General features: G+C 45.1%; 14 protein-coding genes, 1 long non-coding RNA gene and 4 pseudogenes across 16 annotated transcripts; 14 read left to right on the top strand and 5 right to left on the bottom strand.

The window, feature by feature from the left end:
* Window positions 1-15,700: 15,700 nt before the first annotated feature.
* On the bottom strand, window positions 15,701-19,301 carry LOC125527841 (protein NRT1/ PTR FAMILY 5.10). Its single transcript, XM_087545510.1, has 3 exons — window positions 18,993-19,301; window positions 18,700-18,917; window positions 15,701-17,110 (listed from the first exon to the last, which is right to left on the bottom strand). The coding sequence occupies exons 1-3, from the start codon at window positions 19,123-19,125 to the stop codon at window positions 15,830-15,832; spliced, it is 1,632 nt and encodes a 543-aa protein (XP_087401636.1). The 5' UTR covers window positions 19,126-19,301; the 3' UTR covers window positions 15,701-15,829.
* Window positions 19,302-65,470: 46,169 nt separating this feature from the next.
* Window positions 65,471-80,049, top strand: LOC125527843 (protein NRT1/ PTR FAMILY 5.10-like). Its single transcript, XM_087545509.1, has 3 exons — window positions 65,471-65,689; window positions 65,783-66,000; window positions 78,511-80,049. The coding sequence occupies exons 1-3, from the start codon at window positions 65,557-65,559 to the stop codon at window positions 79,780-79,782; spliced, it is 1,623 nt and encodes a 540-aa protein (XP_087401635.1). The 5' UTR covers window positions 65,471-65,556; the 3' UTR covers window positions 79,783-80,049.
* A 6,680-nt stretch (window positions 80,050-86,729) lies between these two features.
* LOC125527844 (protein NRT1/ PTR FAMILY 5.10) lies at window positions 86,730-92,023 on the top strand. The gene is made up of 3 exons (XM_087545508.1): window positions 86,730-86,999; window positions 88,343-88,560; window positions 90,544-92,023. The coding sequence occupies exons 1-3, from the start codon at window positions 86,867-86,869 to the stop codon at window positions 91,819-91,821; spliced, it is 1,629 nt and encodes a 542-aa protein (XP_087401634.1). The 5' UTR covers window positions 86,730-86,866; the 3' UTR covers window positions 91,822-92,023.
* An 818-nt stretch (window positions 92,024-92,841) lies between these two features.
* Window positions 92,842-97,307, top strand: LOC125527845 (protein NRT1/ PTR FAMILY 5.10-like; annotated as a pseudogene).
* Window positions 97,308-104,027: 6,720 nt separating this feature from the next.
* LOC125527846 (protein NRT1/ PTR FAMILY 5.10) lies at window positions 104,028-109,342 on the top strand. Its single transcript, XM_048692356.2, has 3 exons — window positions 104,028-104,180; window positions 104,285-104,502; window positions 107,956-109,342. The coding sequence occupies exons 1-3, from the start codon at window positions 104,036-104,038 to the stop codon at window positions 109,234-109,236; spliced, it is 1,644 nt and encodes a 547-aa protein (XP_048548313.2). The 5' UTR covers window positions 104,028-104,035; the 3' UTR covers window positions 109,237-109,342.
* A 12,049-nt stretch (window positions 109,343-121,391) lies between these two features.
* Window positions 121,392-140,783, top strand: LOC147987923 (protein NRT1/ PTR FAMILY 5.10-like; annotated as a pseudogene). The gene is made up of 3 exons (XR_015617742.1): window positions 121,392-121,605; window positions 121,710-121,927; window positions 139,368-140,783. The product of XR_015617742.1 is annotated as a protein NRT1/ PTR FAMILY 5.10-like (transcript).
* Window positions 132,968-134,107, bottom strand: LOC147987924 (uncharacterized). Its single transcript, XR_015617743.1, has 3 exons — window positions 133,496-134,107; window positions 133,329-133,386; window positions 132,968-133,243 (listed from the first exon to the last, which is right to left on the bottom strand). It is a non-coding gene; the product is annotated as an uncharacterized LOC147987924 (long non-coding RNA).
* Window positions 140,784-143,665: 2,882 nt separating the features above from the next.
* LOC147987922 (cationic peroxidase SPC4-like) lies at window positions 143,666-145,429 on the top strand. The gene is made up of 2 exons (XM_087545507.1): window positions 143,666-143,987; window positions 144,325-145,429. Exons 1-2 carry the CDS (start codon window positions 143,733-143,735, stop codon window positions 145,105-145,107), a joined length of 1,038 nt encoding a protein of 345 aa, XP_087401633.1. The 5' UTR covers window positions 143,666-143,732; the 3' UTR covers window positions 145,108-145,429.
* A 2,514-nt stretch (window positions 145,430-147,943) lies between these two features.
* LOC147987921 (uncharacterized) lies at window positions 147,944-149,486 on the bottom strand (annotated as a pseudogene).
* A 775-nt stretch (window positions 149,487-150,261) lies between these two features.
* On the top strand, window positions 150,262-151,152 carry LOC147987920 (uncharacterized). Its single transcript, XM_087542549.1, has one exon. It carries the CDS (start codon window positions 150,262-150,264, stop codon window positions 151,150-151,152), a length of 891 nt encoding a protein of 296 aa, XP_087398675.1.
* Window positions 151,153-160,354: 9,202 nt separating this feature from the next.
* LOC125529561 (peroxidase 22.3) lies at window positions 160,355-161,718 on the top strand. Its single transcript, XM_048693967.2, has 2 exons — window positions 160,355-160,673; window positions 160,771-161,718. Exons 1-2 carry the CDS (start codon window positions 160,419-160,421, stop codon window positions 161,533-161,535), a joined length of 1,020 nt encoding a protein of 339 aa, XP_048549924.1. The 5' UTR covers window positions 160,355-160,418; the 3' UTR covers window positions 161,536-161,718.
* A 4,574-nt stretch (window positions 161,719-166,292) lies between these two features.
* On the top strand, window positions 166,293-168,031 carry LOC125529562 (peroxidase P7). The gene is made up of 2 exons (XM_048693968.2): window positions 166,293-166,680; window positions 167,110-168,031. Exons 1-2 carry the CDS (start codon window positions 166,426-166,428, stop codon window positions 167,878-167,880), a joined length of 1,026 nt encoding a protein of 341 aa, XP_048549925.2. The 5' UTR covers window positions 166,293-166,425; the 3' UTR covers window positions 167,881-168,031.
* Window positions 168,032-179,430: 11,399 nt separating this feature from the next.
* LOC147987919 (cationic peroxidase SPC4-like) lies at window positions 179,431-181,288 on the top strand. The gene is made up of 3 exons (XM_087545506.1): window positions 179,431-179,794; window positions 180,263-180,457; window positions 180,591-181,288. Exons 1-3 carry the CDS (start codon window positions 179,498-179,500, stop codon window positions 181,119-181,121), a joined length of 1,023 nt encoding a protein of 340 aa, XP_087401632.1. The 5' UTR covers window positions 179,431-179,497; the 3' UTR covers window positions 181,122-181,288.
* Window positions 181,289-191,090: 9,802 nt separating this feature from the next.
* Window positions 191,091-191,825, bottom strand: LOC147987918 (uncharacterized). The gene has a single exon (XM_087542548.1). It carries the CDS (start codon window positions 191,823-191,825, stop codon window positions 191,091-191,093), a length of 735 nt encoding a protein of 244 aa, XP_087398674.1.
* Window positions 191,826-194,029: 2,204 nt separating this feature from the next.
* On the top strand, window positions 194,030-195,511 carry LOC147987917 (uncharacterized). The gene has a single exon (XM_087540475.1). The coding sequence runs from the start codon at window positions 194,095-194,097 to the stop codon at window positions 195,304-195,306; it is 1,212 nt and encodes a 403-aa protein (XP_087396601.1). The 5' UTR covers window positions 194,030-194,094; the 3' UTR covers window positions 195,307-195,511.
* Window positions 195,512-219,231: 23,720 nt separating this feature from the next.
* On the top strand, window positions 219,232-220,072 carry LOC147987916 (peroxidase 12-like; annotated as a pseudogene).
* A 2,455-nt stretch (window positions 220,073-222,527) lies between these two features.
* On the top strand, window positions 222,528-223,854 carry LOC147987915 (uncharacterized). The gene has a single exon (XM_087542546.1). The coding sequence runs from the start codon at window positions 222,528-222,530 to the stop codon at window positions 223,851-223,853; it is 1,326 nt and encodes a 441-aa protein (XP_087398672.1). The 3' UTR covers window position 223,854.
* Window positions 223,855-227,028: 3,174 nt separating this feature from the next.
* LOC147987914 (succinate dehydrogenase subunit 3-2, mitochondrial-like) lies at window positions 227,029-229,091 on the top strand. The gene is made up of 3 exons (XM_087545505.1): window positions 227,029-227,182; window positions 227,502-227,567; window positions 228,439-229,091. Exons 2-3 carry the CDS (start codon window positions 227,504-227,506, stop codon window positions 228,753-228,755), a joined length of 381 nt encoding a protein of 126 aa, XP_087401631.1. The 5' UTR covers window positions 227,029-227,182; window positions 227,502-227,503; the 3' UTR covers window positions 228,756-229,091.
* Window positions 229,092-229,813: 722 nt separating this feature from the next.
* LOC147987913 (disease resistance protein Pik-2-like) lies at window positions 229,814-234,082 on the bottom strand. The gene is made up of 3 exons (XM_087545504.1): window positions 232,759-234,082; window positions 232,058-232,332; window positions 229,814-231,971 (listed from the first exon to the last, which is right to left on the bottom strand). Exons 1-3 carry the CDS (start codon window positions 233,658-233,660, stop codon window positions 230,038-230,040), a joined length of 3,111 nt encoding a protein of 1,036 aa, XP_087401630.1. The 5' UTR covers window positions 233,661-234,082; the 3' UTR covers window positions 229,814-230,037.
* Window positions 234,083-288,358: the final 54,276 nt, after the last annotated feature.

Below are 288,358 nucleotides of genomic sequence, written 5' to 3'. Positions count from 1 at the left end.
CGAACTTTTTTTTCATGAAAAAACCAGACGAAAAAACCCGGGCGAAAAAACCGAACCGGGAGCACGGTTTTTTTCCCTTTCCGCAAGAGGCACGCCCGTGCCTCTCGCAAAATCACAACCGTGCCTCTCGTGGAAGCAAAACCATGACTCTCGTGTAAGGAAAAAAAACATAAAACGCGTTTTGTTTTTTCCGTTTTTGAGAGGCACGGCCGTGACTCTCGCGAAAACAAAACCGTGACTCTCGCGAAAGAAAAAATAGAAAACGCGTATTTTTTCCCTTACCGAGAGGCACGGCCGTGACTTTCGCGTAAGCACAACCGTGCCTCTCGCGGAAGCAAAACCGTGACTCTCACGAACGAAAAAAACAAACAGAAAACGTGTTTTGTTTTTCCCTTTCCGAGAGGCACGGCCGTGACTCTCGCGAAAGCAAAACTGTGACTCCCGCGTAAGAAAAAAAAGAAAACGCATTTTTTTTTCGTTTCCGAGAGGCACGACCGTGACTCTCGCTAAAGCACAACCGTGCCTCTCGCGAAAGAAAAACCGTGACTTTCACAAAAAAAAAGAAAAAAAGAAAACACGTTTTTTCGCGGAAAAAAAATCAAAATTTCTTTTGATCGAAAAGCTAAGAATGACCGAGGGAAAACCAAAACGTCGAACAAACCTGAAAAAAAACCGTTTAAAAAGCCGAAAATGCGTGCGGAAAAATAAAAAAATAAAATCCAAAAGGAGCATCCAAAACGCGACATGTGACGAATGGCTGAGAGCGCGCCAAATAGCGCTGATTGTTGTGAGGCTCCCGTAGGAGCGCTCATTGACTAGTTGCGTAGCCAGTTTTGATGGGTCCAGTAAGTAGAAACATCAGCTTCGAGCGACAGCTGGCCTGGCCTAGGTTCGGTCTTGTTGCACGTGTCGCGCACCAACTGATCAGTCGACGTGGACACCAAGCGATCTTTCGTGTTCACCACACATGTGAGTTACGTAAGTAGTACCTTCGTCCTTTTTATTGGTCTTTTTTATAATTTGTGTTAATTTTTTGACCAAAAAATTAACTAACAAAATGTTTAATGCATATCAACAAAAATTATATCGTTTGGATTCGTATTTAAACATAGTTTTCAATGATATAATTTTTGTGACATGCATGACCATTTTGTTAGTAAAATTTATGGTTAAAATTTGATACAAAATACAATGGGAACCAATGAACCAAGACGGAGGTCGTAGTGTTATATGATGGCTGGACACGTACCATGATGGCTGGACACGTACCACGTGCAATTAACAGCTCCAGTGTTACAACAAAAAACAACCATGCCAAACAAGGAGCACGAGTCGTGGCTCGGTGGTTGGGTTTGGCAGTGGCCACCCAGCACGTCCAAGGTCATGGGTGTCTTATCTGCGGTATTTTCTCTATGCAAGTATCTCACACATCTAGAGGCCACAAGGATGATGACGTGTCCATCGTTTACAAAGTCGGATGGCCTCGGAAGTTTCTTAAGACATCTCACGTGTATATAGGCTCTAGATCTTGATATGCGCATGGTAGGTGTGTGTAGTGGTGTGTGTAGTGGTGTGCGTGTGTGTACATATGTCTAGGTCCAGAGTGCCTTCACCATGATGGTCCATGAGCGCCGATAAAGATGAAGGAGACGGCGAGGCTATCGACACCGGGGAAGAAGCAACCCCGCAATCTATCTTAGGGTGGAGGGTGCTGGTTTGTCGGAGAAGCAACCCCACTATCTATCCTAGGGTGGAGGGTGCAGGTTCACTAGAGAATTTGGGGTAGTCGCCGACCTTAGAGGGATGGTTGGGCATGGAAGCACGGCAGTGGCTGGCAGTTGGGGGAGGTTAAGGCGGAGCGGCGAGGCTGGCATGGGAGCGCCGCCGACCGTGAATCATGACAACACGTGGTTAGGCCAGCGGTGGCTCAGCGGTTCAAAGGAAGAAAATGAACAGGAGGTCCAGCACAAGGTGGAAGAAAGAGATTTGACCCTTCATTTCGCATTCAACTGACCCAATTTTTTTGAGGCGAATGTCATATAGCCAATCCACCGTCCTAAATGATTCCTAGGTTGCGGCAACGAGGACCTCTACCGCGTTAGCCATGAGCTTGGCCTTGGCACAGTCACCAGACTGCACCTGCGCATGGTCCTGCATAGGGACATGCCACCACCAGGACGAGAGATGGCCACTCTCCCTAATGTCTTGTGGCAAGCAGCAAGGCGCCTTGGGGCGATACCAACAATGGGAGAAGAGCCTGCTGGCGCATCTCGAACAGTGGCTCCAGAATAGTAGCCTGGCGGCTAGCATCAAGCATGCGAGCTGGGGTCCAGAGGCTAACAAATGCGGCGTGGTGACCACTCAAACCCGGGGGCCTGGCCAGGAGACCAGGGACATTTGTTGTGTAGGAGGCGAGCATAGCTTTAGCAGAGGCTAGCTTGGCACGACACGGGAGGCTGGTGAGATCCTCAGCGTGGCATCCCTACTGGAGCGCGGCGTGGCTGGAGGGACGAATGTGGGGGACAGAGGAGTTGATGTCAGGGGAGTCAGGCTTTCTCGTCATAGCACAAATCCATGTTTATGGTGGTAGGACAAAAGTTTCCCTTTTTTGGAAAGCACAGTTGTGCTTCGCAAAACAAAAATCTCTAGAACTTCGGGAAAACCAAGCAAAACCAAAAAGGCAAAAAAATGTATATCCAAAAAAACATTAAAAAAACAAAACCCAGAGGAGTGCCCAACACGCAACATGTGATACGTTACGATGACCAAACGCACCACTTGACGTGCTCCCATGCCATTAAAGTGTCCCTTGTAGGAGCCTCACAAGGGGTAGCTCATAGTTAGTTGCTATCCACTTTCGTTTTTTAGGATAGAGGGAGCCTTTGCATTTCATTTATCCAAGAATACAGTCATGACATGATTACATGTTCCATGCTATGTGGCACATCTGCTAAGGAAAGGAAATCTCCATGAATTCTAGCGTACGTAGCTACATCGTGTGCTGTCACATTGCACTCCCTATAAGTTTTGGTCACATTACAAGATTCAAAACCTCTCTTTAATCTTTTTTGACTCCTTGTAGCATGCCAACCACCTGGTTCTCCTAATGTTGCAATCGGATACTGTAGACACCAAGGCAGCGCAGTTAGATTCCACAAGAATATAGTTCATGACAGATTGCTATCCACTTTCCAGCTCTCAAAAAACATAGCCCAATAGCTAGCTTCTTTTTCCTTTTACGGGATAAACTTCCAATCTATTCATCGTCTTTCAAAGCAATACAAAGAATACTAGAAGTAAAAATTATGTCAGGTTCTTAGACCACCTAGCGATGATTACAAGCATTTGGAAGCGTAGCCCACATCTTCCGTGTGCGTATGGCAAAGAAGCCCATGAAGATTAACTGCCCATCTCTCCAATTTTAATCCCAAATGATAACCCTCGAATGCATGGCCTCAACCATCGTGGCCCAAATGCCTCGCCTACCGTCCGATGGTCTACACCAATCTTATCGCAGTTTTTCTCGCCACGTCATCAGATGAGTGCCGTTTGCGTAGACGGTGTGGAGGCGCGAACAATTTTCTTGCACTGACAAACAGAAAGTGACATCCCAATCTCCTTCATCATCCATTTCTCCTACATAACTCCGACTCTTCCCCACTCATGGCCAACCTCGAGTGGATCCATCCCGTGCATATCCCTCGCCAGATCCCCGACGAGGGTGCGGCGGCGGCTGCTCATGGTTTGAGGGAGAGGTCTGATGCTCTCCCCACAGTACCCACCGGCCTCCCAGTGCCCTGATGTTGAGCCTTGAGTCGGGGCTTCACAGCATCGACACCCGATGGTGGAGATCGAGGTGGTTTGCGCAGCCGCCCAACCTTTTGGATCAATCCTGGCCAAAAAATTTCTTTCTTTACAGTCATTCCTGTGATGTAATTTCAAATTCTATGCTTTCTTGCCATGTACGCAATACCTTCTCCCCCCTCATTTGCCATGATCTATACAACTTTTTTGTTAAAAAGTTGCCATGTCGATTTGTAATTTGTTCTTTTTTTTAAGATTTACTGATTTTTACTGATTTTATTTTTTTTATTTTTAAGGTGTAATTCGTGTTCTCTAGAATCATCATATGGCAACTTTGCCATTGTTTTTTAGGGAATAAAAAATCATTAATTTTTGTTACTGGTTTACCGTTTTCTGAATAATTGCCATGTCTCCACATTTTTTTCCATGGAAAATCTTCTCTTTTATGGTTATGCAACTCATTTTTTTCATTTCTAATGAGAAATCAAACTTTTTTAAACCATGGCGAATATGTTGCCATGGCAACTTTCTTCCATTATGGATACAAATTCATTTCTATACACACATGGTAAATGGAACATGGCAATTTTCCACCTTTTTGTGGACCATGGTAAATCTACATTTTTTAAAAATTGTCATGTTTTCAAGAGAACAAAGTTACAAAAATTTGACAAGTTTTAAGAACATTTTTTCTACCTCTTGGTAATTTTGCCATATCAATTAACATGTTGTACAGTATTGCCATGGCAATTTTTACATCATGGAAAATTTGCATTCTCTTCCATTCATTAACATGGCAAGTTTTGAAACAATTTGGGTCTTGAAAGCCATGATAACTTTTAGATAACTCTTTTGTAATGGTAATATTAGTGATGTGGACAAATTTACTTCATGCACCATGGCAAACTCATATTTATTATCATGGCAAATTTAAATTCATGGGCCATGGCAAAAAATTATCCTTATCATGGCAATTTTTTTTCATGGCCCTTGTCAATATTATTTCTCAAACATGGCAAACTTAATTTATGAACCATGGCAAGTTTAATTCAAGTACCATGGAAAATTTCTATTTGTGCTCTACTTTAGTTTCTTTCACCCATGGCAATATTTTACCCATGATTTGTATATGATTTCATAAAGGTTTGCCATGTTAATGGTAAATTATTCTTCCAGTGTCTTTGTAGCAAGAAATTCATTTTTGTTCATACGGCAAATTACATTATTGTCACATGGCAAATTCTTAACATTTTCTTATTTTTCCTATAGGCCTTTTGCCCATAACTTGAAATGGTCACATGGTAAAACAACTACAAAAGTATTTTCACATGCAAGGCAAATTTCATTTATAAAGCATGCAAATTTTGATAAAAATACCATGGAAAATTTGAATATGGATTTTCCATGGCAAATTTTTTATCATTTCATTGTGTTATTTCACATACACGATAGTTTTATTACGCAGAATATGGCAATTTTGGTAAACATACCTTGGCAAAATTGATCATGCATTTGCCATGGCTATTTTGATCAGTTTGCTGTATTATTTCGCATTCATGGCAAATTTCTTTATTAAAGCTTGGCAAATTAGATAAAAATACCAAAGCATATTTTAATATGCATTTTCCATGACAATTTTGATCATTTTTTGTGTTATTTCACATACACGGCAATTTATTACGCAAAAGAAGGGAATTTTGTCAAAATTACCATGGCAAATTGAACATGCATTTGCCATGGCATTTTTTGATCATTTTTCCATAGCCTCCACATTCTTGGCAATTTTTGTTAAACACAACATGGCAAATTTGGTAAAATATGTCACAGCAATTTAGAATATGCGTTTTGCCATAGCATTTTATTTTTATTTTTTTTGTGTGAGTTATTTCGCATACACTTCAATTTTATGACGCAAAAGATGGCTACTTTGGTAAAAAAAATACCATGCCAAATTAATCATGCATTAGGCAAAATTGAATATGCATTTTCCATTGCAATTTTTGGATAATTTTTTGTGTTATTTTCATATACACGGGGAATTTTATTACACAAAAGATGGCAATTTTGGTAAAAAAAAATACTATGGCAAATGCATTTTCCATTGCAATTTTTTGATCAATTTTCCATAGTACTTCACTTTCTTGGCAATTTTATTTAACACAACATGGCAAATTTGATAAAAAAATATACCACGACAATTTTAAATAGGCATTTGGCCATGGCAATTTTTGATCATTATGTATGTGTTATTTAGCATACACTTCAATTTATCACACAAAAGATGGCAACTTTGGTAAAAAAAATACCATAACAAAATTGAACATGCATTTTCTATGGCAATTTCTAATTAATTTTTTGTAGTACTTCATATTCATAGCAATTTTATTTTCATAAAGCATGGAAAATTTTATATAATTGAAGATTTTTCTATTGGCAAACTTATTATATCAATGCTTTTAGCACTTGATATATTGTGGTGGTTTAGGGTGTGCTTGATATTTTTGTCTTTTTGGCCCCCCCTCCCCTATTGCCTAGATCCTTGCCCCGCCCCTAGCCGTATGAGTGTTTAAGTAAGCATTTTTTTTGCTGCACGATCTAATGGCGGCAGGGGCATAAGAGGAAAATGTGCCTGGATCACGGTGATGTCCCAAAGAAACCTCTTCCCTCCATCCATATGTACAGGGCCTAATATGATTTTCGAGGTTACCTTTGACCACATGTTGGAGTAATAATCTATAACATGTATGTTACACACTTATTATATGAATTCTTTTAGCACTTGATATATTGTGGTGGTTTAGGGTGTGCTTGGTCTTTTTGCCCCCCATTACCTAGATCCTTGCCCCGCCCCTAGACGTATGAGTGTTTAAGTCAGCGTTTTTTGCTGCACGATCTGATGGCCACTACAAGAAATATGTCAACTAGTGACCTGTCAGTGACCCTGGAAGAATTGGTCATAGATCTACGACCATTTGAGATCAATTGGTCAAAAGTTGTTCGGGGGGCTCCAAACCCTCAACTATATCGACCATTTTGGTCAGAAAGGTCGTAATTTCCTTACACGAAATGGTCATAAAGCAAACATCACTGGTCTGCTGCCTTATTTCTAGCTGATCACGACCAATATAGATGGTCATAACCTTGTAAATTTTGGTGGATTGCTATGACTAGGCGCCACCTCATCAGTTTTGCCTATGTGTCATGTCCATGTGTCGATTTTTGCCGTAGGTTGTGAAGCAACCTATATTTCTGTCATTCCCAAAATTCCCAAAAAAAAATCTCATAAATTCTTTGGGTCATATCTTCGTCAAATATGTAAAAATCCTTCCTTGCCTAGTTCAAAAATAATTCAACAATATTCATTTTCCTATTCTGTTCAGAACAACACTTTGTGAAGGAAGTCCTGTTTATATATTCTTGATTTCCCTCAAAATGTTTGGGCACTCTTTCCTATCCAAATAATTGCCTCATGACAAAATTCAACTACATTTGCCCAGTAAATCTTCCTTGGCAAATTTCCAAAGTTTTTGTCCACCTAGAAGCATTGTGAAGGGAGTACCATTTTTATGTATCCAAATGACATGAAATTTTTAAAGTTCCTTCATATGCCCAAATTATCACCCTCCTCCAAATTGCAGCTCAGTCAAATCATCTATGTGAGCCCAGGTTCAATTTATATTTTATGGCCAGATTGGCACGTTGCAAAGCAAGTGTTATCTAGACCCCTCCTAATACCCTCAAACTTTTTGGGCACTCTTCCATACCAAAATCATTGCCACATGATAATATTCAGCTCCATTTTCCTGGTAAATCTTTCTCAGGAAATTTCCAAAGTTTATATTTTGAGAGAAACTTTGTGAAGTATGTACTAGCTAGGCTTACCCAAATGATCTGAAAATTAACCAGGGCATGACCATGCCTATGTAACTTACCTACACCAAATTTCAGATCATTTCATTTATCCAATTTCTCTTGCTAATTTTCCCAAGTTACTATCCAGAGAAGAGCATTGTGAAGGAAGTACCACTTTCGCATGTCCAAATAGTATCGATTTTCTACAGTGCTTTCCTATGTCCAAATAACCATCCTCCACCAAATTTCAGCTCAATCCATTCATTATTTTGAGCCCAGCTTCAACATTCATATTTTTGTCCAGTGTGGTACTTTGCAAAGCAAGTACCACCTAGGATCCTCCTTTTGATCTGAAAATTTGTGAAGACAGTCTTCTTAGTAGGTGATCATCCTCAGCCAAACACACGCCAATTGGCCATGTGCATTTCTCGTACCGCTAATCAAACAGTTGGCTGCTAATTCATATTTGAGCATAGTTCGGTCTCCTCGTAAGAAACTTCTGATGTAATTTTATTCCTAGCACCTACCCGGGGAGTGCCCAACCCACTAGACATGCCTAGGCCACCCAGAACGCACGTTAACGCCACAGTCACGCGGTGACCACGTGGCAGGCATGCGACTTTACGCGTTTTGGAGTTGGGGCCCTCGGCTACCGTCCAAACCTCGATGTATCACCACCAAACCATGCATTTCTGATTAAATAGATATTTATGTAACTATAAATGATTTTTGGAAAAAAATAAAGAGCAAACTATAAGGCAGCTGTAGTTCAAATTTGACCCGCTTCCTGCTAAATCGGCAGAAATTTGTCTTTTTCACCAGAGGTGGATCAAGGCTTTTGACACCCAACATTTGGTCAATTGTGCATTAAACATGGCATAGTATTTTATAAAATTTATTTGGTCCATTTTTTACAACAAATATATGGTAGGTCCTTCACACAAAAAACTCAATTCACGCACTCGGAAAATGGAAAATGAATTTTCCGTGCAAAGAAAATGGAAACTCCCTTAGGCAACATTGTTTGTAATTCCAAGATGCACCCTTGTGCACAATATGAGATCATTTGAACAAACTATGCCGTGAATGTGGCCATAAGATTGATCATTTGACTTGAAAGCCATGAATCTTCACAAATGATAGCTCATTTCTGAGAAATCTGCTCTGTTGAAACCATTGCCGGGTGCATTGCCTCTAACATCACCAAGGTGAACTTCTTGTATCCCAATAAGTGCTCCTCTGCACTAGCAGTTCTATAGAGATATATGGTGGGCAATCATCTCTCTTTCAGTTCAGGCATCTATGGGCATGTTCAGAAACCATCTCGTGTTCATTACTTTACCAGCAGTGCATGGATTTGGGTCCCTTGTATGTATTTTGTCTAGTCCAAAAGGAACAGAAGTAGAAATTATTTCTCTTATTAATACCATTCATCTTTCCCTTGCTGTATTTGCAATATTACCATACATGTTGCTACAACCTGTTACCAATAGTGTATTCTGGTAGTGTTGTTACAACTTATTGCGTTGATCCTATGATTGTAGCATACTACTAGTTTTAGTCATTTAATATCTTAATTTACCTAGAATGATGAAGTAGTTGCACTTGGTAGATGGGCTGAGAAAATGATGATTCATATGATTATTCTGATACATTTGATGTTTGAAAATCGAGCTTTTGAACTATGCATAGATTTGTAACAATGAGCATAGGTGGTTATAGGTTGATACTGGTTAGTGTTAGTCAAACTATTTATGTACATGGCATTTGCTGTCAATTCTTGATTATAAGTTATTGGATCCCTCATTGGTTACTGTTTGATGTTATGTACCTATTCTTATTCTTATATGTTCATTCTTATTTTTTGCACAGGTGAAGTGTGAATCCATGTCCGAAGTTGTGAAGCATATCAGCAAAGAGTAGCATATTATGTGTTGTAATTGTATAGGCAATAGTAGGCATATCTTGGTTGTAATATACTGTAACGATTGTAATAGATTAATGGTGTGTTCGAAACAATGATTGTGTATGTGATTTGAATACCCGTGAAATGGAAACCTGACAAGTGGGTCCAAGTTATAATGGTTGTTTGACAAATTTCAAAATTTGTAATGTGTCGGACCAATTTTGAGCTAAGCATGACAAGTGGGACTCGCTGCAAAATAAAATGGCTGAAAATAGAAAATCAGTAGATTATAAAAGGCTGCATTCTAGGATATAAAAGGCCAAATTGTTGGGCTAGGCCCATGTAGCTAGCGAAAATTGACAAGAAAAAAATATATAAATGGGTTGAATTAATGGGCTCGGCCCATATAGACACCTAATCAGACCGGGCTGATTCTTATCCACGTCAGCTTGCCACGCTGGATCCTACGTGGCTTGGGGAGGCTGCTAGTGACCAAAATTTTGGTCTAAGAACCAACGACCTTTTACATATCACAGAGAAGGTCGTTAATTTCAGTTTACGACCGCCAGCTTTTGACCTTCTATTTTTGGTCACAAAAAGGTCGCAAATGAAAACCAGTGACCTTTCAGTGACCAATTGTGATGGTCGCAAGTTGACATATTTCTTGTAGTGGGCGGCATGGGCACAAGAGGAAAATGTGCTTGGATCACGATGATGCCCTGAAGAAACCTCTTCCCTCCATCCATATATACAGGGCCTAATATGATTTCCGAGGTTACCTTTGACCACATGTTGGAGTAATAATGCATAACATGTATGTTACACACTTATTATATGAATGCTTTTAGCACTTAATATATTGTGGTGGTTGAGGGCGTGCTTGATCAAATTTTCTTTTCACCCCCCCCCCTATGCTCAAATCCTTGCTCCGCCCTAGCCGTATGAATGTTTAAGTAAGCAAATGAGTTTTTTTGCTGCACGATCTGACGGCAGCAGGGGCACAGGAGGAAAATGTGCCCGGATCATGGTGATGTCCCGAACAAACCTACTCCCTCCATCCATATATACAAGGCCTAATACGATTTTTCAGGTTACCTTTGACCACATCTTGGAGTAATAATGTATAACATGTATGAGAGAAGGGAGTTTCTAATGATATAATTTCTATATCATACATGTTACTGTGGCATCAAGGGGTACCGACGAAACACCTATAACAAAGCTTTAGAGCTGAGGCTATGAGATGGCGACTGGAGTCACATTGTTTTGCCGAATAAAACATTTTTCGGGCGACCTCGGGTGTTCTTAATCGATTAAGTATTGTACAATTAAGGAGCATTTGTTGTTTGTTGTATTAGTTTGTGATGTTATGCACAATAGTGTTTCCAGACATGTGAGATTTGGACTTTTGAGTGTGATTGATTCAACATTGAAATTTATCACGAACTTTTGTTAGTTGTGAATGAACTAAATTTTTGAAAACTTCCAATTCCTGAATAACATTATTTGGTGTATCTTGAAGAGTTTAATGTGTTCTGCATTGATAACTGCCCTATGGACATGCATTGCAATACCCACGGATGGGGAATGTAGGTACAATTCTCCATGGAGACGGCTCATATCGTCATAGCACATCCGAGCTGGCCGCAACAGTTTGGACGACATCGCATTTATTAGGTGGTAGACGTGGGCTATGGAGACAGAAAACTGATGGAATATGAAAACATACTTCATCCTATACATCCCAGTTTTGGAATCTTCCAGTGAATTGGTGATGGGGATAGCGATAGTAAGCTCAGAACTTTCGGAATATTTGGAAGTATAAACAAAAGAAACAAAAACACAAAATAAGCTAACAAAAAACTGAAAATAAAATGAGGTTGTTGCCTCCCGCGAGCTAGGCCGGCCCAGATGGCGCCCGCCTTCACACGAGGTTTCCTACATACGGAGACATTTCCCTCAAAAAAATCGAGACATAGGGCACCCTCCGTGAGTGCTATTTCTTGCTCAGCGCGAGTCAATAGCTTCTCACGTCTAGATGATTTTTTTATTTCACGTAGCAAATGGGACGCTTGTTTCTCAGTTTTTGTTTGCTTGCTGGCTTGTGACGCTCGCTAGCTCGCTATCCCTCCCTTTTATTAGTTTCTTTTCTTTCTTTGTTTTTTTCTGCTAGTTTATTTTTATTTCTTCATGGTTTTATTCAATATTTTTTCGTTACACTGTGATTTTTTTGTTTTTACACTGGTTTTCTTTCATTTTCTTATTTTCTTCACAGTACTTCATTTCTTTGTTTCTCTCTCATTCTTAGTTGTTTCTTTTTTGGTTTTGGCTGTTTTCATTCTTTTGCATTAGTTTTCATCTTTTTATTTTTATTTTTTGGTTTAATTTGTTTATTTTTTGGCTTTTTTTGGTTTATTTGTCGGTTTTGATTGGTTACTTCTTTTGTCAACAATTGTCTACTCTTGTCAGTAGATAATGTACTCTACATTATACTGTACATGCGAATCATTTTTGTTAACATATTTCAAATAAATTTCAAATATACGATATACATTATTTGTTAAACACAAATTTTGAACACTATTTGAATATGTGGTTAATCTTTTTCAAATACATGATGAACATTTTTTTAATGGCAATAAACATTTTTTATGGAGAATGTACATTATTTGTATACACCAAGAATATTTTAATATACATATGAAACAATTTTTAGTTTCATAATTAAAAAATTCAATATATGTTTTCATGTATACTTTTATTTGACATACGTTGTGCATTTCCTTGTATACATTAGGAACATTTTATGTACATTTTAAATAAATAAATTCATGATCAAGATTTTTCATACATACTTTATATTTTTTTATTCTTTTTCATATACATGATATCATTTTTTGTATACACATTTAACAGTTTTCAAATGCTCGACTAACATGTAACAAATAGTTTATTAATATTTTTAGAATGCTTTATTAATATTTTTAGAATGCTTCATTAATATTTTTCAAATTCATGATCAGCTTTTTTCAAACATTCTATATTTTTTATATACATGAGATACATATTTTCTGTATACATTTTCTAGTTTTTAAATGCTTGTTTTACATTTTTCAAATGTTTTAGAAAATTTGGAAGTTAAGAAAACAAAAAAACAGAAAACAGAAAACAAGAAACGTGAAAAGGAACAGAAAAAAAATGAGGTTGTGGCATGTGTCGTGGTTACCCACGCATGGCTGCCCTACGTCCCTAGACCTCTGTCCTTCACCTTTTTTTTTTTGAGAAACCTGTACTTTACCTTTTATTGCGAGAAATAGGGGACACCCCCCAAAAAAAGTATGACCTGGCCAACTAATTTGCACGTTAGACAAACTTTCATGAGCAGCTGGTCGGTAGAATGCTTGCACGTACTAGTCATGAGGGTACTAGAATACAGAACTCAAAAATTTATGATCCTAAAATCAAATTAGAAAAACCACGGTCTGTTTTATATAATTGCTCATCTAACAATTTTCTTGCCTAATATTAAAAACTGTATACATGAAAAAATATTCAGGCGATTTTAAAAAGTGTTCTGCATATAAGATAATGTTCCTACAATTTTACAAAATTGTTCCAGATTTCCCAAAAATGATCATATAATCGAAAAAGCTTTCTCATATTTCAAACTTTTCATGAAGTTCTAAAATATAAATATGTAGTTGTAAAGTGTCATACATTTTGGAGAACGTACATGTAACTGAAAAAGTGTTCACTTGTTTTACAGAAGTCATCATGCAGTTAAAAAAAATGTTCATACAGTTTAAAAGGTGTTCACACGTTCTAAAAAGTTTTCACATATTTTGAGAGAAAATTATGACAAAACTAAAAATGTGTTCATGCATTTACAAAAAAAATTCAGGTTTTTACAAGAATGTTCACGTATTTTGAATAAATGTTTGTGACATTTAATAAGTGTTGACAATTTTTAAATGCCACTGCATGTATCAGAAAAACATATATATTATATCTAATAAAGGTAGATGCGTTTCTCCAATTTTTTCATCCGTATGCCGCCGATTTTTTTCTATTCCGCCAACGTTGTGGCCCAGCGAAGCCAGGCCACTTATCTGCCTACCCAGGTAGCGGTAAAAAATCCTATTTCTCGAGCTGTGTGCTAGATAGTCAGAGCTCAGATAGGGCGCCCAAGACTAGGCCGGTCTTTTTTTTCGTCCAAATTTATTTTTATTTTTACCTTATTTGAGTTGTTAAAATATTTATGCACACCTTTTTTTTCGTCCAATTTTTACTTTTTTTTGTGAAAATATTTCAAAAAAAGTTCAGAATTTGAATTGTTGTCAAATTTTCGAAGAATGTTCGAATTACAATATTGTGTTCCCTCTTTCCCCTTTTCAAAAATGTTTGGAACATTAATTTATTTTCGCTTTACGATTTATTTTCAAATTCAAAAATATTCAAAAATTGTTTGTGATTAAAAAACATGTATTTTAAAAAATATTACAAATTTTAAATATATTATTGTTTTAGTAAGATGTTCACAAATTCAAAATAATGTTTATGTTTAAAAACACATTTTATAAAATTGTTCTGAATGTTCAAAACATGTTCTGTTTTCAAAAGTTGGTAACAAATTAAAAAATGTTTGGGTTTTGATAAATGGTTCATGACTTCAAAAAATGTTGTTATTTCAAATTTTGTTCATGTTTTTTCCAAAATAGACGAAATATTAAAAACATTGTTCATAATTGAGGTCATGTTTTCGTTCGTTCAACACCTTGTTTTTTTTGGATTATTACCTGTGCCTTGGAAACACGGGTTATTTCGGTGCCTGTCAGTGGGTTGGCCCAGACACGAACTATTGTGCGTCCCACGCGTTATTCGACGCATCTAGCGGCATATAGTAGCTCCCATAGAGCTGCACTAAGAAAAGAAAAAAAAATATACATATAGATTTTGTTCCCTCTATTTCACATATAGCTGCCCAATTTTTTTGGTTATCCCTCGAGTGGGCCAAACTGGACCTATCACGTATTTCTTTTTCTATCGGACGGACAAGCAACAAAAAATGAACGACGCGAGGGGAATGAAGTATGGACCTTCCCTATTGTGCTGATGGATAAAACCAACTCAGCTAGCTTGCAATTATGATAGGAAAAATCCCGTCTTGAAATTTTATACAAAATCACACCAGTTGTATATGTCCTTAAGTTGTTTGGAAATAAGAAGGTTGTGTGAGAATAAGAAAGTTGTCTCAAGAATTATGAGCAGAACGAGGGACTCCACAAATTATTGCCGGAGGTAACTTGCACGTGCCAATAGACAATATGTTGGTTAACTATAATGGAAATAAATTATGTGCACATGCTAATAAAAGAGAATATGCTGGTTTTGCTCTAATTAATAAAAGTTATGGGCATGTGAGTGCAAAAATAGTTGAAGAGAATAAACCCTGATAATGAAGGATCATTCATGCCTGGTTATGCACTGATGGTACTAACGAGACATAATTTATGCACTGTAATTAGTAATCCATCCGGTTACGTCGACATAGGAGAAATTAGTCGAAGTAATCATGCCTTGAAGGTCGCCGCGCAGCAACCAAATGAGGACACAACCACAACTCCCAGACGGAGGTGGACCCAGAGGAAAAAAAAGGTGTCAGTTGGGTGGTCGCCGCTACGCCGACCAAACTCACCACTATCAAGATCTCGCGGGTCATACATGACCCGTGAGAATACCGCAGCTCCTCGCTCTGTCGCCCACTGCCATGGAGACCTTTTTTATGAACACATCAATTATCTTTTTCGCTGCTTGTTGCAAAAAATATCTTCCCATTGCAATGCACGGGCATATGTGCTAGTAAAACCTCAACAAAATATCAACTGCGAAATGAGTTGCTGAAAAACAAAGAAACCAACCCAGATTTTTTTAAAAGCATAGCTCAATTGGGCATAAAAAATTTCACATAAAAATGATAGCCATAGTTACACATATGGCTTTAATCAGCTTATAGTACATCTTATGTCACAGTGTTTCTTAGTATAGTAGAGGAAAAAATGGTAGGTTTCTGCCGTATGCCATCAAGGTTATTATAAAGTCAAGTGCCACTCAACACAAAAAATTAAAATAAATATAAAATTGGTTTCATAAACTAATCAAAGATATATATTCTTCAAGTATCACATAAGTGACCATAGTCCAATGGAGTGAAAATTTATTTGCGGATGATACAACATATCATATGATCGATGCGTACAAGTGGTAGTGCTAGGTTGTCACTCTCAGCTGACTCTTTTCCTTGTAGACATAGTTTCTGGTGATGTAGATATAGAGCGCAAGCTCGGCGGCACTTAGGCCAGCGAGCAACCAGTAGAAGTAGTCAAGGTGGGCGCGATTGAGGTTGTTAGAGAACCAGCTTTCACCCCCACCGCTGCGGGTGATGTGGTCAATGAGTGATATGAGAGCGCCGCTGATGAAGCCGCCGATTCCCATCACGCTATAGAAGAGCGCTATGCCAAGGCTGCGAAGCTCACTGGGCATTTGGTCATAGAAGAACTCCTGCATCCCGACTAACACAAACACGTCGGACACCCCAATCATCACATACTGCGGAACCAACCATGCCCAGCTCATCGGTATCGTCGCCATGGCGTTGTCAACTAGGTTGTTCTTCCGTGCCATCTCCAACCTTTGGGTCTCCACCAATGCCGCAACACACATGGCGACCATTGAGACAACCATGCCCGTACCTACTCGCTGCAACAGCGTCAACCCCGATGGGGTGCCCGTCGTGTAACGTAGTGCCGGAACTAGAACACGGTCATAGATGGGCACAAACAGTAAGCCGGCTGCCGGCCAGAACACTTGCAATGTGGCCGGAGGTAGCTCTAGGCCACCAATATGACGATTTAGGGTGCGTCCCTGCTTGTTAAAAAGTGTCATGATCTGCGCAATCACCACACCATAAGCTAGGCATGCTGCCCAGATCGGCAGTAGTTGTAGCACGCAACGCGCCTCCTCCATGCTGGTTGCGACATCTTCATCTTCATGATGATGTCTTTTAGTGCAGACACGGAAGCTTGAGTTCCTAGCAAGCGCAAAGACACTACGACCAAGACGAGCAAAAGGGTTATCAGAGCCAGTGACAGGCACATGGAGGCGGTAGGTGGGAATGCCAAGGAGGAAGACAACAAAAGCGCAAATCATGACGGTGAAGAGCGTGCCAAAGCCAATTCCCCAACCAACATTCTCCTGGATGTAGCTGACAACGATGACAGCGAAACTGATCCCAATGGCTATGAAGAAGTGCCACCAGTTGAAGAGGGAGCTCCGGGCGGTGAACTCCCTGGCGTGGTTGGGATCGAATTGATCTGCGGCGAAGGCAAGGCCACAAGGTTTGCCGACACCCTGCGCGAGCGCGATGAGATAGAGGGAGACATAGAAGAAGGACACCTCCAGCGAAAAAGGGGAAGACGAGGAGTCTTTGCCAAGGGATGCAGACGGTCGCTGAGACAGGAGTGTTGATGCTAGAGTGATCATGCCATAGCCCTGCATGTAGAGGAGTAGTTTAGACTTGGGAGTATTTGTGGAATAAATGGTCGAGAAGCACTTCAAGCTAAGGCGTACTTAAAGCTATCACTAATAATCTCAAACTATGTTGATTATGGTACAGCTACATTCAAATTTAAAAAAATATATTGCTATACAGTTTGGAGCAAAATGCCCAATTACAAACATGGGGAAATAATTCGTACAAACTTGGGAGGGATGAGGTCTGATAGCGACATTGATGACCTCGCCCAATTGATATAAATTTTCTTAAAGTTAATTGGGGCCGACTAGCTAGCATAGTGTGTACTGACAACGAAGAAGGCAGAGAACACCATGAATTGGCATGTGCTGGGGCGGCAGAGGAAATCGGAGGCCCTGGTGTGCTAATGTACGTCCAGGGCTTAATTTTATTTTTACGGGAGACTTCTAGTACTTGTATAGTTGTCTAAGACATATTTTTCGTGTGTTTGTATTCGTCTTCTGTCTCTTTGTATTTATCCAATTTAATATAGTATATGAGCGGAATACATCATCTTCTGTCTCTTCTAGTACTTTCTTTTTTGTGCGAGAAACTTCCAACCTATTCATGTTCAATGCCGACAGTACAAAGTAGAGGTAATAAATACAACTAGGTCCGTAGACCACCTAGTGACCACTACGAGCACCGGAGCCAGCTGAAGGCGCACCGCCAACAGCACCCCTCCCTGACCAGAGCTGGGCAGACCTCACTATAGTAGACAGTCGGGAAATCGTTGTGCTAAGCCCTCATAGGACTAGTGCACAAGAGGAGCAACCATCGCCTATGAAGAAATCCATGGTTGGGAAGGATCAAACTTGTAACACCAAAACAAAGACGAACGAAGACCTAGTACAAACTGATCTACCGAAGACCGGTACCGATCGAATCTTGCGAGATCCGACAAGATACACCTTCACATGCCCTCCGACGACGCTAGATGCATCATGGGAACTGAGATAGAATGTGGGAGAAATTATTTCAACTGAGGGACATCACCACCGCCAGACAGACCCAACCAAGGCAATGAACCTAACAAGAACAAGAATGTGTTCCCTCCCGCCCACGAGGCACAAGGTCCTCCGCACCTCCATGGTCCAAAGGCCATCGAAGATGGGGCGGACCGGCGACGCGGACGGGAGGAAGAGAAAAGATTGGGATCTTTTCTTGGGAAGGAGTAAAGAGGGTTGAGCATGATTAATTAGGTCGACTGGGTTTTTTAAATAGACGAGTTTGACATGTCAAGTAGTGGCCTACTCAACTGTACGGTGCTGGTGCATTAATTTCAAATTAAGACAAGCCTAACTAACCAAACAGCTGGATGAACAGGTAATTCTAGGTTTGACGTTTTGTTTATTCTATCAAGGTGGATTATCTTATTTTTAACTAGAGTCATCGTTTTCATTGAACTAAGACGAGTGTAGTGACTGTTAATCTTAAAATTTCGTACCACCGGTTTTGGTCATGTGCCTGAATATGTGTATATTGTACGTCCATGCGTCGTTTCCCAAGCAGCCATTAAGTAAGACAAGCTAACCCAAATTTGTAGCAAGGTAATTTCCTTCATTACCAGGACATAGAGGGTGCAGGCGAGGATGATGGAGCGGTAGCGGCCCAACCAGGAGTCGGCGACGAAGGCACCCAGCAGCGGCATGAGCCTGGCCGTCCCCGTCCAGACGTTCACTGCCGTGGCCGCCGCCGCGTTGGATTGGCCGAGCGGCCCTGTCAGGTACGTGATCAGGTTCGCCGACACGCCGTAGTAGACGATGATGACGGCGACCTCCACCACTGCATGTATCGCTGGCAAGTTAGTTAACTAGGTCTAGTGAACAGATAGCTAGCTCTAGGACATGCAGTGCATACCGACGAGGAAGAAGGCGGATCGCCACCCGCCGGAGGTGGTGCGGTAGACGGCGCGGCCGCGGAAGTCGCAGACGCCGGCGAGCGGCTCTTCCGTATCCTCAAGAAAGGGAGCATCGACGTCCATCATTGCCATCTCCTAACTTGCTTTTGCTTGCTCGTAGCTCGTTTGCTGTATACAGTATATATTATCACGGGGTGGCTGGTTCTTGTCTCGGAACAGTTCATCGCCGGTTGGACCAGTTCGCTCTGACTGTGATGCTGCACTCTACTAGCTAGCTATTGCTTTTTTGGGGGCTGAGCTTACAACACTGTAGCTGGTAGGAGGCGCCTTAAAAGACCCTAAAATAGGCCTTGAAACAGGCAAGTACGTACTACGGCGTTTCAGCAAAACGTTGTACATATAAGAATGAAAGAAATAGTACGCTATAGCGTTCCCTTCAGAACAACGTCTCACTAAATGAAATCAGTGTACAATCGTTCGTTATAGCGTGATAGTGTCGCTATAGCGCGGTTTAGCTTCACTATAGAGGATTTTAAGCGTTGCACTATTTTGTCATGACATGTTTTTTTCCTTGGTGCATAATGGTGAAGGCTAATGCGCAATATAGGTATGTACTAATGGATTCGAAAACATAAGCAGACACTGGGCCTGTGTACTATGTGCACCAATACATGAAAAGACATAAATCAAATACTTCAGCTATTCAGCGTGAGGGTGAAAAATCTTCTTTGTGCCGTTATTTTACATGATGTAAACTATTCAACATAAGCATGAGCAAATGTATACCAGGCATAATTTTTTGTTTACACGATGTAAAATTGCAAACGTACAAATACAACATAAAATATACATATCGATGCAATTTTTGTGGTAACTTTCTTATTTGTGCTTCTTATGATTATTTTTGTGTTGTATGAACGTATTGACTACTTGTATACCAAGAATAAAGTCTGAATGTGATGGCGTAGAAGAGAGAGAGAGAGAGAGAGAGAGAGAGAGAGAGGGTCATATCGCATATCCAACTATCCTCCCAACTATCGATCCACCTATCGTCTTCCACCTCCTATCCCCATCCACCTATCCTCCCAACCGCTGATCCTATCACTCATGGCCGGCATCTCTCCGCCGTCCAGTCCTGCCCCGCCTAAATCTTCCACTAGTCCTTTGTCGCCCTAACAATCCCTCTAAGCCTCCTCCCCTTTCCCGACACCAGCCACCTCCCCCCCCCCTCCCCGCCCAGCACCCGTTAGTTCTCTACCTAGACTCCATCGGTGACGTCGTGCTCAGCTATGTTGTCCCAGTCTTTCGCTCGACCCTCGCACGATCTCTCTGAAGATGACGTGGCCAGCCATGGTTTCCCTGTCTCTGATTTGCTGCAACTGTGTTGCTTGAAGAACGACAAACACGTAATTGTTACTTTTAATTATAGCTGCAAATGTGTGACACATTCAAATTTACCGCAAACAATACATCACCATGTACTTACGTGGGGTTGACAGTAATCAACTTGTTGTAGGCCATTTTTCTTGCATTCCTGTGGCAAGCAGTTGGTGTACACGATACATTGTATTACCTCCGTCCCAAATTACTTGTTTTAGATTTGTCTATATACAAATGTATGACATACATTTGTATATAGACAATGTCATACATTCGTATATAGACAAATCTAAGACAAATAATTTGGGGTGGAGGGAGTAGTATTTAACAATGGTCGGATAAATGCTTATTACTATCAGTTCAAAGAAAAACCATACTACTAGCTAACGTGTCACAGTCAGAGTTATACACCATGGATGGCGTTATTAGTTACAATCCATCCTGACCTTGTGGTCAAGCTTAACTATAGCATGGTGGTGACTGTTTATCCAGAAATTTTACCTATTTTATATTTCAAAATTATTGCGCGCTAGAATTCATACTCCCTAAGACCGTGGCACGTTTATCCATTAAAGACTTGATGTGTATGTGCACAAATAAGGGGGATGCACAAGTGTGTTATCGCGGCAACTCGGAAGTGTGTGCTATCCTCAGGCTGGTGTAATGGTAGTATCATAGCTAGTATCATGCATGCCAACTAGACAATTTTGATGAGATGTCATAGCATTAAATGAAGAAAGAGAGGATGAAGTATCATATCATGATACCGTATCATAATAAATGTTATGCTACTTTGTGCCATGCATGGCAATAAATAAAGTACTACATGATACTAATATATGATACTATGCATTAGGAAGGTAATATCATACGCTAATATCATATGCATAATACTAGCATATGATACTCACATTACAACCAGCCTCATAGAGAAAGCTGGTGCAGCTAGATAACTGCTCCAAGCCTCCAACTCAGTGTAACAGTCCGTAATTAAGGAAAACAGGCCAATGGTCCTTACCGATCACTTATGCCCATCATATATACTATAAATAATTGTCCCACCTCCCTTTCTCCTCTCTTTATGTCTCTTTGGGGCCACACCAAATTTCAAGCAGGTGCAAACACGGTGGTTGGAATCAGGCCGGGCACCCGGTAATGATGATGAGCAGGACTATGACATTGAGTAGGGGAAGTTGTAGATCCGGTGGGAAAGGGCACGGGTCATGTTTGTTGTGGTGGCGGTGGTGAGTTCATCGTGGATAGCCTGAACTCCGCGGAGGCTCGGAAGGATGTCTAGCTGACTAAGAAAGTGGCGACGTGGCACGCCCTTGCAGGAAGGCGACATGGAATCAGCATTATTGGGTCGTTGTTGTGGTGTGCATCATACTCCATCCTTTCCGGTTTATTAGGACTGCGTGTATCCTTAAATTAGAAACTTGATCAATATCGTACGACTTATATATATCTTATGCTTTTATGCCACTAAAACTCTGTATTATTTGAAGTTTCTAACGATATGCTTTTTCTCTATTTTTAATGGAGCAGTTGGTAGCCTCATACGGTTTATTTTCGTCCCACTTTTCATGGTTTTTTGGTACTTCTCCCATCTTTGCTGGTTTTTTTCGTAGAATTTTTTACGTCCCCTCCCCCACTTCATCGGTTTATTTTCGCGTCACCCTCTCACACAACGAAAGAAATCTGAACATATCAGAACTTTCCACACTGACGCAAGTTATTTAATAATGTAGAATCAATCACGAACAATCTCTAAAGATCAAATTTAAATTAATTAACCTTACCTTAAATCATTCAATCACATTAATCAGAAAAATCGATCAATCACATTAACCTTACCTTAACTCACGGATGGTAATCAATCTCCAAACAAAGGAAACAATACATCGAGGGAGCAATAAATAAACTCCCTTTCTTATTACATGTATATGATCTTTCCCTTCCCTCTCCGTTGTCGAGCGTTCTTGATTCTCGAGGCCGATGCTTGGGCTGCGTCACTGGGTCGCGACGGTGCCGGAGGATGAGGACGTCGAGGCCGGGTGCCGCGGCACCGCGCTGGCCGTGGCCGGTGAAGGGGGAGTAGAAGGGCGGCTTCCCTAGCCCTGGGAGTTGGTACGGTGGAAGCGGCACTTGAAGGACCCGGCGTGGGTGGCCGGCGCGCAGACACACTTGGATGCGGGCCTGTGGCCCGCGCCGGACGGCACCGACGCCGACCCGGGTCACCTCCTCCGCGTATTCTTGAAGCTATGGCTGGCCGATTTACATGAAATTAATTCCCTCAGTTGTGGTGGCAAATATAATACACATAATCCATATTGTTATGCACTAGTGTGTGTGTGTGTGTGTGTGTGTGTGTGTGCGTGTGTGTGTGTGTGTGAAATAGATGGATGATAGCCCCGTACCCAATAAGATGGATGTGTGTGTGTGTTAGAGAGAGAGGGAGAGAGAGTGAGGAAGAGGGAGGGAGAGTGTGTGTGTGCGTCACTTGATATGTATGAGAATATTAATATTGAACTCTTAAAGTTAATGTGGCTCCGTTACAACGCACGGGCATTCTTCTAGTATGATATACAATTTGTATTGCATTGATGATTTTTTTTAAAAGGACGTTGATGAAATTATCATTCTAGGGATATGCACATGTCAAATAAGCTAGAAAGGAGGTAGTATGGCCAAAGCAAGGTAGCCTGGCGTCAACAATTATCTCGTTAATGGATTTGATGTGTTCTCAGCGAACTCAGAGCGTTTGGAAACTGGGAGGGGAGAAATGAATGGTGGTGTGCTTATTCTCCACTAGTCAATGTCTACGTGCAATGCATGTTAATTTGGAAGTATCGGATATTAAGTATGATATTATTTGCGTGTTATTATGTAATTAGTAATATATTTGGCAATGCATGTTAATTTGGAAGTATCGGATATTAAGTATGATATTATTTGCGTGTTATTATGTAATTAGTAATATATTTGGCATGAAATTAACTGCATGCTTCCCCGCAAAAAAATTAACTGCACGCTAAACGTGTTGAGTGCTCGACATTGAAGCAGTCTAGATCGTTGGATTGACATAATTTGATGACCAAGATTAATTAAATCTGCATCTTTGGTCTTTTTATATTGGTATACACACACGAATGCATAAGGTGTTCTAAGCCATGGGTCGTGTCATGGGTTAGGCCAGATAAAAAAAAGACTTCTTGGGCATTTAACCACAAAATCATTAGTCATGTTCCCTTTTGACACATAGAGGAAACCATATTTGTCGCCCTGTGCGACATTTTGACACGCAAATGCACAAGGTGAGCGCACTTCTGTTTTGTCGTTATGTTTCTCGTATACTTCATTTTCTCCATGGCTTGTTCAGTTTCTTTCTTCCTTTTGGTTTCCCCGTTTCTCTATTTTTTTCCTGTTTCTTTTCCAATTTCCATTTTTACCATTTTATAATTCATAATTTTATTTTTCTAAAAATCATGATTTTTTAAAAAAACATTATTTATTTATTTATTGAATATTTCGAATTTTTAAGAGAATTTTGAAATGTGCACATTCATAAAAATTCGCATTTTCTTTGAAATTAGTGAAGAACATTACAAATATATATTTTTATATCTGTCAAAAAACTCCATCAACAAGTTTTGTTTTTTGGGAAAACCGCAAGAACAAAAAAACACAGGGAAGAAAATCAGGAGAACTCAGTGGTCCAGGGAGCCTCAAAGTGAGCTTGCCCAAGCACTATGCGAGTGCCGGCTATCTTTCACGATAAGTGAGTGATAGCAGGATGCGGCACATAGTACTAGCCTTGTTCAGTGCATGAATATACATGGGTCCGGCCATTTGATCTCCTCTTTCTCTTCCTTGTTTTCGTTTTTGAATTGTGAGAAGTTTACGAAATGTAATGCTAAGAAGAGGATACCTTCCCAATTAATCCCTCTCTCTACATGACAATGGCACATCAACCTGCTTGTTGTGTGCACACCAAAAAAAGGTCGGCGTCGAGGTTATGGGTGGAGTGCACAATTGGATGCCTCCTCAATCTTCCGATCTCACTTAAGTGAACAGATCTAAATCAAATGCTTGATTTTTATAAAATAAAATCTATGTATCCAAGTTTTTCGATATGCCTAAATAGCATGTTTATCCTTTGCCTGAGGCAGTGGAAAAATGTTTCTAGCGTTGGCAACGTTAAATAAAATGCAGGAAACTATTTTATTCAACATTTTTTGTACATGCACAACGAATCCCATCAAATAAACATTTTATAAAAGGTGATTGCATCATGTGCAACACCAAATAATAATTTCTAGCTCCGTGCGGTGGGTGGGGGGGGGGGGGGGGGGGCATAGAAGATAACCTTATAAAACAATACCAAAATATTATTTCCAGCATCAACCAAAAACATTATGTGTTCAACACATATGGACGTCGTGCAAATGTAGGTCGGAAGAGCAATCACTACACCATCCTTTTCATTTTATATACATCACAACCAATGAATGTATGCGACATGGAAAATCAAAGACAACATGTAATTTTCCAAATTACTAGTTATTGCGCCTGGCCTCGCAACGTGTTGGCCGGGCTTGAGGTCGATGAATCCAACTAGGAGACTTATGTCCTCGCAAGGTCGAAAGTGTACCAAGCTCGCCCTTGTTCCATCACTGGGGTTGCTTCTAGTGGTGCAACAAATGGTCTATTTCAAGCTGTGCCGGTGATGTGCAAATGGTAATGAGGAGAATGAATAAACCATATCCATTGAAATAGACCATATCCTGTGGCATAACAAATTGTCAATGCACCAGGTACGTCATCGACATATGCCAACCTGATAGGCTCACTGATGCTTGACGAGTAACACACATGTGCCTCCTGGAGTAGTGGGATGTCTAGCACCAAAGTGTCAGAGACAGAGTTTAGACGATGATGGATAATAAAGAGAGCAGTTGGTGGTTAGAAGAAAATAGCCAACACATCCTGGTGGCGCTATTGGACAAGGGCTAACCCCAATCCCGGTCCTTCATTTCGTAAACAAGATTTTAAATGCTGAAACCCAAAACACCAAAAATATTTAGGTATGTTTGGTTAATTTGCAAGAATTTTCACTGATGTGACAAATCAAAAAATTGTGTTGACAACTCCGGTCATCTATATTGTGGGAGTGTTTGCCAAAACTATTAAAGAGCCATTCTAAACACGTGACAAAATAGTTAGAGATGTGCCACACTTATGAAAAACAATTGCAGCATGTGACTATGGTCAAGAGTAGCCTCATATTGAGGATCAGCAACAGGAAAAACCCACTAATGATAGATGGTAGAAGGATACACACATGACGACAGCTAGCGAGCAAACTGAGTAAAATTGCTTTATTAGTCCATCAAATGCAGTTGGTGGTCCAGCGGCTGGGATATACATTTCCTAGCGACTAACCAACGGAGTGACCAATTCTTAGTAGATCATGCATGAAAAATCACCTTGAATGATAAGCACGCTTCATGTCGCACAAAACGAACACACTGCAAAGCACTAAAGAGGGCCTTGAGTCATTTAACCTGGATATTGTTGGGCCATGTTCTCTTTTAAGGCCAGAAAAGACCCGAAATTCTTAAGCAAGATGAAATAAAATAATACTTTATTATTATTTCTTTTAGGGCATATTTCCACCAATATAGTCTTTGTCCTTTTATTTATAACAAAGAACCATATTTCCGAGAGTGAATTCCATTTTTTACCCCTCATTTTAACATTTTGACACTAATTACCCCATTTAACAAATTTTCATCCAGATTACCCCATTTAGCAAAGGTCTTGCCAGTTTTTACCCCAGTAGTTTTTTTGAGAGCGATCTGCCAATTAACTCCGTGCCATCAGATTCCTCTTGGCATTTTTTTCAATGACCAAACCGGCCACTTGGTTGAGCAGCACCCGTTTTCTTTTTCTCCTAGCTGTCAGGTGTACGTGTGCACCACATCGCCGGAAAGGGGAACACTTATCTTGAGCGGTCAAGCATGTTCAATTTTTTTAAGTTCCAGCAATCACTGGCCATTTGTATTAGACGGTAGAGATATTTACAAGCACCAACAGGTGGCAAGAGAACTGAAGAGAAATGAAAGGAAAGAGAGAGACTCCAGAAAGGGGATGATAAGCCGGGATCCCCAAATGGGTGTTTTAAGCACTTCACACCAGCAATTCTCCATTGCCCCAAGGTTGCCCTAATGATTTGGATCAAGCTGTTAACCGGAGCAATTTTCCTGTTGAAAACTCTCCTGTTTCTCTCCAGCCACACCTCCTAGACCACAATCATCATCACCGCTTTCATGCCCTTACAGTATCTATCATCCGCTCTCTTCATGTACTGCGCCGACCGCCGAGACCAGGCGGCCAGGTTGTAGGATCAAGAGTGCTGCAGCCCGTCCATGTACTGATACGTTTTCATTTTGCAGTGACACCGGGCATTCCCAAAAAAGATGGACAGACGTCTCGAGGTTCCGACATCACAGCTGGCAAAAATATTCATTTGGACAGTATGTTCAATTTTGCATTGTGAGTTGTGTTTCGTAAGTTTAATGTGATGATATTTTAGTTTTCTTCCTTGATGCAAAACATCAGAGGACACATTTATTTTACGCTTTGGGAGATCATCAAACTAAAACATCACATTCTATTTTACAGGTCTGCTGTGCTATTGTCGAACATGTGTTTTTTAGTTGGGCTCCAATGATGTGTGTCCATTGAAAATTAGTACTACCAGTTATTAACATAATAGTATGGGATTTTTTTGTTATAACAGAAATGTATGTTCGGGCACTGAGTCTCTCTTGAGTAAAACACGATCTAGAAGGCTCTTAAAAATTAAAAGGGGTAAAACAGACAATATTGTCACTAAATGGGGTAATCTGGATGAAAATTTGTTAAATGGGGTAACTAATGTCAAAAATGCTAAATTAGGGGGTAAAAACTGGAATTCACTCTATTTCCGACAATATAGTCTTTGTCCTCTAAATACACATTCCTCCTCATCATCACCAACATGCTCCTTCTCAGGTATTGGGTTGTGAATGTAAGTATCCTCCTCCTATTATGTGTTGTTGTTAGGTGGGCCATGCACATCACTATGACACTCGGTGATATGCTCATATGGTTAGGAGGTGTCAGAATATGAAATTAACATATGCACAACACCTTTGTCTCAGAATGTTTCTCAAACATAAGCACCAATTCCTGGTCAGATTTTACTTTGGGGTAGGCTCGGCCTTGAGGGAAGGGGTGGGGGTGGGCAGGAGGGGCGACCCCCCGGGCCCCTGAAACCAAGGTCCCCCCTCAGTATGTGTATGTATGTATTGTCAGCCTGTCCTATAGCAAACCCGTAGTGAACAATGCGGCCTGATTGAGCCCGCCGCCATGCCACGCTGATGCACGTGTGTGCACTCGATCTGCAGATTCTCTCAAAAGAACGACTAAAACAGTACCACCATTGAACACATTCTATTCCTTAATTATATTCCATGATTCATGTAGGTCTCGCTCATCCACCCATCGAGCTGCCACCATCCTCCAGAGATTTGATCGATTGGCGTGCTGGCCGGGTTTGCCTTGCCAAGACTAGATCAAACTTCATATCCTTATTCTCTTTCCTCGGTCCTGCCGATGAGTTTCCATCAGAGGTACACCCAGCCCATCCCGAAAGAAACCACTACTTAAATTGGGGGCTGGACATTTATTTCTAAATTCCTAGCTAGCTAGAAAATTTGTTTGTTAGAAATTTAGGGTTAGACATTTATTTATGATTTGTCATGTGTGAACTCAGAGTTATCGTGGGTAAGATTTTATTGGGTTGATCTGCTTTTGTGACTTTGTCGCTTTGCAGGGTGATACATCTTCAATGTATCTATATTTTATTGTTTCATGCTATTATATTATCAATCTTGGATGCTTTATATGCTTTTATATCATTTTTAGGACATAACATATCAACTCAGTGCCCAGTGCCAGTTCCTATTTTCTGCATGTTTTTTGTTTTTTTGGAAATCAATACCAAACGAAGTCCAAAGACGATAAAACTTTATGGTGATTTTTTTGGACCATAAGAACCCTAGAACCTTCAGGAGGAGACCGGGGGAGATAGAGAGATCCGCAAGCTCACTCGGGGCGCCCCCAGGGGGCTCCACTTGCGCTTGTAGGCCCCACATAGCTCCGTTTGACCCAATTCCATGCCTGCAAATTCCCATAAATCTTGAAATCAATAGAGAGCCACCCGAAACAATTTTTCCACCGCTGCAAACTTCTTTTCTTCTGCGGTCCCATCTGGAGGCCTTTTTCGGTACTCTACCGGAGGGGAAATCGATCATGGAGGATTTCTATATCAACTTTGTTGCTTGTCTGATAATGTCTTAGTAGTCCACCACAGACTTACGGGTCCATAGTGATTAGCTAAATGGCTTCTTCTCTCTATTTGATCTTCAATACAATCTTCTCCTTGATCTCCAAGGAGTTCTATCCGATGTAATCTTCCTTTGCGATGTGTTTGTTAGGATGCGATGAATTGTGGGTTTATGATTGGAATATTATTCAAAGTAATTGAGTCTTTTCTAAAATTTATTATGCATGATTATTATAGTTTTGTATTTCTCTCCCATCTATCCGTTTGGTTTGGCCAACTAGACTGATTTATCTTCAGTGGGAGAGGTGCTTTGTAATGGGTTCAATCTTGTGGTGTCCTCGCCCAATGACAATAGGGGTAGCTAGGCATGTATTTGTACTGTTGCCATTATGGGTAAAACGATGGGGTTTAATCATATTGCTTGAGTTTATTTCGTCTACCTTATGTCATCTTGCTTAAAGCGTTACTCTATTTGTCATGAACATAATACCATAGATGCATGCTGGATAGCGGTCGATTGGTGGAGTAATAGTAGTAAATGCAGAATCGTTTCGGTATACTTGTCATGGACGTAATGCCTATATACATGATCATTACCATGAATATCATCATAACTATGCATTTTTCTATCAATTGCCCAACAGTAATGTGTCTACCCACCGTATGCTATGTTTCGAGAGAGAAGCCTCTAGTGAAAACTATGGGCCCCAGGTCTACTTTTATCTTATTACTAAAATCAAAAGTACCTTGCTGCAATTTATTTACTTTTCAATTTATATATCTATCACTACCAGATTTAATCCTTGCAAGTAACGAGTTCAAGGAGATTGAAAACCCTCTTGCCCGTGTTGGGTGCAAGTATTTGCTCTTGTGTGTGCGGGTGCTGCTTACCAGAATTTGCTTGGTTCTCCTATTGGTTCGATAACCTTGGTTCTCACAAAGGGAAGTACTTATCCGCTACTATATTGCTTCACCCTTCCTCTCAGGGAAAATCCCAACGACGCAGCTCACAAGTAGCACATGGTAACTTGCTAACTATTCATGCTATATATGAAGTATGCATCAAGTTGTGAGAATGGAAAATGAGAAAATGAGTAGATTAGTTGACAAAATCACAAGGGTGACGCATGGATAATCATTCACATCTACAAGGAGGATAACAATGTGAGTGATCATGAGCACATATTTAATTCATTACAGGATGTGTTGTTCCTAATGTGGTACCAATTTTTAGGGTATAATATGTGGTATATTGGTATGAATATTTTTGTTGGATGCACTCTACATGTTAATTGGTAAAAATTAATACATGCATATATTGGTTAATATTTGATGTTTATAAGCATGGGCCTCAGATTCTAGTTTCGTCCGGGCCCCGGAAACCTCGGGACCAACCCTGCTTTGGGGCAGGTTTTTAGAGCATCATCATAGTATTACACATGTGCAACTTCCAAATAACCCATCGGGTACTGCTCAATGACTGATACAACCAAATCTTTATAATTTGTCAAGTCACAATCAATGACCTTCTCAAAACAAAAACATTTGATATCCTTTCTAGCTTTTCTCGATTGGCAAAAAGTATTACTTTTGAGGAAATAACTTCAATTTGCACCCATCCTATGAATTAAAGAAAAAACTTTACCTCAAACCTATGTGTGAGTATTGCTAGAAAGTTGTGGTCATCAACTAAATTAAGGTATGAAGAAGTAATCTTGTAAACAACTAGTTCCTCCAATGCACAACCACACAAACTAGTACACACCTATGCATGATCGTTGCTACTACATGTACGGTGCTGCTACTAACATTGCATTGAAACCTCACCAGGAATGGCACTTGCTGTATAAACACACCCATGTACCCGAGGTCGAATGAGTTGTGCCCTTGCCTGACCCTGCAGCTGCTGCCGAGGCCGACCCAGTCGTACCCTAGCCTGAGCATCCATTCATGCAGGTGATTGAGCAACCAACAGCCACTGCAACGCCTTGGGCCGAGCCTGCTATTGTGGATCCAACGCCAATCGTAGCTACACTAGATACCACCATAGCCGTAGTAGTGCCATCGCCAGCTACAATTGTGCCCTGGCCCCGCTCCTCCATAGTCGCGCTGTTGCCATCACTCGCCAATGCCAAATCCTCAGTCACACCTTGGCCAAACCCCACCGCAATCATGTCCTAGCCATCCTCTGTAGTGCCTTCACCATATGCAATGATACGTCTCCAACGTATCTATAGTTTTTTATTGTTCCATGCTATTATATTATCTATTTTGAATGTTTTATATGCATTAATATGCTATTTTATATTATTTTTTGGACTAACTTATTAACCTAGTGCCCAGTGTCAGTTGCTATTTTCTTCCTTGTTTTTGGCTTTTACAGAAAAACAATATCAAATGGAGTCCAAACATAATGAAACTTTACGATGATTTTTCTTGGACCAAAAGAAACCCACGAGACTTGGGGAGGAGACCCGAAGACCCACGAGGGGGCCACAAGACCTGGGGGGCGCCACAGGGGGGCGCCGCCAGGGGGCTTTTGGGCCCCCCGTGGCTCCTCTAACCCCAATCCCATCACTATAAATCCGCAAATATCCCCCCTATACCAGAGGGCACACCAAAAATACTTTTTCGCCGCCTCAAGCTTCTGTTCTCGTGAAATCCCATCTTGGGGCCTATTCCAGCACTCTGCAGGAGGGGGATTCGATCACGGAGGGCCTCTACACCAACCTTGCAGCCCTTTCGATGATGCGTGAGTAGTTTACCATGGACCTAAGGGTCCATAGCTAGTAGCTAGATGGCTTCTTCTCTCTCTTTGATCTTCAATACAATGGTCTCCTCGATGTTCTTGGAGATCTATTCGATGTAATCTTCTTTTGCAGTGGGTTTGTTGAGATCCGATGAATTGTGGATTTATGATCAGGTTATCAATGAATATTATTTGAGTCTTTTCTGAAATCTTTTATGCATGATTGAGATAGCTTAGTATTTCTCTCTGATCTATCGATTTTGTCTGGCCTACTAGATTGATTTTCTTGCAATGGGAGAGGTGCTTTGTGATGGGTTCAATCTTGCGGTGTCCTCACTCAGTGACAGAAGGGGTAGCGAGGCACGTATTGTATTGTTGCCACTAAGGATAAAAAGATGAGGTTTATATCATATTGTTTGAGTTTATCCCTGTACATCATGTCATCTTGCTTAAGGCATTACTTTGTTCTTATGAACTTAATACTCTAGATGCAGGTAGGAGTCGGCCGATATGTAGAGTAATAGTAGTAGATGCAGGCAGGAGTTGGTCTACTTGTCACGGACGTGATGCCTATATTCATGATCATTGCCTTAAAAATTGTAACATCTACCTTTTAATGGGGGGCATCAAGGACCTCGAGCCGCTCGTGATTGGAGGCAGTAGAGAGGCTCGACGCGACATCTACCCCATAGAGCATGCGGACGCCGCCAGCCCATTCAAACCACACAGCCCAACGCCACCTACTTTCACTTTGTGCCTGGACCGCGTACACCACGCCTAGGACACCGTCAAATCTGGATGGCGAGCTAATGAGTGAGGCCTCGGTGGTTACTTTGTTGCTGCTACCGATAGGTGTCTTCCTTTGGGAAAGGTTGGGGGAGACGAAGTCGTGGTATTGCGTCGCCGCCGCCCTTGCTAGCCGCCGCTATCGAGACTGCCTTCTTATTTTCGTAGCTGCACTATTCCTCCTACCTTCTGTAATGGGATCATTGCTTCTGTGTAGCTGGATCTTCTAGTGGTTGTGCGTGTGGCCAATCTAGGTCGCGAACATTGGGTGCGAGGCGGAGGTAGCTGGATTGATGGCGGCCATGTACCTTTATCTTAATCCCTCTCTGGTTGCTTCTCTGGAAAGAATGAATAATTGTATAGAAGAGAGATTGGCGGTGGAGAGTGGGCCCATGTGAAGATATTTCGGTCACCTCTATCAATATCGATACGAAGTTAGTGTTGGAAATATGCCCTAGAGGCAATAATAAAATGGTTATTATTGTATTTCCTTGTTCATGATAATTGTCTATTGTTCATGCTATAATTGTATTAACCGGAAACCGTAATACATGTGTGAATACATAGACCACAACATGTCCCTAGTAAGCCTCTAGTTGACTAGCTCGTTGATCAATAGATGGTCATGGTTTCCTGAACATGGACATTGGATGTCATTGATAACGGGATCACATCATTAGGAGAATGATGTGATGGACAAGACCCAATCCTAAGCCTAGCACAAGATTGTATAGTTCGTCTGCTAAAGCTTTTCTAATGTCAAGTATCATTTCCTTAGACCATGAGATTGTGCAACTCCGGATACCGTAGGAATGCTTTGGGTGTACCAAATGCCACAATGTAACTGGGTGGCTATAAAGGTGCACTAAGGGTATCTCCGAAAGTGTCTGTTGGGTTGGCACGAATCGATACTGGGATTTGTCACTCCGTGTAAACGGAGAGGTATCTCTGGGCCCACTCGGTAGGACATCATTATAATGTGCACAATTTGACCAAGGAGTAGATCATGGGATGATGTGTTACGGAACAAGTAAAGAGACTTGCTGGTAACGAGATTGAACAAGGTATCGGGATACCAACGATCGAATCTCGGGCAAGCTATACCGGTAGACAAAGGGAATTGTATACGGGATTGACTGAATCCTTGACATCGTGGTTCATCCGATGAGATCATCATGGAACATGTGGGAGCCAACATGGGTATCCAGATCCCGCTGTTGGTTATTGACCAGAGAGATGTCTCGGTCATGTCTGCATTATTCCCGAGCCCGTAGGGTCTACACACTTAAGGTTCGATGACGCTAGGGTTATAGGGAAAGTATGTACGCGGTTACCGAATGTTGTTCGGGGTCCCGGATGAGATCCCGGACGTCACGAGGAGTTCCGGAATGGTCCGGGGGTGAAGATTGATATATTGGACGAAGGGTTTTGGAGTCCGGAAGTGTTCCGGAGGTACCGGGTGATGACCAGCATGACCGAAAGGTGTTTCGGGAGCCCCAACAAGTGTTGGGGGGGCTTCATGGGCCAAGGGAAGGGGGCAAACCAGCCCACTAAGGGGCTGTGTGCCCCCCTCACCTATTCCCACGTGACCAGGGGGTTTGGGGCGCCCCATCTAGGGTTCCCACCTCCTGGCTTGGGGGCCAAGTCACCCAAGGGGGAGATCCCATCTGCCCTGGCCGCCGCCCCCCCTAGGGAAACCCTAGGGCGCCTCCCCTTGACCTTGCCCCTATATATAGTGGAGGTTTTGGGGCTGCACAACACACGAGTCTCTCTCTCCCAAGGCGCAGCCCTACCTCTCTCCCTCCTCGTCTCTCGTAGTGCTTGGCGAAGCCCTGCTGGAGTACCGCGCTCCTCCACCACCACCACGCCGTCGTGCTGCTGCCGGACAGAGTCTTCCCCAACCTCTCCATCTCTCCTTGCTGGATCAAGGCATGGGAGACGTCACCGGGCTGCACGTGTGTTGAACGCGGAGGCGCCGTTGTTCGGCGCTTAGATCGGAATCGACCACGATCTAAATCGCTACGAGTACGACTACCTCATCCGCGTTCTAGTAACGCTTCCGCTTAGCGATCTACAAGGGTATGTAGATGTAGTCCCCTTCCCCTCGTTGCTAGATTACTCCATAGATTGATCTTGGTGATGCGTAGAAATTTTTAAATTTTTGCTATGATCCCCAACAGTGGCATCATGAGCTAGGTCTATGCGTAGATTCTATGCACGAGTAGAACACAAAGTAGTTGTGGGCAATGATTTGTTCAATTTTCTTGTCGTTACTAGTCTTATCTTGATTCAGCGGCATTGTGGGATGAAGCGGCCCGGACCGACCTTACATGTACACTTACGTGAGACAGGTTCCACCGACTGACATGCACTTGATGCATAAGGTGGCTAGCGGGTGTCTGTCTCTCCCACTTTAGTCGGATCAGATTCGAATAAAAGGGTCCTTATGAAGGGTAAATAGCAATTGGCATATCACCGTTGTGGTTTTGCGTAGGTAAGAAACGTTCTTGCTAGAAACCCATAGCAGCCACGTAAAACATGCAACAACAATTAGAGGACGTCTAACTTGTTTTTGCAGGGTATGCTATGTGATGTGATATGGCCAAAAGGATGTGATGAATGATATATGTGATGTATGAGATTGATCATGTTCTTGTAACAGGAATCACGACTTGCATGTCGATGAGTATGACAACCGGCAGGAGCCATAGGAGTTGTCTTAATTTTTTTATGACCTGCGTGTCAATGAACACGCCATGTAATTACTTTACTTTATTGCTAACCGTTAGCCATAGTAGTAGAAGTAATAGTTGGCGAGGCAACTTCATGAAGACACGATGATGGAGATCATGGTGTCATGCCGGTGACGATGGTGTTCATGCCGCGCCTCGAAGATGGAGATCAAAGGCGCAAGATGATATTGGCCATATCATGTCACTTTATGATTTGCATGTGATGTTTGTCATGTTTACATCTTATTTGCTTAGAACAATGGTAGCATAAATAAGATGATCCCTTGCAATAATTTCAAGAAAGTGTTCCCCCTAACTGTGCACCGTTGCTAAGGTCCGTTGTTCCGAAGCACCACGTGATGATCGGGTGTGATAGGTTCTAACGTTCGCATACAACGGGTGTAAGCCAGATTTACACACGCAATACACTTAGGTTAACTTGACGAGCCTAGCATGTACAGACATGGCCTCGGAACACGGAAGACCGAAAGGTCGAACATGAGTCGTATAGTGGATACGATCAACATGAAGATGTTCACCGATGATGACTAGTCCGTCTCACGTGATGATCGGACACGACCTAGTTGACTTGGATCATGTATCACTTAGATGACTAGAGGGATGTCTATCTAAGTGGGGGTTCATTGAATAATTTGATTAGATGTACTTAATTATCATGAACATAGTCAAAAGGTCTTTGCAAATTATGTCGTAGCTCACGCTTTGGTTCTACTGTTTTAGATATGTTCCTAGAGAAAATTTAGTTGAGAGTTGATAGTAGCAATTATGCGGACTGGGTCCGTGAACTAAGGATTGTCCTCATTGCTGCACAGAAGGGTTATGTCCTTAATGCACCGCTCAGTGTGTTGAACCTCGAGCATCGTCTGTAGATGTTGGGAAATATCCGACATACATGTTTTGATGACTACGTGATAGTTCAGTACGTAATACTAACGGTTTAGAATTGTGGCACCAAAGACGTTTTTGAAACGTCACAGAACATATGAGATGTTCCAAAGACTGAAATTGGAATTTCAAACTAGTGCCCACATCAAGAGGTATGAGACCTCTGACAAGTTTCTTAAGCCTGCAAACTTAGGGAGAAAAACTCAATCGTTGAGCATGTGCTCGGATTGTCTGAGTACTGCAATCGCTTGAATCGAGTGGGAGTTAATCTTCCAGATGAGATAGTGATGGTTCTCCATAGTCACTGCCACCAAGCTATTGGAGCTTCGTGATGAACTATAACATATCAGGGATAGACATGATGATCCTTGAGCAACTTGCGATGTTTGACACCGCGAAAGTAGAAATCAGGTAGGAGCATCAATTGTTGATGGTTAAACCACTAGTTTCAAGAAGGGCAAGGGAAAGAAGGGATATTTCATGTGACGGCAAATCAGTTGCTGCTCTAGTGAAGAAACCCAAGGTTGAACCAAACCTGAGACTAAGTGCTTCTATAATGAGGGGAACGGTCACTGAAGCAGAACTACCCTAGATACTTGGTAGATGAGAAGGCTGGCAAGGTAGACAGAAGTATTTTGGATATACGTCATATTATTGTGTACTTTACTAGTACTCCTAGTAGCACCAGGGTAATAAATATCGGTTCAGTTGCTAAGCGTTAGTAACTTGAAATAAAAGGCTGCGGAGACTAGCTAAAGGTGAGATGACGATATGTGTTGGAAGTGTTTCCAAGGTTGATGTGATCAAACATCGCATGCTCCCTCTACCATCGGGATTGGTGTTAAACCGAAATAATTGTTATTTGGTGTTTGCGTTGAGCATAGACATGATTGGATTATGTTTATCGTCACACAGTTATTCATTTAAGGAGAATAATGGTTACTATGTTTATTTGAATATAATACCTTCAATGGTCTTGCACCTAAAATGAATGGTTTATTGAATCTCGATCGTAGTGATACACATGTTCATGCCAAAAGATATAAGATAGTAATGATAGTACCACGTACTTGTGGCACTGACATTTGAGTCATGTTGGTATAAAACGCATGAGGAAGCTCCATGTTGATGGATCTTTGGACTCACTCGTTTTTGAAAAGATTGAGACATACGAACCATGTCTATTGGTAGATATGCATGAAGAAACTCCATGCAGATGGATCGTTTGGACTCACTTGATTTTGAATCACTTGAGACATGCAAATCATACCACATGGGCAAGATGACTGAAAGGCCTCGTTTTCAGTAAGATGGAACAAGAAAGCAACTTGTTGGAAGTAATACATTTTGATGTGTGCAGTCCAATGAGTGCTGAGGCACGCAGTGGATATCGTTATGTTCTTACTTCACAAATGATTTGAGTAGATGCTGAGTATATTTACTTGATGAAACACAAGTCTGAATTATTGAAAGGTTTAAGTAATTTCAGAGTGAAGTTGAAGATTGTCGTGACAAGATGATAAAATGTCTATGATATGATCATAGAGATGAATATCTGAGTTACGATTTTGGCACACAATTAAGACATTGTGGAAATTGTCTCACAACTAATACCGCCTGGACCAGCATAGTGTGATGGTGTGTCCGAACATCACAACTGCACCCTATTGGATATGGTGCATACCATGATGTCTCTTATCGAATTACCACTATCGTTATGGGTTAGGCATTAGAGACAACCGCACTCACTTTAAATAGGGCACCACACAATTCCGTTGAGACGACACCGTATGAACTATGGTTTAGAGAAACCTAAGCTATCGTTTCTTAAAAGTTTGGGGCTGCGATGCTTATGTGAAAAAGTTTCAGCTGATAAGCTCGAACCCAAAGCGGATAAATGCATCTTCATAGAATACCCAAAAATAGTTGGGTATACCTCCTATTTCAGATCCGGAAGCAAAAGTGATTGTTTCTAGAAATGGGTCCTTTCTCGGGGAAAAGTTTCTCTCGAAAGAATTGAGTGGGAGGATGGTGGAGACTTGATGAGGTTATTGAACCGTCACTTCAACTAGTGTGTAGCAGGGCACAGGAAGTTGTTCATGTGGCACCTACACCAATTGAAGTGGAAGCTTATGATAGTGATCATGAAACTTCGGATCAAGTCACTACCAAACCTCATAGGTCGACAAGGATGCATACTACTTCAGAGTGGTACATAATCCTGTCTTGGAAGTCATGTTGCTAGACAACAATGAACCTACGAGCTATGGAGAAGTGATGGTGGGCCCAGATTCCGAAGAATGGCTCAAGGCCATAAAATCCGAGAGAGGATCCATGTATAAAAGGAAGTATAGACTTTGAAAGAACCACTTGATGGTCGTAAGGCTGTTGGGTGCAGATGGATTTTAAAAGGAAGACAGACAATTATGGTAAGTGTCACCATTAAGAAAGCTCGACTTGTCGTTAAGATGTTTCCCGACAAGTTCAAGGAGTTGACTACGATGAGACTTTCTCACTCGTAGTGATGCTAAGAGTCTGTTGAAATTATGTTAGCAGTTACTGCATTATTTATGAAATCTTGCAGATAGGATGTAAAAAACATTGTTTCCTCGACATTTTCCTTGAGGAAAGGTTGTATGTGATACAACCAGAAGGTTTTGTCAATCCTGAAAGATGCTGACAAGTATGCAAAGCTCCAGCAATCCTTCTAAGGACTGGAGTAAGCATCTCGGAGTTAGAATGTACGCTTTGATGAGATGATCAAAGATTTTGGGTTTATGAGAAACTTGTATTTCCAAAGAAGTGAGTGGGAGCACTATAGAATTTTTGATGAGTATATGTTGTTAACATATTGTTGATCAGAAATGATGTAGAATTTCTGGAAAGCATGCAGGGGTTATTTGCAAAGTGTTTTTCAATGGAAAATCTGGATTAAGCTACTTGAACATTGAGCATCAGGATCTATAAGGATAGATCAAAAACGCTTAATAGTACTTTCGAATGAATACATACCGTGACAAGATTTTGAAGGAGTTCAAAATAGATCAGCAAAGAAGGAGTTCTTAGCTGTGTTACAAGGTGTGAATATTGAGTAAGACTCAAGACCTGACCACGGCAGAAGAGAGAGAAAGGAAGAAGGTCGCCCCCTATGCTTTAGACGTAGGCTCTACAGTATGCTATGTTCTGTACCGCACCTGAACTGTGCCTTGCCATGAGTCAGTCAAGGGGTACAAGAGTGATCCAGGAATGGATCACACGACAGCGGTCGAACTTATCCTTAGTAACTAGTGGACTAAGGAATTTTCTCGATTATGGAGGTGGTAAAAGAGTTCGTCATAAAGGGTTACGTCGATGCAAACTTTGACACTAATCCGGATGACTCTGAGTAGTAAAACGGATTCGTATAGTAGAACAGTTATTTGGAATAGCTCCAAGTAGCGCGTGGTAGCTGCATCTACAAGATGACATAGAGATTTGTAAAGCACACATGGATCTGAAAGGTTCAGACTCATTGACTAATAAACCTCTCTCACAAGCAAGATATGAACAAACCCCACGGGTGTTGGATTCATTGCAATCGCATAGTGATGTGAACTAGATTATTGACTCTAGTGCAAGTGGGAGACTGTTGGAAATATGCCCTAGATGCAATAATAAAATGGTTATTATTGTATTTCCTTGTTCATGATAATTGTCTATTGTTCATGCTATAATTATATTAACCGGAAACCGTAATACATGTGTGAATACATAGACCACAACATGTCCCTAGTAAGCCTCTAGTTGACTAGCTCGTTGATCAATAGATGGTAATGGTTTCCTGAACATGGACATTGGATGTCATTGATAACGGGATCACATCATTAGGAGAATGATGTGATGGACAAGACCCAATCCTAAGCCTAGCACAAGATCGTATAGTTCGTCTGCTAAAGCTTTTCTAATGTCAAGTATCATTTCCTTAGACCATGAGATTGTGCAACTCCCGGATGCCGTAGAAATGCTTTGGGTGTACCAAACGCCACAACGTAACTGGGTGGCTATAAAGGTGCACTACAGGTATCTCCGAAAGTGTCTGTTGGGTTGGCGCGAATCGAGACTGTGATTTGTCACTCCGTGTAAACGGAGAGGTATCTCTGGGCCCACTCAGTGGGACATCATCATAATGTGCACAATGTGACCAAGGAGTTGATCATGGGATGATGTGTTACGGAACGAGTAAATAGACTTGCCGGCAATGAGATTGAACAAGGTATCAGGATACCGACGATCGAATCTCGGGCAAGCTATACCGGTAGACAAAGGGAATTGTATACGGGATTGACTGAATCTTTGACATCGTGGTTCATCCGATGAGATCATCATGGAACATGTGGGAGCCAACATGGGTATCCAGATCCCGCTGTTGGTTATTGACCAGAGAGATGTCTCGGTCATGTCTGCATTATTCCCGAGTCCGTAGGGTCTACACACTTAAGGTTCGATGACGCTAGGGTTATAGGGAAAGTATGTACGCGGTTACCGAATGTTGTTCGGAGTCCCGGATGAGATCCCGGATGTCACGAGGAGTTCCGGAATGGTCCGTGGGTGAAGATTGATATATTGGACGAAGGGTTTTGGAGCCCGGAAGTGTTCCGGAGGTACCGGGTGATGACCAGCATGACTGAAAGGTGTTTCGGGAGCCCCGGCAAGTGTTGGGGGGCTTCATGGGCCAAGGGAAGGGGGCAAACCAGCCCACTAAGGGGCTGTGCGCCCCCCTCACCTATTCCCACGTGACCAGGGGGTTTGGGGCGCCCCATCTAGGGTTCCCACCTCCTGGCTTGGGGGCCAAGTCACCCAAGGGGGAGATCCCATCTGCCCTGGCCGCCCCCCCCCCCCTAGGGAAACCCTAGGGCGCCTCCTCTTGCCCTTGCCCCTATATTAGTGGAGGTTTTGGGGCTGCACAACACACAAGTCTCTCTCTCCCAAGGCGCAGCCCTACCTCTCTCCCTCCTCGTCTCTCGTAGTGCTTGGCGAAGCCCTGCTGGAGTACCGCGCTCCTCCACCACCACCACGCCGTCGTGCTGCTGCCGAACGGAGTCTTCCCCAACCTCTCCATCTCTCCTTGCTGATGAAGGCATGGGAGACGTCACCGGGCTGCACGTGTGTTGAACGCGGAGGCGCCGTTGTTTGGCGCTTAGATCGGAATCGACCACGATCTGAATCGCTACGAGTACGACTACCTCATCCGTGTTCTAGTAACGCTTCTGCTTAGCGATCTACAAGGGTATGTAGATGCACTCCCCTTCCCCTCGTTACTAGATTACTCCATAGATTGATCTTGGTGATGCGTAGAAATTTTTAAATTTCTGCTACGATCCCCAACAGTTAGGGCATCTCAAACGCTTACCGACACCGCAAATGTCCGTTTTCATATTCGGACGTGGTTCACGAACATGATGACGGAGAGAGCCATCCAACACCATTCACAAATTAAGCTGTATTTGTCCGGTTGGGGGAGAGAGAGAAGAGGGGGACCATGCATCTAGATGCTTTTGGTGGGATATTATGGTGTGGTTTCTAGTTGCGAGGAGAGAGAGGAGAGGGAGACCATGCATGTGAAGAGAAAGAAATTTGGTGGGATATTATGATGCGGTGTCTAGTAGGGAGGAGAAAGGGGAGAGGGGGCCATGCATGTGAAGAGAGAGAAAAGAGAGGATTACCACACGAAGGCTTTGTGTTGGTCAAGTGCATGTCCGGACTCCAGCAAAGCCCCCCACTTTTGTTGCTAGGATACCGGAATCCATACGTCTAAACTGCTGAGCGGACATATACAGATCCCCGTTGGATGGAAAAAGTGGCCCGGACACTATGATCCTGATATATAGTGGAGGTTTGGGGGTCTGCTTTGGACATGCCCTTAAAAAGTTCAAAAATAAGAAATAAAACCAGCGCTAAATTAAGCGTACGTGTTAGGGAAAAGTTGGTGGGATATGATATGTCTCCGCCGTATCTATAATTTTTTATTGTTTCATGCCAATATTATACAAGCTTTACATACTTTTGGCAACTTTTTATATGATTTATTGGACTAACCTATTGATCCAGTGCCAAGTGTCAGTTCCTGTTTTCTGCATGTTTTTTGTATCGCAGAGTTTCCATATCAAACGAAGTCCAAATGCAATAAAATTTCACGCAGGATTATTTTGGAATATATGTGATTTTGGGGAGTTTGAATCACCGCAAACGGAGGCCCGTGGTGGGCACAACCCACCAGGGCGCGCCAGAGGAGCCCGTCGTGCCGTGGTGGGTTGTGCTCACCTCATACGTCGGTTGGGGCTGTACTTCGGGCGCAAGGAAGCTTATATCCGGAAAAAATTCGTGTTAAAATCTCAGCACAATCAGAGTAGTTATGGATCTTCGGGAATATAAGAAATGGTTTTCTGTCAGGTCTGGGGAACGTGAAACAGAAGAGAACAAAGAGGGAGATCCAATCTCGGAGGGGCTCTCGCCCCTCCGCCGCCATAGAGGCCAAGGACCAGAGGGGGAACTCTCCTCCCATCTATGGGGAGGCCAAGGAAGAAGAAGAAGGGGGGGGGCTCTCTCCCCTTCGCTTCCGGTGGCACCGGAGTGCCGCCGGGGCAACGATCGGGACGGCGATCTACATCAACAATCTTGCTACTGTCAACACTAACTTTCTCCCCCTCTATGCAGTGGTGTAACACCTCTTCTCCCCGCTGTAATCTCTACTTAAACATGGTGCTCAAGTCCATATATTATTTCCCAATGATCTATGGTTATCCTATGATGTTTGAGTAGATCCGTTTTGTCCTGTGGGTTAATCGTGATCTTGGTTGGTATGATTGTATATTTTATTTATGGTGTTGTCCTACGGTGCCCTCCGTTCTCGCGCAAACGTGAGGGGCCATTGCTGTAGGGTGTTGTAATATGTTCATGGTTCGCTTATGGTGGGTTGCGAGAGTGACAGAAACTTAAACTCGAGTTGGTGGGGTATGACATATGGAAATAAAGAGGACTTGATACTTAATGCTATGGTTGGGTTTCACGGCCTTAATGATCTTTAGTAGTTACGGATGCTTGCTAGAGTTCCAATCATAAGTGCATATGATCCAAGTAGAGAAAGTATGTTAGCTCATGCCTCTCCCTCATATAATGTTGCAAGAATGATTACCGGTACTTGTTATCGATTGCCTAGGGACAAATAACTTTCTTGTTGACACAAACCCTTTTACTAAGCACCTAACTTTTATTCTATTGCAAAGTACTTCTAGTTTTATTCTTGCAAAGTAGTTCTAGCATCACACCTACAAAATAGTTTCATAGTTGTTTCCGGTAAAGCGAACGTCAAGTGTGCGTAGAGTTGTATCGGTGATCGATAGAACTTGACGGAATATTTGTTCTGCCTTTAGCTCCTTGTTGGGTTCGACACACTTATTTCTGGCGCCGTTGCCGGGGAGCAATAGCATGGGGTGAATATTCTCGTGTGTGCTTGTTTGCTTTATCACTAAGTAGTTTTTATTTTCTGTTATAAGTTGTTCTCTATCTTTAGTTATGGATATGGAACACGAAACACCAAAAAAATTAGTTGTACTTGCTACTCATGGAGATGGGGAACCTCCTAAAACCCTTGATGCTCGTTATGTAAAATATATTATGCTCTACTTTGATAATCCTGAGAAAACCCCATTCAACTATATAATGGGAGTAACGGTGGATCAACGTGAATACTTTAGGGATTATCGCTTGACTCATAAAGGGAAATTGTTATGGGATCAAATTCATATGTTGCATTGGTATGCTCGGGAGCTATGCTTGAGATATGATTATACTTGTTGCTCTAGGATGAACGCTCCACATCTTCCCTTTTCATGTGAATTTAATAATAATGAAACCTTGGCTTCTTATGCTAATGGTAGATATGATTATTATGATGTGGAACGAATAGAAGAATTTGTTGCTTTTAAGGGTGCTTATGAAATTGAATCTTTTGTTTGAAAAGTATGAAGATTTTGATGATTCAGTTTATAGACCTGAAAATTTTGCTATCCTTAAATATTGCTATGATAATTATAAATGCAATTATGATATTGATGTGTTTATTGAGAAAGTCTTCGCTGTCCAAGAAGAGACTAATATTTTGCAGGAGTCTATGGAAGAAGAAATCGATGATATTGTGAGCTCATTGGATGAAAAAGATGATGAGGAGAGCGAAGAACAAAAGGAGGAAGAGCGGATTGATCACCCGTGCCCACCTTCTAATGAGAGTAACTCTTCAACTCATACATTATTTAATTTCCCTTCGTTCTTACCGAAGGATGAATGCCATGATAAGTGCTATGATCCTGTTGACTCATTTGAAATATCCCTTTTAGATGATGCTTTCTATGCTTGTGGCCAAGATGCCAATATGAATTATGCTTATGGAGATGAACTTGCTATAGTTCCTTATGTTAAGAATGACATTGTTGCTATTGCACCCGCACATGATAGTCCTATTATCTTTTTGAATTCTCCAAACTACACTATATCGGAGAAGTTTGCACTTATTAAGGATTACCTTGATGGGTTGCCTTTTACCATTGCACATGATGATTTTGATAAATATAATATGCATGTGCTTGCTGCTCCTACTTGCAATTATTATGAAAGAGGAACTATATCTCCACCTCTTTGTGTTTCCAACACGATAAAATTGCAAGAAACTGCTTATGCTATGTATTGGCCTTTACTTGATGTGCATGAATTGTTCTTTTATGATATGCCGATGCATAGGAAGAGAGTTAGACTTCGTCATTATTTGATATATGTTGCTTTGTGCTCACTACTAAATGCCAATCATTGTTAATTAAAATTGGCTTTGATATACCTTGGGATCCGGGTGGATCCATTACTTGAGCACTTTATGCCTAGCTTAATGGCTTTAAAGAAAGTGCTACCAGGGAGACAACCCGGAAGTTTTAGAGAGTCATTTATTTCTGTTGAGTGCTTTTATAAAGTTTAAAAAACAAAAAAATAGAGGGGAACTTAAAACTTCACAAAAAGAAAAGTGAAAGTGAGAAGGATGAGCACCATGGAAGTGGGAGCATGCCTTGAACTTTGTTCATGCCCATGGAAACTTTGTGAATCTTGAATTGTAGAAACTTTTCAACAAAAATAATTACCCCCTTGTACAATTCCATTGTATTGTAAAAATAATGTGCCAAGGTTTGCCTTTAGGATGTTTAAATTGCTTTGGTTTGTGCGGTGCAAAACGGAAACTTTGGCTGTAGTGCTCGATTTTACATTTTTTTTACTGGAACATCAAACGGTTCTGAAACTGTTTGCACTGTCTTTCCATACAAAAAATACTAATTGTTTCAGAATTTTTTGAGTTACAGAAGTATGGTGGATGTTCAAATCTTTACAGACTGTCCTGTTTTCACAGATTTCTATTATGTTTGAATTCTTGTTGAAGCCTCCTTGACTTGGGGCCATAGAATTGTGATTATACAATAATGTTACATTGGTACATGATGGGATTTCATTTCCATATTCACTAACCCCGCCACTAAAAGTTTGGTTAAGTTTTGTTTGGATGAAGTGTTGAAGATCGAGGAGGTTTCAATATGATGAGAAGGAGGAGAGGCAAGAGCTCAAGCTTGGGGATGCCCAAGGCACCCCAAGTAAATATTCAAGGAGACTCGAGCGTCTAAGCTTGGGGATGCCCCAGAAGGCATCCCATCTTTCTTCAAAAAGTATCGGTATGTTTTCGGATTCGTTTCGTTCATGCGAAATGTGCAAATCTTGGAGCGTCTTTTGCATTTAGTTTTCACTTTTCTTTTATGCAACATGCTGGTATGAGATAGTCCATGGTTGATTTATAGAATGCTCATTGCACTTCGCTTATATCTTTTGAGTGTGGCTTTGTAGAATGCTTCATGTGCTTCACTTATATCATTTGAAGTTTGGATTGCCTGTTTCTCTTCACATAGAAAACCGTTATTTGAAGAATGCTCTTTTGCTTTACTTAGATCTATTTAGAGAGTCAACATGAATTGGTCAAATTGCATGGTTAGTCATAAAATCCTACATAAAACTTATGGATCACTGAATATGACATGTTTGATTCCTTGCAATAGTTTTGCGATATAGAGATGATAATATGTGGGAGGTACTAGTAAACGGTTGTGGTTAGTAAGAATAGTGGTGTTAAAGTTTGTGATTCCCAAAGCATGCAAGTATAGTCTCTCGTTATGCTATGATGTTGGAGCATGATTTATTATTGATTGTCTTCCTTATGAGTGGCGGACAGGGACGAGCGATGGTCTTTTCCTACCAAATCTATCCCCCTAGGGGCATGCGTAGTAGTACTTTGCTTCGAGGGCTAATAAACTTTTGCAATAAGTATATGAGTTCTTTATGACTAATGTGAGTCCACGGATTATACGCACTCTTACCTTTCCGCAATTTGCTAGCCTCTACGGTAACGTGCATTGCCCTTTCTCACATCGAGACGTGGTGCATACTTCGCAGGTGCATCCAAACCCCGTGATATGATACGCTCTATCACACATAGGCCTTATTATATCTTCCTCAAAACAGCCACCATACCTACCTATTATGGCTTTTCCATGGCCATTCCGAGATATATTGCCATGCAACTTCCACTGCTTCCGTTTGATGACTTGAGCATTCATTGTCATATTGCTTTGCATGATTATATAGCTGACATAATAGTTGTGGCTCAGCCACCGTTCATCATTTTTCATACATGTTACGCTAGATCATTGCACATCCTAGTACATGACAGAGGCATTCATATAGAGTCATACTTTGTCATAGGTATTGAGTTGTAATTTTTATTTCTTTTGAGTTATAAGTAAATAGAAGTGTGATGATCATCATTATTCATTTTTAGAGCAGTGCCCCAGTGAGGAAAGGATGATGGAGACTATGATACCCCCACAAGTCGGGATGAGACTCCGGACAATGAGAGAAAAAAATATAAAAAAGAAAGAAAAAAAGAAAAAGAAAAAGAAAGAAAAAAAGAAAAAAAGAGAGAGAAGGGGCATTGTTAGTATCCTTTACCACACTTGTGCTTCAAAGTAGCACCATGTTTTTCATTTGGAGAGTCTCCTATGTTGTCACTTTCATATACTAGCGGGAATTTTTCATTATAGGATTAGATGCACACCCACTTAGTTTCATATTGAGCTTTCATACACTTATAGCTCTTAGCGCATTCGTTGCATGGCAATCTCTACTCCTCACATTGACACCGATTGATGGGCATCTCCATAGCCCGTTGGTTAGCCGCGTCGATGTGAGACTTTCTTTCTTTTTTTTCTTCTTTATATTTACCCCTATCATCATACTCTATTCCACCTATAGTTCTATATCCATGGCTTGCGCTCATGTATTGCGTGAGGGTTGAAAAGATGAAGCGCGTTAAAAAGTATGAACCAATTCCTAGGCTTGTCATCGGGGTTGTGCATGATAAATACTTTGTGTTAAGAAGATAGAGCATGACAAGACTATATGATTTTGTAGGGATAGCTTTATTTAGCGTTGATATTTTGAAAGACATGATTGTTTGATGGGATGCCTGAGTATTGATATCTTTATGTCAAATTATAGACTATTGCTTTGAATCACTTATGTCTTAATATTCATGCCATGATTAGATATATGATCAAGTTTATGCTAGGTAGCATTCCACATCAAAAACTATCTTTTTTATCATTTACCTGCTCGAGGACGAGCAGGAATTAAGCTTGGGGATGTTGATACGTCTCCGTCGTATCTATAATTTTTGATTATTTCATGCCAATATTATACAAGTTTTACATACTTTTGGCAACTTTTTATATGATTTATTGGACTAACCTATTGATCTAGTGACAAGTGCCAGTTCCTGTTTTCTGCATGTTTTTTTATCGTAGAGTTTCCATATCAAACGAAGTCCAAATGCAATAAAATTTCACGGATAGTTATTTTGGAATATATGTGATTTTTGGGAGTTGGAATCACCGCAAATGGAGGCCCGTGGTGGGCACAACCCACCAGGGCGCGCCAGAGGAGCTAGGCGTGCAGTGGTGGGCTGTGCTCACCTCGTACGTCGGTTGGGGCTGTACTTTGGGCGCAAGGAAGCTTATATCCGGAAAAAATCATGTTAAAATCTCAGCGCAATCGGAGTTACGGATCTCCGGGAATATAAGAAACGGTTTTCGGCCAGATCTGGGGAACGCGAAACAGAAGAGAACAAAGAGGGAGATCCAATCTCGGAGGGGCTCCCGCCCCTCCGCCGCCATGGAGACCAAGGACCAGTGGGGAAACTCTCCTCCCATCTAGGGGGAGGCCAAGGAAGAAGAAGAAGGAGGGGGCTCTCTCCCCCTCGCTTCCGGTGGCGCCAGAGTGCCGCCGAGGCAACGATCGGGACGGCGATCTACATCAACAATCTTGCTACTATCAACACTAACTTTCTCCCCCTCTATGCAGTGGTGTAACACCTCTTCTCCCCGCTGTAATCTCTACTTAAACATGGTGCTCAAGTCCATATATTATTTCCCAATGATCTATGGTTATCCTATGATGTTTGAGTAGATCCGTTTTGTCCTATGGGTTAATCGTGATCTTGGTTGGTATGATTGTATATTTTATTTATGGTGTTGTCCTACGGTGCCCTCCGTTCTCGCGCAAACGTGAGGGGCCATTGCTGTAGGGTGTTGTAATATGTTCATGGTTCGCTTATGGTGGGTTGCGAGAGTGACAGAAACTTAAACTCGAGTTGGTGGGGTATGACATATGGAAATAAAGAGGACTTGATACTTAATGCTATGGTTGGGTTTCACGGCCTTAATGATCTTTAGTAGTTGCGGATGCTTGCTAGAGTTCCAATCATAAGTGCATATGATCCAAGTAGAGAAAGTATGTTAGCTCATGCCTCTCCCTCATATAATGTTGCAAGAATGATTACCGGTACTTGTTATCGATTGCCTAGGGACAAATAAATTTCTTGTTGACACAAACCCTTTTACTAAACACCTAACTTTTATTATCTTGCAAAGTACTTCTAGTTTTATTCTTGCAAAGTAGTTCTAGCATCACACCTACAAAATAGTTTCATACTTGTTTCTGGTAAGGCGAACGTCAAGTGCGCGTAGAGTTGTATCGGTGGTCGATAGAACTTGAGGGAATATTTGTTCTGCCTTTAGCTCCTCGTTGGGCTCGACACTCTTATTTATCAAAGAAGGCTACAAACGATCCCCTATACTTGTGGGTTATTAGGATATTATGGTCTGGTGTCTGGTTGGGAAGAGCTAGTAGCTGGACCATGCATATGAAGAGAGAGAAATGAGAGGAGGATCACACTGAGGCTTTGTGTTGGTTAAGTGTATGTCCGGACTACGGCAAAGCCCCCCCCCCCTTTGTTGCTAGGATATCCGAATCTGTAAGTCCAAACTGCTTAGCGGACGTACACAGGTCCCCGTTAGATGACAAATTTGGTCCAGACATATAGTGCAGGTTTGAGGGTCCGCTGTAGAGATTCCCTTAAAAAAATTCAAAAAATAAACAGAGATGAATCAAGCGTACGTGTGAAGGAAAACTTTAACCATGTGTCAATCACGAAAGAGCTTGCACTCCACATTGCAAACACATGGTAGCGGTCCTAGCTTAGCCACTTTTATTCTCTTATTTATGATTAATTGTTTAATTGCGAAGATGGGTGCTGGCCCATCAAGTATCTAGGTGTTCTTGCATGTGGTGGCAAAGTGCATGTGATTGATTGGGTTCCTGCTGAGGATTGTATGTATAGGAGGCTAGAAGGCTGGTATGTTGTCCATTGAAGGAAGAGTGAAAAGCGTAAAATCGTGCCTATACAATATGTATGTCTACTATTTCTCTATGTATAGATTTCCCAAAAAATATTGGGGTGGATAAGGCTATCATGAGATTTTATGCAAGGGTCTAGCAAAAAAGGGAATACCACATGGTGAAATGACCATTCATATGCAGACCTGAAAAGAAAGGAGGACTGATAATTCAGAACTTGAAGAGGTTTAATGTGAGTTTTCTATGTAAATGGTGATGGAACCTAGAGGCAAAGGAGGGGATGTGGAAGCAAATTGTGAGGAAGAAGCATAAAATTGACACAGGAATATATCACATTCATAGAACAGGGAATGATTCCCCATGCTGGGCTGAATTAGTTAAAATCAAAGAACTATACGCCAAGGGGAGAAATGGAAGGTGGGAAAGGACAATGGACTAAATTTTGGGGCGATAGTTGGTGTAGTGAAAAACTTATGACTGAGGTTTTTCCTGACTTGATCACTATTTGTACAGAACAAAAAAATAGTTAAGCAAATGTGTGAATCGGGATGGAGAATGACTTTTAGAAGATGGTTGGATGGAGATCAATAGAGCCATCTTTTTGAACTCGGAAACTTTCTGAATGGGGTGAATTTGACTCAAGGGGAAGATGATCCCATGTGCATGTGGAATTAAAAAAAGAAATTAAGTATCAAAACTATATATAGTCATGTGTCTAACTCTGGTCTTGATAGTTCATTCAGACACCTCTGGCAAGCTAAGATACCTTTGAAAATCAAAATTGGGCTCTGGCTAACATGACATAATGCCATTGAAAAGAAATACAATATGATTAAGAGGAAATGGGTAGGGGACCCTTTATGCAAATTTTGTCTAGTGAGAGAGAGACTATTAATCATATTTTCCTTTTTTGTACTGCTACAAAATATATATGGAGCATGGTGAGTAAAACAATTGGGCGGGAGATAGACTTGGCTATTTTACTCAATACTTCCGGTGGATTCCAAAATTTATACCTCAAAGTCGTAACATGTAGATTGTGGCCCTTGCGGTCATATGTTGGGCCATCTTGCTTTGAATTGAAATTAGTAAGATATCTTGCTGAAAATTTCTGTTATATTGTTTCATTTATGAAATACCGGGCAACTTTGCAAAATGCTGAGGACCGGGTGCTTCTGGAGCACGGAGCCAAAGCTTTCTAGAGAACTGCAATGCCAATGCATGCTAACGGAGCTGGCGAGAAGAATTGTAGGGGGGTGCGCATATGGTCAACAATGACGATATGACAATGAACCGATGGAGGAACACAGATGGAGTAAACAACACAAAATATTGTTGTCTTACGAATGTGTAGTTTGCTACAAGGTGGTGCAAAAAATGTGGATGAACCTTGACTGTTATTGTGTTAAACATGAAGAACATGGTTGTTTTGCTTTTATGTCCTGCAAGTGCTTGGTCATACTCTTTACTAGGCTATGCTATGGTGCATGCGGTAGAGCTCTAGATCTATGAGATGTTTGAGTTGTTGCCCTCTCTTTTAGTTTAGCTTTGCGCGCTGCCACTTTTCTAATGTTTTTTGTTTCGTTATTTTTCTGCTAGTGGAACCCGATCCTTTCAGAATCGTATGAAAAAAATAAACTACAAAAAACACTCTACAAAAAACATTTGAAAAAAATGTTAATCTAGCACTTGATAAATATTAAATGTGTATAGCAAAAATCTTGCTCATGTGTATGTGTGAAAAAAGTTCATCATGTAAGTAAAAACTAGTATTAATCAAGCATTTGGAAAAAAGTTGATCGTGTAACAATAATGGTTAATCATATATTTCAAAAATGTTGAACGTGTACAAAAAATGATCAAGATATATAATGAAATTGTACAATGTGTATAAAAATGTAGTTACCAAATGCAACAAATTTTTGAAAACAATTTGATCAACTATATAAAAAATATTAAAGGTATATAGAAAAATGTTCCTTGTCTATACAAAAAGTATGGAATGTGTATTAAAAAATTGAATAAAAATTCATAAAATGAAAAAGTGTTGATAGTGTATACAAAAATGTAAATCGATACTAAAACATGTTAAACATGTATTAAAAATGCTTTTGGTATATACAAAAGATGCACAATGAGTTTGAAAGAACTAGTCAGCAAATATAAAAGTAAAATAAAAATGTTAATCATCTATTTCAAAAGTTAAAGATGTACATAAACATGTTCCTGATGTATACAAAAAATGTAGAACGTGTATTAAAAAAATTGAACATAAAAATGTAAAACTTAAATATTCTGGTCATTTATATAGAAAGATAATCACATACTTCAAAAAAGTTAAATATGGTTAAGAATGCTCTGATAAAAAATATAATGTGCATGAAAATAGTAGTCATGAAAAATATTGTTTTAAAATGTTAGTCATGTATTAGAAAAATATTAACCTAATACTAAAAAATGTTCTAGATGTACAAATGTGTATGAAAAATGTACACATGAGTTGAAGAAACCACAAAGAAAAGTGCAGAAAACCGAAGAAACAGAAGAAAAAATGAAAGAAAGAGCACGAAAACAAAGAAGAAGGAAGAGACCAAAGAAAGCCATGAAAACCCATGATGAAACAAAGAAATAGGAAAGAATGAGAAGATAATAGAATAAAACTGATGAAAACTAAGAAAGAAACAAAAGAAACAAGGAAAGTAGGAAAGATAAGAAATAAAATGAAGAAAACAAATTTTTTGTGAAAACCATGAAAAAACCGGTGCAAACTAAAGTTATAACATTGAAAAAAGAAAAATCAAAGAAACCCAAAAAATATAAAGAATTGAAGATATAAAAAATGAAGAAAAAAACCCGATGAAAACCTACTACGACCGTACTCACAACAGGCTAACATGTAGCAAGCGGCAGCAGCAAACCTACACTAATGGGCCAGCCCATACGCACTTTCCTCCAACAAGAGGGGCTCCCACGCTCGACGGGAAGCTATGGTCTTGCTAGAAACGAGACATAGGTCTCGCGCTCGTGAAGGTGTAGGGGGAACCTCCCATTGCCCGTCTGGCACGTTGGGAAGCACTGAAATGTGCAACCCCTCCCCCCCTCACACACACGCCCCATTGGTCCGGCCCAGGAGCGGTACGAGGCATATCTTCTTGTGATTTGCTATTTTGTTTTTTCTTTTTCGTTTCGTTTTCCTTTTTTTTAGTCTTTTCCTTCTTTAGATCGTATTAAGGATTTTTAGAAATTATTCATGACTTTGAAAATACCTTCATAAATTAGAATTTTTTTTATGAATTTTCAAAATGTTCAAGGATTTAACAAATCTTCATGAACTTTCTTAAGTTACCTACAAATTTTAAAACAAAGATGGTCCAAATTTGTAACAATATTTGTGAATTCAAAAAATATTCATTAATTTAATGATATGTTTGCTAATTTCCTAGAATCAACACTTTTCGTATTTTGATGATTATTTTTTGTATTTGATTAACAAATATTGAATTCGATCATTTTTTAAATTTGATGGGCATTTTTGGAAATTCATGAAAATGATGAAAACAAATATTGTGAACATTTTTTGTATTGGATGCACAAATTTTGAATTTGATGAGAAAATTTTGAATTTTATGAACAAAATTAGAATTTGATGACACGTCTTGAATTTGATGAATTGTTTTCAGTTTGATGAACGGAAAATGTTCCCAAAATTAAATAAAAATTCACCAAATGAAACGAACATGATAACGGGAAAGAAAATAAAAGGAACATAAACACATAACAGGAAAAACTAAACTTGAAAAAAGGAATGAAAAATAAAAATGAAAAAAATAAACTAAAATAAAAAACAAAATAAAAATACTAAAACCAAAAGAAAAATGAAAGAAAAAACTCGGCCTGGGAAGAGGGATCCTGGGCCGGCCCAATGATACTTAGAGAGAAGGGGGTGGGTGTGCCCGTTTGGTGCACTCTGTCGACCTACGCGGTATATAGGAGACAGAGTGGTTTAAAAAACCTATTTGCAAATATTATTTATGCATTTTTATTTATGCATTTTTATATAGGAGACACACACACACACACATACACACATAAATAGGAAAATAATACACAATTAACTATGTAATGCGACAAGAAAATTTGCAAATATTATTTATGCATTTTTATTGTGTTTACATATTTCCAAAAACATAATGGTTTAAAAAATATAAGATAAAAATTTTAAATTCAAGTTTAATATATTTTAAATAAGCAATGAACATTTTATACAACGATTGCAAACTTCTTTCAAAATACATGATTATGATTATTGAAAGACAGATCAATATTTTCTAGAAACATGATGAATAGTTGTTTCACGACAAATGCTTATAACAGACCTAATGATTCTCTTTGAAAAACAGACTATGAATGTTTAATAAAAATATTCGATGCACATGTTGGCAATAACTGATGAACATGTTTTAAACAATAATCTGATATATTTTTGAAAGTAAGTGATAAAAAATATGTTTTGAATATTTTTCAAAATCGCTATGAACATTTTTTAGGAGAAGATGACAGGAAAGGTAAAGCCCGAATAATATATCAAAACAAGAAGATTAGAGAAGAATAATGGAAATAATGAAACTTCAAAATTTAAAATAAAAAATTCAACGTGTATTTGTAAAATGTTCGCCATGCATTTAAAAAATATTTAATGTGTATTAGGAAAAATGTCTCACCTATATTTAAAAGAAGGAAGGAAAAATGCAGCTGAAATAATGGGAATAAATGAAAGAAGAAAAGGTGTGGGGGAATAAGTAATGGAGAAAAGGAAAATAAGAAACAATAAAAGGGAAACAGAAAAAAAGAATAAACATTAAATAGAAAGGGTAAATAGATAGAATAAGAAATATGAACAAAAGAGAAAAAAAGGAAAACGAAATAAAATGGAAAAAAAGAAAAACGAAAGGGAGAACCGAGATCCATGAAAATCGATATTTTTTATAGAACAATCTGCCAGACTTTATTGACGAATGACAAGAGTTACAAGGATAATATTCAGATCATGAGTTTTGATCCGAGCACATATATCTACCCTGATCTAAATAAAAAGTATGCTTGGAAATATTGTGAGCCTTATAAATTGAGCTCCTAGATTCATGGGAGAAATCAAATATAGCAAAAAAAAACCTCCAACTGAGTTATTTCTTGATGATAGATCTGAAAAGATGAACATTTTTTTAAAAAACAAAAAGTAAACTTGGAAAAAAACAAAGAAACAGAAAACACAAAAAGAAAAGAAGAAAAAGGAAAAAAGAAAGTAAAAATAATAAATAATAAAAAACAGAAGTAAAGAGGAAAACCGGGAAAAGAAAAAAAAATACGGTTGAGGAAACGTTCTAGAAGGTTCCCAAAACAGGATTATGTGCCGCGAGCTCATACTCGACGCATTCGGCGCCGCTTAGCCTCCTCAAAATCACTAACTAAGGAGTACTCATTGTAAAGAACACCCCACTTTCTCAGATTGCGACAAATGGCGCACATGCAGCGCGCCACTTGTCGCAACCTGGGACTTTTCCTTTTTTCGTAGATCCGTTTATTCAAAACGTTTTAATTTTTAAACCGTGCGTCCAAATCTCGAACCGTTTTCATCATTGGATTCCTCGCGTCGAGATCTACAAAACTAGATACCATATTGATAGGTTTTGATGAACTTTTTTTCACAAAAAAAGCGGACAGAAAAACCGAACCGGGAGCATGGTTTTTTTCCTTTTCCGAAAGAGGCATGCCCGTGCTTCTCGCGAAATCACACGCGTGCCTCTTGTGAAAACAAAACCGTGACTCTCATGGAAGAAAAAAATAGAAAACACGTTTTTTTCGTTTCCGAGAGGCACGGCCGTGACTCTCGTGAAAGCACAACCGTGCCTCTCGCAGAAGCAAAACCGTGACTCTCGCGAAAGAAAAAAAAACAGAAAACGCGTATTTTTTTCCTTTCTGAGAGGCACGGTCGTGACTCCCGCGAAAGCACAACCGTGCATCTCGCGGAAGCAAAACCGTGACTCTCGCGGAAATAAAACCGTGACTCTCGCGGAAACAAAACAGAAAACGCGTTTTGTTTTTCCCTTTCCGAGAGGCACGGTCGTGACTCTCGCGAAAGCACAACCGTGCCTCTCGCGGAAACAAAACCGTGACTCTCGCGAAAAAAAAGAAAACACGTATTTTTTCTCTTTCCGAGAGGCACGGTTGTGGCTCTCATGAAAGCACAACCGTGCCTCTCGCGGAAGCAAAACCGTGACTCTCGCGAAAGAAAAAAAAACAGAAAACGCGTTTTATTTTTCCCTTTCCGAGAGGCACGGCCGTGACTCTCGCGAAAGCACAACCGAGCCTCTCGCGGAAACAAAACCGTGACTCTAGCGAAAGAAAAAAAAACAGAAAATGCGTTTTTTTCCGTTTTCAAAAGGCACGGCCGTGACTCTCGCTAAAGCACAGCCGTGCCTCTCGCGAAAAAAAGCCGTGACTTTTGCGAAAGGAAGAAAAAAGAAAAAGTATTTTTTTGTGCAAATTTTTTTTTGAATTTTTTTATCAAAAAGTTAAGGAAGACCGGGAGAAAACCAAAAGGTCGAAAAAACCCAGGAAAAAACCATTTAAAAAACCAAAAACACGTACAAAAAAATAAAAAACAAAATCCGGAGAGAGTGTCCAGAGCACGACACGTGGCGAATGGCTGAGAATGCGCCAAGTGGCGCTGATCGTTACGAGGCTCCCGAAGGAGCGCTCGTTAACTAGTTGCTCCCTAGCCTCCTGGCGCCCGCATGCGCCGCCTAGCGGGCCGGCCCAGCAGCTACTTCAAAAACGCAGACACGAATAGAAAAACTATCCTCGAAAAATATCCGCGAAAAATATAACAACCACTGCGCCAACATAACTCGCATGGTAACCGTAGTATTTAATGCTTCTATTAGTACTACACTAACTTATACGTATTTTGTATATGAAGAACTTGTGACCTGCACTACCTACATGTGTTCAGCTAACCATTAGGGCATATATTTGCAACTAACAAAATGCAGCACTAACACTAGAAAAACTTTCATAGCCACTCATATATGATTTTCTTTAACAAAAATGAAACTTCACAAATTTCAGAAAAAGTTCATGAAAATGCATAAAAACGTTGTCCTATTCAAGAAAAAGTTCATCAATTTTAAAAAATAGTTCACCAAATTTTGAAAAATGTTCATCAATTGTTTTTAATTTTTTTACCAATTTTAAAAAAGATCAAAAAATTTGTAGAAAGTTCACAAAAATAAAAAAAAGTTCAACATTTTTTGAAAATAGCTCATCCAATTTGAAAAAAAATATTGAATTTGAAAACAGTTCAAAGATTTTGAAAAAACGTTCATCGAATTTTAAAAAAAGTTCATCGAATTTGAAACAAAATCTTCAATTTTTGAAAATAGTTCACGAAAAATAGAAAAAAGTTCATAGATTTTGAAAAGAAAAGTTCATCAAATTTTTAAAAAGTTCACATATTAAAGAAAAAGCAAAATCGATGAGGGAAAGAAACTAGGAAGAAGAAGAAAACAAAAAAACATAAAACAAAAAATGGAAGAAAGAAAAACGAGAGAAAGAAAAAGGAAAAGGAAGGTCTGTTGTTTGAGTTTGACAAGGCGCTTATTTTTTGCGGAACAAAGTACAGCATAACGGGCCGGCCCAGTGCGGGGCGCTGCAGGCGCCCGTTTGCAAAATAGACATTACCGGGCGCCTGCAGCGCCAAATAGGATGCGTCCTAAGTGCCGGCAGTTTGACTCAACACACGTCAAATAGGAAATCTCTATTTTTTTCTCACCATGATGAGTCCAACATGAGAACAAGACGTTGGCCTAGCACTGGCTATCGTAGCAGCCAAGGAACATATGTACAGACGTACAGCAAACCGACTGTGCCGGACATCGTGCACATATTTGAAACCGTGAAAATTTTAAATTCATGAACATTTTTATAATATATTTTTTTTCTAAAATCAAGAACATTTTTAGAATTCATGAAAAATTTATACTTTTGCAAATATTTTTTTAATTGTGAATATTTCGAAACAATTTTGTTGAATCGGCGAGCATTTCTAGAATCAACGAACAATTTTTGGAAATTGGTGGAACAACTTTTGAAATTTGCAAAAAAAAATTAATGCATATTTTTAGAAATGCGTGATCATTTTTTGAATCAACGAACATTTTATGAATGAATAAACTATTTTATAAGTCACGAACAGATTCTGAATATTTAGGATATTTTTCTATTCATGACATTTTCTGAATTGGCAAAATTTTGTTCCATTTCATTAACATTTTTTCATAAAAGAACTTTTTAAATAATGATGAACATTTTTCCCGAACATTTGTTTTCGAAATTTTGAACATTTTTTTAATAAGCAAACATTGTTTTACAAAGTCATAAATATTTTTTTAATCACAAACATTTTATGATTTTGTAAATATTATATTTCAAAATTATCATTTTTTTAACTTTTGGAACTTTTTTGAAGTACCAAATAATTTAAAGTAGAACTAAATGAAAACTGAAAATAAAAATAAATAATAAGAAACGAAATTACAAAAATTGGCCGTCCGGACATGGCCCGGTCCAAATTGGCACACTACGTCTTCAGCCAGCGCGCAGAGCGCGGCATAGGAGGGCCCTCCTACGTGGGCTGGCCTAGACGGGGCATGCCCTTGGGGAATTTTTTTATCACTTATAGGTGGCATTGATGGGTAATATTTTGCAACTTCAGGGGCAATTTTCGTGACGTACCTAGAAGCAATAGCCTCTTTATTATTAGGTATAGACTTAGTATATATGTTAGGGTTTATACTTGGGTTTTATTATATTGTCTATCCATCGCTACAATTTGTAGGTATGAGACGTGTAGGACTACTGCCTTGTTTCGTGTGCTCAATTTTTCATTCGCAAAATCAGATTGCAGTTTACTTTTGTTCTTGCCGGTTCTTCGGTTGTTTGCAGGAACTCGAACCTCGTTGTTCAGGTTGATCGTGCCTACGCCAAGGTCAATAACCATCGGAGATTGGTTAGCGATTGTCGAGACGTATCGCCGGGTATGGTATAGCCGGATCGTAAGGTCAAAATCCACCAAATTAATAGTTATCCCCACTCTTATCGAAAGATCGGGTCGTCGTCACATCATAGATGTATCCAAATCACTTGATCCAACAACCATCAATGTCGACTCGAAAATAACTAATTGTAGTTGACTAAACTATTTCATCCCTTATCCATCTGAGTTGGTTAAAAAATTTAAACTATGCATACAATTTTATATTCACACAATTATAAAAGTATCCAAGTATCTTGATTGAATGGGTATCAATTGCCACTGAGAAAAGGAAACTAATTCTAGTTGGTTGAACTATCTTATCCCTTATCAATCTGATTCAATCTTATCTCAATTTTGTAATAGGAGGGTGTAACTTGAGCAGGCTAAGAGTAACCAGTAAGTTGATCACCCAACTGTGTACAAGTTTTTGTTTCTTCTATATGGTTCCAAAATCCAAGGGGAGTACCTCCAAGGGGATCACCGTGGTGTGGACAGTTTACCTTGAAGGGAAGTAAATCTACCCTTATTAGCGCCAACCTTTCTCCCCATGTATATGATGGATTGTATATCCTTTTGGAGGGCGGGCATAGTGCATTTGATAATGATCTGGCTAGATTCTTCTGGCAGGCAGTGGACGGACGCCAGAAATACCATATGATCAAGTGGGTGGACATCTATATGCCTAATGATCATGGTGGGTTAGGCATCATCGCCTCTGGTCGCATGAACGTAGCCATCATGCTGCGATGGTTTTGGCGGATCATGTGAGGGACAGGGGCCTGTGGCTGCAGCTTCTGCAGGCTAAGTAACTACGGGTGAGCCCCTCCTGGAGTGCTCATGTTCGGATGGTTCTCAATTCTAGAAATCGATCAAGCACGCTATTCGCCTCGGGGTCGCCTTTTCGATAGGTAATGAAGAAGGAACCCTATTCTGGCAAGATCCCTGGGTGGCTGGCATGCCACATCGGTTGGACTTCCGTAGCTTGTTTGCTATTTGGGTTGATCCGTTGCTATTAGTCTCCTAGGTCGCCCAGAATGGAAATTGGGACATCTTATTCTGACGCTCATTTGGGCAGGTGAAGAATGTGGAGTGGGCTAGATTGTGGGCAGCTTTCACTGGACACGCGCCATGCAAAACAAGGCAAAACCACCGACTCGTCCAGGACTCTTACACGGATGAGTAGATGGACCCATAATGGGTCGTACTGGAACACGGGCAAAAAAGTGTCTGACGCCTGCCGAAGACGGAACTAGACGCGCGCCATGGAAAACAAGGCAAAACCACCGACTCATGCATGACTCGCACACGAACCCAGAACGACCCGTATGGGGACACGAGCCAAAAAGTGCCCGACGTCCGCCGGGGACGGAACTGGACGCCTGGCACCTGGTGTTGCTGAATTATCCGGATACCGTATCTTGGAGTCTTGTTCCTTCGCATGCTTTCTCGGTGAGCTTGCCACACCAGGCGTTATGTCGTATGCTAACCATTCTGTGGACTGCACCTCTGTGGAAGGCCCCGTTGCCGCTGAAGATCAAGAACTTCGTGTGGCAATTGCTGTGTGACCTCTTACCCTATGGACGGAGGTGCCTAAGCGGCATGGGCCGGGGAATGTCTTGTGTCCCGTGTGTGATGTCTCGGATATCGGAGCCTACATTTTGTTCTCATGCATTGTGACCGAGGCCTTCTGGAGTTTTGTCCGTGAGGCACTGGGGCCTAATTGGGAGGCCCTATACCTTGTGAAGTTTCTAGAAGCAAGGGCTACCCACCCCGGGCAACAACGCTGCCTATTCTGGCTTATATTTATGGCGATGTCATGAACCTTATGGACGATGCGTAACAAAATGATGATTGAGAGGGTCTTCCAGCGGCAGGCCACTGGCTCTTTTGAAATTCCTTGCTTTCTTACAACACTTGCACCCATTATGTTGAGAGCGGGACCGCGGTCGTCTTGGACTCATGCTCGATGCTCTTCTCGCTACAACTCTCCGTCTTTCCTCCTCGTAGTGCCGCTGTGCCTACTACCACTAGGTAGCCTTTTCCCCCTATTTATTTTATGCTTTCATTGGGCTTGACCGTGCTCCTGCCCCAGCCGTATTAGTTGCTTTGGTAACTATAAAACATCTTGTATGGCTCTTTGCTTCATTTATAAAGCGGGACGAAAGCCTATTTCGAGAGGTTCCAAAATCCCATTTATTCCCACATATATGGTTCTAAAATCCAGATCTCTCTGTCTTTTGATGTGCATTCTTGCGCAGAGTAATTTATCGATACGTCTGAGTAGCTAGATGACAAAGGAATCTATGAGCCTGAGTGACGGGATGACTACAACATGAAAATATGCGTGGATGAAAAGGAGCAAATAAATACCTGATGCTGACACTACTAGGAAAAGGGCTATAGATGATATGGCAACTAATGGTGCACCAGACATGTGATGCGCCATTAGTATATACTAATGGCGCACCATGTGTTAGTGCGTCATTAATGTCCAAATACTACTGGCGCACCACATCCACGATGCGCCATTAGTAACAAATTTTTTTTTCATTTTTTTTCAAAACTAGTAATGGCGCACCAGTGGATAGTGCGTCATTACTAGTTAAACTAGTAATGGCGCACCACGTCCACGGTGCGCCACTAGTAAATTTTTTTCAATTTTTTTTTCAAAACTAGTAATGGCGCACCAGTGGATAATGCGCCATTACTAAGCTTTGACCAAAAATTCCACCGAATGCACCCCCTCCCCCCTGGACCGCCTTTTCAGTTTAAACAAAATAAAAGAAAATGATGGAAATGTCAAAAAAATAAAAGAAAATAAGTTTCCCATGTGATATGTGGTCTACTTGTTGGGAAAATTTACAGATATGAATTTTGACTTTATTTGCAAAATCTTTCTAAAATTTGTAAAATGGGCATAACTTTTGCATACGAATTCGGATTAAAAAGTTTTATATATGAAAAATCATCTACTCGAAAAGTTACATCCGAATTTAACAGTTAAAAATTTTCAAAATCCTCAAAAACCTAACAGAAAAAAAGTTACAGGGCTTTTAAGATCCGGAGGCAAAAAAAATCAAAAAATTTCAAACTTACTAGTGGCACACCGTATGCTAGGTGCGCCACTAGTAACAGAAAAAAAAATTAGTTCCGATTTTTTTGGGATTTTTTTTCAAAATATGATACGTAATATGAACGGAAGTTTGAATTTTTTTTTTAAATTTCATTACACTCATGAACATGAACAAAGTCCTAAACATCAACAAGGTTTAATAGGATTGATATGCTAGATATATCAACAAGTGCTTGTGAAGTGAGATTAAGCATATTGACCATGGAGTGCGATTTGACCTGAGATTAAGCATATTGACCCGAGATTAATCCATAGTGACCCGTGATTAAGAATTTTTTTAAAAAAATGAATTTTTTTTTGAAAAAATATTATTACTAATGGCGCACTTCTATGTGGTGCGCCATTAATAAATCAGATAGTAATGACGCACCTCTAGGCATACTAATGGCGCACTACAGGTGCGCCATTAGTATCTGGTATACTAATGGCGCACCAGTGGTGCGCCATTAAAATTTAATTCTAATGGCGTGATGCTAGTAGTGCGCCATTAATAGGCAAAACTGGTGCGCCACTAGCATGCCTTTTCCCAGTAGTGTGATGGAGCATTGAAACTGTGCACACAAGCACTAGGTATCAGTATAGCGCGGCGTCGTCGTCGAAGCGATCTAGTCCAACTAGCAACCCGAACTGCTCCGTGACAAGGATCTGCCAACCGGCAGTTATCTTGGATCCACACGATAAGATATACGGCGAACAAGCTCTGAGGAAGAAAGCTAGGAGATGACAATCATGGACGCCGGCCTCTCCCATTTCCACGGCCGCGCGCCACCTCGCTGCACCCTCTTCGTCGTCCGTGATGCACTACATGTGCCAGAGCTGGCGGCTTACTCGATCGAATATTATATAGGCCCTCCGTTCCAACATAATTAAAGATCTAGGTTTGTCTTAAGTCAAACTTGTTTAAATTTAATCAACTTCATAGAGATCGTTTTGCAAGTTAAAACAGCTTGCAAAACACGGAGGAAGTATTTTATAAAGAAGTTCATGAGGCTAATTTGGTGTAGTAGTGTAGAGAGAGAGAGAGAGAGAGAGAGAGAGAGAGAGAGATTATTTATTTTGCATATCTGAAGTAGTGTATGATGGGAATAGTCGGCAAGACCGGTCGTGGTCTGTTTTTCTTAATTTGGGACTGTTCCAATGATGTTGGAGCAGTTATCTAGCTGGCCAGCTTTCGGTTTATCACCCAGCACTTGCAGTGATATGTTAGCCTGCTCCTTATTTGTGCACCGTGAACATTCACATCAAGTCTTTAATGCATCCAATATGCTAAACTTATAGAAGACTTCCACTGATTTCTCCGTGGCCATACACGTAACCCTGTAAGTAAATTCCGTAGCAAAACCTACCGTAAGTTTGTAGCTCAATGAATAAACGTGTAAGTCGTATGAATTCGAGCGTTGGAAAATAAAATGGCTGAAATTTCCAGACAGCGGCCACCACCTTGGTCTATAACTATGACGGTAACACGTTAACCAGTAAACTTGTTCTTTGAACTGGTAGCCAGTAAACATTTTGACTAAGGAATCACGAGGGAAATGGTCAACAACAAGTTGATCGCCGTCTATACATCGAGGGCCCATATGTGCATAGGTAGGTGGTGATCAAGCAAAACGGGGCAAACATTTGCACCTAGATTATCCATGCTCTTAACACCCTCGCGTGGACAAATTTTTGCTTCTTGTATATGGTTCTAAAATCTTGTGCCCCCAACAAGGGAATGTATAGTGTTTGATAAAGAAGCCATATCTTAATTTTCAATAATTTAGAGATGGAAATGAAAATACATGTATTCTCCCTTAGTGCTATCTAATAACAATATATAAACTTCTTATGTATATAGGATACCTAAATATGTGATTAGAGATCTCATGCTAAGAGATTATCTCTTAACTAAGAGAAGACAAGTCACTACAAATAATTTCTCTCTCCTCCACCTCAACATTTATCGTGTGTGGTACTTCTAAGATAGCACAATTGCACACACTCTAAATGCACCATGTTTGATTGGGTCTCCTCCCATGGCATATAACTAATTACGAGAGGTTGCATGGAAAACAGAATTTTAGAGGCAAACTTGAAAAGAGTCGGTAGGAAAATAGGAAGACACAAAGTATTAGGGAAAAAAACCCGCAAAGTTATATGCAAACTAAAAAAAAAGAGGAAGTATTTTGCACCCATGGTTTTCTTAAGCCATCACATCCATAATTTATGGTTAGTATACATAGGTTACTTGTGCTTCATGTCGACTTACAACTCAAAAATCGTTGTAAGAAACTCAAGATACGAGTCATACCCACACAAATTACGTTTATATGCATATTTTATGTGGTGTCTTTGGTTTGCAATTTCACGTCAGTATAAAAAAATTATATCTAGTATATACATTTGCTTGCATTTATCTTGACTTACAACTAAGATAAAATTCATGTGATGTAAAATCTGGTGCTAAATAAGGACGTGCAGAATAACCTTTTTTAGGAGGGGAAGAATAACTACTGTTCACATATGGCGAGAATAGCTTATATTTGATTTCTGTCTTTTCATGCACTGTTTCACCGAGTAATCTATCTTCTTTTTTTAGAGAGAAGGCACAGAGTAATATATCAACACGTCTGAGGGATGGGAATTTTCGTCAGAAAAGATCACCAACATTTTCGTATTGACAAAAAAGACCATCTACTCATCGTATTGACAAAACAGACCCCTTGCATCATGAAGGCAGATCTGGCAGCCAACACGTGTCACATGCCGCCATAGCCTGCGGCGGCCGGTCCTGCCTCCACAGCGCATGGCGGCAGCCTGTGCATCACAGGGAACTGGCCGAGCGAACAGAATGTAGGGGCGCTGGTGGGCCCAGCCGCCATGCCCTGTGGCGGCAAGTACTGGCTGGTGCGTGTGACCCTGTGCGTGCGCGTGACCCACGTTCAGCGACATGCATCAAACTGACGAGAGACAAATGTTTTGGGCAAACCTCGCCTCACTATGTGCTAGCTGTGCGTGCCGCTCTTCCATGCATGCAGGCTTGCGCGTGTCTAACGAGGAGGCAGTGCTTGTGCGTGCACTTGCATGCATGCATGCATGCGCACAACCCAGCCCATCAACACCCTTCCGTTCCGTTCGCTCGGCCGGATCCTTGTGATGCATTGGCTGCCGCCGTGTATTGTGGCGGCAGGCCTGGCCGCCATCGGCTGTGGCGGCAGGTGCCACATGTCGGCTGCCAGATCTGCCGTCACAGCATAGCTGGTCTTTTCTGTCAATACGATGAGCAGATGGTCCTTTCTGTCAATGCGAGAGTGTATGTGGTCTTTTCTGACAAAAAATCGAGGGATGGATGACATGAGAAGCAACCTGTCTCTGAGCGATGGATGGAGACGCGAGAGTATTTGTGTGGATGAAAACGGAGCAAGCACGTACCGGCATGGTGCCGATACACAAGCACTAGCTAGTAGAGTGCAGCATCACAGTCACAGCGGCCTAGTCCGTCCGGCAACATGAACTGCTCCTTGACAGGAACAAACCACCCACGATGATATATATCGCTAACAAGGCTTAAGCTAAATTTGCAAATCAAGCTAGGAAATGGCAGTGGTGGACGCCGAGGCTCCCTTTCTCCAGGGCAAGGAGGAGCCGCTGGCCGGAGTCTCCGACTTCCACGGCCGCCCCGTCTACCGCGCCACCTCTGGCGGTTGGCGCTCCGCCATCTTCGTCGCCGGTATGCACTGCATGTCCTAGAGCTAGCTCTTTACTCGATCCAGATTAATATCCGAGATGGCTAACAAGGTAGCGGTGCATACCGCGTACACAGTGGTGGAGGGCGCCGGCAGTTTCGTCTACTACGGCGTGTCGGCGAACTTGATCACGTACATGACAGGGCCGCTCGGCCACTCCAACGCGGAGGCGGCCGCGGCGGTGAACGTCTGGACGGGGACGGCCAGGCTCATGCCGCTGCTGGGCGCCTTCGTCGCCGACTCCTGGCTGGGGCGCTACTGGTCCATCATCCTCGCCTGCACCCTCTACGTCCTGGTAATAATTAAGGAAATTAATCTCTATGCCATCTTTTTTGGTTAGACTCGTCCTGATTGCTGCTTGAGCCCAATTAGACGCAGACGCTCGTATATACGTGCATACATTCATCTCTATGAATATATATGTAGATCCTACCCTATAAGCACCTTCGAGAGACTAGCCGGCATATTATCATGAGATTGGCGATGTCACCATCGACGCCTTGTAGTCAACAGAAACATCTCCTCCCATTGAACGTGCATTGCTGAATATCTTGAAATAAATCCAGGACGAGCATCAGGATTTGAACTCTGATGGAATGGGGATATCACTAACCTCCTAACCACCCAACCACAGGTTGGTTCGCAACACATAGTCTTTTTTTAGGGGTATGCACAAGGCATAATGTCATGCACATCACCACACACAAAAACTCACACAAAGTCTCTACCCATATTCCACAGAAAAAGATAATTAAATACACTATGCCCCTAATTTTTAAGGCTTCATAAGTAATTAAGATTTCACCAAATTTTGACCGGGTGAACGATATTTTTTCTCAAGAAAAGCTCTCTCATTCAATTTTTTAATTCAATATGCTCCGTAATTTTGGTCTAATCAACAATTTTTAAAAATCAATTGACAACAATCGGCCCATAAGAAAATATCAGTCCCGCGCACACTCTCACCACCTAGAAAAAAATGCCAATATATTGGACTGTAGCAGCAGTAATTCTTTTAGTTCACTATGGTCCCCAATTTTGGAGCACTCTCGTTCAAATGATGTATTCGATTTCGGATTTGGTTCAACATTTTGACAAGACCAACGAATTTTCAAACCAATCGACAACAACGGGCCTATAAAAACATGTTGGTTCCGTGCAATCTGTCATCACCTAGAAAAAAGAAACACCAATATGTGATATTGTAACATCAATATAATATATGCAGGCACCGATGTAGAAAATTTCTCCACATTGTATGAATTGATTAATAGATAACACATAATCACCTTGCGTAAGGGCCACCAAAAGATCACATTATAAGTAAAAAGAAAACACACTTCATCATCTCCCCAATTCATCAAACCAAATACTCCCTTAGTTTCAAAATATAAGGTGTATTTGTTTCTAAAAAGTCAAATTTATTTAACTTTGACCATGTTTAGAGCTGAAAATATCGACATCCACAATACTTAATAAATAAAATATGAAAATTCATTTCACGGCGGATCTAATGATACCAATTAGATATTATGGGTATTGATATATTTGTCTACAAAATTAGTCAAGCTTAAATAGGTTTGACTTTTCGAAGACTAATACACCATATATTTTGAAACCCATGGAGTAGAAAATTTATGAAAACCCAGCAACTTCAACGGCGTAGAAAATCACGTCCAACCCTTCTAGTTTTAAGATTAATAGTCGCCCCACTAATCTTGTATTCAACGGAAATGTCCACTCGCGTTAAAAAAGTAACCCCGCCTTGATAATATATATAGAAAATTTTAAACCTAGGACCAGGTACATGTTTGACAAGGCCTACCTCTAGGGGACATCCATCAAACTGTTGGTTTCTTAAGACTTGTCTTAATTTTGACGCAACGGACAAGCACTCTACAGTAGAGTAGGCCACGGCCTTGTCACGTCAAACTCATTGCTTTAAAATCTAGTCCGTGAGTGCAATCAGTGGAACTGTAGGTGGATCTCATGGCTGGTACGTTTCACTGTGACATCGATGTTGACAATTGGGAAGTGTACAATATTTGTGCTATGCGTATTCGAGAAAAAAAATTCTGCTTGGGATGATGTGTTTAAGTTGAGCTATAGTTCTGTAATTAACGACAGGTCAAACGTTACTCCAAGTCCAAAATGTGTATGAACTTATCTTAAATGTCACTGGAATAACACCTTACTTACTCCTAAATTAAGTGATGATTGACCCTTGAATAACATGGTCTAGATTGTCTGTACTGCTTGCATGCTCTCCGCTTTCCTTATATATCAATAATTTTTACATTTGGAAGAATGCATACCGTAGTTCAAAATAGTCTTAAATTATTTGTGCTAGATTTTCCTATGTCAGTTGACACTCGTACATAGGATATGTAGGATTACAACTAGATCAACCACAAACAATTCAACAGTAAAAAATGACGCTTATTCGTCTCTACAGTCCTGAATGGCAGGTAAAGACCCGCTCACTCAAGTGGTGAGTATACAAGGCTTGGAGCCAAGTACGTGTAGGCGCCGATGTTCATGTAAGATTTGCCGGACAGTAGTAGATGTAATGTCACCATATTTTTTTTCGAAACGGAGGCATAAGATTTGCCTCATTTATTAAGTAAGGGGAGAAAAAAGTTTAGAGTTTTACAGGACACCCATACAAACGGCATGATAATTACTCACACAACATAATAGTCCCTAACTTGGCGCCAGCGGCAACCCATAACTTTGCCTCCTCAATGATGGTTTGGAGGAGGACAAGGGGTGGCGCAAATTTGTGTCGAAAAACTCTAGCATTCTGCTCGTTTCAGACGGTCCACGAGGTGAGCATGGTGAGGGAGGCCATCGAGGGCTTCACGCACCTTTCAATTCTTTCTCGTCGAGGCCTCAAAGATTAATGGTGCAATATCCTTGGGCTTCCGACCAAAAAGCCAAGGAGAGCCCCAGAATGGCGTTTTTGCACCATCCCCCACGGTGATAGTTGTAGAAGCGTAGAAGAACTCGAGATCCTCGTCAGTGCAAGGGTTTCCAAAACCCATCCAAGGCTTTTGGGGCTCCTTCCACTCATACCACAGCCACCGGAGACGTAACGCCCGCGAGAAATTGTCAGTGTTAAGCACCCCTAGACCCCCATATGCCTTTGGCCTACAAACTGTTTTCCAATTGACTTAGCACTTGGCTCCCGTTGTCTTGTCTGTGCCGGACCATAGAAAGGCCCGCTCCAACTTATTCAGATTGTTGAGCATGCCCGGCGGCACGATGAGAGGCGTGATTGAGAATACCGCTTGGGATGAGATGACCGACTTGACAAGCGTCATGCGGCCGATGGTGGTGATATTTTGGCCATCCCAAGTGGCCAATTTGCCCGCCGCCTTGTCCTCGAGGTATTGGAAATCCACCTTTCTAAGCTGCCACACTGAGAGAGGCAAGCTTAAATATTTCACCAGGAAAGAAGCCCGAGCTGCCGACAAATTCTGAAGACCGTGCCCAAGATTACGATGGTTGCATCGAATTGGCACAACAGAGCTTTTCTGAAAGTTGGTGCATAGGCCTGTCACCTCCTCAAAGCCTCGTAAGATGGAAGCAAGATTGTCAACGTCCCTTTTGATGGGGGCAAGGAAGACGACGTCATCATCCGCGTAAAGGGAGGTTCTGACCGTGGGGCCCCGCCCACGGATCTTGCGCAGGAGGCCTTCCCGAGTTGCGAGGTCCAGAATCTTATGCAGCGGGTCAATCGCGATGACGAAAAGCAGCGGGGAACAAGGGTCCCCCTGTCTGAGCCCCTTCCGGTGCTTAATGGGAGGGCCGGGGATCCCATTCAGGAGAATACGCGATGAGGACGAGGATAGGAGCGCGGCAATCCAAGCCTGGAACCTATCCGGGAACCCCATCCGCTGGAGGAGATCTAAAAGGTAGCCCCACTTGACGGAGTCAAAGGCTTTTTTTTATGTCCAGCTTGAAGAGCAGAGGAGGTGTCTTGCACTTGTGCAACCTCCTAGCAAAATTCTGAACACACATGAAATTGTCATGTATGCTGCGCCTCTTTATGAAAGCACTTTGCGCGTTGGAGATGAGGTGATCCATGTGAGGAGCAAGCCGAAGTGAAAGGACCTTGGCGATTATTTTGGCGATGGCGTGGATGAGACTGATAGGTCTGTAGTCCCCCGCCCGACGCCGCGGGCGGTTGCGAGTCGGGGACGAACTCCACGGAGCCCAGGGATCCGCCCAGGTCGCAGTCCGGCGAGATTGGATCTGACCAAGACGAGGTGGGGGCGAACGGTAATGTCATCATATTGAGGTGGTGTGTCCAACGCTTGGGTAACTGCCTTATGATGGGATGGCCCAGAGGGCGTGATGCTGAGGTGCACCATGTCGTGCCCGTGTGGGCGAGGGCCTTCAAACCTGCCAATGTTACCGACCATGAGTGTTGTTGCCGATGATTGTTGTGCGCTTGGCACTACCTATTTGTTTTTTTCAGTTTGGTTAAGCTGGGCAGGATGCTGGTTGTATTATGGGTGCCTTTTGGTCCCTAAGGTCATCCAAAAGTTAATTTCAGGAGGATCGTGATTATGTCCGAACATATGCTTTTGTTAATCCTAAGTTAACTAGAATTCCATTATGTCCAAGTTGATTTATATTAGATGCAACTTCAGTAGTCTGTTGAAAAGTACAAGTTTCACTTTTCGAGTTTATTTAGACATAATAAAATTTCAGCCAACTTAGATGGGCGGTTCCATGGACATGTAACCACCAATACTATGTACCAAAGGGCTGCGACGTGTCGCTTCTATTGTTTGACAAGTTCTGGAGCGAGCTGGACAAGCCTCAGAACAATGGAATCAGAAGGAACTCAGTGTATCTTATCGAGGGCATATTAGGAGAGGACGGCCCAGGCACAATATACAGTAGAAGCATCCATCTCAGGGAACTAATTTCCTCCCTTTTAATAATCATCAGGCACATGAGATAAATAAACAAACAATTTTGAATGAAAAATCCAGCTCTCTTCGAGTGGGTAAAAAAAACACAATGTCTTAAGTCGCCTGTAATTCCGCGTATATTCACGCGAGCGCACGCCACTATTTGGGCGGTTTAACAACATGTATGTTCATTTCTAGTATTTATAACACCACATGAGCTCCTCCCAACATCGAGGTGGGACTAAAACCCACGCCATGCACTGCCATTTTTGAGACTACACATCTTCATATAGGCCATCAGTGACGAGTGGGCACGTCCTACACCCATGCGCATATGCACCAATCTTTTTTAAAAAAAATGCATTTTAAGCATGTTTTAAAATGTGAAAAAATTCAAAAGAAATTTCATGCATACTCACAAATGTGTGTGCGAGGCACAAAGTTCTGTTAAAAAAATGTCCTTTTGTTTTGTCTCCGTAAAAAAGACAAATTTTAGTGCTTCTAAATAGCGTGCCACAACACAATTTTTGTCTTTTTTGCACAGGCCAAAAAAAGTTATTTTTTTGTGGAGCTTTAGGCACACACATAGAACATGAAGACTTACCCGTGGAACCTTTTTCAGATTTTTTTAGCATTTAGAAATGTATGTTTTGAAATGGGTTCATATGTATCCGAATTCATCTATACACTTCCCCATCAGTGACGGTCTACTTTCTGGGCCACATGGGCTGCTCTTTTACTTCCTGTCACCGCATCTGGCCGGAAGACTAAATGTTTCAGCCTAGCCTGTCAAATGCTCACATGCACACATCCATACCAGCCACATCATACGTGAGAGAGAGAGAGAGGGAGATGTAGAGAGACAGATATGTCACCACACTCGCCTTGGGAAGCCTAATTAGGAATTGATTGATTTCTTTAAAGAGTGCTTAGAACTCATCCAGATGAAATATAGTTTGTTCTCGTTCACGTGATATCATGTATTGTTGTTATAGCCCTTATCTATGGGCTTGGGCTAGTTTAGTGTTTATGGGTAGGTTGTTGTCTGGATTTTAAAGTTTGCTTATACGGTTGGTCTCTACTTCTTTGCGCGGTCATTCGCCGCCTTTTTTGTTGGATTGGGCTAGAATTCTATTAGCTATGTAATAGAGACAAAAAAATATACTTTCTAGATGGGCTTGTCACGTGATTTTGACATGAAAAAAGAGACTCATTGAGAAGGTAAAATCGACCCTACAGGACAATGAGTAGTAACAATATTTTAGAAAAAAAGGTGCAACCCAACTTGAAACTTGTACTTGCGAACTCATTTGAAAACATGTCGTTGTGACACCATTTGAAAACTTGCAGTTGCAATGCAGCTTGAAAACTTGCAGTTGCGACCCAGTGAAAAACTTGCAATTGTGACCCCACTTTAAAAACTTGAATTTCCGACCCTATATGAAAACGCGCAATTGCGGCCCCACTTAGAAACATGCAGTTGTAAACCATTTCCGGACGTGCCGTTGTGACCCCACTTGAAAAATTGCAGTTGTGATCCATTAAAAAATATGCAGTTGCGACCCAACTTAAAAAACTTGCAGTGTAACCTATCTTGAAAACTTGCAATTGCGACCTCACTTGAAAGCTTGCAGTTATGACCCATTTTAATACTTCCATTTACAATCCCACTTGAAAACTTGCATTTGTGACCCATTTGAAAACATACAATTGCGACCCCACTTGAAAACTTATAGTTGCGACTCGGTTGAAAACCAACAATTGCGACCCTTTTTGAATACATGTTGTTGCGATCCCATTTGAAAACTTATAGTTAAGACTCAATTCATGTAGTTGCGACTCGATTTGAAAACTTACAGTTGCGGTCCCATTTCAAAACATGCAATTAGAACCCTAACTTGAAAACTTCTAGTTGCGGCTACATTTGGTAAGTTGCCGTTGCGATCCATTTTTGAAACCTCACAGTTGCAACCTCATCTGGAATCTTACAGTTGCAACCCGACTTGAAAAGATTGAATTGCGACCCATTTAAAAACTTGCAATTGCAGCCTTCTTAAAACTTGCAGTTGTGACCCGACTTGAAAACTTAGAGTTTTGAATTCTTTTTAAAATTTGCAGTTGTGACTCGAAAACTTTTTGTTGCATTCACATTTAAAAATTGCAGTTGCAACCCGAATTGAAAAATTGTAGTTGCGGCTCCATTTTAAAACATGCAGTTATGACCTCGAGTTGAAAAACTTTGGCCACATGAAAATTTTGACGATGTAAACTTAATTGCTGATAGGAATAGTACTGTTGGTTGCTAAAAAAGTTGAAGCGATGCATGAAAAAGGCATAACAAAAATATTTGACAAATAAAATGCATAAAAATAAAAATAAATTAATAATAATAGTAGAAATAAATAAAGAAAGAGTAAAAATAAATAACCAAAAATAAAAAACCACAGGTTCTATTTTTTAGTAAATAACCCTCACATAAAAAGACCGATCGAAAAGAAAAAACTAACCTGCAACGTAACCCAACAAACGCAGAAACGCTACTTGCTCCATAGAAAAGAAACAACCAGCGGCGAAGCCCAAAATCCAACAAGCATGGAGAAAAACATATAATGCGCCGCGCTTGAAAATTCTGTCGACAACATCACCAATCTAATCGGACGATGGTGACCGTGAATGAGACCTAAGAAAAACTCAGTTAGCTGAGTTCTAGCACGTCCGTTTCTTTAAACATATGATCGGGTACGTGTTTGACAAGGACTACCTCTAGTGGTCATCCATCCAACTGTTGGTTTCTTAAGACTTGTCTTAATTTTGACGCAACGCACGAGCACCCAACAGTAGAGTAGGCCACGGCCTTGTCACGTCAAACTCATTGCTTTAAAATCTTGTCCTTGAGTGCAATCAGTGGAACTGCAAGTCGATCTCAAAGCTGGTACATTTCACTGTGACATCCATGTCGACGATACGCAAGTGTACAATATTTTTGCTGTGGATGATGTGTCTAGGTTGAGCTAGTTGTATAATTAATGATAGGTTGAACTTACTTCAAAATGTGTACAGTATGAAATTCTCTTAAATGTCACTGAAATATGGTCTAGAATATCTGTATTACTTGCATGCTCTCCTCTTCATAAGGCTTAAATTATTTCTCCAGAATAACAGTTGTGCAGTTTGCTCCAAGATATATATCGGTATATTTTTACATTTGGATGTATGCGTACCGTAATTCAAAATAGTTTCAAACTATTTGTGCTAGATTTTGGTATGTCAGTTGATACTTGTACATCGCACATGGAGGATACAACTAGATTAATCACAAACAACTCACCAGTAAAAATGATGCTTATTCGTCTCTAGGGCCTGAATGGTAAGTAAAGACCCGCACGCTCAGGTGGTGAGTATATAACACTTGGATGCCAAGTACGAGTAGACGGTGCTGGATGTAATGCCATCGTATTGAACTAGATCATGAATGTTGTCGAGTGAGTAGCTGAACGGGACCACCATATTCTTCTCCGTTGCAAGGATATGCAACATGGCTGAGAATATGCGTCGGTAGTCCCTCAGCCTCCGCCCCTCCCGCCTCCTTTCTCCCCCTCGCCGTCGCCGGTGGCCTCCGGCAGGCAAAGCCTGCGCGGAGCCGGCGGCAGCGGGGTGCTTTTCTGGCTGCTGCTCGCTCGTGGGAAGGGGATTCGGCGTGTGGGCGGCGGCTGGCCGGCGCTTGGCTCCGGGGCGGCGTCCTGGCTCGTGATGGAGGAGGTCTCCGGCGGGAGGCGCGGGATCCGGTCGCGGAGTTGGGCGCGCTGTTGCGAGCGGCGGTCGCGGTCGTGGCCCCCGTGCGAGCCCGATCTGGATCCTCGCGAGCTGCGGCCGACGCGAACGGTGGTGCTGGGATCGAGGGAGGCTCGACCCCCTGCTGCGCGTCGTGGAGGGGCCCTTGCTGCGTTCTCCGGCTTGGTGTCGTGGTGGTGCCGGCCGGTGTTTCGGCTGACGGGCGGCGGATCTGGCAGCTCGTCCGGCGAGTTGGGGTGGGGTGGCGGCCCCCCCTCCCTGCTTGGGATTCCTCTCTGGTTGTGCAGCGTGCGGCGGCCGCGCGGTGGAGGCCTTCGGTTGCTGGGGTGGCGGCCCCAGATTTGGTGTTGCGGTGGCTACGGCCGGGGAGGTGGCGTGTGTCTGGTTGCGGTAGATCGAGGGATTCTGCGGCCAGAGTGAGGTTGCTCTCAGCAGGGGTGGTGGTTGGTAGGTGGTGGTCGGTGGCGGCTGGTGGTCGGCGCAACTCCGGGAGAAATCCTTGCTTCGGTCTCCATCCGAGCGGGTGACGGCGGCGCTCGCGGGTGCCGTGATCTTTCTTGAAAGCGTCATTGTGGAGGTGCTCCTGCTTCACCCCACTGCTTTGGCTCCAGAGGGAAACCTCAGATCCGCTGGATCGGGCGATGGAGGCATCTTCGCGTCTTTCTCGTCCTTAGGGGCATCGTCTCGGAGCCGGCTACGACTGGGAGACCGGTGGATGGCGGCATCTTCGCCGCATGGTTTGCGGCATCTTCGCCGTGTAGTTTGTTGAGGCTGCCTTTTCGGGGACGCGGATTTCTGTTTGGCAACGATGATGGCGTTGAGAGGAGCTTTGGTCGTGGCTCGGGCTTTGGTAGTCGGATCTTCCTGGCGTGTCCGAGGTGCTCTTCCGGGCACGGTCGGCGCAAGTCCTGCATATTTCCCTTGTGATGATCGTCGTTAGAGTCGGAGCTATCGGTTGTTCGTACGTGTCCTTCTATTGGCATGTGCCGTCATGGTTTCTGTGCAGCTGTTTGTAGCTCTGTGATCCCATGTCGGTGGCCAGGTTGGCCGGTGGTACCCATTTTATATGGGTTGATTGTATCGGTTTTAGCCCGGTTTTCCGTTAATTAACCGGGCAATTCTTACTCCTTCTTAATCAATAAAAATGGCAAGTCTTTTGCCTCGTTTTAAAAAAATGTTATCAAGTCCCATGAGCCAACTAGATGTGATGCCAGAAGTGGCGTGCACAACGCTTGGGTAACTGCCTTGTGATGGGATGGCACAAAGGGCGTGTTGCTGAGGTGCATCATGCCCCAAGTTGTGGCTGTGCGGGTGAGTTCCCTCGAACCTGCCCATGTTACTGACCATGACAGTCCGACACGATTGTTGGTGTCACCATTGCTCTTCTTGTTCTCTTTGTGCCATTGATCATATATAGGGGGTTCGTCAAAATTTTGTCATGTGAAAAGGAACAGGGTTGGCACCCCGAGGAAAACCGCCGGGCAGGTGCACTTGTGAAGAGCGTGCTGGTGGTGTTTTTTCTTCATCTCCTTGACATTCATCAGCGAGGGTTTATGTCTACTACACAACCTTCTTCTTGTAGATATTGTTGGGCCTCCAAGTGCAGAGGTTTGTAGGACAGTAGCAAATTTCCCTCAAGTGGATCACCTAAGGTTTATCAATCCGTAGGAGGCGTAGAATGAAGATGGTCTCTCTCAAGCAATCCTGCAACCAAATAACAAAGAGTCTCTTGTGTCCCCAACACACCAAATACAATGGTAAATTGTATAGGTGCACTAGTTCGGCGAAGAGATGGTGATACAAGTGCAATATGGATAGTAGATAAAGGTATTTGTAATCTAAAATTATAAAAACAGCAAGGTAGCAAGTGATAAAAGTGAGCGTAAATGGTATTGCAATGCGTGGAAATAAGGCCTAGGGTTCATACTTTCGCTAGTGTAAGTTCCCTCAACAATACTAACATAATTGGATAACATAACTATCCCTCAACATGCAACAAAGAGTCACTCCAAAGTCACTAATAGCGGAGAACGAACGAAGAAATTATGGTAGGGTACGAAACCACCTCAAAGTTATTCTTTCCAATCAATCCGTTGGGCTATTCCTATAGGTGTCACAAATAGCCCTAGAGTTCGTACTAGAATAACACCTTAAGACACAAATCAACCAAAACCCTAATGTCACCTAGATACTCCAATGTCACCTCAAGTATCTGTGGGTATGGTTATACGATATGCATCACACAATCTCAGATTCATCTATTCAACCAACACATAGAACCTCAAAGAGTGCCCCAAAGTTCTACCGGAGAATCACGACGAAAACGTGTGCCAACCCGTATGCATAGGTTCATGGGCGGAACCCGCAAGTTGATCACCAAAACATACATCAAGTGAATCACGTGATATCCCATTGTCACCACAGATACGCACGGCAAGACATACATCAAGTGTTCTCAAATCTTTAAAGACTCAATCCGATAAGATTACTTCAAAGGGGAAACTCAATTCATTACAAGAGAGAAGAGGGGGAGGAGAAACATAAGATCCAACTATAATAGCAAAGCTCGAGATACATCAAGATCGTGCCAAATCAAGAACACGAGAGAGAGAGATCAAACACATAGCTACTGGTACATACCCTCAACCCCGAGGGAGAACTACGCCCTCCTCGTCATGGAGAGCACCGGGATGATGAAGATGGCCACCGGAGAAGGATTTCCCCCTCCGGCAGGGTGCCGGAACGGGTCTAGATTGGTTTTCGGTGGCTACGGAGGCTTCTGGCGGCGGAACTCCTGATCTATTGTGTTCTCTGGAAGTTTTACGATACGTAGGTATATATGGGTGAAAGGAGTACGTCGGTGGACCGAAGGGGGGGGGGGGCACGAGGCAGGGGGGCGCGCCCCCTACCCTCGTGAGCACCTCCTTCATCTTCTGACGTAGGGTCCAAGTCTATCCGGTAGGTTTCCTTCCAAAAATAACTTCTCCAGTTGATTTCGTTCCATTTCGACTCCGTTTAATATTCCTTTTCTTCGAAACACTGAAATAGGCATAAAACAGCAAATCTGGGCTGGGCCTCCGGTTAATAGGTTAGTCCCAAAAGTAATATAAAAGTAGATAATAAAGCCCAATATTGCCCAAAACAGTAGATAATATAGCATCGAGCAATCAAAAATTATAGATATGTTGGAGACGTATCAAGGGTCTGCGAGCAAACATTAGGAATGGGCCCATAAAAGGTATGAGGATGGAGATGTTGTTGCCTAGCTGCTCGTTGAGGCCACGGCGATATTGAAGAAGGAGGCCTCGTCGTCGGTAGGGGTGCCGGCATTTGCGATCATGCTTGTGAGGTTTTAAACAGTGGGACAATAATCGACGACACTAGAGTAAGGAGGAGTACAAACCTGTTTATCTTGTTGTTGCGGAAGAGTCTCCATTGATCGCCCACACTGGTCATGTTGCTATAATTGAAAATACAAAATATGTTATCTCTCAAATGTACCGTTCTTCTTCATGTCTTGTTTATACAGTCACAATTCAAAACAATAAAAATTAAGTACACCTATTATTAAAAGTTTGCGACTATAAATTATCTCTGGAGACTGAAGTAGTACTCAAATAGTATTTTCTAATTTGTACAACCACACTAACACTAGTACTCACATACTGTAAACAATAATTGACGGTTCAAGATTTAATTTTGGAACAACACTATGCCCAAAACATCATAATTTTGTGGACTGGACGTAGTACAATTATGTCTTGACTTATTTTCCCCTAGCTATCCAACTAAATGTAAATGCATGGAGGACTTTGTAGACTACATGTTAATAATCACAATATTAGTAAAAGATCCCACATTTCTAGATAATGTTAATTCCATGCTCTCCTCTTCCTTTGCTAATAACACTTGAATTATTTCCCTAAATTTCTAATTGGAGATTTTGCTACAGACTATATAGGTGTACTTTCAGATTATGTCTCCTATCTTTTAATATGGTTGGTGGCACGTTCATTGCACATTAGGAGTGCTACTAGACCATGTTTTCTACAAACACTCACAAGGAATAACTACTCATGTACATGCAGGGTTATGGCATGATCACTCTAGCATCCACGCTCCTGACTCAGCGACCATCACCAACCCTCGACAGTGACTCTTCTTCTAACCCTATGTCACCGCAGGTGGCCTTCTTCTATGTCTCCCTCTATCTCATTGCCCTCGCGCAGGGTGCCGACAAGCCTTGCGGACTTGCATTTGCCGCCGATCAATTTGACGCCAACCACCCCAGGGAGTGTGCCGCCCGCAGCTCCTTCTTCAATTGGTGGCACTTCTCCATAGCCATTGGTATCGCTGTCGCCATTATTGTCGTCAGCTACATCCAAGAGAATCTTGGTTGGGGAATTTGTTTTGGCATGCTCTGCATCGTCATGATTTGCGCCTTTGTCGTCTTCCTCGTTGGTATTCCCACCTATCGCCTCCATGCATCCATTGTTGGCTCCGGCAGCCCCTTTATCCGTCTCGGGTGTAGTCTGATCACGCTTGCCAGGAACTCAAGTTTCTCCTTCCATGCTAAAAGACACATGCATGAAGATGAAGACGCCACAAGCAACTTGGAGGAGGCTCGCGGCGTCTTACGGCTACTGCCAATCTGGGTTGCATGTCTAGCATATGGTGTGGTGTTCGTGCAGATCACGACACTTTTTAACAAGCAGGGCCACACCCTAGATTGCCATATCTTTGGTAGCCTAGAGCTGCCACCGGCCATGTTGCAAACGTTTTGGCCAGCATCTGTCTTGTTGTTCGTTCCCTTCTATGATCGTGTTCTAGTGCCGGCCCTACGTTGTCTGACAGGCACTCCATCCGGGCTGACACAACTTCAACGAGTAGGCACAGGCATGGCCGTGTCACTTGCTGCCATGTGCGTGGCGGCATTGGTGGAGACCCAGAGGCTAGAGATGGCACGTGAGCACAACCTGGTTGAAGACACCGAGGCGACGGTCCCGATGAGTTGGTCATGGCTGATGCCGCAGTATGTGATGGTCGGGGTGGCGGACGTGTTCGTAATAGTTGGGATGCAAGAGTTCTTTTATGACCAGATGCCCAACGAGCTTCGTAGCCTTGGCATAGCGCTCTACTGCAGTGTGATTGGTATCGGTGGCTTCATCAGCGGCATTCTCATCTCACTCATTGACCGCATCACACGCAAAGGCGGTGGCGATAGCTGGTTCTCTGACAACCTCAACCGCGCCCACCTCGACTACTTCTACTGGCTGCTTGCCGGCCTCAGTGCGGCAGAGCTCGCGCTCTACATTTGCTTCGCTAGAGCCTACACCTACAAGGACAAGAGAAACTTTTGAGAGTGATAACCTAGAACTAGAAGTGGATAATCTGCAAACAGTTTGTCACTCTATTTGTCTTTCGTCACTTGCGTGGTACTTGAAGACTACACATCTTTGGTTGTTTAACAAACCTATTTTATTGTCTTTCTGGCACTTGGCTCTGTAACAACTTGAGAATGTATGCCAAGAAGGCAACAAAACATTTCCTTTACTAAGAAAAAACTACAGGTAAAGAAGTTGTTGGAAATATGCCATAGGGGCAATAATATTGTATCATTATATTTCCATGTTCATAATTAAGAGTTTATATTTCATGCTATAACTGCTATGATCCTGGAATATGTGGTTCTGTGGAAAACTCATATGCACGTCTAAAATGATAAACGGACAAAATAAAGGTTCCTAGTCTCGCCTCTATGACTAGCTCAAGTGTTGTTGGAGGTCACGTTTTCCGGATCTTAGGATATCGTTAAGTGCAACGATAGTCGTCCTAGACAACATTGAGATTATGATGTCGGAAGAACGACCATATTGAATCGACCCAAACTTGTTTGTTATGAATTGACACAATATCGTCTGTAATCAATTGTAATAACACAGAGTGTTAACATGTGATTTTGCTCCTTAAACCATGAGAGTATTGTAGTCACTTCTTACCATATGGTGGACTTGGGGGTTGCTCAAACGTCACCTGTAGCACGGTGATTATAATGACAACTTACAGGTTCATCGAAAAGTTTGACAAGGGACTAGATAGCTCGAGAGTGGGATTGCTCCTTCCACGATGGAGAGATATTCTTAGGGCCCTCTCGGTGTGACGGCATCCATCATTGTCCGGCCAGACACAGGTGACCACGTCACGGGGATGCCGAAACACAACAACGAGAAAGAAAAATAAAACCGGTAACGAGTATTTTAGTATAATGAGCATGTGTTAACTCAAGAGGATACCGATGCATCCTTGGTTTCCTTCCACGATGGAGAGATATTCTTAGGGCCCTCTCGGTGTGGCGGCATCCATCATTGTCCGGCCAGACACAGGTGACCACGTCACGGGGATGCCGAAACACAACAACGAGAAAGAAAAATAAAACCGGTAACGAGTATTTTAGTATAATGAGCATGTGTTAACTCAAGAGGATACCGATGCATCCTTGGTTTTATAAGTATCGTGAAGCAAAGGGAACATCACATGATAACCAAAGGTTCACATGTATATCATTTGTGTGCTCATAGGAATCGATATGGACGTCTGCGGTCCTGCTATCGGTCATTGAACGAAGGTGTTTTGTTCATGTCTGTGAGTTACTGAACCTAGGGGGTCACAAGCTTAAGGCAATCACGATCTTCTGAGTGTTAGTAGGGCATGAGCGATGATAATATATTTGTGTAATTGTTTCATTAATATTTCAAGTAGTTCCTAGAGGATCCGGAAGCGTTTCAGGGTCACCGGAAGGGTTTCGATGAATATCACGTAATACCGGGTATTACCAATATATATATATATATATATATATATATAGATGTAAAATGTTTTTGGAAATGTTAATTATATATAAAATGTTCTAAAAGTATTTAGAACTATTTTATATTAAATTTAATATCAACGGGTCTTAAAAGGCCAAGAGGTGAAAGGAAACTTGGGCCACAAAGGCCCAAGTGGGGGAGGCGCGCCGAATTGGAGAGGGGAGAGGATTCCTCCTCCCCTCCTTAGGCCGGCGCATCAAGGGGAGTCCCCCTTGGTGGCATACCTCCCTCTCCCCTCTAACCTATATATACTTGAGGTTTGATGCTCTTTTGAACACACAAGTTTTAGAGCCTCCTCTAATTCTTCTAGTTTTAGTTCTGGTTGGTCCTAATTGACTAATTTGAACTAGGACAATCCTCTTGTCCTCATAATTAGAAGCCCCGTGTGGTTCTAATCTCCTCTCTCTAGTTCTCCGTCGACGATTTGCTCTGAACGGCGAAGCGCTGCCGGATCATGAAGGCTGCACGTTTGCAACCAAGTAGAGAGGCCATGCTTTTGGTCTTCGGTTCGAGGGGCTGTTCATGGGCAGTTCGCGGGATCGTTCATCGACGGTTCGAGGGACTCCAAGTACAATCTACACCGACACGTTCTTCTACGGCTGCAACTCGGTGACGGTAACGACCATGATCCCAACCCGTTATGCATCTTCATATTGATCTTGGGTGTGCGTAGGCGTGATTTTTTTGTTTTCTACTACGTTTCGCTATAGAAGCAACCAATTTCAAAACAACATAAGTAACCACCCTCTACATGTTCATGAATCATGATTTTAATGCATTTGAAGCTAAAATGAACTTATAAAGAAGTTGTTGTGTCTATTATTCTATATTCTTATGAACTTTTCTGTTGCTAAACGATAGTAGACTATGAGCCCAAGGGTGAAATCCTACCCAACTATATAACTGTTTGGGCTAAATTGAGACCGCTGCAACATCGGTGAAAACTTCATCGCACCCACAGCCTCGCTCCATGAGTGCATAGATTATTCTTATCAAGTGTGTGGTTCTATGGTATGGCATGGTACTTGGTACAAGTTGCACCAAGTCACGACTTTGAGTAGGGGGGATAAGTCAAAGTGCGATCGATCATGCAACTACATGGGCCGACCCACCATACCAGGGAGCTTAGCGTCACACAAACTGGCGCATACACACCTCCATCCTAGACCTGGCCCATTTATTTTTCTTTCTTTTTTAACCTTCAAAAAATAGGTGCATGAAGTAGGATTCAAACTCCGAACCTCTTGGATTATTTCCACCTTCTATAGGCAACTAGGGCAGCTCACTTGCTATGCCTAATTACTTCTTTTATTCTTCTTGTTGTGCATCTATTCGGTCTGTTTTTTTTTTATTTTTTGACTTTTTTTCTTCATTATATTCTTTTTTTCTTTCTTCTTCTTCTTTTTATCTATTGTCTTCTCAATCTGGTTTAATTCCTTTATTTCTTCTTCTCAATCTGGTTTTCTTCTCATTTTTTATCCTACCTGAACACCCTTTGTTGAACATGGTCTAGTTTTGGACATCCTTGAAATGAACACAACAGTTGCAAGAAGGTGGACATTACCATGGTAGGAATCCATGCCAGATTTGAACGATTTCTGACAGTATATGCATGTTGCGACATGTCCGGTCATTTATCGGCTTTTTCCACTAGGAAAACTCCAGAAAATGCAAAACTTACTAAAAACCCAAACAACTTGGCATGTGCTTCAATTGGTCATACAAAGTCATGGAAAAAATTGGGGCCATTTCAAGGATGTTGAGAAACAACATGCTCTCACACGGAGCCTTCTCGCCTTCTCGCCTACCCGAACACCCTCCGTTTAACATGATTTATTTGGACATCCTTGAAATGACCCCAAATATTACAAGCATGTGGGCATGGCCATTGTATGCATTAATGTCAAGTTCGAACAATTTCCGACACCGTATGCGAGTTGTGACATGTCCGGCTATTTACCGGCATTTTTTCACCGGGAAAATTCCAAAAAATGCAAAAAATGTCAAAACCCCCAAAAAATTGGCACGGTTCCTTGAATTGGCCATACAAGGCCATGGAAAAAATTGGAGTCATTTCAAGGATGTCGAGAAACAACGTGCTCTTGGACGGAACCTTCTAGCCTACCCGAACACCCTCCGTTCAACATGGTATATTTTTGGAACTCCTTGAAATGACTCCAAATTTTGCAAGTAGGTGGGCATGACCATTGTAGGCATCCATGTTAGGTTAAAAGATTTTTTGACACGGTATGCAAGTTGCAACACGCCTGTCCATGTATAGGCCTTTTTCACAGGGAGAATTCTAGAAAATGCAAAAAATGTTGAAAACCTAAACAACTTGGCATGATACCTTGAATTGGCCATACAAGGCCACGGAAAAAAAACTAGAGCCATTTAAGGAAGTCGAGAAACAGTAAATGTGTTTTGAAAAGCATTTAATGAGTATTCGAAAAAAGAATTTAAAACATTTACCTAAAATTGTTATTTTCATATTCCACTTTTTTTCAAATTTTTGAATAGGCTTTACAAATAATAATAAAGTTCAAAATGGAGACAAATGAATTAAAAAAATAGGATAAAAACAAAAAAAGAGAAAAAAGCTTAGACCTTGGCCAACTAGGTAACGACATCATTCCCGACGGGCGCTTGTTGGGCCGGCCAAATGCTCGTTTATTTGGAGAAACTTCACCAATTCAAAAAATGTCCCCGTTCTTCTAGATTTGTTAACAAATTCATAGAATGTTCCTTTTTCAATATGTTTTAACAAATACAAGGAAAGTTCATGGAGTTACAAATAATGTTCGCGCTTTCAAAAATTGTCTGGAATTTAAAAAATATTACTCTTTTTAAATATATTGTAAACGAAAACAAAATATGTTCAGGGAAATTCAAGAAAAATTGGTTTTAATTTTTTTGGTATTTTTATGATTTTTTGAAATTCCAAATATTTAGTGTTTTTGAAGAAATGTTCGATAAATTGAAAAAAAAATGTTCATGATAAAAAAATATTTGCTCTTTTTATGAAGGCACAGACTTTTCCTTTGAATTTATGTACAATTTATTAAAATACGAATATTAATTTATTTGAACAAAATTGGGAAAAAACGAATATTTCTGGGAATCTTGAGAAAATTTCGTGAGCATTTTTTGGAAAGAAAAGAGAAATGAAAAAAAATGAAAAGGAATAAAAAGACGCAGGGTTTCTGAAAAAAAAAACGATGATCTGAAGAAATATTCACAAAATTTGAAAAATAGTTCATAGAACTGAAAAAAGTTCGCAGGTTTTGCGAACAAAAGTTGCAAAGAAACCAAAAAGATCATGGATTTGAGAAGGTTCACTAGAGTGTTAGAAAAAAAATAAAAAGGAAAGTCTCGGATTTGGAAAATTTTCACGAAATTTTTAAAAAAAGTTTGGGAAGAAAAAAATTCACAAATTTGAGGAAAGTTTACGAATTTGGAAAAAGTTTCAAATCTTCGAAAAAATTAAGCATTTGAAATAATCTAAAAAATAAAAAGGGAAAAGGGAAAGAAAAATAAAAAGAAAATAATATAAAAACTAAAGTAAAAAACCAAAGAAAAAACTGGCCAAAACAGCCCAATTGAAAAGGAAAACCAGAGTGTTTCTTTTTAGTGTTATATTTGAGGCACTACAAAAGATGGAAAAAAAGAAGTTAGACATAGGAGGTGAGGTATCTCAGGGAGTTAACGCGTCTGGTAATGAAAAATGAGGTTCTGATTTCGAGTCTAACATAACGCACTTATTTTCTAAAGGTTGGAAAAACACAAAGGAAACTAGACTAAGTAGATGCACAACAAAAAGAATAAAATAAATAAATTGGCACGACAAGTCAGTTGTCCTAGTTGGTTTTAGTGGGTGGAAGTAAATTAGAAGGTTGGTAGTTCAAATCTGACCCTTCGCACCTACTTTTTCTCTTTAAAAAAGAAAAAAAAGGGGTCACGCCGAGGACAGAGGGTTATGACTGGCGGGCGGATCGGCTGTGTACGTCTACGTATAGCTCATACGTGCCACATACAAAGTGGGTAAAAACCTTATGGTCAAAAGACCATATTGCCCTGATACAGTTTGTAAGAGGGGGTGTACCGAAGCCAGGCTCGTAACCCCATTTTATTCTGTAACAATCTTACTTATAAAAATATAAAATTTTGCAACCCTTTGAGACTCTAGGTTTCTTTAAAAAACATGGAATTCCTCGATCTATCAGCCTTCATGATCGTTACTAGAAAAACCAAACTTGCACAGTCACTTTGCAGGATGCTTAGTTTGTCAGACCATTGTAAAGCAAGTGCCCTATCTTCCGTAGCTGCTTATGTTTTGGCTTCAAGCGTGCATGTGTTAATAGTGAAGAAGTGAAGATCAATTGTATTCAGAAAATGGACCGAGAGTAATATTATGCATAAACTAAAACTTGCCTATGATAATATTTGAAGGCAGTGAACAAATTTAATGTGAAAACAAATTACCTTTTCCACTTGTGTTGTTGCCGGCAGCGTGTACATGGATCGGCGCAACGGCTCCTGCCTCTCCCGGCGTCCCCGTCCCTGCTCCTCAATGAGGGATCTGATTCGGATCGCTGTCTGGAGACGCAGAGTCGAACGAACTGTGGAAAAGATTAGCGATATGTGCCTCAGTGCGTGGCTGCGTGCAGCGTGCGTAGTCAAGTACGTCATGGTCTCCTGCCTCTCCCGGCGTCATGGGCTCGTACGTCATGGGCCTGCTTGCATTTTTCATTCATGAAAATCGTGATGATGTACATGGGCCAAGTCTTCATGTTAATAGTGACTAGCAAGATGCTCATGCATTACACGGAACATTAAGATGCATTTGTATAAGTAGTTTATCTTGTGGGGAAAAAGGATAAACAAGAGAAGACCTTATTTACAAATGTAGAGAGAGGTGTGCGTATATTTTTACAAAATTGTCATAGTCTCTTCCCTATCCATCAGATATAAATCGAACGACATATATTGCAAGATGGCAGGCACACCATCATCGCCGACTTTTTTTTATGAGAATAGAGATCCGTCCCTTGGTGTTTATCACGTCTTGATTTGGTAAAACAAAGAACTAAGTCCTGATTTGGTACCAGTGGCGCTCGAGGATTAACCCATGTGATCCAACGTGCCTGTGGTGACGCAGACATTAATTAGGCTGGTTGTAAATGAGAGTATCATATACTAGTATCATACATATGATATTAGTGTATGATACTACACCCGTAATGCATGGTATTATATGTTGATATCATACATGACTATATTTATTGCCATGTATAATACAAAATAGCGCATTATTTAATATGATACGGTATCATAATATAATACTCAAGACTTTCTTCATTTAATTTTATGTCACCTCATCAAAATTGTTTAGTTGATATTGATATTTCTATTACAATCAGCCTTAGTTTATGCGTACGTCTGTCTGAGCAGCTAATTAAGCAAGCTTTTTTAACTCTAAGCGATGACGACAGGAGAAGAAAGTGTCTTCAAGATGATAGAAATATATATACGCCCACCCAACAAGCTATGAGCAAGCAAGCAAAGCTAGCAGGAGATGGCAATGGTGGACGCCGAGGCTCCCTTTCTCGAGGCCAGGGAGGAGCCGCTGGCCGGCGTCTCCGACTACCGCGGCCGCCCCGTCTACCACGCCACCTCCGGCGGGTGGCGCTCCGCCATCTTCGTCGCCGGTATGCACTGCATCTCCTACAGCTAGAGGATAAGAATATTTTACTAGATCAACTTAGCAAACTATGTACTGTAGAAGGGGAAAACGCCTCGTGAGGCGCCGCCCCTAGCGGTTCTCTCCTCCTCCGCGCTCGTGGTGGCTAACCTCGCGCGCGGCACCGTGCTGGCGGCAGCTCGTCCTGCTCTGGCGCCGGCAGAGTGCTCTGCTCCTCGCGCGCCGGGGTGGTGTTGGCCAGATGTGCGGCTCCCAGATCTTGCACGGACAGCCCGGTTCCTGGTGGCCCTGAACTAGCGTGGCCAGCGTGTTGCCGCCGGATCTCGCCGCGGTCGACGCGGTTTGTGTGGCTCCTAGCGCGCCGATAGAACTACGAGTGCGGGCGTGCGGCCTGTGGCGGCCGGGGCCCTCTAGTGGCACTGTGGCAGTGGCGCCGGCGATGTGTGGGGCTGCTGTGGCGCGTCCGGTGGTGGCGCGAATCGGGTCTGATCCAGCGCCTTGTGGCCGAGCTCTTGGGGTGCTCCATGCGGCAGCCGATGGCTGAGTGCAGCCTCTAATCCATTCAGCGGACTTTGGGAGGCACGCCACCGCTGGTGGTCTTTGGGTGGCGACTCGCGCCGTGTCTCGGTCTGGCATTGGTTAGGCGGATCTCGTCCGGCTTGATCTGGTGATGGACGGCTGCCCCCACGGCATGCCTGCCTTGTCCCGGGCCGCTGGACATCCGTCATGTTAGCTTAGCAATATCGTTGTCTTGGCAGATTTGGCATCTCCGCAAATGCTGGATGTGTGAGTTCACTCTGATCCAGGATTTCGATGCCAATCTATGCTTCTCTGGCAACCTGGTGCCAACTGCCAACAACACAGGGGACTTCATTTATTGTGATGCTCTTCAATAATACAGTATAAGGTCTAAACAGTTTCAGTGAAAGCCATAGGTTTGGCCAACCATGGTCGTAATTGACATGACATTGGCGGTTTACGTTCGCTTGTCGAAGACTAAAGCTTACTCAGTCTTTCTCTTGTGGGTGAGAACCCATGATCTAGCCTAGGCGGTTGGATCCCACGAGGATGACATTCATGCACAATTTTCTTGATAAATGCATTACTGTGGATGAACCTACGGGGAGCGTCATTCGGATGTTGTCAATGATGGGGTTCTCTTGTGGATGTTTTGCTGCCGTGGGTCGCCGTCTCGCTTGATTCTAAGGGTCCTTTAAATTTTTCTTTTTCCTCGTTGGCTATTAGCATCCTAGTCAATGTGTCTTGTATCCACTTGATGTGATATTAATAGTTAATTAATAGCACCCATTATCGAAAAATGCTACTAACTAGATAGCGATGCATATGCAGTGGTGGAGGGCGCCGGCAGCTTCGCCTACTACGGCGTGTCGGCTAACCTGATCACGTACTTGACGGGGCCGCTCGGCCACTCCAACGCTGCGGCGGCTGCGGCTGTGAACGTCTGGACGGGGACGGCCAGGCTCTTGCCACTGTTAGGCGCCTTTGTCGCCGACTCCTGGCTAGGCCGCTACCGCTCCATCATCCTCGCCTGCACCCTCTACGTCCTGGTAATTATTTAGGAAATTAATCTTTTTTTGCGGGAATAGGAAATTAATCTCCTCTCTCAACTTTTTTGTTAGAATTCTCTTTTAACTACGACTCCCACCATTTCATAACATATTGTTTACAGATTTTCTCAAAGTCACATATAATAGGGTTTGCCAAGTTTATTAAGAAAAATATTAACATTAATAATACCAAATAAACATCATATGAAAGTCTGTGTCATGATGTATCCGATGATATTATCTAGTGTCATAGGTGTAGCTAATTTTTCTGTAAACTTGCTCAAAGTTGTCAAAGCTTAACTTCCCAAAATTTTATGTCTTTGTGGACAAGAGCCAGCGCAATTAGGATTAGACTTTTTTAAAAGAGGAATATATTAATATCGCAAAAATATCAATTACATCCAGCCTCTCCACCAACAAAAAGTCACAAAGACATCCAGCATGCACACTGTCTGAAAAGAAAAGAAAACGAAGGCCTCGCTAGAGTGATCAACTCCTCTCAGCAACAGCACACAAACCACCACCAAAGATAACACCCGGAAAACACAAAAGGTCTCCAAAAGCAACGCCTTGAAGAAGAAAACTGTGCACAAGCATCGTCGTCGCCCGATCCAAGATCATAGGTTTTCACCCTGGAGAAAGACCGAGCTCTCAAAACAATACCTTCAACAATGCAATTGCCATGCACAACCAATAAAGACCAGACCTTAGCTTTTCATCCTGAAAATCATGACTCAGCACCCAAGGAGCACCACCAAAATTGAAACCCTCCAGCACTGTCGCCCCCACTTGACACTGGTGCTACTGAAAGATTTCAAACACTTGCTGAATCTATCACCTTCAAGGCCCCCTCCTCCTTACTGATCCTCCTATCTCAGTTCATAACCACTTTCTCCACCGCTATCTGTGTCATGGAAATTGAGACGCTAACATGTCCCATGGTGTCAAATAATAACAGAGCTTCGCGCCAAGCCCTCCTTGAGCCACATAGGTTGATATGGACGCGCACGACCAGATACTATCTGATCCAAATATCCTTTGGGAAAGATCTCCGGTAGTAGTTTCGGAACATGTCGACGACGAGATCGAGGAGGATCGATCAAGTAGAACATTGTCGTGATGCGATAAGAGCACAAGGGTTGCCACCACACCGCTGCCTCCACCAAGCCGACGCCATCGCCACCACAGCGGAGGACACCAGCCCGCGCTGCTCACAACCCGCGGCTCCAGGCGCTAGATCTAATGAAAAAGGCAGGGGCCTGGCCACCATCACGCCGCACCAGACCGCCTTGGACACCAGCGCCACGCACAAGCGACAGAAGTATGGCACGCAGACGAGGAGGCGGGCCATCGGCCCGACCTGCCCGAACCAAGAAGCCGCTCAAAACATCACCATCGATGCTGTCACCAAGGGAGACTCCGTCGTGCCCGAGGACATCTCCTTGATGCGAGCAAGGTCCCCACTGTAGCTATCGACCGCAGCGGCTTCGCTCTGCAGCTTCCTCCGGGGTGACGGAGAGGAGGGTGGTTTTTTTTTTGGGGGGGGGGGGGGGGTTGGGGTTGGGGGTTGCGGTGCCAGGTTTCATGATCCACTCGGGTCACCCAACCGGAGTGATGCGGGGGACGTTATTAGGTGATTTACTTAGTTCCCCCTAGCCATCCACCTAAACATTACATCTTAGTTTCACAATACTCACACTATTTATGACCCTTATAAGATCCACATTTCTAGATAATATTAATTCCGTGCTTTATTAATATAACTTGAATTATTTCTCAAAAGTTCATGATTAGACATTGCTCCAAAATGTGTGGCAATGTTAAAAAAAATTAAAGCAGGTGTACCATAATCAAAATAATTTCAAATTATTAATGCTAGATTTTAGTATATTGTTGATGACACGTGCATTACACATTAAGGATTGCCACTAGTACATTAATTGCACAAACACTCACAAGTCAAAACTACTCCTATATGTGCAGGGTTACGGCATGATCACTCTAGCATCCACGCTCCTTGCTCAGCAACCGTCACCAACCCTCGACAACGACTCCTCTTCGCGTCCTTTGTCGTTGCAAGTGGCCTTCTTCTACGCCTCCCTCTATCTCATCGCCTTCGCACAGGGTGCTGACAAGCCTTGTGGCCTTTCCTTTACCGCCGATCAATTTGACCCTGACCACCCTAGTGAATGCGCAGCCCGCGGCTCCTTCTTCAATTGGTGGCACTTTTCCATAGCCGTTGGTATAGGTATCGCCATTAATGTCGTAAGCTACATCCAAGAGAATTTTGGTTGGGGAATTGGTTTTGGCATGCTATGCACCGTAATGATTTGCGCCTTCGTCGTGTTCCTCCTTGGCATTCCTACCTACCGCCTCCACATGTCCATCACTGGCTCCGGTAGCCCCTTTGCCCGTCTCGGCCGAAGTTTCATTACTCTTGCCAAGAACTCAAGCTTCTTCTTCCGCACTAAAAGACACCAGAATGAAGATGAAGATGCCACAAGCAACTTGGAGGAGGCACGCGGCATGCTAAGGCTATTGCCAATCTGGGTTGCATGCCTAGCATTTGGCGTGGTGTTCGCGCAAATAACTACACTCTTTAACAAGCAAGGCCGTACCCTTGATCGTCGTATCTTTGGCGGCCTAGAGATACCATCAGCCACGTTGCAAACGTTCTGGCCAGCAGCTGTCCTATTGTTCGTGCCTCTCTACGACCGTGTTCTAGTGCCGGCATTGCGTTGCGTGACAGGCATCCCATCAGGATTGATGCTGTTGCAGCGAATAGGCACGGGCATGGCTGTGTCACTAGCCGCCATGTGTGTGGCCGCGTTGGTGGAGGCTCGGAGGCTAGAGATGGCGCGGCAACACGAACTGGTTGACGATGGTGGTGCGACGGTGCCGATGAGCTGGGCATGTCTAGTGCCACAGTACATGATGGTCGGGGTGGCGGATGTGTTTGTGATAGTTGGGATGCAGGAGTTCTTCTATGACCAGATGCCTAAAGAGCTTCGTAGCCTTGGGATAGCGCTCTACTGCAGTGTGATTGGCGTTGGCGGCTTCATAAGTGGCGCTCTTATTTCACTCATTGACCGCATCACCCGTAGCGGTGGCGGCGACAGCTGGTTTTCTGATAACCTCAATCGCGCCCACCTCGACTACTTCTACTGGGTGCTCGCTGGCCTTAGTGCCACCGAGCTTGTGCTCTACATCTACTTCGCTAGATCCTACGTCTACAAGGACAAAAGAGACCGTGCAGAGTGACAACCTAGAATTAGCAGTGGTTCTATTTATGCATCGATCGATGTAGTGGATGACAGTAAACATACTTTTTTACTCCACTGGACTGTTGTAACTTATGTGGTATTTGAAGAATATGTATCTTCTGTTTACGTTTTAGTTTTTCTCCTGGATCGCACTTGGCTTTGTAATAAACTTGTGAATGTATAAAAAGCAATAAAACCTTTCCTTTACAAGGAAAACCCGAGCGGTAAAGAAGCAACGCATTAGCAAGTGGCATAAGTAACCCTACGGAACTCTCTACGTCTTCATGATGACAATGCATTTGAAGATAAAATGCACTTATAAATCAGGTTTAATCAGCCTGCACCTCAGGTGAATATTTGAGGTGACTTTCCTGTTGTTGAACCATGAGCCTAAGTGGGAAAACCTGTCCCATCATATCCGCTTGGGCTGAATTAAGATATCGGTCGAACTTTGCATACCGCGGCATCAACGCGGAACTAATACTGATTTTCTTCTCTAAAGAAGAAACAAAGTACTGCAAGGGATGGAGCGTCAGACTATGAAAGATAATCAACTTGTTTTTTTTTACAAACACCAAGTACAACGTAGATGCGCGCAAAAGACCACACTCACACCACACCTACTGTAGATTAGATGCATCACCTCACGGCCACAATCACACTGGGGTCTATCTAAGATTGTAATATCGGTGTTTTAAGATTGACGAAGTCATTACCTGCTTCGATCCTGTTCCGTTGAAAGAATAAACATCGATGGGGAACGTCAATCCCAAGTTTTGTTCCCTTGTGGGTTGGGGTTAATTACATCCAACTTTACTAGACAGCCACCCAAAGTCCCAAACTATGGTTCCTTCTCAGAAAATGAAGTATTCTACCGCCATCACAATCGGGCCAGCAAGCAGCAAGCCAGCAACGCAAGCTCAGCTGGCACATATCTATATAGATGAGCCATGTGCAAACCAGGACACTTGAAACAAGCGCGCGTCTCCCATTGACACCTATCGATAGGCATTGCGAGATGGACACCGAGGTGCCCTTTCTTTCCGGCGTGGACGAGGATGGGCTGCCGCTCGCCGGCGTCTCCGACTTCGCGGCCGCCCCGTCTGCCGCAACACCTCCGGCGGATGGCGCGCTGCCCTCTTCGTCGTCGGTACGTACACGTGCAGGCACTGCCCTACCTAAGCCTTTCATCGGCGACAACTGATTACTCTGCCGTGCGGAATGCATGCAGCGATGGAGCTCGCCAGCACTTTCGCCAACTACGGCGTGTCGGCGAACCTTATCACGTATCTGACAGGACCATTGGGCCACTCCAACGCCTCGGCGGCGGCCGCCGTGAACATCTGGTCGGGGACGGCGAGCCTCATGCCTCTGTTGGGCGCCTACCTCGCCGACTCGTGGCTGGGGCGCTACCGGTCCATCATACTTGCCAGCACCCTCTATGCCCTGGTAATTATAGTTTCACTTCTTATGGTTAAGCTTCTCTTAGTTTTGTTGATTGCTGGTTTATGATAGCTAACCAGTCTTGCCAGCTTGTTAAGCTTGTCTTAGTTTGAGCTTAGAATCCATGCACCAACACAGTCAATTAGAGCATGCAACGACCTTGACACATGAAAAACTTGTTGCTTAAAACTATAAATCGATATGATCAAACGGCTAGAAAATCTTCTAGCCCAAGTGGTAATGCAATCTCAAGGTTGACTCTGATCTGGAGATTGTTGTGGATCATGCATGTGTTTGTTAATTATATAACTATTCTGATCAAAGTGCTAGAAGACTATTGTAGCCCGAGTGGTAATGCAAATATGCAATCTCAAGGGTGACTCTGATCTGGAGGTGGTTGTAGGATCATGCATGTGTTCGTTAATTATATAAGTATTCTGTTCAAACATCTAGAATACGTCCTCTAGCCCGAGTGGTAATGCAAAGGTGCAATCTCAAGGTTGACTGTGATCTGGAGGTATTTGCGGATCATGCATGTGTCTGTTAATTATACAACTATTATTAATTATATAACTATTATTAATGACATCCTAAACATCTCATCAAATCAAATGTATGAATTCTTTAATTAAACATGCCCGAACAGCTAGATAACGCGCTTGAGTGGTAAGGGTATCTCTAGGTTGGTACGTCGTTGACAATGATCTTGAGGTTTGATGGTAGAAGAATTTGGAATATTTGGTTTGTGGATCATGTATATGCTCACTATATAATTAATGAAAGGTTGAACATCTCATCAGATGTTTGAATTCTTCACTTATCTATAATATATAGTATCACACATTCATTTCAAATAGGGGGTACCTGTTTTTAGAGCTTAATCTTTTTGAATTTATTATAGTCGAACTAAAGGAAAGCTAAAGATGCTTAAGGAATTTAATTTTACTTCTTTTTGTCACTTATACCAATTAAATTCTAAATTAAGTTATCGTACAAGTTATAGTGCTAATAATTAACTTTAGAGAAAAGTATACTTTTCGTCCCTCGACTCTTGGTGAAGTCTAGATTTGGTCCCTCAACTTTAAAACCGGACAACTTGCACCCCCAACTACCGAAACCGGACAAGGTTTGTCCCTGGACTCGGTTTTGACTGGTTTTTGGTGTTGACTCACCCCGGTTTTGACCAGTGCTCACTCATATTCCTATAATTTTTTTATATCCGTGAACTTTTTGAAATTCATATACACTTTTCAACTCTGCATAGTTTTTCAAGGTCGCGTATTTTTTTAAAAATAAACATAATTTTTTTTTCAAATCAGCGAACTATTCTGAAATTCGCGTACTTTTTTCAAATCCGTGATTTTTAACATTTACGTATTTTTTCCAAATCCCCGTATTTTTCCCAAATTTGTGTAAATTTATCAGATCCAAGTGTTTTTCAAAGCCATGAATTGTTTCTGAAATTCGCATACTTATTTCAAATCCACATGCTTTTCAAAGTCCATTTTTTTTCAAACCCGTGTTGCTTTTATAATCCATGAACTTTGAATGAAATTCACGTACTTGTTTCAAGTTGAAATAATTTTTGAAATCCACATATTTTGCGCAAAAGAAGTCCATATCCACATACTTTTTTCAAGTTCGCATAAAATTTTGAAATTCATGAACTCTTTCAGAAAAATGTACTCGAATATGAAAAGTGCATCAATTTTAAAAAATTAAAACTTAAAAAAACTAAGTGAACTTTAAAAAACATATGCATTTTTGAAAAAAAATACATGAACTTGGAAAAAAAGTACGCCGATTAAAAAAAGTACACAAAATTTAAAAAGGTTCACGTATTTGAAAAAGTAACCGAATTTGAAAACAGTACGTGGACTTGGAAAAGGTAGGCATATTTGAGTCGGAACGGTTAAAACTATTTTTTTTGAAACAAGGAACGGTTAAAACTAGGGTGGGACACCACCAAAACTGGTTAAAACCGTGACCAGGGATGAATCTTGTCCGGTTTGAGAAGTTAAGGGTGCAAGTTGTCCGGTTTTGGAGTTGAGGGACCAAATCTAGACTCCGCCAAGAATTGAGGGATGAAAAGTATACTTTTCTCTTAACTTTAAACAACTTTAACTAAACTACTCTTCATCCGTTTCAAATACACTCAATTATATATTTGGACACAAGGGTTATCAGTGATGGTGAAATGTCTATATTGTCTATCTCTTTTACCTTACAAGTTTGTTAAATTACCTCCTATTCCTCCCTAAAAAAGACAGGCGGGCACAAGCATAGGAAATTAGCTAGCTCTTCGTCTATCACTAAAAAGGAGGAAGTACTTCTCATAGTTTGTGTATATGCATTTAGCTTGAAAATGTATAGCTATATATATATATTTAATTGACATAGATGTACCATAATTAAACTTTTTTTTCAATTTATTTGTGCTACCTTCTAGTATGTCTGGTAACACATGCATTTCACATATGTAGGGTTATGGCATGATTACTCTGGCATCGACAATCCCAACACAACAAGCGTCATCTCTCGACAACGACTACTCTTCCCACCCTTCATCGATGAAGGTGGCCTTCTTCTACATCTCCCTCTACCTCATCGCCATTGCGCAAGGCGCGGATAAACCATGTGGCTTGGCCTTTGCCGCCGACCAATTCGACCCCGACCACCCCCGAGAGTGCGCTGCCCGTTGCTCCTTCTTCAATTGGTGGTACTTCTCAATAGCCATTGGTATCGCCGTTGCTGTCGCCTTAGTCGGCTACATCCAGGAGAACCTTGGTTGGGGAATTGGATTTGGATCTCTATGTGTCATCATGATCAGCGCCTTCATTGTTTTCCTCCTCGGCCGCCCCAACTACCGCCTCTATGCGCCAACCCCAGGTTCCCAAAGTCCCTTCACCCGCCTCGCCCACAACATTGCCCACTTTTCAGGAGCTCGAGCTTCTCCTTCGGCACAATAAGAAAACACCATCGAAAAGATGAAGATGACATGACCAAGTCGGAGGAGGTGCGTAGCGTGCTACGGCTGCTGCCTATCTGGACGGCGTGCCTGGCGTATGGTGTTGTGTTTGCACAAATTATGACATTTTTTAACAAGCAAGGCCGCACCTTGGATCACCGCCTCTTTGGCAGTCTAGAGCTGCCGCCAGCCGCATTGCAGACATTCGGACCAGCAGCCATCTTGTTGTTCGTGCCCATATATGACCGTGTGTTGGTGCCAGCACTACGCTGCGTGACAGGCAATCCTTCAGGGCTAACACCACTGCAACGTGTGGGCACCGGCATGGTTGTGTCACTAGCCACTATGTGTGTGGCCGCATTGGTGGAAGCCCGACGGCTAGAGACGGCACATGAGTATGGCCTAATGGATGACGCCCGAGCAACGGTGCCGATGAGTTGGGTGTGGCTAGTGCCGCAGTATGTGATGATCGGGGTGGCGGATGTATTCGCGGTGGTTGGGATGCAGGAGTTCTTTTATGACCAGATGCCAAGCGAGTTGCGTAGCCTTGGCTTGGCGCTTTACTTTAGTGTGATGGGCATTGGTGGCTTCATCAGTGGCGCTCTGATCTCCCTCATTGACCGTGTCACCACTCACCAGCAGCGGTGGCGGGGATAGTTGGTTTGCAGACAACCTCAACCGTGCTCATCTTGACTACTTCTACTGGCTGCTCGCTGGCCTCAGCGCCATCGAGCTTGTGCTCTATATCCGCTTCACCATCTCGTATGTCTACAGGCACAAGAGCCTCCACTAAGAGCTTGCCTCTACAATTGGATGAGTACCCATGCTGTTGTATTCTTAATTTCTGACGACGGATGCCAGGATGATTGATGATCAAGATTTCTGACTTTGTCACCCCGTTGGGTAGCTGCTTGCTAGTAAAGTTATATCGCAGCATTGGGGATGTCACTTGATAAGTCCCGTGGCATTTCAGATTATGTCTGTTTCATATTTTATGAAACATGTTTCATTTGTATTTTTTACAGGTTCAAATTGAAATATGTAAAAAAAAACTTGAGCCTATATGGCAAGGATCCGACACAACTTTATTTGTAAAAAAGAAGTTAACAAAGAACACTCAAGTAAGTAAAGCCTATCTTAAGCAACCGTAATGTGAGATTATTTAAGTGTTCGTGTTGACAATGCATTTGGAGATATTATGCACTTTGGAGCATAGGTGTACGTTTTCCTCTATCAAAACTGTACCAATATGACAAATGTACTTTGAGATCATTCTACATGTTTTCCTACAAAGTTACTTCCCTCGGCAAAACTAGTAGCTTGACATAGCTAGAACTTTTTCTCTAATTAAACAAAGCAGTGCCTTTTCCATTTAGAAAAGACTCGGGAACAGCTGGTTGATCACATGTTTGGCCGCCTGATAATACTACACAAACGCGCAAAAGTCACGGACTTTCACGGACCCTGCTGCGTGGCCTTCACTAATTGCCCCCCCCCCCCCCCTGATTTTAAGTGGTGGGCCCGCCTCATTTTATCAAATCTAAGCCAATCAAATCCTAACCACCCTGTAAAAACCCCGTGTGTGTAGCATCTCTCTTGGCAGCCCGCGCAGCCGCTGGATCATTTTAACCACACACGCTCGTTCCCCCACATGTTTGCTCGCCCCAGCCGGCCACACACAAGGGCATCTCCAAAATGGACCCTCAAATCTTTATTATATGTTTGGATCATAGTGTAAAGACCACCTTTGCCATTAAACGGGACAACCCCGAAGATAAATTTTGTGATTTTTTAAAAATGGGGTCATTTGAAACCCCGAAGAATTTTTGAAAAATATGAACAATTTTGAAAATTTACGACCATTCCCTTGAAATTGTGAACAAATTTTGAAATTACAATTTTTAAAATTATGTTTTTTAATATTTTAAGCATTTTTATAATAAGTAGAAACAAAATATGAATAATTTTCAAAATTTCATTGAAATCTATCGAAAATTTACAAAATTTGGAAAGGAATAAAGAAAATAGAAAATAGAAAGGAAAAGCCAACCAAAACAGTAAAAAAAGCAACCATAGAATGAAAAGATAAACTATATGAAAGGATCCAACATCGTTGGTGGATGCGTTAACCAATTTCTAAGGACCCAACGGCATAGGTTGGATTAATCAGACGACTGTGAAGCAGATTGATTTCTCCCATGAATCAGTCGAGTGATTCTTAGTGCTTGTCATTCTGCTATAAGATTAGAAAGAGAGAATTATCGACAAATTCAAGAGAAGAAGACTAACGAAAGTAACCAAAAACCACCACAAGTATGCATAGTCGCATACTATCACATTCAACTTTACTCTATGTGCTCAGGTCCAAACGCATGGACGTGTGATTAGTGTGCGGTGGAATAGGTCCCCAATTTCCATGGGACTCAAAATTCGTAGCACAAGGCAGCTCATAGCCGCCAATGACTTTTAATCCGGGGTCTCGTATTTGAGGCTCCATCTCTGCGCCGCCTCCATAACCTCAAAATTGCTGAGGCACGCATTTGGGCTAAAATCAGCAACATTGGCTTGGCCAACGTTCTGCCTAAGTAGTTCGCATGAGGCACCCCCCCTCCCCCCCGCCCGCCCATGTAATGCTCATCCTCCTTGCCCTCTCTAGCTTCGGCATTAGAACATTGCTTGGACATCTTGCACTCTATGTACTCTCTTTCTCCTATCAATGAAAGATACACAAGCTCTTTCGTATTCGGCAAAATTATATATGTCGCTTGATGACTCGCGTCAGATGTCTTCCTCTCACTGGATGCGGCCAGCCCATTACCACCGTTCGCATACCTCGTGTAGTCTGTAGCCTAACGTAGATCAATTTGTGGGTTTTTTTTTCTATTAATTCCACTACACCAAAAAACCAACATAATGTGAAAAAAAAACTCACAAATTTGAACAAATTTCCTGAATTAAAAAAGTTCATAATTTAACAGAAGTTTGTGAATTCAACAAAAGGTCACAAACACGAAAAATACTCAGGAATTTGTTTTGTGGAATTCAAGAAAATGAAGAATTCCCAAAATATTCACGAATTTAAAAAATGTTCATGGAGAATTTAAAAAATGTTCATGTAGAATTTTAAATATATTCATGAAAAAAAGTTCACAATTGTTTTCAGGCAAAAATGGTCACCAGTTTGAAGAACGTTCTGAATTAAAATTGTCTGTGAACTAAAAAATGAACCCTTTTTGAAAAAAAGTGAACTATTTCTGAAACCCAAGCAAAGATTTTAAAATCCATGGACAATTTTTAAAATTAATGAAAAATCGCTTGAATATTTGAACTACATTTGTAATTCCGAACATGAAAAGGTGGGAACATTAACAATTTTTAAAATTCAAGTATTTCCTGAAAAAATAAAAACCATTTGAATATTTGGTAAAATTATATTAACTATTATAAAATTTGGAAAAAATAAAAAGGGAAAAATTGAATTAAGTAGAAAATTGCAAACAGACTATAGGAAAAAGATGAAAAATGTAAAACGTAAACAAAACCAAGTAAAACCAGCTGCCATGTGAGCACGTGTCGCGGGATTAATGGCCAAGCCCGCTCCAAGCGTGTACAGCGGGCCATATACTGCGGGCTCGTCTATACCTCGCTCCACGCTAGTTCGACGGTATCCTCGCCTGAAGCGAGCGCCATACAAGGCTGCACCAGGTGCGTGGGAGTCTAGTACCTGTTTTTTTCATCTTAATTGTTTTTACTTTTGTTTATACCTCCAAATATTCTAAACGTTTCAAACATATACTTTACATACCTTTTTAAAAAATATTAATCATGCATTTTAAAAATGTTAAATATGTATAGAAGAAAGTATCTGACAAAAACATATACAATGAGCATGGGAGAAAATGGACATAAAAGAAATGTATAGTAAAATGTTAATCATTTATTTGGAAACGTGTAAACATGTATAAAAAAATGTTCCAAACGTACGCAAAAAAAATTGTAATATGTATGAAAAACAGTAGACATAAAAAATATATGCTTTTAAAATTTATTAATAATTTGTTTCGAAAATGTTAAATGTGTACAAAAATGAATTCTGATGTATCCAAAAAAATGTGGAATGTATATTAAAAAAATTGAACATCAAAATATAATTCCTTAAAATGTAGATCATGTATAAATATAATGTTAATCATATATTACAAAAATTCCGAACGTGCATAGAAAAATGGTCCTGATGCATACGGAAAATGTACAATTTGCAGGAAAAAGTAGTACTCCAACACAAATATTTCAGAAAATGTTAATCATCTATTCCACAATGTTAATCATGTACAAAAAGGTACCTTGTGTATACGAAAAATGTAGAACATGTATTAAAAAATTGAACAAAAACATAAATTATAAAAAATGGTTGCCATGTAGCATTTTTAATCTTCTATTAGAAAATTATAAACATGTATTTAACATTGTTCCTGATATATACCGACAATGTACAACATATATGAAAAAGGTAGTCACGAGACATTATTTTTGTAAAATGTTAATCAGCAATTTAAAAAACATTAAACATGTAAAAAAATGTTCCTAGTGTATATATAAAATATAGAATGTGCCTTAAAAATATAAACATGTGTTGAATTAAAAAGGAAGATAAAATGTGAATACCAAAGAAATGAAAGAAAGAAACAAAATAAACACCTCAGAATTGAAGAAAAACAGAAAACCCTCGAAGGCCATGAAAACGCATGTGGAAACGAAGAATGACTCAGAAAAACAAAACAAAACCAAAGAGAAACGAAGAAAACTGATGAAAAATAAGAAAGAAGAAAAAAACCTAAGAAAAATAAATTTAGTATAAAATAAATAAAAATAATTAAAGAAATAAAATAAACCAAAGAGAAAAAGGAACACAGGAGAGCTGGAGAAAAACAGTGCAGAAACAAATGTAAAACAAGGAATAAACAATAGAAAACCGAAAAAAGGAAATGGAAAAGGAAAAAAGAAAAGCCCTTGAAGAAATCAAAACCCCAAAAGAAAATTAACTAAAAATGAGGCCAAAACTGGAGTAGAAGCCCACACAAAAAAAGACAGGAAAAAACCCACGAACTAAACCCAGCTCACGAAACTCAGAAAATCCGAACAAAACATAACAAATTGAAAATACAGTAGACGAAATTGGCCGGCCCAGTAGCTGCAGTGCAGCGATGAAGCTACACTCGAGATGGAATGAGCACTTGTACTAAGTGAGATATAGCTCCCACGATATACGGCAGTTGCCCCTATTTGACACTAACTATTACAAACTGGAGGGGAAATGCACAGTGTGCAAACTGATGGACCGGCCCAATCCAATTGTGAATATTTTTTGAAACTACGAACAATTTTATATAAAAGGCGACCATTTTTAACATGTTTTAAATTTCTTAAAGAACAAAATTTTTAGAAAATTTGGATATTTTTGAAACACTCAATTTTTTTTGAAAACAGGAACATTTTTCAAAAAGTGCAAATATTTTAATTTGGAACAATTTTATAAAATCCGAACAAATTATTTTATTTTGAACATTTCATGTTATTGAGAACGAATTTTAAAATTCTGGACATTTTCTAAAACATAAACAGTTTTAGAATTTTTGATCATTTTCTGGAATATCATTGAATTTTACAAATTTAAAAAATTTCTAAAAGTCTGATTTTTTTTGAAAAAACAAGAACACATTTTTGGATAGTTTGAACATGTATTGAAATTTTTATGTTTTTTAAAAAATAAGAAAAAAATGAAACGGAAAATCGAAAAACTTAAAAAAAATAGAAAACGGGTAATATTCACGATGGAACCTTGTTCCCAAAATTGGGAGCCCTTAGCTCATAAAATTGGTCGGCTCATATCTTGACGCTCATTCGGTCCTTATACACAGCGTTGATACTTTGCTGCAGAATGCGGCAAATAGGAAAACACAAGAACCAGGCCACAACATGTTTCAAGATAGTCACGTCTTTTCGGACTACAGAACTGAATCTGGTTGCCAAAAGCATGAGAAAAAAAAACAAGAAATAGAGAATTTAACTCAATCTCAGAAAGGAGACACATATGGGTTTATTATAAAATAATTACACGCGTCCTCCCATTATAATGCTGACAATGATCCTAGAGATGGATAGACAGAGATCAAAAATAATGTTTAGGTTGAGGAAGTACTTATTGATAACACAAACGTCGACATTGATAATAATGATGATAACATCAGGACAACTAGTATTGATGTTAATTGGATACTTCGCCTATTGCGGATGTTGGTGGTTTCTTTTATGTTGTTGTATTTGATCCAATAATTTTGGTTTGTCTTGATTCTAAATAAATTGACATTTTCTAGCACAAAAGGGCACTAAAAGTGACTTCTAAAATTTGAAATGTCCTATGGGTAGATATTCTAGAAGCGTTTTGGAACTATTCTATATCAGGTTCTGTCAAATGGCAAACATTCGATAGGGATTGGCTTGTCTATTATAACAACCTCAACGGAATCTTTTGATTTGGTTGTAAAGGCAAGTTGACAAATGAGGGGCAAGATGATTGGATACATCTTGGTAGTAGACTTAAAGAGCATGAGACAAGTGCAGATTATGTTTTGAATATGATCACTTGGTATGAGCTGCGTACCAGATTGCGGAAGTGTCAAACTAGTTATAAAGATGCTCGGCGAGAACTTGAAAATGCGAAGGAGCGCGGGAGAGAAGTTTTTTCTTAGAATTGGTGCATTGTTAAATTTCTTGCCAAGCATAATCTAGACTTCCATGCTATTAACAGCAAAAGGTATGGAGATAGCAATGCATATCTCTTGGGTTTGGTAGAAATGTTTTTGCAATTTGACACAATTATTTAAGAGCATGTTCATCGTATTATTACAATTTACATATGAAGAAACTCCTACTCATTATCTTTATTATAAGAATCAGAATGACTTGATACACTTGCTTCCTTCTGCCATTAAGTCTAAGATTATTAAGAAAATAAAGAGTGCAAAGTATTTCTTGGTCATACTTGTTTGTACCCCTGATGCAAGCCATCAAGAACAGTTGTATTTAATTATAAGGTATGTGGACTCGTCTTCAAATGCTCGTTCGCACTCTATATGATTGCACATACGAACTGGTTGCATTACAACCATCTTTATTAACAGAGTGAGCATGTTGTCATTCTCTTGGACAACTAATCACATGCAGGCAAGGTGGTAAAGCTGACAATATATTGACCAACTCCAATGCTAAAAGATGTGAACGCAGTCCCTGCATTCGAAATTGATGGAATTCCTAGTTTTGTTCTGACTGAAACTTCTGTATATTTGACCAAATCTATAATTTTTTTGGCTAATATACAACATCAACGAAAGTATATTTAATAATGCTTGTGATGGAGCTAATTTGATCTCATACATGTTTATATATTTGCAACAACAGAGTAGATGCTAGGTTGAAAAACTTAGCGGTGATGCGAAGCTAATACCTTAACTTTTTATATCCATTTATATAAGTTAACTAGACTTTTTCCGTTCCAATGCGAAATAGATAGAAAGAAAGAAAGGAAAGTTTTGTACGTACCAACCAACAACATACAAGCATCATATATTTTGATTAGCTTACCCCGCAAAAAAATTAAAAATAATTGATTAGCTGGCAAAGATTTGTTTTTAACACAACTGGCAAAGATTTTTGTCTCGCGTTGATAGTGACACACAACCTAAAGATTCTGTAGAGAGAGGTGGAGCTTAATTAGCTCCAACAGAGTACTGAGAGGTATAGCATGATGGGAATGGTGGACGCCGAGGCTCCCTTCCTTACGGAGCACACGGAAGATGGGCCACCGCTCGCTGGCGTCTCCGACTTCCGTGGCCGCCTCGTCTACCGCACCTCCTCCGGCGGGTGGCGCTCCACCCTCTTCGTCGTCGGTACGTACGCACGCATGAACCCTCCTAACTAGCTAAGCTTTTCACTGGCGACAACTAATCAATCTGCTACCAATATGGCCGGCCGGCCGGCGGCATGCATGCAGTGATGGAGGTCGCCAGCGCTTTCTCCTACTACGGCGTGTCGGCGAACCTGATCACGTACCTGACGGGGCCGCTGGGCCACTCTAACGCTGCCGCAGCTGCCGGCGTGAATGTCTGGTCGGGAACGGCCACGCTGATGCCGCTGCTGGGCGCCTTCGTCGCCGACTCATGGCTGGGGCGCTACCGGTCCATCATCCTTGCCTGCATCCTCTACGTCATGGTAATTTTTCCTTCATTTAATTCTTTTGATACATTTCAAGCGGTGCCAGAACTGTTGTCTTGTGTAGTCAATTTAAAATTGTGTAGTCAAATATACGAATTCATACAAATTTGTTTCAATATTTCTACACCTATATGCTAGTTTTACCAAAAAGTTGGGTAGTCAATTGACTACCCAGCTTTTACGTGGCTTCGCCACTTTCAACGTACGGCACCATCAGTAGGTGATGGCAACGACCTTGGCATCTGAAACTTGATTGCGCGGATGAGACGTGCCTGAATCGTAGTATGCAATAATGCAACTCCCAAAAAAAATGCTCATGTGCCATCAACTAACGGTAGGTTGAACAACAAATATATGGATTTTTCTGATACGGATCATGTATGTATTTGTTATATTATGACGTGATGCGGAGTACTTGCGATATACTCCCTCTGTGGCTCCGTCCCAAAATGAGTGGCTCAAGTTTATACTAACTTTGTACTAAAGTTAGTACAAAGTTGAGTTACTTATTTTTGGACGGAAGGAGTATATAAGAAAAATAGTGGTATGAACTATCTTTAAGTAATAATCAAGTAACAATGGCAGGGGCAGTGGCCTTATTTTTTTGTCGAGGAATGACTATTAGTTCATACAAATCTAAAAGAATAATAATACTCAATTCATCCAGGTTTATTAAGCCCCCTTGTATTTAGTGTCAAACTTTGACCATGGAGTTAACCAAAAATATAGTATAAACTATATGTCACAAAAATTATATGTAGTGAATCCTTTTTGTAGCATATAAAACATATGGTGTAATTTATATAGATGGTCAAAGTTTGGCCAAAAATGTTGGAAGGAGGATCCGTAGGTTGGAAAATATCTGATTTTGCTTGAGCTATGAGACTAGGGCGGTGGTGTGGGTAGAGTAGGAGTAGATATCCAGGTAGGCGTCAGAAGGGGTTGGCTTAGGAGCCAAGTATCTATCCGGAAGAAGGAGGCAAGATCATTATTGGCAAGAACAAAGGAGATTTGCTGAAGGGTGGGCATATGGTTGTTTATGGTTATCCAAAGGAAGGGGGTGGAGTGTTTATCATCAACTGCGTGGGAGTAGCGGCGATGGTAGCATTGCACCCATCGGAGGTTGGGGCATTTGCAACAGTTTGAAAGTGATCATCTTGAACAATCAGTTATTCTTGTGAAGAACGTTGTTGATGCCTAGATTGCCAATTTTGTTGTGTGGGCGATGGGCTGAAAAGTGGAGGGGAATGTTGATGGGTAAACTTGTAAACCTAGGTACGTCAGTGGAAAGGAAGAGGCCGTGAAATAAAAATAGTGGCAATGTCAATCGCGGTGTAGGGGTTATTGTGAATGGGGACGGAGGTGGTTTTGTGGAACATTAATGCCAAGTCTGGACCAATGGCTTTGGCAAAGTTATCGAGGATGGTCTTAAGTTGGTTGTCAGCCTCTATGGAATTGTGGGCTAGAATCAGTGTGTCTTCAGCGTACTGAGGGCGGTAGGGGTAAGTTAGGGTTGATTAGGTGATGTAGAAGGCCATCTGAGTGGTCTTTGAATATTTGATGTTGTACTAAGTCTGCAACGACGACGGAGATGCAAGGGGAGAGCGGATCACCTTGACATAGTCCATTTCAGTAGTTGATCCAATTTTAGGGACACCATTTAGGAGGACCACCGTTTTACTAGAAGAGAGTAGTGTGTGAATCCAAGAGAACAAGGCTAGTAGGAAGCACATATGGGTAGGAATGAGAAGAAGAGAGTCCCACACGATGGAGTCAAAAGCTTTACGGGAATAGATTTTGAAGGTGATAATGGGTGCCTTTCTTGAGAGATAGCAGCTAAGAGGATATGGGCATAAATAAAATTCTCTGCGGTAGATGTTACATTGATGAATCCAGTCCCATCATTTTGTGAACAAGGAGGAGGGGTACGGGATTTAGTCTTTCAGTTAGAAGCTTGACAATGGCTTTGCGACGGGAAAATTTGGAAAAAAGATAGGTCAAAAGTCATTGGCGGGCCTACCATTGTTGCCCTTGGGAGAAGAATCATATGCTCTCTTGAAATATTCTACATGGGTAGTCTGGTTGTGGAAGTCCCAAAACAAGGGGAGAACTACATGTTCTATGGAGTGCCAATACTTTCTGTAGAAACTTAGGCGAAAACCATCTAGTCCATGGCTAGCGTCAATTTTCATATGCAAAAAGGCATCATCACTTCCTTTTTGGAGAAAGGTGCACCGAGTGAGGAAAGTTGTGGAATGGAGGTTGTCATGGAGGGGAAACACCAAGAGGTGGTTTTGGGGGTACAAATGAAGTCATGATATTAGTATTTTTTTAGAGTCATGATATTAGTATGTTAGGACATTTACCTTTTGGTCATGTGAAAAGAATTTGAGGCCATTAAATTTCAAAATTGTAGGTAATATATTTATAATTCAAAACAATCATTGTTTAATCAAGAAGTACTCCATACTTTCATGTTTGCAAATCCAAAGGGCCATCAAGGTCGATTAGCCAATATTAGGATGTAATAGTTAATTATGCATGAAAAACGGCCACTCCGTGTAGTAGTTATTAGTTGGATAGCATGTCCAGTAGATTAATCCATTGCAATTTCAAGTGTTGATTGCCATTTTACATCAATTATATATAGAGAGTGAGGGATTAATGAGATAAGTAGTTATCTCCCTTGGCCTTGCCAAATTGATTCTGGGACCTAGCAAACCTGAGTATATGGAGCACAATTTGTAAGATTTTATAGTGGATAAAGGGTTAGAATTAAAGCTTAAATGAATTTGCTAAATACCTATAATTAAATTACTCTAGATATATTCTAAGTGAGACTTTGAAACTGAAAGAAGTAGAAAATTAGTATATGTAAAGTATTTCAGAGATTTTGTGAAATATAAGGGACTACTCTATCCATCCATTCAAACGTAAATTGTAATTTGACTACTAAAAACAATATAGAAAACAAGTAATGTCTATTTTAAGTTAGGTTATGTGTTTTCAAATGTTTTGAAAAATAATAATTTAGAGTTAAAATGGGTCTGATGTGATTGTATGGATTTAAGAAAACCACTATATTATTTTCTAATATCTGTGACATGCCATCCATATTTGTGTCTGAGTTAGTCATTTGATGAGCCTGGCATCTTGGTACGTCTCTCTCAGGCATGAAAATCATGGAATAAATAAACACAAGTATTAGACAAGTTCACTTACATCTGGTCATTGTCTCACACTTGGGAACAATGGGGGTTATCAAGGATGAGAAAGTGTATGACCCTTTAAGAAGCCGATCAGTAAGGTGTTTTTTTTGCCTCGGTAGTAATCTGGTTTTGAACACGTCTTCAAGATATACACGTAGAAAATGTTTATTGTAGTTTGGATTTGTTCTTTATGGGTTGACTGTTAAGCAAACACTAACAACTAAAAATTGTACATGTGCAGGGGTATGCCATGATCACTCTATCATCGGTGCTCTCGACACATCATCCATCATTACCCGACAACACCTCTTCCCATCCCTTGTCGCTGCAGGTGGCCTTCTTCTACGCTTCCCTTTATCTCATTGCCATCGCGCAGGGTGCAGACAATCCATGTGCACTGGCCTTTGCTGCTGACCAGTTCGATCCCGACCACCCTAGGGAATGCGCCGCCCGCAGCTCTTTGTTCAATTGGTGGTACTTCTCCTTGGCTATAGGTATCACCATTTCTGTTGGTGTAGTCAGCTACATCCAGGAGAACCTTGGATGGGGAATTGGATTTGGCATGCTCTGTGCCCTCATGCTATGTGCCTTCGTTGTCTTCCTCCTCGGCACCCCTACATATCGCCTCTATGATGCCACTCCCGGCACGGATAGCCCCTTCGTGCTCCTTGCTCGTAGCCTGGCTGTGCTAGTCCAGCATGACAATGCCACTTCAAGCTCATTGCTCGGTACAAAAATAGAATATCAGCTGGAATACAAAGACACTGCAACCAAAAAAGAGGACGCGCGTGCTGTGTTGCGGTTGCTATCAATTTGGGTGGCATGCCTGGCGTATGGTGTGGCATTTGCGCAGGTCATGACGCTCTTTAACAAGCAGGGCCGCACCCTGGACCGCCACATCTTTGGCGGATTGGAGCTGCCACCGGCGGCGCTGCAAACGTTGGGGCCTGCGTCAATCCTATTGTTTGTCCCCATATATGATCGTGTATTGGTCCCAGTGTTGAGGCGCGCGACGGGCACCCTGTCAGGACTGACATTGCTGCAGCGTGTGGGCACGGGCATGGTGCTGACCCTGGCCTCGATGTTGGTGGCGGCATTGGTGGAAACACGTCGCCTTGAGACGGCACGGGAGCACGGCCTGGTGGACGACCCGGAAGCAACGGTGCCGATGTGCTGGGCGTGGCTGGTGCCACAATACGTTTTGATTGGGGTCGCAGGTGTGTTCGCGGAAGTGGGTATGCAAGAGTTCTTCTACGACCAGATGCCCAGTGAGCTACGCAGCTTGGGCATGGCACTCTACTATAGCGTGATCGGCATGGGCAACTTCATCAGCGGCACTCTTGTCTCCCTAATCGACCGCATCACCAGCAACGGTGGTGGCGACAGCTGGTTCGCGGACAACCTTAACCGTGCTCACCTCGACTACTTCTACTGGTTGCTCGCCGGCTTCAGCGCCGCCCAACTCGCGCTCTACCTCCACTGCGCAAGTACCTATGTCTACAGCCACAAGAGGCTCCGCTGAAGTAAGGGCCTACCGCCCGGTGGATGTGCACTAGTGCAATGTTTTTTTAGTGGAGTACCATGTTGTTACGCACTGAAATTTCTGACAATGGATGTGTGTCTATATCTATACCATGTTGTTACGTACTGAAATTTCTAATATATATATAGGACGGCAGTTTGGGACACCTAGGTGCCCAGGCTCCTAGCCTTTCGACCGCTCGATTGCATTTAGATGCGTGTTCATGTATTACATTACAATTGACTGATTTGGAAATAATTATGGCAGAATAACTACCATAAATATGAACCATTAGTAGCATGCAAGGCTATAATTATGTAGTAGTAGCAAATAGGAAAGAGAATTCCACGCATGGCAACATTCCATATTTGACAGCTATTAATAGAAATAGGAGAGACACAAATAAGAAATTAATGCGTATGAAGACATTTTTCATATATATATATTAGTAAAAGGTACGTTGTACTCATCCGTGGAAATGTTTTTTTTACAATAGGAATACAATATATTAGGTATATGAGACCATGGGTATGACCCGGTCTTAATTTTTTTTAAATGCCATATACCTTGGAAATTAATTCATTAGAAACAGACATACGAACATCCATTTGGTATAACCATAGGTATATCCAATATATACCTAATATGTATATATGTACAATTTGGACATTAGGGTATACGATAAATTGGGTAAATAAATAGGAGGTATGTTTCACTCTTATCGCCGTAGGGTATAGTATAGCGTGGGTATCATACATTAGTCATATGATATATTGAATATATATTAGAAACATACATACGAACAAAATGTAACAGTTCCAAAAATAAATTATTAAATATATATATAGGTATCTGCGTATATATATAATTTCGTTGGTAGGTATTAGATACCCGTATTAGGAAACAAAAATACACGTATTAGACACCCGCGACAGTTCAAAACAAATCAACATTAATATAATTTATTATATGGCAAGTCTTGCATGTCTAATATTTAAAAAACAAAAATAAAATGTAAGCATGGAAAGTCTTGCATGAAGAATAGTTATGAAACAAATTAAATATACCACGGTTTCCAAAACAATCAAGGGGCCTGGGCACCTAGGTGCCCCATCTATTTTACCTATATATATATATATTATCTATCTTTGCATAAAAATAAAAGTAATTGAGGAGCTCACCAGAACAAACGGAAATATGCTATAAAATCACATAAAAACTAGAAACAGCTAACCGTTAATTTGATACATAATAAAATTACAGCCATCGACATTAAACTTGATGAAAACTACCTACAGGTGCCATTACGCAGAAAATAACCTTTTGCGGATATCCTCTAAGCCTAGGTACTCAAATCACCTATATTTCTCTTTGTAAAAATAATCATCCACAAAAAAACTCATGTATATTTCTCTCCCTCTCTCTCTCTCTCAAGAAAAAAACCCTCAAGTATATGTACCCCACATGTTGGCTGTCGCCGTCAATTGCATCTGCGCTTTGCGGCCTCCTCTGACCGCCTCACCACCGTATCGCTCGGTGGTGCCCCTGCCTCCTCCCTAAGCTTCATCGGTCTGGTGCGACATCATAGGCTGCTCGCGATCGCCCAGCATGACCACATAACACCTTACCCATTCATCACAACAGCATGGGGAAGCAATCTGCACGGGTGATGTCATACCACTGGTCCCGGAAGACGAGGTATGGGATGTCTTCGTTGCACAATCTGAGCAAACCAATGTGCAATCCATTTGCTTTTTTCTTTCCTACATCAAACTGTGAATTTCATAGCTACCGTGTTGATGCATAATATTAAATATTGGTTTAGCTTTATGTTATCTATATATTTATTACTTTTGCTTAGGAATTTGTTTGTAGATTGTCATAGCAAAACACTGCCATGGTGCAATTGTTTCTTTCTTTTTATATTTTCTTGTTCATTTTTGAAATACATGCAAACTTTTCCAAATACATGTTGAACATTTTTTGTTTACAGGTTGAACATTTCCAAATACACGTTGACCATTTTTCAGATATACGTTGAAAATTCCTCTGAAATAGACGCTGAACATCTTAGGAAATGCACAGTGAACTTTTTTTAATTCAAGGTAGACATTTTCAACCCACATTTAACATTTTTCATAAATGCCATGAACATTGTTTTTAGAGCATGCAAACATTTGTTAAGTGTTAAAACTTATTAAATGTCACTTACATTTTTTGAATGGTACGAAATATTTACCTGAACCTTTTTTTCACATTGTATAATTTTTTTTAGGATGTCACGACCAAATTTTGGAGACGCGTATTTTTTTATAAATTATCAACACCTTTTAACATTGCATTAATATTGCTAAAATGTGTGATGTTTTATTTAAGACTAGATCACTGATGGCGCGCGTTGCTGCGCCCGTATATTTTGGTAATAAAATTATTATTATAGTAACAACATCTAGTTAAGAAAGCTCATGTAGCTGTGGAATTCATTTGTCCACATTTAGTGACAGAACTCATTTGTATGCCTTACCGATATACAAATCATAATCCATTGTAGCATTGAAGACACAATTCAACAATCGATGACCTTTTAACTGAAGAAATCAGAAGAGATGCACCATGGTCAAGGTAACTAATAGCTCTTGATTGAGAAACACCCTTGATCCTTCAGCATCACTTTACTCAAGAGCAACAAGCAGTTCAGGAGTTACCTGAACAATGGTTAAGGTCACTTGTCAGGAAGCCTTGAACCCTGCAATATAGCAGAAGAGTAAGGAAATGTGATTTAATACACAACATCACAAGACAAAATATTCTACATGCCAATGTACTAACAGTATAACGCCAATGCAAAACTTACTCTGAGCAACCATTGTAGCCTTTCCAAACTTGCTGAAATTTGAAAATCATGTTCATAAACGTAGATGATAATTACACTCGAGTAAGCCTACACACAAAACAACCTTGGACTTGAATACTTTTGGTATTCAAATCATAACATTGCTTACCTAAACAAACAAGATCTACTATATTTCCATTTTCCACATCTACATTTTATTATTTGGGGTAAACCTCCCATTGACTATTAAGGCTAACCTTGAAGCTAACATAGAGATCACTTAGAGCATGTTCGGACTCCCTCCGTCTCCGCAACTCCGTTCCGGAGCGGAGCGGTATGCAGTTGTAATTTATGGAGCAGCTAAGGCGATGCTCCGCCCGCTCCGCTCCGTGACAGAGGAGTGGAGGGTTGCCGAACATAGCCTTAGATGACAATAATCTGAATTTCCTTGGCCAGAACTAAGATAACAATGTTTGGACATTTGAGTCACACAGAATAGAAGCACGCGGGTAGAGAAAATAAAGATGTGTAGAAATATTAGGGGCATAGTGACACGGCTGCATCTCAATAGTATTATCCAAAAAATAATAGAACCAGGCAACAAATCCTGAAATTAAGAACCACGAAAGCAAGTACTCAACATGGCATGCAACTAATTTAGATACAACACACTGCATGTTTAGCAGTACTCACTAATTAACATCTTAGTACACCAGCTTTGGTAGGAGAGTATCAAAATGTGTAGAGATGCCGAAAAGAAGCTGCAGCTTAGTTGCACTTTGGGTAAAAAAATGATTTCAATTGGGCTTTAGATTCCTGTAGCACTTTTTGATGACATGAACAACCTCCTGTGTGATGCTAGCATCATTAGTGTAAAGAAATCTGTAAGATGAGTTGGGTAAAGAAATCACAGGAAGTCTGTACGACTTACACAATTCTCATTTGGACAAACGAAATTCAGTTACTCAAGTTTGAAAACTTAATGTTTAGATTCTTGAGATATAGAAAACTGATGGGTCCAGATGAAAGGACCTGGCCAGCAGCATTGATGTTATTACATAGAAGTGCACTGCTAAGGTAAGTTGTTAGTGTGGACAGCTAACATATTGACAACCAGTGCATGTTTGCAGAGCGTAATCAGAGAATTACATATAAAAACCTTCATCACAAAACATGAGAAATTCAAAATGAACATAAAGAGTCGAACATATACCTTGATATAATCCTTGAAATTTTCCATTGGGGTTTCAATTAGCTGTGCAAGCAATCAAAAAGGAAAATGCCCATCAGACATAGAATCAAATATACTATAAGAATAAAAAATAATAAGTTAAGTTTAGATGCATAAGTTAAATAGGCAGCACATAAGTAATCGCATTTGGTGGTACTTGCCCATTAGGCCACAAGAGCTTCTATGGGATGAAAACAATATCAATCAATTGCATATCCAAGCCATGTGAGTCTGGTTTACATACAAGAAAAGAAATGCATTGGAAAGCTCTGCTTACATCGAGAGGGAGAGAATAAATCATAAATCTGCAGATTGATTTGATGTTTGTTTGGCGAATTGGATTAGAGAGATGCCAGACATTGCGGCACAGATTATGTGTGCCCTCACCTTTGGCAAGCTGCTTGGGCTCGTCGCTCACCTGTTTTGCATGCGCCTCAGTGCCTACACATCAAACACGTACAATAGATCAGGGAATATCAAGCATAATTGTGTGCTAGCTATTAGTTCACCACCGAGTCACTTCCTCCATCCTCTACATGTTTGTGTATCTCTCCGCATTCTGCAAAGAGAAGATTGAGATATTACAAATGTCCTCGCTAGTAATATAGAAGCATCATCAAGAAACATAATCATTTGCCTGGTGTGCTGGCATGAGGTTCATCAATATCCAACTCTAGAACGAATAAACTCATAATACAAAGAAATATATCAAAAATTTAACAAAGCTTATTTGTGATTAGAAGGATTGGGCATTACATTCAAGATTGTGACCACAACATCCCTTTTGTTCTATAGCAGATGGCGTGGATCAGTCACACATGAACATCCCTTTTGTTCTATAGCAAATAGGAAAGGGGAGAAGGGCTAGGACGGGAGGAAGGGGGGCACGGTGGAGGGGGCTGGGCTATGGTGGCCGCGCCACCATGAATCCCGCTGGGCGCCACCATGGATCCCGCAGCAGTGGAGGTGTGTGGGACGCGGCGGACGAGGGTCGTGCGCGGAGGAGAAAGGATAGGAGAAGGAGGACGGGGAGGATACCTGTGCCACCGTGGATACTGCTGGGCGCGGCCGCCATAGGTATACCTGCTGCCGACCTCCATCTAGGGCGCCGCCGGGGATGGGGATGCGGACCGACGATGGGATGCAGTATGGGAGGAGCGTTACAGAAACGGCGGCGGAGCGACCTGGAGCGGAAGCGGTGGCGTGGAGAAAGGGAAGCAGCCTAGAGGCGGCGATGGCAGTGTGGACTTGATCAACATCCGTGAAGAACACCGGTGGCGGAGACACGGATCTGCAATAACCGGGAAGAAAACCGAGCAGAGAGAGGGAAAGGGGAAGGCGTACGTTGATACTGCAGTCTCAAATCCAGTGAGACGATGGACCAGATTAGTATTAGTAGGAGGCGAACAGGAGGGAGAATCCTCGGGCATGGGGATACCATCACGGCGGCGAGCGGATGCCCGTCGCAGAGATCGTGAGAGAAGGGAGAAGTGGGGGGACTGAAGCGGTGCCGCTTGCTTCACTCCGACACCTGGCAAAGCGTTCAAAGGCCCATGTTGGCCAAATTCACCAGAGAAGCCCAATTTTGTTACGGGAGCAGCAGCCCATGCCCACTCGCAAAAACTATAGCGATCGTAGGTTGATCCAGTGACCAAAAACGATCACAAATCTAGATCCAACGGCAGAAATCATTAATGCCCTGCGAGGGCTGGAAGAGTGCTCGGTTATAATATATCTAATGTCACAAACATCTTTTTTCCTTAATATTCAAACATTGTTTTAAAACCTTAAGAATAAAATTTTATCACTCCCTGAACAATATATAGTACATGGTGAACCTTATTTTAAAACTAGTCAGAGTTATTTTTCCCGAATATATAGATTGAGAGAGAGAGAGCACTTTCCAAATTTTAATATACTAGTCATCAACCCGTGCATCTGCACGGGCTAGATATACCATCATAGAATCTTGTAGAAAGACTTTGTAAGCCTAAAACTGGAACATAAAACATGGAATGTAACTTTTAGTTTTTATTTCGTAGTGATGTTTAGTCTCCAAATTTCAGGCAGAAGTAAAAGTGCACACGTATATGTTCTCTAGTTCCTTGATCAAGAACATGCACTTGTTAAGGTATACGTTATCCAACATCCTTTTTCTTTAAAATAGAAGGATCCAACTGATGCCATAAAATATATCTTTTCCTTACACTGGGCTATTACTGCTAAGATAGTTGTGCATGTGCTCTGTAAATAAGATTAACTTAGCCATGGTACACAGAACTTTTGTTAGATTTAGATCATGGCTTCAATGTGAATGTTGCTCCAATGGCACGAAAAGTATGCCCGTTTGGCATCGTCCGCTTTGCGATGATCCACCCCAGTGCGCAGCCTCCATCCTAGCATCGTCTGATCAGACGGCAAGCAGTATAAGCCGTGACAAAAGCTTCTTGGCCGCCATATGCGCTACAAAATTTACGTATACTTGAAGATATATAAATTTTCATATTGCAAGAATAATATAATTTTGTTAAATTGCGTCATTTAATTACTCTAAATTATGAGGATATAATTACTCTGAACTATATATCTACCATAGATAGTAGAGGCCACTATCTAATATGACTATATAGGGAGTTGTTACGTGGTAATACTGTTGAAATGGAGAAGTGGGAAACCAATAGTGTATAACAAAATCATATTCTATCACACGCTTAGGTTATACTATGTTGGCACACATAGATTTTCTTTGCATATACGCCTGGTAGATTAAACAATGGAAGCAAACATAGTAGGGTAAACTAGTGTCGCATTTTTATCTCAAATCAAAAGCCTGGAAAGGGTGATCCAGGAATTTCATTAATCATTGCACTGTTGAGTGCCTCATATTGCAATTTCTCCATCCATCCTCGTAGACAGATGTAGGCAGCCGGTGAGGACTCAGCAGATGATTGCCATGTGCTTCTCGATATTTCTTTTCCCTAATCACCAAAGAAGAAACATGGGAGCCCAACAGCAAGTTGATGTAGAAGAGGCTTCTCTGGTTTGTACCAGTGTAACATGAAACAACAGATATGCAGTCGTGAAAGTCCCTGCCTGCATGATGGAAGGCGCCAACCACCATATCATTGATATGGAACGCAACGCTTGAAGATGTTTTCTTGACTCTTTGTCCACCATAACTTTCCACAATGGGATCAATCATTCTTAAACTCTGAAACATGGAAATAATACTTACCATCATATTAACCAAACCTTGCCGCATCCACTGAATTTTTCCCACATACTGCATGTGGAAACCATGATATTTCATGAGCAAATAATAAGAAAAGAACACAGCTATGCACTATTAATTATGTTTGTGCTTCAGATGTACTGCTCCTGCATAAGGAAAACCAAAATTTTCAGTTCTCAGTGTTCTCACGCACCTGACGAACGGCATCTATCATCTGCTTCAAATCTTTCTTGATGATACATCAGTCCGCTGGGGCCTGGGGGTCTGGTTATGAATTCAAAAGGATGAAGAACAGGCCAGGGAAGATGGGAATTAGGGTACTACTACCCTGCTAAATCGGGACAGGAGAGGTGCATTATGCCATTGATTGGCATCCGGGATGCGAAACGTTGTGCCGCCACACCACCGCACTTGCTTCAAAGAGGAGCGTCGGTACTGTACGTCCTCTAAGCATCGAGCGAGCAACACAATATTTTACAGGAGGCCCATGCCAGCGGTAGGGGCAGATTGCCGGTGAATTCCTGCAGAGCCTCTCATCATTCTAGTACAGAATATGCTAGTAGTCAACTAAAATAGATGATCGAGCCGAAGCTGGTATCACTGCCATCTGTAATCGAAATTGAATTCCCCCTCTGGTATGCTAGATCTAAACAAAAAATTTAGACCAAGTGTACACATCGGGTTTGACTCAACAGCAAGGAATCATATTATTGCCACCCCGAGGAACAAAGCAACGGATAGGTACTTGTGTACTGCTGAAAATTTCAATTCTGAAGGACCAAATTGGATGCGACAAAATCAGTCACTTCACAACAGTAATTACATTTGTCAATGAATATTTGAGCCAACGTTCTTTGCTGCGTCCTGGTCGGATATATTAAAAGACGCAATCAAATCAGCCCATGTTGATAATTGATAAAGAAGTACGCTCCTCTAGCTGCTTAGGTATGTGTGCGTGTTTGCTGCTGTGTATTTGGATGTGAGATGAGAAATTCCAACACCCTACAATTAAGATATGAACCATCAATGAAAACTTACCATTGGGAACCATGCATGGCTTGGGAGCATGTTCAGACCTGGAAGTTGCTGCTATAAATCTGTTGCCCACGTATATGCATGTTCAGACCTCCACGCGCTGCCATCACAGGGAGTATTAACCTGAACACAACCATCAACACTATTTGGTTAGCAGCATAGATCGACCTACTCTTCGCCATGGCCGGTAGGAAAAGCTTCACGTGTTATGTTCTCTATTTATATGATGCAATCCTTGTAATCAACATGCAAGCTACGTGCTCCGCAATCACCAAATACAATCTAGAGGAAGGGCATCCGCTTGCTCTGCCTGAGAGAGGGTCTAGAAAAGAAAGAACTTTACCCAAAAATAAGAATTACCCGTAAAAAACAGAGGTGTGTGTACCTGTCGAGATCAAACAGAGCAAGAGCAGATGATGAAGCTGCCACCGGCCTGGACTTTCCTTTAACTTCTGGCATGTGTGCCCTCAAATATCAATGGCGTCTTCCTTCAAACTACCATGGATACACATCCACATATGCGTAGGCCATCTAGGATTCAGAAACCTGGAATAAAAGGATATTTCAAAATTGAAGTGGAAGGGGAATGAGGAGAGACTGGATTGGTTCATTTTCTTATGGATGGACTGCAGAAGGGATCGTTCCTTGGAGTAGGAAGATATTAAAGGCGATCATGGAGAGGCGATGAAGGAGGAGGAGCGGCGCTGGCAGAGGAGATGCGGCCATGCGGGTAGACTTGCTTTTCTCGGGGAGCTTCCATACGAAGGCCTCTTTTTCTTGTAAGGAGACGTACATCTGGGATTATTTGCTAGGACTCTTAGGGATTTCATCCAACGGCTACAAATATTTCATACTGAGATCAGATGGCTAATTGTGTTAGTTTTATAGGATTAACGTGGTGCCTCGTTTGGTGCCTCCAATTAGTAAATATAAGATAAGATGTAAGAAAACAAAATGAAAAAAAAGGCCTTGCACCGACAAAAGAAAATAGAAGACATAAAAAATCCTATAGTTGGCTGCCTAGTAGAGGTTGCCCTAGCCCCTGGAACTAAGCCGATCCGAAGGAGACCTCCTAATTGGCGCCTCCTGCGGCGGTTAGGGTTTATGGCGTCCATGCGCGTGCAGATATGGGCCAGCCCAGCGAAACGACGTGATCTATCGCCCACTACGCAATGGTTTGATTTGGGTCACCGGCTGACCAGTCGACGGAAAAGGGCGCAAAAAATAGAAATAAATCAATAAAAATAATATGTGAATTAAAAAGGTCAACAGATTTGAAAAACTTTCACACATTCAAAAAGGGTACACAAATTTGTAAAAATTCATAAATTTTGAAGAAAAAAACAAGAATTTGAATAAAATTGTTCAATTTTTAAAAATAACTCATGAATTTGAAATAAGTTCATGAATTTTCATAAAAACTAAAAATTTGAAATTTTTTTAGCATGATTATGAAATAAATTCTAGGATTTGTATAAGAGAAAATGTTTAACATATATTAAAAATACAGCGTGTATTTGAAAAGTGTTCACTATACATTCAGAAAATGTTTATTGTACAGAAATTAAAAAAAAGTACAAAAACAAAATAGAGTAAAGAAAAACAGGACCGAAAAACCCCAAAAGGAATTATGAAAATTGAAAACCCATTTAAATCAGAATAAAAATCGAATAAAATAAAAAATAAAAGAAGGGAAAAGGAAAAATAAAAATACTTAAACAAACAAAAAAGTATACCCCTTTGGGAAGAATAAAAGAGTGTGCTGACCACAAGAACAAGACACACTTGCCGTTATATTTTATGCTAAATATTTTTTATTCAAGAAAAACTTTGAATTCAAAACATTCTGACGAGAAAATCTGGACTTTCTGAAATATTTCAAAAATTCGATTCTTAGGCCCCTAAAAATAAACCATGCTCCTCCAACCATTTGTCGCTCTTGTCGAGCACCACCTCATCGTCAATGGCCGGGACTTTTCATGAGCATCGCTGCACACAACTGGAGTTCGAGGTGCCATTTGATGCGCAACCATGATCTATGACGAAGAGCTGCGTGGAACCTCAGCTAGCGAGAGTCACCGGTACCAAACTCATGGTGGAGAAGCTAATGGTTCATATGTTATGTGTGATGGTGAGTGACTAAAGATTTACTAATTTGTGTTGTTATTTTTGCATGCATGTTGTGGATGTATATCTTTCTTGTTGCGTACAAATGGATGGTATATATAAGATGCAATGGTTCTACATGTCTTTTGCATATATAGTTTGTGTGCAGGTTGAACCCATGTTTTTGTGTTGTTGCATAAGTTAGTTACTAACTTACTATGCAACCTTTGTTTTCCTTTTGCTTTTCACTTCTTGGGAAAATGGCCTCGCATTCTAGATTTTTCTACTTCTACAAACCCATCAAACGATTGTCGTTGGCTTTAAAATCTCTTTAGATGGGAAAACATCTTATGTACTTCGAATGCTTATTGGTGCTCTATGCGATTGCACATAAGGACCGTCTGGATGGACAGAGTGAGCATATTGTCGTCGTCTTGGAAAAATAATCACACCCGAGCAAGGTGGTAAGGCCACAAGATATTGACCAACATCAATGCTATAAAAGATGTGAAAGCACTCCTTTGTTCCAAATAATTGAATTTCTAGATTTGTCCTAAGTCAAACTTCTGTATATTTGACTGTATCTATATAAAAAATGTCTATATCTACAACACATCGAAAGTACATTTAATAATGGATCTGATATAACTAATTTGATCTCCTAGATGTTTATATATTCGGAACAAGGGATTAGGTACTAGGCTAAAAAACTCCACCGTGATGCCAAGCTAGCACATTAACTTTTCTATATACATCTATAACTTAATTAGAAAATTTTCCTCCAGAAAGAAAAGAAAGGGAAGTGTTGTCGAATATCCATTTCGGCCCCCGAGCTCATCTGATCTTGGTGAATAGTAAATCAAAATAAATACTAAAATATTCAAAAAATTCCGCATTGTTTTTGCATGGAAGACATTGTAGTGTGTGAGGTCTGCTCCAAATTACAGCGTATTTGGACATCTGAGCAGCTCTCAGAAAAAAAAAATTCGGTCCCGAACTGTGCACGAACAGTAAACTTTTTCACATTTCCCTTTTTTTTCCTGAGAGCAGCTTGGATGTCCAAATGAGCTGAAATTTGGCACAAACCTCACGCACTAACACATCTTCCATGTAAAAAAATCAAAATTGTTTGAATTTTTCTAGTATTTTTTTCTGAATTTTCTGTTAATGCGCAGGTTCAGATGAACTCGGGAACCATTTATCTGCTCTCAAGTGTTGTAATTAATCCAACCAACAATGTACAAGCAGCATATATATATATATATATATATATATATATATATATATATATATATATATATATATATATAGTGGCTGCACCCACCTTCGGTGCACCCACGCAAAAAAAAACATAGCAAAAGATTTCTATAAATTCTTAAACTTTGTGGGAATGTTTATCAGCAAATGTTATGGGGGTTTGCAAAATTTGGTGGTCAAATAACATTCGAGGAGCTCTCTACAAAAAAGACAATTACAAAATCTGCTCAAACAGTGCACTTACATTTTGACTAATTTTTAGTTAATTTGTCCTTTTTGTAGAGAGCTCCTCGAATGTTATTTGACTGCCAAATTTTAATCATTCACATAATTTTTTTTTGTTTTGAAATGTTTGGCTATGTTTTCTTGCGTGGATGCACCGTGGGTGCACCGAGCTGAGGTGTAGAAAAACCTATATAAGCTCGGCTGGCAGAGATTTTTGTCTCGCGTTGACAGTGACACCCAACCGCAAGATTCTGCAGACAGAGCTGGAGCCTACTAAGCTTCGACAGAGCACTGAGGGGTGTAGCAAGATGGCAATGGTGGACGCGGAGGCTCCCTTCCTTACGGAAGACGCGGTCGATGAGCCACCGCTTGCCAGCGTCTCCGACTTCCGTGGCCGCCCCGTCTACCGCAGCACTTCCGGCGGGTGGCGCTCCGCCCTCTTCGTCGCCGGTATGTACTACACGCGCACGCACTGTCTTAGCTAAGCTTTTGATTGGGTGGCGCCAACTAATTAATCTGCTATGGATACGGGCCGGCCGGTGGCATGCATGAAGTGATGGAGGTCGTCAGCGCTTTCGCCTACTACGGCGTGTCGGCGAACCTGATCACGTACCTGACGGGGCCGCTGGTCCACTCCAACGCCGCCGCGGCTACCGCCGTGAATGTCTGGTCGGGAACGGCCACCCTGATGCCGCTGCTGGGCGCCTTCGTCGCCGACTCGTGGCTGGGGCGCTACCGATCCATCATCCTCGCCGGCACTCTCTACGTCCTGGTATGGAAACCAAGTAGAAATCCTCCTTCATTTAACTGTTTCTACATTTCTACTTACGGCACACTCGATCAGTAGGCCACGACCTTGAATACTGAAACTCGTTGCTTTCAAATCTATTTAATCTAAAAAATAATCGATTGTGTGGAGTAGAATGCAATAATGCAACTTTCAAAAAGGCTGATTTCTCGCACTCAAAAATGGCTGATGTGATGTGCCATCAACTAACGGTAGGTTGATCACCAAATATGGATTTTTTTCTGATACGGATCAATCATGTATGTATTTATTATATAATGACGTGATGTACTTGCCATATATAAAAAAATAGTTGTAAGAACTAGTATCTTTAAGTAATCAAGGAACAACGGCAGGGGCAACATGACTACTTTTTTGGGTGAAAGGACTATTAATGCCTACAGATCTAAAAGAATAGCACTGACAAGGTTTTAGCGTTGCCTCGTGGCGACAGTCTAAAAAGTTTATAAGCCTAAAGCTATAGTCCAATATAGGCATGTTTGAAATTCAAGTTAAGTAATATGTGTTCCTAGAATGGATGTCTTATGATATACTCCCTCCGTCCAAAATAAGTGTCTCAACTTTAGTACAAAGTTAAGACACTTATTTTGGGACAGATGGAGTAAAACATACCTCAAAATTATTTATTTTCTATTTTTGAATTACGAATTTCTGCTACATTTTAAAGTACATGTCACTTAAATGTCCTTCATGTGTTAGGCTTTACTTATTCTTGGCAGTTCTCCTTTGAAAGATTGACCATGACACTAGTGCAGAACCGGGCAATAGCATCGGTTCGTAAGGCCCTTTAGTGCCGGTTCCATAACCGGCACTAAAGTGTGGGCACTAAACCCCCCCCCCCCCTTTAGTACCGGTTCAGCACGAACCGGTGCTAAAGGGCAACCACGTGGCACGAGCCAGCTCCGGGGGCCGGGAGCCCTTTAGCACCAGCCGGTACTAAAATGTTTGGGGGGTTTTTGGTTTTATGATTTCTTTTTCATTTAATTTTGTGTTTTCCATTTTAATTCTTTTTCGTTTGCTGGTATTTTACGATACTACACATTGTACACGTTATGCATATATATATATATATATATATATATATATATAGAATTTCTAGTAGAACCAATCATATATATATCATCAATGTCTCACAAACCACCATATTAATTCACACATACACACATGTATGACTATATATACAATTTCTCCTACATATGCATGTTGCCTTCGGAGCCAGTGGCATTAGCCTAATTGGTGCCTTCGGAGCACGATGACAATTGGAAGTGGTTCATGAGGGCGGTAGCGGGTAATAGTATTCTCCCTTCGGATTTATGACCTGGTCAAGCAAAAATCCCGCTATTTCCTCTTGAAGTGCTTCTACGCGCTTCGTTTCTAGGAGCTTGTCCCGCACATCTGTGAACTGTTAAGAAGAAGATCAATATGCATGTGTATTAGTTGTGTGACTAGATACCGATAATGGTGTAAAAATTGTGAATAGTGTTATGACAAGCGTACCCATTCCTGTCTTTGAGATCTGCTCCTTTCGGACGCCATCATGCGAATGTTCTCGCAAACGCAGAATGCACACAGATCAGTCCCCTGCGCCTGCTTCAGGGCCTTTACGAGAATGGAATTTGATCAGATAATAATTAATCAAGCATGATAATTAAAGAGATGGCAGCTAGCTAGCTAGCTAGTACTACTTAATTACTTACCTTGGGTCGAAACCATATCAGCTGCCGTTTCCATTCGCCTGGAGTGACGTTGATGAACCTTGCCCAAGCCCTGCCCGCCGACAAAGAAAATGAATAAAGGGGCTATTAAATAGTTCATATCATGAAATGACGAACTAAATAGGCCGAGATATATAGTTAATAATGATTGAAATTACCTGTTGACTATCCCAAACAAGATGTTATAGTCACTATTTGCTTTGAGTAGTGAGTCCAGTATTTCAACTGTTCCGGCGTCAACTTTAATGATACACAAGATCCAGTGAAATCTGCATGCACACACGTTTGCATGTCTTAATTAAGCGGGCATATGTAAGCAAAAACATGTAGCTAGCTAGTAGGCAAAAACAGAGAATTTGTAGTAGAAGACAGTGTGACTCACTGGAAGTTGTAAGGAAGTAGTATATCTTCATTGTATTTGAGGCGCTTCAAGAACTCTAGCATGCTGTCCTCTACCTGCTTTTCATGATGTGGATTTATTTTCCATGTGTATTCATTAACGGTGTTTGGGTCAATGAACCCAATGCCATAGCGTCCACCTTTTCTCATTTCATACATCTTCATCCTGCATAATACCACAGAAAAGAATATAGTGAGGATAATTACAGGTAATGATTGATCAAAAGGATCACTACAGCTAACTTGAGACTTAAATTACAGAAAGAAATCACTTACAGACAATAGCAACTGACGATAGATTTGTCGAGTGTGTCTTGATCGTATAACTGAAACAGTTCATTATACTCAACGGTCACAGGTTTCTGATGGTAGTAATGATCCTTCTTGACTTGCACCATGAGGGACTCTCGATCGGATCTTTTGGTAATGTCCATGTACCATTGATGCAATTTATACATTCTCGTTGGGAGCTTCTTGACCTCTTTTGGCTTGACCAAAGGTTGGCCCCGGGCATATTTCCGTTTTATTTCCTCCTCTCTAAGCACATGCATGAGCTCGATCTCGAGGAGTTGTCCAATAGTGATGTTGAGAATTTCAACCTGCATTATATGCTCCTTGGTTATTACCACATCGCCCAGCTCGGGAACGTAAACTGTTTGCCCACAATAATATTGGGCGCGCGTACTGTCACGTGTTGTTGGCACAACAAGCGGGGGGATCGATTGCGCCGCCTGTTCTCCCAGCTAGGCAACGATTTTCCCGCATTTTTTGACAGCTGCTTGTTGTTTGCTCGAGCTCGAGCTCGCCTCCTTCTGTAGACGTGCTCGATTTAACTTCCTGATGTGGCGCTCATAGTCTGTGTCAACAGGCTTAGGAGCTGGTGGTTGAGCCATACGAATGAAGTGGTCAATCTTTTCCACAGGCACTTTCTCCCTTGGCGGCGGTGGCGGTTTCGGTCCAAAATGGGCGTCGACTTCTGCCCGCACTATGGCATTGGTTTGCTCCTGGGTCCTGTCGTAAGCCCTCTCAGGAAGAGGAGTTGTGAGGTTTGGACCATATTTATATCGCTTGCCTCCGCCTGTACTTCCTGTACTATGACCTCGACTCATACCGCTACGCACCATAGCTGCGGGGTGTCTCTTCTGCGATTGCTGAGGTGGCGGAGACGGCTGACGGGGCTGAGTTGGACGAGGAGGAGTGGCCTGAAGCTGTGCCGGACTTGGAGGAGGAGTGGCCTGAGGTTGTGCCGGACTTGGAGGAGGAGTGGACGTCTGACGTTGTGTCGGACTTGGAGGAGGAGTGGCCTGACACTTTGCCGGACTTGGAGGAGGAGGAGTGGCCTCACGCGTTGGTGGACTTGGAGGAGCGGGAGTCTGCTGTCTCGGTGGCGGACTTCGACGAGGAGTCGGGTGACGCGGTGTCGGTGGCCTTCGAAAGATGATGCAATCCTTTCTCCATAGGATGATACGATGTTTGGCCTCTCCGAGTGTGTGCTCCTCGTCACCTCCAGGAATGTCAAGCTCTAGCCCCGAATATTGGTCCACCACCTCATCAACCATGACACGAGCATAGCCTGCTGGAATCGGGTTGCAATGGAAGGTTGCATCGGGGGAATTTGTATAAGCAACGACGTCCGCCACCTTCATGGATATGTTCTTCATTTTGAAGTGTAGCTCGCAGTTAGTGTTCTCCATGATGTCATCCACGGGGTATCTATCCAGCATTGTGACAAACGGGGCGGAACCCACGCTGCTTCTCGGCATGGATGGGGCGGTGGTATCCAATGCTGGATCATCCGCTAGCTGTTGCAGCTGCTGAGACCCCCTTTGCTGGCTAAGTGAGTCGATCTGCTCCTGCTGCCGCTGGAATTTGACTGCCAAGTCCGCGTGCTTTGATTCTAGGCCTTGAAGGCATTCATAGTCCAGCTTCCTCTTCTCCTCCTCCATCTTCCTTTGCTTCTCCTCCGCAATCTTCCTTCTCGCACGGGTTCTGTAGTCGGCGTTCCAGTCCGAAAACCCCTCATACCACGGAATAGCGCCCTTGCCTCGTGTTCTTCCCGGGTGTTCAGGATTTCCCAGGGCACGCGTAAGCTCGTCGTTCTCTCTGTTGGGCTGGAACACCCCCGTTCGAGCCTCTTCTATTGCAACAAGTATCTTATCGTCGGCTCCGTTCAGACATGCCTTCGTCGAAACTTTGCCTGTCTTCGGGTCCAACTCCCCCCCATGCGCATAGAACCAAGTCCTGCACCTGGGGGGCCAGCTCTTAGTAACCGGAGTGACACCTGCATCCTCCATCTCTTTCTTAGACTTATCCCACTTAGGCATTGCCACCGCGTAGCCACCTGGCCCCAGCTTATGGAACTTATCCTTTTTTTTGGCATTCTTCTTGTTTATTCTCGACCGTTCCTTAGCTAATTCTGAATCCTTGAATTTCACGAAATCGTCCCAATGAGCACTTTGATTCTCTAGTGTTCCCTCGAATACTGGAGTCTTCCTTCCATCCTTGATGTACTTGTCTCATACACAATTCTTGTGGTTGTTGAATGCAACCGCCATCTTCCTAAGAGCGGCGTCCTTGACTTTCCCCACATCTGCATCTGTGAAATGATCTGGTAGGGTGAAATGTTCCATGAGAGTACCCCAAAGCAGTTTTTTTGTCTGTTGCCGACAAAAGTAACATTTGGACGTGGCTTTGCTGGCTCTCTCCATTCTTGAAGGGAGATCGGGAGTTGGTCCTTCACAAGAACTCCGCACTGATGAACGAACTTGTCCGCAATCTTCTTAGGCGCTAATGGTTCGCCATTTGGTCTGATTGCCTCGATATTGTACTTTACGCCCTCCTTCAACTTTTTGTTCGGGCCTCGTTTCGCCCTATTGCCTGAAGATTTGCTCGATCCGGATGGCTGAAAGAAGAAATATCGATTCGTTAATATATCTTCAACTCATTTAAAACATGTGATGATCACCAAATGCCTGCTTATATAAATATATATACCTCGCCGGTCTTTGTTGTTTCAGGATCAACATTTTCTTCGTCATCGTCATAATCGTAGTTCATGACTTCATCAATTCGGTCGTCGCGATCGAATATCATATCACCCTCTCCGGTGTTGTTTAGAAATTCGGAGCTGTCATAATCTTCTTCATTCTGATCATCATCTGGCCCGCGTATCATATCAAACATGGTCTATTCTCCCTCTCTGTCGGTATTGTCCGCCATAGCTTTTATTTAACTAATCCAAAAGAAATATAAAACAATTTAGTATTCAAATTACATCATCTCGAATAATAGATATAATCTCGAATACATCGTCTCAAATAATAGATATAATCTCGAATACATCGTCTCAAATAATAGATATAATCTCGAATACATCGTCTCGAATAATAGATATAATCTCGAATACATCATCTCCAATAATATATAATATTGAATAGTACATCACTGGCTAGGTGTCTAATTAAAGATCGAATACTACAGAAGAATCTAGGACACTCGCGGTTCCTACGGCGCGGGCGGTGGACACCCAAAGAGAAGGAACCCTCACAGGATCATAGCTGAAGTGAGATCCCTGAAGAAACTGCCAGGTATTGGAGAACCTGCCACCCTCTAACGCAACCATGTAGCGATGGACGTGCTCGTCCTCCTCCCTGACACGGCGACGTACCACCTCCGGCGGGGCCGGCTCCCTCTGCACCGAAACTGGCCCATGTGAACGCCACCAAACGAGATCAGGGTCGACGACGGGACCCGGGGCCGGGTTCCTCATCAAGCGGCGCGCCCCTCCAGGCAGCACCTCCCAGTGCCAGCCCGGCGGAGCCCAGTCCCGGACATGGGTCGGCCGGACGTCGTCGCGGACGGGTCGACGGCGAGGATGCGGGCCGGGCATCGTCGAGAACAAATACTAGCTATATGCCTGCAAAAAGTAACATTTTTTTAATGATTGGATTTTGATAACTAAAATTTCTAACATTTCTATATAACACTAATTATGCTATCATTGCATATGTCAAAATTTTATATGCTATTTCATACTAATTAAGCATCTAACACTAAAAACAGAAAACACAACTTCTATACATCCATTAAAAAACTGGAAAACAACATTATATAAAAAATTTCCATACTAATTAAACACTAATTATATCCATCTAACATGCATTCATACATATATACTAGTGAAAAGATAATAATCTAAAAAATCTAAACTAATTAAACATACAAAATACGTATATACTAATATATACATGCATTCATTCATACATATGTACGTGTGTGTGTGTGTGTTCATCATGCTTGTGTGTGTGTGTATGGGCTCGGGGAGGGGCGGCGCCCATGGTGGCCGCCGGGGGCGAGGGAGAGGGGTTAGAGGGGGAGAGCTCACAGCGGGGCGACGGCGACGGCGAGGCGACGGCCGGGGGCGGCGACGGGCCGGGGCGTGACGCGGGGGTGGCGACGCGGGGACGACGCGACGGGGACGGGCCCGGGGCGGCGACGGAGACGAGGGCGGCGACGGGGACGGGGGCGGCGAAGGGGACAGGGGCGGCGACGGCGACGGCGTCGACCGATCGGGGCGCGCGGGCGGTGCTTCAATGGGGAAACAGAGGAAGAAACAGAGGGAGAATGAAATTTTTCGAAGTGTTGTATATATAGAAGGCACCTTTAGTACCGGTTGTAGCCACCAACCGGTACTAAAGGCCTGTTTTGGCCAGGCCAAGCGGCGGGAACCGCACCCCCTTTAGTACCGGTTGGTGGCTCCAACCGGTACTAAAGGGAGTGCCACGAACCGGTACTAAAGGGGGTGCGCTGGCGCAGGTGCGGTGCGGCAAGTTTAGTCCCACCTCGCTAGCCGAGGGGCGACCGCACTGGTTTATAAACCCCCGTGCGGTAGCTCTCTCGAGCTCCTCTCCAAAGCAGGCCTACTGGGCCTACATGTTCTGTGCTGCCCTGTGGGCCTACTGGGCCTTTGCGGGCCTGCATCCTGGCCCAACAACGGGTTGGGTTTCTAGTCGTATGCAGGCCGCCCTGGCCTAGTAGGCGGGCTTTTTATTTTTATTTTTCTTGCTTTATTTATTTTTGAGTTGTATTTTTGTGTATTTAGAGTTTCTTTGTGAATATTTTTGCTTTAGGTACAAAAAATTACAAACTTTCTGTTAGTGCTCGTAGTTTTCAAATTTGAATAGTTTAAATTTTGAATTATTTAAAATTAGTGTGAATCACTAGTTTGTGAATAACTTAACTTTAAAAATCAGTAAAGGCATGAAAGAATTTGTTTGCACATAAAATTTCTTCGCGTTTCAAATGCCAAAACACATAATTAACTACCCTAACTATTACAAAGATTCCCTTCTGGGTGTGAAACACAGAAGAAAGTGATGATTGCGAAGCCGATCACATCCCAGATCTTTGGGTGTGAAACTTTTTCTTCGCGTGTGTCCCTTTGCGCCGTAACCATGGAAAATCTTCATCATTTAACGGGATGCTCGGGTCAATATTCACTGTGAATGGAGCAATTTCATCAAACTTTTCATAATCTTCTGACTTGTCTGTCTTGTCATCCACTCCCACGATGTTTCTCTTCCCAGAAAGAACTATGTGCCGCTTTGGCTCATCGTACGATGCATTTGCTTCCTTATCTTTTCTTTTTCTTGGCTTGGTAGACATGTCCTTCACATAGAAAACCTGTGCCACATCATTGGCTAGGACGAATGGTTCGTCTGCATATGCAAGATTGTTGAGATCCACTGTTGTCATTCCGTACTGCGGGTCTTCCGTTACCCCGCCTCGTGTCATATTGACCCATTTGCACCGAAACAAAGGGAGCTTCAAACCACGTCGATAGTCAAGTTCCCATATGTCCTGTATATAACCATAATATGTTTCCTTTTCCGTCTTGGTTTCTGCATCAAAGCGGACACCACTGTTTTGGTTGGTGCTCTTCTTATCTTGGGCGATCGTGTAAAATGTATTACCATTTATCTCGTACCCTTTGAAAGTCATTATATTCGAAGATGGTAGCTGGGACAGCAAGTACATGTCATCTTCAATAGAGGTATCATGCATGGTACGTGTCTGCAACCAGCTGGCGAAACTCCTGGTTTGTTCACGTGTAATCCAGTCATCAGACCGCTCCGGGTGTTTGGAGCGTAGCAAATTCTTGTGTTCATCCATATACGGAGCCACCAAGGCGGAATTCTGTAGAACCGTGTAGTGTGCTTCAGTGAGAGAATGTCCGTCCATACATATTATTTGTTCCCCTCCTAGCGTGCCTTTTCCATCCAGTCTGCCCTTATGCCGCGATTCAGGAACACCAATCGGCTTAAGGTCAGGAATAAAGTCAATACAAAACTCAATGACCTCCTCATTTTGACGGCCCTTGGAGATTCTTCCTTCTGGCCTAGCACGGTTATGAACATATTTCTTTAAGACTCCCATGAACCTCTCAAAGGGAAACATATTGTGTAGAAATACAGGACCCAAAACGTTAATCTCTTCGCATAGGTGAACTAGGACGTGCGTCATAATGTTGAAGAAGGATGGTGGGAACACCAACTCGAAACTGACAAGACATTGCACCAAATCATTCTCTAACCTTGGTATGATTTCTGGATCGATTACCTTCTGAGAGATTGCATTGAGAAATGCACATAGCTTCACAATGGCTAATCGAACGTTTTCCGGTAGAAGCCCCCTCAATGCAATCGGAAGCAGTTGCGTCATAATCACGTGGCAGTCATGAGACTTTAGGTTCTGGAACTTTTTCTCTGCCATGTTTATTATTCCCTTTATATTCGACGAGAAGCCAGACGGTACCTTAATACTGAGCAGGCATTCAAAGAAGATTTCCTTCTCTTCTTTGGTAAGAGCGTAGCTTGCATGACCCTGATGTATGCCGTCTTTTCCGTGCATACGTTGCTGGTCCTCCCGTGCCTCAGGTGTATCTTTTGTCTTCCCATACACGCCCAAGAAGCCAAGCAGGGTCACACAAAGATTCTTCGTCACGTGCATCACGTCGATTGCGGAGCGGACCTCTAGGTCTTTCCAATAGGGCAGGTCCCAAAATATAGATTTCTTCTTCCACGTGGGTGCGCGTCCGTCAGTGTCATTCGGAACAGGTTGTCCACCAGGACCGTTTCCAAAGACCACCTTCAAATCCTTGACCATATCATGTACATCAGCACCAGTACGGTGGCGAGGCTTCGTCCGGTGATCCACCTCACCTTTGAAATGCTTGCCTTTCTTTCTTACGGGATGCCTGCTCGGAAGAAATCGACGATGTCCCAGGTACACATTCTTCTTACAATTAGCCAAATATATACTGTCGGTATCGTCCAAGCAGTGCGTGCATGCGCGGTATCCCTTGTTTGTCTGTCCTGAAAGGTTACTGAGAGCAGGCCAATCATTGATGGTCACGAACAGCAACGCCTTTAGGTCAAATTCTTCCCCCATGTGCTCATCCCACGCACGTACACCTGTTCCATTCCACAGTTGTAAGAGTTCTTCAACTAATGGCCTTAGGTACACATCAATGTCGTTGTCGGGTTGCTTAGGGCCTTGGATGAGCACTGGCATCAGAATGAACTTCTGCTTCATGCACAACCAAGGAGGAAGGTTATACAAACATAGAGTCATAGGCCAGGTTCTATGGTTGCTGCTCTGCTCCCCAAAAGGATTAATGCCATCTGCGCTTAGACCAAACCATACGCTCCTTGCGTCATCTGCAAACTCCTTCCTGTACTTTCTTTCGATTTTTCTCCACTGCGACCCGTCAGCGGGTACTCTCAACTTTCCGTCTTTCTTACGGTCTTCTCTGTGCCATCGCATCGCCTTGGCATGCTCTTTGTTTTGGAACAAACGTTTCAACCGTGGTATTATAGGAGCATACCACATCACCTTGGCAGGAATCTTCTTCCTGGGGGCGCTCGCCCTCGACATCACCAGGGTCATCGCGGCTGATCTTATAGCGCAATGCACCACATACCGGGCAAGCGTTCAAATCCTCGTACTCACCGCGGTAGAGGATGCAATCATTAGGGCATGCATGTATCTTCTGCACCTCTAACCCTAGAGGGCAGACAGCCTTCTTTGCTTCGTACGTACTCTCGGGCAATTCTTTGTCCTTTGGAATCATATCCTTTATCATTACCAGCAACTTTCCAAATCCCTTGTCAGATACACCATTCTCTGCCTTCCATTGCAGCAATTCCAGTGTGGTGCCCAACTTTTTCTTGTCACCTACGCAATTCGGGTACAACAATTTTTTGTGATCCTCTAACATGCGCTGCAACTTCTTCTTCTCCAAATCACTTGCGCAGTTTCTCTTTGCATCGGCAATGGCCCAACCTAGATCATCAACGGGCTCATCTGATGCCTCTTCTTCAGCTTCTTCCCGCATTGCCGGCTCAGCTTCTTCCTGCATTACCGGCTCATCTTCATCCCCCATTGTTGTATCATCGTATTCAGGGAACCCATGGCCAGGATAGCTGTCGTCGTCCTCTTCTTCTTCATTGTGTTCCATCATAACCCCTCTTTCTCCATGCTTGGTCCAAACATTATAGTGGGGCATGAAACCGGACTCAAACAGGTGGACGTGAATGGTTCTTGACGTAGAGTAATTGTGACCATTCTTACAGCCAGCACATGGACAAGGCATAAAACCATCCGCCCGCTTGTTTGCCTCAGCCGCAAGCAGAAAAGTATGCACGCCCTCAACGAACTGGGGAGAGCATCGGTCATCGTACATCCATTACCGGCTCATCTTCATTACACAACACCGAATAGACCAAATTAATATAAGTTCATACATAAAGTTCATACATAAAGTTCATACAACACTTAAATGCAACAAACAAATAACTCTCTAGCTAAAGCATTTAAATGCAACAACAAATGCGATCAAGATCGCAACTAAGGTAACAATTGATCCAACAACATAATGATACCAAGCCTCACTATCGATGGCATATTTTCTAATCTTTCTAATCTTCAAGCGCATTTTCTCCATATTGATCTTGTGATCATCGACGACATCGGCAACATGCAACTCCAATTCCATCTTCTCCCCCTCAATTCTTTTCAATTTTTCTTTCAAGTACTCGTTTTCTCTTTCAACTAAATTTAACCTCTCGACAATAGGGTCGGTTGGAATTTCCGGTTCACATACCTCCTAGAAAAAATATCTATGTCAACTTGATGGGCATAATTTGTCATAAACACGAAATGCAACTAGTTTTAAAAGAGAATATATATACCACATCCGAATCATAACAAGGACGAGGGCCGACGGGGACGGATATCAAAACCATGGCACTATATGTATAACAAACAACGTACGGGTAAGATAATTATACGAGTAACTATATATCCAAATCACACAAACATCAATTTTTATATAAAATTTCATGAACAAGAGGCTCACCACAAGGTGGTGCCGGCGACGGGACGGTGCGGGCGATCGACGGTGGTTACGACGGAGATTTAGAAGGCACTAAGTAAACCACACCTACATATGCAAACTAAGTGTTATTTTTGACCTCAAATTGCATATAAATCAAATACTAGCACATATATATATTTCCTCCCAAATTACTAAACTCACAAATTAATCACTATATAAAGCATTGCAAGAGCTAATCTAGCAATGAGAGATGAAAGGACAAAGTTGTTAACCTTTGTGATCATTTGAATGGATGGGGGCCTTGAAATCTTGACAAATTTTGGGCAAAATGTGTGATGAGCTCGAGAGGAAGAGGGGAAGAACAGAGAGGAGAGGGGAAAGGGGAAGAACAGAGCGAGCTCGGGTGGACGAAGGGTTTATGTAGGACGACCTTTAGTACCGGTTCGTGCCAAGAACCGGTACTAAAGGGGCTGGAGGGGCCCAGTCTGACAACATCCTGCCACCACTCTCATTAGTACCGGTTCGTGGCGCGAACCGGTGCTAAAGGTTCGCCACGAACCGGTACTAATGAGAGCGGCCCGGCTAGCCGTTGGAACCGGCACTAATGTATACATTAGTGCCGGCTCAAATACAAACCGGCACTAATGTGCTTCACGTTTGACCCTTTTTCTACTAGTGTGATGACCTTACACATTATAGTATCAATATTTTAAATTTAACATTTTCTTTTGTACAAATTATGTTCTTATATATAATCTTTTTGAACAATCAAACGGGCAGCCGCAATTGCGCACTTTTGGTTTCAAGCCGATGCCCACCTTACCAAAGTATTAGCTTGCGCCAGACATCCTTCGCCAAATATTTGGGTGGCAACTCCCTTTGATGTTCATGTAAAGAAGCTCCCATTGAACATCCAGGGTTTTCTTTCAGATTTTCCGATCTTTTCATTCCCTTTTTTCAGCCATCCTCGCATGATAAACTCTGGTGACAATATTTCATGCAGTGCATGGATTTGGTACAAGTACGTAAGAAGATTCAAATCCACCTCAGTCCTCAATCATCTCTTGTATCGCGATTCACATTCATGACTTAACCTTTTTTGGGTGGAGATCTAGTTGCATGCATTTTGTAGCTGACTGGTCCTGATCATAGGATCGAATAAAATTAGTTGCCAACCGAACAGGTCTATCCATTTTGCCAAATATTTGGTAAATGGCAATGGTTGCAATCCAAATGATTGGTTCTTTTCAAATATTTGGTAATTCCCTTGTTTTGGCGATACCAAAATTTTGGTAGGGATATTGGGGATCAAACCATACATACCCATTAACTCTAAAGGACCAAATAATGAAGTCGATGAGAATATTCCTAATAGTGTACTAACAGAGTGTCTTTCGTTAAACTTTGAGTATTTGTGCAAGTTTTCATCCTCCATCAAACGACTCCCTAGCGACAAGGTTTTTCCTGCCTCCCTCTGTCGCTACTGCCGATCTCTCTCATCTCCTATGGCCTTAGGCCATGGAGGCATGGTGGATCTTGACCCTTGACAGCAGGAGCGCTCCTGCTCGGTTTTTAGTATGTTTAGGGTTCGTATCCCGCTTTGGAAGGTGAGGAGGCAGCGACTCCCTAAAGATGGAATAAGGTCCTCCCCACCTAGCCCCCCCCCGCCCTGATGGAGCGTTTAGCATTGGGGGGGGGGATGAGGAGGTGTTTCACCGGCGGATCTCGCGGGAATCGATCGGTGTTTGTCTTTGCTGGATCTTCTTGGACCTGGTCTTCGTTTGGCTGCGATAGTGTGCCTACAAGTTAGATCCTTACGACATGCAGTTCTCATGAGGCGGGAGCGATGGAGGCGGCGTGCCTTCGGCTCGCTCCGGTGCTTATAATCTTCGCTAGGTGTCTACAAACATGGATGCAATTTCTCTCACATCTAGTATTCTTTGTAATCCCATGTTGTTTGATGAATAGATCAGAAGTTTTTCCCATGAAGCAAAAAACAAAGAGCGTTTCATTGCGGAAGACGCAAGAATTCTTGGATTCCCAAATATTCCACAGAATGGAAAGAGCCACTGATGGCCATAAGTTATTGTCGAGGATGAGCCGGAAGGGGACATCCCAAAGGCAGTCAATGGAGGTGAGCATTGGGAGCCTTACCACACGGACATTGGATGAATAAGTTGAGTACATCCTCGCAGCGGGCATCACATCTTGGGAAGGATGTATTGTGGATGTTCTTGTGTAAGAGGTTGCATTTTGAATTTAGTGCATCTTTGAAGAGTAGTCATCCAAAAAATTATACTTTGACTCGCATCTTGGAGTTCCAAATAAGAGGGGCGTTGGAGTCTTTGTCCTGCTCAATCGTGAGGAAGGAGTAAGCATGCTTGTAGGGGAAGGGGTCCGGATTAGGAATCATTCATCATTTCTATCATTTGGAGCAAAATCATGCAATAAAGATAGCACATCATCTAACTCGAACAAGGCAACATTAGTAATGTGGTTTCGTAGGCTAGACAATAGCCCGTTTTGCATGATCCGTGAGACACCATAAGGGGTTTGTCTGAGGAGCCAAGTATATTCCTAGAAGAAGGTGGTAAGACCATTATTGGTAAGAACAAAGGAGATATGTTAGGGAGTGGGTTCATGGTTGTTTGCGGTTATCCAGATGAAGGAGGGGTTGGTGTGTTTATAAACAATTGTGTGGGAGTAGCGAAGGTCACCTTGCCACCCAAGTTTCCCTTGGGGCTGCCAACATGGGACACTATGGGCAGCATTGCCCACATGGAAGTAGGGCGTAGGCCGATGAGGAACCTTCTAGAACATCCTAGTAGCTTCTAAAACCTTTTGACACCTTTCGGGACACTTCTGATCATCACGGGGACATTCCAGGACTTCCCGGGATACTTTTGAGATCATCCGGAGCACCTTCAAAAGTTCTTTTTCACAATCAATTATCTCCTAGTTCTCTTAGAAACCAATAGTGGTTAAGCGTGAGACCCTATAGGTTTGAAATCATGCAGACATCACCTAGAACACCCTTCGGTCAATAATTATCAATAGGTCTGGACACCCTTAATAATTCTCGCATATTCACGAGGATCTTCATCGAGCAAACCTGACTTTATCGCATACAATTCTCTTTGCTTCAGGACATGTTATAAAACCCGATGCGAGACTTTTATTGGTGTCCCCGTGATCAACACTTTGATCACTATACCTAGTTATCCTCGTTACCAATTTCGTTCTCTTTTCTGTTTCTTCATTCTTTTATCCCTTTGATGTCAATCACTATGTCTGGCCAGACAATGTTGGATAGAGAAATATCAAGTGGGCCCAAACTGTATCGCCCCATTGTCAGATGAGCTATCCCAGTCTTGAACTATCGAGCATTGTGACATACTTCTTTGGTATACCTGTCATCTACCTTTATAATAACCCAGTTATGGTGTGACGTTGGCAAAATCAAAATTATCCATCTGATACACATGTCTATGATATTCTCATGGTCCAAGGACGCAAGTAAATGTTAACACTTCATAGAAAATGTCAATAATAATTTATACAATGCGATCTCGTAGTACTTCATAAGTCTGGTCCATCGAACACCACTGATCTCATAACAATATGTTCTCATTATTGTCTGCATCCTTGTCACACTGAAAGTGCCTATGATCACGTAAAAAGGATCATCAACAATATAAGCTAGTCCTAGAGGCTAGATTATGGTTCTTTATGGTGTCTATGTTTTCACATATGCAACTGAGTTTTCCTTTGAATCTCATATTCAATAACCATTGCTATTATATCATAGAAATATAAAATTAATTATGAGCATGAAAATAACAAAATAATCAATTTATTGTTGCCTCTAGGGCATATTTCCAATAAATGGGGAGAAAGGTGGCTTTGTGGATGTTTAATGAAAGACCAATGGCTAGCCAAAGTCATCGAGGATAGTCTTAAACTAGTTATCAACCTCTAGGAGGTGTGGGATATAATCAGTATGTCTTCTCCATATTGGAGGATGGTAGGGGTATGTTAGGGTTGAGGGGTGGGGCGTTGAAGGCCATCTGAGTGGGCTATGATCATTTGGTGTTGTACTAAGTCTAGAAAAATGATGTAGAGGTAAGAGGAGACCAGATCACCTTGATGTAGCCCATTTTGCAATTAATCCAATTTTCATGGACACCACCCAGGAGGACCACCATTTTACCGGAGGAGAGTAGTGTGTGAATCCAAGAGCACCAGGCTGGTTGGAAACCCATGTGTGTAAGAATGATGAGAAGCGAGTACCAAACAATGGAGTCAAAAGCTTAATGGGAATCGTGTTTTGAAGATCATAGTGAGTGTCTTTCTGGAGTGATGCCAGGTAAATAAAATTCTCTCAGGTAGACATGCCATTGATGAATCCAGCTTGATCACCATGAGGAAGGAGGGGGGTTAGTGGGTTTAGACTGGTAGTTAGAAGCTTGGCAATGGCTTTGGGCAGGCAATTTTTGAGAGGGATGTGTCAATAGTCATTGGCAGATCTACCAATGATGCCCTTGCAGAGGAGAATCGTATGTGCTCTATTGAAACCCTCTAGATGGACAATCTGGTTGTGAAAGTCCCGAAAGAAGGGGAGAACTATGTATTTTATGAAGTGTTATTACATTCTATAGAAACTGGGCCCAGAACCATCTAGTGTAGAGCTAACATTGGGGTTCATATGTAGAAAGGCATAGTACACTTCCTAGTTTGACAAAGGGGCATCGAGTCAGGAAAGTTGTGGAATGGAGGTAGGGCAAATGTCTTGGAGGGAAAAACACCAAGAGGTGATTTTGGGGGTACAGATGAGGTCGCGGTAGTAGGATTTTAGGAAATTTACCTTTTGGTCGTGTGAAAAGAATTCGAGGCCATTGAAATTTTACATTGAAGATAAATTTATAATTCCAAACAATCATTCATTAATTAAGAAGTACTCCCTACTTTCATGTTTGTAAATCCAGGGCCATCGAGGTCGATTCACTAATATTAGGATGTGTAGTCAATTACGCGTGAAAAACACCCACTCCATGTAATAGTTATCGGTTGTGTAACATGATCAATTTATTTTTCCATTGCAAGCACAAGTGTTGTCTGCCATTCTACATTAATTAGCTAGAGAGAGAGAGGGAGGGATTAATAAGATAAGTAGTTATCTCCCTTGGAAAATGACGAATTGATTCTCAGACCTCACAAACTCGATCAAAGGGAGCACTTTTGGAGATTTCATAGTGGATAAAGTGTTAGAATTAAAGCCTAATGGAATTTACTAAAGATGTGTAATTAAATTACCATGAATTTTTGCAATTTAAAGGAAGAAGAAACTTTTTATGATGTAGAACATTTTAGAGATTTTCTGAAAGACAAGGAATTGCCCTATCCATCCATTCCAACCTAAATAAAAAATTGACTACTAACTGTAATATAAGAAACAAGCAGTTTCTATTGTATTTTAGATTACGGTTTGAGAACATACAATTTGAAGTTAAAATGGGTGACATGCAATTGTATGAATTTAAGAAAATCACAATATTATTTCCTAATATCTATGACAAGACATTCATATTTGTGTCTGAGTTATATTCGTCTGATGAGCCTAACATCTCATTAAGTTTCTCTCATGTATGAAAATCATGGAATTAATAAATGCAAGTATTAGACATGTTCACTTAAATTTGATAAGTATCTCACAAATCCCTTTCAGAAGCCGATTGGTAAGGTGTGGGAGGCTTTTTTTTCCTGTCGTTACTAATCTGGTTTAGAACATATCTTCAAATTATACACGCAGAAAATGTTTCTTGCAGTTTTGGAATTGTTATTAATGGGTGGATCACTAAGCAAACGTTGACAACTATTTTTTTTACATGTGTAGGGGTATGCCATGATCACTCTAGCATGTGTGCTCACGGCGCAACATCCATCGTTATTGGGCGACACCTCTTCCCATACTTTGTCGCTGCGGGTGGCGTTCTTCTACACCTCCCTATACCTCATCGCCATCGCGCAGGGCGCAGACAATCCAAATGCATTGGCCTTTGCCGCTGACCAGTTTGATTCCAACCACCCCAAGGAATGCGCCGCCCGTAGCTCCTTGTTCAACTGGTGGTACTTCTCACTGGCTGTAAGTATTACTATTTCTGTTGGTGTAGTCGGCTACATACAGGAGAACCTTGGCTGGGGAATTGGGTTTGGCATGCTCTGCACCATCATGCTCGGTGCCTTAGTTGTCTTCTTCCTTGGCACCCCTACATACCGCCTCTATGCACCCACTCCCGGTGCTAAGAACCCCTTTGCCCTCCTTGCTCGTAGCCTTGCCGTGCTAGCCCAACATGACAATGCCACTTCAAGCTCATTGCTTGGTAACAAAAAAGAATACCAGGTAGAACAGAAAGAGGATGCGTAAAAAAGGAGGAGGCGCGTGGCATAGTACGGCTGCTGTCAATCTGGGCGGCATGCCTGGCATATGGTGTGGTGTTTGCGCAGTTCATGACACTCTTTAACAAGCAGTCCCGCACCCTGGACCGCCGCATCTTTGGCAGCCTGGAGTTCCTCCCCATATATGATTGTGTGCTGGTGCCGATGCTGAGGCGCGACAGGCACCCCGTCGGGTCTGACGCTACTACAACGTGTTGGCACGGGCATGACATTGACCCTGGGTCCCTGGCTACGATGTTGGTGGCGGCATTGGTGGAAACACGACGCCTTGAGACAGCACGCGAGCATGGGCTGGTGGACAATATTGACGCAACAGTGCCAATGTGCTGGGCGTGGTTGGTGCCACAATATGTTTTGATCGGGGTGGCAGGCGTGTTCGCGGAAGTCGGGATGCAGGAATTCTTCTACGACCAGATGCCCGGTGAGCTACGCAGCTTGGGCATGTCACTCTACTATAGCGTGATCGGCATGGGCAACTTCATCAGTGGCGCTCTGATCTCCCTGATCGACCGCATCACCAGCCGCGGTGGTGGCGACAGCTGGTTCGCGGACAATCTCAACCGTGGGCACCTCGACTACTTCTACTGGCTGCTTGCCGGCCTCAGCGCCACTGAGCTGGCGCGCTTCCTCCGGTGCTATACATTTCTACAGCCACAAGAGGCTCCGCTGAAGCAAGGACCTACCATGTACTAAAAAATGCAAAGCTCCTGCCATTCCCTTACAAAAATGTTGTTGTATACTGAAATTTGGGACGATAAATTATGAATGCGTGTCTACAAATCCAGGTGATCGATGAGCTACAAAGAATTTCTCACTCCATGAATTGGGTAGATAGAAATGTATATCCGCATACGCCAGCGCTATATTAATTAATATGGTACTTGGCTTTTCACAAAGCCCATTTCTACATGCTGTTTTTTCTTAACTATCGAAAGAATCCACTTGGTTTGGTCACCGGCGCCACATTAATCGTCTTGGGACTATTAATCACGTGGCATTGGTTACTTACTTGGTTCTAATTTCTGACTGAAGGTGCTCTCCCCTCTCCCCTCCCGACTCGCCCCCCTATGGGCGGCCGGGAGGCCCCCAGATCCCGTCGGCCAGCCCTCCCCCACTCCTCCTCCTCCTCCCTCGCCGCCGCCCAAGGGCGCGGCCAGGCGAAACCTGGTCGTCGCTGGCGGCGGCGGGGACTCGGGCCCTCTCGCTCGCATGGGGCTGACGCGGGCCGGCGCCCCCGGGCTGGAGCGTGGCGGCGGGCCGGACGCCACGGCGGATGGTGGTGGCGCTTCGGCGACTTCGCTCCCCTGCGGCAGGAGGCCTCGCGATCTGATGCGTGTCGGTCGCCAGGGACGGCGTGACCGGATCGGATCGCGGCGGCGCGGCCGGATCTATGCCCACGCCTGGGCCTTGATCGCTGGTCTGCCGTCGGCACGGTGGCGGGTGTGACTCGTCGGTAGCTGGGCAGATCCGCCGGGATTCTACCCTTGTCTGATCCTTGACAGCGCGGGCATCTCCGGGGGAAAACCTAGATCTTCTTGGAATCGAGTGATGATGGCGATTTTGCATCGTAGTCCCTCTTTAGGTCATCGTTTTGGAGTTTACTCTGGTTGAAGGGACCAGCGACGTCGGTGGCGCACGTCTGGTGGAGCAACTGCCGATGAAAATCGCGTCGACTACGATGATGGCAGACGATGACGACGTCTTAGATGTCGTTCCCTTGTCGAGGCATCGTCGTTGCAGTCTGCGTCATCAGGCTTGGGATGCTCTGGGGAAACCCTAGATCTGGGTCTTCCGGATCGGACGATGATGGCGTTTTATCGCTTTCCCTCCTGTGGGTATCGTTTTGGAGCAAGTGATGGCTAGGGGGATGGTGGAGCGGTACTTCATCTCACACACTGATGACGGCGGAGATCGGCAGCATGGCGCTGTGGAGGCTCGGCGTCCGATGCGAGGAGATGGACTCGCGCAGGAGGAGGTAGCTGTCTGGCGTCATGGTGACGTCGATGGCAGAGTGACCAGACAAGATAGAAGCCTCAATATGATCTGAAGATGGACCTGTGGAAGATGGCGGCGACGACACACGAGTGCGTCTGACCGGATTGTGCCCCAGACCCGGTATGTGGCTCGGCTGGGGCTTCCGGCTTTTGATGTTAGGCTTAGATGAGTGATTTAGGTAGTGGCCCAGCTAGCATCCCTTCATCATATGGATAGGAGTAGCGGCATATGTTGCCAAGATTGTGGATTCAGGTATATTGTTTGTAATACTTTATAAGGTCCTCGAGAATAATCAATAAAATGGCTGTATGCATCTCCCAGATGCAGAGGCCGGGGATCATCCTTCTTTTCTAAAAAAAAATGGTTACTTACTTAAGTTAGCAGGTCCACTCTTGCTACCTGCAACGACGCTTAAGTTAACTGCCGTCAGTGCTCGGTGCAGTGTGCGTATCTTACTTAATCTGCACTTGCCGCCTGCAACGCTTCCTACTTGATCGTAAGTAACTACTACGGTGCAGTTTGAGTATCTATTGGTGTGCGTGCTGTATAATACGGCTTCCCAGTTGCTAGATCCAGTATCGATATCCCCGCTCTCCAAATTCAAATCCAAAACACCTTACTGGACGTCCACTAGCTATGCACCACCACACATTTTATCGAGATCCGTGCAGCAATTTTCCAGAAAGAACACTCAACTCATCACAGTTCATGTCTTCAAGCCCCTACCAGTTTGCAAGGAAACAACTAAGATTTAGAAGATTTCTCAACTGCATACATACATGCAAACATGATCCCTTTTTATTGACACAACTATGCTGAGCATCATCATCCAATATATCCAAGTCAAGACTCTCCACATGAATTAATGAGGTAAACACTTGTAGAAAATAATGTGAAGCAAATTTTCAGTGACAATCTGGAAAGAAACAGAATTAACAAACCATGGTTATGTAAGCATTTTTGTTGACACAATCCCTTTTTTTATTGACACAATCATGCTGAGCATCATCATCCAACATACCCAAGTCAGGACTCTTGGTCTCTCTCAACATGAATTAATGAGGGTAATATTTTTAGAGAATAATGTGAAGCAAATTTTGGGTGACCATCTGGAAAGAAACATAATTAAGAAATTAGCAAGCCATGGTTATGTACGCATTATTCACCTAAAATAGAAAACATAAAAAATCCTTTACTACTTCTAATCATCAATAAATAAAACCACATATATTGTGAACATGGAAAATATGCCCACGTCTTCAATCCGCATCAGAGATCATTCACACACAAAACCCGGAGCTGAGAACATTCAATACAAGATTTTTTTTTCTTTCAGATCAGAGGTCATTCAACGAAAACCCTTCCTTTTCGCCAAAAAAAAAAGGAAAAGAAAACAAGAACTCTCCTGTGAGGCTGGCCGCAATAAACATCAATACTACTCCCTCCGATCCTAAATATAAGTCTTTTTAGATATTTCATTATAGACTACATACGGATAAAGGAACCAGTTAGCATCGCGGGGTGGATGTGACAAGGGTGGAACAGAGACGGTGCATCTGGTCTTTGCGGGTAGTGCATAGAACTGCGATAGCTGCAGGTTGTAAGTGCAAACAATTGTCATCAACCCTTAGATGTATATTGGATGGTTAGAGGATGTCCGACTAGGCGTTGATCGAGCTTCTTCTAGTGGGTGAGGGAGCGAGTGCCTCCATCTGCTATAAAATGGCAGCATCTTGGACGTGAGGAACCCACACTCTCACTCACTCACTCCCTCACTCACTAGAAGAGGCTCACTGAGCTTGGACCGATGGCGTCGAGCGGTGCAATGGTGTTGGCCATGATGGGCCTCCTGGCCGCACTGGTGTGCCCTGCTGCTGCTGCGGCGGCGGGGTTCATCTCCATGCCCACCGACAACGTCGGCGACCACTCTTACGGCGTCCACGCCACATTCTGCCCCAACCTGGAGAAAATTGTGCTCGACAAGGTGGCGGAGGCGCGCAGATGGGACATCGGCGTGGTCGCCGGCCTCCTCCGCATCTTCTTCCATGACTGCTTCCCTAACGTACGTTTGTCCGTGCTCCTACCAACCAACAAGTACTACAGACATGTACATATTACACTATTACTAGTACACTAGCTAGGTACGTACGTACAGTGACCTTGAAAGAGAGACTTGGTGTCTAATCCTCCGTCCCATAATGTCGTTTTTTAACACTATACTAGTAATAGTATATTGATTACGACATTATAGTCACCCGCAAAAAAAAGAGATTAATTACTACATTGTAGTAGTACTATTATATTGATTGATTTTGGTGCTAGTATTTATTACCTACTACTCCTACTATTATTATTTATAAAGTAAGTATGTGCGTGTATCTTGTGGATCCATCGTGTAGGGCTGTGACGCGTCGCTCCTGCTGGAGCCAAGTCACCTCTACTCCAGCGAGCGTGCGCGGGAGCGTCCCCAAAACCAAGGGCTGCACCAGGGCGCGCTCGATCTCATCCAGCGTATCCGCGACGCCGTGCGCGACGCGAAATGCACGGAAGTATCCTGCGCCGACATCACCATGCTGGCCACCCGGCAAGCCATCAAGCTGTCCGGGGGGCCAGATTACGGAGTGCAGCTCGGCCGGAAGGACAGCATCGACCCCGCCAGGATTGACCAGGTCAACCAGTTCCTCCCCGCCCCCGACGCCAAAATCTGGAAACTCATCGAGGTCTTCCAGAGCCGCGGCTTCGACAGGACCGACCTCGCCGCGCTCTCCGGCGCGCACACCATCGGCAAGACAAGCTGCCCCAACCTCGCCAGCCGCACTGGGGACGCCGCCTGGTTCGTCGAAGCTATCAAAAGGAACTGCCCCGGCTCATGGGACAAGAAGCAGGTGCTCGACGTCGACACCCCCGACGATTTCGACCACAAGTACTACAAGAACATCGTGGACGGCAAGGGGGTGCTCAGCACCGACATGGAGCTCCTCAACGACCCCTTCATCAAAGATTTGGTCCACAAGTGGGCTACCGACAAGAACTTTTTCTTTTGGAAGTTCGGCGAAGCCATGGCAAAGATGGCGCGTTTGCCCGTGGGCGGACCAAGTGAGTACCGCGAAAACTGCTTCAGGCGCAACTCTATGAGGGAGACAGTCAACCTCACCGCCGAGGGTTTCGCGGCCTCGGCTTGAGAGATCTATCCAATGGATCACCCGCCATCACCACGCCGACCGCACGCCCTGGCCATGCCATATTATATGTGCATGTAATAAGAGCAATACACCTAACTTATCTTTTGCTTGATTGAAGTTTACCGTATGTACGCCCACCTAGTCTAGAGCCACTCGGCCGGCGGGGCCTTGCTGTATCGTCTCAGTCCAGCAACTATTCCAGCTCCCTGTTTGTTGGGAGTTGCTCTCAAGTTTTATCTTACAATTGTTTTCCATCCTTTAATTAGATTGTACATCTGTTTCTGTCATGAAAATTAATGGAGAAGTAAGATTTTGTTTTGTAGCTGATGGATGAGTAAGTTAATATGTTCTTTTTCTTAAATAGTAAGTTAATCAAAGCCAATGAGAGACCCAAACATATGATGTTTTAGAGCACTGCAAAGAATGTTGTGATATAGACCGAGTGAATTAGAGAAAACCACCATATTTGGACATTTCTATCGAAAAGCACTGATTCTCGGCCTAATCTTTTGCAAAAAACACTAATCAGTCTCTTTGGACATTTCAATCTCGATTATGACAGGTAGGTCCCACAAAAACTGATGGGGTGTAACTGTTGGTCCCAGAAGGCGTTAGACAAAATGTGATATGCAATTACCAAATAGTCCCTGGTAGTTTTGCATAGAGACCCTTTAATTAGAGTAGGAAAAGGCAATCAGGCCCTTGTTGCCGGCTGCCTCACCCCACTCGCAGCACGCCGTCGCCGCCTCCGGCTCCGGCACTGGGAGGCGGCGTCTAGGCCCGAGCTTGGGCTCGAGGTTGTCGCCCGCCTCCGGCACTGGGAGGTGGCGTCCAGGCCCGAGCTCGGGCTCGAGGTTGTTGCCCGCCTCCAGCACTGGGAGGCGGAGTCCAGGCCGTCGCCTCGCCCATCTCCGGCACCGGGAACCGCCGTTGGGAGGCTGGCTACGATGCAGTCCGGCAAGGCCCTGCTGCTGAGCGGAGTTGGAGGAGACAGGGCGACGGGTCGAGGTGCTAGCGGCGGCTGCTGGTCCTGGCCGGAGGTGGCGGCCCGTGGTGGCTGGTGGTCTTGACCGGCGGAGGCCCGCGGGAGCTGGTGTTCTTGGCCGCCGGCGGCAAGACCTTAGCTGCTGCGTGCGCTTCTTGTGTGGCATGGCTGTTGCGGAACTCGGTGCAGGTGGGCGACGAGGCGCCCCTCGGGCTGACGAGGCGGATGCAGGGGCGGCCTGAGGTCGATGACGCCCACCAGATCTGACGGTTTCTGGCGGCCGGCGGAGCTCGATCCAGCGGCGGGTAGCAGAAGACCGGCGAGGGGGCAGGATTTGGGGGGCGACACGTGTTGTGTGCTCCCGCGGCACAACCTGTAGCGGTGAGAGAGAGAGAGAGAGGGAGGGGAGGAGAGGAGGGGCGGCGACGTGAGTAGGCCTGCCTGGGACGGGGCCAGTGGTTGCTGGCGGCGGGGCGCGTGAGCATGCACGGGTGAGAAGGGTAGGTTGGTTGTTTTGTGTGTTCAGGAAGGGGCTTTTGGCAAAAACAAGAATTTAACAACGTCTAACCTGAACTGTTACGCCAGGTCATAAAAAACAGGCCGCACATATCATAATCAAGGTTAAAATGCTCAAAGCGACGGGTCAGTGTTTTCTGCAAAAGATTAAGCTCAAAATTAGTGCTTTCTGGCATAAATTCGTAGAAGAGTGTTTTCTGCAAACCTATGCTGTAATGTGATGGTTTTCTGCAATTTACTCGATATAGACCTAATCCGGAAATGCCATGCTCTGTATATTTTGTAATAATTAAACTTTTTCTGCGAGGATAACTAACTAATAATCTATTAATAAGTATAGTATCGCAACAATTTTCAAAGCAAATATGGTTTGCACATGCTTTAAACTTTAAGGGTCATCAGGTTTCAGTTGTAAACTGGCTAGCTAGAGCCAGAGGCGGATAACATTGTTGGTCTTTTTCACCTGTCCTTTTTCTCCTCGCAAACTAGTTCCATTATTATCCATGTGCTCCCTCTCCAAACACCCTGATCAGCACAAGCTACTTGGCTAACAATAGCACCATCTCATCTTCGGACGTGAGGAACACACACAAGCTATTTTGCATCATGTTTCTATTTAGTGTTTTTGTCCCATTATCGAAAAAGGTTTTCGTCCCGCTTTATATATAAAGCACCGATCACAACAAGCACCCAGTACAAACACACGCCATCGCAACACACGCACACACCCAAGACAGGATACATAGGCGCTGAGCGCAGCAACACCATCCCTAGCACTACCACTACGAAGAGATGAAGCTACATATGACGGACCATGTGATCCAAGGCGGCGCCTTCAGGAAGGGTACGACACCGGAGCGCCGCCACCGCCCGATCCAAAGATTAGAATTTCCCCTGGAGCCGCATGATGGGCAATGAGAGCCGCGACGACGCCTTCAAGAAGGGAACGATCTCCACCGTCGCCGGTCCGTCCGAAGATAGAGCAGGTTTTCACCTCGGCCAACACTCACCGCCACCGAACGCCACACCCCGGCAACCACGCCGCCCACACGGCCATGATGACCAGGCATCACCAAGGCACGGGCTTTGCCCAAGAGCACCGCGCCACCACCACCAGGGCCACCACCCCGGCATCCAAGACCTTGACACCACCTCACCCGAGACCCGCCGCAACCCCAACTAAAGAGACGAGCGGAAAGGTCCCACCTTTCACACCCCTGGGCGACCCCCAGCGTCGAGACCCGATAGGTCGGCCAGAACTGGCATCCATCCGCCCGTCCTGCTGCCCCGTGCGCGAGGCGAGCTTGGTCCTGCAGCACCGAAAAGGGGACGAGGTCAGTCCTTCTGCACCGTGCGCGAGACGAGCTCAGTCCTGCTGCATCGTGCGTGAGACGAGCTCGGTCCTGCAGCACCGGGCGCGAGATGAGCGGTAGACCGCAGCTAGGAGAGGACCAGCCCTTTCATGGGAGTAAAGCCCGGACGACAAGGAGATGGGGCGAAGGCCGAGACGGCCCGAACACAGACGAGCCAACGCCGGAGAAGCCGGCCGCCGCCGCGGACAGATCCGTCAACCATCGTGAAGCCGCCACGACACCGGGAGAGTACCACCGTCGGACCTCCCCACGCCGCGGCCCACGGCCGAAGCAACGGCCACGCCCGGCCGCTACCCTACCCGCGTCGCCCGGCGAGCTCCAAGCGCCGGAGCCGCCGGGCACGCACCACCGATACCACGCGCCGCAGGCAGGCCCCCAACGCTAGATCCGGCCGGATCCAGCAAGAGACCGGCCGCACGCACACACCCCCCGCGTCTCCATGCCCTGGCCAGGTCCAGCCGGTGCCCAGCCACCCCGCCGGAGAGGAAGAACCCCGGCTGCACCACCACCATCTTAGAAGGGGCCGCCGGTCGCCCCTACAGCCGCCAACCGCCAGCACCCGCCGGATCTCGGCAGGGGGCTCCAGATCCGCCGCCAGCACACCCCAGGGCCTCCAGAGCCCCACGAGGAGGGGGGAGGAGGAGAGGAGGCGACGCCGGCAGGTCACGAGAGAGCGAAGCGGAGGAGGGAAGCCGGAGCAGAGGCAAGCCTGCGCCCGACGCCACCGAGCAGGGGAGACCGCCCCGCGACGTCCGCCACCCGCGCGAGGGAGAGAGCCGCCCCGCCGCCGCCTGCGCCACGCGGCCTTTGGCCGGCGACGCCACCGGCGGCGGCGAGGGAGGGGGGAAGGGGCGGAGGGACGGAGGCGGCGGCGCTAGGGTTCCCTCCCAAGGGCGCCCGCGGGAGCGCCTCGGGAGGGGAGGGGAGAGGGGACAAGAAACTACCACAGTTTGATCTTTCAACCCCGTTCTTTTTGTCCCATTTCACCAGGACCTCCAGAATAAGGAGATTTGGAGCATATTTTAGAAAATCCTTTTTTAATCTATGTTGATTGGACGCATGGGAACCTTCCTTGCGAAGGGAAGAACACTTGGTAAGAAACCACACGCCGTTTGGAGGTTCCAGAAAAGAAGATGACGCGTGGTTGTATGGTGTGCTGCTGCCTTCTCCTGCCCGTGCAATCATGTATATGAGATGTCAAGACAAGACGTTCAACTCTGAGCATTGTTAAAGCACCTTATTTTCTATTTTCATATATTTTCTCCTCCTTTTCTTTGTTTTTAACAATGTCCATTTTTATTCATGTTCAAATTTTGATTTTTAAATACATGGACTCTCTTTAGTAGGACCTGCTCGTAGAACATGAATTCTTATACTCGCAGTTTCTTGCTAGATCTTGCTAGATACATGTATTTGTACACACCCAACACAATAAACACAAGCAGGACGTATGGTATTATCTTCTCAGATAGCGCAAACCTGGTAAACTTTTGTGTTGTTACCATCGCACCCCGACGCCTAGCCTAAGGGCCCCTACCTCATGATCTGCTGGTTTACGTTCCTCGACCGGCTTTGTTGTGATGCTTCTATAAGTTTCCTGCTGGGTTTGTGATGCTTTCAGAAGCTTCCAGCTGATTTCGTTTTTGGTTTTCTGTTTCATTTTTATTTTTATATTTTCCTTTTTTATGACTTTTTCTATGAATGCTTATCTTTTTACAAATTCATGAATGTTTGCCAAGTTCGCGAACTTTTATCAAATTCGTGAACCTTTTTGCAACTTCATGAATTTTTCAAAATTTCTGAATCTTTTCAAACTCAACAACTTTTTTCTCAAATTCATGCGTGAATGTTTTCTCAAGTTCATGATTTTTTAACTTTACAATTTTTTTTAAATTTGAGAACTGTTCCAATTTCCCAGCAAACCGCTGTGTGTCGACGACTTTTTTAAGTTATGTTTCCTTTTTTTTTCAAAAACGTGTATGTTGTTTTTTTCAGAACCAGCCGTTATTAGTTTTTCTTTTCTGGGCAGTGAGCAGCGAACGGCACGAGCCGGCGAGCGCAACCGAGCGAATATCCTAATGGGCTGGGCCAGATGATGCTCCCGGCAGCGCCAGGTTCCTTCTCAGGGGCCCATCTCGAATACCTCGTCGTTTAGGCTATCTCTCGTCAAAAACAGAAAAGGCGATCTGTATCGTAAAAGGAGACGGCACTGGCAGGAAAAGATCCAATCGATCTCCTCCCTGGCGAAGTGCTGCCGCCGCCACCGGCTCCTCCGACGGCATGTCGTCGCTGACGTCCATGCCCGCGGATCTGATTCAGCTGGTCGGCTGGCGGGTGCTGGCCGGAGACTTGCTCGACTACGTCCGTTTCCGAGGCGTGTGCACGCACCTGCGGTCCAGCACCGTCAGCCCGCGCGGCCGCGGGATCACCGACCCGCGCTTCCATCCGCACCAGTGGTTGATGCTGCCCGAGGATGACCCACGACCCCCTAGAGACGGCAGTGACAGGAAACGATTCCTCAACCTCGGCACCAAAGTGTTCGTATGCCCTCGAGTTCCTCTTCTGAATGACCACTGCATTATCAGCCGCCACGAAGGCCTCCTCCTCCTGCAGCGGAGCAGGCGACACACTGATGAAGACAACATCGATGATGTCTGCCTCCTTCACCCCTTCACAGGGGGCGTCGCAAAGTTCCCACCAATCACGTACGTCACCATATGCTTGGGATCGACCCGCTGGAATGCACGCAACAAGCGTTTCTTTCCATGGAACGTGTCCGCCTCCTTGAGCCTTAGTGTCGAAGGACTCCCCATGCTCATGATCATGATTACAGATATGCCGCGCGTACTCTTCGCTGCCATGGATGACAAGCAATGGAGTTTCTCTGCCTGGAGCTTCTCCCAGACTGGGATCATCAGGTCATCTCAAGGAAAACTTTACATGTCGCTGCTGCTGCCCAACTTGCCTGGCGATGAACCACAGATTTTCCAAATCGACCCACCTTGGCGCCAGAAGATTTCTTCAGGGTTGAGCTCATATTCGTTCCCGCCACCAAAGGTGATCACTGCAACTCAGTACCAAGCTATTTTTGGTGGTCCTTTCAAGCTAGTAGAATTTGACAATAAGAGATTCTACACGTCAGCTTCATTATTTGGTCACAAGTTTTCCTAGTGCATATATGGTGCACAAGTTGTCCCACGTTCCATTGGTCAGAATATTGGATCTTATCCTAGGAAGGGGTGTCCTACTTGTCGGTTGAGTTGTTTTGTGTAGATTTGCCTTCTTTTCAAGTGAATATACGACGATTCGCTTCATTTGGATTATTATACATATAGTGCCTTTGACATGTAAGAGCAATGTAGGAAGAAAAACCTTCGTGTTTTCATTGAATCATACAAATATGAGATGAATGATCAATTAGTTCCAGCCCCAGCGATTGTTACTCATTCAATTTTTACCCCATAGTTGTATATTTGTGACACAATTTTCCATAATTAAGGAGTAGTGGTTGGAAGTTGGGATGTTTTACACCATCATGTGGCCCAACCGATCAGGTCAACATGGACCATATGTTGGAACTTGGAAGTGCATTCATGGGGGCGCGTCCGAGGTGCTATCTGTAGGCCGTTTTGGTGTAGTACGGGAATGTTGGCAGGCTATCCGATGTGTTCTTGCTTCTGGGACACTCGGCTAGGTTGAACACTATCGGTTCTCCATCTCACACCGTAGATTTGGTGTTGCAATCGGTACTGCCATCATATCCGTTCCTCTTGCTACCAAGTTCAGACTCTGGTTAGTGTCTGAGTGAAACAGAGCGTGCAATCATTGCCGCGGGTATTTCATCGTTGGGTAAAATGGAACTATGGGTGCAACTACTATAATAACATCGTATCAAGCTAGTAGAATTTGACTAAGCCATTCTACTCGTCAGTTCCATTGGTCACAAGTTTTCCAAGTTTATATACAGTGGTCTACAGAATGGTGGATCTTATCCTAGGAAGAGCTATCTCAATCGTCCTATCAGTTGTTGGATTATTATGCACATAGTCCTTTTGAGATGTAAGATAGATGTAGGAAGAGCAGCCTTTTGGTCTTTTCACTGAATTATCTCTACTTTTACTTCAAAAATTAATAAGGTTTCCTCTCCCATCGCTCATCCACGTCGTGCGACCCCCACACTCTCGCACCAATCTTTTCGCTTAGTCACCAGTTTCGTCTTCGGTTCTTTTCGGTATGCCCTACCTATGCATTTCCTCAATACACACACATAATGAACAAAGCCAGGCTGCTTGATCTGGATCTCGGTGGCGGCGTCTTCTCCCTATCCTGCTCACCTTTCTTCATTCTCCCATGAGACCTCACAGTGCAGACTGCCCTCACCATGTTGTGACCTGATCAACGAGCTGCCATTGCTCGGCTGATCCCACTGGCCGTCAGACCTGATTCACGACCGTCGCTGCACCGCGCCCGCTAGCGGAGGACCCCTATGGGCAAGGTATGGAAGCCTCCATATCTGGTCTGGTGCAAAAACATATTTATACCTATGCATACTTGAGTCGTACTTAATTATGAAAATCATACTAGTTGTTGCTCATCTCTCGCTGGCAAAAAAAAAAGAAAAAGCTAACCGATTCGCTGCTAGGCGTATCACCTATGGACCATACGCACCATGCAGTGCAACCATAGACCAATAGTGCTGGACTACTGAGCCACGAACTGATCGAGTGGATCGAGTGTTAGAGCATCTACACCTGAACTGGGCAAGTAAGGCAATTGCATCTGCAACAAAAAATCTAACAAAGAAAGGAAGATGCTCCATTGTCGAATCTATCCTCATCTTATCACAATCTTATGATTGTTTAGGGGCATGTACGATGATTGATAAGATAGTCTTATTTTAAATTTTGCATGTAATTTAGAGATGACAAAAAAACGTGTACAATAGATCATCTTTTAGCCTTATTTTCAATAACTAGTAATTACTAAAAACGTGGTGAGACATATTGTGCTAAGAGATCATCTCTTGTCTTCTCCCTCTTATTTAAGAGAAGACAAGCCTTTTCTTATGACTTCTCTCTTCTCCACCTCATCATCTATCATATGTGGCACTTCTAAGATAACACCATTGTACATGCCCTTAGATGATCTTTTCACGATCTTAATTGATGAAAGGCGTGAGCTACTAACCACGGATTGAAACTAACTCTAGGCCAAGGCATTTTGGTCTTTTCCACCTCTCCCTCCGCCGGTCCACCACGGATTGAAACTAACCACGGATCTCCAACCCTGAAGATATTTGTTGAGTTATTATAAATAACACCAACCTGGGCGTAGGGAATACACACTCCCAGAGAGTAGTGCAATACTCTTACTGGTAATAGAGCTAGCAAAGATTGATGGCTTGCAGTAAAGCAAGGGTGGCCATGCCACGACTCGTCGTTGGCGTGCTGCTCCTCCCGGGAGCTTTTGTCCACGCGGCCGGGTCATCTTATCTCCATGACCACCGACGGCCAGTACCACAGTACACGTACGGTGCAGAGTGGATTATATTAAAACCTCCCAAGGTCTTGATCATGGACAAATCACGTGCTTATAGATCAAAGAACCTGATACAGGATGCGGGAGTTAATTATTGTTTTTCGCGAATACGCAAAGCTTGCGTATCATTGCATTTATAGAAGGAGTAGAATGAGGACAAATAGAGGTACAACACATGAAACGAACACATACAGGCGTGAACATGGTGTCTGGAGCAGAGAGACAATGGATGCTCAGCCCGAACAGAGGATAAATCACAACTAAACCTACCAAACCCGAACCAAGAATGGCAATGCCGAACCAGCAAGAATTCCAACATCACCTAAGCCAAAACCGGGGACACCGCGAGTGAAAGATAGCGCCTTCAAGAAGGAAGTCGACGCCGAGACGCCGTCACCATCCGGTCTGGGGGAACTAGACCTAGGGTTTCCCCAGAGCTTGAAGAGGGGCGCAACTGAGGGCCTTGACAGCGCCTCCAAGAAGGAAACCCAACATGCATTTTTTTGCATTGGGATCTTTCATAAACTGATTTAAAGATCAGTTAGTCCACCATAGTTTTTCTTTACGGAAAGATAATGAGATGGCTCTCCCTTAACGGAAGAAATAGAAGATCGAGAAGGAATACCACTAAAAACCTAGTTCGCTCTGAAATAACGACATCCGTAGACGCCGTCGCTGCCAGCATCGGCAAGCCGAGCAAGGACTTTTCCTTGGCCTGAGGCTGAACAATCCCATAGCCGCCGTATGTGGAGTCAGAGATGAGGAAGCCCACGCTGGTCGGAGCGACCATGTTGGAAGGGGGGGTTGGCGGGGCTGCACCTGCTGTCGGATGGTGGCACCGCTTCCCGACCCACAAGCGTTGGATTTGGCAAAAACGGGGGCTTTAAGTCGTACAAAGTAGGGCAGGCGGCGAAGCAAACCACGAGGGGAAGGAGCGACAGCGATCAGCAACGCCGGCAAGCAGGGACTGCAGGGATGCATATCCATGCTACCGTGGCCATAGTTGTCGGGACGTCGGTGAGCTGAACGAGCTGGAAGGGACGCAGCTGCCTGGTCGCCGAGGCCAGAGCTGCCCGGCAAGGGACGCCGTCAGCCATGGATACGGGAGAAACGCGGGTCCAAGGTCGCCGGGGCCAGAGCAGCGCCATCAAGTACCCGCCTTGTGGAGCCCTGGGACCGCCACTAGCACCGTAGCCTCGTCGCCACCATGTGAGCCTTCACCGCGGCACGAGGGGGAAGGGCCACCGGAGACAAGGGGGTCCGCCAATGCACAAAAGGCAGGCTACGAACACCCCCGCGATCGGCCGCAAGTCCACCCAAAGCATGCCCAAGTAGCACCAGGAGGATTGGGCCACGCCGAGGGAAGGGGAGACCGCAAGGGAGGGAAAGGCGCACAAGGCCATGGCCTAGCACGCCGCACCCGTCGCCGGACCAGCAGGAACGCAACAGCTAGAAAGGTGCGCCCGCGCGCGAGGGACTCGGGGGCGCGGGGGAAGGGGGTGGTCTTGGGGAAGCACGGGAGGGACGGATCGACCCCTCCGCGACCATCCCAGGGCGCGGCGCGGCCTAGCTGGACGGCCCTACGGGGACGGTGCGGCATAAGCGGGCACCTCCCAACGGTGGAGGCAGATGGATACCAAGAGGGGCGCGGGGAAGCAAAAATTCAAATTAAGTTTTGTTTTCATATTCGTGTTTACCATGACGAGGGCTTTCAAATAAGATCCATTTTCAAATAGGTTTTGATCAATTTTGAAAATAAATATTATATTTCAACTCTTGAAACTTAGTATGCGCAAACAATAAAATCATGACTTTTTTTTGCTTACTACGGACAAAAATATATTTGACTTTTTATCTATGAAACTTGGTAATAGTGAGTGAGAAAATCGCAAGTTTAAGATAAAAAAATCATAAAGTATCGAGACTGAAACTTAAAACTTATTGTGCCCTTATGCAGAAATCAACTACTTCAAAACGTGAGGAAATCAGCAGCCAGCCAGGGCTTGGCAGGTGCGTGCCCTACCCGTGCGTGCCCTTGCGAATTTCCGGGTCTTACCTCAAATGCTCTAGACTAGTAGTATGGCTGTGTATTTATTGTGAAGAAATGCTTATTATTTTTAGAAAATGCGCCAGTAACTCATCATCCAGGCAAATATTATCCCTCGATCCCGGAAATGTTGGAGGTTGCTACCTCCTATTACAAAAACCTGTTCTGCTATGAGAACAAACATAATATATGTCTTGGTCCTTCCTTTTGGGAGGAGGATGAATTAGTTACACAGGAAGAAAATGACCATTTACAAAAAAACATATTCCGAGGAGGAAATTAAGGAGGCAATATTTGGCTCATACGCCCATGGGGCTCCTGGCCCTGATGGGCTATCCTTTTTATTCTACCAGTCGTTTTGGGATATTATCAAAAAAGATTTTATGGCCCTGGTCAGAGAATTTGAGAAAGGGAAATTAGATTTACAACGTTTAAATTTTGCTCTGATTGTTCTTATTCCTAAAGAACCAGATGCCAGGGAGATGAAGAAGTTTCGTCCTATTAGTCTGAGTAACTGTGGTATAAAAATCTTCTCTAAAGCTATGACGAATCGGGTCTCCCTTGTGGGACGTAGGTTGATCTCCTCTAACCAAACTGCCTTTATTAAAGGGAGGTATATCTTAGAGAGCGTGGTTATGGCCCATGAAGTAATCCATAAGATTAAAAAATCAGGCTCGCAAGGTCTGGTCCTAAAATTGGATTACGAGAAGGCGTATGATAGGGTTAGCTGGGAATTCCTGTTTGATATGCTCCATTCGAGAGGGTTCGGCCCCAAATGGATTGCTTGAATTAAGAGCACGCTTATCAATAGCACATTCAGTGTGAGGATTAATGGCACTACTGGCCCATACTTGGTAGGTGGGAAAGGACTCAAACAGGGGGATCCACACTCCCCTCTGCTGTTTAATCTTGTTGCTGATGTTTTTACAAAGATGCTCAAGAAAGCTGCTTCTCAAAATTTGATTTCTGGGCTTTTGCCCCATGTTATCCCAGGAGGTGTGGTTAGTCTGCAATATGCAGATGACACCATACTCTTCCTGGAAAAATCCACTCAGAAAGCTAGAAATTTTAAGTGGCTTCTGTCATGATTTGAAAACCTATCTGGTATGAAAATTAACTTCCACAAAAGTGATCTTATGACTATAAATATAGATGACACAGTTGCTAGTGAATTTTCTCAAATCTTCTGCTGTAAAAAAGGTTCTTTTCCTATTAAGTATTTGGGAGTGCCTCTGCACTATGACAAGTTGAAAAAAGAAGATCTCCAACCTGTCATTGACAGGATCATTAAAGGGATTTCTGGCTGGCTGGGGAGATATCTTACTTACAAAGGAAACATTATACTGCTTTGTGCTTGCATTATTAGCATTCCTTCCTACCTAATGTCTGTGATCAAATTCCCTAAGTGGGCTATTAATGCCATTAACTCACAAATGGATCACTTCTTTTGGGGGGATGTGGGTGATCAACATAAATACCACTTGGCTAACTGGGGTTTGATTACCAGGAAGAAGGAATTTGGAGGTTTAGGGGCTCCCAATATCAAAGAGTATAATATGGCTCTGTTAGCTTCTTGGGGTAAAAGATTTTTTACCAACCCTGACTCTGATTGGGCTAAACTTCTTCTCTACAAATATAGAGTTAATTCTCCAAATCTCATCTGGGCTAAAAGTGAAGGGGGCTCTACCTTTTGGAAGAGCATTACTTGGGCTCTGGCTGCTGCAAAAACTTTCTATAGGTGGAAGCTTGGTGATGGTAAACTCATTAGTTTTTGGCATGATGTGTGGGTGGGGGATTGTTCCCTTAAAGTGCAATTTTGGGACTTGTTCAATATCTGCAATCAAGTGGATTGTACTGTAGCTCAAGTGTGGGATGGTAATGAGTTGAAATTAACATTTAGGAGATGTGTTGACAGATCTGGGATGATTCTGTGGAACCAGCTTGTCTGTTTGATTAAACATTACCCTCTACTAGATGATCTGGACACCCCCATTTGGGGATTAGAAACTAATGGGGCCTTTTCAGTTAAATCTTTTTACAAACAGATCAACTTTGGGGGTGTGGTTTCTAATGTTAGTACAAAAATGTGGAAGATTCTCTGTCCACAAAACATTCATATTTTCTTGTGGCTTTGTATTCACAACAAAATACTGACTAGAGATAATCTTGCAAAAAGAAGGGAAGTGGATGATCCTTCCTGCCTGTTCTGTTCTGAACCTGAAACTGTTCAACATCTGATGTTTGATTGTGTGGTGGCCCAACATGTTTGGGGCTTTGTTGCGGAAATCTTCAAAATTGATAACATGTCTTGTTTTGATAAAGTTGTGGCCTTCTGGCATATGCATAAAGTTAAAGCTGTTCTGAATCTGGTAACATCTGCTGCCTTATGGAGCTTGTGGAGACTAAGAAATGAATTCTGTTTTCAGGGGCGCAAGTGGAGGAATGTGAATTGCATTCTTGCAAAACTAAGCTGTTATTTGCATCAGTGGAAGGTTCTCTGCGACGATGGGCAAGCAGACCTACTACAATGATGCATCTTACTGCTGGACACGCGACGTGGGGAACTCCTCCGGATCGCCTGGAGATGAGACTTGGGGCGACCAACTGAATGATCAGGGGCATCGAAGGGAAAAGAGCGGCAGCTGATCTTCTTTTGATGTCCTGTTTTGTGTTGATTCCCTTCTAATTAACTCAGTCTAAAACTTCTGTAGCTTGCGTCCTGGACTTGGTTCGTAGTCTTTCTAGCTGTATGCGCTTTACTTTGAGCTTGATGCTCTGGATGATCGTCGTTCCTGATCATGTAATCTGTGAACTGTTTCGTGCTCTGCTTCAATAAAATGGGGCAGGGGGCGACCCCCTTTCGTTCAAAAAATAATATTATCCCTCGATTTTTTACCGGGCGGTCCAAAAACAAGGGAAGCAGTGGGTGCACAAATAGCCCCATTTCAACGGATCGGTTCTTAGCTAGTCGTGCCCTTATCATACACCTCGTGCCTCATGCGAGCGGGTTTTTTTTTCCCCTTCTTATCGAATGCAGATGGTTTTGTCGCCTGTTTGGTCAACGACGCCATGATCAGAGTGAGCACGTGTAATCATCTTGGAGTTGTTGCTTAACTTAATTAGCCGGATCAATGCAACCAACTACTGTCGGTGCTTGATCTAGTGCTATATACTAACCTTCCTCTGTACTGGCTACCTGCAAAGTTGGAGAGTAGGTTATACATGTTAGGCTAGTCATAGTGGGGGTAACTTAGGTACTAGTAACTTAGAGGGTGCTTGGATTCAAGAGACTATTTTTAGTCCGACTAAAAATAGTCTCTTTTAGAGGCTAAAGTTTCAAGCACCCCTGACTAAAGAGAGGTTAGGACTAGTCTTGAGGCTAAAATTTTTTAGTCATAGGAAACCTATTAAAATATGTATTAGCCCCCTCTCTCCTCATTTAATTCCTCTCCTTTAACACATGCGAGTTCTGGATTGGAGGGTTTGGAGGATAATAAATGCTCAATAACTTGATTTTAGTCTCTTTAGTATTTGGATCCAAGCATGGGTGAGGCTAGCAAGTTTTAGTCCCACTACTTTTAGTCATGGGACTAAAACGTATCCAAGCACCCTCTTAATACTTCCCAAGACAATTTTGCTTATGTGGCAAGTATTTAATGAGGAAAGAGGTGTTTGTGGTAACATAATATGTTACTGTAACATAGCGCTTCCCGAGACAAAATGAGTCTATGAGCTAATAAATGAAGCCATCTATGACACTACTAGTATGTTACTTTGCACTATGAAAATAGTAACTTAGACTTGTGTCATATGGATGACACTAGTCTAAGTTACTCTCCACTATGACCAGCCTTATCGGTGCTTGATTGTCGTCGAGGTAGAAAGAGACCTACGTGTCCACGAAGATTGTACTCACAATCCTTTACTAGACGCGTATGTGTATACTCACCACATATGTCCTATCCACATTAATCAGATATCAAATCCATCAAAGAAAGATCCGACACACATCCACACGCCCACTGATGATGCTAAGTGCGCAACCGAGAAGAGGCTAGGCTGGGAGAACTTTATTCCATCTTCAGGGAGCCGCCATCATCTCGTCTTTCTAAATAGGACACAAACCTTAACAAAACGAAGAAACATCTAAAAACGGAGCCTTACCCCAACCAAGCCAGAGATCCACCGTGCCCCCATGGCCCTCAGGCCACCGAAGACGAGGCGACCGACGATGATACCGGTGGGAGATGAAGGAACCCTAAGATTTTTTTTTCCGGGAGGAGCGTGAGGCTGCCGATGTTTCGTCGAGCCTGATACAATTTGATACGGTAGGCAGAGCCTCCCCCCCCCCCCCCCCCCCCTCCATTTTTCAGTGTGGTTCATATAAGGGTACATCATCCTAACTGTACTCCGAAAAATTCATCCAGTAATTTAGCAAAGCCGCCCTTTAATTGCTTAAAGTCAAAATTTCCCTCAAACAAACAAAAAAGAAAGGCATCATCTTGGACGTGAGGATGCCACACTCTCGCTCAACGTAGTAGCTATTAGACATTGAGCTGGATGGCGTGCACATGCATACAACAATGCACGTGATGCAAAGTACGTAGCTTCCCAGTTACTGCGCGCGCATGCATGCTCGATCCATTATCGGTATCTCTGTTCACTCTGTCGCCGCAACTTAAATATTTTCAACTGACTCCGGTTAATTATCTCAACCCTGGTTAAGTAGACCCGGCTACTTCTGTTATAAAATGGCAGCATCTTGGACGTGGGGATGCCACACTCCCACTCACAACTCACAAGCTACTACTCACAGTCACAGTGCACAGCACAGGCTAATTAAGATAGCGTCATGGCGGCGTTGAGCAGGGCAGCCATGGTGCTGACCATGATGGGCCTCGCTGCCACTTCAGCCCTTTCACAGCCGTCGCTGATCTCCATGACCACCGACGTGCCCCTTCCCGACGGCCTGTCCTACGACTTCCACGCCCTGTCCTGCAACAACCTGCAGAACATGGTGCGCGAAGCCGTGCAGGGAGCGATGGCAAGGGATGCCGGCGTCGTCCCCGGCCTCCTCCGCCTCTTCTTCCATGACTGCTTCCCTCAGGTGCATACATTTACCAATACTATTAATGCACTTTATTTGAAAAGTATCATTATCATCAGTACTGGCTGAACTTATCACATGCATTGTGATCGTGTAGGGTTGCGACGCATCGATCCTCCTGACGGGAGGCAACAGTGAGCAGAACATGCCCCAGAACGGTGGGCTTCGGAGGAGTGTGCTCGACCTCATCGAGAGCATCCGTGCAACCGTGCACCGCGCCTGTGGGCCTACCGTGTCCTGCGCGGACATCACCAGCCTCGCAACCAAGGAGGCCGTCATGCAGTCCAGGCTGCCGGGCTATGATGTGCCGCTTGGCCGGCGGGACAGCCTCGCGCCCGCTACGGCCCAGCAAGTCGGGATCCTGCCCGGACCCGACTTCAACGTCCAGCAGCTCGTGAGAAACTTCGCCGACCGCGGGTTTGACAAGATGGACCTTGTTGCGCTCTCTGGTGCGCACACCGTCGGCAAGGCGAGCTGCGGCAGTTTCAGGAACCGCGCTGGGGAGAACGCTGACTTCGTCCGCATGCTCCAACAAGTCTGCGCCAGAAACCCTGGCCACTTGCAGGACCTCGACGTGACCACCCCTAACACGTTCGACAATAGGTACTTCAACAATCTCCAGATGGGGAGGGGAGTGCTCAACTCCGACATGGCGCTCACCCACGACGGCGAGACCAAGAACTGGGTCAACAACTTCGCCGGGAACCAGGGTTGGTTCTTTAGCCAGTTCAGCACCTCCATGAGGAAGCTCGCGCATTTGCCAGGCGGAAACATCGGCGAGATCCGCAACAATTGCTTCAGGCGCAATGGGAATGCAGAGTCTGTCTTCCTCGCCGCTGAGGTTTTTGCGGCCTTTGCTTGATAGATCAGATCGACCATAGCGTTAGCGCCGTCGACTGCATGTAATAAGAGCTTGCTACATAGCTTATGTTTTGCTTGATTGCAAATAGCATATGGCCACGTAGCATAGAGCCACTAGGCAGGCCCCCTGCAGTATCGTTTCAGTTCATCAAATATCTTAATTTCCTTACTTTAGCTTTCATTATCCTTTGTGTCATGGAAAGTAATGGTGATCTGAGTTGCGAAAGTGACAGACAAAAATTATAATCACCCTTATAATTGCGAAATAAAGGTAGATCAAACCACTTCTTCGTGTCTGTGGTCTATTAACACTTATTATCGACAAACAAACTGAAAGCACCCTATTGTGCAATGCCATGCACTATTGTTTTCTGTCATTAGCTTGATCGGATTGGTCTTTAATCTCCATAATAACATGTACTCAACTCTTTCAATTTCTGTTTGGGGTTTTACCTTCGTGCAATGCAAACACATATCATAATACGCTAGCTATTGCTGTGTTTTTTTTTTCCATTTATGCCTTTGGAAATCCTTGCATTTCTCTCCATAAATTCGTAATCAGCAGCACAATGCAGTTGTATGCAACGAGAGCATTGCTTGGTCAAGCTTGTATATCTAAGTGCCAACAAAACGGGAAGAGAGAAATTGATACTAGTTTTTAATCCACTCTCCCTCGTCTTCTGACTATAACTAGCTCCGTCACTGAACCATGTGCTCTCTTTCTAGAACCTACTCCCTCCGTCTCATAATATAAGAGCGTTTTTATGAGGAGGGAGTATTAATTTGCTAATTTGAACCCTGACCTCCTGGATAGACTCACCTCTTCGGGGGTAACCAGACAGATCGATCCCCGAAGTTAATTAATGTCAGTGTGCTGGATCCATTATCGATATCTTTGCTCCCTGGGTCAATGAACTTTAATTACTTCAAGAACTCCGGTTAATTTCCTCCATGTATGGTTAACTAGAGCCAGCTGCCTCCGTTATAAAATTGCAGCATCTTGGACGTGAGGAAGCCACACCCTCAAACAAGCTACCCACAGTGCACATCACAAGCTAAGGTAGCATCATGGCGGCGTTGAGAAGGGCAGCGTACTCATGTCAGATCATGGAGCCTGTCCGAGCGAATAATTTGTTCGCGCTCCATGGGGGAGCGGATTGCATGATTTCGTTCGATAGAAAAGAAGCCCCAGCGCTAGTCCCCCCGCCCCCCGCAAATCCCCTTGTCACGATGAAAGTTCTCGTTACACAACACACACACACACACACACACACACACACACACACACACACACGTCCCAGTAGACAAATGGGCCAAAAAAAAAACCCAGCTTAAACAGGGCAAAAACAGGCCTTAAAAAAGAGGTAATATTCTGCGTATAACTTATTTCAGCTAAAGAAACACATTTATTATAGGACTGTGATAACTGGCAACCGTGTGCCAGATTGCGAAAACCATCACACCCCCTCGTGTCGCACGAAACCCATTCCTTCTTCTCCCGATTTTCTGGGCCAACCTGTTCCCCCCGCACTAACCTCTCCCTTCGCCCGATTTTCTGGGCCACTTGAATCCCACCGCTGGGAGCGGGCCTGTCCCGATTCTGCGCACGCACATTTGCAGCTTGAAAAAAGCGAAAAAATACACTAGGAGGGGGGATCAAACCCACAACCTACCACAACTAATTTAGCAACAATAACCAACTGGGCTACACCATCTTATTGGTTTCTTTCAACTTACATGCTACTTGTACCTTCCTGAAATGAGATTGAATGAAACTGAAAATTCAAACAGACAGACTCACTTGTCTGGGATTTGGAACTTTTTTATGGACGTTTTGCACCGGTTCAGATGGTTCACAAACTCAGGCGTCCCCTTCCCTTCCTTTTCAGATGCAAATCACCACAGTATTTCAACAATTTTTTCCCTCTTGGTCAAATGTTACCGCAGTGTTTGGACTAAATTTATCAGGTATGAGGTTCGTATATTACCATGCTATTTACATAGAAATTACCATGCTATATTTTTCCGGAACTTTTTTCTCCTTGTTCAAAAATGTTACCGTGCTGTTTGTACTTAAGCTAACGTGCTATATTTTTAGTAACTTTTTCCTCCTTGGTCAATAATGTTACCGCGGTGTTTGTACTTAAGTTATCAGGTATGAAATTCTTATATTACCATGCAATTTACATAAAAATTACCGTGCTATACTTTTCAGCAACTTTTTCCTCGTTAGTCAAAAAATGTTACCGTGGTGTTTGTATTTAAGTTATCATATATGGAATTCTTATATTACCATGTTATTTACATAGAACTTACCGTGCTATATTTTTTCAGCAACTTTTTCCTCCATGGTCAAATATGTCACGGCGGTGTTTGTACTTAAGTTATCAGTATTGAATTCTTATATGACCATGCTATTTACATAAAAATTACCAGGGTATATTTTTCAACAACTGTTCCCCCCTTCGTCAAATTTACCGCGTTGTTTATACGCAAGTTATCAGGTGAACGGTTCGTATATTAGCATGCTATCTTCACAGAAGTTCTCGCCGAACAACTTTTACATCCTTGGTTAATATTACCGCGATGTGTTTTTTGACAAAAAGTTTTCTGGGTCAAAAAGTTACATGTTTGTATCTAAGTTATCGGTTATTGGAGTTTATATCACCATGTTATTTACATAGAAATTACCGGGCATGTTTCGAACAAAAAAGTCTCAGGTCAAAAAATCAACATGATTTTGTTTGTAAGTTATTAGGTCTGGGTTGCTTAAAAACCATGTTTTTACATCAAAATTACCGGAGTATTGTTTCAACGGTATTTTTTCCCAGGTCAAAAATTACCGTGATGTTTTGGACGTAAGTTATCAAGTCTGCAATGCGTATATTAGCATGCTATTACACAAACATTATCGTAGGTATATTTTCCAATATTTGTTTACCCTGAGTCAAAAGGTATCATAATGTTTATATGCAAATTATCAAGCCTACGCTGCTTTAAAAATCTTATTTGATCAAAAGTTACATGTCATTTTCGACCACAACTACTATCCACACCAGGAAGAACCAGACACGCACTTCATCGAACATTTCGGGAGCCTACTAGGCAATGTCACCTTGCAGTGAAGTCTCTTCCTGCTCCTGCCAAGGTTGTTGTCACACGCCGACGGTGGTGATGTCAGCTAGGTGGTCACGAGGGGCGTGGAGGTGAAGGCATGCTTGTAAGTTGGCTTTCCTAGGTAAAAGATACTGTGGTGTTTATATCTAAGTTATTAGGTTTGCAACGCATATATTATCATGCTATTTACGTAGAAATTACTGGGGTATGTTTTTAACATTTTTTTCTCCGATCAAAGTTTACCATGGTGTTTGTACGTAAGTTCCCAACACTGCGGTGCGTATATTACCAAACATTTTACACAAAAATTACAAGAGTATGTTTCACCAACTCTTTTCCTTAGGTCAAAAAGTTACCACTATGTTTGTATGTGAGTTATCAGATCTGCAGATCTTAAGTTTCCATGTTATGGACATAGAAGTTACCGTGGTAAAATTCAACAACTTTTTCCCCAGTCAAAGTTACCATCGTGTGTGTGTTCATATGTTATCAGGTTTGCGGTGCATACATTAACATGTTGTTTACACATAGATTATCAGGGAAATGTTTCAACAATTTTTTCATTCGGGCCAAAGTTACCATCGTCAGCTAAAACAAATATAGAATTACGGAAGTTGAGATGTACGGAAATTGAGATGCCGATATATATAGTAGCAGCAAATTTTGAACATTAGTCAGTTGTTAGAGAGTGCCCAAGCTTTTCTATTTACGCCTCTGACAGCCTGAATACTTAGCTAATCCTCTTGTGCACATGCCAATGAAATTATCCCAGTGGTACTCAGCCTACATGCGAACCTGTTGGTTGAGGGATCGAGCCCCACTTAGAGCTAATTTTTTTGCGCACAGAGGAAAAAAAAGATCACGCGCGTGGGAGAAGCGGAACTGCTAGATGGGATCGTGAGAAGATCGTGCGCGGGAGAAGCGAAACGGTGCGGGTCGATCGGGCGGCGGGATCGTGTCTGTGGACATTGATGGGATTGTGTGGCAGCAGTTTTGCAATCTGTCACACGGTTGCCAAATACATTTTTCGTTTATTATATTAAAAACTGCATCATTTCTAATAAGCCACAATGCCCCGCCTAAGGCAGCCACCTCCATAAGAATATGTGCAGAAAATTGTTGCACAGTGTTGAAGTTGCCCTTGCACCTTAAAATAAAATATCGGATGAGAAAATATCTCAGCTTAGATATAAGATATGGGTACCTTAGCTTTTTTTAGGAGCATGGGGTACCTTAGCTGGGTGTACACCGTTTGTCGACAGAGGCCTTGTGGGCTTACGTAATCCTAGAATTAGTTAGTCTTCAAGGGGTCATGTGAGGGCGCATCGTCGATTGATCCATGCACGCCACGCGCGCATAGCTTGCCACGACGATGCGATCCATTATCGACCAATGTGTTAACAATTCTGAATGCATGTGGAATCATGCGAGAGTAGAAAACTAGCAGCAATCTTTTTCTTTTTCATCAAGATTAGCTTCCGCATACATGTGATCACAAACTCACAAATACATTTCGCGATTGCTATTGTAATCTGGAACTCGGGAGTACGTGAGTCTTTTCGCCCCTATCACCACATTTTTTATAGATAAGTGATGATCCATTATGTTCACCAGCTAGCCTTGATCGGCATAAGCTACGTGCTTGTGCTATAAATAAACCAGTCTTGGACGTGAGGAAGGCACACTCCCACTCATAGTCACACTGCACAGGCAGTAGAGCAAGATAGCTAGCTCAAGTGCTCAACCTCACTAAGGTAGGATAGGAATAGGATCAATGAAGCCCAGCAGGGCAGCAATGTTGGCCATGGTAGGCCTAGTGGCCGCGGTGCTGTCCCCCGCGGCCTTGTCCACGGCGGCGCCGTCGTTGATCTCTTTGCCCAACTCCGACCGTCCCTCCTATGACTTCCACAACGAGTCATGTCCAAACCTGCGGCAGATGGTGCACGACGCCGTGGAGGAAGCAATCAAGGAGGATATCGGTGTTGTCGCCGGCCTCCTCCGCGTCATGTTCCACGACTGCTTCCCACAGGTACGCAACCCTAGCTACCTCTTATTACTTGTTACTTTGTTGGCCTTGAGAGATGTTAAGTGCGCCGTAGCTTGGAGAGTGTTGTGCGGTTAAGCTGGACAGGATGCTGGTTGTATTATCAGTTTCAAGCGATTGAATTGAGGGCGTTTTTGTCCCTAAGGTAAAAAAAAAGAGGTTGATTTCAGGAGGATCCTGATTATGTCCAGACATACGATTTTGCTAATCCTAAGATAACTAGCTAGAACTACTTTATGTCCAAGTTGATTTATATCAGTTGAGTCTGGTGAAAAGTACAAGTTTCACTTTTCAGAGTGTATTTTTGTTGGACATTTAGAGAGTGTATTTAGTAGACATAATAAAATCTCAGTCAACTTTGATGGACGGATCCATGGATTTATGGATTTGTAACCACAAATACTATGTATGCAGGGCTGTGATGCGTCGCTTCTACTGTCTGACAAGTTCTGGAGCGAGCTGAACATGCCTCAGAACAATGGAATCAGAAGGAACGCAGTGTATCTCATTGAGAGCATTCGCGTCAAGGTTCAAGATACCTGCGGGCCCACTGTCTCCTGCACGGACATCATGAACCTCGCCACCCGCGAGGCTGTGATGCACTTCGAGGTGCCAGGCTACGAGGTGCCGCTTGGTCTACTGGATAGCCGCGCGCCCGCTCCCAGAGAGAACGTAGAGCAGCTGCCGGGCCCCGACTTCAACGCCACCCAGCTCATCGAATCCTTCCAGAGTCGCGGTTTCGACATCACCGACGTCGTGGCCCTCTCCGGTGCGCACACGATCGGGAGGTCAAGCTGCGGCAGCTTCAGGAACCGCTTTGGAGAGAACGCCGACTTTGTTCGTTGGCTCCAAGGCACCTGCGCCAGAAACCCTAACCACCTACAGGACCTGGATGTGACCACCCCTGAGAAGTTCGACAACGTGTACTACAACAACCTGAAGGAGGGGAAGGGGGTTCTCAACTCCGACATGGCCCTCACACGCGACGCCAGCACCAGCTGGCTGGTCGACGGCTTTGCACAGGACCAAGGGTGGTTCTTTTCCCAGTTCGGCACCTCCATGAGGAAGATGGCGCATTTGCCGAGTGAGTTCGGAAGGAACGGCGAGATCCGCAAGTACAGCTGCTCCTGGGCTAACTTGCATGGCCCGAAGGGGCCTACTGCTGACCTTGCGGCATCAGCTTGAGATCCCATCATATGTCGTTAAGGGCCTTCCACGCGTGCATGAAATAAGATCTAGCTAGAATCTTCGTCTGGCTTTTATGTCTCCATTTCAATAAATCTATGTTCACAAAGTTCCTTTGTACCTCAGGCTACATGAAACCTCTTATCCTCAACCCTCCAGCCTTGCTTTGAGATCCGTACTCTCTAACTAATTAACAACAAAAAAATTTCTCTTTTTTGTTTCTCAAAAATGAAACAACATATGAACTTCAAACTTTGCAGATCGAACAAACATTAGAACATCAATGCATGAAAAAACTTTCACATTTTTTGATCTGATATAAATATACAAAATGAGATTTTCTTTGAATAAAAATATTATTTCAAGTATTTAAAATGCATGAAAAAATCTGAAAGTTTTTTCCTAGATTGTAGTTAGAATGTATTGTTGTTCTGCAAAATTTGAAGTTTATATGTTATGTCGTTTGAGAGAAACAAAAAAGATAAATGTGTCTGCATGGATCTTGATGCATAAATGGATGGCAAAGATAAGGGGTACCATGTAGCCTGAGCTATAGAAAACCATACTCATGTTCACAAAGTTCCTTTGTACCTCAGGCTACATGAAACCTTTTATCCTCAACCCTCCAGCCTTGCTTTGAGATCCGTACTCTCTAACTAATTAACAACAAAAAAATTTCTCTTTTTTGTTTCTCGAAAATGAAACAACATATGAACTTCAAACTTTGCAGATCGAACTAAGCAACCCGTTTGCGTAATATAATAGAGAAAACTAAGCAACCCGTTTGGATCTTTTCGTTTTGGTTGTCAAGCTTTCGATGATTCTGTTGTTCCTTTATTAGAAGATAGTGAGACCAAGCTATTCCTAGCCGCATTGTAAAAAATATATATCTTTGGATATACACCCTAAAACTGTAATTTCCAACTCACCAGAGATTACCGACTAGGCCAAAAATCCACTGCCGCCACTACACATCCATGCCCTTTGCCTCAAGCCGTTGTCCGGAGCAACACCGTCAATGCTGCATCGGCCCCAATATGTGCTGCCCCAAGATTCAGGTGCAATGGCCCAGAGTACCATGCCTGCGAGACGGGCCGCACACCACCGTCTCCCCCGCATCACTAGGTGTTAAACATGTAGTTGTGATTTAGAAAGTTGTTAGTATCTTGTATATCTCCTCTAACAACTCATGTATATCCGGCTAGGCCTTTGTGCCCTAGCTCACGTATATATAAACCCTCGGAGGGCACCGTTTGGAGTGCGCCGATCCAATCTACCTTTCCCTCAGTTTTCACATGGTATCAGAGCCTCTCGCTTAACAGCACGATGGGCTCCCCTACTGCCTCCGCCTCCTCCTCCGCAGCCCTAACCACCCTCTCGCTGCCAGCATCCTTTGGCAGCCCGCCTGCTTCCTCCGTGCCTCCCCCTTCCGCTAGCCTGATCACCGCCAAGCTCACCTCCTCCAACTTCCTCTCCTGGAAAGCCCAGATCCTTCCCCCCCTTCACATCACCAATGCCACTGGCTATGTCGATGGCACCGAGCTCCCTCCCGATCGGCTGCTTCCCGCCGATGACAAGGGCGTCCGTGCTCCCAATCCAGAGTACGCCACCTGGTTCCGTCAGGACCAGATCGTCCTCAGCTACTTGCTCGCCTCCCTCATCGACGAAATTCTTCAACAGGTGCACAGGTTTGACACATCTCGTGCCATCTGGGAGCATCTCGAGGAGATGTACCAGACCCATTGTCGTGCCAATATTGTGCAGATTAAGCTGGACATGGCGATCTTCAGGAAGGAAAACCTCTCCATGGCGGACTACTTCGCCAAGATCCGCGCCAACACTGACCAGCTTGCTGCTGTCGGCCGCGCCATGCGTGATGAGGACATCATCACCGCCGTCATCAATGGCCTCGACAGCGAGTACGAGCCCCTCATCACCGCTGCCACAACCCGCCTCGACGTCATGACGCTCGGGGAGTTCTACTCTCATGCCATTGCCTTTGAGCGCCGGCGTGAGTACAACGCTGCACGCTTTCGTCTCCAAACTAGCGGCTCCTCCGTCAACTATGTCACTCGCGACAACAACAACCCTCCCCGCGGCAACAACAACAACAACAACCGCGGCAAGGGCAACTATCGCGGCAAGGGCCGCGACAACTACGGCGACCACGGCGGCTACAACAACAACGCCCGTGGTGGTGACTGCGGCAACCGTGGCGGCGCTGGCAACCGCCAGCAGAACGACTACGGTGGCAACCGTGGTGGTGACCGCGGTGACCACGCTGGTGGTGGTGACAAGCGCGTTCAGTGCCAGCTCCGCCGCGGCCCCGGGCATTTTGCTTGGGAGTGTGGCCAGCGCTACAACCACGCGTCCCAGTCTCCCCACTCCAAGATGGCATGCCTTGCTGCTGCTTCTCCTCCGTCCATCCTTGGCGATCCCGCCTGGTTCACGGATACGGGGGCTACAGACCACATCACCACTGACCTGTATCGTCTCACTGTGAGGGAGAAATATCCAGGGCGCGACCGCATCCATACGGCTGATGGCTCAGGCTTGCAAATAGCTCATCGTGGTCATGCAATTCTTCCTACACCCTCCGCCAATCTTAAGATTCACAATATCCTTCATGTTCCTAATGCAGACAAGAATCTTATCTCTGTTAATCAGCTTGCTGTTGATAATCATGCTTATCTAAAATACTATCCTACTCATTTTCTTATGAAGGATTTGACTACCAAGAGGGTACTTCTTCAAGGAAGATGTGAAAATGGGCTTTACCTCATCCGGCCATCTCGAGCTCGTGCCTTGTCCTCGGTTCGGCTCTCTGCTAAAGATTGGCACGCTAGGCTTGGCCATCCGTTGTCTCAAGTCGTCCAGCATGTTTTGTCTTCCAATAAACTCGTGTCGTCTAGTCGGTCATTGACCAACATTTGCAATGCATGTCAGCAAGGCAAAGCACACCAACTTCCCTTTCCTAGGCCATCGAGTGTTTCATCTTTTCCTTTGGAATTAGTTTTTTCAGATGTGTGGGGGCCCACTAAGACTTCATCTAGTGGGTTCCAGTACTATGTGTCATTCATTGATGATTATAGTAAATTTGTTTGGATTTACCTTCTCAAACGAAAGTGTGATGTGTTTGATGTTTTTCGTGATTTTCTTGCTCATGTTGAACGCCTTCTTTCTCGTAAAATTCTCTGCGTTCAATCGGACTGGGGCGGTGAATATGAAAAACTTAGCAACACATTCTTTAATCAACTTGGTATTGCACATCATGTGTCGTGCTCACACACGCATCAACAGAATGGCTCCGCCGAAAGAAAACACCGTCACATTGTTGACATGGGCTTGTCACTTTTATCACATGCATCCATGCCATTGCGGTTTTGGGATGAAGCCTACCTAACCGCTTGCTATCTTATCAACAGACTTCCTAGCCGTGTTATAGGAAATGTTAGTCCCATGGAAAACCTGTTTCATCACAAACCAGACTATGTGTCTCTTCGAACCTTCGGGTGCGCATGTTGACCAAACTTACGTCCGTACAACACACACAAACTCTCCTTTCGCTCTCAACAATGTGTGTTCATAGGGTATAGCATCCGTCACAAAGGCTATAAATGCCTTCATGTACCCACAGCTCGCATCTATATTTCACGTGAGATGTTGTGTTTGACAAGAAAATTTTTCCGTTTGCTCAAACCCAAACCGCTCCCATACCACCTCGTGTTGCAGAACATGCCATCCTCCTTTTTCCGCATGACCACATGAATTATTGCACTTCTGTTTCGGATGCTAATTTGGATGCAGGATCCCATGTGCCACAAACGATCCCAGGCGCGGCTTCCCCAGGATCCCATGCAGATTCTGGCGCTGATCCCGGAGCTGATTCGCTCTCGGATCCCGTGCCTGCAGACAACAACAGCGCGCCCTCTCCTTCAACATGCGACAGCGATGCGCCCGCCTCTCCATTGGACCAGGTGCCCGGCACGGGTGGGCCACCCGCCCCACCCGCCTCTACGCGGCGCTCGTCCTCACCTGCAGTGGGGCCTACCACCGGGCCGGTTCCCGCTGCGCCCGACACACCAGCCGTGACCGTCCGTGTGGTGCCCATACCTGCTGCGGGGGAAACCGGTGTGGGCCCGTCCCCGGTTGTGGGCGCGGATTCCTCCCCTGACGAGCAGCTCATGAGATCCCAGGTGGATCCGCCTGCTGCTGCACGCTGGATCTTCTGTGGCTGCCGGACCCTCTGTTCCACTGGGGCATGCCATGGTGACTCGGACCCGCGATCATACGCGCCATGTCAAGCAACACACTGATGGCACCATCGTCTACAACCCGTCCAAACGTGCCTTCCTCACTGTACGTGAACCTGCGGATTACCGTGAGGCGCTCCGGTCCCCAAGTTGGTACCAAGCCATGCAAGCTGAACTTGATGCGCTTCGCCACAATGGCACTTGGACTCTTGTTGCTCCGCCACCCAATGTCAACATCATTGACTGCAAATGGGTTTTTAAGGTCAAGCACAAAGCAGATGGCTCGGTTGATCGTCTCAAAGCTCGTCTTGTTGCGAAGGGGTTCAAGCAACGACATGGTTTGGACTATGATGACACGTTCAGTCCGGTTGTCAAACCTGTTACCGTGCGTCTCGTGCTTTCTATTGCAGTCTCCCGTGGGTGGTGCTTGCGGTAGTTGGACGTCCAAAATGCCTTTCTTCATGGCATTCTGCAAGAGACAGTGTACATGCGTCAACCTCCTGGCTTCGAAGATCCTTCTACTCCTCGGTATCTATGCAAGCTTCAGAAAGCCCTTTATGGTCTTAAACAAGCTCCTCGGGCTTGGTACTCTCGGTTGAGCTCTCGTCTTCAACAACTTGGTTTTCTGCCATCCGAGGCTGACACATCACCTTTTGTCTTGAACCGGAGAGGGGTCACCATTTTCATGCTCGTGTACGTTGATGATATCATTGTGGCCAGCTCCTCTCCCATTGCTACCACCAAGCTACTAGGTGAGCTTCAGGCTTCATTTTCTCTCAAAGACCTTGGTCCGTTGCATTATTTTCTTGGAGTCGAGGTGACGTCATCGCCAAGGGGGCTTGTTCTGTCACAGCAGAAATATATTGGCGATATCCTTCACCGGGAAAACATGGAAAATTGCAAGATCTCCACCACGCCTATGTCTTCCAGTGAGAAGATCAGTAAGGAGAGTGGTACGCTTCTTGGACAGGATGACAACACTAATTATCGGAGTTTAGTTGGGGCTCTTCAGTACCTAACACTCATGAGGCCAGACATCTGCTTTGCGGTGAATCGAGTCTGCCAATTCTTGCATGCACCAACCACGGTAAATTTTTCAGCAGCCAAACACATTCTGCGGTATATGAAGTATACACGAGTTATGGGACTGTCTATACGGAAGTCTCCCTCCATGCTACTGAGCTGTTTCTCAGATGCAGACTGGGCAGGATGCAGTGACGATCGCAGGTCCACAGGGGGCTTTGCTGTGTTTCTTGGACCCAACCTGGTTTCTTGGAGCTCAAGGAAGCAAGCCACCGTTTCATGATCAAGTACCGAATCTGAATACAAGGCCTTGGCAAATGGAAAAGCGGAGCTAATTTGGATACAGTCTGTTCTTGGAGAGCTTGGAGTCTTTATGTCTCGTCCTCCAGTTTTGTGGTGTGATAATCTGGGAGCTACCTATTTGTCAGCAAACCCCGTGTTTCATGCGAGAACAAAACACATAGAAGTGGATTTCCACTTTGGGAGAGAGCTGCGGCAAAAGCTCTTGACGTTCGATTCATCTCGTCGAACAGGTTGCAGATATATTTACCAAGCCACTGGCTGAGGCGCCTTTTGTATCGAATAGATGCAATCTTAATCTTCTAGTACAAAGTTAAGATTGAGAGGGGATGTCAAACATGTAGTTGTGATCTAGGAAGTTGTTAGTATCTTGTATATCTCCTGTAACAACTCATGTATATCCGGCTAGGCCTTTGTGCCCTAGCTCACGTATATATAAACCCTCGGAGGCCACTGTTTGGAGTGCGCCGATCCAATCTACCTTTCCCTCAGTTTTCACACTAGGCAAACCTCCCCGCCGCCACACTGCCTCCTAGCCGTCAAGCCGGATGCTTGCCACCGCAGCCGCCGGAGACGGGAAAGCACTTCCGTCCCTCGCGGCTGCGATCCACCTGGGAACAACCACAATGGCCAACACGAGCCATTAGTCAGCTAGCACGAACATCTACACTGCAACCTTTGCACCGCAAACACAACATCCTGCGCAAGCTCCCTCAATTTTAAGGTGGCTCCTCTCCTCTCGTGTTCCTCTCGCGTCGCCTCCCCTGCGGGCGGCTCAGGAGGACTCAGCCGCCGCCTTGTAACCCTCCAGCGCCCTTCTCCCCCTCCGCCGCTGCCGATGGTCGGCGCCGGGCAAAGCACGTGCGTGCGACGGCGGCGGCGGAGGGCCTCTCCTCCCTCTCCCGAATCCGCGGCGGTGCGGGCGTCCTGATCCACGGGTTGCGGCCCTTCTGTCGGTGTGGCGGACCCCGGAGGCGGCGGGCTTGCGGCGGTGCACGGGCGCCTAGATCCATGGGTGTGGGACTCCCGGCAGCGTGCGGGCTCCAGGCGGCGGTGGGATCGGTCGACGGCGGGCTTGGGCCATGGCGTTAGCCACACAGTGCCGTATCTCGTCGCTCGTGGTGGATCTCGCCACTCTGGCCATCGTGGAAGAAGCTGGATCTGGGACAGCGGCCCTGTTAGGCTTGGCGATCGCGCCCTCGGCCAGCGACGTTCGCGACAGGGGGGGGGGGGTGTGGATGGAGTTGCCGGTGGATCTCCTCCACCCTGCAGGCTCTCTCCCACTGCACCTGGTGTCTTACGATCGCGGTCGTCGGCCTCGGTGCGTTCGCGGGGGCTGGTAGAGGTGCCACCGGACCGGAGGAAACTCTGGATGACTCGTTCATCCCGACGGTGGCGATGACCAGGGTCGCCGTTCTCCTCCTTGCAGGCGCCGTTGAGGTCCATGCCCTCCACCTTGACCCCATGCCCGGGTGAAAACCTAAAATCTCCTTAGATTGGGTAGCGGCGGCACTGCATGTGTTGTACCCTTCTTGGAGGCGCCGCCTGGGGCGTTTGGGTGCTCAGTTAGAGGAACTGCAGACAGAGGGGATGGGACCAGTGGCAACTGGTGGTGTTCACGACGGAGGGGCGGCATGGCATCTGGCACGTCGATGACGGCGAGTCTCAGCGGAATGGAGCAGCGGGGTCTCGCCGGTGGGCGCGTGATGATGGACGAGCGTATTATGGTGGCGTTGTCTGGCGTCGTGGTTTTGTCGACATCAGTTAGACCGGGCAAGGTAGATGTAGCAGTACAACACTGAAGATGGAATGGTCGCAGGTGGCTGCGGCAGCCTCATACCCGGCAGGCGTCCTGGCTGAGGAGTGCGCCGGACTGGTGGGTGCCCCATACCCTGCAGGAGTCCTAGTTGGGACCTCTGGTCTTAAATGTTAGATTTGGCTGCGAGGTCCGTTTGGTATTAGGCCCAGACTATCAGCATCCCTTCATCAATTGGATAGGAGTAGCGACAGATGTCGTCTAGACGGTGGCTTTAGTCTTACTGTTGTATGACTTTGTAAGGTCTTGTGTGAATTATTAATAAACTGGCTGCATGCATCGTCCAGATGCAGAGCCGGGGTCCTCCTCCTTTTCTTAGAAAAACATCATGCACAAGCCACGTGTCAGCCAACACGTCCTCCACGCGGCAACCTTCGCACAACATTCACAAAGGGAACAAACACTGCCTCTGCCTTCCTGGAGTCAGCACAGACTTTGCCGGCAGACCCTTCGGCAGCGACGAAGCACGGGGGACAGGGGAGACGGCCCTATAGGCGGCAGCTATGGTTCCCTGTGCCACCGAGGAGAGCATCGGACTTTAAATTAGTAAAGCAACAAACAGGTAACAATACAAAGTTCAAACACGGACATAGTAGGGTATCCGCAAATTGAATAGGGAGAGGCTCAAATGAGGAGGTTTTCTATGGGCAAAATAAAGTAAAGACTATTGTGGTGCGTAATAAGCTTCATTTATGTTGATGTAGTGCATAGTTCTAATCTTGCCCACCACCGCGCTCAACGTTGCATGTCATTTCCTTTTTCCCAAAGCCAACCTAATCTAAAGGAAACTAGATCAATGGGATGATTCGGAATAACACCTTCAATCACAAGCTCATACCGACAAATCCATAGTGCTCAAGAAAATGCCACAAATGCCCTCCAAGCAACTCTATGGTTTAGGTTGTGTAAACCATGAACTACTCTAGAGTTTCCTGAAGCTCACCCTAACACAACTCCAAAGGACCAGAACAAGACTCACTGTAAAAGTACCATACTAAAAGCTAATGAACCAACCGAACATAGACTCCAATGTTGTAACTTGATCCCACAGTACAGATTGGTATCCAACCAAAACCACATGTAAACTTATGTTATGGAATCTGATCGAGAAGTTTTTAATCCTGACTCATATTACTAGATTTTTAATTACTAAATATACAATGCATTTTCTGGATCATCACGATAGATCGAGATCGACCAAACATGCACATGGTAGCTTAATTAATTTCCCTTCTATCCTTTATTGATCCATGTGTAAACAATGCATTGTAGTAGATCAAAGTGCTCCGGCTAGATCCAAAATACAAACAGTCACATGTGAAACAGAAGACAAGACATAAATATATTTTTATTTAATCCATCCTAATCTTCTCGGGATCTTAATATACTGAGTGCTCTTTTTTATGCTAATACTCTAGGGTATCTCAATATATTTTTTCTGTCTATTATCGATCCATATGATCACCAGCCTTAATCAGTGTATAATTAAAGTTTCCTCTTTATAAATATGACATCATATCCTGTAGTATGTGAGAAATGCACGTCGTGGTTTCATTGTGATCTCGATCCATCATCAATACATGTGTTAATTAACACTCAATATTTACATGTAAAGGTCTCGAAACCAGTAGCTAGATCCAAACTTGGTCAATCGTCTCTGGAACACAAAACTAGGACATGAAGAATAGTTATTTTTATCCATCCTCATCGTAGTATGTCAATATAATATGGTATAAGTCAATATAATATGGTATAATGAGTGTCCTACTATACTAATGGTATTTCAATATTTTTTGCTTCTCTCCATTATGGATTCATGTGCTCACCCTCTCTCCAGCCCGGATAAGGATCAGCTAATAACACCACGCACTGGAGACGTGAGGAAGGCACACGCACTCACTCAGAAACTCAATACTACGGTAATAGAGCAAGCTACTGACTTAGATTGGATAGTTGGCGCGGAGAATTCACATCAGAATTGTTCAGTGCATTCATATTCGCTTTCACATATGCACATACAAACTTGATCAAACTTAATTGCATAGTCATGCATCAACTCGATCAAAACCAACACAAGTCTACAAGTCCATATGTTTTTCTTTTGCGGGGGACAAGTCCATATATTGCTAGAGCCTTTTGCTGATTGAGCAAGGTAGGTTGCTAGAGCCTATTGCCGATTAAGCAGGGAAAATCTTTGAGATCGGCACAGACTCAAATGTTGATCTGTAACACGTCCTCCCACCACCTCATCACCTTCACGAACATCAAGACATCTGTAGAAGTGGGCATTAACTCATTTGTTTGGCAGATACGATTCCTTAGGTAGCAGGTGTACGTACCTTGCCTGGTTTTTGGTTGACACATAGTCGACAAAGCCACATGTAGAGTTATGGAATCCTAGATTAACTTAATCACGAGGCATCCAGGCATGCACGCCGTGTGTAGCTCGACTCCATCAATCCATCTGATAAAAATTCATACGTGGCAACCACGCGCTCACGCAAGACAAGAGCGCGAAACTGGAAGAGAAAACTTCTTTTATTCATCATCATTATCTTCGGCTCACGAACATAAAAGAATATATAGTGTCATTAGGGATTGGTCTGTTTTCAGGACATCATCAGCCTCCAAATGAATTAGTGCCCAAACGAGCTTGCTAGATCCAAATTTTGCCAATCTCGGCAGTGGCCAAACCAGCTATAGAGCTAGCTAGCTGAGAATAACTAAATCGTGAGCTCATACTAATACAGACGCTTCAACACGCAGTGTAAACTAGGAACATATGCAGGTACACTAACCAACTTAGATGATAGATCGAGTTTGAGACCAGGATCAAATCATCAAATGTATGCGCCATAACTTAATTACCTCTTTTCTCAAAAAAAAACTTAATTACCTCTTGACTCAAGGATGCATGTGACATAGCTTCTCGATAAAAGGCATATTTATTGACTCAAAATGTAGCATCAAGCAGGTACAAAGTATGATGAGCAACACCTGACCTCTGAATGTGCCATAGCTTAAAAAATGGATCCATTGTTGATCCATCTGTTACCAATTCGTACATGTATTCTAGATTAGTACTCCAAGTTAGTTCGAGACCTAGCAAATTCCATGTGGATCACGAAACTGATAGAGCTAGGAAGATGCTCTCTATTTTCCAAGTAATGCAAAATCGATTAAAACTCTTGGTTTATTTTTGGTATTTTGGAATGCAAAAATATGCTTATATTGTCACCATCTAAGTAATGCAATAATTGCAGGACATGCGCTACTATATGGAGTAAAACTCTAGGGTAATTTGGTATTTTTATTTATCTTACTCCATTATTGATCGATGTCTTATTTCACATAAGATATTTTCTTTAATTGTTGTAGAGAGAATTGCTTGTACATCGTTTCTCATACATTGATAAATTTGGGTCACCAGGCGAAATATATTTCTTACTGCAAACCTCTATACTTTCGACCTACCAATTTTATGAGTGGGAACCATTGGCATCTGAGGGGGGGAGGGAATCATCGTGAAACAGAAACGAGGGGAATAAACTACAATCTGGGTTTGGAAGGAAGGCGCCTTCGAAGAAAGAAGTGAGAAGAGAACGGTTTCATTGCTCGGATTTTTCTGAATTTATTTCAGGCCTTCTGGCGATTTGCGTTCACTGGGAAGAGACGTTCCCGATGACTACGAATGCATCGTGGCGACTTCATCAATCTCAAGAGGATGTGCCGGCTCAATCTCTCGAAGGTGCTTATAGAAGTAGGGTGTGTGCATGCGTTCATAAAGATGAGTGTATGTGTGTGTGTTTGAGCGTCTGTACTGTGTTAAAAAAAGTTATTTCATGTATACAGTACGTTAATACTAAATGCTAGATCCAAAGCTAGGCAATTGCATCTGGAAAACAAAATGTAGAAGAGAAAGGAAGATGCTCCATATTCGTATCTATCCTGATCTTATCACGATCTTATAAATTTTCTTAGATGATCATGTCACGATCTCAATTAATGAAATGAGTGAGGTACTAACTGCTGATTGAAATTAAATCTAAACCAGGGCATTTCGGTCTTTTCAGCCTCTCCCTCCATTATCGGTCCACCTACCTACCCTTTCTCAATCTCCAACCCTGAAGCTATTGGTTGAGTTATAAATAACACCATCCTGGTCGTAAGGAAGACACACTCCCAGATAGCAGTGCAGTACTGATAGTAGAGCTAGGAAGGATCGATGGCCTGCAGTAGAGCAATGGTAGCCCTGATGGGGCTTGTCCTTGCCGCGCTGCTCTTCCCAGCAGCTTTGTCGTCCAGGCGGCCGGATCAGCTTATCTCCATGACCACCGATGGCCAGTACCATAGTACACGTCCAGTAGTGACCATAGCCGACGGTCTCACTGCGGACTACCATGACGTGTCGTGCCCCGATCTGCAGGGCATCGTGCGCACCGCCGTGGTAGAAGCCCTACAGGGAGATATCACCATCGCCGCTGACCTCCTCCGTATGTTCTTCCACGACTGCTTCCCGCAGGTACATTTTTTTTTGAGTCAAGCATCCTCCGGGTAATTAAGTACCCCTCCGTCCCAAAATTCTTGTCTTATATTTGTCTAAATACGAATGTATCAAGTCACATTTTAGTATTAGATACATCCGTATCTAGACAAATGTAAGACAAGAATTTTGGGACGGAGGGAGTATGTAAAACATGTTTGATTCGTAGCCTAACAACATCTCAGGTCTAACTTTATGGGTTTAGTTCAATGTTACACTTGTGTCTTGCCAGATTTTCCTAGCCATGGCCATATATATATGATTCAATTCTTGCCGCACTTGTGCAGCCAATTTGTACATTACATTTTCCTTTAGCACACTTAGCTGAAGATTAGTTGTGGGAATGTTAGTCATGAACTAAACATGCTGGTAACCCTAGCTAGCTAACTAATTATTTTACACAAAACTGTGTTGTGTACATACACATAAATGTATGTATGTGTACAGGGATGCGATGCGTCGATTCTTCTGCTGGGAACTCCATGGAGTGAGATGAGAATGCCGCCGAACCTGTCTCTAGATATCAGGCGGAAAGTGGCGTTCCTCATGGAGGACATCCGCGCCAAGGTGCACGAAGCCTGTGGGCCCACCGTCTCCTGCGCCGACATCATGGCCCTTGCCACTCACGACGCCGTTATAGCGGTATGTCACTTTTGGAAGAAAAAAATACAGAGCATGTGGTTAAACTTCCTTAAGTGTTGCTACTAAATATGTAAGATTAATTGTTTTCCCTATCATCAACACGCTAAATCATATGCTTTAATGCAACTTGCAGTCGGGTGGCAAACCTTACCATGTGCCACTCGGTAGGCTCGACAGCATCGAGCCCGCGCCGCTGAGGTTCGTCGAGGAGCTCCCGCCCCCCACCTTCAGCATTGGCCAGCTTATAGCTGCCTTCAAAAGCCGCAGCCTCGACGAGAAAGACCTCGTGGTGCTCTCTGGTGCGCATACCATTGGGAAAGCTCATTGCGCCACCTTCAGCGACCGTTTCCCCAACTCCGACTCTGATGACTTTGTCCGAAGGCTACAAGATAACTGCACCGCCGACGTGAACCGGCGTCAGGACCTTGATGTTACCACCCCGGAAAAGTTCGACAACAAGTACTACATCAACCTCAAGCAGGGGAAGGGGGTTCTTACATCCGACGTGCAACTCCTCCTCAACGAGACCACCCGAGGGTACGTGAACGACTTCGCCGACAACGAGTGGTGGTTCTGGAACCAGTTCGGCAGCTCCATGAGCAAGATGGGGATGCTCCAGGGACCTCAAGGAAACGTCGGCCGCATCCGCCAGCAGTGCTACTAGTCTCATCGTACGTCCAACCTATTGAGGTGTTTGCTGCCTGCATTCTGCTTCCTTCAGATGGGATCGTTTTTTTATATTCAAATAAGAGGAGATCACATAGTAACTATGTTGAAGACGACTGTTAATCTCCTTGTAATAAGAAATAGCAGGCTGGCTCTACCCCTTTATCACACGAAATTTACTACTCCTAGTACTTACAAACTGTACGGTAAAGCCATTTACATTCGCGTTCCATCTACAGCGCCTATCTCCACCACCCAGAGCTGCCCATGATCGAAAGATGCATGTGAGAAAGCGACATGGGCACCTGCAGCCGTGTCCTTCTCTTTCGCATGCATGTCAGGTAGTAGGTGGACCTGTTGCTAGATTCTTGCATGTCCAACATTAATCTCCAGCCCAATTACGTGAGTAATTTCCCTTATTATCTTTGATGGTGGCTGTAGACCAGCACACAAACATGATTTAAATGCCAAAATAAATAAATATCTTGTTGTTTAAATTGGTTTGAAAGAACGTACTTTAAATAATTTCAAAGGGAACCAAAGTTTGTTAAATTGGTCTCTGAACTTTGCCATGAAAAACAGAAGAAATTTTGAGAAATTTTGGCATATCTCATAACTGTTGAAAAATAGTCAAAGAACTTTATTAACTTTCTTTTGAACTTTACCTTCAAAACTCAAAGAACTTTAGGTTTTATTGGTTTTTTCAAAAGTTCTTCTGATTTTCATGGCAAAATTCAGACACATTCTTCATAGAGTTCTTAAGAAATTTATACTTGTGATTGGTGGTTAGTTATGCAAACCAGATAAAAATTGTTATGCATATGATAAAATTAGCAACTACAGTATTAGTATTAATCTGTTCACCCCCAAAGTAATTAGCAATGTGAGTTATGCATACAAGAGAAAAGCCACAAAACCGAGCATGGAAGGGAAAAGGGCGCAGGACATGCGGAGGAAAAGCTGACATGCAGAATCTATAGCCTGTGGCCTCACGTTTTGAGTGGACCCACCACATCCTACCTTTGCATGCAACACAAATCCAAATGCATGAAATAGCGGCTTGGATTTCTGCTGCAAATGGAACGCGAAGGACAAAAACCGCGTCCCAAACTGTATCAGAGTTGGAGGCGGTTTGGAATCTTATTATCAAAATAGTTTTGTCAATCTGAGCTTGTTGTTTCTGTTCTATATTGCAAACTTTTTACAGGAGGTGCGGGACGCTATAGCCCGACCCCCGCGTCGCTCCCCCAGGCGCCTCGGCGGAACCTAGTTGCCGGTCGGCGCACCCCCCCTCTCCTTCCCTTTCCCTCGCCGCCACCGGAGGATGCGGCCAGGCTAAGCCCGCGTCGTGCACAGCGGCGGCGGGGCGTTTCCCGGCGCGGAGACGAGCATCCATGGCGGAGGGAGGTCGTGCCCTCGTCCCGCTCGGCTGCCGACTAACTGCTACGCCCCGATGGCCTTGTCCTTGGATCCGGTGGGTGGCTCCTCCGGTCCTCCTCCTGGTTCCTGTTGCTGCTTCCGGCGACGGCGCTTCCGGCTCCCGGTGTTCTGTGGCGGCCGCCTCGGCTTTCCGCCTCAGATTCTTCTGGCTTGGTTGGGATGGGGTGGCAGCCCTCCCAGCCCTGCTCGCATGCATCGTGCGGCTTGCGTGCGGGTCGCTGGCCGGGAGCGGATGCGGAGCTCCTCTGGTGGCTGCCCTGCGGTGGAAGGGTGGTGGGTCTGGCAGGTGGCCAGATCTGGCTCGCCGCGGGTGCTGCTGGTCGGCATCGACGGCAACGAGGTGCAGTGGTGGTCCCTGTACGGCAATGGTGTGGTTGTTGTGCAGGGGATGTGCGGGTCTGTGGAGGTTCGAGCGTTGGAGGTGCTGGTTGGTGTCTGCCAAGTGCGTTGGAGTGAGGTTCTGCTGCTCCGGGCTAAAGTCTGGCCGGTGCCTGCCAACCGGTGGCGGCGACGCCCATGGGCATCGCTATCCTTTTTGGAGGTGCCGTCAAGGAGATCAACGAATCCTCTTCTCTCAGATCGAGTTCTTCAGGTAAAAGACAAAACCCTTGTGTAGGATCGGGTGGCGGCGGCGTCTTCCACATCGTTCTTCCTCTTGGGGGCGCCGTCTTGAAGACTTTGATCCCTCCTACACTCCCTCGGGGCTGGACGCGCATGACATCATGGTCGGTAGGTGCCTGACTAGCGATGCGGAAGTGGCATTGTGACTTGTGTGGCGACAATGATGATTCCAAGATGAGTGCGGTCGTGGCTTGCCTTCATCGTCAACCGTTTGGCATGCTCTTGAGCGTGAAGTCGGAGTTGTGGCATTGCAGGGCGATACTGCAGCAATGATGCCATGCGATGGGCAAGTCGGACACTGTCGGTGCAAGGTGTGCTCCTTTTCTCCTGCGAGGCTTGTCATCAAAGTCGGAGCTGCCTCGTCCTCGACGCCCGCGACCGATTGTTTTGCTTTGGCCAGCAGGGTTCACGGTGAAGTCGGAGTCGCCTGCTCAGAGAGAGGCGATGACGATGACATTGCTAGCAACCTTTTTTTAGTGAATCAGGCCCTAAGGGACCGTGTTCCAAAAAAAAAAAATGAACTTGTCTAATAAACACCATGCACAAACACTTTTTTCCGACAAAGACCATCTCTGAAATTTTGCCTTCTCAACTTGAAAACCTCAACTGTCACCAACAGGAGCCCCATTTAGATGAAGTGGTGGAGGTTCCGAGTCTGTGTATATGTGATGAAGAAAATAAAAAGTCATGGAAGTTATGGTCTATGCAGGTCCTTTGGTCTGGAATATCTCGTCTTTGATGAATGTGCCTTCTTGCCACGGGAATTCGTAGAAGTAGCATTTGCACTGAAATTTCTAGAGGTCGCATGAAGATCACATACGTTAACCTTTGACAAGGACAGTCTTTATATCTTGACAAGGATAGTCTTTATATCTTGCAACTGAAGGCTCGAAATCTTTCGTGTTCAGTATGAACGTCTTCCCATTTTGCTACTAGTATGTTTGTGGCCTTTAGGCCACAACTTGAAGGTACTCTCTCTGTCCAGAAATACTTGTCATCAAAATAGACAAAAGGGGCTGTATCTAGAACTAAAATACATCTAGATACATCTCTTTTTATTCATATTGATGACAAGTATTTCCAGACGGAGGGAGTACACGACAATGGGATTAGTGAGCTGACAAACTTCAAATTTGGAGTCTGGCTCCTGGACAAATCAGCCTGCAACCGTCACTGTGGTGGTAGAGGACCAGGTCGTGACACCTTTTTGGCACAAAATTTATTGACGAAAGCCTCGTCAGTCAAGCGATGGGGTAGATGATGGATTCGTGAAGAACCTTGCAGTCCTCTTCGTCAGCCAGAAGCTCTCTCTTCGTTACACTAGGGAAGAACAACGAGATACTCTAAAGGCATAGATGCGGACGAGTTAACAGATAAAAGGATAACCACCCGTTATGTGCTTTGCGTCACCCTTGCCAAGTCGAGTCGTGCACTGCGGATCCTTCTCTCGGCATCAGCTCCTATGCTAGTACTCCCTCTGCCCGGAAAAGATTGTCCTAACCTTGTTTTTCAAATAGATGTATGTAGCACTAACTTGATGCTAGATATATCCATTTGAGAGACAAGCTTTTTGGAACGGAGGGAGTAGTATTCTCTTTTCAGGTGTATGGAAGGAGATTTTTTTAACTAAAATGAAAAGGAGCACGGTCACTTAGCTCACATATTCATAAACCTTTTGAGATTGATCATGTGCTTTTATTATTGTCATGAGATTTTATTTTTTATTTTTGCGGGAAAACTTTTGATCTATTGATCAGACATCATGACAGTGCGAAGAACACTAGAACTAACAGAAATTACATGTATATCCATAGACCACCTAGCGACGAAAATAAGCATTGAAACGAGCCAAATGTGTGTTGCCATTATCATCTCTCCCCCGCTGCAGCCTAGTAAGCTTTGTTGTACTAGACAGTGGCGGTGCCTGAATCAAAACCTAGTGATGTCAAACTTGGCAAATGAAAAAAGTTGTAGCCAAATTAAGCAGGAACAACTTAAAACCTCACACAAAACAAACTTTTCTCAGAGAAACAAGATCTGAATTTCATAAGAGAAGAAAATTGAAAGAGAAAGAAGATAATATAGATCATACAAGTAAAAGCGGAATAAAAAGGGAAGGGCCTGGTGTGCTCACTGGTTGCCGGAGCTGCAGTATTGCTGAGCATCAAAGGCTGGCATGCTGACGGTGTTGATTATGGCGGCGGACGGCCTGAACGCTCGGTGTGCAGCATGTACACCGGAAGGTGAATAGGACAGAAGTTCAAGGAACAATCACGGGATTTTAGGATCTACCGATCGGGGAAGTTAATTAGGACCTCTTTTTTAAGATTCGGTTAGTTTGAACTTTCATTGCTATATGGGCCGGCCAAATATCACGCAATGCAGATGACAAGTGGCTTGCTCTAGAACTGCCGGCGATGTACGTATGCCTATGGCAGCAGGCGCCTTCGACTAGACAAAATCATGTGTAGTCGCTTGACTACACAATGATAATGATAGTAGATAATTGGGAAGTCATAATACTAAGGCCCAAAAGAACCAGCGTAGCAGAGCAACAAGCATTTTTGATGAAGATAAGAATAAATTGGAAGAATCCAATCTATAAATACACGACGTAGATGAACGAATACCGAATCCATACAGATCCACTAAAGACAAACACCGAGCAAATCCCACAAGAACAGCCGGAGACAAACCTCCACATGCCCTGCTAGACGCACCGCCAGGATGAGGGCTAGGCGAAGATAACCTTATCCTATCTTCAGGGAGCCAAGGGTCGGGATCCACCTCACCTCCATGACCCTAAGGCCACAGGAAGCGAGGAAGATCAGTGCCGGCAGCGGCAAGAGGGATGGAAACCCTAGTTGCTAGAGTCGCTCGTGGGGAGTAGAAGGAAACTATCTTTCGATCAAATCTTCAATCATGGCAGTAGAACGAACACTAGAAATAATAAAAATTACATCCAGATAGACCATCTAACGACGACTATAAGCACTGAAATGAACCGAAGGCGCGCCGCTATCATCGCCCTCCCTCGTCAGAGCCAGACAAAACTTGTTGTAGTAGACAGTCAGGATGTTGTCGTGCTAAGGCCCCATAGGACCAACACAACAGAACAACAACCACTGCCGATGAAAAGTAGCGTAGATCAGAAAGATCCAATTTGAAGACACCCGAATGTAGACGAATGACAACCAAATCCGAGCAAATCCATCAAAGACAGATTCGCTGGAGACACATCTCCTCACGCCCACCGATGGTGCTAGACGCACCACCGGAACAGGTGCTAGGCAGGAAGATCTTCAGAGAGCCGCCGTCATATTGCCTTGCTGAACAGGACACAAACTCTAACAAATCTCGAAAAAAGATACAAAAATGGGGCCCTCTCACTAGCAAGGGCCGGGATCCACTCTGCTCCCATGGCCCTGAGGCCACCGGAGGCAAGGCGGACCGGCAGCGACGCCAGAAAGAGGCAGAGAAACCCTAGTTTTATAGGTGAAAAAAACTTTGTTGTGTTTTTGCTTTTTTCTTTGTTGCTATGGGAAACACATGTTGATGTGATTTACATATGATTATTTCAGGAAAAAACACCATATATTATTTCTTTTTTTTCTTTTTTCGAGGATCCAAATACCAATATTATTATTTCAGTGTGTTAACAGCCCGTGCACTGGTATTCAAGAAAAACAGCCCTTGCACAGCAATCACACGCTCACACAAGAATATCAAATGGCGAAATCACTAATTAAGGAGTACTCGTTGCAAAGAACACTTCACTTTCCCAGGTCGCGACAAGTGGCGCACATGCAGCGCGCCACTTGTCGCAACCTGGGAGTTTTCTCTTTTTTCGTAGATCCGTTTATTCAAAACGTTTTATCTCTCAAACCATGCATCCAAATCTCGAACCGTTTTCACCATTAGATTCCTCGCGTCGAGATCTTCAAAACTAGATCCCATGTTGATAGGTTTTGTCGAACTTTTTTTTCATGAAAAAAACCGGACAAAAATAACCAGGCGAAAAAACCGAACCGGGAGCACGGTTTTTTCCCTTTCCGAAAGAGGCACGCCCGTGCCTCTCGCGAAATCACAACCGTACCTCTCGTGGAAGCAAAACCGTGACTCTCATGGAAGGAAAAAACAGAAAACACATTTTTTTCGTTTTCGAGAGGCACGGCCGTGTCCCTCGCGAAAGCACAACCGTGCCTCTCGCGCAAGCAAAACCGTGACTCTCGTGAAAAAAAAAGAAAACGCGTATTTTTTTCCCTTTCCGAGAGGCACGGCCATGATTTTCGCGTAAGCACAACCATGCCTCTCGCGGAAGCAAAACCGTGACTCTCACGAAAGAAAAAAAATAGAAAACGCGTTTTGTTTTTCCCTTTCCGAGAGGCACGGCCGTGACTCTCGCAAAAGCACAACCGTGCCTCTCGCGGAAGAAAAACCGTGACTCTCGCAAAAGAAAAAAAAACAGAAAACACATTTTTTTCGTTTCCAAAAGGCACGGCCATGACTCTCGATAAAGCAAAACCGTGCCTCTTGCGAAAGAAAAACCGTGACTTTTGCGAAAGAAAAAAAAGAAAACACGTTTTTTTGCGCAAATTTTTTTTTTTGAATTTTTTTTGATTGAAAAGCTAAGAAAGACCCGGGGAAAACCAAAACATCGAAAAAAACCATTTAAAATGCCGAAAACGCGTGTGGAAAAATAAAAGAAAACAAAATCCAAAGGGAGCGTCCAGAGCGCGACACGTGGCGAATGGCTGAGAGCGCGCCAAGTGGCGCTGATCGTTGCGAGGCTCCCGAAGGAGCGCTCGTTAACTAGTTGCTCCCACCAAATGGGATAAAGATTTTCTTTTTCTTTTTTTTGAGGGAAACTAGGGATTTTATTCATTGATCAGAACATTCGGAATACAAGTAATGTTTGGAGGGATCCCTAGCCACATATGGCGACCTTCCGGAAGCGACGAAGCTGCCTTGGACAAGGCATGGGCTTCAAAATTCGCCTCCCTAACCTCAAAACGAAAAGTAACTTTAACAAATTCCTTTACTCTATCTCTAATCTCATCTAGAATCATGGAATAAGGTGAATGCACACCCTGGTTGATATCCGAGACAACCTGCATACAATCTGAAGCTATTATCACATGTGTTATGTTGAGATCCTTTGCTAGGGAGAGGGCTTCATTGCATGCACAAGCTTCCAGATTTGGTGCATCAACTAGTCCTTCAAAGATCGTCGCCGAGGCTCCCAGATACTTGCCATCCTTATCTCGACAAACTGCTGCAGCAGCGCCCATGCGTCCATTGCGTGACAATCCTCCATCAACATTTATCTTCGCCGAGTGTTCACCTGGAGCGATCCACCTCTGGACACGGGGCTGTGCTGGCCCCCTAGTTGGTTGTACGGTCCTTGCCGAAGCAATCTCCAAATCCTCCAGATACCTGTTGATGAAGCACATAGTTGACAGAGGGCTCTGAAACTCGTTATCGTGTATCGCACGCCTCCTTGCCCACGAAATCGACCACATAGTGACGAGCACTCTTGCCAAATCTTGTTGGTTCAGCGTTTCAAACAACCAAAATAGCCAAAGGCGGGCATCCTCCGCTCTGTTGGATAGCAAGTGCTCAAGGACTTCTCCATCCCCCAGGGCTCAAACGCACTGCGCCATGCGACAATCAAACAGCGAGTGTCGCCAAGAATCATCAGCTGAGTTGCATATAGAACAGGCCAGCGAGGTCGCCATCTTCCTCGCATGTCTTACAGTTCCAGTTGGCAGTGACATGTGTGACAGGCGCCATACAAAAACTTTCACCTTTGATGGTATTTTAACCTTCCACAGCTGTGACCAAGAATGGCGCTCAGCTGACACATTCGACCGGCTCGTCCTCCGCTCGAGCCAATCTTCTCGCTGCTGCCTAATCCCACTTAGCATTTTGTAGGCTGATCGGACAAAGAAGACACCCCTCCTGTCATAGTGCCATGCCCAAAAATCATGTTGTACTCTGGAACTCAGTGGTATGTTCAAGATAACATCCACATCCGGGCGAACAAAGTGCTCCTCCAAGATATCTTTCTTCCATGACCTAGTCACCGGCTCAATTAGTTCAGAAACCAATTGTGGAGGGCTAGCCGAAATAGCACATAGAGGTCTTAACTTAAAATCCCGTGGAAGCCAATTATCTTGCCAAATATGGGTAGTGGAACCCGACCCGATTCTCTTGATGATCCCGAGTGCTAACACATCTCGCCCCTCTAGAAGTGAGCGCCAAACCTGAGACGGTCGGGTACCCAAGGTGGCATCCAAAATATCAGACTGTGGATAGTAACGTGCCTTCAAAACGTGAGCACTGAGAGAGGATGGATCTTGTAACAAGCGCCAAACTTGCCGAGCAAGTAACGCTAGATTGAAGAGCTCAACATCTCGAAACCCCATACCTCCCATGAACTTTGGCTTGCACATCGTCTTCCACGATACCCATGCTGGTTTCCTCTGACCTTGCTTACTGCCCCACCAGAATTTCCGAAGGAGACCATTGATATGTTCGCATAAACCCCGAGATAATTTGAAACACGCCATAGAGTAGGTTGGTATGGATTGAGCAACTGTCTTAATCAAGACTTCTTTTCCCCCCGCCGACAGGCATTTCTCCATCCATCCCTGTATTTCCATATTCTATCCTTCAAGTACCTGAAGCAGCCCTCCTTAGCCTTACCTACATCGGTAGGCAGGCCCAAATACCTCTCGTTCAAAGATTCATTCTGAACTCCAAGAACATTTTTGATATCAACACGTGCTGCCTCCGGAACACCCTTGCTGAAAAATATCGATGATTTATCTGTGTTAATGCGTTGGCCAGATGCCGCACAATATATGTCAAGAAGGTCCTTCACCTTGGATGCACTGCCAGTTGACGCTTCAAAGAATAAAAGGCTATCATCGGCAAAAAGAAGATGATTGACAGCCGGTGCCGATGTAGCTACCGACAGGCCTCGAACACCCAGGCCTTCTGATTTCAGCAAACAAGACAAGCCCTCCGCAGCCAACAGGAAAAGGTAAGGGGAGCTGGGGTCCCCTTGCCGTAACCCCCTTGAGGGTCTGAAATCCTCCAATATGCCGCCATTAAATAGGACAGAAAAAGAAACTGAAGTTACACACCTCATAATCGTAGCAGTAAAGTGCGAACTAAAGCCCATCTTGAGCATAACCGCCTCCAGATATGGCCATTCGATTCTGTCATAAGCTTTCATCATGTCTAGCTTGAGCGCACAATATCGATTCCCCTTAGCTCTCCTTGTTTTCATGTAATGTAGACACTCGTATGCTGTGATAAAGTTGTCTGTTATAAGGCGTCCAGGAACAAAAGCCGATTGCTCTTGAGAAATAACCTCTGGGAGTATAATCTTCAACCTGTTTGCTAAGACCTTCGATGCGATCTTGTAGATCACATTGCAAAGACTTATAGGTCGAAACTGTCCTAACAGTTTTGGACTTGCTATTTTTGGAATCATAACGATGAACGTGCGGTTGATTTCCTCCGGTGAGTCATCTCCATTGAGCACCCTAGTGATCATGCCCGTTACCTCATCACCACAAACCTCCCAGTGCCGCTGAAAAAAGTGAGCCGGAAAACCATCCGGTCCAGGAGCCTTGGTGGGAAACATCTGAAAGAGCGCAATTTTAATCTCTTCCTTAGTGTAAGGAGCATCGAGACCAGCATTCATGCCTGCATCCACTTTGGTCGGTATGTGTGACAGAACCTCTTCCATACCTATAGTTCCCTCTGTAGCATACAAATTGGCATAAAAGGCACTAGCCATATCTGCTAGTTCAGCCGTGTCAGTGCACATTGATCCATCTTGGCGCTGCAATTGCGTGATGTTATTTTTTGCTCTCCTAGCACTGGCTTTTTTCTAAAAATACTTGGTGTTGCTGTCTCCCGCTGAAAGCCACCGAATACGCGATTTCTGTCGCATCATGATCTCCTCACGATAAGATACTTCAACTATGCGATCCTGGATCCTTTTCTCCTCCTCGCTTGGACCAACACGAAGAGGATCAGCACGCAACACAGCTAACTCCTGCCTGAGTTTCCGCAACTCTTGTCGCACAGAGCCGAATGTAGTCTTCCCCCAATGTTTCAGAGATGATGCAACATTGGTTAGCTTAGCTGCAAGCTCAGCTACCGTAGTAGCAGGATGATCGGCCCGCCAAGATTGTACAACTGTATCTCTGAACGAGTCTTCAGTCTCCCACATACACTCATAACGAAACGGTCTCTTTAGTGCAACTCTCAAGTTACTAGCTTCCAGCTCATTTAGCAGAAGAATTGGACAATGATCTGATTTTGCCGCCGTGAGATGTTCCACTGAAGCAAAAGGAAATATAGCCGACCATGACGGAGTTGCAAGGGCGCGGTCTAGTCGGACCCGACAATATTCTCCTGTGACCACTCTTTTTTCAAAAGTCCAATCCAGGCCTTTGTAACCAAGATCTGCAAGCTCGCACACATCGACAGCTTCTCTGAATCCCGCTATCTGTGCGCTGTCCCTCTCATTTGGTCCCATCTGCTCCTCTGGACGGAGAATTTCGTTAAAATCACCCATGCAGACCCACGGCAGCGAGTTTTCTCCTCGCAAAAACTTCATGGTGTCCTAGGTTTTGTATCTGAGACTCCTGTTTGCAGCTCCATAGAAGCAAGACAAACGCCACGGTTCTTTGCCCAGTTCTGTAATTATCGAGTCAATGTGATATTGGGAAAAACTTTTTATTTCCAAGGCAACATTATTCTTCCAGTACAAGCACAAACCTCCACTACGACCACTACTAGCTACTCCAAATCTACCACTAAAACCTAGACTACCCGCCAGACCTTCCACCCTATACTTCGCAAGTTGAGTTTCAACTATGCAAAGCACATCCGGCGCACAAGCCTCCACTAAATCGCGGAGCTCACGAACCGTCGCGGGGTCGCCAATCCCCCGGCAGTTCCAACATAAAGTCCTCATTTGGCGCGGCGGTCCCCCAACTCGGAGGCCGCCTTAGTGCTCAGCTCCATCTCATCAACTCCCTGCTCACCCCCCTGCTTCCTCCTCTTCACTACCGGTGCCTTCTCTGGGGTCGATGCCGAAGCTGCAGTGGCATCGCGAGTTACTCCATCTGGTCCATTTTCCAGCTGCAAGACTGTTCCCGCAACCCTCCCAGCAAGGTTTGGTATAGATTGCCCACGGATATTCACAGTCCCATCCGAAGAGACCAGCCTCTTACGAGCATTGGTATTGTCTGTTGGGTTCTGTTCAGAAGCAGCATACTCCATCTCTTCCCTTTCAGTATGATCCTTTGTCCTTCTCCTTCCTCCCATCGATCCCCCTCCAGTGTGTCTTCCTCCCCGAGCTCCTCTGCCCCCCTGATCTTCCACCCCTAGCACTTCCCTCCATACCTCCCCTCCCTCCTGCAGCAAAGGCCGGCTGGCCTGGGTTCCACAATAACCATTCACCCCACTCGCAGGTGCGTGGATCATGCACACCATCACCACACTCTTCAACTGTATGGCTCATCAGACCGCAGAAGTAGCAAAAATCTGGTAGCCTATCATAAAACACTGGGTATTTCTTCCTTTCTTTCAGAGTGATCGGGACAAATCTCACCAAGGGGGTATTAACATCCACAAATACTCTAACTCGCAAGATACCAGCCGGGTTTATTTTCCCCTCATTCACAAGCACCGTGAACGGTGGTTCTCCCACCTTTGCAGCCACCCGTTCTGCAAGTTCTTTCTTTGCTGTAAGCCCATCAGGCAGCCCTTTTATCCTTGCCCACACCGGCAATTTATTCAGCTTATACTCTGCCACGTCAGTAAAGCCATCATACTCTTGAAGGATCATTGGAGCGTTGCGGAAGATCCATGGCCCTCCTTCCATCAACCTCTTCCAATCTCCAAGGCAGTGACATTGAACCAGGAACAAGTTCGGGCCCTTCATGTTAATTGTCACACCCTGTGCAGACGCCCATGCGTTCCTCATCTGCCTGAGCAGCGCGACATGGCTGAAGGGTTTGGTGGTGTGTACCCTAAAGAGACTCAGCCAGCGCACTCCTTCAATCAAGTCTTCTACCTCGCCCGACATGTCCAGATCCTCCTCCTCCTCCCCATGCAGATGCATACCTGCAAATTTGTCTTCCAGATCTGGTTCAGGGCCATAGGCCCACTCCTCATCTTCATCCTGCCCGACTGCCGCGCCAACATCTGCTCCCGGCTCCTCCGGCGCCCTAACATCTCCAACTCCATCCGTCACCCGGCTACCCTCCCCTGTCTCCATCTTCTTCCTTGCATCGACTACTTCCTTCCCTGTGCTCACTCTACCTCCCGTCCCCAACGCTAGAGGCGTCGGTCCCTCCATGCAGCTTGGCTTGCAAAACCTCTCGACTGGTAGGACTTCAAGTCGCCGAACGGATCCGGCAGACTTGAAGGATTAACGTGGACTCCGCCGTCGCCGCCGGAGGTCAGGTTGGAACCCTAGATCGCCCTAGGGGAAAAGAACTCCGAAGGAGGCTTCAGTTGGGTTGTGTCTGGTGAGAGCCCACGGGGCGAGAACGATTGAAGTATGGCCCATAGATTTTCTTTTCTGTTCAACAATCACACGCACGTACCACAAAAAGATGGGCTGGATGTTAGCCCCACCAGGGAGGAGTGGATACGATATCTTTAGGCCCAACATTAGCATCTCAACGTCGCTCCCGAATAGTTCGCCACCGAGCGACTCTGCTTAAAAATCCTATCCCATCGGTCCCGTGTTACGCTAGCGCAAGAAAAAACCCTAGCAATCTGCGATCTGGGATCGATCGATGTCCTCGCCGGCGGCGAACTGCTAGCGCCCTCCCGCGCCCGTCACGGCTTCCTCCGCCACCTGCTCCCGCGACATGTTTCCCCTGGCGTCCATGGCGGCGGATTTGGTTGAGTTAATCGGCTGGCGGGTGCTGGCCGCCGGAGACCTGCTCGACTACATCCGCTTTCGTGCAGTGTGCGCACACTCCTGGTCAAGCACCATCCACCCGCGTGGCCATGGCATCACCGACTCGCGCTTTCATCCGCGTCGGTGGATGATGCTGCCGGACGGCCACAGGCTCCATCTTGAAGACGGTAGGAAACGTTTCCTCAACCTTGACACCGGAAAGTTCGTGCGTCCTCGAGTTCCTCTTCTGGACGACCACTGCCTCCTCTGCTCGGTCGAAGGCCTCCTCCTCATGCAGCGGCAACATGGCGACCAAGACGAAGACCCTATATGCCTCCTTCACCCCTTCACGGGAGACACCGCAAAGTTCCCGCCAGTCACGTATCGCACGATGGTGCGCTTGTTTGGGTCAGCGTACCACTTGAATTCTCACAACGGATCTGCTTACTTGTTGCCAGGCAGGGTGACCGCCTCCTTGACTGTTAACGCTGAAGGGGTCGTTATGATCACGGTCGTGCTTCTAGATGTTTCACGCGCGCTCTTTGCCACCACCAAGGACAAGCAATGGAGATTATCGGCCTGGAGCTTCTCCCCAAACGGGAGCACCATATCATCACAAGGAAAAATTTACATGGTACAACCCAAGCCCACGTCTAGCGTCGAACTGCAGATTTTACAAATCGACCCACCTCGGCCCGAGAAGATTTATGGATCCAGTTCGTCTTCGTTTCCGGCACCAAAGGTGATTGCCATATGCCCCACGGGCATGCTCAACGCCCTTTTTGAATTAGTAGAATGCGACTCGGACGTACTACTTGTGGATTCCAGCGATTACGTCTTATCCAAGCGCATGGCAGTCTACAAAATAGCAGACCTTATCCAAGGAAGAGTTACTCCTCTAACAAGCATCGGGGACAAGGCTCTCTTGGTTGGTGTCAGAAGGAGTGGGAGTCTTATCGGAAGGAATCTGAGTGTGAGTTTGAAGGCAATGCCAACCATTGCAGGTGACATGATTGTATGCCATGATCCCATACATGAAAAATATCTTGGACAATATCACATTGGTAGCGGCACTTGGTCGCTAAGAGATATGATATGCGACATATATAGTGCTTCTGGGTGGTGTACTTGTAGTCTCATCGACCATATCTATGGAGCCTGTCATTGTTTTATTGGCTGATGAGCTAGGTCTTCACTCCTAATTTACTTAGAGTGATGAACTGTCGAACTTAATTACTACCTATGTATCCGTATGAGGACTAGAAAACCAAGGGTAATGCTACTTGTTTTGCGTAGATTTGCTTTCTTTTCATGTGAAGACACTTGATTATTGTTACATCATTTCACAATTATGCGTCTAGTCTTCCTATACATGCAAAGGTGTTGTTAAGAATGTACTGATCTTTATTATTATATTACATCTTGCAATGGTGCATGAAGGAAAGCAGCAATCGAAAATGCTCTTCTGAGCACGAGCACAGATGCTCGTTATATTTGTGCTGTTTGCTCTTGACAAAATTCGTTCTCAGCCGGGTATTTCTATTTGTATATCATAGTTTTAAATAGCCGGCTATAGCGAAGGTATTTCTATTTGTATATCATAGTTTTAAATAGCCGCTATAGCTCTGCTTTGGCCGGCTATAGCCTTTTCAGCAGGGTGCCGCTAACTGGTCGCCTTTACAAATAGCCCGTTATAGCCTGCTATAGCTCGCTATAGCTCATTTAGAGGCTCGCCGCTATTTTTCGTAGCCCGCTATTTAAAACATTGTTGTATATTCTTTCGTATTCACTGCATAAAAGTGGGTCGTTGGCCGACAGCCTGTGCACGTTTATTGCCCATCGGCCCATTATATACCTTACCATCTACTCCCTCCGTTCCTAAATATAAATCTATAAATCTTTGTAGACATTTCACTATGGACAACATACGGATATATATAGATGCATTTTAGAGTGTAGATTCACTCATTTTGCTCCGTATATGGTCCATAGTGGAATTTCTCCAAAGACTTATATTTAGGAACGGAGGGAGTGGATGTCCGCTAACGTTCCATGCCGTTTGCTCTCCCGTTCTAACGGTCAAATTTATTATGGGAAACAAACTTACTCTTTCAGATAACTTTTAGGGCTTATTCGGTTTGGAGGAAATCAAAACATAGAAATTAGGAGTAGTATAGAAATTTGATAGGATGGCATTTGCCATCCTAAGAAATTGACTTGCCCCGCGTTCCTATGCATAGAATGAACTTTGAGTGGATGTGTAGTTTTCTTCAAAAACACAGAAAATGAGTAGTATTCCTACGAAATTCATGTACGCATTTCCTACAAACCGAATGCATACATAGGAAATTTTCCTCCAGAATCCTTGTTCCTATGTTTTTCCTACGAAAATCCTCCAAACCGGATGAGGCCTTAAGGATTTTCCCCAAATCAAAATAATAACCTTGAAGTTCTGGTCTTATACTGAAAGTCCTTTTCTATCTATGAACACCAGGTGACAACTTCCAGTAGACCTATCCGATAGAATTCGCGAAGCTATTAGCCTGCAAGCTCTCATTCAGGTATTGTATTCTCAACTTAGAGTATTTTCTTACTGAAGTTTGGTGCCTAACTGCCAAACATCTTTTGTCAATGGTAAGAATGTAGTTGTTGACAACTTGACATAAATTTCATGCTTTCTACAAGAAGAGTCGTATCAATATTAACAGAGAAGTAGACGTTGTTGATGACCCACAAGTATAGGGGATCTATCATAGTCCTTTCGATAAGTAAGAGTGTCGAACCCAACGAGGAGCGGAAGGAAATGATAAACGGTTTTCAGCAAGGTATTCTCTGCAAGTACTGAAATAAGTGGTAACAGATAGTTTTGTGATAAGATAATTTGTAACGAGCAATAAGTAACAAAAGTAAATAAAGTGCAGCAAGGTGGCCCAATCCTTTTTGTAGCAAAGGACAAGCATGGACAAACTCTTATATAAGGAAAAGCGCTCTCGAGGACACATGGGAATATCGTCAAGCTAGTTTTCATCACGTTCATATGATTCGTGTTTGATACTTTGATAATTTGACATGTAGGTGGACCGGTGCTTCGGTGCTGTTCTTACTTGAACAAGCATCCCACTTATGATTAACCTCTATTGCAAGCATCCGCAACTACAACAAAAGTATTAAGGTAAACCTAACCATAGCATGAAACATATGGATCCAAATCAGCCTCTTACGAAGCAACGCATAAACTAGGGTTTAAGCTTCTGTCACTCTAGCAACCCATCATCTACTTATTACTTTCCAATGCCTTCCTCTAGGCCCAAATAATGGTGAAGTGTTATGTAGTCGACGTTCACATAACACCACTAGAGGCTAGACAACATACATCTCATCAAAATATCGAACGAATACCAAATTCACATGACTACTAATAGCAAGACTTCCCCCTTGTCCTCAGCAACAAACGTAACTACTCACAAAGCATATTCATATTCATAATCAGAGGGGTAATAATATGCATAAAGGATCTGAACATATGATCTTCCACCAATTGAACCAACTAGCATCAACTACAAGGAGTAATTAACACTACTAGCAACCTACTAGCATCAATCCCAGACTTGGAGACAAGAATTGGATACACGAGATGAACTAGAGTTTTGAGATGAGATGGTGCTGATGAAGATGTTGATGGAGATTGCCCTCTCCCGATGAGAGGAGCGTTGGTGATGACGATGGCGATGATTTCCCCCTCCAGGAGGGAAGTTCCCCCGGCAGAACAGCTCTGCCGGAGCTCTAGATTGGATCCGCCAAGGTTCCGCCTCGTGGCGGCGGAGTTTCGTCCCGAAAGGTTGCTTCTTTTTTTTCTCGACGAAAGACTTCATATAGAAGAAGATGGTCATCGGAGAGCCACCAGGGGGCCCACGAGGTAGGGGGCGCGCCCTAGGGGGGCCACCCTCGTGGAAAGGGTGTGGGCCCCCTGGTCTTCATCTTTGGCGAGGATTTTTCATTATTTATTATAAGGTATTCCGTGAAGTTTCAGGGCTTTTGGAGTTGTGCAGAATATGTCTCTAATATTACTCCTTTTCCAGCCCAGAATTCTAGCTGCCGGCATTCTCCCTCCTTATGTAAACCTTGTAAAATAAGAGAGAATAGCCATAAGTATTGTGACATAATGTGAAATAATAGCCCATAATGCAATAAATATCGATATAAAAGCATGATGCAAAATGGACGTATCAACTCCCCCAAGCTTTGACCTTGCTTGTCCTCAAGCGAAAGCCGATAACAATAAATATGTCCCCATGTTTAGAGGTAGAGGCGTCAATAAAGATAAAATACGGACATGATGGCATCATGATTATTCTCATAACAGCAACATATATCGATATTGTCATATGATTACTTATGTTCAAGTGATGATCTACTCACAATGCAAAAGTATGAATCAAAAATCTTATTGAGAACCAACAAACTATAACCTCAGTCATTGAAGTAATTGCAATTTATCATAACATCAGAAAGAGTCTATGTCAGAGCTAAAAAGCAAGTCCACATACTCAACTATCATCTAGTCCTTCATAATTGCTAACACTCGCGCAATAATTGTGGTTATGGAGTTTTAATCGGACACAGAGAAAGATAGGGGCTTATAGTTTCGCCCCATAACCTTTTACCTCAAGGGTAAAGTCAACAATAATAACTCATGCCCCCCTACATCCAATTAGATATATATATATATTATATATATATATATATCAGGTTCTTTCCAACATGCTGGGCTTGCCAAAGGATAAAATGAAAAAGGAAAGGTGGAGATCACCATGACACTTGCATAAGGTAGAAGATAATAATAAAAGATAGGCCCTTTGCAGAGGGAAGCAGAGATTGCCATGCGCTTTTATGGTTGGATGCACAAATCTTAATGCGAAAGAACGTCACTTTATATTGCCCCTTGTGATATGAACCTTTATTATGCAGTCTGTCGCTTTTATTACTTCCACATCACAAGATCGTATAAAGCTTATTTCTCCCACACCAATCAATCATACATATTTAGAGAGAAATTTTTATTACTTTGCATCGATGACAACTTACTTGAAGGATCTTATTCAATCCATAGGTAGATATGATGGACTCTTATGGCAAGACTGGTTTAAGGGTATTTGGAAGCACAAGTAGTATCTCTACTTGGTGCAATGAATTTGGCTAGCATGAGGAGGAAAGGCAAACTCAACATGTTGGATGATCCATGACAACATACTTTATCTCAGATATAAGAAAACATAACCCATTATGTTGTCTTCCTTGTCCAACATCAACTCTTTAGCATGTCATATTTTGATGAGTGCTCACAATCATAAAAGATGTCAATAATAGTATATTTATATATGAAACCTCTCTTTCCTTATTACTTCCTATTAATTGCAACGGTGACCAAAGCTATGTCTGCCAACTCCCAACAACTTTTAATCATCACACTCTTTCTATGTGAAGTCATTACTATCAATAAGATCAATATGAACTTTTTATTCTTTTTATTCTTTTTCCCTTTTCTTTTCTTTTATTTGGGATCATGGCAAAAATAAACAAGCCCTTGACTCAATCACTAATCTTTATTATATAGCTCAAGGACTCGATTACATAGAAGGATAATAAAGCAAAACTCATGACTAGATCATATTAAGAATTTTTATTCTACTAGATCAAAATATTACCAAAAGGATCGAACTAAGAAAAACGGTAAAGATAAAAGTGATGGTGATTGTGATACGATACCGGGGAACCTCCCTGATACGTCCATTTTGCATCATGCTTTTATATCGATATTTATTGCATTATGGGTTGTTATTTCACTTTATGTCAGAATACTTATGGCTATTCTCTCTTGTTTTACAAGGTTTACATGAAGAGGGAGAATGTTAGCAGCTGGAATTCTGGGATGGAAAGGAGCAAATATTAGAGACCTATTCTGCGCAACTCAAAAAGTCCTGAAACTCCACGGAACATCTTAAAATAAATAAAGAAAAATCCTTGCCAAAGATGAAGGCCAGGGGGCCCACACCCTGCTCACGAGGGTGGGGGGCGACCCCCCCCCCCAGGGCGCGCCCCCCTACCTCGTGGCCCCCCTAGTTTCTCCGACGTCCATCTTCTCCTATATGAAGTCTTTCGATGAGAAAAAAAGAAGAAGGAACCTTTCGGGACGAGACTCCGCCGCCACGAGGCGGAACCTTGGCGGATCCAATCAAGAGCTCCGATAGAGCTGTTCTGCCGGTGATACTTCCCTCTGGGAGGGGGAAATCATCACCATCGTCATCACCAATGATCCTCTCATCGGGAGAGGGCAATCTCCATCAACATCTTCACCAGCACCATCTCATCTCCAAACCCTAGTTCATCTCTTGTATCCAATTCTTGTCTCAAGGTCCGGGATTGGTGCTAGTAGGTTGCTAGTAGTGTTGATTACTCCTTGTAGTTGATGCTAGTTGGTTTATTTGGTGGAAGATCATATGTTCAGATCCTATATGCATATTATTACCCCTCTGATTATGAACATGAATATGCTTTGTGAGTAATTACGTTTGCTCCTGAGGACAAGGGAGAAGTCTTGCTATTAGTAGTCATGTGAATTTGGTATTCGTTTGATATTTTGATAAGATGTTTGTCGTCTAGCCTCTAGTGGTGTTATGTGAATGTCGACTACATAACACTTCACCATTATTGGGGCCTAGAGGAAGCCATAGGGAAGTAATAAGTAGATGATGGGTTGCTAGAGTGACAGAAGCTTAAACCCTTGTTTATGCGTTGCTTCGTAAGGGGCTGATTTGGATCCACATGTTTCATGCTATGGTTAGGTTTACCTTAATACTTTTGTTGTAGTTGCGGATGCTTGCAATAGAGGTTAATCATAAGTGGGATGCTTGTTCAAGTAAGAACAGCACCCAAGCACCGGTCCACCCACACATCAAATTATCAAAGTATCGAACGCGAATCATATGAACGTGATGAAAACTAGCTTGACGATATTCCCATGTGTCCTCGGGAGCGCTTTTCCTATTATAAGAGTTTGTTCCGGCTTGTCCTTTGCTACAAAAAGGATTGGGCCACCTTGCTGCACTTTATTTACTTTTGTTACTTGTTGCTCGTTATAATTTATTTTATAACAAAACTATCTGTTACCACTTATTTCAGTACTTGCAGAGAAAACCTTGCTGAAAACCGCTTATCATTTCCTTCTGCTCCTTGTTGGGTTTGACACTCTTACTTATCGAAAGGACTAGATAGATCCCCTATACTTGTGGGTCATCAAGACTCTTTTCTGGCGCCGGTGCCGGGAAGTGTAGCGCCTTTGGTAGGTGGAATTTGGTAAGAAAAAATTTATATAGTGTGCTGAAATTTACTGTCACTTGTTACTATGGAAAGTAATTCTCTGAGGGGCTTGTTCGGGGTATCTTCACCCCGTCAAGTAGAGCAAAGAGTTGCTCCTCAACCTATTGAACCTATTGAAAGTGAAACTCCTTTTGAATTTCCTTCGGGTATGATGGAAAGACTACTAGCTAACCCTTTTACAGGAGATGGAACAAAGCATCCTGATGAGCACTTAATATATGTGGATGAAGTTTGTGGATTATTTAAGCTTGCAGGTATACCCGATGATGTTGCTAAGAAGAAGGTCTTCCCTTTTCTTTGAAGGGAGACGCATTGATATGGTATAGGCTATGTGATGATATGAGATCATGGGACTATAAAAGATTGAAGTTGGAATTTCATCAAAAGTATTACCCTATGCATCTTGTTCACCGTGACCGCAATTATATATATAATTTCTAGGCTCGGGAAGGAGAAATCATCGCTCAAGCTTGGGGGAGACTTAAATCAATGTTATATTCATGCCCCAATCATGAGCTGTCAAGAGAAATGATTATTCAAAATTTATATGCTCGGCTTTCTGAAAATAATCGCACCATGCTCGATACTTCTTGTGCTGGCTCTTTTATGATGAAGACTATTGAATTCAGATGAAATTTATTGGATAGAATTAAACGCAACTCCGAAGATTGGGACCTCGACGAATGTAAGGAGTCAGGTATGACACCAAAGTTTGATTGTGTTAAATCTGTTATGGACACCGATATTTTCCGTAAGTTTAGCACTAAATATGGCCTTGACTCTGAGATAGTAGCTTCTTTCTGTGAATCTTTTGCTACTTATGTTGATCTCCCTAAGGAGAAGTGGTTTAAATATCATCCTGAAGTAAAAGTAGCTGCACCTATTAAAGTTGAAGAAAAGACTGTCACTTATAATGATCATATTGTTCCTACTTCTTATGTTGAGAAACCACCTTTCCCTGTTATAGTAAAGGATCATGCTAAAGCTTCAACTGTTGTTGAACTTATACACCTCCTGAGCAAGTTAAAGTAGAACCTAATATTGCTATTGTTAAAGATCTCTTATCTGATAATATTGATGGGCATGTTATTCAGTTCGAAGGTGAAACTGCTAGAATTGCTAAACCTTGTGTTAAAGATAAACATAGACCTGTGGTAGGCGTGCCTGTTATTTCTGTTAAAATAGGAGATCATTGTTATCATGGCTTATGTGATATGGGTGCGAGTGCTAGTGTTATACCACATACTTTATACGAAGAAATTAAATATGAAATTGACCTGCTGAGTTAGAAGGTATTGATGTCACAATTAAACTTGCCAATAGAGATACTATTTCACCAATTGGAATTGTTAGAGATGTTGAAGTCTTGTGTGGGAAAACTAAATATCCTGCTGATTTTCTTGTTCTTACTTCTCCGCAAGATAGCTTTTGTCCTATTATATTTGGTAGACCCTTCTTGAACACTGTTAATGCTAGGATAGATTGCGAAAAGAATGTTGTTACTATTGGTTTGGATGATATGGTTCATGAGTTTAATTTTTCTAAATTTAGTAAACAACATTGTGAGGAAGAATTGCCTAGTAAGGATGAAATTATTGGTCTTGCTTCTATTGCCTTACCTCCTAGTGATCCTTTAGAACACTATTTACTAGACCATGAAAATGATATGTTCATGAATGAAAGAAGGGAAATAGATGAAGTATTCTTTAAACAGGAACCTATTCTGCAACACAATTTTCCTGTTAAACTTTAGGAGATCCTCCTCCACCCAAGGGTGATCCCGTGTTTGAGCTTAAACCGTTGCCTGATAATCTTAAATATGCTTATCTTGATGAAAAGAAGATATATCCTGTTATTATTAGTGCTAACCTTTCAGAGCATGAAGAAGAAAGATTATTGACAACTCTGAAGAAGCATCATGCTGCTATTGGATATACTCTTGATGATCTTAAGGGTATTAGTCCCACTCTATGTCAACATAAAATAAATTTGGAAGCAGATGCCAAACCAGTTCGTGATCCTCAGTGACGTCTGAATCATAAAATGAAAGAAGTGGTAAGAAAAGAAATACTTAAGCTTCTTGAGGCAGGTATAATCTATCCCATTGCTGATAGTGAGTGGGTAAGTCCTGTCCATTGTGTCCCTAAGAAGGGAGGTATTATTGTTGTTCCTAATGATAAAGATGAATTGATTCCACAAAGAATTATCACAGGTTATAGGATGGTAATTGATTTCCGCAAATTAAATAAAGCTACTAAGAAAGATCATTACCCCTTACCTTTTATTGATCAAATGCTAGAAAGATTATGCAAACATACACACTATTGCTTTCTAGATGGTTATTCTGGTTTCTCTCAAATACCTGTGTCGGCCAGAGATCAATCTAAGACTACTTTTACATGCCCTTTTGGTACTTTTGCTTATAGACGTATGCCTTTTGGTTTATGTAATGCACCTGCTACCTTTCAAAGATGCATGATGGCTATATTCTCTGACTTTTGTGAAAAAATTTGTGAGGTTTTCATGGACGACTTTTCCGTCCATGGTTCTTCTTTTGATGATTGCTTGAGCAATCTTGATCGAGTTTTGCAGAGATGTGAAGAAACTAATCTTGTCTAGAATTGGGAAAAGTGCCACTTTATGGTTAATGAAGGTATTGCCTTGGGGCACAAAGTTTCTGAAAGAGATATTGAAGTTGATAAAGCCAAGGTTGATGCTATTGAAAAGATGCCATGTCCCAAGGACATCAAAGGTATAAGAAGTTTCCTTGGTCACGCTGGATTTTATAGGAGGTTCATTAAGGACTTCTCAAAAATTTCTCGGCCTCTGACTAATTTATTGCAAAAAGATATACCATTTGTCTTTGATGATGATTGTGTAGAAGCATTTGAAACACTTAAGAAAGCATTAGTCTCTGTACCTGTTGTTCAGCCACCTGATTGGAATTTACCCTTTGAAATTATGTGTGATGCTAGTGATTATGCTGTAGGTGCTATTCTAGGGCAAAGAGTTGATAAGAAATTAAATGTTATTCATTATGCTAGTAAGACTCTAGACAGTGCTCAAAGAAATTACGCTACTACTGAAAAAGAACTTTTAGCAGTTGTATTTGCTTGTGATAAGTTCACACCTTATATTGTTGATTCTAAAGTAACTATTCACATTGATCATGCTGCTATTAAATACCTTATGGAAAATAAAGATGCTAAACCTAGACTTATTAGATGGGTTCTCTTGCTACAAGAATTTGATTTGCATATTGTTGATAGAAAGGGAGCTGAGAACCCCATTGCAGACAACTTGTCTAGGTTAGAGAATGTTCTTGATGACCCACTACCTATTAATGATAAATTTCCTGATGAACAATTAAATGTTATAAGTACTTCTCGTAGTACTCCATGGTATGCTGATTATGCTAATTATGTTGTTGCTAAGTTTATACCACCTAGCTTCACATACCAGCAAAAGAAAAAGTTTTTCTATGATTTGAGACATTACATTTGGGATGACCCACATCTTTATAAAGAAGGAGTAGATGGTGTTATTAGACGTTGTGTACCTGAGCATGAACAGGAACAGATCCTACGCAAGTGTCATTCCGAGACTTATGGAGGACACCACGCTGGAGATAGAACTGCACATAAGGTATTGCAATCTGGTTTTTATTGGCCTACTCTCTTCAAGGATGCCCGTAAGTTTGTCTTCTCTTCAAGAAATGCCTATGAATTATTCTCTTGTTATTGAACAGTTTTATGTTTGGGGCTTTGATTATATGGGACCTTTTCCTGCCTCTAATGGTTACACACGTATTTTAGTTGCTGTTGATTATGTTACTAAGTGGGTAGAAGCTATTCCAACTAGTAGTGCTGATCATAACACTTCTATTAAAATGCTTAAAGAAGTTATTTTTCCAAGGTGTGGAGTCCCTAGATATTTAATGACCGATGGTGGTTCACACTTTATTCATGGTGCCTTCCGTAAAATGTTTGCTAAATATGATGTTAATCATAGAATTGCATCTCCTTATCACCCACAGTCTAGTGGTCAAGTAGAGTTGAGCAATAGAGAGCTCAAATTAATTGTGCAAAAGACTGTTAATAGGTCTAGAAAGAATTGGTCTAAGAAACTTGATGATGCATTATGGGCATATAGAACTGCATACAAAAATCCTATGGGTATGTCTCCGTATAAAATGGTTTACGGAAAAGCATGTCACTTACCTCTCGAACTAGAACATAAGGCATGTTGGGCTATTAAAGAGCTTAACTATGATTTCAAGCTTGCCGGTGAGAAGAGGTTATTTGATATTATCTCACTTGATGAATGGAGAACCCAGGCTTATGAAAATGCCAAGTTGTTTAAAGAAAAAGTTAAAAGATGGCATGACAAAAGGATACAAAAGTGTGAGTTTAATGTAGGTGATTATGTATTGCTATGCAACTCTCGTTTAAGATTTTTTTGCAGGAAAACTTCTCTCTAAATGGGAAGGCCCCTATGTTATCGAGGAGGTCTATCGTTCCGGTGCCATAAAATCAACAACTTCGAGGGCACAAATCCGAAGGTGGTAAACGGTCAAAGAATTAAACATTATATCTCAGGTAATCCCATAAATGTTGAAACCAATATTATTGAAACTGTAACCACGGAGGAATACATAAGGGACACTTTCCGGAACGTTTCAGACTCCGAAAAGTAATATATATGTGGTACGGTAAGTAAACCGACTCCAAAACAATTTTTAAGGCAATATTTCTCTGTTTTGGAATATTTAGAAAAATAAGTAGCAGTCCAGGAAGGACACGAGGGCCCCACGAGGGTGGTGGGCACGCCCTACCCCCCTGGGCGCGCCCCCTACCTCGTGAGCACCTCGTGTGCCTTCCGGACTCGGTTTTCTTGCACGATACGTATTTTGGTCGGTAAAAATTCATTATATTTTCTCCCGAAGGTTTTGACTCCCGTATCACGCAAACCTCCTATGTTCTTGTTTCAAGCTGTTTTCTGTCAGGGTTTTCCAGGCTAGGCATCATGTCGTCTCCCTCCTCCAACAATGGTGACAACAATGCTTGGCTAATGAAGATAGATCTGAAGAGGGAAGAACCCACGAGGGTCAACAAGGATGAAAGGATCAAGAAGGCCACAGAGGATCAAGCTCCGGCAGCAAAAGACATCCTTCAACTTGATCATAACCTTCTTACCCCAACCGAGATCGAAGCTTTCAAGATGATTGAGTTAGCTCGTATACAAAACAAGTATCTCACACAAGAAAATATTTTGTTGAAGGAGCATATTGTCGCACTCAAGGGCATTATTCGCAAGCTGGAGGACCTCTTACGCTCGATGTGCGATTATCCGTCACCACCACCTTCTTCACCGACAAAGGAGATATAATCACATGGGTATGGGCACTCCCCTTGGCAACTGCCAAGCTTGGGGGAGGTGCCCCGGTATCGTATCACCATCACAACTCCTATCTTTATCGTTTTTTTAGTTCGATCCTATTAGTAGTATCTTGATCTAGTAGAATAAAGTTTATGGCATGATCTAGTTTTGAGTTTTGCTTTTTGATCTCTCTTTGTAATCGAGTCCGTGAGCTATATATAATAAAGATTAGTGTTGAGTCAAGGGCTTGATTATTTTTCCATGATCTTGGGTGAATAAAAGAAAAGGAGAAAAGTATGAAAAAGAAACAAAAAGTTCATATTGATCTTATTGAGAGTAATGACTTCACATAGAAAGAGTATGATGATTAAAAATTGTTGGGAGTTGGCAGACATAGCTTTGGTCATTGTTGCAATTAATAGGAAGTAATAAGGAAAGAGAGGTTTCACATATAGATATATTATCATTGACATCTTTTATGATTGGGAGCACTCATTAAAATATGACATGCTAAAGAGTTGATGTTGGACAAGGAAGACAACGTAATGAGTTATGTCTTTCTTATATCTGAGATAAAGTATGTTGTCATGGATCCTCTAACTTGTTGAGCTTGCCTTTCCCCCTCATGCTAGCCAAATTCTCAGCACCAAGTAGAAATACTACTTGTGCTTCCAAAATCCCTAAACCAGTTTTGCCATGAGAGTCCACCATATCTACCTATGGATTGAGTAAGATCCTTCAAGTAAGTTGTCATCGGTGCAAATCAATAAAATTTGCTCTAAATATGTATGATTGATTGGTGTGGGGGAAATAAGCTTTATACGATCTTGTGATGTGGAAGTAATAAAAGCGACGGACTGCATAATAAAGGTTCATATCACAAGGGGCAATATAAAGTGACGTTCTTTCGCATTGAGATTTTATGCATCCAACCATAAAAGCGCATGGCAACCTCTGCTTTCCTCTGCGAAGGGCCTATCCTTTATCATTATCTTCTACCTTATGCAAGAGTCATCGTGATCTTCACCTTTTCTTTTTCATTTTATCCTTTGGCAAGCTCAGCATGTTGGAAAGAACATGATATATATATATATAATTGGATGTAGGGGAGCATGAACCATTATTGTTGACATTACCCTTGAGGTAAAAGGTTGTGGGGCAAAACTATAAGGCCCTATCTTTCTCTGTGTCCGATTAAAACTCCGTAACCGCAAGTATTGCGTGAGTGTTAGCAATTATGGAGGACTAAATGATAGTTGAGTATGTGGACTTGCTTTTTAGCTCTGACACAGACTCTTTCTGATGTTATGATAAATTGCAATTGCTTCAATGACTGAGATTATGGTTTGTCAGAGCCCAATAAGGTTTATGATTTATACTTTTGCATTGTGAATAGATCATCACTTGAACATAAGTAATCATATGACAAAATCTATATATGTTGCTATTATGAGAATAATCATGATGCCTTCATGTCCGTATTTTATTTTTATCGACGCCTCTACCTCTAAACATGAGGACATATTTATTGTTACCGGCTTTTCGCTTGAGGACAAGCGAGGTCTAAGCTTGGGGGAGTTGATACGTCCATTTTGCATCATGCTTTTATATCGATATTTACTGCATTATGGGCTGTTATTTCACTTTATGTCACAATACTTATGGATATTCTCTCTTATTTTACAAGGTTTACATGAAGAGGAAGAATGCCGGCAGCTGGAATTCTGGGCTGGAAAAGGAGCAAATATTAGAGTCCTATTCTCCGCAACTCCAAAAGTCCTGAAACTCCACAGAACATCTTAAAATAAATAAAGAAAAATCCTCGCCAAAGATGAAGGCCAGGGGGCCCACACCCTGCTCACGAGGGTGCCCCCCCTAGGGCGCGCCCCTACCTCGTGGGCCCCTTGGTGGCTCTCCGACGTCCATATTCTCCTATATGAAGTCTTTCGATGAGAAAAAAGAAGAAGGAACCTTTCGGGACGAGACTCCGCCGCCACGAGGCGGAACCTTGGCGGATCCAATCTAGAGCTCTGGCAGAGCTGTTCTGCCGGGGATACTTTCCTCTGGGAGGGGGAAATCATCACCATCATCATCACCAACGATCCTCTCATCGGGAGAGGGCAATCTCCATCAACATCTTCACCAGCACCATCTCATCTCCAAACCCTAGTTCATCTCTTGTATCCAATTCTTGTCTCAAAGTCCGGGATTGGTGCAAGTAGGTTGCTAGTAGTGTTGATTACTCCTTGTAGTTGATGCTAGTTGGTTTATTTGGTGGAAGATCATATGTTCAGATCCTATATGCATATTATTACCCCTCCGATTATGAACATGAATATGCTTTGTGAGTAATTACGTTTGTTCCTGAGGACAAGGGAGAAGTCTTGCTATTAGTAGTCATGTGAATTTGGTATTCGTTTGATATTTTGATAAGATGTATGTTGTCTAGCCTCTAGTGGTGTTATGTGAACGTCGACTACATAACACTTCACCATTATTTGGGCCTATAGGAAGCCATTGGGAAGTAATAAGTAGATGATGGGTTGCTAGAGTGACAGAAGCTTAAACCCTAGTTGATGCGTTGCTTCGTAAGGGGCTGATTTGGATCCACATGTTTCATGCTATGGTTAGGTTTACCTTAATACTTTTGTTGTAGTTGCGGATGCTTGCAATAGAGGTTAATCATAAGTGGGATGCTTGTTCAAGTAAGAACAGCACCCAAGCACCGGTCCACCCACATATCAAATTATCAAAGTATCGAACGCGAATCATATGAACGTGACGAAAACTAGCTTGACGATATTCCCATGTGTCCTCGGGAGCGCTTTTCCTATTATAAGAGTTTGTTCCGGCTTGTCCTTTCCTACAAAAAGGATTGGGCCACCTTGCTGCACTTTATTTACTTTTGTTACTTGTTTCTCGTTACAATTTATCTTATCACAAAACTATTTGTTACCACTTATTTCAGTACTTGCAGAGAATACCTTGCTGAAAACCGCTTATCATTTCCTTCTGCTCCTCGTTGGGTTAGACACTCTTACTTATCGAAAGGACTACGATAGATCCCCTATACTTGTGGGTCATCACTCCCCAAGCTTGGCAGTTGCCAAGGGGAGTGCCCATACCCATGTGATTATATCTCCTTGGTTGGTGAAGAAGGTGGAGGTGTTGTTGATGATGCGGGCTTGTCATCCATCTTCCAAGGCATAGGTTCACCATCATAGAAGGATGATCGAGTCTCCGGAATCCTTCAATCTGCAGCCAAACTCATTCTTTTGAATCTATATTCATACTCACGGTTTTGGTTTTGTAGGTCATAGATTTGGTCTTGGAGGTGCTCGATCTTCTCATGTAGCTTGAAGATGGCCTGCTCGGTGTTCTTGGCATCCGGCGTATAGTTGTTAGTGAACTCCGCGAGCATCGTGTGGCTAGCGTTGATTCCACGCTCCACCATGCCCTGGCACTTGAAAACTTTTTGCTCCATTGCTTCGAGCCTCGTCTCCATGCTTCCGGTTCCCTTTGGTCCCTCAGCATCGCGAATGTGCAGCAACCCATCACGCATCTCAATGGTTTGAGGGTGTCGCAGCACCTCTGCGAGGTAAGGGTTGATGGCCTTCTCGAAGAACTTGTCCTTGGAAGCACTTGGGGACATCATGATAATCTAGATCTGTCAAAAAAACAGCTCGAAACAAAAATAGGAGATTTTTGCGTGATACGGGAGTCCAAACCCCCGGGAGATTATATAGTGAATTTTTACCAACCAAAATACGTATCGTGCAAGAAAATGGAGTCCGGAAGGCACACGAGGTGCTCACGAGGTAGGGGGCGCGCCCAGGGGGTAGGCGCACCCTCCACCCTCGTGGGGCCCTCGTGTCCTTCCCAGACTGCTACTTAATTTTCTATTTTTCTAAATATTCCAAAACGGAGAAATATTGCCTTAAAATTTGTTTTGGAGTCGGTTTACTTACCGTACCACATACCTATTCCTTTTCGGAGTCTGAAACGTTCTGGAAAGTGTCCTTTATGTATTCCTCCAGTGTTACGGTTTCAATAATATTGGTTTCAATATTTATGGGATTACCTGAGATATAATGTTTAATTCTCTGACCGTTTACCACCTTCGGATTTGTGCCTTCGAAGTTGTTGATTTTTATGGCACCGGAACGATAGACTTCCTCGCTAACGTAGGGACCTTCCCATTTAGAGAGAAGTTTTCCTGCAAAAAATCTTAAACGAGAGTTGTAGAGCAATACATAATCACCTACATTAAACTCACGCTTTTGTATCCTTTTGTCGTGCCATCTTTTAACCTTTTCTTTAAACAACTTAGCATTTTCATAAGCTTGGGTTCTCCATTCATCAAGAGAGCTAGTATCAAATAACCTCTTTTCACCGGCAAGTTTGAAATCATAGTTGAGCTCTTTAATAGCCCAATATGCCTTATGTTCTAGTTCGAGAGGTAAGTGACATGCTTTTCAATATACCATTTTATACGGAGACATACCCATAGGATTTTTATATGCAGTTCTATAGGCCCATAATGCATCATCAAGTTTCTTGGACCAATTCTTTCTAGACCCATTGACAGTCTTTTGCAAAATTAATTTAAGTTCTCTATTACTCAATTCTACTTGACCACTAGACTGTGGGTGATATGGAGATGCAATTCTATGATTGACGTCATATTTAGCAAGCATTTTACGGAAAGCACCATGAATAAAATGTGACCACCATCAGTCATTAAATATCTAGGGACTCCAAACCTTGGAAAAATAACTTCTTTAAGCATTTTAATAGAAGTGTTATGATCAGCACTACTAGTTGGAATAGCTTCTACCCACTTAGTAACATAATCAACAGCAACTAAAATATGTGTATATCCATTAGAGGTAGGAAAAGATCCCATATAATCAAAGCCCCAAACATCAAATGGTTCAATAACAAGTGAATAATTCATAGGCATTTCTTGATGTCTACTAATATTACCAATTCTTCGGCATTCATCGCGAGATAGGACAAACTTACGGGCATCTTTGAAGAGAGTAGGCCAATGAAAACCGGATTGCAATACCTTATGTGCAGTTCTATCTCTCGCGTGGTGTCCTTCATAAGTTTCGGAGTGGCACTTGCGTAGGATCTATTCATGTTCATGCTCAAGTACACAACGTCTAATAACACCATCTACTCCTTCTTTATAAAGATGTGGGTCATCCCAAAATTAATGTCTCAAATCATAGAAGAACTTTTTGTTTTGTTGGTATGTGAAGCTAGGTGGTATAAATTTAGCAACTATGTAATTAGCATAAACAGCATACCAAGGAGTACTACGAGAAGTACTTATGACATTTAATTGTTCATCAGGAAAGCTATCATCAATAGGTAGTGGGTCATCAAGAACATTCTCTAACCTAGATAAGTTGTCTGCAACAGGGTTCTTAGCTCCTTTTCTATCAACAATATGCAAATCAAATTCTTGTAGCAAGAGAACCCATCTAATAAGTCTAGGTTTAGCATCTTTCTTCTCCATAAGATATTTAATAGTAGCATGATCAATGTGGATAGTTACTTTAGAATCAACAATATAAGGTCTGAACTTATCACAAGCAAATACAACTGCTAAAAGTTATTTTTCATTAGTAGCATAATTTCTTTGAGCATTGTCGAGAGTCTTACTAGAATAATGGATAACATTTAATTTCTTATCAACTCTTTGCCCTAGAACAACACCTACAGCATAATCGCTAGCATCACACATAATTTCAATGGGTAAATTCCAATCAGGTGGCTGAACATAGGTGCAGAGACTAATGCTTTCTTAAGTATTTCAAATGCCTCTACATAATCATCATCAAAGACAAATGGTATATCTTTTTGTAATAAATTATTCACAGGCCGGGAAATTTTTGAGAAGTCCTTAATGAACCTCCTATAAAATCCGGCGTGACCAAGGAAACTTCTTATACCTTTGATGTCATTGGGACATGGCAACTTTTGAATAGCATCAACCTTGGCTTTATCAACTTCAATACCTCTTTCAGAAACTTTATGCCCCAAGACAATACCCTCATTAACCATAAAGTGGCACTTTTCCCAATTCAAGACAAGATTAGTTTCTTCACATCTCTGCAAAACTCGACCAAGATTGCTCAAGCAATCATCAAAAGAAGATCCATAAACGGAAAAGTCGTCCATGAAAACCTCACAAATCTTTTAACAGAAGTCAGAGAATATAGCCATCATGCATCTTTGAAAGGTAGCAGGTGCATTACATAAACCAAAAGGCATACGTCTATAAGCAAAAGTACCAAAAGGGCATGTAAAAGTAGTCTTTGATTGATCTTTAGCCGACACAGGTATTTGAGAGAAACCAGAATAACCATCTAGAAAGCAGTAATGTGTATGTTTGCATAATCTTTCTAGCATTTGATCGATAAAAGGTAAGGGATAATGATCTTTCTTAGTAGCCTTATTTAATTTGCGGAAATCAATTACCATCCTATAACCTGTAATAATTCTTTGTGGAATCAATTCATCTTTATCATTGGGAACAATAGTAATACCTCCCTTCTTAGGGACACAATGAACAGGACTTACCCACTGACTATCAGCAACGGGATAAATTATACTTGCCTCCAGAAGCTTTAGTATTTCTTTTCTTACCACTTTTTTCATTTTAGGATTCAGACGTCATTGAGGATCACGAACTAGTTTGGCATCTGCTTCCAAATTTATTTTATGTTGACATAGAGTGGGACTAATGCCCTTAACATCATCAAGAGAATATCCAATAGAGCACGATGCTTCTTCAGAGTTTTCAATAATCTTTCTTCTTCATGCTCTGAAAGGTTAGCACTAATAATAACAGGATATATCTTCTTTTCATCAAGATAAGCATATTTGAGATTATCAGGCAATGGTTTAAGCTCAAACATGGGATCACCCTTAGGTGGAGGGGGATCCCCCAGGATTTCAACAGGCAAATTGTGTTTCAGCATAGGTTCTTGTTTAAAGAATACTTCATCTATTTCCCTTCTTTCATTCATAAACATATCATTCTCATGGTCTAGCAAATATTGTTCTAAAGGATCACTAGGAGGTACGACAATAGAAGCAAGACCAATAATTTCATCCTTACTAGGCAATTCTTCTTCACGGTGTTGTTTACTAAATTTAGAAAAATTAAATTCATGAGTCATATCATCCAAGCCAATAGTAACAACATTCTTTTCGCAGTCTATCCTAGCATTAACTGTATTCAGGAAGGGTCTACCAAATATAATGGGACAAAAGCTATCTTGTGGGGAACTAAGAACAAGAAAATCAGCAGGATATTTAGTTTTCCCGCACAAGACTTCAACATCTCTAACAATTCCAATTGCTGAAATAGTATCTCTATTAGCAAGTTTAATTGTGACATCAATATCTTCTAACTCAGCAGGTGCAATTTCATGCTTGATTTATTTATACAAGTCATAAGGTATAACACTAGCACTAGCACCCATATCACATAAGCCATGATAACAATGATCTCCTATTTTAACAGAAATAACAGGCACGCCTACCACAGGTCTATGTTTATCTTTAGCACAAGGTTTAGCAATTCTAGCAGTTTCACCGCAGAACTGAATAACATGCCCATCAATATTATCAGACAAGAGCTCTTTAACAATAGCAATATTAGGTTCAACCTTAACTTGCTCAGGAGGTGTATATGTTTTAATATTGCTTTTACGAACCACAGTTGAAGCTTTAGCATGATCCTTTATTCTAACAGGGAAAGGTGGTTTCTCAACATAAGAAGTAGGAACAATAGGATCATTATAAGTGATAGTATTTTATTCAACTTTAATAGGTGCAGCTACTTTTACTTCTATGGGAGGATGATATTTAAATCATTTCTCCTTAGGGAGATCAACATAAGTAGCAAAAGATTCACCGAAAGAAGCTACTATCTCAGAATCAAGTCCATATTTAGTGCTAAACTTACGGAAAATATCGGTATCCATAAAAGATTTAACACAATCAAACTTAGGTGTCATACCTGACTCCTTACCATTGTCGAGGTTCCAATCTTCAGAGTTGCGTTTAATTCTATCCAATAAATCTCATTTGAATTCAATAGTCTTCATCATAAAAGAGCCAGCACAAGAAGTATCAAGCATGGTGCGATTGTTATCAGAAAGCTGAGCATAAAAATTTTGAATAATCATTTCACTTGAGAGCTCATGATTGGGGCATGAATATAACATTGATTTAAGCCTCCCCCAAGTTTGAGCGATGCTTTCTCCTTCGCGAGGCCAAAAATTATATATATAATTGCGATCACGATGAACAAGATGCATAGGGTAATACATTTGATGAAATTCCAATTTCAATCTTCTATAGTTCCATGATCTTGTATCATCACATAGCCTATACCATATCAATGCGTCTCCCTTCAAAGATAAAGGGAAGACCTTCTTCTTAGCAACATCATCGGGTATACCTGCAAGCTTAAATAATCCACAAACTTCCTCCACATATATTAGGTGTTCATCAGGATGCTTTGTTCCATCTCCTGTAAAAGGATTAGCTAGCAGTTTTTCTATCATACCCGAAGGATACTCATAAGGAATTTCATTTTCATATTCATTTTCAATAGGTTCAGTGGGTTGAGGAGAAACTCTTTGCTCTACTGGTCGGGGTGAAGATACCCCGAACAAGCCCCTCAGGGGATTACTTTCCATAGTAACAAGTGACTGTAAATTTCAGCACACTATATAAATTTTTCCTTACCAAATTCCACCTACCAAAGGCGCTTCACTCCCCGGCACCGGCGCCAAAAAATAGTCTTGATGACCCACAAGTATAGGGGATCTATCATAGTCCTTTCGATAAGTAAGAGTGTCGAACCCAACGAGGAGCGGAAGGAAATGATAAACGGTTTTCAGCAAGGTATTCTCTGCAAGTACTGAAATAAGTGGTAACAGATAGTTTTGTGATAAGATAATTTGTAACGAGCAATAAGTAACAAAAGTAAATAAAGTGCAGCAAGGTGGCCCAATCCTTTTTGTAGCAAAGGACAAGCATGGACAAACTCTTATATAAGGAAAAGCGCTCTCGAGGACACATGGGAATATCGTCAAGCTAGTTTTCATCACGTTCATATGATTCGTGTTTGATACTTTGATAATTTGACATGTAGGTGGACCGGTGCTTCGGTGCTGTTCTTACTTGAACAAGCATCCCACTTATGATTAACCTCTATTGCAAGCATCCGCAACTACAACAAAAGTATTAAGGTAAACCTAACCATAGCATGAAACATATGGATCCAAATCAGCCTCTTACGAAGCAACGCATAAACTAGGGTTTAAGCTTCTGTCACTCTAGCAACCCATCATCTACTTATTACTTTCCAATGCCTTCCTCTAGGCCCAAATAATGGTGAAGTGTTATGTAGTCGACGTTCACATAACATCACTAGAGGCTAGACAACATACATCTCATCAAAATATCGAACGAATACCAAATTCACATGACTACTAATAGCAAGACTTCTCCCTTGTCCTCAGCAACAAATGTAACTACTCACAAAGCATATTCATATTCATAATCATAGGGGTAATAATATGCATAAAGGATCTGAACATATGATCTTCCACCAATTGAACCAACTAGCATCAACTACAAGGAGTAATTAACACTACTAGCAACCTACTAGCACCAATCCTGGACTTGGAGACAAGAATTGGATACAAGAGATGAACTAGGGTTTTGAGATGAGATGGTGCTGATGAAGATGTTGATGGAGATTGCCCTCTCCCGATGAGAGGACCGTTGGTGATGACGATGGCGATTATTTCCCCCTCCGGGAGGGAAGTTTCCCCGGCAGAACAGCTCTGCCCGAGCTCTAGATTGGATCCGCAAGGTTCCGGCTCGTGGCGGCGGAGTTTCGTTCCGAAAGGTTGCTTCTTATTTTTTTTCTCGACAAAAGACTTCATATAGGAGAAGATGGTCATCGAAGAGCCACCAGAGGGCCCACGAGGTAGGGGGGCGCGCCCTAGGGGGGCGCGCCCCCACCCTCGTGAGAAGGGTGTGGGCCCTGGTCTTCATTTTTGGCGAGGATTTTTCATTATTTATTATAAGGTATTTCGTGGAGTTTCAGGACTTTTGGAGTTGTGTAGAATAGGTCTCTAATATTTGCTCCTTTTCCAACCCAGAATTCCAGCTGCCGGCATTCTCCCTCCTTATGTAAACCTTGTAAAATAAGAGAGAATAGCCATAAGTATTCTGACATAATGTGAAATAACAGCCCATAATGCAATAAATATTGATATAAAAGTATGATGCAAAATGGACGTATCAGTTGTTCGAATTATTCTTGATTATTTATGTTATGTTAATAGCTGTCTGCTCTGTCCTTAACTGTGTATCCTTGCTCCTTGGTCCCCTATCAACTGTACGTAAGGTAATTTATCAGAATCTTACAGCCTTTTAGTTGCACCTAAGCCTCTAAGGTTCCTTAGTTTCACCAGTGAACATAAAGCCACACAAGTCTGAAGTCTGAAACGATTGTTCAGTAATGCGTAGGCGATCACAGTATGAATTCGGAATTGAGAAAATGATGCACTATCAATAAAATCATTACAACCAATGTCGATTTGATACAATGAATGTGCTTACTTCCATGGTGCTACAGTATATAGAATCCCAATGATTTTTATTATGATTAGCTAATTGTTCTTAGTATCTCTTTCACACACCAACCTTCTGAATCACCTTTTAACATTGCAACGCGAGAAGAGGATTGATGTCCATCCATCCTTTGCTGAAGAAATTGTGATGGTGAATATTGGTTGTTTGTGATGCACTGTCCAAGGGGTGGTCTTGTAAATATGCTTCTGTAGTTGGTGAAGTTTGATCATATATTTATTGAGCCAACAGGTAAATCTCATTACTTAAGTTGTGTGAAATTCTAATGTCTGACAGAACCACTCACACAGTACAGGTCTTGCAAAGCTTGATCTTGTTATTAAAATATTTTATTCTGGTGATTGGATCTGAATGTATGTGAGACATGATGGTGTGCTGGTTGATTGACTAATAACACTGATTTGACATTATGAATTTTGATATATTTCTCTATAAATTTTATCAAACTTAAAGAGGTTAGACAATAGAGTAAAGAAATTTAAGAATCCTAACAAATTCAACGGCGCGGCAAAGCGCGTCCAACCCTTCTAGTATTATACCAAACTACCAGGTTAACAAAGAAATACATTACTCTGAAATATACATCACATCAGATTATTTTGTTACAACATGACATCATCAATTGGATTTTCTGCAAAACTCCTTATATATTTCTCCAAAGTTATTCTTGAAGGAACCCTAGAAAAAGAGTTATTCTTGAAGGACAAGGTGTTCTTCCAGCATTCCAGGTGCCACTGAACTGATCCTAGTCCCACAGATTTTTTTGTCATATAAACATTGAAAAGTAGCTGCACCAAAAAACTGAATTGAGTAATTTAATTCAGTTGAATCAACCATTAGCCAATTGTACTTGTTTCACGGTGCTACTACTCTTATCCATCTAATACAAAATGATTATAACTCAATCTGAAAATACGAGCTGTCATTAAAATCACAATGAAGAACAGTTCAAAGTATGATTATTTTATGAATTTTCAAATATTTCACAATAGAGTACAGTACTTTGTAGTGCAGATCACTTCTATCTGCATACACAAATCAGAAAACTGTAATAATAGGTGTCTAATTTCAAGTTGCTATTTCACAAACCTCTTACAGACATGGAACAATGGAGATTAGCCGGGGCAAAGGCCATAGAGACCCCCTATTGCTCACAGTGCGGGATCCCCCCCACCCAACAACACTAGTCTCTATGTATTTGTTGACTTGATCACCTTTTTTGTAACCTCTCCTCTGCTAAATCAGTGAAAGGAACATTTTTATACGTAGCCTAACAACATCTTAGGTCTAACTTTATGGGTTTAGTTCCCTGTTACACTTGTGGCTTGCCACATTTTCTTGGCCATATCCATATACTCACTACATCCCACAATAAGTGTCTCAACTTTAGTATAACTTCGTAAAGTTGTACTAAAGTTGAGACACTTATTTTAGGATGGAGGAAATATATGATTCAACAATTTCCGCATTTGTGCTGACCAATTTGTACATCACACTCTTCTTTAGCACACTTAGCTGAAGATTAGCTGTGGCCATGTCAGTCATGAACTAAACGTGCTGGTAACCCTAGCTAGCTAAATAATTATTTTAGACAAAACTGAGTTGTTTACATACACATATATGTCAAGAGAGATCAGGCGAAAAGTGATGCGATGCGTCGATTCTTCTGCTGGGAACTCCATGAAGTGAGATGAGAATGTCGCCGAACCTCTCTCTAGATATCAGGCGGAAAGTCGTGTTCCTCATGGAGGACATCCGTGCCAAAGTCACGAAGCTTGTGGGCCAACCGTCTCCTGCACCGACATCATGGCCCTTGCGCGCAGGTCTCCGTTGTAGCGATATGTCACTTCTGCAAAAAAATGCATGTGGTCAAACTTTCATAATTATTGCTACTAAATAGTATATATGTAAGAATATTTTTTCCCTATCCACACGCGAAATTACATCTTCTCATGCAACTTGCAGTCAGGTGGCCAACCCTACCAGGTGCCACTCAATAGGCTCGACAGCTTCGAGCACGCGCCGCTGAGGTTCGTGGAGGAGCTCCCACCCCCACCTTCAACATTGACCAACTTATAGCTGCCTTCAGTAGTGGCAGCCTCGACGAGAAAGACCTCGCGGTGCTCTCTGGTGCGCACACCATTGGGAAAGCTCGTTGTGCCACCTTGAGCAACCGTTTCCCCAACTCCGACTCTGATGACTTTGTCCGAAAGCTACAAGATAACTGCACCGCCGATGCGCACCGGTGTCAGGACCTGGATGTGAACACCCCGGACAGGTTCGACAACAAGTACTACATGAATGTCAAAAAGGGGAAGGGGGTGCTCACCTTCGACATGCAGCTCCTCCTCAACGAGACCACCCGAGGGTGCGTAAATGATTTTGTGGACAACGAATGGTGGTTGTGGAACCTGTTCTGCAGTTCGATGAGCAAGATGGGGATTTTCTAGGGACCCCAAGGGAACGTCGGCCGCATCTGCCTGTACTGCTGCTAATCTCATCGTATGTCCAAGCTAGGCGGTGTTTGCTGCCTGGCTGAGTTCTCCTTGCTTCACATGCGATCTTTTCTTTTTCAAATAAGAAGAGATCAGTAGATCACATACTCCGTAAGTATGTTGAAGACAACTGTTAATGTCCAAGTAATAAGATATTACAGGCTAGGTCTACCTTCTTTATCACATGGTATTTACTACTTCTAGTACTTACAGACTATCAGAGTTGGAGGCCGTTCGGAATCTCATCAAAATAGTTGGAGAATATGAGTTTGTCTAATTAAGACCATGACCACTTTTTTTTCACAAAGACCACCTCTGATTTGTTTCTTTTCTCAACTCGAAAAACTCAACCCTCACCAATAGGGGTCCAATTTCGATGAAGCGGTGGAGGTTTCATGTTTGTGCATATGTGATGATTCCTCAAAAGAAAAGAAAAAATCATGTACATGATAGAAGTTATGAACCATGGAGGAATATCCTCTGGCCGAACATCTCCGTTTTTGTATGAATGCGCCCTCTTGTCATAGGAATTTGTAAAAGTAGCATTTGCACTACAATTTCTATAGAGGTCAGGTGAAGATTGATATGCTTACATTTGACGAGGATGGTATTTATATGTCGCGGAGGAAAGCTAAAAAAAACTTTCATGTTCAGTATGAACGTATCCCCAAATTTTGCAATGTTTGTGGCCATCAAGGTCCCAACTTTAAGGAGCATGACAATGGCATTCATGCGCTGAGAAACTTCAAATTTGGAGACTAGCTGCTGGTTGAACCGGCATGGAACTATCGAATGGTGGTAAAGGACCAGGCCGTGACACCTTTTGGAACACAAAATATTGACGGAAGATTGTCAGCGCAACTTTTCATTGACTAAAGAATATGAGATCGGCTACCGAGTGTTCAACAATGTATCAAAGAACTACAAGCATTAGCAATACAAGGCTTAAGATCGGCGCTGTGTATGCAACTAGACCAAAATCCTATCAATGGTGTCTTAGGGGTATGTGGATAAACTGGTAGACTATACTCCTTCCAACAGTGTGCTAGTTGACAAGATCGTTAGTAAACCGGTGAAAAGTTTGCACTAGGGTAGATGTTTGATTCCTGAAGAACCTCGCATTCCACTTCTTCAGCGTGAAGCTCTGTTCATCACACTAGTGAACAAGAGTGGGATACTCTACATGCATCGATGTGGACTAATTAACATGCTGACCACATGATAAATGTTTTGCCTCACCGTCGCTAGTACACTGCGGATCCTTCTTCCGGCATCAGCTCCGGTGCTAGTAGGACTCCTTTTGTGGGGTATGGTTTCCTTATGGTCTCTCATTTCCTTTTCTTTTCTAGAAAAAGATCAACATCTATTATAAAATTTTATCAGAAGCACAAAACACCTTAAAGATAAAAAAAATACATCAAGGTCTCTATGCCACCGAATGGCCATTACCGCCGCCAGAACGAGCCGTCGACACGCCAATGTCGCCGTTCCACTACCGGAGCCAGTTTGACCTTATTGATGACAACCGGAAACACATGCTTCTAAGGACTAGCGCCCTGGAGCCGCAATCATCGTCATTGAACCCTAATCTTGCTGCCCAAAGGAAGCGGCTGAAATCTACTCCGGGGCTCCATCGACTACATCTAGATAGACAAATTCGAGGAGAATTGAAGCCCTGAAGACAAACTCGAAGAGGAAACGCCACCATCCGTTCGAGCACCGCACGCACGAGGACTAAACCTAACTACTAGCCGTAGTGCAAGCAGAGAGGAGGTGAGTCCACAGTCTCACCGGTGAAGCTTGTAGGAGAAAGTTTGCCTTAACCGCCGAGGAAAAAGGAAGAAAAAGCTTCACCACACTTTTTTATGGCACAACTTCTCTCTCTCTCTCTCTCTCTCTCTCATATGGGACACGTGTGTAGGTCTATCGGATTCAAAACAGATGAAGAAACAAACTACTAAAATGAGCATCGTCCATGCGTGAAAAAAGGAACTCGGCCACTTAGCTCACATATCCATACACCTTCTAAGATCGACCAGGTCCTTTTATTACTGTCTTGATTTTATCGGTGATAAAAACACGTTTGCATTATTGATTTTTTTTCTTGTTGCTGCTGGAAATACATCTGTGTATTACTAGCTAGTAGTATTTATGTACATATGATTATCTTTAGAAAAAAACACCGTCTATTATTTCACTGTGTAAAAAACGTGCACAGCAATCATACATTCACACAAAAACACCAAAGAGGGTGAAGAATTAGTCTTTTTTATTCAGCAATCACACGCACGTACTAGAGAAAGATGGGCTGGATGTTAGCCCCACCAGGAGTGGATACGATAGCATCTCAGGGCCCATCCCAAATAGTTCACCGCCGAGCGATCTGCTTAAAAATCCCTTGCCGAGGGGCCCCGTGGCTAGGGCAAGAAAAAACCCGATCGGGATCGATCTATCCATGTTCTCGCCGGCGGCGAACTGCGAGCACCCTCCTGCGCCGGTCACGGCCTCCTCCGCCACCTGCTCAGATGACGACCTGTCTCCCCTGACGTCCCTGCCGGCGGATTTGGTTGAGCTCATCGGCTGGCGGGTGCTGGCCGGAGACCTGGTCGACTACATCCGCTTCCGTGCAGTGTGCACGCACTGGCGGTCCAGCACCGTCTGCCCACGCGGCCATGGCATCACCGACTCGCGCTTTCATCCGCGTCGGTGGATGATGCTGCCGGACGGCCACGGACTCCACCTTGGTGATGGCAGGAAAGGTTTCCTCAACCTAAGCACTGGAGTATTCGTCCATCCTCGAATCGCTCTTCTCGAGGACCACTGCGTCCTCTGCTCAGTCGACGGCCTCCTCCTCATGCAGCGGCAACATGGCGAGCAAGACGACCCTATATGCCTCCTCCACCCCTTCACGGGAGACGTGGAGAAGTTCCCGCCAATCACGTCTCGCACGGTGCTGGGCACAGGATCAACCCACTTCAATTCTCACAACGGATGTACTTACTTATTGCCGGGCAGGGTAACCGCCTCCTTGAACATTAATACCGAAGGAGTCGGTATGATCACCGTCGTGCTTGAAGATATGCCACGCCTACTCTTTGCTACCACCAAGGACAAGCAATGGAGAATGTCAAGCTGGAGCTTCTCCCCAAATGAGAGCACCATATCATCACGAGGAAAACTTTACATGTTGCAACCAAAGCCCGCTTCCAGCGTTGAACTACAGATTTTACAGATCGACCCACCTTGGCCCGAGAAGAACTCAGGATCCAGTCCGTCTTTGTTTCCGGCACCAAAGGTGATTGCCATATGTCCGACGGGCATGATCAACGGCCTTCCCGAATTAGTAGAATGTGACTCAGAGATCCTACTCGTCGGTTCTTGTGATTACGTGTTCTTCAAGCACATGGTAGTCTACAGAATAGCGGACCTTATCCAAGGAAGAGTTGTTCATCTAACAAGCATGGGGGGCAATGCTCTCCTGGTTGGTCTTAGAAGCAGCGGCAGTGGTATCGGAAGGAATTTATGTGTCAGCTTAAAGGCAATGCCAACCATTGCAGGTGACACCATTGTACGTCAGGATCCCACATATGCAAAATATCTTGAGCAATATCACATTGGTACCGGCACTTGGTCCCCAAGAGGTATGATATGCGCCATATATGGTGGTTATGGATGGTGTACTTGTAGCCTCATCCACCACATTTACGGAGCCTGTCATTGTTTTGATGAGCTAGGTTTTCCACTCATAGGTTTCCCATTCCTAATTTACTTACCGTACTGAACCGTTGAAGTTAATTACTACCTACGTATACGTTTGCAGGACTAGACAAGCAGGTGTGATGCTACTTGTTTTGCGTAGATTTGGTTTCTTTTGATGTAAAGATACTTTAAAATTATTTGACTATTATACATGTAGTCTCCCTGGTACATGCAAAGGTGTAGGAAAGAATGTACTGATCTTTATTATTACATCACCTTGGGGTAAAAAAATTAGACTTCTGGATTTAATAAATATTTTTTTCAACCGCCTTAGTTACTACATGTACGGAACTGCTTCACAAACGACAAATGTGTGCACGATCACTGCACGATACGTATCTAGTGGCCTGCTGCCTGCTGTTGCCATGCAATGGACGGAGCTGATTGCCTTGTCGTGCACACATCGTGTGTATAGCACTGCTCCTACATGTATGGCGGGCGCGCGTTGTCCCCCGCTACTGTAAACTTTTGGAAATTTTGTTAACTATGGTGAGCAATTTCTGTGCCTGCCACTGGTACCCTACAACCCGGTGGCAGGCTCTAGTTTTCTGCCCTAATTTTGTCCCACGGCGAATGTTGTAAAACTTAAGAATGTTGTGAAACTTAAGAGTAGCGGCCTAGTGGGTGTGGGTGGCTACTAGCACCGGCCACAACCGTCCGTTTAGAGCATCTCTCGCCGTTCGGCACCCAGGGCGTCGAAAAAGAGCCGCCTGGGGGCGAACCGGCGCTAGATTGGTCCTTGGAGGCGATCTAGCTCCCAGCCACGCCTCCAGCCCCCCCCCCCTCCCCCCCCCCCAAGTTGCGGCCAATTCAAACTTCGTCGTTCCCGCTCACAAAAAAAGCCCAGTCCGGCGATCAGCGGCCAAGTTCGGCGATCGGATGAAAAGTTCGGCGTACAAAAAGAACGAAAGGACGCGTGGGCAACGCATCAAACGGCGGGGGCAGCCTTCGGTGTCGGCGGAGACGGCGTGCGTGGGCTTGGCGGTGTCGGAGCTGCTTCTGTGCTGGGCGGCGTCGGCGCGGCTTCTGTGTTGCTGGGCGTTGTGGAGGCATCCTCCCTCGGGCTTGGCGGCACCGTCGGCATGGGCGTGGGAGTTGGCGGCGCCCTGTTCCGTCGGTCGGTGGTGACAGCCTCCCGGCGCTGAACTTCATCCCTGCATGCCCGGGGGCTTGGACGGCGGCGCCCTCGGCTTCCTCTGCTTCGGCTGGGCGACGACGACGGTCGCACCTGTCGCGGCGCGGGAGACCATGACTTCTTCGACGGCATGGCGGCCGGCAGGGAGGGAAGGAGGACGAGATTGGCAGGAGGGATGAAGAGAATGAGAGGGAAGCTGGAGGGAGCGGGGAGAAACGGCGGGAAAATGCCCTCCTCTCGCCGACGGGGTGGCCCCATGCCCCTTTTCGCTTGTGCCGGCGCCCCAGCGCGCCGGATTCGGCTCGGGTGTGCCGGCTATTATTTCGGCCCAACCTGACGAAAAACGGACTCCTGAGGACATGACTGGGCCGATTTTCGTTTGCCGGCGCTAAAAAATCATCTAAAAGGGGCATGTTGGGGGCACAGCTCGAGATGCTCTTAGCTGTCACAGATGACGTTTTTCGCCCACCGCTAGTACCCAAATAGCAGTGGTAGATCTCAGACATTGCCCGTGACTAAGACTTTTCTCAGGAGTGATCTAGTCGTTCACTCGCCCAAATGGGCGTTTGTTACCTCAGACTGTTATGTGGCTGCATTGTTCCTCTGATGGGGTTGACCCATCTATAAGACTTTTCTGAGTAGTGATCTAGTCGTGCACTCGCCCAAATGGGTGTTCGTTACCTCAGACTGTTATGTGGGTGCATTGTTCCTCTGATGGGGTTGACTTTTCACTATCAACAAAACTATAATGACTTCTTTTGGCCAATGAAAGTTTTCTTTTCTTTTTGCGAAAAGGTTCAGATCTACCATAAAGATTCACTGGAAGTACAAAACACTTCAAACATAATAAAAGTTATATTGAGGTCCATGGACCACCAAACGACCATTGCTGCCGCCAGAACGAGCCGTCGACGCGCCGCTGTCGCCGCTCCCATAACGAAGCCGACCTGAGCTTGTCTATAATAGCTGGGTAGTCTTCGTGCATGTGCCCCTAAGGACTAGCACCTCGGATCCGCAGTTGTCGCTGTTGAATCCTTGAATCGATTTGAAGAACCTGACACCAAATATCGCCATTGTGTACGCATGTCGAGATACCCTAACCTCGCCGTCCCAAGGAGCTGGCAAGAATCTACGCCGGAGCACCGTCCGATCCGTCCCAATGGACGAACTTAAGGAGGATCGCAACTCGGAAGACTGACTTAAAGAAGGAGCGCCGTCATCCATTCAAACGCCGCCCCTACGAGGATTAAAACCCTACCTATCTACTAGCGGGAGTCAAGACATCAGGATTTTCCTCCCCGCCACTGGCCACCGGAGTGGCATGCGGAGGGGAAGCAAATCCACGGGCTCGCCGGCGAAGATCGTCGGGAGGAAGCCTTTCCCAAGTCGCCTTGGGAGAGAGGAAAGACAAGTCTTGCGCTATAGGAAATTCATGCAATGAAAGTTTTCTATGGCAACAAAAAGAAAATCTTATCCCGGAGTATTTCTTTTATGCGGTTCTTTCTTCGCTCGATATGGGATGCCGGCAACGGGCATGATTCTTAGACGACATGATAGGAGTGTTATGTTTGCAACATACAGATTCTTATTTAACTATAATGATGTTGAGGAGGCGGAGATCCACGCACTTCTTGAAGGCCAGGAGTTTACTGCACAAAAGCTTAATCGTGCTCACAATAGGGTAGCAAATCAGTTTGCAATATAAAGTCATGTAGTACTAATTGTAGCACTTGTGTGTGGCTACATAGAGGATCCCCTTGTATTGAATAACTTTTTTGCCTCTTGATTGTAACGCTATCATAATGGAATACAACTCCTGGTAGTTTTTTATGGAAAGGAATATAACTTCTTTTTTTTAGGCAAAGGAATAAATCTCCTATTACATCCTCAAAAAAAATTCCTATTACCCACCAAAAAAATGTTCCTTTTCTCGATTATAAAAGATAAAGAAGACAAAAAAAAAGTGCGAATACGCAGGGGACACGGGATGAGATGGCCCAGCCCAGCAAGACCCATCACGTTGCTAACCCTGGCGTAACGCACTGTGTTCAAAAAAAAAAAGTGAGGCGCAACGCAAGACCGCAAGTTATTCCAGTACCGCGATCCCGCCGTCGTCGCCGCCGCCTGGAATCGCCTCGCCACCGCCTGGATTCGCCCTCGACCCCGACTGCAAACGCCGTCTGCGTGCCGCCGCCCGCCGCGTGGGGCAGATCAAGGTTACTTCCTTCCCCAATTGTGCTCTCCTCCGGTCCTCCCGTGCGATGTTTGCTGCCTGCGTGCTTGATGACTCGAGGATTTTGGAAATTCATAATCATTGATGACTCGAAAATAGGCATGGAGCCAACAAATGGGGGCAGTATTTTGATCCAATCGCACATCTCAAAATTGTTCTTTGTCTTGCGACAGTTTCTTTATTGCGGTATCCATCTCACCACACAACAAATCGCCGTAGCCCTATCCGTGTGGCTGTATCGGTGCTTCTTATAGATTGGTAATAATGTAAATATGTAATGGTGTTGGTTCTTCTTTCGGCAGGAATGGACAAGTATCACAGCAACACTCGCTTTGTACCCCTGAACGACCCTCCATTTGCTCTCCGTGGTAAGCACTCCTGAAAGGAATTTCCTATCTTATTCGTACTTCTGGAATCTGAACTAGTTTCGACATATCAAACAATCACGCCACATGTTAATTCTATAGGTGGTACTGGGCCGGTCGCGCACACATCCACCTTTTAAGTGCATTCTTATTCTGCAGGTTGTGTAAAGGACTAACAACTGAGGTTCAGGCTGGAAAGAATGTTAGATAGATAGGGAGGTTTATTTGGTGTGTTAAGAGAGTGCTTCTATATCTCGTTTCTATCCACACATGGTTTCGTAATCCAGTGTGTTGTTTAATGAAGAACATCCATCTTTTTAGTAGTAAATATAAAGCATACAATTTCTATGAGTAAATGGTATTATACTAGTATCGGCATTGTCTTCCATCAATCTTGCTATTCTGCACTATAGGAATCTGCAGTTTATATCTTCTAATAAGGCTCTCTCTCCCAAACTGAGGCACTTACAGGGTCCTCATGTATACAACCTAGAACTGACTTTTTTTTAGTGTTCTTGTTTGACTGTAAATCCTAATCCTAGCATGACTCACTAGTAAAAATGATGGTTCTTGAACTAAAATAGTCCTCTTTATATAGTGCCAGATTATATTAACATAAAGGAACAAGTGATCCTTTGATCTGTAGCTTTTTCTCAGATATTTAACTGCAACGCTCTCCCTCACTGGACAAAACAGAGATTAGACTGAACCTTGATGTCAAGATTTTAAGCATCTGAATCACATGAAAATACTTTGATACGATTAAAGTTTTGGTTAAACAAATACTTTACACCTGTCGCCTGATAATAGCTACACCTGTATATCGATCAACTAATGATGATGCCTGGTTACATTTGTTGCCTTTGTCTTTCAGGTGCCTCAAACTCATCTTTCAACAACATGGATGGCCTTAGACTCCCCTCAACCATTGGGCAAGCAAAGAGCTACGCATCTTCTTCCTTAGGAGCTCTGCGAAAGAAGATGCCTCCATCTGGAAGCCGATCTCTACACACAAGTCGCCCCCGGTCAGCTCCTGTTGCAAACCGCCCATTGTCTCCCCATCTTCCTCTGAAGAAGCCACAGCTGAGTGCTACGTTCTCCATCTCGCACCGTATATTTGGCGTTGCGCTCGGTGCTGCCATCATATCCATACCTCTTGCTACCAAGTTCAGCCTCACGTTTGATGTCTGAGTGAAACAGATTGTGCAATGATGAGGGGTGACATTGCTGTCAGTGTTTCATGCATTGGGCACAATGCAACTCTAGAGCAAGCTGTCATACATCTTATCAAGCCTGCAGATTTTCATGAATAATAAGGGAAACTATCCTAATGGTCAGTGTAAAAATAAATAAAAAACCTCATTTTGGGTGTTCTTTGTTATGAGGTCTGCAAACCTGAAACCAGATCCTCTGCTTTGGCTTGAATATTCTCCTTGCTCATGCAAAAGGAATATAAGTCTGACCATTTATTCTATTCTTCCAGTTTCATATTTCCTTAACTGTTACACATATGTTGGCAAGTGTTTATTTTGTACTCAGAGCATGATGCCTTGTATTTGCTGTTTTGCATAGAATTTCAGGATCTGCCTCTCTAGCCTTTACCAACGTATAGTATGGGTTTGAGGGTTGTTCTGGCAATTCGGTGGATTAGCTACTTCTCTTATGGCTACCTAATTTCTCTTAATCAGGCTGCAGATCCATATTTGAGTTGTAGAACAAATCAGGTGAGATAATCATGCGTATTAATACATCTCTGTTAATCTGAGTTACCCATGAGGAAGCTAAGCTATGAACATAGGCATTGATAAATCATCTCTTTCGTCCTGTCCTCCAAAGTCATCTCTCTGCTCTATCATCCTCTTACTAGGAGCGTCATGTTGGGACGTGATGGTGATGCTGACCCATTTACCTCTCCTTGCCTGTCCTCAATCACCCTCTTCCTCCACAACCTTGCCTTGGGACGCAATGGCATGAGCCTTGGGACACAATGGCGACATGAGCCATTTAATCGGCCCCTGAGCGAGCTATGTCGACATCTGTGCCAAAATAAAATGCCGCTGGGACACATGCTCGTCTGTGATGCAATGGAGGAGCAGACAGGAAACAACATCCAGAGTGGAGGATCAGTGAAATATATCTATCTATCTCTAAAAAGAAAGTAGGGTCGCTACTAAAGCCCACACCCTTTGCACAATGGTTGTTCCCGAAACATCTCAACGGTAGTCACTTACATAACTTCTGATAGATGTCCAGAGGTAAATGCAATATAATACACCCACATTCTCCAATAGTTATCAAATTTATTTCACACACACAAACACAATGGATAAACCATTAGGCACGCTCATAGGATGCACGAAGGTGATGCGCCATCCTAAAGCAGCAGGAAAAAAAGCGAGTACAAGTAAAAATGCAATGATGCCAAACTTAGACACACACAGAAAGCAACACATGTTGGTTTCATCTCAATCAGTCAGTTGTGAACGATTATCTTGGATGTTTTCCCATTAATACTCAGTGCATTATTTATCTCTGCTACTATATCCTTAGTCATGGTACCTTCATTAGCTTTGGCGTCTGATGTAAAATGCACCTCCTTGAGTTTTGCAAGGTTTTCTACCCCATAAAGGCCCTCCAGCATGTTGTAACGTAGCTCAAGCCTTTCCAGTTCTGGCATAGCCTTATTGGAGAAGCTCAATAATGGCAAGACAAGACCAGAGACAAAGAGGCGCATAAGCTTAAGACTCTTAAAGCCATCTGCTGGAACTGTGACCTTCCCCTTGGAGTACATCTTATTTTCTGCGACAATGGCCAGTGTTTCTCGATCCTGCCCTTTTTCCCTAAAAGAAAAGGTGAGAGAAAACAATGCCTCTAGGTTGCTGAGATCCTTTAAGTTATCAGTCCGGAGAGCTGTAACAGAAAGGGTTAACTTGCTGAGAGTATGGAGGTGTTGCAAGCAATTGGGGAGCTTAGCCATCTTGCCTGATAACTCAAGGGCAATAAGAAATTTCGGAGGGGATGATAGGTCATCTAGTGATTTGATAAACTCCGATGACTCGTCATCAATTACAAGGGTCTGTAGAGAATAGCCACCGAGGTACTCAATAGAGGAGATTAAATCTTTGAAATTTGCAGTGCTCCCCTTGGTATTCAGCTTGTAGATTGCAAGCTTCCTCAGCTCAGTCAAATGATGAAGATCCACTGATGCCTCATCAATCTCAATCCCCGACAGTATGCGCAAAGCCTTCATTTTCTTTCTACTGTTCAACTCTTCTGGAAGCTTCAGTGCCTTCCGTGTTGTTTTATTGCCACCAAGTATGTTAACCAGCCATTCAAGCTGGCATATGGTGGCTGGCAACTCGACAATATCTGTCTCTCTTATGTCGAGAGTCTCAAGGTTCTTAAGCTTTTTTATCTTACTTGGAAGGCATTTAGTGTCAGTCCCCCGCAGGCTGAGATACTTGAGCAGAACCATTCTGCAAATCTCTATGATATGGTGCTGTTTAAAACCCTTGCATCCTTCAAGATCCATGATCTGCACAATTTCAAGCTTGAACAAATGGGCATGCAACTGGTTGTTCAAACTTCCAAACATGGTTACTGATCGAACATGTGACATGTTCATCTTTTCTGTATCCTTTGCACGGTTGGAATCACAGGCTTGGAGGGACAGCCGACGGACCTTGCTGCTAGATGGCTGCATTAGCCAGTTACCACCAACTACGGTGATGAAATTCTCTTCGCTTGCCTTTGCTACAATGTGCTCGAGAACCATGTCATGAACTGTGCATTTCTTTACCTTTCCATTGCTGCTGTGCTCCACTGGCCGGATGATCTTCCTTCTTATGAGATGATTGAAATACGTCTCTGCAACTTCTTCCATACTCAGCCCATGCTTCTCGCGGACAAAGCCCTCGGCTATCCATCGCCTTGTCAAACGCTTCCTGCTGATTCTGTCACCCTTCGGAAATATGCTCAAATACATCGAGCAAGTCTTGATTTCCGCAGGCATGTCGTCATAGCAATAGCTAATGATCCTACCCACTTCCTCCTGCGTAAGTTTTTTGATATGATCTTGTCCTAACTCCGGGAATAGAGAGCTGCAAACGTCGGACCAATCCTTCAATGATTTGTCCGGGTTGCAGGCCACATGACCAGCCATGGTAACTATGGCCAATGGCAGCCCCCCGCACATCTTCCAGACTTCATTGGGGACAGTGGCATCTTCACTACCTTGGCTTTCAGTTTCAGGGGTGCCTTGCTTACATGAGTGGACATGTTTTTTCTTCGTTGGACGGCGTACTCTTCTCAGCAGTATTCTTGTGCGCACTTTGTGTGTCAAAATATTGAGTCGCCAATGTGGCTGGATTCGGCCCCTAGTTTCCCTGGGCACATCCTGGGCGATGACTGTAATAGCAGCATGCTAAATTAATGACCCCCAACAGCCAAAAAAAGAAAAAGAAAAGAAAGATGAATATGCACAGGTTTGTTACCTTCTTCTGTGTTGGGTGGTGCAGAAAAATCTTGAGGCCATATAATAGCAACATCTTTGTTTCCTTTGGACTCAGAGAAGGCCTGCTCAAATAATTTCTTGGATTTTTCTTCAGCAAGACCAGTGACTCGACGAAGTTCTGTGTCTCTTTTGGGTGTAGCCACAGAATGGAACCGCGTCGTAACTATTATTCTGCTGGTTTTATCATCAGGAAGTTCTTTTATAATATTTTCCAGCATACTTGCAGACCATACGTCATCAATTAACAACAAGTACCTGCAGGAACAGAAATTGAAAGTGGAGCAAAAGGCGAGACACCAGAACTAATCACAACTTCTTTTTCTTGCGCAAATCAAAACAAAATAATTTGAGACTAGTTCAAACAAATATGTGGTGCATAATTACAATTGCAAGTTTCTGGGGCAAATATAAGTGTACGCACTCTGCAGGCGTGTGTACAGTACACAAAAGGTAGAGGGAAGGACGTCAAAATAACTAGAATTTTAGCAAATCTGGAATCACTGTTTATAAAGCAAATATTCACATGATAAAGTTTAGGAATTCCAGTCGGTGAACTGTCATCATGTTGTCAATAAATAATAATATGTACTCCCTCCATCCTAATTTTTTTTGACACTATATTTTAGGACGAAGGGAGTACTTGGAACAGTTGCAATATTTTGGGACGAAGGGAGTACGTACCTTTTTTTCTCGATGAGCTGCTTGAGCTCGTTCATGAGTTGTTTCTTGGTGCCATCATGCTTTCCCTCCGAGGTGCCAGCGCTGCAGTACTTGACCATTACGCCTTTAATAGTGGCCATGGCACTCTTGGTTGAACCGCCCTCCTCCTGGCGATTGCTGGCCTTGGGCTTGATTTGATTGATGATGCTCCTGAGAATGGCTTCCACGTCGGAGCTCTGAGACACTGTGACCACCGCAGTGTGGACGAAATTCTCCTTAAATTTCCTGTACAATGCGGTGGCTATGGCGGTCTTCCCCACCCCTCCGAACCCGACAAGGTAAGTCACCCACCTTCTGAGGTCCTTCATCTGCTGCTCCACTCCCACGGGGTCCTTCATGTCGACAAGCTGAAGGCGGACATCCTGGTTGTCCGCAGCTACAAATACTGCGGCCTTGGTGGGCGGACCGGCACCGGCAGGCGGTTCGCCGGTCCAGGGGTCGTTGACAACATACCTTTGGCGCCGCTCGCCGATTTGCTGCGCCCTCATCTTGAGGGTTGATATCCTAGCGGCAATATCGCGGCGAGGCCACCACGTGAGGATCTCGAAGACGCTGTTGAGGAGGAAATAGCAGGGCATGCCGGTGGGCAGGCCGTGGAGGCGGTTGCCGGAGTCGTCGATGCAGTCTTCAATGTCGTAGGTGAGGTCGCGGATCTGCTTCATCCAGTCCTTGGTCAGGTCGTCGTGGCCACGTCTTGAGCCAACGTAGCGGAGGAAGGACTGCATGGTGGCGAGCTCGTCGTTGATGTACTGGAGGTCCCCGTCGACGCCCCTAATCAGGGTGTACTCCTCGGAGAGAAGGCCGCCTAGTTTGCTCAGGAGGGACCGCATATTCTCCTCCGAAGTGCCCACCACAAGCTCCATCGCTGCGCTGCCTTCTTGCTCTTCCCTTCCTCGTTAAGGAGAAGGAGACGGCCGCTGCTGCTTATGGATCTCGCTCCGCGGTGTAAGAGCAATTCTAGAGAAGGAGGGGCACACGGTGGAATTTGAGTCGCCTATCCATTTCAAAAGATATGATACCATATCAGACTCCAAGTGGAACTATTTATATATACATGGACATGGGCGTCCCACCTTTACCCCACTTTGTCCCTGTCAAGTGTTTTTTTTTTTCAATTTCATTTTCTTTCCTGACAGGGACCCGACGCTTCAGGAAAATCATTTGTTGCCGTGTATCTTCCTCTGAACCGAGTGTCAAAATACGGGTATTCGGCTTTCCTCCTCCTAAGCCAAGTATCAAATGGAGGATGCATGCATGGCAACAAAAGAGTTCTCGGTTTGCAAAGCTATAAACCGAGTTGCTTAAGGAAAAGCTCTCGGTTGACAAGCGTAACACTAGCCACAATAGAGAGTAACATACACCGGTAACATACACATATCCCTAGACTATATTACTATCTTCATAGTGGGTACTAACATTAGTGTGATAACATGCAAACCTTCATTTATTAGGTTATAGACTCATATTGCTTTGGGACATGTGATGTTACAGTAACTAGCTAAGTTACTGTAACTATCTTTCTCCTTATTAACTCATTGCCATATAAACAAATTTGCTGAGTTGGACTCGATGTTACTGCTGAAGTTACTCCCACTGTGGCTAGTCTAAAAGCACTCGGCTTATGGGAGCCCGAGCAACAGCTTCTGCCACTTGGCTGCCGACAGCCCAATTAACGGCTAGCATGCATGGCGGCCGTTGGTATAAGCCGACTATGCTCACCCGACACTCGCCTTATATTTTCCATTTTCCTTTTTAAATCAAAAAACCCTTGGCCTCCCCGGTAAGCCAAGTGGCCGTGAAGGGACATTTGGCTTACCTATGGGTTATAGATCGCGCGTGCCGCGCATCGCGCGGGCCCTTTGTCTTCAAATCACGCTGCTGCTGCACTCCGCCCCGAAAGCTAATTGGCCTGGCCCACTGCGCCGGTGCTACTCTACTCTTCTCTCCCACTTCACCCGTGCCCTTCGGTAAGCCGGCGATCCGAAGCTAACATCGCCGGTCGCGACCATCTCGTCATCGGACACCGAGGTGAGCACATTGATTTATGTATTTTTACCGAAAAAGGCTTTCGCCCCGTTTTATAAATAAAACACCACCAAGCACAAAGTTACCAAAGTCACACGAACACACACACACCACACACACGCACCCAAAGCCACCGCAGGCACGGTCCAACACAAACACCAACACACATAGACCCAAGTTCCGATGTGGGCACATCACAACAAGCCCAGCACAAGCACACAACTAGACAACAAACAAAACGGCGAGGCGGTGGCGAAGCCGACGACGATCTAGTCTGGCTCGGGGGGGGGGGGGAGGGGGGGTGGGGGAAGCGGTGGAGCCATCCGGAGAGCCATCGCGCGAAGCTGGGTGATGATGGAGGTGATGGCGTCTCTCTCCCTGGGGCGGCTAAGCGGCCGCCAAAGCTGCAAGTAACCAGACCATTTGAACAAAGCGTCAGTAGCACGACGAAGAGGGATGCGCTGAATCACAAGTTTATTCCTAACAGTTCACAGCGTCCAGGCTAGCACCCCAATGGCCAGCCACCTAATGTGGCGCACTGCGGGTGGTATTGCCTGGAGTTCGGCGAAGAGAGCGGGGAAGTTGTTGTGATCCCAGCTTCCACCCACTATCTCGCGGAAACAGCTCCATAGGAACTGCGCGGACACGCAGGTGAAGAAGATATGATTCGAATCCTCTTCCGGCCCGCAGAGCGGGCATCGTCCATCACCCGGACCATTGTTCTTCAGTACCTTGATGCCAGACGGGAGGCGGCCGCGGATCCATTGCCATAGGAAAGTCCTAATCTTCAGGGGAAGGCGAATCTCCCAGATGAGGGTGAGCGCCTCATGGCCAGGCGAGGGAGCAATGGCCTGGTACATGGACTTGGTGGAGAATTGTCCAGAAGGCTCTAGATGCCATCTGGATGTGTCATGTTCGGTCGTAAGATTAGGCGCGTGCAATGCAATGCAGTCAAGCATCTCCTGCCAATCGGCTGTTTCAGCCGGACCAAAGGGCCTCCGGAACGTGAGATGTCCTAAGTCAATAAGGGCTGCCGCGACCGATATCTGAGGGGCCACCGCAATGGAGAATAGGTCTGGAAAGCGGGCCGCGAGGGGAAGGTCGCCAGTCCATGTGTCGAACCAGAACAAGGTCGCGGTGCCTGATCCGACCTCAATCGAAGTCCCAATCTGGAGGACAGGAAGGAGCTGGATGACAGATTGCTAGAACTGGGACCCCCCAGACCGCTGGCAGAAGGCGAGAGGCTGGCCTCGGAGGTATTTCTGCTGAATGATGCGAAGCCACAGGCCACCATCACCGCTGGCAATCCGCCAAAGCCACCGAGTCAGGAGGGCAATGTTCATGTGCTTGGAAGACATGATCCCGAGGCCGCCCTGGTCGCGAGGCTTACAGATTTCAGACCACCTAACCATGTGGTACTTCTGCTTGTCTCCCTCACCGGCCCAAAAGAAACGGCCCTGAACAGTGGCGATCTCGTGATGAAGCATCTCCGGAAGGCTGTAGAAGCTCATGATGAACAAGAGCAGGCTAGAGAGGGATGAGTTGATGAGCACCGTACGGGCTGCTTTGGAGAGCCAACGACCTTGCCAAGGCTCGATACGGTGCTGGAGCTTCCCCACCGTGGGGCGCAGTTCACCGTGAGCCTAGAGTCACTAATGGGTATCCCTAGATAAGTCATGGGGAAGCTCCCAAGCTGGCAGTTAAGCCGATCCGCTATACTCTGGCGTTCGTCTTGGGAGTACCCCAAGACCATCACCTCGCTCTTGTTGAAGTTGACCTTGAGGCCAGACATCTGTTGGAAGCACAACAGGAGGAACTTGAGGTTTGAGATATCACTCTCCGAGCCCTCCACCATGATGATGGTGTCATCCGCATACTAGAGAAGGGAGATCCCGTGCTCCCCAACAAGATGCGGGACTATCCCCTTAATGTGGCCTGCCGCCTTGCCTTATTCAAGATGGCGACCAAGGCGTCGACCACCATGTTGAACAGGAAAGGGGAGAAAGGGTCGCCTTGGCGCACCCCACAGAGGGTGGGGAAGAAGGAGCCGATCTCCCCATTAATGTTCACCGCGGTCCGGCCTGAGGAAACCATCTGCATCACCCTAGTCACCCACCGATCATCGAAGCCCTTCGAAGAAGACATTCCCGAAGGAAAGACCAACTAACCGTGTCATACGCCTCGTGGAAGTCTAGTTTCAGGAAGACAGCCTTGAGGTGTTTGGAGTGAACCTCATGGAGTGCTTCATGAAACACCCGGACTCCGTCAAGGATATAACGGCCCTGGATGAAGGCTGACTGATCCGGGTGAGTGATCCGGTCGGCAATAGGGGCCACCCTAATGGCGTACCCCTTTGCGAGGATGCGGAAGATGACGTTAATCACCGTAATCGGGCAGAATTGGCAGATCTTCGAGGCCCTCGCTACTTTGGGGATGAGGGTGATTACACCAAAGTTGAGCCAGGCGAGATCGATGGACCCGACGAAGAACTCATCAAAGAGTGCCATCACCTCCGGTTTGATCACATCCCAGAAGGTCTGGAAGAACTTCACAGGTAGCCCATCGGAGCCCGGCGCCGAGGATGGGTTCATGCTCTTAATAGCCGCCTAGACTTCCGCCTCGGAAAACGGAGCCGTGAGGGCCTCGATGTCCGCAGGCAAAACGCAACTGTGGGCAGGCCAAATATCTTGCGCCAGGGAAAGACCTCCCCGAGGGGAAGCAGAGAATAGGTCTCTGTAAAAGCCGTCTACATGAGCCCGGATGTCCTCGGGACTCTGTAGGAGGTTCTCCCCTTCCCACAGAAGGGGGATGGAGTTCCGGCGGCGGCGGCCGTTCGCAATGGCCTGGAAGTAGGCGGTATTGGCGTCCCCTTTAAGGACCCAATTCTGAGTACCTCTCAGCCGCCAGTATGCCTCCTCGTCTGAGTAGATGACCGTGAGCTGGTCTTCCAAATCATATCTAAGCATCCACTCGTCAGCCGAGAGGCCAGCGGCGTCAGGCCGAACGTCGAGTGCCTGGATGTCATGTAGGAGAGCTTTTTTACGCTCCCGGATGTCGCGGCCTACGTTTGCGCCCCAACCCTTCATGAATTGTTGTGACCGCTTGGCGCAGAAGTGCCAGTTGTCCACGACCGAGATGGATCGATGGGGGGCCTCACGTGCCTCGCGCCATCTCGCGCCCACGGCGGTAGAAAACCCAGGCTGGCGCAACCAGAAGGTCTCGAACCGAAATCGGGCAAGGAGGGGAGGACGCTCATTCTCCGAAGAGAGGAGAAGGGGTACATGATCTGAGCCAATTCGCATAATCGCCCGGAGCGATGCTAGGGGGAAACGAATGTCCCACTCAGGGGAAGCGAAGACCCTGTCGAGAACGGAGCGAGTCGGTTCAACCTGACGGTTTGTCCAAGTGAACCTGGCCCCGACACGCTCGAGCTCGCGAAGCCCCATGTCCGCGATGCAGTCATTGAACATCTGCATCCGCGGGAAATTCACCAAGTTATTGCTCTTGTCTTCTTCCGACCGGATGAGGTTGAAATCACCTCCCACCACTACCGGGAGCTGCGCAGCAGCTACCTTCCTACTGAGCTCACCGACGAAAGCCTCCGAACGGCGGTGGTCGGCTGGCCCATAGACTGCAATAATTTCCCATTTGAAGTTCCGAGCTCGCTCGAAAATCTCCATGCTCACGTAGAACTCACTCCGATCCATGCTGCCTACCTCAAAGGTGGCATCCTTCACCCCTAGGAGGATGCCACCCGAGTGGCCCGCACTCCCACTAGAAGGAGCCAGTGCCAAGAAAATAGGTTGGAGCTCAAGTGCTCGAGCTCCAACAGGGAAAACTCTATACGCATGGTTTCTTGAATGTCCACAATGTCGATTCGCTCAGTCCGCATGTATTCGATTAATTGGCGGCGTCGACCATCTTGGCCGAAACTGCGGATGCTCCAGAATAGGCTCCGCATCACCCATCCATCGGGGGGCTGCTTGACCCCAAGACACGAGAAGCGCTTTGGGCGCGGAGGGCAGCGGTGCGAGAGCGAGTGCGGCCGCGGATCTCAACTGGGGCGGCCGGCAGGCGAGGCGGAGGGTTCGGGGCCGTCCCCGAAGGGACGCCCGAAGAAGAGGGTGCGCATGCATGGGCCTCGGCGAGGCGACCATCTAGGATTTTCCATGCACGGATAGCCTCAATTTGAACTAGCGGGGGGGGGGGGGGGCTCCCCCCGAAACACAATTGCCGAGTCCACTGCCACCTTCACGAGGTGGCCGAACGGAGCCGACTCCAAAGCCGAAAAGGAACGAGTAGCTGAAGAGGCAGGAATGAGCGGGGTACCTGGCTCGAGGTTCCGGGTAGCGGCCCTGAGCTCTGCCTGCTCGAGGATAGGCAGAGTAGGGCTACCCACTGGCCTGGCCGCCTCAATCCGAGTACTGCGGCGGGAGAAGGTCACTGGAGACGAGGTCGAGCTGGCCCGCCTGGAGTAGGCCGCGGTCTGGGGGTGGAGGGGGGGGCAGCCACCGGGGTGGTCACCACCTGTCGGGGGTTTGGTGCGACATATGCCAACGGATGGCTTATCATGGTGGGGGCGAGTAGAACGTCGCCGGTGCCTGGAAACGGGATGAGGCGAAGACATGCACGCCGGTGAATCTTACCCAGCTTCGGGGCTCTCCGGGGAGATAATACCCCTACTGCTGCTCCGCGGGGTCTCCGCATGATCACTATGGCAAAGTGCTTACACGGTTGCTCCTTGAGCTGTTTTCTGGTGGTAGAAGAGGGCAAGGCTAGCTCTCTCCTTTTATCTGGTATGGTCTAGAACTACTGGGATCCAACCCTTTGCATGGGTGCCCCGGGGGGTTTATATAGGCCTACCCCCCAGGGGTACAATGGTAATTCGACTGGACGCGGACCCAGCCGTTAGTGCCTCTGACCTCCGACTTCTCTGCCGACTGCTGGGGCCCGCCGACTGGTGGGCCCCGCCGACTGGTCTGGTACGGAGCCGACAGGCCGCGTCCGCCGCGGGCGGGTCTTGACGGCCGCTGATTACTGTAGCCGTGCTTCTGATGACGCGGGCTTGGTCATGGGGTCGTGGCAACAGTCCCGCCGCCTGGCAGGCGATAACTATTGCCACTCCCCATCACATCTTGATTAATGGTGCATGGCGCCCAGAGGAGGGCTCGGCCGACTCTCCGGGCCAACTCCTGACGGAACTGACTAGCGGTCCTCTCGCCGTCTCCTAGGGTCGCACTGACTGGTGGGACCTGCTGCCCCGGGGCCGTACAGACAAGCTGTCGTGGGCGCATGACTCGGTACTGTGGTGCTGATGTCAGGGCCGGCTGGGCAACAGTGCCACGCCGCATGGAGATCTTCCCGGGTACGGCGTGCTGTGGCCATGCCTGCCCTTGGTAAGGGGCGGGGAGTGGGCTTCACTGTAGCCACGCCCCTGCCCCGTCCCCTTCGATGAGGTCATGGGTTTTGGGAGTCGTCGGCCGACTCCCCAAAGCCGGCTTCTCTGGAAGTCGTCCCTGGGACTCGGTCGTGAGCGGGCAGTCGGCCGCCCTGCCGTCGACTCCTCAGGAGGCGGCTCTTCGCCCTGTGGTCTTGAGGGGCGCAGCCTGCCCCGATGTCTTGAAAGGTTATGGGACTCGGGTTGGCCTACCAGTGGCCCATTACTCCGATAGTAGTCCCTGAAGCTGGTGAGGTGCCGCGGACGATCGACCGAGAAGCCTCAGCAGTTTTTCTTTCCGAGTGCTCAGCACATGGTCTTTGATTGACTTCTGCCGGGCCGTCTAGAAGGAGTCGGACTTGCCCAACTCGGACTCACTCAATTCTGACTTGCTCAGTATTTCGAACGTCGCGACGAGATTTTAAGTGGCGTGCTAGCTAAGCCTCCAGGCCGCCGCCCGTTCTTGGCCTGTCACGCGAGGGCACGTGGCTAGGCCATCCTGCCAGCCTACGCGTGCGACGGGATAGGCCCATAGGCGGGGCCCGCCACCACTACGCCTCGGTGCCCGAGCGGATCCGCTGCGGCCCCTGGTGGACGGTTGGGATTTCTGTGGAGTTACTGCGCGCAGTAACTTTACGTGGATCGTGCGGGTCGTGGGGTTGTGGGTGCAGTAAATCCCCACGTCCGCCCCCTCGGCTTCGCAGCCTACGGGGCTATAAGTAGGGGGAAGAGGGGGGCATGCGCGCCCCTCCTTCTCACTACTCCTCGTTCTTTTCCTCCTTGTTGCTCCTCCTTTCTCTTCTCTTCTTCGCTCCGCCACACGCCCAAGCTCCGGCGAACGCTGCGGCGACAGCTCGTGATGAGTTCTTCCTCCGCCACCGCGCCTCCCCCAGTGCGCTCTGGCACCTGGGACGGATCCGGAGTCCACGACGACCACATTGAGTTCCTTCGCCGGACTCGTCGGCTCCCCGGCGAGGATCACGTGCGGGTGCGCCTCGCGCCGAAGGAGGAGATTTCCCCCGCGCCGCAGGAGGGCGAGCGGGTCATCTTCCGCTCACACTGCCCGCGCGGGTTGGGGCTGCTGGCGAGCAGTTTCTTCCGATCTTTCCTGGAGTTCTACGGCCTCCAGCCGCACCACCTCACCCCCAACACAGTGGTGCTGCTGTCTGCCTTCGTGGCCTTGTGCGAAGGTTTCCTCGGAGTCCTCCCCACCCTCGAGCTCTGGGGAGTTCTTCTTCTCCAAGCTTGGCACCCAGGCCGTAGGTGTGCCGGCTCAGTGCGGCGCCTTCATCGCCGTGCGAAGGTCAGGAGCCGGCAACCCCTTCCCCTCCATCTCGCTGATAAAGTCGGTGAAGATGTGGCAGAGATCCTACTTCTACGTCAGGAACGTTGCCACGAGGGGCGACTGGGTCAATCTGCTGGCTTTCGAAGCCGACCCACCAGCTGGGAGACTGCCCAACTGGTCGTACCGGGCCAGGTCGCTGACGCCTGCGGGAGCCGGCGCCATCACGCGACTCCGAGTGCTGACGCAGTCGGAGGGTCTGACTAGTCCGGACCTGCTGGCCGCCTTCGTTTCGCGCCGAGTTCTCCCACTCCAAGGCCGCCCTCACATGATATGCCAGATGAGCGGTTACCGCGACCCGAGTCGGATGTGCACCAAGGACACACCTCACGAAGAGGTGGCCCTCATGGTGAACTACCTCTCGGACAGCAGGCTCCCGGAGGACTGGCAATTCGGCAAGGAGCCGTACTCCTGCGCCGACCCCCCGCCCGTGGTGAGTCGCCTTTCTTTTCTTCCTTTAGATTGTCTTCTTCTTGCCGAGTTTTGTTTTGACCAGTCGGCTTTGGTTAGAATCCCCTTCTTCACCCACCAGCCGGCACCTCGGGGCCGGCCCATGAGTTCCTCGCCGACCGGGCGGAGAGCGACGTCGACGGCCCCGATCTGGGGGCGGCGGCTCTGGAAGATGACGCCGAGGGAGCAGGAGGGACAGCAGGCGACTTCAGGCCTTCGGCTACCTTCGCCGACTGGCCTGAGGACAACACCGAGGGAGAAGTCACCCCTCGCCATCGGCCAGGAGCCAGCCAGCCTGGCGCGGGCTCTTCTGCCGCGCCGGGCGCTCCGGGCGGCGGGAAGAAGCACAGGGCCGTGCCGACCTTGTTCGGCAGTCGGCGAAGAAGCCCAAGGGCTCGGCTCCGGCGACCCGGCGGGACGAGGCAGCCGCGAAGGCCATCCACTTCCGTAAGGAAGTGAAGAAGCCGCCGTTGGTCTCCGCGTAAGTATTCTGTCTTCAAAGTTTTATTCTTTCTTCGTGATTTGTCTGAGTCTCTGCTTGCCCCTCTTGCTTCAGGGCTCCCCTCTCTCTTGAGCGGGTCGCCGCCGCCTCCGTCATGGGGTCAGCGGAGACGTTCGCCACCACTCGGCGGATTGACCCCGCTGCTGACCTCCGGGAGGCGACGGAGCGGAATGCGCAGGAGAGGCGCAACGAAGAAGAGGCCCTCCGCCTGGAGAAGGCGGAGGCCGACAGGGCGGAGGCCTCCGCTAAGAAAAAACTAGCGGAGGCCAAAGCCACCGCCGCGGTGAAGCAGCAGGCTGAGGAAGCCGCACGCCGCCCGTCGGCCTTGCTCGTCACCCCGTTGAACTCTGCGCCGCCGCCTCCGGAGTTCACGGGGCAGACTGGAGAAGCCGGCAGGGAGAACCCCTCCGTGGAGAGGGAAGGCGGCGACCCCTCTGCGCCAGACGTGAACGTTCCGCCGCCGCCTCCACCGCCGTCTGAAGGTGCGCAAGGCAGGCAGCCAGCGGACCCTCTGGAGCCGCCGACCGAAGACGAGGTCGTGGTGAGGCTACTTCTCCAAGTAGGCTCGCCAACGCGCCGTCGTCTGGAGAGGCGACTTCGGCACCCCGCCCCCTGGAAGCCGGCACCGCCAGCTCGGCGGCCCCAGACGCCGAAGCGACGAGCGCCGCACCTATTGGGTGGGTGCGAGGAGGCGGCACAGGGCCGCTGAACCGGGCGCTCCTGGACGTCCAGGCGAAGCTCCGTGCAGAGGGAGACGCTCTCCAGAGTTGAACCAAGGCGTTCCTAGCGTCGCGGGCAGCCGTCCGGGTATGTTTTTTCCTTTGGTCTTTGTTTTCTTGTTCCTCTCTATGGGGGCGCGCCAGCGCACCCACTGGGTGTAGTCCCCAAGTTTCGGGCCGGCTGCTAACTTTGTCTGAAATGTTTGCCGCAGGAACATCTGGGTACTAACTTTGTCTGAAATGTTTGTCGCAGGATTACCACAACCTCCGCGTCATTGCCTTCAACCGTAATGTTGAAGAGCTGGGCAAGCGGACCGCCAATCTGTCGAAGAGCCGGAGTAAGTCCTTTTCCTTCTTCGCGGGGGTGCGCTGGCGCACTCGCGGGCTGTAGTCCCCGAGATTCGGGCCGACTGCTGAGCAGTCGGGCCGGATCTCCCCGGCGACCTTCTTTACTAGTGGCTTGACGCCTTCTTTCTTTCTTCTTCTCAGGGGCCAACGCTGCTCTTCAACAGCAGCTGAACGACGCCAACTCCGCTTTGCGCGCCAAAGAGGAGGAGTGCAGCAAGCTCGCCACGGAGCACGATCTGCTGGCCACTCAATTGGCAGAGCAGAAGGAGCTGCTTGTGAAGTCGCAGAGGGAGGCGGAGGAGACGGAAACCACCCTCTTGGCCGAGTTCACGAGCGAGCGCTCCTCCTGGTCTGACAAGGAGGCGCTGCTATCCTCCGGCTTTCACGAGATTGAAGACATCGTTGATGGTGTGCCTCTTTATTTTCTTTCTTCGAGCTGCCGACTTAGATCGTGCCAACTCCTGGTTTTTGACTTGCTTCTTCGTTTCTTCATGTCTTTGCAGACTTCTTCCCTGGGCAGTCGCAGGCCGCCATCCAAGCCATCGAGGCTGACCGTGAAGGTCGAAGGGCGGAGGGCGCAGAGATTGCCGCCGATGCCCCCCGAACTCTTGACGAGCACATCCTGAGCATCGAGGCTCGCCTCCGGCCGGCTCACCGGATGCTACGCCGGCTTCAGCGCGTCGGTGCCTAGGCGATTGCCGCCCTTTGGCCGGATATGCAGGCTCCGCGCACCACCAGCCTGACGGCCGACTGGCTGGAGGTCGCGGCTGGTCGTCTTGAGGCCTGGAAGGGCTCTTCTGCCTGAGCTGGAGCGCGCTAGGCCTTGGAGTTTGACAAGGCATGGTATCCGGGGCTGGACCTAGACCGGCTGGCCACGCTCCGGTCGGAGGCACAGCCGGAGCTGGCGGCCGCGGAAGACGCCCTCGTCAAGCGAGCTGCGGATATCGCCGAGTACACCGACAGCAACATCTTCGTCCCCGAGCGGTCTGAAGACGGCGAGGAGGTACCGCCGGAGTGGTTTGGGATGAACCCAGACTACGACGAGGACTCGGCAGAGGTGATTGGCTCCAGCGTCAAGGAAGAGGGCGAGGCGGAGGACGGAGGTGAGGCGGAGGAACCGGAAGACAGAGCAGACGGCCAGCCTCAGCTCGACCATGCCTCTAGCAATGAGCCGCGTGCAACCGACCTGACTGCTGCCAGAGGCGATCAAGCCGAGACTAGCCAGCCGGCCGCTCCGACGCCTGACGCTGGTGCCTCCTCCGACCCTCCGAGTCCGTCTGCTACTTCCTAAGCTGCCGCTGTGTCTTTGTTTTGTCTGCTTCAGTAGTCTTTGAAGAACTTTGTTAATTCGCACAATTCCACTTGCGGGGTGTATTTTGAATCTCTGTTCGACAATTCGGCCAAGGTCCTATGTTATGTAAATATATATATATCTATCTTTTCTTGCTCATTGTTCTTTTGGCTTTTTCCTTTGCCGCTTTCTCTTAGTTGCCTGCCTTGCCAATCGGACAGCCACTCTGCAGACTGTTGCTGGATCAAGTGCTAGGCTACTTTGGGAAAGCAAGTACTTAGCCGATTTCAAGATTGTTTGAGCAAGTTGGATAGAAGACGACAATCCGACTATCCGAGAGTCGGTTTGCGAGAAAGGCTGGAAGCCGTCTTGAGCTATGTTTTATGCTTTGAGTCCTTAACCCTTTTTCATGCGAACACCCATTCTACCTTACCTCTGCCCACCGTACAGTCGCTCTGCGAGCTGCGGCTTCTGACAGAAGACAGTTTAGGTGTTACACACTACTTGTCCGGCTGCAGGAAGCATTTCATAGTGCAAGGCGGCAAGTCCCCGGGCCGACTTGTCGAGCCCGGTGCCAAGCGGCATGACAAAGAGTAACATACTTGTAGGCATAATTTTTACCATACAGACAAAAGAGGGCAGTCCCCGAGCTCGTCTCGGGGGCCCCGAAGTCTTGGTACTTTAATACAAAAGGTAGCGTGGTACATACTGCATCAACTGTAAAATCTTCGGAGGAGATTTGCATTCCATGGCCGCTTTGTCTCCTTGCCGGAGTCGTCCCTCTTGTGTGCTCGGGGCTTCTGAGCGTTGATCAGGTAGTAGGAATCGTTGTCCAGTACTTCGCTGATGATGAAAGGGCCTTCCCAAGGTGCCGACAGCTTGTGCTGGCCGGCTGTTCGCTGGATCAGTCGGAGCACAAGGTCGCCTTCTTGGAAAGATCTTGGCCTGACCTTCCTGTTGTGGTATCGGCGCAGGCTCTGCTGGTAGATGCTGGACTGGCTGAGTGCCAACAGCCGGCCCTCTTCCAGCAGATCGACGCTGTCTTGTCGTGCTTCTTCTGCTTCCTCCTTGGTGTACATGGTGACTCGTGGGGAGTCAAACTCTATGTCCGTTGGGATGACGGCTTCGGCACCGTAGACGAGGAAGAAGGGCGTGAAGCCGGTTGACTTGTTTGGAGTCGTGCGCAGACTCCACAGGACGGCTAGCAGCTCGTCGAGCCAACAGCCAGCCGAGCGCTCCAGAGGCTCGATCAACCGAGGTTTGATGCCGGACAGGATGAGGCCGTTTGCTCCTCCACTTGGCCGTTTGACTGTGGGTGGACGACGGACGCTAGGTCCAGTCGGATACCCTGTGTTGCACAGAAACGGGCCAAGGCGCCTTTGGCAAAATTTGTGCCGTTGTCGGTGATGATGCTGTGTGGTATGCCGTACCAAATTATGATATCGGTGATGAAGGTCACGGCAGTCGGACCGTTCAGTTTCTTAATTGGCTTCGCTTCCACCCACTTGGTGAACTTGTCCACTGCGACAAGTCGGTGAGTTAGACCACCTCGTGCTGTATTGAATGGTCCCACCATGTCTAGACCCCAAACTGCGAAAGGCCAGGCAATGGGAATGGTCTTGACAGTAGAAGCCGGCTGGTGCGGCTTGGAGCTGAACTTCTGACACCCTTTGCATTTTTGTACCAACTCCTTGGCCTCTTCCAAGGTAGTTGGCCAGAAGAAACCGTGTCGAAAGGCTTTGGCGACGAGTGCTCTTGAAGCCGCATGGTGGCCGCACTCGCCTTGATGGATGTCTTTGAGAATCGCTTGGCCTTGCTCTGGCTCTACACAGCGCTGGTAGACACCAGTGACGCTGCGCCTGACCAGCTCTTTGTTGACTATGGTATAGGCTGCCGCCCGGTGTTGTACTTTCCGAGCTGAGGTCTCATCAGTTGGTAGCTCTTTGTTCACCAGGAATTTGAGGATGGGCTGGGCCCATGAGGGTGCTGCTATTTCTTCGACTACCAGAACAGCGACTTGGATGAGGGCGGCTGGGCTGGGAGGCAGCGGGTTGGAGTCAACAGCCGCTTGCTGGGTTGATGAAGTCCCTAGGCCGACTGGCGCGGTCCTTGGGCCGAGTTCTGGAATCTTCGAGTCCGCTGCCGCAGTCCCCGGGCCGGGCTCGACTGTGGCGGCTTTGGAGTCATCCGCCAAAGTCCTCGTACTGACTACCGGGGCTTTGGAGTTGGATCCGACGTCTTCGGGAGGAGCCGGCACAAAAATGGAGTCTGATTCTGGTGAAGGCTTGACAGACGGCTTGAGGAGGCATTGAAGGGCGACGCCAGATGGTATTGCTTGGCGGGTAGAGCCGATTCATGCCAAGGCGTCTCCTTGGTCGTTGTCGTTTCATGGCACATGGAGGAACTCGCACCCTTCGAAATACCCGCTGAGTTGCTGCATGAGGAAATGGTAGCTCGCCATGTTTGCGTCTTTCGCGTCCCAGTCGCCAGATGACTGCTGGACCACTAAGTCCGAGTCGCCATAACACCAGATCCGGCGGATGCCAAGTTCTTTGGCAAGCCGGAGCCCGTGAATGAGCGCCTCATACTCGGCAACGTTGTTGGAGGCGGCAAAATGGATTTGTAGTGCATATTTGAGCTTGTCTCCTTTAGGAGAGGTGAGGATGACGCCGTCTCCCAAGCCAGTGCGCATCTTGGAGCCGTCGAAGTGCATCCGCCAGTGGGTGGAGTCAGGCGCTGGAGGCAGGTACTGGGTCTCGGCCCAGTCGACGAGGAAGTCAGCCAGTGCTTGTGATTTGATAGCGGTGCGGGGCTGGTAGTGGATGGTGTAAGGAGCCAGCTCTATGGCCCACTTGGCCACTCGACCAGAAGCATCGCGGCTACCGATGATCTCGGCAAGTGGGGCCGTACAGACCATCGTGATTGGATGCTCTTGAAAAGAAGGCTTCAATTTATTGGCAGCAAAGTGTACGCCATAGCACATCTTCTGGTAGTGGGGGTAGTTCTGCTTGGAGGTCGACAATACCTCGCTCAGGTAATATACCGGTCTCTGGACAGGCAGCGCCTTGCCTTCCTCCTTGCGCTCCACTACAATGATTGTGCTAACTACTCGGCTGGTGGCGGCGATGTACAGGAGCATAGGTTCCTTGGGAGTCAGAGCCGCCAGGACGGGTGGAGTAGTCAGCATCTTCAACTGGTGAAAAGCTTCGTCCGCCTTATGGTTCCACTCGAAAAAAGTGGTCTTCTTCATGAGTTGGTATAAGGGGAGAGCTTTCTCGCCCAGCCGGCTGATGAATCGGCTGATGGACGCTAAGCAGCCGGTGAACTTCTGCACATCCAGCAGCAGGCTGGGTACCTCCATTCTCTCAATGGCCTTGATTTTTTACTGGGTTGCATTCTATGCCGCGTTCAGAGACCAGGAAACCTAGCAGCTGGCCGGCTGGTACTCCGAAGACACACTTCTCGGGGTTGAGCTTGATCTGGAACCGGCGCAGGTTCCCAAAGGTCTCCTTGAGGTCTTCCAGCTGTGTTCCATGCTTTTCCGTCTTCACCACCACGTCATCCACGTAGACGTGGGCGTTCCTGCGGAGCTCTTGAGGAGGCACTTCTGCATGCAATGCTGAAAGGTGGCGCCGGCATTCCTTAAGCCGAACGTCATGGTGAGGTAGCAGAAAGCTCCAAACGGCGTGATGAAGGCGGTCTTTAGTCTGTCAGCCGGGTTCATCTTGATCTAGTGATATCCTGAATATGCATCCAAAAAACTCAACAGCTCGCATCCGGCTGTGGAGTCTATCACTTGATCGATTCTTGGTAGAGCAAATGGGTCCTTGGGGCAGGCCTTGTTGAGGCTCGTGTAGTCAATACACATTCGCCACTGCTTGTTCTTCTTTAGTACTAGGACCGGATTTGCCAGCCACTCCGGAAAGAAAACTTCCATAATGAAGCCGGCTGCCAGGAGTCGGGCTATCTCTTCTCCGACAACTCTTCTCTTCTCTTCTGACAGGCGGCGCAGGGGCTGCCTGACCGGCTTCGCGTCAGATCGGATGTGTAACTTGTGCTCGGCGAATTCCGTCGGTACACCAGGCATGTCTTTGGGGGACCATGCGAAGATGTCCCGATTCTCACGGAGGAAATCGACGAGCTCGCCTTCCTATTTGCTGTCGAGGTTCGCATCTATGACAGCGTACCTCTCTGGGTGCTCCGGATCCAAGGATATCTTCTTTGTCTCTTTGGCCGGCTTGAACGAACCTTCGGCTTCCGACTCCTTCGGGTTGGGCGATACCTCCGGCTGCTTGCCGGCCATCGCCACAACTCGTTGAAGGAGTCGCTTCTCGGGTGCGATCACCAGGGACTCGGCCAGCCGACTGCTCTCGGCCGCGCAGGCAGACGACTTCCGGTAGTCGCCGGCCACAGTCAGAATTCCCCTGGAACTGGGCATCTTCATCTTGAGGTAGGCGTAGTGGGGACCGCCATGAACTTGGCCAAGGCGGGTCGGCCAAGTAGCGCATGGTATGGGCTCTCAAGGTCCACCACCTCGAACCAAACTGACTCTCAGCGGAAGTGATCTTTGTCTCCAAAGAGAACGTCCATCAGGATCTTGCCGATTGGTGAGCAGGAAAGCCCAGGAACGATGCCATGAAACACAGTCCGGCTGTTCTGAAGCTGTCTTTGCTTGATTCCTAACTTCTCCATGGTATCTTTGTACAGGATATTGATGTTGCTGCCTCCGTCTATCAGGACTCGCGAGAAACGCGCGGCTCGTCTGTCCGTAGCAAAGGTGGCGTCCAGGACCAAGGCGTAGGAGCCCGGACTCGACATCACTTCTGGGTGGTGAGCCCTGCTCCAGCTGATCGGCTTCTCAGACCAGTGCATGAACTCTGGCGTCTCTGAGGCTACTGCGTTCACCTCTTGTCGCTGCAGCCGCCTGCTGCGTCGATCATCAGCCATACTGGTGAACACCATGTAGGCTCCGTGTTCTTCAGGGTATTCGTCTTGTATTGCACCGACTGGCCTGACTGCCGGCTGCTGGGGCGGAGGCGGCTGCCCAGCAGGCGGGGGTGGCAGGAGGCCATCTCCCTTGGCGATCCTAGTGAGCCAGTGACACTTCCGGGTGGTGTGATTCGACGGCTTTGCGCCAGTGTGGAACTTGCAAGGTCCATCTAAGGTCTGCTCATAGGAGAAGGCCGGCAACCAGTTCGGCTTGCCGGCTTTCTGTCGCTTGGGCGGAGGCTGCTCTTCTGGCTGCTGGGCTTCATCGGTCGCGACCTGCCGGCTGTCGGAAGCCGGCTGCGGGGCCTTGCGCTTGTTGTCGCCTTGCTGTTGTCGCCGGCCGGCGTCTGCCGCCTTAGTTCTTGGAGCTTGAGGAGCCACTTTGCCAGTTGTGCTGATTTGAATTTCCGCCTTCATGGAGGAGTCGGCCGTGGCGTACTTGCCAGCTATGATCAGCAGCTCGTCGAGGGTTTCTGGCTCGTCACAGAGGAGCTTGTGCTTGAGAAGGGTGCCTTCTCGGCACCTGGCTGTGAATTACTCGATGGCATGCAGCTCGTGCACGCCCTCGCAGGAGTTCCGAAGCTCAGCCCAACGCGTGAGGTAGTCGCGAGTCGACTCGTCAGGACCTTGCACGCACAAGGAGAGCTGATGAGGCTTGGGAGGACGCTTGTACGTGCTGGTGAAGTTGCGGACGAACGCTTCGGTGAAGTCGACCCAGCTGTTGATGCTGCGGGGCTTCAGGCTGTTCAGCCATGTCCGGGCCGTGCCCTGGAGCATGAGCGGAACGTACTTTACGGCGACACGCTTGTTGCCGTTTGCTATGCTAACAGCCATGGAGTAGTCGACTAGCCAGTCTTCCGGCTTCACAGAGCCGGTATACTTGGGCGTGTCTCTTGGGAGCATGAACCCTCTGGGAAAGGGCTCGTCCCGAATGCGGGGCCCGAAATAAGGTGGACCCATCTCGTCTTCTTCTCCAGCTCCAGGGACCGGTGAAGTCGGTCGATCCGGTGGCAGGCATCATTCTCTCCAACTCCCTCTCGGCGGCCAAGGAGGTCACCGAGAGTCGGATGGTCTACAGGCGGCGGGGAGACTCGCCTCTCCTTACAGGGAGGGGGAGGCGGACAGTTGTCCCGTCGTTCCACTGCTCTCAGGCGGCCATCTCGGTCGCGCTCTATGGTAATGCGAGTCCGACTGTGGCTGACAACCGGCTCCTTGTCTCTTCTTCCTCGGCCGCCGCCAGTCGGCATCCGAGACGTCGCGCCTTGGTCTCGGTGAAGGTCGTCGTTGGGTCGTTGAGGCACCTCCATGCGACAGCCGGCCTCGTTCTGCGCGGCGGCCGCGTCGAGGAGCCACTGGACTCGCTCCATCATGAGGCGGCACTCTTCGCCGTCGAAATTGTCCAGCTCGTCCGCCGCTACCTGGGCAGCTCGGATGTTCTCCGCTGGTGTAGCGTACACGGGGCGGCAAGCCCCAAACAGGCTGGCGATGGCTACGCCGCACTGCTGGACCGCGCCAAGGCGGCTGGGCCCTGCCGGGGCCGGCGAGCCGCCAACGGCGCGATCCATCTCCCACTGGTAAGCTTCTGACAAGCGTGTCATGCTGGCCAGCTTCTTCGTGCCTTCAACGAGCTGAAGGTGGCGCGCTTCTAACGTCTCTGCGTCAGCATCTTCCAGAATGGGCGCAGTTAGGTCTTGCAGCGCCGCGCCGAGTGAGTCGGGCGCTCCTCCGTCAGAGAACTCGTCATGACTGATGACTAGCACCTCAGTGACGGTGCTTCCGTCGCTCTCTGCGTGGGGGAGAGGTTTGTCGTAGACCACCATGTTGGTGGGGAACGCGTTGAGCGACGCGGTGTCAGAGTCGACCAGCATCGGGTCGGTGGAGCCTACGGACTCCAAGTCTACGGCAGGCCCGCCGAAAACGTGGAGTTGATCGAGGAGGCCCGCGAGGAGGTTCTCGGGGCCGCCCGCGCCTGCGTCAGACGTAGGTTCGTCGGAGAGGCGGACCTCGCCGACAAGTTCGGCCAAGGAGCTGGCTGCGCAGGCGATCTCAACGCCGCGCAGCGCGTCGATGCAAACTTCATCTAGCGTGCCTGGCTGACTGCACTCGCCAGGGAGGAAAAGGGTTCCCGTCCAGAACTGATCTCTGGACGGCGGTGCACCAGGCCCCACGGTGGGCGCCAAATGTCGGGGGTTTGGTGCGACATATGCCAACAGATGGCTTATAATGGTGGGGGCAAGTAGAACGTTGCCGGTGCCTGGAAACGGGATGAGGCGAAGACATGCACGCCGGCGAATCTTACCCAGCTTCGGGGCTCTCCGGGGAGATAATACCCCTACTGCTGCTCTGCGGGATCTCCGCATGATCACTATGGCAAAGTGCTTACACGGTTGCTCCTTGAGCTTTTTTCTAGTGGTAGAAGAGGGCAAGGCTAGCTCTCTCCTTCTATCTGGTATGGTCTAGAACTACTGGGATCCAACCCTTTGCATGGGTGCCCCGGGGGGTTTATATAGGCCTACCCCCCAGGGGTACAATGGTAATTCGACTGGACACGGACCCAGCCGTCAGTGCCTCTGACCTCCGACTTCTCCGCCGACTGGTGGGGCCAGCCGACTGGTGGGCCCCGCCGACTGGTCTGGTATGGAGCCGACAGGCCGCGTCCGCCGCGGGCGGGTCTTGCCGGCCGCTGATTACTGTAGCCGTGCTTCTGATGACGCGGGCTTGGTCATGGGGTCGTGGCAACAGTCCCGCCGCCTGGCGGGCGATCACTATTGCCACTCCCCATCACATCTTGATTAATGGTGCATGGGGCCCAGAGGAGGGCTCGCCTGACTCTCCGGGCCGACTCCTGACGGAACTGACTGGCGTTCCTCTCGCCGTCTCCTAGGGTCTCACTGACTGGTGGGACCTGCTGCCCCGGGGCCGTACAGACAAGCTGTCGTGGGTGCATGACTCGGTACTGTGGTGCTGATGTCAGGGCCGGCTGGGCAACAGTGCCATGTCGCACGGAGATCTTCCCGGGTATGGCGTGCTGTGGCATGCCTGCCCTTGGTAAGGGGCAGGGAGTGGGCTTCACTGTAGCCACGCCCCTGCCCCGTCCCCTTCGATGAGGTCATGGGTTGTTGGAGTCGCCGGCCGACTCCCCAAAGCCGGCTTCTCTGGAAGTCGTCCCTGGGACTCGGCCGAGAGCGGGCAGTCGGCCGCCCTGCCGTCGACTCCTCAGGAGGCGGCTCTTCGCCCTGGGGTCTTGAGGGGCGCAGCCTGCCCCGATGTCTTGAAAGGTTATGTGACTCGTGTTGGCCTACCCGTTGCCCATTACTCCGACACCAGCACTTGCAGCCCCACGGCAACGGAGTCCAGGAGCCCCAGAGATGGAGTAGGGTGCGTCGGGCAGCGAGGCCCCTCGGTGGCCGGGGGAGCCGGAGACAGATCGACGACGGAAGGCAGGACCTCCGCCCCTGTCTGCGGCCTGGCTGCCGCAGGCAGCGGGGGGGGGGGGGGGGGGGTCCAGGGCGGCCACGACCGCCCCCGGGGACTCCACCACAGGAGCGGGAAGCATGGGCGCGGCTGAGCTGGGCGGTTCCGGGACGGTCCCAGCGGAGAGGAAAGTGAAGACATCAAGGAGCGGATTAACTGGGGAGCGCGGCGATGAAGCGGGGAAAACCTGGGGGCTGGTGTCTGAAGCGTCGAGGCCGTCGTCGGGGGGGCGGCAAGGCGGCCGAGGAGCGGGTGGTACCGGACCAACCGCCACTCCTAGCAGCAGGAGCGGGGGGTTGGTCGTGAGGAGGACTGTCCTCGGAGTCATCATCGTCCTCCTCCGAACCGGAGCGGCGTCCGTGATGGGGGTCGGGGTCGCTGCGGTGATCCCCCACACCATCCCTGTCTGGCCCTCCCCCCAAGAAGCTGTCGTGGGGGATGCGGGTGCGGCCAATGTGGTTGGACGGCTCGGGGGAGATGCGGAGGTCAAAACCATGGTCGTTGAAGAACACCCGGATCGTGGCGCGAAGCTTGGATGAGTCGAGACATTTGACCTTGACGCGAACCTCCTCCTCCTTGCGGAGGGACAACTCGTCCACGACCACCACCTTGCCGAGTATGCGGGACATGCTCCGAATAACCCGCTCCGAACGAGCGATGTCGAGCAGGCCTCCGATGAGGATCCAAGCAGTGTCCAAGACGGCCACTTCCAGGGGGTCCCGCACCGGCACATAGATGTCTACCACTAGGCCATGGAGAGCTAGAGTGATGTCTCCGCCGCGGGTGCCGTAGCCGTGGCTGATAGCGTCGGGGAACATGACCGAGAACTGGCCTCTAGGCAGCATGGTGACCTGCCAATCCCAGGAGCAGTGATAGAGATGGTTGAGCTCGGCCTCTAACATCTCCGGCGAGGCGACCCCATCCTTCACGGTGACAAGCGCCAGGAGTGATGGTGAGGGGGAGGGGATGTCAGGCACCTCGATGCGGAAGAAGCCGAGGCCCTCAATCCCATGCCCGTACATCACCAACTCGTCCGGCACCGGGCGGTCGGGGCAAAGGATCGCCGGGTGGTCAGGATCTGAGCAGAGGAAGCATCCCTGGGGTCGAGTACAAGCCACCTGGGAGTGGCCGGAGAGGCCGCATTTGAAGCACTTAACGAGGTCAAAGCTGCGGTCATCACGGAGAAGCGCGGTCGTGGTGGATGCCGCCGGGTCCCGAGTAGATCCAATGGCCGGGGCCGCGACATTGGCACGCCCCAAGCCCAACTTCTTCTTGCGCTTGCCGCCGGCCGGCCCCGGCCAGCGCCATTTCCCGCGGGGGGGGGGGGGAGCTCGGTTCCCCACACAGTGTCTGGTAACGGTGAGGCCGGCCAGCAGGAGCCGGAGGGCCTTGCGGGGCCGCGGCCTGGGGGCGTTCAGAGGAATGGGGACGACCAGTGCGCGCGGGGGAGTGGCTGGACTCCCTGCTGCGAACCGGGGAGGGCGAACGGCGGCGCTGGTCGCGCCACTCAAAGCTGGGAGGAGGCAACCGGGACCGTCCCCGAAGGTCCGACCGGCTTAGCGAGCGACAAGAGGGGGACCGGCAAGCCTCGCGGGGAGGCGACTGGCTGTCTCCGCGGCTAGAGAGTTGGCGGCGGATGGCCTCGTGCCGTAGGGTATCGGGGGAGGGACGGGAGGGGGCACGCCGGTCGTCGTGTCGGTCGTCCAAGTAGGCGTCGTCGGGCCGGCGCTCATCACGCAACGCTTGGGCCGCGGGGCCGTGTCATGCCAATCCCCGGTCATGTCGGCGGGGGGCGACGGCGGGGAGGGGAGGGGGCGGCGCCGGCGACGGGAGGGGATGGGGCGCAGGTTAGGGTTCGAACAAAGACGGGAGGGGGCGAGATGGGGTGCCTGGGGAATCCAGCCGGTGCCCAATGGCTTGGCAGGCCGGCCCAGACCAGGATCGCGCCAAAGTGGGCTAGCCCATAGGCGCAGCCGCACCAGTTGGAGGCCCTGCGCCAGGTCTAGGCACCCCGAGGCCCACAGCGATGCGGCCCAGCCAGCGGGGCGGGGCGACAGCACCTAGGGTTTCCTCGGAAGTTGCGGCCACCGCCGCGTCCGGCGCCGGCGTCAGTGTAGGGGCAATGGCGAGCCAAGGGCGGCGGAGGAACTGGCTAGGGGAGAATCGGAGCGACGAGGATCCAAACGCAGCGATGAACTGGCGGAAGGGGGATCGACGGCCGATCGTCGATGAGGCAGCCGATGGCGAGGACGCGGCGGGCCGGACGGCGACCGCGGCGGGGCGCCAAGAGCGCTGGGCACTGCCCAGGTCAGACCGCCCCGCGACGGCCCACGCCGGAGCGCGGCGGGGGCGAGCGGTCCTGGACCAAAGGGTGGCCCTTTTTCGCGAGGTCGGCAGAAGGGGGAGATGGGGGGGCCGGCGAGCCGAAGGGGAATAAGGACAGCCGTGCCACGGCGAGGCCACCATCCTCGGCCGAGGTGCTGCTCTGCGAGCCGGCGGGTCTCACCGGACGATGGGGCGACCGGCAGCGGCGTCATCGTCCTCAGCCAAATCGGCCCAGCGCGGCAGCGCCACAGCCACAGCGGGGGCGGCGACGGCCTGGGGAAGCGGAGGCCGCGGGGACCCGGCCAGAGGAGTAGGGGCGACGGAGTGCAGCGCAGCCACACCGGCGGCCTGGGGGAGGCCGGCCAGAGGCGCGAGCGTCAGCGCCAGGGCGGCAGCCGGCGCATCGCCATCGAGGTCGCAGAAGTGCACGTCCATCCCCTTGCTCCCCTCAAACCTGCTCTCCCTCCTACCTCTATGTATTTTTAATATATGGATGCGTGTGTGTGGACAATATATAGCTAGGAGAATAGATGATATTTTGTTTATATATTAGAATGAATGACACGGTGGGATGGATGTGTGATACGTCTCCGTCGTATCTACTTTTCCAAAAACTATTGCCCTTGTTTTGGACTCTAACTTGTATGATTTGAATGGAACTAACCCGGACTTACGCTGTTTTCAGCAGAATTGCCATGGTGTTGTTTTATGTGCAGAAAACAAATATTCTCGGAATGACCTGAAGCTCCACGGAACATCTTAGAAAAAATAAAAAAAAAATCCTCGCCAAAGATGAAGACCAGGGGGCCCACACCCTGTCCATGAGGGCGTGGGGCGCGCCCCCCTACCTCGTGGGCCCCCTGGATGCCCTCCGACGCCAACTCCAAGTCTATATATTTGCTTTCGGAGAGAAAAAATCATAGAGAAGAAATCATCGCATTTTACGATACGGAGCCGCCGCCAAGCCCTAAAACCTCTCGGGAGGGCTGATCCGGAGTCCGTTCGGGGCTCCGGAGAGGGGGATTCATCGCCGTCGTCATCATCAACCATCCTCCATCACCAATTTCATGATGCTCACCGCCGTGCGTGAGTAATTCCATCGTAGGCTTGCTGGACGGTGATGGGTTGGATGAGATTTATCATGTAATCGAGTTAGTTTTGTTAGGGTTTGAACCCTAGTATCCATTATGTTCTGAGATTGATGTTGCTATGACTTTGCTATGCTTAATGCTTGTCACTAGGGCCCGAGTGCCATGATTTCAGATCTGAACCTATTATGTTTTCATCAATATATGTGAATTCTTGATCCTATCTTGCAAGTCTATAGTCACCTACTATGTGTTATGATCCGGCAACCCCGAAGTGACAATAATCGGGACGACTCCCGGTGATGACCATAGTTTGAGGAGTTCATGTATTCACTATGTGCTAATGCTTTGTTCTGGTTCTCTATTAAAAGGAGGCCTTAATATCCCTTAGTTTCCAATAGGACCCCTCTGCCACGGGAGGGTAGGACAAACGATGTCATTCAAGTTCTTTTCCATAAGCACATATGACTATATACGGAATACATGCCTACATTACATTGATGAATTGGAGCTAGTTCTATGTCACCCTATTTTATGACTGTTACATGATGAACCGCATCCGGCATAATTATTCATCACTTATCCGGTGCCTACGAGTTTTCCATATACTGGTTCTGGCTTATTTACTTTCCCGCTGCTACTGTTACAATCACTACAAAATACCAAAAACATTACTTTTGTTGTCTTTACTTTTGTTGCCGCTACCACCACTATCATATTACTTTGCTACTAAACACTTTGCTGCAGATACTAAGTTTCCAAGTGTGGTTGAATTGACAACTCAGCTGCTAATACTTGAGAATATTCTTTGGCTCCCCTTGTGTCGAATCAATAAATTTGGGTTGAATACTCTACCCTCGAAAGCTGTTGCGATCCCCTATACTTGTGGGTTATCAAGACTAATTTCTGTCGCCATTGCCGGGGAGCATAGCTCTATTCTTTGAGTCACTTGGGATTTATATCTGCTGGACACTATGATGAACTTGAAAGACGCTAAGACAACAATTTATCCCTCAACTACGAGGGGAGGTAAGGAACTGCCATCTAGCTCTGCACTTGATTCACCTTCTGTTATGAGTAAGCTAGCGACACCTATACCTGCTTCTGCTATTCGTTCCGATATGTCGCATGTTATTGATGATGCCACTTCTGCTATGCATGATACTTATGATGAAACTGCTTCTATGCCTGATACTACTGTGCCCCTTAGTGAATTTCTTGATGAACAAATTGCTAGGGGCAGAGAAAAAGAAACTATTGAATCTGAATACGATGATGAAAGTGATGATGAAAATATGCCTGTTTTTCCTGAGGGTATCTTTTTGATTTGGAATCTTCTGCCGCTATTTTAGCTTGCAAAGATAGATATGAGCTTAAGAGGTTATTAGTTAAATGGAACAAAGAATCACTAAGAGATAAAATGAAACCCGACCCTGCTTTTTCTACTTCACCTATTTGTGTTCCTGATAAGGATTATGAATTCTCTGTTGATCCTGATATAATTACTTTGGTTGAATCTGATCCGTTTTATGGCTATGAATCTGAAACTGTTGTGGCACATCTTACTAAGTTAATGATATAGCTGCCCTCTTCACTAATGATGAGAGATCGCGTTACTTTTATATACTCAAAATATTTCCGTTCTCATTAAAGGGTGATGCTAAGATATGGTTTAATTCTCTTGATCCTGGTTGTGTGCGTAGTCCCCAGGATATGATTTATTACTTCTCTACTAAATATTTCCCTGCTCATAAGAAACAAGCTACTTTGAGGGAAATATACAACTTTGTGCAAATTAAAGAAGAGAGTCTCCCACAAGCTTGGGGGAGGCTTCTCAAGTTACTTAATGCTTTGCCTGATCATCCTCTTAAGAAACCCGAAATACTTGATATCTTTTATAATGGACTAACCGATGCTTCCAGAGATTACCTGGATAGTTGTGCTGGTTCTCCTTTCAGGGAAAGAACACCGGATGAAGCTGAAATTCTATTGAATAATATGTTGACAAATGAAAATAATTGGGCACCTCCTGAGCCAGCTCCCGAGCCAGCTCCTGCTCCAATTACTGAGTCTATTCCTAAACCAACTCCGAAGAAGAGAGGTGCTCTATTCCTCAGTCCCGAAGATATGCAAGAGGCAAAGAAATCTATGAAAGAAAAAGGTATTAAAGCTGAAGATGTTAAGAATTTACTTCCTATTGAAGAAATACATGGTCTTAATATACCGCCTGTTGAAGAAACATATGATCTCAATTCTTTATTTATTTTGGTAGACAATTAAAAGAAAATGCTTATACGATTAGATGCTTGGGTGATTATATGGCTAATATTAAAGGTGAACTTAAACTTGTTAGCAAAAATGCTTCTATGGTTACCACGCAAGTAGAACAAGTGCTTAAAGCTCAAAAAGAAGTGCTTGATGAAATGAATAGTAAGAAAAATGATTATGCTGTTAGGGTGGCTACTAGAACTGGTAGAATGACTCAGGAACCTTTGTATCCTGAAGGCCACCCTAAGAGAATCGAGCAAGATTCTCAAAGAAATAATATTGATGTTCCTAGTTCTTCTAAAAAGAAGAAGAAGAAAAATGATAGAACTGTGCAAACTTCTAGTGAACCTATTGCTGAACCACCGGATAATCCAAATGATATCTCTATGTCTGATGCTGAAACACAATCTGGTAATGAACATGAACCTAATGAAAATATTAATGATGATGTTCATGATGATGCTCAACCTAGTAATGACAATGATGTAGAAATTGAACCCGCTATTGATCTTGATAACCCACAATCAAAGAATCAACGTTACGATAAAAGAGACTTTGTTGCTAGGAAACATGGTAAAGAAAGGGAACCTTGGGTTCAGAAACCCATGCCTTTTCCTCCGAAACCATCCAAGAAAAAGGATGATGAGGATTTTGAGCGCTTTACTGAAATGATTAGGCCTATCTTTTTGCGTATGCAATTAACTGATGTGCTCAAAACAAATCCTTATGCTAAATATATGAAGGATATCATTACTAATAAAAGAAAGATACCGGAAGCTGAAATTTCCACCATGCTTGCTAATTATACTTTTAAGGGTGGAATACCAAAGAAACTTGGAGACCCCGGAGTACCTACTATACCTTGCTCCATTAAAAGAAATTATATTAAAACTGCTTTATGTGATCTTGGAGCCGGTGTTAGTGTTATTCCTCTCTCTTTATATCGTAGACTTGACTTGAATAAGTTGACACCTACTGAAATATCTTTGCAAATGGCTGATAAATCAACTGCTATACCTGTCGGCATCTGTGAGGATGTGCCTGTTGTGGTTGGAAACGTTACTATTTTAACGGACTTTGTTATTCTTGATATTCCCGAGGATGATAGTATGTCTATTATTCTTGGAAGACCTTTTCTTAATACTGCAGGGGCTGTTATTGATTGCAACAAAGGCAATGTCACTTTTCATGTTAATGGTAATGAGCATACGGTACACTTTCCGAGGAAACAACCTCAAGTTCATAGTATCAACTGCATTGGAAAATTCCATCAATTATAACTGGAGGTTTTGAATTTCCTCTTCCTACTGTCAAAAAGAAATATGATATACTTATTATTGGGGATGTGCATATCCCCGTTGAGGTAACTTAGTGTTATTCAAAATTTCTCCGGTTTCATGATTATCGGAATGAGTTTGTTAACAAGACTTGATCAACATTGTTAGTGGATTCTTTTTGATGAGCATGAGATGGATGAAACTAGAAGCACAAACTTCTGTACCCTCTCTATACTTTCTGTTAATTAGTAGAAATAAAGTAAAACTAGTATTTTTTTGTCTGATTCCTGGCTTATCCGTGTAATATAAAAATACCCCGAGAATAAAAGTCATCAGAATGCCATGCCAATTTAATATGATTTTTCGGGAATATTTGAGGATTTACTGTGCAAAAATTACCACGAGGGGAGCTGCCACTTGGCCATGAGGGTGTTGGGCGCGCCCCCCTGCCTCGTGGGCCCACGGTGGCCCTCATCCACTTATCCCAGCACCCATCTTCTTCCTCTGTCTCGCACAAACCCAAAAAGCCAACTCAAGCATGAGTTCCAGCCACTTTTGCTGTGATTTTCGATCTCCTTGCTCAAAGCACCTCTCGCAAAACTGCTTGGGGAGATTGTTCCTTGGTATGTGACTCCACCATTGTTCCAATTAGTTTTTGTTCTAGTGCTTTATTCTTTGCAAATTTGTGCTGCATAGGTGACCATGTTCTTGAGCTTGCATGTGAAATTTATATGGTTCCAAGTAGTTCAAATGCTTGATTTAGGCTCTAGGCACTTGTAGGAGTAGTTGCTATCAGTTTTATTGAAGTTGGTTCACTTTTGTTTGAAGTTACTAAAAATTTCAGATTATTTCAAAAAAATAATGACGAGACTTTTGAGGGGTTGATCGAGCTGAAGCTCAAAGGATAAACAAAATGAAGAAGCTCAGAGGCCCAAATATAATTTGCCTCGTACCGCGGAGATCCGGCCGTGTGAGTGGCCTTCTAATAATTTCTTGAGAGAGGCCGGGATTTATGAGGATTTCTATTCATTGATTAAGAATGCTGGCCTCACCTACTTCGTCCGCGACCAACGTCCACAGTATCTCTTTCTCACAAATACTTATGTGCAAAACTTCTACTTTTTCCCTAAAGAGTCACCTCCTTCAGTAGAGTTTCATTTATATGACGTTGTGAAGAAAATGCCATTGTCTGAATTTTGCGTAGTCTGCAACATACCTCTTGATGGTATCTTAGAGGAACCACCTCGTAAAGAGTTGGAACCATTTATTAACCTTATCTCTATGGGAGAAACCAGGAAGGTTTCTGATGCAAGAATCACTAGCATACATTTTGCTGTGTTACGCTATTTTGCTTTATTTGCTAGTCGATGCTTGATTGGTCGTGGGAACTGTGGGAAACTGAATGTTCCTCATATTATTATTCTGTTCCATGGTTTATACCGCGACAACACTGCCAATATGGGCGGAATTATTGCTAGGCGGTTGAGTCTGAACCGTACTAAATGCCCCATCTTTGGAGGCATTTATGCTTCTCGCCTTGCTGCACACTTTAACATAGCTATTAGGCATTATGAGAAAGAAGAAAAATTGCTGCCTAATGCTTATCGAGACTATAAGAGCATGATAGCTCATGATTTTCTTGTTAAGGACAGGAATGGAGAGCTCAAATATAAGTTATACTTTGATAAACATTATCCTGAAACTATTACGTTGCCTGCTCCTTCTTTGTTTAATTTTGTAGGACCCTACCTCGTTACGTGGGCTGCTGTCCAAGCTTACAAGAATCCTGCACCAGCCCCGGAACAGGAACCACAAGATGAGCCTCCACAACAATCTGTTTATTCTTGGGATTCAGAGATGACTGTCAGCCAGTGGCAGTCAGAGTCTTCTTCTTCATCACAGTATGACCCCAACTATTCTTCGTCGCAGTACGACCCCAGCTACACCTATGGGTATCTGCCAGGCTATCCCTGGCAATAGACCAACTTAGGCCAAAAGTCTAAGCTTGGGGGAGTACGTATTTCTCACCTACATTACATTTATGTTCACACACACTCATTGCTAGATGTCAGTGCTCATACTCTTTCACTGTAATATCCATGCTAGTTTATTTTCTTTTTCCCGCTTTCTTCTTGTGTGTTTGTTAAACCTTAAGAAAAACCAAAAAAATTAGTAGTAGTTTATTTTTCTGCTGTAGTAGTAATAATTAAAAAGAAAACCCAAAAATATTTCCCGTTCTTCTTTTGCTTGTTGGGAGCTTTCCTGTGTAAATAGTTTTATTTCTTTTCTTTTCTTTGGGGGTCAGTAGGAGAAGACCATAATTAAATTGTTGAAGTGGCTCTTATATGTATTATTGTTGATTTAACCAAGAGCCCATATTTCCTTGTCTTCTCCTGTTTATTGAATGCTCGCAGATTCCAGCTTACTCCAATGCACGTGCACCCTTATTATTATTCACAACGTTCGGTCGTGCAAGTGAAAGGCAATTATGATGATATATGATGGGCTGACTGAGATGAGGAAAGCTGGTATGAACTCGACCTCTTTTGTTTTTGTAAATATGATGAGTCCCTCGTTCTTGATTCTGCTTATTATGAATAAACATGTTTGCAATGACAATTAGAGATCATAGTTGCTTGTTCCATGCTTGATTAGCTATGAGTTATAATGATTTACCTTGTGTGCCAACATCCTATTGTGATGATTATGATGTGGTATGATGGGGTTGGTATCCTCCTTTGAATGATTTAAGTGACTTGACTTGGCACATGTTCACGCATGTAGTTGAAACAAAATCAACATAGCCTTCACGATATTTATGTTCATGGTGGATTATATCCTACTCATGCTTGCATCCAATGTTTATTAATTTTAATGCATGTACATGGCTGTTGACGCTCTCTAGTTGGTCACTTCCCAGTCTTTTGCTAGCCTTCACCTATACTAAGCGGGAATACTGCTTGTGCATCCAATCCCTTATACCCCAAAGTTATTCCAGATGAGTCCACCATACCTTCCTATATGCGGTATCTACCTGCCGTTCCAAGCAAATTTGTATGTGCCAAACTCTAAACCTTCAAATGAACATTCTGTTTTGTATGCTCGAATAGCTCATGTATCAACAAAGGCCGTCCTTATCTTCCGTGTTAGGTGGGTTATTCTCAAGAGGAGTGGACTCCGCTCCTCACTCACGAGAAAACAGCTGGTCACCGGGATGCCCAGTCCCATGCTTTATGCAAACTAAATCAAAATTAATTGCAAACAAAACTCCCCCTGGGACCTGATGTATGTTGGAGACACTCGTTGTTTCGAGCAAGTCATGGATTGATGCTTGTTGGTGGAGGGGGAGTATAAACTTTACCATTCTGTTTGGGAACCACCTAATGTGTTTAGCATGGAAGATATCGCCATCTCTTAGTTGCTACGTTGACAATGAAAGTATACTGCTCAAAATACAATTTATCTCTATTGCAAAACCGAGCTCTGGCACCTCTACAAATCCCTACTTCCCTCTACGAAGGGCCTATCCATTTACTTTTATGTTGAGTCATCACCCTCTTATTAAAAAGCACTAGCTGGAGAGCACAACTATCATTTGCATTCATCACTATTAATATATGTTGGGTGTGACTATGATTGGATCTCTTTTACCATGAATTACAATGTCTAGTCAGTCCTTGATCTTTAAAGGTGCTCTGCATTTATGTTTTGCGGTCTTAGAAACGGCTAGCGAGATACCATCTTGTTATATCATATTATGATTGTTTTGAGAAAGTGTTGTCATCCGAGATTTATTATTATGGCTTGCTAGTTGATTATACTATTGATATGAGTAATTATGAGACCTGAGAATTATTGCAAATGTGGTTAGTTATGATATATGCTGAAAACTTGAATGCTGGCTTGACATAGTTACAACAACAAGAGCAAACAGAGTTTGTAAAATTTTTTCTTTCTTTCTTTCAGTTTGTCAACTGAATTGCTTGAGGACAAGCAAGGGTTTAAGCTTGGGGGAGTTGATACGTCTCCATCGTATCTACTTTTCCAAAAACTATTGCCCTTGTTTTGGACTCTAACTTGTATGACTTGAGGACAAGCAAGGGTTTAACGCTATTTTCAGCAGAATTGCCATGGTGTTGTTTTATGTACAGAAAACAAATATTCTCGGAATGACCTGAAACTCCACAGAACATCTAAGAAAAAAATAATAAAAAATCCTCGACAAAGATGAAGACCAGGGGGGCCACACCCTGTCCACGAGGGTGGGGGCGCGCCCCCCTACATCGTGGGCCCCCTGGATGCCCTCCGACGCCAACTCCAACTCTATATATTTGCTTTTGGAGAGAAAAAATCAGAGAGAAGAAATCATCGCGTTTTACGATACGGAGCCGCCGCCAAGCCCTAAAACATCTTAGGAGGGCTGATCTGGAGTCCGTTAGGGGCTCCGGAGAGGGGGATTCATCGTCGTCGTCATCATCAACCATCCTCCATCACCAATTTCATGATGCTCACCGCCGTGCGTGAGTAATTCCATCGTAGGCTTGCTAGATGGTGATGGGTTGGATGAGATTTATCATGTAATCGAGTTAGTTTTGTTAGGGTTTGATCCCTAGTATCCATTATGTTCTGAGATTGATGTTGCTATGACTTTGCTATGCTTAATGCTTGTCACTAGGGCCCGAGTGCCATGATTTTAGATCTAAACCTATTATGTTTTCAGCAATATATGTGAGTTCTTGATCCTATCTTGCAAGTCTATAGTCACCTACTATGTGTTATGCTCCGGCAACCCCGAAGTGACAATAATCGGGACCACTCCCGGTGATGACCATAGTTTGAGGAGTTCATGTATTCACTATGTGCTAATGCTTTGTTCCGGTTCTCTATTAAAAGGAGGTCTTAATATCCCTTAGTTTCCAATAGGACCCCTCTGCCACGGGACGGTAGGACAAAAGATGTCATGCAAGTTCTTTTCCATAAGCACGTATGACAATATACGGAATACATGCCTACATTACATTGATGAATTGCATCTAGTTCTGTGTCACCCTATGTTATGACTATTACGTGATGAACCGCATCCGGCATAATTATCCATCACTGATCCGGTGCCTACGAGTTTTCCATATACTGGTTCTCGCTTATTTACTTTCCCGCTGCTACTGTTACAATCACTACAAAATACCAAAAACATTACTTTTGTTGTCTTTACTTTTGTTGCCGTTACCACCACTATCATATTACTTTGCTACTAAACACTTTGCTGCAGATACTAAGTTTCCCGGTGTGGTTGAATTTTCAACTCAGCTGCTAATACTTGAGAATATTCTTTGGCTCCCCTTGTGTCGAATCAATAAATTTGGGTTGAATACTCTACCCTCGAAAGCTGTTGCGATCCCCTATACTTGTGGGTTATCAATGTGATTAATTATGTGGACCATGTAGTAGAATCTCTATACACTAGTAGAAAAACGACATAATGTTCACCTCATTAGTACCGATTCAATTACGGACCGGCACTAATGTGACCATTAGGGCCGGTTCCAACGGCTAGGGGGGCGACACTCATTAGTCCCAGTTCGTGTTGAATCTTAAGAGGTGGTGCCAGGCTGGTGTCAGGCTGGGGCCCCACCAACCCCTTTAGTCCCGGTTCGTGACACGAACGGGGACTAGAGGCTCACCATTACTCCTGGTTTGTATCATGAACCGGGACTAAAGATGTTCCTATATAAACCCTTCATCGAGCCCGAGCTCTCTGTTCTTCCCCTCTTGCTCGAGCTCATCCTTCATTTTCCCCAAAATTTGTCATGATTTGTAGGCCCCCCATCCATCCAAGTGATCACAAAGGTTAGCAACTTTGTCCTTTCATCTCTCATTGCTAGATTAGCTCTTGCAATGCTCTATAAGTATATTGATTTGTGGGTTTTAGTTTGGGAGTAATTATATGTGGTAGTTTATTTGATTTATATGCAATATGAGCTCAACTTAACTCTTAGTTTGCATATGTAGGTGTGGTTTACTTAGTGCATTCCTGTCCTGATGACCCACAAGTATAGAGGATCGGATCAGTTTTTGAGGGTAGAGTATTCAACCCGAATTTATTGATTCGACACAAGGAGAGCCAAAGAATATTCTCAAGTATTAGCAGTTGAGTTGTCAATTCAACCACACCTGGAAGACTTAATATCAGCAGCAAAGTATATAGTAGCAAAGTAGTATGGAAGTAATGGTAACGGTGGCAAAAGTAACAGTAGCAGTTTTTGTAGTAATCGTAACAGTGGCAACGGAAAAGTAATTAAACAAAGATCAATATGTGAAAAGCTCGTAGGCAATGGATCAATGATGGATAATTATGTCGGATGTGATTCCTCATGCAACAGTTATAACAAAGGGTGACACAGAACTAGCTCCAGTTCATCAATGTAATGTAGGCATGTATTCCGAATATAGTCATACATGCTTATGGAAAAGAACTTGCCTGACATCTTTTGTCCTACCCTCCCGTGGCAGCGGGTTCCTATTGGAAACTAAGGGATATTAAGGCCTCCTTTTAATAGAGTACCAGACCAAAGCATTACCACTTAGTGAATACATGAACTCCTCAAACTACTGTCATCACCGGGAGTGGTCCCGATTATTGGCACTTCGGGGTTGCCGGATCATAACACATAGTAGGTGACTATTGACTTGCAAGATAGGATCAAGAACTCACATATATTCATGAAAACATTATAGGTTCAGATCTGAATTCATGGCACTCGGGCCCTAGAGACAAGAATTAAGCATAGCAAAGTCATAGCAACATCAATCTTAGAACATAATGTATACTAGGGATCAAACCCTAACAAAACTAACTCGATTACATGGTAAATCTCATCCAACCCATCACCGTCCAGCAAGCCTACGATGGGATTACTCACGCATGACGGTGAGCGTCATGAAATTGGTGATGGAGGATGGTTGATGATGACGACGGTGACAGATTCCCCTCTCCGGAGCCCCGAACGGACTCCAGATCAGCCCTCCCGAGAGAGATTAGAGCTTGGCGGCCGCTCCGTATCGTAAAACACGATGAATCCTTCTCTCTGTTTTTTCTCCCCGAACGTGAATATATGAAGTTGGAGTTGAGGTCGGTGGAGTCTCAGGGGGCCCATGAGGCAGGGGTGCACGCCCCTAGGGGTGGGCGCGCCCTGCACCCTTGTGGACAGGGTGTGGGACCCTTGATGCTGATACTTTCGCCAGTATTTTTTATTATTTCCAACACGTGTCTTCGTGGATTTTCAGGTCATTCCAAGAACTTTTATTTTTGCACAAGAATAACACCATGGCAATTCTGCTGAAAACAGCGTCAGTCTGAGTTAGTTCCATTCAAATCATGCAAGTTAGAGTCCAAAACAAGGGCAAAAGTGTTTGGAAAAGTAGATATGTTGGAGACGTATCAACTCCCCCAAGCTTAAACCTTTGCTTGTCCTCAAGCAATTTAGTTGACAAACTGAAAGTGATAAAGAAAAACTTTTACAAACTCGGTTTGATCTTGTTGTTGCAAATATGTAAAGTCAGCATTCAAGTTTTTAGCAAAGATTATGAACTAACAATATTCACAATAACAGTTAGGTCTCATGTTTACTCATATCAATGGCATAATCAAATAGCGAGCAATAATAATAAATCTCGGATGACAACACTTTCTCAAAACAATCATAATATGATATAACAAGATGGTATCTCACTAGCCCTTTCTGAGACCGCAAAACATAAATGCAAAGTACCTCTGAAGATCAAGGACTGACTAGACATTGTAATTCATGGTAAAAGAGATCCAGTCACAGTCATACTCAATGTAAATTAATAGTAATGCATGCAAATGACAGTGGTGCTCTCCAACTGGTGCTTTTTAATAAGAGGATGATCACTCAACATAAAAGTAAATAGATAGGCCCTTTGCAGAGGGAAGCAGGGATTTGCAGAGGTGCCAGAGCTCGAGTTTTGAAATAGGGATAAATAATATTTTGAGTGGCATACTTGCATTGTCAACATAACAACCAAGAGATCTCCATATCTTCCATGCTACACACATTATAGGTGGTTCCCAAACAGAATGGTAAAGTTTACACTTCCCCACCACCAACAAGCATCAATCCATGGCTTGCCCGAAACAACGGGTGCCTCCAACTAACAACAGTCCTGGGGGAGTTTTGTTTGCAATTATTTTGATTCGAGCATGGGACTGGGCATCCTGGTTACCGGCCATTTTCTCGTGAGTGATGAGCGGAGTCCACTCATCGTGAGAATAACCCACCTAGCATGGAAGATATAGAGATCCCTAGTTGATACATGAGCTTCGAGCATACAAAACAGAATTTCGTTTGAAGGTTTAGAGCTTGGCACATACAAATTTACTTGGAATGACAGGTAAATACCGCATATAGGAAGGTATGGTGGACTCATATGGAATAACTTTGGGGTTTATGGAAATGGATGCACAAGCAGTATTCCCGCTTAGTACAAGCGAAGGCTAGAAAGAGACTGGGAAGCGACCAACTAGAGAGCGACAACAGTCATGAACATGCATTAAAATTAATCAACACTGAGTGCAAGCATGAGTAGGATATAATTCACCATGAACATAAATATCGTGGAGGCTATGTTGATTTTGTTTCAACTACATGCGTGAACATGTGCCAAGTCAAGCCACTCGAATCGTTCAAAGGAGGATATGATGTCTACTACACAACCTTCTTCTTGTAGACGTTGTTGGGCCTCAAAGTGCAGATGTTTGTAGGACAGTAGCAAATTTCCCTCAAGTGGATGACCTCTCTCAAGCAACCCTGCAACCAAATAACAAAGAGTCTCTTGTGTCCCCAACACACCCAATACAATGGTAAATTGTATAGGTGCACTAGCTCGGCAAAGAGATGGTGATACAAGTGGTATATGGATAGTAGATAATAGTTTTTGTAATCTGAAAATATAAAAACAGCAAGGTAATGAATGATAAAAGTGAGCGTAAATGGTATTGCAATGGTAGGAAACAAGGCCTAGGGTTCATACTTTCACTAGTGCAAGTTATCTCAACAATAATAACATAATGGGAGCACATAACTATCCATCAACATGCAACAAAGAGTCACTACAAAGTCACTAATAGCGGAGAGCAATCGAAGAGATTATGGTAGGGTACGAAACCACCTCAAAGTTATTCTTTCCAATCAATCCGTTGGGCTATTCCTATAAGTGTCACAAACAACCCTAGAGTCTGTACTAGAATAACACCTTAAGACACAAATCAACCAAAACCCTAATGTCACCTAGATACTCCAATGTCATCTCAAGTATCCGTGGGTATGATTATACGATATGCGTCACACAATCTCAGATTCATCTATTCAACCAACACATAGAACGTCAAAGACTGCCCCAAAGTTTCTACCGGAGAATCACGACGAAAACATGTGCCAACCCCTATGCATAGGTTCATGGGCGGAACCCGCAAGTTGATCACCAAAACATACATCAAGTGAATCATGTGGTATCCCATTGTCACCACAGATACGCACGGCAAGACATACATCAAGTGTTCTCAAATCATTAAAGACTCAATCCGATAAGATAACTTCAAAGGGGAAACTCAATCCATTACAAGAGAGTAGAGGGGGGGGAGAAAACATCATAAGATCTAACTACAATAGCAAAGCTCGCTATACATCAAGATCGTATCACCTCAAGAACACGAGAGAGAGAGAGAGAGAGAGAGAGATCAAACACATAGCTACTGGTACATACCCTCAACCCCGAGGGAGAGCTACTCCCTCCTCGTCATGGAGAGCACCGGGATGATGAAGATGGCCACCGGAGAGGGATTCCCCCTCTGGCAGGGGGCCAAAACGGGTCTAGATTGCCTTTCGGTGGCTACGGAGTCTTCTGGTGGCGGAACTCCCGATCTATTGTGCTCTCGGATGTTTTTAGGGTATATGGAGATATATAGGTGGAAGAAGTACGTCAGGGGGACCACGAGGGGCCCACGAGGGTGGAGGGCGAGCCCAGGGGGGTGGGCGCGCCCCCTGCCTCGTGGCCTCCTCGTAGATCCCCTGACGTGCACTCGAAGTCTTCTGGGCTTCTTCTGATCCAAAAATAAGTTCCGTGAAGTTTCAGGTCAATTGGACTCCGTTTGGTTTTCCTTTTCTGCGATATTCTAAAACAAGGTAAAAACAAAAACTGGCACTGGGCTCTTGTCGGTGTACTAGAGTAGGGGTACCCTAGTCTCCCGAACTTGTGCACGGGCAGTTGCAGCATCCCGCGGCAAGGCTTGCCGGGTGACCGCCAAGGTCCTCCGTGGTTCCTTTGGAGCCATTCAAGAACAAAGTGTCCAAGCCAAGAAGACAAGACCCCGGCAAGAGGAGCTTGCCGGGAAGGCTAACAAAAGCATCCCAAGACCCCGGCAAGAGGAGCTTGCCGGGAAGGCCACCCAAGGCATTGCAAGGAACTTGCCGCGGCGCACCACGCGCCCCGGCAAGGCCCAGTGAGCGACAAGCTCCCGGACGCGACAAGACAATGACAGCGGCAAGGCGTTTGGCGCGGCAAGCCACCTCCCTGGGCCCGCGCTCCAGCACATCCACCAACGTGTCGCTCTGGGGCCCTTCCAGGCGTACGTGGTGGGAGGCTGTGCAGCCAGCGGCGTGCGGTGGCAAGCGGCGCTGACAAGATCGCCATCGTGGCGAACGGTGGCGTCCTTGGCGGTCCCTTTTCGCACTGTTTAGGCGACATAGACGGGCATTTAAGGCCCTTGTCCCCTGCCGTCAGGGTTAGGTATGATACACTGTAGCAGGTAGCTGTGCCTACCACATCACCTTTCCATTTTTGCCCTTTACCTCCGTTGCCACCTGTCGGTAACCCCTTGAGCATATAAAAGGAGGCCCGTGTGCAACGTAGAGGGGGGTTAGCGGGTTCGAACACTCATCCTCGGTCTTGTTAGCTGCGGGTGTGTACTGTAGCGCTCCGCGCTCCCGAGCAAGAAATCAATACAAACCACAAAGCAGGAGTAGGGTTTTACGCATCCGTGCGGCCCGAACCTGGGTAAATCGCTCGCGTGCATCGCCTCGATCCGCTCTTTGCACGATCTCCGCCCCCGCCGAACCGAAAGGGACCCGGTCCGCCGGTCCCATAGGTGCCCGTGGATCAGCACCCCGACATCTTTGGCGCGCCAGGTAGGGGGGGCGTCGAAGTTGTGTGAACCAGATCCAGCGTTCTCGTGAGCTAGATCTTCATCATCTTCATCAACATGCCGCCGAAGAAGAAGGTTTCGGAGGCGGCTGCTCCGTCCGCGCCTTACCCACCACCGCCGGGACAAACGGCTGATGGGGCGGGCGCCGGCGGAAGAACGGGCGTAGACGAGGGAGCTCACGGTGCTGCCAGGTCCAAGGGCGAGGCTGTGCTGCCCATCGGCGGCGTAGCCGGCTCCCAAAACGACTGGGCGCACTCCAAGACCTCGGCGTCCGTACATGCACCGCGCCTGTCTCAGGAGGCGCGGGACCGGCAGCGTCCTGGTACTCACGGTACCATGCGTTTGCTAGACCAAGATCGGGCTGGTGGATCTCGGAGCGCTCAGGACCACCATGCACGCCAACATACTGGCACGAGCGAGGCACGGTCGCCTGGACAGGATATTGCTCCTTCTAACGTGGTTAGAAGTCCGAGCATATCCCGCTCCTCGCACCATTCGCCACCACCGCCCGCCACTGCAGCAGAAGCTTTGGCGCGAGCTCAGCTGCTCCTAGACTACCCTCCAACGGAGGACAAGATCGACGATTGGAGGGCAACCATCCAGAGTCTCATCGGCTTCGCCAACGGCGACACTCCACGGCAACCGAGCACGTCGCAGCCACGGCAAGCCAGCCAGGCACGAGCCGGAGACGACAAGACTGGTGGGGGTGCAACTACTATGCACTCTCCGCCCCGAAGGCCGAGATCACCGACTCGCCGGATCCACCTCGACAGCGACTCCACCGCGTCGTCAGATCCGCGAGCTCGTCGCGATCAGCGCCAAGTTCTTCAAGAACGACAACAAGAAGACGCTCGTACTCGCATCGAGCGCCGAAGGGAAGCGCGACGTCAATCAGACCAGCGCACTGGGCCCTCTGTTGACATGCATGTGCCAGGGGAACCAGGCGACTTGCCGTACGCGGTAGGTTGCCCTGCGTTCACTCATGAGCTGCGGCAAGTCCAGTGGCCCAGCACGAAGAACTTCAAACCAGATGTACCAGAGAAGTACGACGGCAAGACGCATTCGTCGGAGTTCCTCAGCATCTACACCATCGCGGTGCAGGCTGCCGAGGGACGGGACGACAAGATCCTTGCCAACTACTTCCCGCTGGTGCTCAAGCCCAACGTCAGGTCCTGGCTCATGCACTTGCCGGAAAACTCCATATCCTCCTGGGCAGATCTATGCCATCAGTTTGTCGGCGCCTTTACAGGCGGCCACAAACCTCATGGCCAAGAGAGTGACCTTCATCTGCTCGCCCAGAAGGAAGGAGAGCCCCTGTGCAAGTACATTCAGAGGTTCAGCCGTGTACAGTATAACATCCCAGACGTCCACCCCGCCGCAGTCATCAGCGTGTTCCATCAGAACGTGCGTAACCGCAGGATGCGGGAGGAGATGGCGATGTGCAGGATCAGAGACGTCAGTGAGCTGTATGCCCTGGCCGACAAGTGTGCACGTGCTGAGGAAGGGAGGAAACTCCCCGGAGAGAAGACCGGAGCAGAAGGATCTGACAGTGAGGATGCTGCCCCGACAAGGAGAAACCGGCGGCGGAACAGGAAGAAGAAAGGCAAAGAGGTGCTAGTCGTTGAGCAGTCCGGCAACGAAGGTGGCGCCAAGAAGGCCAAAGTTGGCAGCTCCGGCAAGGAGGTTGCCGCGTGCACCAACTGCCAGGCTGTGGCAATCGCCGACAAGCAGGACGGCACCGACAAGTAGTACTGCAAGATTCACCGCACCAAGGGCCATGACCTCCAGAGCTGCAAGAAGGTCGAGCAGCTTGTCCAGCAACAAAAGGCTGAGTACGAGCGACGCGAGAAGGAGAGGGCCCAAGGAGGTGCTGGAGAATCCGGCAAGAAGCGCGTCGGCCGGGGAGGACGCCGCGGCAAGGCCAAGCAGCGGCAGGGAGACAGACCTCCCCGCGGCTGCGACAACGATGAAGACGACGACGACGACGAAGACATGGATGATGTTGAGACCAGTGAGCAGGAGTTTCAGAAAGCCACAGAGGTCTTGTGCATTGACGGCGGTGCTTCTCTGCACACTTCACACCGCCAACTCAAGCAGTGGGTGCGGGAAGTCAATGCAGCGGAACCACCTATCGAATCGCGCAAACATCTGAAATGGTCCAGCACGCCTATCATCTTTGACATTGAGGACCACCCTGATCGCACAACTGCGGTCGGGTGCTTGCCGATGTTGGTTTCACCAACTATTCGCAACCTCAAGGTCACTAAGATGTTAGTTGACGGCGGGGCCGGCTTGAACCTGATCTCCTCCGCTGTACTCCAGAAACTCCAGATCCCTGACAGCGAGCTCGAAGAGACCGACACATTCCAAGGAATTAACCCGGGAAGGAGCAAGCCGAAGGGGAAAGTCACGCTGCCCGTAACATTTGGCAACGAGCTGAACTTCAGGACTGAGAGGGTCACTTTTGACGTTGCCGATATTCCATTGCCTTACAATGGAAATACTTGGCCGTCCAGCACTCGCCAAGTTCATGGCAGCCTCTCACTACGCATATAACATGCTGAAGATGCCAGGCCCGATAAGCGTCATCTCTGTCCCTGGCGACAAGAAAGATGCTCTTATCTGTGCCGACAAGATCTACCGGGAAGCAGCAGCCGCAACAGAGCGCGAGTCACTTGCCGCTGAAGCTCCCGGAGGGAAGAAGACCAAGTTCGGCAAGAGTTCTGATGCCCACTCCGGCAAGCGCACCTCTTCGGAGTGCTGCGCTGCCGTCGAGGACGCACCATAGAGCTCCACCGGCAAGTGTAAGAAGACGATGGCAGCTCCGCCAGAGATGAAAAAGGTGTCCGCCAAGGAGGACGGCACTGGTGGTACCTTCACCATCAGTGCCACTCTCGACCCTAAATAGGAAAGCGCGCTCGTTGCTTTCCTGCGGGCGAATGTTGACGTGTTTGCGTGGCAACCGTCTGACATCCCCGGTGTTCCCAGGAAAGTGAGTGAGCACCACCTTGCCGTTTGTCCTCATGCGCGGCCCGTCAAGCAGAAGGTCAGGAAGCAAGAAGTGGAGCGCCAAGAGTTCATAGCAGAAGAGATCAAGAAGTTGGAAGCAGCAGGCCTTGTCAGAGGAGTGCTCCATCCTACGTGGTTGGCCAATCCTGTAGTCGTGCGCAAGGCAAATGGGAAATGGAGACTTTGTATCGATTTTACCGATGTTAACAAAGCTTGTCCCAAAGACCCATTTCCTTTGCCGCGCATTGACCAGATTGTTGACTCCACAGCCGGATGTGATTTGCTTTCATTTCTTGACGCATATTCAGGATATCATCAGATCTTCATGGCAGAAGAGGATGAGGAGAAGACCGCATTTATTACTCCATGTGGCACGTACTGTTTCGTATGAATGCCTTTTGGATTAAAAAATTCTAGTTCAACATTTGCAAGAGTAGTCCATGTCGCCCTTGAGCCGCAAATACACAGAAATGTGGAAGCCTACATGGATGATATAGTGGTCAAGAACAAGGACAGGGCAACTCTGATTCAAGATTTGGACGAAACCTTTGCAAATCTGCGCAAGATCAGCCTCAAGCTCAACCCAGAGAAGTGTGTGTTTGGAGTTCCTTCCGTCAAGCTTCTCGGGTTCTTCGTGTCTCAGCGGGGAATTGAAGCCAATCCCGACAAGATCAAGGCCATTGAGCAGATTGAAGCACCCAAGCGCGTCAAGGACGTACAAAGACTTGCCGGATGTGTGGCTGCTCTCAGCAGGTTTATCTCTCGGTCTGCTGAGCGCGCCCTGCCGTTTTTCAAATTATTGAAAAAGGCAGGCCCAATGAGATGGACTCCGGAAGCGGAGGCTGCGCTGCAAGACTTGAAGAGATACCTGTCCTCCCCTCCAATACTTGTCGCACCTAAGCCACAAGAGAAGTTGCTGCTGTATATAGCGGCAACCAATCAAGTGGTTAGTGCTGCGTTCGTAGCAGAGAGGGAGGCAGATGACGAGCCTGCAACCATGGCAAGCACATCCAGCGACAAGCAGGGGGCTTCCCCGACAAGCTCTGGTCCCGACAAAGATGGATCTGCGCAGATGCGAGAGGAGATACAGAAGAAGGTGGTGCAGCGCCCAGTTTACTTTGTCAGTTACCTTTTGCAGGGGGCTAGGTCAAGGTACTCTGGCGTGCATAAATTGCTTTTCGGCCTCCTCATGGCCTCGAGAAAGCTGCGCCATTACTTCCAAGCACATGAGATCACAGTTGTCACTCACTTTCCGCTGAAGAGGATATTACAGAATCCAGAAGCGACAGGCAGGATTGTTAAGTGGGCACTGGAACTGTCGAGCTTTGGCCTCAAGTTTGAAAGTACTTCAACTATCCAGAGCAGAGCATTGGCAGAATTTATAGCAGAATGGACGCCAACACCAAATGAAGAAATTCCAGAAACAAACATCCCCGACAAGGAAGTAAGCAAAGAGTGGTTGATGTACTTTGATGGTGCCTTTTCGCTGCAAGGCGCCGGCGCTGGCGTGCTGCTTGTCGCACCCACCGGAGAACACCTCAAGTACGTAGTCCAGATGCACTTTCCCAAGGAGCAAGCAACAAACAATACTGCAGAGTATGAGGGATTGCTTGCCGGTCTTAGGACCGCGGCAGACCTTGGGATCAAGAAGCTCATTGTCAGGGGTGACTCACAGCTTGTAGTCCGCCAAGTAAACAAGAGTTATCAGAGTCCGTTGATGGAAGCTTACGTCGACGAAGTGAGAAAGCTAGAAGAGCACTTTGACGGCTTACAAATGGAGCATGTTCCAAGAGCTTAGAACGCCATTGTTGATGGCCTGTCAAAGTGCGCCGCACTTAAGCTACCTGTGGAACCAGGGATCTTTGTGCTCAAGCTGACTCAATCGTCCATAACACCATCAACTAGACAGAGCAAGAAGAGGAAGTTGATTTCTGGTGACTATTTGCCGGCAAAGCTTCCCGAAGCTGCCGCCAAGAAGTTCCCTAAGATCAACGCCGAAGGCGCTGAGGAGCAGTCTGCTCCGGCAATCCCTAGGGTTTGTTCCGTTGAAGCAGAAGCTCCCGATAAGTTTTGCTCCGGCAAGCTTGTCGGGGAACGTCAAGCTCCGGCAGAGGCGCAGCTCCTCGCCGTAGAAGCGGATGTTCCCGCAGCAGCTGAGACCAACACCAAGAGCGCTGAGAGGCAAGATGCTCCGGCAAGCCCTAGGGTTTGTTCCGTTGAAGCAGAAGCTCCCGACAAGTTTTGCTCCGGCAAACTTGTCAGGGAACGTCAAGCTCCGGCAGAGCCGCAGGTTCTTGCCGTGGAAGCGGATGTTCCCGCAGCAGCAGATTTGCCTTTAGTCCTTGTTGTCGAGCCACAAGCTCCAGCATGGGCACAGCAGATTGTCCGTTTCCTTCAGACAGGAGAACTTCCCGAAGAACAAGAAGAAGCGGAAAGAGTAGCCCGGCAGTCAAGTATGTACCAGTTTGTCGACAAGACACTGTACAGAAGAAGACTGAACGGTGTGAAATTGAAGTGTATTCACCGGGAAGATGGATAAAAGCTGTTGGCAGAGATACATGGAGGCATATGTGGTCACCACATTGGCGCAGGAGCACTTGTCGGCAAAGCATTCCGGCAAGGTTTCTTCTGGCCAACAGCCCTCCAGGATGCAACTGCACAAGTAACCAAGTGTGAAGCGTGCCAGTTCCATTCCAAGCAGATACACCAACCAGCTCAAGCTCTCCAGACGAACCCTTTATCCTGGCCATTTTTGGTCTGGGGGCTCGACATCCTCGGCCCCTTTCCCCGAGCTGTCGGGGGCTTTGAGTACTTGTACGTTGCAATCGACAAGTTCACAAAGTGGCCGGAAGTGGAACCAGTGAGGAAGGTGACCGCACAGTCAGCCGTCAAGTTCTTCAGGTCGATTGTTTGCCGCTTCGGGATCCCTAACAGGATAATCACCGACAACAGTACACAATTCACGAGCCGCACCTTCATGCAGTACGTCCAAGATCTTGGCGCCAAGGTCTGCTTCGCTTCTGTTGCTCACCCGAGAAGCAACGGTCAAGCGGAGAGGGCAAATGCTGATGTGCTGCGCGGGCTCAAGACCAGAACTTTCGATAGGCTGCACAAGTGCGGAAGAAACTGGATCGAGGAGCTGCCGGTGGTTCTTTGGTCGATTAGGACGACACCAAATCGAGCCACTGGCCAGACACCTTTCGCTCTAGTCTATGGAGCAGAGGAAGTTATCCCCACGGAACTCGTATACGGGTCACCTCGAGTGCTCGCTTATGATGAGCTTGAGCAAGAGCAGCTGCGACAAGATAACGCGCTGCTCCTTGAGGAAGACCGTCTTCATGCTGCTGTGCGAGCTGCTCGCTACCAGCAAGCTTTGCGCCGCTACCATAGCCACAAAGTTAATGCCAGAAGTCTCGAGGAAGGCGACCTTGTTCTTCGGCGCGTTCAGTCCGCCAAGAATTCCAACAAGTTGACGCCGAAGTGGGAAGGCCCTTACCGGGTGAAACGAGTCACTAGGCCTGGCGCTGTCCGCCTTGAGACCGAAGATGGAATTCCGGTGAGCAACTCCTGGAACATTGAGCATCTTCGTAAGTTTTACCCATAAGGCGCGGTTGCCGGAACCTATTCCGGCAACCACCTTTTGTACAAGTCTTGCCGCTGTTGCATGTAATCCTTTGTACAAAGCCGGGCGCAGAACCCATGCATAAATAAAGCTCATGTGCCCCGCGCATTTTGTCGATTTTATGCTTTCTATTTTTTGGCATATACGATCTGACACTTTGTGCAGCACCTACTCCACGGTAAGCACTAACGAGCCATAAAGCTCCATATCTGTATTGTCTCTTCTTTCTTTTGAAAGGAAGGTTCCCCTCGCCCACAAGTTTGCTGGGGGGGAGAGGAGAAGATGATGGTATGGACCAGGCGTCGTTCAAGAAAGTTTCTCCTTGCCGGGAAGCAAACAACAGAAAATCTAAGTTGCCAAAGTTTGAGCAATCAGATTTTTTAAAATTTAAGTTATTTCCCTTGAACGACCGCACTTTGTATGGAAAACCTGTGCGCGGAGGAACCAACTCTTAGCTAGTTGCGCCCTTACTTTGTTTTGAGTCCGCTCAACAACTTAAGTGAGCTGCTAGCGCCCTTACTTTGTTTCGAGTCCGCTCAACAAATTAAGTGAGCTGCTAGCGCCCTTACTTTGTTTCGAGTCCGTTCGATAACTTAAGTGAGCTGCAACTAGTCACGACAAGGTTTCTTGCCGGTAGCGGCACCGCCAGCAGGCTGCTGACGTTCCGCACTCAGCGCTCGCGGCCAAGGTGCCTGCACCGGCAAGTTCCCTAAAAGCGTAGGGTAAAAGCATACAAAGCAAAGAGTCAAGTAAAGGGAATAACATTGCGAATCATTGCCCAGAACAGAGTTATATTACAAAAATAGCTTGTCGCGGCTCTAACAGATTGTTTTCATGACAAGATAAACAGCGACAAGGAAAGAAGAAATGGGCGGCCTAATCTACGCGATCGCCTTCAACCCTCTTGATCCCGCTCACCTTGTCCACAATGGGTGCGGCGAGGGCTTTGAGCTCCTCCAGATCAGCTTCTGGCGGCAAGGTCCTGAGGATGTTGGTGAGGCGGAGGCCCGGATTGCGGAAGGCCACCTTCATCAATACTTTCTGGAGGGCCCCCGCGCAGATCTTGCGCGACTCGTCAGCCAGTTGCTTGGGGATCCTCTCCCGGAGTCGCTGAAGGGCCGTCGCCACGCCCTTGAAGAACAAAACGAGCTTGGCGCTGGGTTGGAGGCTGTCGTCGGAGGGATACCCGAGATCCTCCATCCCCAGTTGCGCCAGCTCCTTGTCGATGTCCGTGGCGGCGTTCACAAGACTCTCCGTCCAGTGCGTCACGGTCTCCGTGAAGGCGTTCTGGGCGGCGGCAGCACTCTCCAGCAGCGCCTTGTCGGCCTTGATTTCCTCCTTCAAGGCCGCCTCCCGCTTTTTGGCGCTGTCCAGAGTCTTGGTCAAAGTGGTTAGCTTCAACTCAAGATCCACGTTGGAGACCTTGGTGGCGCTGAGCTCCTTGCCCTTCTCGGAGAGATCGGCCTCCAGCCGCGCCACCTTCGTCTTCAACTCCTCATTGGCGGCCTTGGCGGCGGCGGCAGCGTCCTCCGCTTGCTTGAGGGCTCCGCCAAGTTTCTCCTCGCGCGAGGCAAGCTCCTCCTCGTGGGCGTCAAGATTGACCTTCCGCTGCGCCAGCTCGCCCTCCTCCGTGGCTAGCTTCACAGCGGCAAGTCGCTGGCGCTCTTCGACTTCGGCCTTCTTGAGGAGAAAGGCCTTCTGCGCTTCAGCGAGCTGCTCCCGCTCCTTCGCCAGGGATCGGAGGGCTTCCCGGTGGAAACCCCCGAGCTCTTCCACGCGCTTTTCAATGTCTGCTCCCGCCTTTGCGACAAGCGCCTCGCGTGACTCCAGCTTGGCTTGTCGCGCGCGGTAGAGCGACATTAACCTCGCAGCAGCCGCTCTTCTTCGGGCTCATTTCTACTGCTGCTTGGCGCGTCGACTAGCGTCAACCCCGCGGAGGCAAGCACTTCTTCGTTGAAGATCTCCCCCTCGACCGGCGCCCTAGAGCTTGACGCCCAGGGGAGGTTGATGAAGACGTCATCGCCGGCCTTCAGGTATACGCCTGGCTGGGGCTCTCCGGAGCCTGGCGCTGCAGCGGCGGTGGACGGGTCGGCGGTCGGTGTAGCGCCTGGCGCTCCTGCGGCCTCAGGGCCGTCAGTGCGATCGCCGGACCCCTCGCCAGTTGCCGCGGCGTCAGCCTTGGCGGCCTCTGCGCCGGCGGCATCGCCACCACCGGCTGCTTCGTCGGCGACGACCCCGGTCTCCATTGGCTCTGTAGCAGATGGGTCTGACAGCCGGAAAGGGGAGAAGAATCAAGCGAAAATCCAACGAAAAGAAGATCAGAAGAAGAAGAACCCAAGGGAAGTTTTGAAGCAAGAGGAGTACCTGCACCAGGTTCTGCAGTTGTGGTCTCCGCCGTCGGGGGGCCGCTGGTGTTGTCCCTTGCCGGAGAACCCTCCCTTGCCGGAGACTTCTCCCTTGCCGGAGAACCCTCTCTTGCCGGAGACTTCTCCCTTACCGGGAAGCCCTCCCTTGCCGGAGAATTCTCCCTTGTCGGGGGATTCTCCCTTGGCTCCTGGTGGGGCTGCTCGGCTCCTACACAAGTCAACAAGCAGATATCAGCAAAGACAAGTACCCAAGCGCGCCTCGCAGTAGAAAGTAAATCATACACTTACGCTGGGGGCTGCCCTGGAGAAAAGTCGCCGGGTCCGGCAAGGTTGTCTCGGGCGCGCCACCTGCTGTCGCAGTGGGCTCGTCCTCGATGACGATCACCGGGACCTTAGCTCTCTTCGCCGCTCTCTGGGCCAGAGTCTCTGGGCCAGAGTCCTGAAGAGGAACAGGTTCAGGGAAAAGCAAGTGAGAAATAAGACAAAACAACAAGAATTGAAGAATTATGAGTACAGCAAGAGAAGCTTACTCTTCTTCTTCTTCCACGTCGGAGCTGAACGGAGAAGTCGAAGTCCGGCGCGCGCCCGGCGTGAGGAGGCGGAGGGGTAGCTTCCCTTGGCCGCTTGGCGGGAGCGGTGGCGGTGGTCTGAGACGACCCCGCTCCGGCTGTCGGCGCGGCGTGAGTAGCGGCAGGGACTGAAGCGGTGGTCCGGCTAGACTCCGCTCCAGTTGCCGTCGCAGCATGAGGCGCTCCCACGGCAACGGTGTTTGCCGCGATAGAGCGTGTCACACGGCGCAGCGACTGTTGACCTGCTTGCCACTCCACCACGTCACCGACCTTGCGGAGATGCCTTCTTGGTGGGGACGGAGGCTCTGCTTGCGGTAAGCTGCTCGAAGATGAGGAGGAAGAAGAGTTGATTTCCAACTAGCCGCTCGTGTCCTTGGCAGGCTCGCTCGGCTCGGCGTCACGCCCGGCAAGCTCCTTCTTGCCGGCGGGCTCCCCTTGCTCGGCACGGTTTGCCGCTTCCGCTGCATCAGCCTCCTCCACAGTGAATCCGAACTCGCCCGCGGCTGCGGCTGCGGCTGCCTCCTCTAGCCTAGTGGCGATGAGCGCCAACTCCGCATCCGTGGTGTCGCGGGTGAGGCCGTCCTTCTCGTCGGGGCGGATTGGCACTTCCACCAAGTCGTCGAAGAACTGCTGCACGACCTCGTCTGCAGGCTCCTGCCAAGTTGGCACAATCCCGTGTGAGTCACATTCCGGCATCATTGCACGGATGCGGTCGAGCGAGGAATTGTTGCACAACGGAACAACGCCCCCGGCAACCTGAACACCTCGGGATGTTGGGGGTCATATTTGGACAACTCCTGCAGCATTGCGTTGAGCTCCAGGACTGTGAAGTTGTAGTTGAGGCCCGGCCGCAGCCTCATGATGTCTGCCGCGTTCTTGAACTCCCAAGTGGGCCTCCCCCGTTCCTGCAGGGGGGCGATGCGGCGGCGAAGGAAGTCTGCGCCAACAGCGCCAACAGTAAGCCCGACAAGCCTGAGGCACAGGATCCTGGTGACGGCAATCTTCAGCCTGTCGTCTTCCGGGGCCACGTCACTCCAATCGCTGCCGCGTGCTACTGGGGTTTGGCGCCGGGTGGTGAATGGCTGCGGATTCTCCTTGTCAATCCAGCACCAATCTGCCCTCCACTCCTCCCACTTGCCGCGGAATTCTCCCTCCAGATAGGTTTCCTTCTTGCCGGCCCTTGAGATCCAGGCAATCCCGCCGGGTAGAGGCTCTCCTCTCTCTACTCGGGGTATGAAGAAGTGGCGGAAGAGGGCTACGTTGGGATGGACTCCGACAAAGTTTTCGTAGAGATGTGAGAAAACTACCATGGTCAGAACGGCATTGGGGGTGAAGTCAAGGAGGTGGAATCCATAGGTATTCATAATGTCACAGAAGAATTCAGAGAAAGGCGGGCAGAGCCCGCAGTAGAAGAATAGAGCGAAGAAGGGGTATCCATTTGGGGCCTTCTTCCAAGCGGTAGCTGGGAGTACCTTTGTGCGCGGATGTGCTCGTGTCTCCGCCGACCAGAAGAGGTAGTAGTTCTCCCTCAGCTCCTTCGTGGCAAGCTTGGGGGGGAAAACTGCGCGCTCCTTCCGCAGCGCCGCGAGCCGCTGCGCCTCGGTCGACTTCATGGCCTTCCCCTTGTCGGCTTTTGGAGCCATGGCGGAAGCAGTGGAGGAGGTCGACGGCGTTGGTGATGCTGGCGGCGATGGGGGGCGGGGGCGCTGCTCTCTCTCTGCTTTGGGAAGACGAGGGAGCGGCGGAGATTTCTGAGATTGGAAACAGCAATGGGCGAATGTGCGAACTGCCCCCTTTTCCCCTGCTTATAAAGAGGGAGGGGGTGGACGTTCCGCGCTTCCAAATAAAGAAACCCCCACGATCTCTCCCACAACGCCGCATTCGACGCGTGCCGTTCGGGGAGGGCGCGGTGGATACGGAGTAAGATACGGCGTAACCTAGGCCGCGCGTGCCCGTGCCCTGTTTTGGGCCTGGCCCAACAGCGCTCGGCACCGTGTATGGCCCAGGCCCGGGGGCTCCTGTCGGTGTACTAGAGTAGGGGTACCCTAGTCTCCCGAACTTGTGCACGGGCAGTCGCAGCATCCCGCGGCAAGGCTTGCCGGGTGACCGCCAAGGTCCTCCGTGGTTCCTTTGGAGCCATTCAAGAACAAAGTGTCCAAGCCAAGAAGACAAGACCCCGGCAAGAGGAGCTTGCCGGGAAGGCTAACAAAAGCATCCCAAGACCCCGGCAAGAGGAGCTTGCCGGGAAGGCCACCCAAGGCATTGCAAGGAACTTGCCGCGGCGCACCACGCGCCCCGGCAAGGCCGGGTGAGCGACAAGCTCCCGGACGCGACAAGACAACGACAGCGGCAAGGCGCTTGCCGCGGCAAGCCACCTCCCTGGGCCCGCGCTCCAGCACATCCACCAACGTGTCGCTCTGGGGCCCTTCCAGGCGTACGTGGCGGGAGGTTGTGCAGCCAGCGGCGTGCGGTGGCAAGCGGCGCTGACAAGATCGCCATCGTGGCGAACGGTGGCGTCCCTGGCGGTCCCTTTTCGCACTGTTTAGGCGACACAGACAGGCATTTAAGGCCCTTGTCCCCTGCCGTCAGGGTTAGGTATGATACACTGTAGCAGGTAGCTGTGCCTACCACAGCACCTTTCCATTTTTGCCCTTTACCTCCGTTGCCACCTATCGGTAACCCCTTGAGCATATAAAAGGAGGCCCGTGTGCAACGTAGAGGGGGGTTAGCGGGTTCGAACACTCACGCTCGGTCTTGTTAGCTGCGGGTGTGTACTGTAGCGCTCCGCGCTCCCGAGCAAGAAATCAATACAAACCACAAAGCAGGAGTAGGATTTTACGCATCCGTGCGGCCCGAACCTGGGTAAATCGCTCGCGTGCATTGCCTCGATCCGCTCTTTGCACGATCTCCGCCCCCGCCGAACCGAAAGGGACCCGGTCCGCCGGTCCCATAGGTGCCCGTGGATCAGCACCCCGGCAGCTCTGGGTTAATAGGTTAGTCCCAAAAATAATATAAAAGTGTATAATAAAGCCCATAAACATCCAAAACAGAAGATAATATAGCATGGAGCAATCAAAAATTATAGACACGTTGGAGATGTATCAGCATCCCCAAGCATAATTCCTGCTCCTCCTCGAGTAGGTAAATGATAAAAACAGAATTTTTGATGTGGAGTACTACTTGGCATAATTTCAATGTAATTCTTCTTAATTGTGGCATGAATATTCAGATCCAAAAGATTCAAGATAAAAGTTCATATTGACATAAAAATAATAATACTTCAAGCATACTAACCAAGTAATCATGTCTTCTTAAAAATAACATGGCTAAAGAAAGCTATCCCTACAAAATCATATAGTCTAGCTATGCTCCATCTTGACCACACAAAATATTTAAATCATGCACAACCCCGATGACAAGCCAAGCAATTGTTTCATACTTTTGATGTTCTCAAACTTTTTCAATCTTCACGCAATACATGAGCGTGAGCCATGGACATAGCACTATAGGTGGAATAGAAGGGTGGTTGTGGAGAAGACAAAAAGGAGAAGATAGTCTCACACCAACTAGGCATATCAACGGGCTATGGAGATGTCCATCAATAGATATCAATGTGAGTGAGTAGGGATTGCCATGCAATGGATGCACTAGAGCTATAAATGTATGAAAGCTCAACAAAAGAAACTAGTGGGTGTGCATCCAACTCGCTTGCTCACGAAGACCTAGGGCATTTTGAGGAAGCCCATCATTGGAATATACAAGCCAAGTTCTATAATGAAAAATTACCACTAGTATATGAAAGTGACAACATAGGAGGATCTCTATCATGAAGATCATGGTGCTACTTTGAAGCACAAGTGTGGTAAAAGGATAGTAGCATTTCCCCTTCTCTCTTATTCTCTCATTTTTTATATATATTTTATTTGGGCCTTTCTCTTTTTTTATGGCCTCTTTTTTTTCTCTTTTGTTGGGGCTTCTTTGGCCTCCTTCATTTATTTATTTTCGTCCGGAGTCTCATCCTGACTTGTGGGGGAATCATAGTCTCCATCATCCTTTCCTCACTGGGACAATGCTATAATAATGATGATCATCACACTATTATTTACTTACAACTCAAGAATTACAACTCGATACTTAGAACAAGATATGACTCTATATGAATGCCTCCGGCAGTGTACCAGGTTGTGCAATGATGCATGAGTGACATGTATGAAAGAATTATGAATGGTGGCTTTGCCACAAATACAATGTCAACTACATGATCATGCATGGCAATATGACAATGATGGAGCGTGTCATAATAAACAGAACGGTGGAAAGTTGCATGGCAATATATCTCGGAATGGCTATGGAAATGCCATGATAGGTAGGTATGGTGGCTGTTTTGAGGAAGGTATATGGTGGGTTTATGGTACCGGCGAAAGTTGCGCGGTACTAGAGAGGCTAGCAATGGTGGAAGGATGAGAGTGTGTATAATCCATGGACTCAACATTAGTCATAAAGAACTCACATACTTATTGCAAAAATCTATTAGTTATCCAAACAAAGTACTATGCGCATGCTCCTAGGGGGATAGATTGGTAGGAAAGACCATCGGTCGTCCCCGACCGCCACTCATAAGGAAGGCAATCAATAAATAAATCATGCTCCGACTTCATAACATAACGGTTCACCATACGTGCATGCTACGGGAATCACAAACTTCAACACAAGTATTTCTCAAATTCACAACTACTCAACTAGCATGACTCTAATATCACCATCTCCATATCTCAAAACAATTATCAAGTATCAAATTTCTCATAGTATTCAACACACTCATAAGAGAATTTTATTATTCTTGAATACCTAGCATATTAGGATTTTAAGCAAATTACCATGCTATTAAGACTCTCAAAATAATCTAAGTGAAGCATGAGAGATCAATAGTTTCTATAAAACAAATCCACCACCGTGCTCTAAAAGTATATAAGTGAAGCACTAGAGCAAATCACAAACTACTCCGAAAGATATAAGTGAAGATCAATGAGTAGTTGAATAATTATGCAACTATGTGAAGATTCTCTAACATTTAAGAATTTTAGATCTTGATACTTTATTCAAACAGAAAGCAAAACTAAATAAAATAAAATGACACTCCAAACAAAACACATATCATGTGGCGAATAAAAATATAGCTCCAAGTAAAGTTACCGATGACCGAAGACGAGAGGGGATGCCTTTCGGGGCATCCCCAAGCTTAGGCTCTTGGTTGTCCTTGAATATTTCCTTGGGGTGCCTTGGCGTCCCCAATCTTAGGCTCTTTCCACTCCTTGTTCCATATTCCATCGAATCTTTACCCAAACTTGAAAACTTCACAACACAAAACTTAACAGAAAACTCGTAAGCTCCGTTAGCGACAGAAAACAAAACACCACTTCAAGGTACTCTAATGAACTCATTATTTATTTATATTGGTTTTAAACCTACTGTATTCCAACTTATCTATGGTTTATAAACTATTTTACTAGCCATAGATTCATTAAAATAAGCAAACAACACACGAAAAACAGAATCTGTCAAAAACAGAAGAGTCTGTTGTAATCTGTAACTAACGCAAACTTCTGGAACCCCAAAAATTCTAAAATAAATTTCTGGACCTGAGGAATTTATCTATTAATCATCTTCAAAAATAATTAACTAAATGTAACTCTCCAAATAAAAATGGCAGCAATTCTCGTGAGCGCTAAAGTTTCTGTTTTTTACAGCATGATCAACAAGACTTTCCCCAAGTCTTCCCAAAGGTTCTACTTGGCACAAACACTAATTAAAAGCGTAAAAACACAATAATAACAGAGGCTAGAAAAATTATTTATTTCTAAACTGGAGCAAAAATCAAGGAACAAAAATAAAATTTGGTTGCCTCCCAACAAGCGCTATCGTTTAACGCCCCTAGCTAGGCATGATGATTTCAATGATGCTCACACAAAAGATAAGAATTGAAACATAAAGAGAGCATCATTAAGAATATGAGTAACAAATTTAAGTCTAACCCACTTCCTATGCATAGGTATTTTGTGAGCAAACAACTTATGGGAACAATAATCAACTAGCATAGGAAGGCAAAACAAGCATAACTTCAAAACTTTAAGCACATAGAGAGGAAACTTGATATTATTGCAATTCCTACAAGCATATGTTCCTCCCTCATAATAATTTTCAGTAGCATCATGAATGAATTAAACAGTATAACCAGCACCTAAAGCATTCTTTTCATGATCTACAAGCATGGAAATTTTATTACTCTCCACATAAGCAAAATTCTTCTCATTTGGAATAGTGGGAGTATCATAAGAGGCTCGAATACAATAAATTGTTTCCACATTAAAAGGGTAATTTTCAGAGAAGGGGTAATCATAATCATGGCAAGCTTTATATATATAATCACTACTTTTTATAGCATAAGTATCATCACAATAATCATCATAAGTAGGAGGCATGTTATTATCATTATAAATTTGCATATCAAAACTTGGGATACTAAAAATATCATCTTCATTAAGCGTAGCGTCTCCAAGCTTGGGACAAACATTAATTGCAGCAAATATATTCTCAAAAACATCATCTTCATCAAATATAGCATCCCCAAGCTTGGGCCTTTTCATATTATAAGCATAATCACTCTCATCATTAATAGTATGGATAGCACCAATAGTATAGCAATTATCATATTCTTCCAAGCAAGTGCCAAAAAGATTTTCAAGATCATAAGAAGTATCATTATCTTTCACAATTATATTTTCATGAGGTACAATAGTAATAGGAGCAGCATTATTTGGGAGAGATATCTTTTTACCTCTCTTCCTTTTTCTTTTCTTCTTCTTCACCAAATCATGTGTGGGTTCAATCCTCTTTTTGGAGCTCCTTATTAATGAGATTGGTTGAATAGGAGGCTCCTCCTCATTACCTGATTCATCATAAGAAATAATAGGAGGGTAGTGGGAAGTCTCTTCCCTTTCATTACACTAGTAGAAAACGGTGCTTTAAAACCGGTTCGTAAGGGCCTTTAGTGCCGATTCCATAACCGGCACTAAAGGATGGGCACTAAAGGCCCCCCTTTAGTACCAGTTCGGCACGAACCGACGCTAAAGTGCCACCACGTGGCGTGAGCTCGCGCCCTGGTATGGGGGACCTTTAGTACCGGTTGGTGTTACCAACCGGTACTAAAGGTTTTTTTTTGAAAATTTTGGAAATTTTTTT

This window comes from Triticum urartu, chromosome 2A (genome assembly GCF_056163025.1).
Source record: "Triticum urartu cultivar PI428250 chromosome 2A, HENAU_Tu73, whole genome shotgun sequence".
NCBI classification, from domain to species: domain Eukaryota; kingdom Viridiplantae; phylum Streptophyta; class Magnoliopsida; order Poales; family Poaceae; genus Triticum; species Triticum urartu.
Note: the sequence above shows the minus strand (reverse complement) of the source record. Positions and strands in the feature narration are given on the sequence as shown.

Coding starts and splice junctions, on each gene's coding strand:
- LOC125527844 (XM_087545508.1), top strand. CDS start 86,867: ATGGCAATGGTGGACGCCGAGGCTCCCTTTCTCGAGGCCAGGGAGGAG. Junction 87,000..88,342: donor CTCCGCCATCTTCGTCGCCG/GTATGCACTGCA, acceptor ATGCATATGCAG/TGGTGGAGGGCGCCGGCAGC. Junction 88,561..90,543: donor CCTGCACCCTCTACGTCCTG/GTAATTATTTAG, acceptor CTATATGTGCAG/GGTTACGGCATGATCACTCT.
- LOC125527846 (XM_048692356.2), top strand. CDS start 104,036: ATGATGGGAATGGTGGACGCCGAGGCTCCCTTCCTTACGGAGCACACG. Junction 104,181..104,284: donor CTCCACCCTCTTCGTCGTCG/GTACGTACGCAC, acceptor GCATGCATGCAG/TGATGGAGGTCGCCAGCGCT. Junction 104,503..107,955: donor CCTGCATCCTCTACGTCATG/GTAATTTTTCCT, acceptor GTACATGTGCAG/GGGTATGCCATGATCACTCT.
- LOC125527841 (XM_087545510.1), bottom strand. CDS start 19,125: ATGGCAATGATGGACGTCGATGCTCCCTTTCTTGAGGATACGGAAGAG. Junction 18,918..18,992: donor ATCCGCCTTCTTCCTCGTCG/GTATGCACTGCA, acceptor CGATACATGCAG/TGGTGGAGGTCGCCGTCATC. Junction 17,111..18,699: donor CCTGCACCCTCTATGTCCTG/GTAATGAAGGAA, acceptor CTCTACATGCAG/GGCTATGGCATGATCACTCT.
- LOC147987915 (XM_087542546.1), top strand. CDS start 222,528: ATGTTCTCGCCGGCGGCGAACTGCGAGCACCCTCCTGCGCCGGTCACG.
- LOC147987922 (XM_087545507.1), top strand. CDS start 143,733: ATGGCGTCGAGCGGTGCAATGGTGTTGGCCATGATGGGCCTCCTGGCC. Junction 143,988..144,324: donor TCCATGACTGCTTCCCTAAC/GTACGTTTGTCC, acceptor TCCATCGTGTAG/GGCTGTGACGCGTCGCTCCT.
- LOC147987914 (XM_087545505.1), top strand. CDS start 227,504: ATGGACAAGTATCACAGCAACACTCGCTTTGTACCCCTGAACGACCCT. Junction 227,568..228,438: donor CCCTCCATTTGCTCTCCGTG/GTAAGCACTCCT, acceptor TTTGTCTTTCAG/GTGCCTCAAACTCATCTTTC.
- LOC125529562 (XM_048693968.2), top strand. CDS start 166,426: ATGAAGCCCAGCAGGGCAGCAATGTTGGCCATGGTAGGCCTAGTGGCC. Junction 166,681..167,109: donor TCCACGACTGCTTCCCACAG/GTACGCAACCCT, acceptor CTATGTATGCAG/GGCTGTGATGCGTCGCTTCT.
- LOC125529561 (XM_048693967.2), top strand. CDS start 160,419: ATGGCGGCGTTGAGCAGGGCAGCCATGGTGCTGACCATGATGGGCCTC. Junction 160,674..160,770: donor TCCATGACTGCTTCCCTCAG/GTGCATACATTT, acceptor GTGATCGTGTAG/GGTTGCGACGCATCGATCCT.
- LOC147987913 (XM_087545504.1), bottom strand. CDS start 233,660: ATGGAGCTTGTGGTGGGCACTTCGGAGGAGAATATGCGGTCCCTCCTG. Junction 232,333..232,758: donor CAGCTCATCGAGAAAAAAAG/GTACGTACTCCC, acceptor CTGTTCCTGCAG/GTACTTGTTGTTAATTGATG. Junction 231,972..232,057: donor ACCACCCAACACAGAAGAAG/GTAACAAACCTG, acceptor CTGCTATTACAG/TCATCGCCCAGGATGTGCCC.
- LOC147987920 (XM_087542549.1), top strand. CDS start 150,262: ATGTCGTCGCTGACGTCCATGCCCGCGGATCTGATTCAGCTGGTCGGC.
- LOC147987917 (XM_087540475.1), top strand. CDS start 194,095: ATGTTTCCCCTGGCGTCCATGGCGGCGGATTTGGTTGAGTTAATCGGC.
- LOC147987918 (XM_087542548.1), bottom strand. CDS start 191,825: ATGAAGTTTTTGCGAGGAGAAAACTCGCTGCCGTGGGTCTGCATGGGT.
- LOC147987919 (XM_087545506.1), top strand. CDS start 179,498: ATGGCCTGCAGTAGAGCAATGGTAGCCCTGATGGGGCTTGTCCTTGCC. Junction 179,795..180,262: donor TCCACGACTGCTTCCCGCAG/GTACATTTTTTT, acceptor GTATGTGTACAG/GGATGCGATGCGTCGATTCT. Junction 180,458..180,590: donor CTCACGACGCCGTTATAGCG/GTATGTCACTTT, acceptor TGCAACTTGCAG/TCGGGTGGCAAACCTTACCA.
- LOC125527843 (XM_087545509.1), top strand. CDS start 65,557: ATGGCAGTGGTGGACGCCGAGGCTCCCTTTCTCCAGGGCAAGGAGGAG. Junction 65,690..65,782: donor CTCCGCCATCTTCGTCGCCG/GTATGCACTGCA, acceptor CCGCGTACACAG/TGGTGGAGGGCGCCGGCAGT. Junction 66,001..78,510: donor CCTGCACCCTCTACGTCCTG/GTAATAATTAAG, acceptor ATGTACATGCAG/GGTTATGGCATGATCACTCT.